This window comes from Erithacus rubecula, assembly GCF_903797595.1.
Source record: "Erithacus rubecula genome assembly, chromosome: 18".
NCBI classification, from domain to species: domain Eukaryota; kingdom Metazoa; phylum Chordata; class Aves; order Passeriformes; family Muscicapidae; genus Erithacus; species Erithacus rubecula.
This window is the reverse complement of record NC_136670.1, coordinates 8,977,900-9,262,942: the sequence shown is the minus strand read 5'-3', so window position 1 is coordinate 9,262,942 and position 285,043 is coordinate 8,977,900. Positions and strand designations below refer to the sequence as shown.

Here is a 285,043-nt window from a genome sequence, read left to right as displayed (position 1 = left end):
AAATCAGGATCATTCAAAGGGCAGAAGGATGCAGTTTGCCTCAGATGGTGCAGGCTTGGATTGCAGTCAAGGAACTGAATCTTCTGCAGAGATTAACAAGCTCCACAGGTGCAGGGGAAGAACAGGCTCTTCGAACACAGGAGAAGAAAAACACACAGTATGGAAAAATGCCCACTGCCTGACTCTCTACTGAAACTGTTAAACAACTGTCAGTGGGTTTTCTGGAGGGAGGCTGGGAGATGCAAAGGTGTGGAAATAGAGAAAGCAGCAGCCGCCGATGCCCCACAGGAAGGAAACGGCGGCCAGCGCCAGGAGATACAATCTGATCCTTTGTGTGTTCTGCAAGTTGCCTTGTTGGAATCAAAGACCGTAGAAAACCAGTTTGTGAAATAATGGTGGTGACAGAGCAGCACCTCCCCGTGTCAGGGCTGTTTCACAGAGTGGGGCTAATTCACCTTTTGTCTGCCTAATAGTACTGCAAAACCAGAATCCCTCCGAGCAGAGAGACTGAGCTATTTCATGCTGTAAACTCTTTGCAGGCAGCCTGACAACAGAACGGGCTCTGTAAAGCATTTCTGAGTAGCAGCGAGCCTCAAATGGCACTTCCCAAAGCCTTTCTATCCCATGGAGAGCAAAAAATGTGGCAGGGAAATACCAGCTTCTCGAGGAAGGGGCGTAAATAGCTCTAAGTGGGTATGGCAGCAAAAGCAATGTGATAATATGAAGGAAGAGCTGCTGAGATTATCAGTTCCTGGCATTATATTCCCAAAACACTCCTGAAGCCTCACAGCTTCCATATGGCTCATCAGACACATACAATAACATGAGTGCTCAGAACATTCAGTTCTATAGAAAGGAAACAAGAAACACAGACACGTCCCTGTGCTCCTGCACACACACAGAGGTGACATCAGGGCCTGGAACAGAAGGGACAGGAGCAAATTCTGTGTTGGAGTCAGCTTCCTCCAGGCCTCCTGGTCACTGTGAACATCAAACCTTTGCAGAGAGGGTTCAGGTGTGCCTTCCACATGGGGCACAGATCCCATGGAGCCACCAGGGCCGTCTACTCAGGTCACACATTTTGGGCTCAATGGACACATGATTCAAACCCAAATTCCCTGGGGGAATCCTGCAGGCCTCTGTTGCAGACCATGGGGTATCACTGAGCACTTCCAGAGCCACAGCCCCATGACAGCCTGACAAAAATCCTGCCTATGAGCAAACTGGGGAGCAATTCTGCTGGAGAGAGCAAAGCTGTACAAAAGTGACTCTGCATGGTGGGTGGCTCTGTGCCAATATGACACATCTTAGTGACATAGAAGCTGTGGATGTCCCACCCCTAGAAGTGTTCAAGTCCAGGCTGGACAGGGCTTGGAGCAATCTGGTCTAGTGGAAAGTGTCCCTGCCCATGACAGGGGGTGGAATGAGATGAGCTTTAACATCCATTCCCACCCAAAGCTCCCTGTGATTCTGTGATTCCATGACAGCTGAGTGGGGCCTCAAAGTCCTCATCCCTTTCACTATCAACAGAGTGAGGTTTAAAGAGAACAGAAGTTGTGATTAATCGTGCTAGAGAAACTTGGCTATTCCCCAGATTTTTCCTAGATAATGTCCTCGTGTGGCAAGTCTGGCCCATCCCAGAGCTGCTGGAATCATGGTCTTCGCTGACTGCAGCATTTTATTTTCAGTATGAAGAAGGATCAGGCTGGTAGTGAGCTCCAGAAAAACTTCTCAGTCATGGCTTGTAACCATGAAAACTCCTTTCCCAGCTTACTGAGGCTTAAAAAGATGCAGTTTCAGTTTCTATGATTCTCTTCCAAGACTGATAAGCCAGCAACAGTATTTCTGGTTTCCCAGTCATCTGTTCTTCAGTTTTCAGAAACTATTTCAGTTCTACAAACTGGCCTGCCATCTTTTTCCTTCTATGAGACTTTAGAAAGAGAAAAAGGATGAATCACCCTTTTCAAAATTACTTTTCCAAGTGGAGGGTCGCCTTCACAAAGTTACTTACTCCCAGCATACATTTCACTGTTCCTTCTGTGGTACCTCCCATTTCTTTGATGCTTCCTCTTTCCTTACCAAGGGGCTTGTTTATCTTCATTTTTTTTTATAAGCAAAGCCTAATTCTTGGTTTTCTTGTTCAAACTCCTCAACCAAGCTCCTTGAGGAGTAAAGTAGGCATACAGAAAGTTAATGAGAAATTTTCCCTCTATCCCAGAGGATTGAAGAGGGGATAATTTAGGTAGTGTTTGGAACCAGCTCCGACCCTTTTAGGACTATCCAGCATTGCTGTGGGAGGAGGAGGAGGATCCAACTGTCCTACATTTTCCTTGTGGATGCTAACAGAGCATGGCTTTTCTTCCATGGTTTTTATTTCCATGGCTTTTCTTCCATGGCTCTGCCAGCTCTGAGCAGGAGCTGCAGTGCTGAGCAGTGCTGGGATTCTGCATGGTGACAAGCTCCTGACAAAAAGTGTTAATTCCCATCCCTTCCCTCCACTGGACACCCCGAAAGCTGATGACTTGTTATGGCATCTTCCTCTGGATGTGATCACCTCATCAAGTCCTAATTAGCCAGATCAGCTTTCCTCCTCATCAGGAGCAGCCACTGAACGCCTTCTCCCTCTTCCCAGGATGGGCTCTCCCCCCGCTCTGCTCTGCCGCGCTTCACCCTGGGAAATGTTTTGTGATACTTTGGATCCCTTGTAAACCGTATTCTTCCATTTGGGCAGTCTTTCAACTCCATGAAAGTTACACGTTGTTTTCATTTCTTCTCAAGTACCTCAGGTCAAAGAAAGACCTGTGTCACAGTGGCTCTAAAAGCCTAATAAAGTCTTTCATCCAGAGACCTGCTTGCTGGCGCAAAGTCAGGGAAAACAAACTAAGTCATCGAGTGTTGTTCAAACTGTCAGATCCTTTTCAGCATGCTCTTCCTGCCAGCCTGTTCGTGTGCGTTTGGGGGCTGGGATAGGGAGGAAGGGAAGGGGGGAAAGAAAAATTCCTGATGGCAGAAAGCCCATGGAACCACTGGCACCTTTCCAAAGCAGCCTCCCCCCAGCCCCCAGCCTGCCTTCATGGGCACAGGCGTCTGCCAATCTGTTCTGCACACACACACACACACACACTGCACAACACACGCAACAAAATGACTTTCCAACAACTTTGCTCACAAGTGCCACTCTACCCCGAGTTTGGCACCTTGAGCTTTCTCCTCACCCCCGCCTCTCGGGGCTCTGCCTCCCAACGAGCTGGACAGGTTCCAGTGTTTAAAAGCCCATTTAACCACTCCCTTTTGTTTAGAAATACTAAGCCTTGATCTGATTTTATCGACCCTGCCGTGCCAAGAGGAGGAGGAGGATGCTGAGGGTTTCTGAGGATCCTGCAATGAGCTGAAAAGCTCCACGAGCCCTTCAGGAAGGCTTTGCCCACTTTGCTGCAGCCCTTGTGCTATTGTGGAGCCCCAGAAGGAGAGAGTGTACCATTTATGGGACCACACAGGATGGCTTCCACTCTTGCTGTTGTGCACATTTCTTCCTTTGAAAACTTCATTATTGGCACTGAGGAGCCAAAATTCAGCTCTGTGCTTGGCTGGCACTGTCTTTTGATGGTTAAATAGCTTTCTTTACACTCTTCACCTTCTTCAGTGCCGCTATGCCCAGAAAAATCAGAGCAGCAGGGGAGTGAGGCAAAGAGGCACGAACAGGACCTCTGCTCTGATTGACAATTGTAATCTTCCTGGGTATTGTTAGGAGACATCTTTCTGCACTTGATAAACCCAGCATGATTACATGAAACATATCCTTTTAAAATATATTTCTCTTTTTCATAAAGCAGGTAAAGCCAACTGCATTTAGAGCTAATTTCAATCCCTTTGTACAGTGTAGCATTTGGATGCCCTCTTAAGGATGCTGGGTTTGAAAGTTTGTCTTTTCTCATAACCCAGAGAAGCTCTTAACATCAGTGACAGAAAGGGCTGTCAGATTACAAGTCAGACAAAACCAGAGAGCTCTGGGTAACAGGAGACCCTTCCCAAAAATGCATCTCCATGATTATTTCTTTGGTAAAGAAGACACTTTCTGTGGAAAGGTGCAACCACACACTGACCACTGAGATCACCAGCCACGTTTTGGTTCAATTCTTCATCTCCATTATCCCACCAGTCCTATGCTGTGGCTCATCAGGGCACTGCTAAACATGGGGAGGAATTTAAACATCCACAGAGCTGCTGTAAATTTGAATGAATACGAATAGTTTCTCATCTATGGCAATTTGCACCAATCAAGGCTGTACCTTCATGTATCCGGCAATCTGGAGGAAAGAGTCTGCCTCCTGCTAGGCAGTTACTGACACATTTTTAGCTTCCCTACGCTGGCTCTGCCCTCCTCTGCTTTTCATTTCCCACCAAAGAGAAAACATAAAGGAAGTGATGATGAACAGGCAGCTGTGGTCAACAGAAGAAGTAGCATGATCGAGAGAGATCCTATCTAAAAAGTTCACACAGGAACAGCCTCACTGGCATTGAGAACAGCAGAGCCTGGAACAATATCACTGAAAAACAAATTACACACAGGCTCTATCCAAGTCCAAACCAGTCAGATATTTTTGATATCCTGCAGCTTCAAAGGGGATAACAGGCAGTTGAGTGCTAGTGCTGAAGATCACGTTAGCCCCACTGGATTATTCAGGTCATGCTAAACAGCAAATTCAGTGGATTAAAAGAGTTCTCATTCCTGCTGTGCACTTTTAACAGTCTGCGAGTTACACAGAGGGCTGAGGATGCTGTGTATGTCGCACGTCTTGTGTAGCACTTTATAGTCAGACAAGCTCAGCAAGGGGCATCTGCCTTCCTAAAAATTGCCATTGACCCACTCCTGTTCAGGAACACTGAGAAACCAATGGACTCACCCAGCAGCTATGTGAAAATCTCTTTGCCAAGCCATGCAGAACTCACTTTTGTGTCTGCAGTGCATCGGCGCTGTATTACCATGACAAAACCAAATTGCCACCATTGAGGACAGTCTTTGCTAGCACAACAGCCCTTCTCTGGTAATAAACTCATGCACACAAATGATGGCACAATGAGGGGATGTGGGACTGCTAGAGGATCTCTGGGGTAGCAGCCAACAGCTTTTCAGCTTTGTTCTTTTCTGACCCAAGTCATTCTCCACGCAGGCGTTGGTGTAAAGTTCAGCAGCACAAAGCTTAGCCAACATCAGGGCAGTGTCATTGTCTCACATTAGTGTACAATTGCTGCAGAGCAAAAGGCAGCACAGCCTCAGTTGTCACTGCAAAACGTTTTGGGGGTTTTGCTGTGAATGGCACTATCATTGCTCTCATTATGTGTCAGGGAAATCATGGGTGTTTCTACAGAATGTACAAAATCTGTGTGGTACCAGCCCCACTAATACCGAAACAACCCACAGTAATTAAGGCTGTATTTCAGATGTCAATTACAAGCCTTTTGTAATCATTACAAATGGGGATGTACTGGGACAGGAGTCCTGGGACAGGCAGGAAGAGAAGCATTCATGTCTGACCCAACTCCTACCACCTTCTTGCCACCCCCAGCCCAGCACAACAGAGACTGAGCTCCCCAGGAGCATTCTGTGGTGGCCACTGTTCACTTGAAAAAGCAAATCCTTCAATGGCTGAGTGAGCAAATGGCAAATAAATGAGCAGGGATACTTCTGCTTGATTTTTCAGAATACCTTCTGCTGAGGTGGAGTCTATTCTGCCTAATAGAGGTATGAACTGTGCAGATCTCTTCCCTTTGGGAGCAGCAGTGGAGTTTGCCCTCTCCTCCACTGTCCATGCTGGAAAACTACTAGGAATGAAATATCATTGAGACTTTTACCTCTGTCAAAACTGAGAGAGATTAGCTGACAGGCTTAAAAAAAAAAAAAAATTATGGAAACTGATAGACAGAGACACCTACACACTGCTTTGTATGGCACAGAACTGTTGCCCCCAAAAAATACTAGACTAAAAATGAAAATGGTCAGTCCCTGATAGGTCAAGACACGGATATGATCTTGCTGGTAGTGGGCTGATGGATTCCTTGTGGAGACAGACAGCTCTCCTGGGATTCAGTGAGCAGTATAAGAGAAGGATTTGGTTTAGAGTAAAATGCTAAGTCATGCACAAGGGTTTGGGAACAAAATTATTCCCAAGACTAAACTCAGTCATCAGTTTCACAGTACACCTTTGACCTCCCAATCAGCACATTATGGCCTCTAACACTTGCACCCAAAACAAGAAGCTGAAGAAGCGTTTTTTTCCACCCATAATGACCATCTCACTGGTATTTTAAGACAGAAGACAGCAAAATTTTAACAAACACTGTACCCATGAAGTCCTCAACAAACATTACATTGATACGAGAACAGTGCAGCGTTCACATTAACAATTTGACAAAAGTTTGTTCATAAAAGTTTGCAGATATTCCTCAGTATTCTTTCAGCTGAGAAAAGTCCCCCAGAGCTCCCACAGAGGACATCTCGAGGGTAGGGGATGGCAAAGCTGAACATTCATCACCAGCAGATCAGGGAGCAGATGGAAAAACCACAGAAAGAGGTTGCACTGAGTTTGCTGTTTCTTTAAGTCGCTGATGGATTCACACATGATGCAACTAGACACAACACAGCACTTGCATCTTCCTGCATCAGTGATTCTGCAGACATAGATCTTCCCACCCTCCTTTTCCCCCTTCCAAGGCCCAGATGTAATTTTTGTCTGCAACTGGATACAATCACTTTCTGCACACAAGCCCAGCAAAACAAAACATCCCATTTTCAGTTCACAGAGCTGCCATGGCGGAAATAAATATTATTTTGTTTGTTGGGATTTTCTTTCTGGTTACTGTTGTTTTGTTTTCCAAAAACCATTGTTCTGTAGAACAATTTGACACAACACATTCTTCCTGATTCAAGACTTTGCAGTTAGCTGAACAGTAGTTAGGTTCTCAGTGGAAAAGCCAGTTCTTCCAAGACAAATCCCAAATTTCTCTAAAATCTCAACCTTTAGACAACTTCCGAAATCAGCAAACCTGAGACAAGCACTCAGCCTCCTCCCATTTCAGCAGGAAATGACCCACACAAATCTCTGCAGCCCTGCCATGGTTTGCAAGCAGAAGGTGACACCTTTGGGTTTGCCCCTCTGCTTGGAGCATGCCACGGCTGAGGGAAGGCTGATGGGCAGAGTCACCCATTCCTTACTCCCTGAACTCTGCTTGCAGTTGGTATCTGAATTTCTTGAGAGACAAGGGAGCAACTGGCTGCCTGTTACTGCAGGAGTTTAGGAGCAAACCCAGAGCAGAGCAGCAGCCTCACACCCACCACCACTGGGGCTGCATTTTCAGAAGCACATTGCTTGATGGTGTTGATTTGAGGAAGGAGATGAATCCTCCTTGGAAGAGAAACCTTAATTTAGGGGTTTATGGTCCTGGCTCAAGCACATGTAAAGGAGCCTAAACTCTCTTTGCAAGGGGCAGCTTCAGGAATTAGCCTTTGTTTTTTCCTTCTCTCTCCCTTCTCACTTCAACTGCCTGATTTGGGGGTAATTTTGCTCTCTCTGATGCCTCCCTACCCATCCTTTCCTTCTCTCTTCCCACCCTGTCAGCCAATGACAAAAATAGAGATGAGAAGAGACACAATTGCATAAAAGAAGGGCTTTTTCCATCTTGAATGGCAGAGGGGGATTGGTTTGGGCTCTGCCTCGCTGCGAAAGCGTCGCAGGTTGGGCAGGTAAGATTTGAAGGCAGGCTGTGTGATGCATGGAGCTGAGCTGGCCCTTGACCTCCAGCTCCCTGCCTGCTCTGCCTCCAGCTTTAGTGAAGGCAGCAGGCGTGAAATGGCACCAGCAGTGAGCTTGGTGCTTTTCTGAGCAGCCTTTGGGAGGAGGCAGCAGCCATCTCAAATGTGCTCCCTCTGTGTGCACACCTGCCTGGGGCACACCTGGCGAGGAACAGTGCTCTGGGTGTGCAGCACTCACACAAAAAACACTTTTCTGTGCACACACTAGCTCAGCAGACACAATGCTGTTGTACTCCAAGATCAGCTTCCATTTAAAAAACCTGAGTTACTGATAACTTAAGAATGAAAGAAAAAGAAAAACTAATCGATGCTTACTTTGCTTTGTGGTGGGTTAAGCTTGGGGGTTTCTTGTTCCTCAAGGGCATTGGACTTCTTGTAGCTGAGGAAAAAAAAAGGAAAATGCTGTAAGAATAAATCAAAAGAAAAAAAATTGTATCACTATACCATTTTCTTGAAAGCTCTATAGGCTTTATTTTTATCTTTGCAAAGTATTAGGGCTGTTCAGATTAAACTTTGCAAAAAAATATTCTCCATAGGTATATCCTCATTTTTGTTGGACAACATCAGTTCTTTGATCTTTATTCACTTGGAGAACTGTTCTTTTCCTTCCAGCTCTTTGCTTTCTTGCCTTTTGCCACATTTGAAATTGAGGCTGGCCCAAAACTGCACCAAGACATCATAATTTTCACCAGGGTAGTTTATCATCAAATTCAGTATATTTTTCTCCTCCCCAACGGAACAATTAAAACAACACCAGGCTAACAAAAGATTAATTTCCAGGTACCATCAGCACAACCTGCAGGATGATCCCTCATACAAACCAGGGAGATTTCATGCATTTCCACCAGCACATGGCAAATTACTCAACCATTTCTGAATGCCGAGGTGGCTCCTCTGAACAGCATGTGCTGCCTTGTCCTTGTGAGCAGTCTCATTGCCCTTTTTTTCAGCCTTCATTTTTTAATATTTCCAAGGTGTCTTCCATAGTCATTTGTCCCAGCACAAACCATATTCCAGCCACAGGAAAGCCCCAAGAGGAGATGCCAAGCCCATGGCACTACTGGCCTAAGGGACAGTGTCACCACGCTCAGTGTTTGATTGTATATTCCCCATACAAAATTAAATGGTCATATCTTTTCAACAGACCATGAACAACTCTCAAAATTAACCACGAGGAAGCAGACTCCATTCAGAGATTTGAATCAACAAAATATGAACACAAAAATAAAATCATTCCCATTATGATATTCTTTTAATAGATGCTCCTCAGTAGGGCTACATGAAGGATTTTCTCTAGTGTACTTTGGTCTGGACTTCTTAAACATATTTGAGAAATTTCCCTAAACAGTTTTTGTAGAGAAATGGATCTATCAAGATTAAAAATTTCCCCTGGAAATTCACTGTCAATATTTTTTTAACCTACTTTTCTTCCTCACTCCCTCCCCAGGAGTTCTTTGTCTCACATCAGTGCTCTACCACTCTTGGATCCTATGAGTCCTTCTGCCTCGATGCTTCTTGGGATAAAATGATCTTTCCCAGGAGCTCTGATAGGCTGCTTTAAATCAGCTCTTTCTTGATTCATGCATTTCACAATTCTCTCTCCTCTCCATTCTTACAGCTATAATTACGGGTAAATTTAAATTTTACTTTTAAAAAAGCAAACAAACCAAACCAAATACAAAACAGCAAAAACCAAGCCACAAAGAAAAAAAAATGAAAAACCCACTAAAAGGCATCCTAAACCCCTCTCCCTGCCGAAATATCCATCTTTTCCTGCCGGAAATGACCCCCACTGAGCTGTGCTCAGGATGGCAGCAGGGCTGCCCGAGCCAGATGGAAGCTGCTGAAGACCTTGGAGATCAAGCCACCAGCCTTCAATCTTGACATTTGGTCGTGGGTGGCAGATTTTTTTTTTCCTTTCACACTTAAAAATGTTGCAAACCACAGTAGTTCTCTTTGATGGGGAGCTGGAGCTGATTAACCTTATCTTCTTCGGTGCAGATACAGATGTTGGGAAACAATTTCCCACCCAGGCTGGCCAGAACTGGTGCCTGGACCAGTGGCCAGCAGACAATCTGCCATCCTGAGCCTGACACCCCCTAGAGATCTCTAATGGGGTTTTAGTTCCATTCAGGGCTAGGCAATCAGGGGTAAATAAATTTTGTCCCTTTCAGTGCTGTTCTGGGAACCAGCCCTGAACGTCCCCATGTTTTTAGCATCATTACAGAACATTTTCCTGATGGGCAAAAAAAATGAGCCCCCTGTTCCAATTATGCTCCCCCCAGGACACGATGCTGAGCAGCAGGACCTTTCCCATCACACGTGGCAGGAGATGGGACAATGCTCCCCACCTCTTTTTTTTTTTTTTTTTTTTTTTGATAAGGAGGATCCTTCTTCATCTGCTTTCATTAAACCATGTGCCTGCGCTGTGAGCTCAAAATGACACTTTTGAATAATTTAAGATAACGATAATAGAAACATTAAAAAAAACCTCTCGTTGAGACCAAACCCAATTCCTCTCGCAGCTTCTGAATTAGTTTTTCACTTGTAGCCATTTCTGCTCTATCTTAAGAGCTATTAAAAAAAAAAAAAAAAAAAGGCACGATAGATATTAGGAAATTACTAATGCTTTTTTGAAAGCACCTATTGCTTAATCTTCTGCAGGACTATTTCTGGATTCCTGTGCAGCTTTCATCTTTACCCTGAGTGTTTTACAAGGCACCTCACACACGCACAGCCCAGGTCCAAAGAGGACGGGCTGTTTTTGTGCATTTTCCCTGCAGCTGTTTTGTTCCACTGGAGATGATGCCTCACTGGGTCAGGACTTCTTTATTTTTATTTCCTTTTTTTTTTTTTTTAAATTTGCTTTAAGGGATGAGCTTTATTTACCAGACAACATTAACCATTTGGATTTCCCAGCTCCAAAATTCCTTGCAGGCATTCTGAATATATTAGGGTGGTTTATTTTTTGGGTTGTTTTTTTTTCCCTCTTGCTTTTAAATTCTATTTTTAAAGCCCAGAATGCTGGGTCTGACACAGCTGGGGACTTTGCTGCTTTTTAAATTTCTTTTCTTTCAGAGAGGCAGAAACACAAACTACTCCTAAACCACCAGGATCAGGACATCATAATTTTTTCCCCAGCAACATCTGGAATATTAAGAGCCTGGAGTGGGGTTGGAGTTGGCATTGGCTGAGCCAATCTCCAGCAGGAGCCTCCCCCTGCTCGTGCGAAGGGAGAAGCAGCCGGAACGTGAGGAGCAGCAGCCTCACTCAGTGACTCCAGCTCCATGCCTGCACTTCTCCATTGATTTATGGGGCAGCTCATTCCCAGACCCACCTCCTTCAGGAGGAGGAACTTCAACTCGATGTGGATAATAGGGTGCTACAGCCCTTAAAGCACTCGCTGCTTCTGCCTGGGGTGGGGAGGGTTACGGCAGAAAGAAATATTCCTCCTCCCTTTGAACGGCTCTGGAAACGAAGCGGGAGAGCTGATGCATTTTTAATTTAAATAAAATAAAATAAAAAATGTAAAGCTCACAACCCAAGGCAGAGCTCGGGCTGTGGAGATCCCTCTCCCCATTCCTGTCGTGCAAGCCGCACAATGGAAGACGCACTCGCCTTCCGCCCATTCAATCTCTGCCTTACATCTCTATATCTACACACACATGCCCCACAAAGACATATTTTCTACGTTAAGCCTATGGATTACTGGCTCAGGCCTTCACAAAAAAAAAAAAAAAAAAAAAAAAAAAAAAAAAAAAAAAAAAAAAAAAAAAAAAAAAAAAAAAAAAAAAATGTTTCCAAGGCAACGAGCCAGGGGTTGCTATGGCATCTCGGAGCGAGCAGCTGGGCCAATCCCGCTCCCTTCGAGCTGGGAAGGCGCAAAGCCTCTAAATTTAATGTCAGTGCGGAGAGGAAGGGAAGCTGTTGAGGCATGCATGATGCTGAGCGTGCGCTTGCTAAATGCGGACAACATGGCCCCCATGATTAGGACCAGCACACTAATGAATATTCATTGGGCTGATTAAAGCAAAGTCAATTAACTACTTGACTGCTTGATTTTTTGCTGGATTTTAGTCGTCTCTTTTAACCATTTTGCCACTGGGGATGCTCTCATTCTCTCCTTCATCTCCCTCTTTCCTCCTCCGTATTTCCTTCACTGGCAATTAAGGTTTAGATTTTTTTTTTTCCCTTGTCTTTATGCTTTTTACTGACAATAACCCATCCTCCTCATATTTTACGCCTCACTTTATCTCACCAATAAATCATGTTCTTCTAGGGTCACTGTCTTCCACTACAGTTGCAGCTAAGGTAGAAGGTCACAGTTTTCCATCAAATTTTAAAATCTTACATGCTATTTGATTCCAAATCCGCAGCTAAGCAATAATGCTGATTTTCTACTTCACAGTGGTATTTCCCCCATCACCAGAGCCCTTTGTTTTATAACACAGGGGGTTGCTGTGAGCCAGGTCAAGGGCTGCAGAATTTTTTTTTATTTTGGTTTGTTAGGTCAGAATTCCTTCAGACAGACAACTCAGACTGAATGTTCTAGGAAACCTAAAGGGATCCTAAAATAAAACAACAATTCATTAAAGATGGTTTTCAATTTGGAGAGATGTCTCTCCCAGTGCAGTAGTGATGTAATAAGACTGTGAAGAGGACTGCATATTTTATAAAGATCATTTTTCAGAATGTGCCTGAAAACTAAAACGTGTGATTAAATTAAAAATAAATGAAGAATTGTTGGTAAAAAAAAAAAAAAAGTAGTGCACATTTGTGAATTCAGCCCTTACAACCTAACCTGGGAAAATACATAAATTTTCACCATGTTCTTTGGCTTGTTCTGAAAACTCTCTCAGGTTCCTGTATTATGTATACAGGGAAAGATGCATTTACATGACAGTTGTGACTCTCCTGGAATGGAGTTATTAATAGTTTGAAGTAATAGATCTGATGGAAAAATTGGAAAACCTGACCACAATCACCCAGCATTTGGGTTCTTGCCTTTGTCAGCAACTGAAGGAAAAACACACAGCAAAAGGCAGAGTGTACAGCGGGGTAGGGACAGCACTGACTTCAATATTGTATGTTCAATTCAGCAAAAAAAAACAGAGAAAAAATAGCAAAAGAGGAATGAAATGAGAGAATAACTGTGTGGGAAGTTTGCATTTTTTGTAAGTACAAATGAAAAAATGCTCAGTTTCTATTATACAAACTCCATGGATGTACTGGTTTCACTATTATTTTGCAGGATGATGCATATATTTACAGAGTTTTTTAGACACACAGTCATAAAAACAGACAGTTGCTTCTCCACCAAAACGCAGAAAACAGGGAATGACAATGCTTCCCTACACAAATCGTATTTTGGGAGCGCGACGCGGCGCTTCCCCTCAAACCCGCCACATGTCCACCATCCCCCTATTAACACCATTATCCCAACTTTAAATCTTCTCCTCTGCAGCCCCAAGATTCAGCCCCTGTTTGGGCTCAGGGAGTCGCCCGGGTGGGGAGCGCTGCTGCAAGGATGAAATCACAGGCACGAGTCGGAGCGCGCGTCCCCGGATTGCCGAGATGACGCCCTTCTTTGCAGAGCTTTATGTTCCTGCCATCAAAATCAGGAATCTGCATAGCAACACTCAGCTCCACGTTGCATCCACCCAAATCTGAAGAAAAACCCCCAACAAATAATTACCCGTTTACAAATTAAGAGAGCAGCAAAAGAAAAGGAAGGGGAGCGTGTAGAGCTGCCACATTCAATTTAAAGAAATATAGTTTGGGGGCTCTGTTTCAAAATAACATTTTTTTCATCTCTGTGCAGTGGAAATTTCTTCACAGGGGGCAATGTGCAAGCATGGTTGTAAATGCACACAAAGAGAAGTGGAGTAATTCCATTCTCACAAAAAATTTAGAGAATTGGATTCAAATCCTATGTAGGTCACAAATGAAATGTAGTCAGCAACCTACAACACAGGGAAAAAAATGAAAGAAAAAGACACAATCCTAGCCCAGCGCTACATAGCCCAGCAGTCTGCAATTCCTGGTCATGAGAGGCCACAGCATTAGCCAGGCAGGGTGCTGCAGGTCAGGATTAAGACGCATTAACAAATTCATGTGGAGGAAGCTGGCCCAGCACCTGCCCACAATTTGCCAATTCACTTTGTCCCCCTTCCATGTGAATCAAATTCTCTTTTTCTACTTGGAGGATGATTTTTTTTTTTTAATAATGTTATAGTGGGTTAAATGTACATCCCCAAGCTGTGAAAAGAATTTAAACTTGAAATCTACACCGGTGTAAGAGCAACATAAATATTGTGCTTGTATTGTGAATGATACTGACGTAAAAATGCTCAAAGACACGTATGTGAACATCTACACACACATACAGAGAAATGACAGTAAACTGCATTTATTCTGGTTCTAAGATACATTGCAAATTCAGTAAACTATAAAAAAATAAACCTCACCAGAAAAATACAAAGCGGGAATCTACGTCTGCACAATGGAAAATATTCTGAGCGCAAGCCCATTGCGGGAGCAGTAAATTCAGGGTTAAGTCTCTGGATTCCTGTCTGATACTCTCAGCCTTTCATCATGTCTCTATGAATTTTTATTTCTGTACTCTGGGGTAAATTAAGGCTGATGGTGTCAATACGGGGTTTTGAGTCTGATTTCAACATTTCTTGTGTTTCGCCTGTTTAACTCAAACCCTTTAGGTTTGGGTTTTCAACAATTTAGGAGGGAGGCTTGGGGGTTTTCTAATCCTCTTTCAAAATGCCATCTTTTCTAGGAGGCTATTCCCCACTGAACTCTCCCCCAAAACGTTGTGTCAGGGCAGTAGCCATTTTCCCAGGCAGAACAAATTCCTCCATCCTGGAGAGCTGATGCTGAATGAACCCTAAGAACTGGAACACCCCTTCAGAGGCTTCAGAGACCTTCAACTCCTGCATCTCCCCACTCCTGCAAAAAAAAAAAAAAAAAAAAAAAGCCCCCCAGACCCCTCCAGGAAAATCCTGATGCGTTTGAGATTAAGAGCGTGCTGTGTCTGGGATTAAAGCGGAACAGGTTTACAGCCCTCGCAGTGCTAACCAACCAGAGGAGTTATCTAATGCAGGATTCATGTGATTGCTTGAATAATATTCCAGGAGACGCCGCGTCCCTTCCTCCCTGCGTGCACAGCCCCGATGCAGGCACACACATGGTATTTCTAATAGGATCTCTTCTCCTCTCTCTCTCCCTCTCTCTCTCCCTCTCTCTCTCTCTCTCTCTCTCTCCCCCGCTTTCACAATCTGTCGCTCTCCAATCTGCCCACTCTGCTCTATTTTCCCATCCAATATTCCCCCTCTAACACTTTTCCCTCCTCTTCAGCCCCCACCCTTGCTCCTTCTCCCCATCCTCCAGGCTCTGCTATCAGCCACCTTAGCCCTGGTGCTGAATTTTGGGTCTCTGGACATCCCAAGTATTTAGCAGAGTGATTAAAAAGAGGCAATAAAGCAAAAAACAATTTGTCCCCTACTACTAGCATGTAAATAACATGGTAACTAACTAACCCCTCTAATAATTTGGTGCCTAATTTTTTTTTTTTTTTTTTTTTTTGGCTGGACTATGTTGTTCTTGTTTTATCTCACTTGGTGCTGTTTTATCAGAAACTTTACAAACAAGTTCATCATTGCTACCTCCTCTTTGTGGAGGGGAAGCAGCAGCAGAGGGAAGGGGAAGGCTCAGCTAGAGCTCCCCAGCAGGCTGGTAGTGTAGCCTGAAATAAATGAGGTCTCCTGGGTTCCAGTCCAGTGGTCTAACCATTAGTCTCTGACTAAGAAACAAATGCAGAGGCCAGAAAATGTGTAAATTAAAGCAACATTTCGCTTTTCCTTGTAGTCTGCAGAATAATTACAAGATGCAGATGTAGCTAGAGATGCCTGAGGCTCTGGTGATCCCAGGGATACATTTCTAAGCTCAGGCTTTTCTTCCAGACCATCCAGCTGCTCTAAGGTGATGTAGGAACTGCTCACTCTGACTGAAATTTGGCCCTAACCTGGGCAGCACAGGGCTAAGCAGAGCAACTGGTTTAAGGAGTTCAGGGGAAGCATCAGGCTTTATCTGGGCCTGGCAGGATTATGGAAATAAGTATTTAATTTCCCAGAAGAGAACAAGCTCGTGGCCAGCTTATGTGTGCCTACACATGGACACAAACACAGACACATGGGAACACAGGAGAGCTCCAGCACTGCATGAAAGGAGGGGAGAAAAGGGTGGGACACAGTGTTTGAGGTAATAACAGCTCCTACCACAAGGAAAGATTTACATTCACACTCTTAACTTAAAGGTTGTAGGTGCCCTTTGACTGCTGCCATGCTGCAGAGGCTGTGGGATGAGGAGAGCTCTGATCCTACAGAGCAGTGAGCCTGCAGCAACACTGGAGAGGGAAAGCAGAGCAAGGACTGCTCTAGGGTCTAGTGACACAGAGATTCTGGGAGATGTGGACATTCAGCTTCCCTTTCCTAAAGATAAAAGCACCTGCCATGGTCCCCATGGAGAAAGTATTAAACCCCTTAGAAACTGGAGCCAGTCCTGCAGACCAAGCAAAGCCTGCATTTAAGTACAAAAGGAATCCTAAGCTCCTTGAAGGTCCAGAAAGCTGAGTTAGGTTCTCATTCTCTCCACTCACATCTACTACATGTTATTTTTAGCCAGAACAAAACACAGGGCACCTGATCTCATGGACTGTTGCAAAGCAGTTCCTGTATTAGAGAGCAACAGACTGGAGCACCACAGAGCACAGAGCTGCTCTGGGAGAGGTTTGACCCAAAGATCTCCTGGTATGGACCATGGCTGGAATCATGGTCATTACTGGAGAAACTTCAGCTATTCATGGTTCCTGCTTGGAACTTCTCCAGCACCACCAGGCTCCCCAGTACAAGAGAGAGGTGGATACACAGGAAGGTCAGTGAAGGACCACAAGGATGGTGAAGGGCCCAGGTTTTGTCTCCTACAAGGAAAGGCTGAAAAAGCCAGGACAGTTCAGCCTGGTGAAGAGAAGGCTCAGAACATCCAATCTTCTTTACTAACAACGTGGGCTCCCTGCTTTGAGCAAAAACATCTTTATAAAAACAATCCAAGAAGAGATCAGACATGATAAAGATATGAAATGTCACAGCAATTTGGAAAAGCTGAACCCGAGGACTCTAAACTGGCAAATATGACTCGCATAACTAGCAGAAAATATTTGCAATCCTGTAAACATACACAAATTCCTGAGATCTGTGGCAGATTTCTGAGGTGTGACTAATACACTCAGCACAAAGGTGACACTGTTGTGACAGAGCACTTGCATCTCTGAACTCTGAAACCAAGATGAAACCATTTCCTACTCTCTAGGGTTTGGTTGTGAGTGATGTAACTTTCCTAGGCCAATACAAACAAGTTTGAAAATCAGGCTAGAGAGAGTCAAAGCTTCCAAGCTCTAAGTCATATTCATCTCTTTAGTGTGCATGTGGACACCAAAAATCCAGAATTCACACCTTGCTATTCTTGTCCTGATGGAGGGTGCAAGAAGTTGTGCATTGGCTCACTTGATACTGTGCCTACAAGACATGAAAAACCCTCCAAAATCTCAAAGCCTCCTGGGCAGAGATCCCAGCTCCAAAGAAATCCCAAGATCCATCACAAGTCAAACGTGCTCAACGTGCAGAGACTTTCCAGAGGAGCCCATCTCTGTGCCAGATCCATCCACACCTTTTGGTTTTCCCACCAACACCTTTGTGCTGCCCAGCACCTGCAGAACTGAAAGGCAGCTCTGTGCTGAGCCCAGCCCTCCCAACAAGTGCAAGAAGGAGGCAGGAGCAGCACTGGAGGGCTGGTGCCAGCTCCCGGCCCCGGCAGAGCCGCACGCACACGTCACCTCCCCAGGAAGCTGTTTGTATTCTTGGGAGAATGTTGAAAAATATCTCTGACCCCCAAACATTTACCTTTTGATCGGAGGTTTCCAATGTTGCTGTAGTGTATTAAAGCTGAGATGCTCATAAAAAAACCCTTTGTGTCAACATAGTAAATGACTCTAATTAGGCTGGTGGTGCAATGAAAATGCTTAATTCATTCTGATGAGGCAGAAGGAAGAGCTAAAATGTTTATAGACAATGGGTGAACAGGGAGATATAATGCTGAGTGCCAGCTTTAAATGCAAATTACCACAGAAATCTTTCCCTCTCCACCATCCCATTCCTCCCCCTTCCTCTCTCTCTCTGTCGCCAGCACCACTCTGTAATCTCCTAGTGCAGTAATTAGAAGTGAAAGGAGCCACATAGAGGGGCCTCTAAAGGCAACACTAAAGAGAATTACAGAAAAAAATACCTACCTTTAATAGAAGACAGCACTATTTTCCAAAGTGCACCACCATTGCAGCACTTGGCATGGTGGTAGGATCAGAGAGGTGATAATTTGGAGGGGTATTACTGAAATGGGATGTAAATGTCTTTCATTTCTCCCTCAATCTGAACTCATCTACAGTGTCTGTTCACAGGGCTGGGGCCACTTTGCCTTTTGGAAGAGGGCCAGGCCAGCAGCAACAAGCAAACATTTTGGGGGTGATGGCTCTCGGAGTGTTTCTTCACCTCACCAGGAGAATGGAACTGCAAGGGGATAAGAGCTGTGAGCTGGAAAAAACACACCCTGGAAGCTGCCATGAGAGAGCAAAAACCTTGCAAAGTCATCCTCAGAAATGTTTGTCATTGCACTTGCAGTATCCCACCTTTTTTTAGAAGATAAATTATACATTTGATGAGAAAGAAAATGTGAGGAGGGGACAAAGAGGAAGAGAGAAAAGGCAATCAGTGTTTGGTTTTCATACAGGGTGTGACACTTTTATTCAAATATTGTCATTTGAAACATCCAGAATAGCTTTTTCTTGGGAGTTTAAATGAATAAATACTCCTGATGCCAACGTGACAGTGTCTCAATGTTTTAGGACCTCTAGAATCAGCAATGCACAGCAGCCTGCAGATGTGGCTTAGAGCTTCACATCTGGAGTCTGAGCTAAAACCAGGCTTTTTTCACTGTCTATGAATTAAATGCTCTCAGCCCTGTTTCAGCATTGAACAAATCCCCTTCTCCTTCCCACACACAGCCCACAAATCACCCCTGCGGAAGGTCAGATCAGGAGACTGGAAAATCTGTCACAGTCTGAGACTATGAGCCAAATGAACTCCTGGTAAAAAGCTGCTGAAATTACATTCAGGATTGAAATCCCTGAAACAAAAATATTTTTTCCCCTCCTTGCAGCAGCATTTGAGCCTCAAGCTTAAGAACAGGTGAGTATACCCTGAGGCACACAAGCAGGATAAAGCAGAGCTGGACTTTTGCCAGCAGGAGCTGGCAGGAAAGGGGCAGATATCAGGCAGAATTTTTGTGGGCACTATGAATTTTTATCATCTCTCCACACTGACACAGCTGTGCTGTCAGTGGACAAGGTCGTGCTCAGTGTGGGCACATCATTTAACACTGTGCTCACCTCTGCAGGCAGGCCTGGTGATGTGCCCTGCCCTTTTCTGCAGGTGGCCTGACCACAGCAGCCCACCTGGGCTTGCTCTTTCTTGAGGGATTCAACACCCTTTAGGAAATCTGCTGGAGACTGAGGTGTGCAGCTGCAGGTCAGTGCTCAGACCCTGCTGCCACATCGTGTTACGTTACCAACTCCCAACAAAGCTGTATTGCCTGACTTGGAATACTTTTATTTGCTGAAAAATAAAGATGATTTGTTTTTTCCTCCCTTAAGGCCAGGAGAATTCCAGCTTTATGCCAGATTCTGGTCTGGGCAGTCATATTCCTGCAGCTGTCACAGAGGTGATGCCACTTTTGTGCACACATTAATACAAGAGAGCACCCTCCTCTCCTCTCCTCTCTCCTCACACTCCTTTTCTGCATAAACAGAAATCCCAGACAATGCTGGACTGGGGGAAAAAAAAAAAAAAAAAAAAAAAAAAAAAAAAAAAAAAAAAAAAAAAAAAAAAAAAAAAAAAAAAAGGAGGCACAGCTTGCTTGTGGCTTCACTTCATTCCCAAGGCTGGTCTGAGCTCATTCATAAAAGATCTCCATCTGACCCACAGAGCCTCCTCCAGGCCCTGGTGTGCAGGTGAGGCTGGGCTCTCCTGGAGGATGCCCCTGGGCACAGAGCCCTGTGCCAGCAGCTCCCTGTCCCCAGCCGCCAGCGGGAGCATCCCACCCTCTCCTTCTCCCGCTCCCTCTCTGTGTTTGCTCACTGAGACAGAAGCAATACCAGTTTGCAGCACAATAAACCATGTAAAGGAAGCATCAATTAACTAGAATACATGGATATAGTATTTAATTAACTGTTAGGCTCACAGTTACCGTATGATGTCATGGAAACCTCGAATCTCCTGGGTGCTGCCTCACACATGCCAACCGGGAATTGGAGCCATCACAAATCCCATGTAAAGTTTGAATCCTGACATTTTTAATTAAAAAAAAGGGGGGAAAAAGGGGAAAAAATAAGATTCTGACTCTCTTAAGTATCTTTTAATCGAGGTATGTGTGTGCACATCTTTGGTACTCCAGGAACCCTGTCTGGGATTGCTCCCCTGATCACAGCCACTGTCACCAACCAGGGATTTGTGTGCAGGAACTACAAGAATGAGCCCAGAAGGCTCTGTGGAAGTAAAAAAGAGGGCAAAATCATACTGGATGGGTTTTCAAGGATGTAAGAGGATACACATTGCATTTACACTACTTGTAGAATGAGGATCTCAAAGCACTTTGCAAAACAAAAATGCAAACATTTGAGGTCGACTGCATAAGGGCATGCAGTGGCAGAACAAGGGGGAGTGGCTTTAAACTGAAAGAGTGTAGGTTTAGATTGGATATTGGGAAGATATTGTTCCCTGTGAGGGTGGAGAGCCCAGGCACAGGGTGTCAGAGAAGCTGTGGCTGCCCCTGGATCCCTGGAAGGGTCCAAGGCCAGGCTGGAAGAAACTTGGAGCAACCTGGGACAGTGGAAGGTGACCCTGACCATGGCAGGGGGTTGGAACAAGATGGTCCCTTCCATTCTGTGGTTCTATCATTACCTGGCTCCTAATTCAGTATGAAAGACCATTTAAGTCTATAACTTCTTGTTCAGCACATTCTAGAGAGGCATGCAGCCCTAGTTCAAATACTGAAAAATGTAGCCTCACTTGCTTAAGAAGCAAGTAGCATTTTTCAGGATTTTACAGGATTTACAGCTGGAGACACTGAGACAAAGGGAGGTTGTGACCATGAATTCAAAAGTCAATGGCTGTTGAGTGCCAGAGAAGGGACAGAGCTGAGACAGGGCACACGTGCCTGTGCTGGCTGATGAGAGCCAGGTGGAAGAGCAGCACCCTACACACTGCTGGCAATGTCCAAGCACTGCTAATCCTTCAGGAAGTGCCCAGAGTCCCTCAGCTCACCCCAGGTCTGCCAGCTGGGGCTGCCACACACCCCAGCACTTGTTGTGCCTCCTTGAAAAACTCTTCAACAGAGCACAGGTCTGGTTTCCACAGGACCAGGCTGCAGCAGGTACTGGAGTGGGATCCTTGCAGCCCATAAACAAATACCAACAATCAGCCTCAAACAACATCCCCACACAAGTAATTTCACATCTCCAGCTGTAAACATTAATACTTTAATTCCATTTACTGCAGGAAATTTGTTGCCCGATACTAATTTTGTCCCAACACATTGAATTGCAGGAAAAGTCCTGTATTAAAACCCATTAGGCTGGGATGGATTGCACACCTCCCTTTAGTGCTTTGACAGTAGAACATTAGACTTACACAGACCCAGACAGGCAAGTACAGTATTATTTTCTGTGAATGAAGGTGTGTGTTCATTCTCTGTATCCATTGTCTGTGTTTATGTGGGAATTAGTTTATGGATCACTCCTGACAGAGCTGCAGCGCCCTCCCTTAAGGGCATTGCTGATATATTGCCTTTGAAAGAGAATCACAATTTATTCATTCAAACACAGAGCTAAAGATAGATGTGCACTGGAATATTTTGAAATATTGCATTATATATAAAATGAAATAGGGAGAAGCTAAATTACACAGCTATAATTACTTAGAGTTCAGGTGGCATCGTAAATAATCTATTCACAACTCGCTCAGTGTTTATTATGTCAGAGCAGAGCAATATAATTAACATGGTATAGACAGGAACTGTGCAAGGCTGATACACCCAGATCAAACTCACTAGGACACAAGCATAAAAACACAAAAACACATGCTATGTCATTCATAAAAATTCATGTGAAAGTGAAGGAAAACAAGGTAAAAAAGCAGCAGTTTGAAAATACTAAGGCAAACAGCACCAGCACATCTTTGGAACAGTCATAGTTAAATTTATGGACATGCTTCAGTGTTTACATTGCAGGGGCAGAGGTGGTTTTGCATTGACTGCGTTCACGCTACCTATGAAATTCTTTCTGTGCTGCTCTAAAATTGGCTTCCTGGCTGTTAGAAATGAAATTGTTACAAGGAATAAGAAGCTGTCAAACAAAACTTGGAATCCGAAACTCATCGTCCAATCCTTCCCCACAAATACACAAGGTCAGATGGCAGAATTTGATTACTTGGAAAGTATAAAAATAAAGGGGTTAGGCAGATAATCAAAGAAAATATCAAGGAAATAATTATAAAAGCCGCAACATCAAGAGTGCCAATACAGTAGTTAAATTCATAAGAAAATATCTCCTGTTTTACCTTGAAATCACAAAATTTGTCCATTCTAAGTCCAGTTCCCAAAAATGTCTTCTCACAGAGTAAAATTCATATTTACCTTAGCACTGAAGCAATGTTTTAGAAACACATGAAGGTAACTTTCATAGGCTCAAAGGAGGAATGAGATAAGCAGGTGGCAAACTAAAAGTCCATTAAAGAAACAAAAATCTTAGAGGAACAGCTTTTCAGGAGGTTTGGTATGGGGTTGTCATTTGCTTATGCATTTTTTTTTTTTCCAAGTCTGTTTCTGTATCAGGGAAGAAATAGAGCAGGGGAACAAAATCCCACCATTGCCCCCAAACTGGAGTTAGAAAGTGAGTCAGGAATCAGATTTTTCCCTTTACACCTTCTACTTTTCTTGTCTGTAATCATTATTTGTGGACAGTTTATTGCTTGCTTCTCCATTGCAAAGAAACCCAATAAATACATGAGCAAAGGAGTTTGAAATTTGTTCTTGTGCTGGTTTATTGCTCCAGCCTCTTTTCTCTAAAAGCAAGAGAACTTTCCCCTTCAGCCACCAGATCTCCACTACCTTTTAGAGCCTGTCCCCAGATTTAATCATACCCTCCAAACAGGAACCAGAGCAAGCCCAGACACATCCTTTGATTGTTGGATTTGGTGATCTTCAAGGTCTTTTCCAACCTTAATGATTCCATGATTCTATGACTTGAAGAGCTGCAGCCCAGCCTCCCACAGCACCATCACCAGGATTTGAATGCACAATTTATACTGAAGATGGAGAAGATGCCCAAATAAGCTGGGTTAAAAAAACATCATTCCAATCAGCTGCACTGAAATCACAATTTCCTTTTTCCTGCAGTGGAATTGGAGGTAGAAACATCATCCTTAAAGAGTTTTGGCCCAGCACAGAGCTTGTTCTTGGCCCATCTCATCACCTTGCAGTGCAGGTGTGAGCAGGCTGGAAGTGATTCAGGAGGTTGGATGCAGAGCAGAGAGAAGTGCTGTGTCTTTTATTAAACAGCATCTGCCTTTCTACTGGATATATTACTTTATGCCAAGTGGTGTGGATTTTTTTTTTTTTTTTTTAAAGTAAAGAATATTTAACGTCATATAGCAAGAAAAATGGTCCCTTAAATTATTTGTGGCATGTCCTCTGTGCTGTGGAGGAACAAAGCTCACTCTCCCAATGTGCTGCACCCGAGTCCACGAGCAGTGGTGACAGCCAGGAAAGAATTTATGGTCCCTGGGGAGAGATCTGCTTGGGTCCTGCAGAACAAGATAAAATACTTGAGGGTTGGGGCTTTTTTCCCTTCTCCTCTGTGGAGATAGCAGAGATGAAAGATATAAATCCATTTCCCAAGGACCAAGTCTCCACCAGAACACCTTCCTCTCCTGAGCAAGTCAGAGGTGAGCTTACATAGGGGAGCTTATCTAGTTTTGTTTTGCTTATCTAGTTTTGTTTTCATGATGCACTTTTCTGTCCTCCTAAGAAATTTTGCAGTGTGAACAGGAATTCTCCAAAGGCTAAAGCCAAACTCTGAAAAAGGCAGAAGAAAGTGGCACACTGAATTCCCCTCCCCTTGGGTCCTCATGTTTTTTGTTTGTTTGTTTGTTTTTTGGTTTTTTTTTATGAGATGTCTTTGTGACACACTTTATGATTAATATGATTTGTGAATACTTGCAGTGGCCACTCCATCCAGGTACAACCATGGAAGATTATCTCTTTTAAATGCCTCTCACTGGTTGCTTCTTAGGGCCAAGCAGAGCTCAGGACTCAGGTAATGGGCACATCTTGGAGACAGGAGCCAGCCTGACCCAAATGTCCCCACCAAAGGATCAGAAGCTTTTCTGTGATCCCAGTGATGCTCTGGATCTGCTTTGCAATTCCTGTGTCACCAGGATCTTCAGAGGTGCCCCTTTGTTTGCAAACTCTCTTCTCCTTTGTCAGCCAGAATAGCCCAGAACAACTCAGACAGATAAATTATTTGAAGTGCTGATCCTACCTCAAAATCTGCTGTGGATTATGCACCAACTTCAGCCCATGGAGCACATGGAGCATTGCCTTTAGCAGGTAAGCAAAAATTCAAGAGACAAACTCTGGCTCACGCAAAGTGCCAAAGGATCATTTAATCAAGAAGTGCCATAGTAATTAATACTACCTAAAAAATCACCCTAATTTTTAAGCACATCTCACAGGCAGATAGGTACCTTCAGTGTTCACTTTCTCAGCCTGAACCACAGTCAGCTTTAATAGAGAACAGGGTAATAGACAGGGGTTGAATGGCAGCCCCAGTGCTGCTCACACCTCCCCACTTAGGGGTTCTGTTTCCTGCAGGCTGCTGCAAATTGTACTCTGCACCACCTTGAGAGTAAAAAAGCCAAAGCTGATCCCATGCATAGGCTGGAGGAAAATAATTTGTGCCTCCAGATGAAAAATGGTAAAAGCTATAAGTAGGTTTGCTGCCCACCCAAAGCAAGCACGAGCATCCACAAAGCCTCTCTGGTCTCAGCCTGCTTCAATTCCAATGGTGTTTGATTGTTTATTTTTGCTCCAAGGCTCCCCAAAAAATCCCTCTTTAAGAGACTGATTTTTCTGGAAACCAGCACATGAGCAAACTGCACATCCCACTTTCTGGTAAGAAGATTTCAAAGGTGGCTGCAGTCCTCCCTTCTGCTGCAGGGAAGTGGAACTAATTATCCCACAGTCTGAAGAACCAGTTTTGCCCCTGGATTCCCACCCAGGCAGTCCCAACACATGGGACAGTCTCTGCTACAAGAGCATTGAGGCACCTTGGACAGAGTGACAACAGCAGTCAGGGATTTGATCTTATTATATCCATTTAGAAACATGCTTATGGCAGGCTGGCATGAATTTCAATTCAAACCTCACTCTCTTTCCATAGCATCTGCAGCTCCCAGAACCTGCAAGTGTAGGCAAACACACTTTTCTTAAAAAATTGAAGATGTAGGTCAAGATAGAAAAAAAAAGTTACATGAGTCCTGTGTTACCTGAGCTTTCCGAGTTCCACTGAGGTGTTCTGGTGTCTCAGCTCTCTTAAAAAGAAGGGTTAACCATAGAACCTGGTCTCTGTGCATGGCTGGTGACACCTCTTGCAATGTTTTGGAGATAGAATCAGCTCCATTTCACAATGGACTTGAATCCTCAAATCTGCACAAATATTTAGACTTTTGCTCCTCAAGACCAGCATGTCCTAGGGCAGGAATTGCTGTGAGACTCAGATTGAACTGGCAAGGAACAGAAGCAGAAATGCTCCCCATCCCACAGCAACCCAAAATCCTGATCCCAAACCTTGTCCTGGGCACCCTCAGCAATAGCCAGCTCCCTTCGTGGCAGCAGTTCAGATCAAGGCTAATTGTATTTGAATCTACAGGGCACCAATTTTCCAGCGAAGGGGTTTTAATCTAACATGCAGATCTCTTGTCTGCATTCACGTCACCCCAGAGACCCATAACATAGGTCATTTGTGCATACACAATCTCAGTAATAGGATGCACAATTTTAAAATGGTTAAATCTGTAACGTAGAAAAAAATGTTATTACAGGAGGCAAAAGAAAAGATTAGCTCACAGGCTGAGATCATGTTTGCCAAGTTTCCACCCAGAGAATTATTCCAGTACCGAATTCTATGCTACCAAAATAACGGGTTTATACAGCAGGCATTGTGCCAGCTTTTTGGCTATAATTATAGTGTTTTCCTCTCTCAAGTTCTTTATTGATATCTGGATTTTTTTTTTTTTTTTAAAGGAGGAGGTGGAGAAGTGATTTTATACGTTCAACAAACTACAGCAACACTTGATGCAGTTAAAAAAAAAAAAGGAGGAGGGGGGGGAAGTTTTAACAACCTGCCAGCCTCCAACTTCACAGGAAATGTCAGTGCCACTATCAGACTTTAGAGAAACCCCAGGGATCCATTACTGCAGTTTGAAGATGTCCCTGCACTTCCCTTTTAAGTAAACGCTGGAGCCGCTTGCTTCATTCGGCTGCTGCTGTGCTGCACAATATTCCTTTGAGGAGATGCTTTGCAGTGACAAAATAACTGCTGACAACGTGAATACCAGCTTCATTTTAATTTTGTTTTACATTTTCTTTGGTATGTTTTGATCCTAAAAATCTTTAGAGTGCGATTTTTTTATGATAATAAAGCAACTATTTATACAGTATCACGGAGTCGTTGCTCCTCCCCCCCCCCCCCCAAACCCCTTTCCCTTTTTCCTCCCCCATCCAAAGGGAGCAGGTTGTGAAGGAATGACACATCCTCAGCACAGGTTCAGTAAAGGAAAGAGGTGGAGGGGAAGATGAACACCCTAGAAAAAGCAGTGAAATAGGGCAACACTTCTCTTTTTTTTTTTTTTTTTTTTTTTTTTTTGCAAGCTACAAAAGCAAACATTGAAGAACGTGACGTCAACAAGACTGTCAGGGAATCAAGTCCTTGCCACAGTCAGTTCTTGCAGAAAATGCTGCTTCTCCATCCTGCCTCCATCCCAAAACAGGCAGCCAAGGGTAGTAAGTCCCAGCTGAGGAATCTCTTCCTCAGGGATGCATTTGGCCGAAACCTTAAATTCCCTGAATCCAGGATATTAATAATATACTTCTGAAAACCACAGCTTTTCCATGTCTTTTATAATTCTGGGAAACTTCACAAGCACTTAAATTAAAATTCCATCAGCCCTGAACCCAGGAACAATTAGCCCAGCTGAGATGATTCCTGATAGTCCTCTGCATATAATAACCAATATCCAATATACCTCAACATTGTGAGGATCTCTGTAAATGAAGTGACATCTCTTGCTGGACAAAGCCTGGAAATGTTATCCTTGGGTGATAGGAATCCTAAGGGGACAACTATTCTCCCTCATTCCAAGGCTTACTTAATTGTTCCAGTTGCTGGAAATTTTAAACAATTTCCCCAGCCGCTGTGCCAAGTTGCGTTAAGCTCTTTGTCTGGCTGATATGCCAACCAAAGGCACAGGGAGATAAGGAGAGCTCTGGGAATTGCACAGGCTGACTTACACAGCCACAGTTCCCCCTCCCCAGCTCCTGCCTTCAGCTTTGCCACTACTTCTACTACTTATTATTATTGTCACATCACTGGAACCAGCAGCTCTTTCACCTCCAGTGCCTCGGCTGCACTTACACGAGAAGGACTCTGAAAACAGGACATGGCTTTAGCACCTTCTTTTTGTTCATCTCCTTTCTGTATTTGCCTTATTTTCCAGCAAAATGATAAGTATTATGCTATTTATTTCAGTATTCCAGCAGCAGAGTGGGCGTGTCTAAGCACACATTCATTGACTTTACCAGGTCAGATTTTCACTGGTTATAATGGGTGGGAAGCCTCTGATTTTCCAGGAATGAGCTGAGCCATAAGTGAAATCTGGATTTTTGAGTAGATGGGCAGAGTTTGGGCTCACTCCCCTGTGATGCTCAAACAGTACAACAGGTCACAGGCAGACCCTGCCCCACATCACTGATAATAATACTTTACTTTATTTGTTCATTAAAATGATGCCTTCTTGCAAAACATGTCTTTATTGAGCATCTCAGCATTTCCATCTCAACCATCTTTGCTGCTATTTGCCAAGAAAAAAAATGGTAACAAAACCCCTTTTCCAAGGTTATCTCCTCCCAGGATCAAACTACAATGCAAAGGCCAGAGCATTTAGTAGAGTTGTGTGTTCTGTAGCTCCAGGAACAAAGGTTGATCTATATTGGATTTCAGAAAGGCTAAGTCTTGTCTGAGAAGGGGGGTTCTGTGCTTTTAAATGGACCTTTCCCATCAGATCCATGAGCACTTCATTGACAATATAGTGTGGGATCCTTGGAAGGGACTGATCACTGAAATTTCCAGCCCTGATTCTGGGGTTGCATGAATATTTCACTTGGAATATTTCTGGGAGCTTGGAGAAGGCAGTGTGGCCTCTCAGACCTTCCCTTCCACCCACACCACTTCTTTGCACCAAAGGACAGAGAAGCTGCTCCTTGGCACAAGGACTCCTTGCTCCAGTTTTGGCTAAACAAACTTGCCAAAGTGTTTAACTTCCAGGCCAAACCAAACCTCTTTAGACTTGCTGACAGACTGCCCTTTGCACACCATGTGGCTTTAGTTTCACCCCAAACCTTCGTGTCAATATTCATATTTGTTTCAACATCAGCAAATAAAAGCATGCAGTCTCCTGGAAGTTCTTAAAATACCATTTATTTTTTCCTAATCTGTTCTAGCTCTGCATGAAAGTTCAGCACAGACCTTCAAACTGGCATGAACTTAAGTCACTTCATCATTGTCAATATTTCTAAAGTTTTGAAGAGCCAATAGAATTCCAATATCATGTTCTGTTTTGCAGTATTATGTCCAGATATTTTCTAGTTCTACACCATGACAGGGAAAATTTCCTTTTCCATATTTCTTTTTCCCCATTATAAAAATACCAGGACACAGAAGTGTGCAAAAATGAAGTATCTTCTCTCTACAGTCCTTCTTTTCCTTCCTCCTCCAAGAAGAAAGCCAACAGGAGCCAGGAAGAACCAGAAGAAATTGCTCTGCAGTCTGTCAGTTCAAGCTTGTTACTAAGTTAAAAATCAGAACTGATGTCAACACTGGTGGTACCAGCCCACAAGTGTTTCTCCTCCTCCAAAATGAGGTTTTTTAGAACGCCATGATTTCCTATCTCTTTAAAATGTTTTCAAGCCTGAAAACTTTTAGTAAAATATTTTGGGGCAACAAGTGGAACATTTGAGCTAAAAAATACCTTGAACTCTAGCTTGAAAAACCCCTTAACACTTTTTGCAAAAGCTGTTTTCAAAAGTGGGAGGTTTTCCTCCTCAGAAAATATGGAGAACATCATGTACAGGTACTTGTTCCGCTGAAAAGACATTTTCGTTTAAAAAATTCCTAAAATATACTCCCTTCAGGAATCAGTTTTAAAAATACACTTATCTTTTTGGTTTTGTTTTGTTTCAGAGTGACACCAGCAGTGACTGAGCAGGGGCAGCAGTTCCTGCCCTCCCAGCTGCCAGCTGCACACTGAGCAGAGCATGTTCTCCACTGCAGATCCAGCAGGCAGGACCACAGTTATCCATAATTCTCCATTTCAGCAGAGCCACAGCTCTCTGTGGCTGCAAACCTGACCCATGGTCCCCATTCCTGGACACTTAAAGTTCTGATTTGTACCCTCCCACAGCAGAGCCCCACTGGTTTCACTGGGACCATCCAGCCCAGTGGTATTGGAACCCCCTGTTCCCTCTGCAAGGTTTTCCCTGTCAATCAGTGATGTTCACTCCCAACCTTAAATCCATTTAAATGGAGGCAACCAACAGCCTCTGACACTGGCCTCCACCACGGTGTCACAACCTTTGTCACCTCAGCAGGATGGGTGTTAGCCAGCAGGAGGAGGCAGCTCAGGATGCAGCCTGTATTCCTTCCTTGAAAGTAAAATATATTAGTTTTAAATGCAAGTCGCAGATTACAAATGCCAAGAAATTCCTCTTGCCACGTGTATGTTTCCAGAGTGCTGTGCTGAATTAAGTGGATTCAGCTTGCTTTCAGATCCACACATACAAAGAGACAGCTTGATAGATAAATACATTTAGGGTGCAGACAGCTCTGGTCAGTGGACAATTAAGGATGGAAAGACAACGGTGCCCGGGTAGCTTCAGATCCAGAGCACAAATTATTCCTGCAAGAGAATTCTATTAGTAATATTTGCATCTTGCTAATAGAAATCCAATTACTCAGAATGACTCTGAGCACATTATCCATTTTTAGCAAAATTCGCCTTATTCTGCAAACAGATTTTTGCTTGATCGTCACTTTACTTTTGTTCCCTCAGTCCTCTGGGATGCAGCATCCTTCAAGGACATGTCAGAGGAGCGTGCTATCCCGTCAGCCCCTCGCTTTGAGGCCTAGCAGCTGAATCACCCCCAGCCCTATTTTCTTTTCCAGTGTTAGATTAGCGAGAGGGCTTATGACCTGCCATCTGTCACTGCAGTCTGCTGACTGTGAGGCTCTGCTCTCGCCACAACATTGCTGAGGAGGTGGAAGGCTCTGGCGGGGGAGGAGGGCAGGGGAGACAGCCTTTCCATCCATTTGCTCCCAAGCCATCCCTGAAGGCAGCCCAGCAGAGGATGGTGCTCCAGGGAGGAGCAGCACCCAGCACGGGGTGTTGGCTGAGGGGTTTGGTGGCAGAGCCGTGGTGCTCGGAGGCAGGCGGCTCTGGACCTGCGGCTCCCGCATGCTGTTTGATCACACCTGCTGAAGCTTTCCCAGCCTTGCCAGGGAGAGCCAGGCAATGTGACCATGCATCTGGCTTCCTGGCAAGGAGAGGGCTGCCTCTGGTCCCGTGCCAGCACAGTCCATCTCCTCCTGAAAATAGTGCTCAGTTTGAAAAAAAAACCCACCAGAAACCCGCAGAGCCGGGGCGCAGCTCTGTCAGCCGCCAGGGATGGGAGACCCACGGGGGCTGCCACTGCAGCAGCAGTGCACAGGGTTTGGGGACAAAGCACTGCACCCACTGCTGAATTTGCATGCCTGACTTGGAGGCTTCTGATTGCCAGGCTCCTGCCCCTGAAGAAAGGAAATGACTTCTCATTGAAGCAAGGAGTCATAAGACAGCAGCTCTCCTTGCAAGCCAAGGGAAGGAGTGTTCCCACCTCCTGTTGGCTTGCTTGAAAATAAAACCTCTGCAGAACTTCTCCTGTGTTTTCCACTGACTCTCAGTATAATGGTAGCAAAGCTCACCAGCTCCATCCCTGCTACAGCAGATGGGACTTTTTCAGATCAACTTATTTCTGTCTTAACAATAAGACAACATAAAGCATAAGCAAACACTAAATCAATCCAGTTGTAGTATCAAATTTCTCCCCATAGCAGTTCCTTCACCCCCCTATTCCTGAAATGGTTTCTACTTCAATGTCCAGCTTAAATTCTGCTCTCAGTTTCTCTACTGGGATGTGCTCAGGTAATTTCTCCTCAATGACCTCTATTACTGTAAAACCACAAACATGTAAGGAAAACCCAGCAGTCTGAGGATGACAGACCTGATTTGGGATTTTGCGTGTCAGCAGCAAGAGTGAACCTGCCCATACATTGTGCTCTGGTGCTCGGGGAGAGGCAGCCCTCCAAACTGGCCTCCAGGTGGGTCCCCTGCCTTCTGACACCATTTGGGTCTGCCAGCACTGAGCTGCTCACATCCTCCTGCACCATATGAGAAGTCTCCAGAGATGTTTCCCTGGCTGAGAAAGAAGAAAGGATCAGGAACCAAAGGAAAAGACTAAATCAAAATATTTCTCCAGCCTGAAATTCCTGGGGATTGTTTCAGCAGAAGCTGATCCAGCTTTGGAGATCCAAGCAGCCTCAGCCAGACCCCTTGCCACTGGAACAGGGTGGGACAGGGGAGCATTGCAACCTTGCCAGAGCATTTCCTTATACAGAGACCCTTTTGTACCCACAGGTAAGCATGGAAATCAGCCCTGCACGCCATGGTCAGATGGCACGTCCTGCCATCCCTTTCCAAGCAGTGATCCATCCAGCAGATGGTATTGTTGACAAGGAGCCTGTGAAACTGGCACTGGCAGTGCTGCCTTCCCTGCGGTGGCCATGACCTCACCCAGAGCTGCTCGGGATGTTGCTAAGGCACATGTGGGCACTCTGATGTTCACCAGCAGATATCTCCAGAAATAAGAATATATCCCCTCCTAACTGATTGCAGTGTGCACCACCAAGCCAGGGCTAGCCTCCCCCTGCACACCCCCATCCCTCCTGTCTCATCTGGATGTGGTATGGAGGTTTTGGCCACATGGACACTCAGAAATCCCAGAGAAGTGGCCCCTGGACACACAGAGATCATCTCAGCACATTTGGGTTTGCTGCAAGTGGTCAAGCTATTTTTGCAGCATATGTGCAGCAGGCCGAACACAGCTTGAAGAATCACTGGACATGTGTTACCCAGTGTATGTGCACATATTTCTGCACCAGAAGCCTCCATCAGGAGCATGACACCTTTTATCATAAGGCAGCAGGACCCAAACATCCAGCCCTGCTCTGAAGCCACGCACACAATTTGAGTGCAGACACAGCAACAGTGTGCACAGGCATAAAATTAACTGAGCTGCATTATCCCCTCCAGCAACTCTGCATTCAGGGATGCTGCAAAAACACAATAGCAAAAGAGGACAAAGGACAAGGATGTGGGCTGTAGAATTTGGCATCAAAGCAGGAACTGTTCAGCTTCAGCTTTCCTAAGACAATCTGGCCTCTTGCAGCCCAAGGAGAGCACAACAGGTACCATGCAGAGCTGGCACTGAACAAAGCTGCTGTGGAGATGCAGATTAGAGTCATGCACAGGCTGTGGGACTCACTGGGGTATCTTGGATCTAGGTGTCTGGACTCAGGGATCTTTTTTCAAACAGCTCCTGGAATTGCTCTCGGGTGGGTGATCAGGCACAGCCACAGCAGGGATGCAGGTTTCCAGTGAGAACCCCAAGCCTCTCTGCCTGCCCAACACAAGGCTGATGCCAACCCAAGGGGTTGCATCCCCCAGCACAGAAATGAGCTGGGGAGGTTTATTGGGGTGCAAGGCTGGAGGGGCAAACACCACTGAGCCATTCCCCCTCTTGTTGAGGGCCCATTACAGTCCCCTAAGCAATCCTGGCTCCTCTTTGCACCAAAACCACAAAGGAAATCTGTGCCCTGGCTCTGCTGGTGGACATCCTGCAGCATGAACTGGGCACGTCAAATCCTTGTGCATTAGACATGCAGAGAAGCCAAAAAGTCATTTGGAAATAAGGAAGTGCATAAGTTACTCCAGCTTGAGGGCTCTAGTAATTTATGCACTGAGAATTTATACAGGTCATGTACCTATTTACATTGCTGTGCTCTAAAAAAATGCACAGTTACCTTAGCAACTTTAACATTGCAAGAGAGTACAGAGCTTTCTTAAAGAGACATTGTCAAGAGTGGTCAGCCTGACCAGCCATTCCCTCCTTTCCCTGTGTCTGCTGGATCCACATCCACACATGCTTTTCTCTGAAATATCCATGTTGTTATTTTAACAATGAAAAAACCACCTCAGAACTTATTGACATCGCCTAATAGTAAACAAAAACAAGCCTACCATGTGCAAGGATGAGGAAATGTCATCAAAATATAGACAGAATTTACTCATTTCATCATCCTGACATGTTCTGAAAGCTTAAAATGATTTTTCAATTTGTAGAAATTGCCTAGACTCTATAAAAACATAAAGCATGCTAGTTACACCTTGGGGCTTTCAGATTTTAAAAAAACATTGTTGAAGAAATCTAATAAGCTGACTAGGCAATAAGCACCCAACCTCTCTAATTTGTTTTAGTCAATTCTCCTCTCTCGCCAGGATTTTTCACTAGATTTGTTCATACAGTGTTTTTCCCAAAGCCAGATTAACAGAGAGTCTCTAAAAATGTTCCCTAGTGCCCAAAATGCAAAATTCCAAAGATAAACATTTTCTCTGCCCATCACAAGAGCTCTGGCACAATGAGGTCCCCCCAAGTCTGTTGCCAATCTTTTGCCAACCCTGTGAAAAGTTTTACAAACTAAGCAAAGATATCTGATAAATCCCCCAAGCTGACAGTGGTGGGGAAGTGGAAATTCAGGATGTGGAGGAGAGCACAGACACCCTGCCCAGGGAATCAGGGAGCCCTTCCCTCTCTGGAGTGCCCAAAGCAAGCAGTGACTGATCCCCAGACACCAGCACAGCTCTCACTGGGGCATCCAAAACACAAACCTGCCACCCCAGATGATTCAGGGTGCCCTTCACCAGCTGCCAAAAATCCTCCTTCATTTTCTGCAGCTTTCAAAAGCAGAGTAAAGCAATGGCAGGACACACTATCAGGGAGGGACTATGCTACAGAAAACAACAATGATTTTCAACAGAACCCTTGGAGCCACAATCAGAAATGGCCCAGAAATGCTGCACTGTGGCAGTGCTGGAATTTTGATCCTTCTCTTTCTTTCCACTCACATCTACAAGCCATTGGAAAACACACAATAAAATATCTCCTTTCCCCCCATACGTACTTAACAACCATCCATCTTCCAAAAAAAAAAAAAAATTGTTTATCTTCCAAACAGCTCTGGTTTTGCAAACCTTAGAGAGCACACAATAGATTTAAACAACAGCTTTTTTTTCCCCAACAGCTATAAACGTGATATATTCCCTGCAGCATCCTGTGAATAGTGGAGGGGCCTCTTTTTTTGCACACAAAGGTTGTGCATGTTGAGCTGGGGCAGAGAGAGCAAGAGGAAAGCTATAAACCTCCTATTTTCTGGCAACCACTTTATTCCTACATGATCAAAAAAAGAGTCAAACTGTGGATCCTTGCAATCACAGTACAAAAAAAAAAAAAAAAATGCAAAGAAGCAAGATGTTGACTCTCCCTGGTGAAAAGTGTATGTCCCCAATCAAATTCTACAGCTCTGGGCCCACATGGTTGGATTTTAAATCAGCTGGACCAGAGAATTAGGGGAAATATCTACCTCAAAACTCAGGGGTTTTGCATTTCCAACTGTCCCTTTTCCTGGTAAGCATAGCACACCTTCAGGGCTCCATTTCAGGAAAGGATGTGGGAGTGGATCTCAGAAATCACCTTCATAAGCAGCACGAGTAGACTCCCTCCAAAGCAATACAGCTGGGCTGGGAATTCATTCCTCTTTCCTCTTGCCCTTATGGTTATAGACAAGCAAACCTCAGTGATTTTCTCTGAATATTGCACCCAGCTGTCCCATCCACACTGTGCTGCCCAGACAGCTCAGAGCAGGCTGGAGCTCTTGGAATCTGCTCTGCCTCTGCAGCCCTGAGTGAACCCCCCATGAGCATCCTTCCCTCACAGCACCCCCATGCAAACCAGCACAGCAAAATGCACTTTAAACCATACCAGCCATTGCAAGGAAACCTCTCCTCTAAACCCAGCTGCCAGACATGCTCTGAGGAACAAAATCCTCAGTTTCTGAGACTGCCACACAGCCACCATCCCAGGCATCATCCAGCTGCCTTCCAGCCTCCCTTCCCCAGAGCCCTGCAGCAGGAGCAGTCTGGGGCAGGCAGGGGGATGCAGAGGGGGGTTGTGCACTCCTCTCCCCATCCTCCACACCGTGTCCCTCCCTGCTCTCTGTGTGCCCAGGTCCCACAGGCAGGGTGACACTTTGCCAAAGCACTGTCAGGTCTGTGCTGCGTCACGAGCCCCTCCACATTAATGCAACTTGGTGGAATAAAAAAAAAAAAAAAATACAAGGAAGGCAGGATGAGGCACAGCAGATGGCTGAGGACAGATACTGCATCCCATTCTTTCTTGCTCTGCAAGCAAACAGCTTCACTCTCTGCTGTTTATCATGCTGCTCCTAGCTTTTTTTTCTTTCCACCTAAAAAAAATGCAGAAATTGCTGTCCAAATACCTAAGGTCTCCATGGTTTTTTTTTTTTGCCTCCACTTAAATTTTGTGGCTTCCTCTCCCCATTGCAGCTCTGGAGGCCACATGGCACAATGAGGGTGCGATTGCTATGAGATAATCACACCCTTGGGGTGTTATTAAGCACAAGGCTATGCCTCGTGCCTCTCACTCTCCAGGGATGTGATTATATCATGATAACCAAACTCCCCAGAGACACCTTATTGCAATTATGACATTTCTTTCAGGTTTATGTATGAATACATTATTCAAGGAAATTACTTTGATCACCAGAAACTTCCACTTAGTGTTCAAATACTTAAACTGGATGGTTTACCAAGATGAAGTTCCTTCCTTACAGTGTTTGACAGGGAGAGAAAAGGGGCTTTTAATCTGAGCAGAGCAGCACCAGGGCCTAATCACCAACATGCAGATGCACTCTCTCTTATTTAGGATGGCAGTTTTTCAAATATCCCAACTAATCCAAAAATTCAATCCATATTTTGGCAATTCCAATCCTTGGAGAACTCATCCCACAAAAAATTTCTCTAAAGAATTGTTTAAGATAAAAATAATTAAAGATGGAGCTGTTGCCTTCTGGCTTCTTAAGCACTCAGACCTGCTGGTTCAAGGATCAGAGAGAAGTAATAGCTCCTCTTATTGACTTTATAAACTTGGCTGGGCCACTGAAGTGGAGTAGCCTCACCTATGAAAGGCACCCAGCAGCCCACCAAGTCTTTCCAATGACATCCAGTGACTCTTTGTAGCCCAAAAAGCTCATTAGTTTAATGTGCCCACCTGCCTCCCTTGGGTATGGGCATTGCAGCAGCAGGAGCTGTTTGTACAGCTGCTTTTCCTCTTCCACTGTGGTGCAAGAACAATCAGTTCTACAATGCTGAAGGGTTAAATAGGTGAGTGGCCAGAACTGGCTCTACAGATTAGTGGTGAGGCAAAACCAAGGTCACCCAGCAGATAGGTCACAGGAAAGGCCAGCACTGTGCCACAGATGGATAGTGTCAGCTGATAAAAGGTGCAGCCAGAAGGTCTCCAAAGCCCATCAGATCCTTCAGGGACCAACTGAATTAAAACAAAGAAGCAGAAATAACACCTGCACCCCAACAGCAATGAATATTCCCTAGAGGCACATGGACTGAGCAGGAGAGCACTGTGGATCTGTTGTTGTGTTTGTTTTAGTGACCTTGGCTGAGTGTTTATGAAATACATATTGGTTATTGATTGCTGTCCCCATCCCTGACCAGAGAGAACACACAGTTAATGGCATTGGGCTGGTGTCACAGAAACACACAAAGCACACAGAGCTTCATGGGAGGGATCAGAAAATACACTTCAAACTCAGTGACATCATCCACAGGCTTTTTTCCCATAGTTTCTGTACAGCTGGGCTGTGTTCCACAGCAGCACTCCTTGCTCCAAACAGCCCTGCCATCTCTGCTTCTCTGACAGCCAGCAATTCCAAATGTCTGTACCACTTTCTACTGAAACAAACACCAGACCAAGGGATACAAACACTACATACCTAAATCTTATGCTCTCTTTCAAATAAAGAAAAAAAAAAAAAAAAAAGGTTGTGCCAGAAAAAAAAAAGGTTCTTATTAACTAAATTCTGGCAGTTTGGTTAAATAGTTTGTTTTTTAAAAAGTCCTGAATGAAATGGGAATTTTAATGATAGCTCAGTGTGCACAGTACAGCTGAACAACCTACAGGAACATTACCACGCTGGGTACTCAGTTAATATCTTAATGATGTTATTCCTCCACTTGTGACCAGCAGCCAAGGAAGAAATCTCATCATTGTTCCAAATTTCCTATGCCAAGCCCGTCTTTCCTATGCAAAGTATTAGTCCCTGATCACCTGTCTCTGCTAAACATAATTGCATCCTGTCATGAGCTTTGATCTCTAAAATAGAGATCATCTCTAAAATTGCCAGTGCTTGGGGGCCTCTGCCTTGCTGTCAGTGCTGCACAGAGCTCCCTCACACAATGGTTTAGAGCAGCAGCAATTTGGGCTGGGAGCTGGCTCAACCTTTTATTTGGGATTTCAGAGAACAGTATTTCCATGAAGCTCCTGACACCCTGGCCCACAGTGGGATCCAGTTCTGTGGAAGTGCCTGTGCTGATGTCTCTCCAGCCCCAGGTGGGTACCAGGAAAAGCTTCCTGCAGGTACCAGAGGTCACAGACCAACTTCAGGGTTTGGGAAGCCCTGTCCTGCTGGGCAATAGTGCTGTCATGCAGCTCCTGCAAACAGGGAATGCAAATGCTTCCAGTCTGCACAGGGCCTTCTTAGAGCTGCTGCAGTTCTCCTGTGCCTTCCTCAGCCTTCCCACCACCTTCAGAGCCCATCACACTCACACCTCTTCCTCTGAATTTGAGAAGAAAACTGGAAGCGTCAGAAAATCTGTTACACAGGTGATGCTTCACTTACAACAGCCACGAGAACACTTCTGCCACAGGAGCCAAATATATATATAAAGTGCTAAAGATAATGACAGAGTGTGCATTACCAGCCTCTCATCACTGTATAGCTATTGGTGATAAATATGAATCCATGGTGAACTGCATATATCTCACATCCTTTACTGACTATCAGTAAAGGTGACTCCAGGCAGGGGCAGCTTATCTCCAGCAGTGTACCAAGTTAATTGAAATGAGCTTAAAACCAGCTCAAATGATCAAATTCCTACACACACGACTTTGTTTCTATCTCTTCAGCAACATGACGGGTGACCTGCAGAATTACAATGTGATGGAAAGTGCCAAGAGAGCTGGTCAGACACATTTGAAGGGGGGGAAGAATAGGGAATTTGGTTAAGAAGCACATTTTATTGCTAAACAATCCCTGCTGTTTGAAAGCTCTGGATGATGATAAACAAAAATACTAATGCAGAATAGATTCATTACTAACATGGCTATGAACTGGTATTTACAACATTTGCACTGCTGCTCACCCAGCCTTCCTCAAACAGTGTTTTTCTTTACACTATGAATTTGAGCAGAAACTAAACATTTATGTGTTATCAGGAAAATTGCCTCTTGCTTATCCTGTTATCACAGCACGTGGGGAGTGATGCTGGGAGGCTGAAGCAGCCAGTCCCACAAAATAATTGACAAACAGCATCCTTGGGGTTTCTGTGCACCAGGACTTGCTGATGGATGCAAATGGGAATTATGGCAGAGACCAGCCCAGCACAACTCTCTATATCTATTTTAGTACTAATTCAGCCACCAATTCTTCCCCTTTATTTGGTCCAAACCTTCTTTTTGTACACCAATGCCTTTATTCGTGTCCCCCACTAACCCTGACATGGTAGTCCAGGCTTAAGCTGGGTAAACTGAGGCTGAAGAAGATTTTGTGTGGAAACAGCCTTTTCTGTGATAAAAGTGAGTGGGAGACTGGTTTGTTTGGCCTCAAAAACCTGAAGCTATGGGTGATGTCCCTGATTTCTTTCCTCTGGTTTGGAAAAAACCCACACACCTTGGAAAGCTGCTTAGACCTTCCCTCAGGAAGAACCTCCTGTGTTCATCATGAATGCAAATAATAAATGCAATTTGTGTACAACACACGGTTCTTTGGACAATCAGCAAGAGCAATAATTATATTTCTACAACCCCCCGTGAGTCAGATCCTCTGTTTGCAATGATTGTACTGCTCAAGAGGAGGTCTTAGATCACTGTATTTCTCCAAGCTAAAGCTCTCTCCTCATGGTAACAAATAAATGCACTTGTTATGGTGTACTTGGTTCTCTTAAGGACAATCACACAAGGGCAGCTTCAGTGCTGCCAGAAAATGAAATCAAGGGAGGAGGCAGTGGTTGCCAAAGCTGAGCCTGTACTTTATGAAATCCAATTCTCTCCCAAAGACACAACTCCAGCCTGGCAATATTTGCAGAGGTGACACAACTCACAGCATAGTCCCGTGTTGTAAAATTTATTGAGGGCAAAAGAAGACAAAAAAAAGTTTTAAATATAATTTAAAAAAAAAAAATTCAAAGCACCATTATAGGAGCGGACTTTACAATAAATGCACAATGAAAGGTTATGCTGTCATTAGAGGAGTAGCCAACACTTTCCAGCATGAGTTAACACAGTGCTGCACAGGCACTTTGCATTTGCAGCTAATCTGCCAATGATTAAATGAGCTGTTATTGAGCATTTGCCCTGTTGAACTAGGTTTTTCTTATCCTTATTAATCATTCATTTTGCACTACAGTAGCCTCCTGTCTTTCAGCAAAACATCTTTTTTTTTTTTTTTTCCTAAGGCAAATTTAACTTTTTTTTTTTCCTTTTCTTTCCTCTGGTGATGCCCTTTCTGATCCCAAGAGCAGATAGCTGAGCAAAAGCATGGACAAAAACTAGGAGAGCCCTAAAGAGCGTGGGGAAGCAAATTCTTTTTGCACTCAAACTTCAGGAGTTGAAAGTAGAGGACATGGCTGGAGCCACTAAGCTGTGGTGTAAACACGGCCATTTAAGAGGATTTGCATACCATTTATTAACCTTCCAGAGGAACTACACAGACCCCAGTCAGGGAAAACAACTGTGTACACATGTTCCTTCCATTCTTGTTATCGAAATATGGCTTCTGCCAGCCACCCCAGCATTTTCCACAGGCAGATAAATACTGGGAATGGGAGAGGGGTGGGTGATTCCAGCCTCCTCCCTGTCCCCTTTGGGTTTTATGAGCTCTGGAATTCATTTTTAGCTACATTTTATAAAGAAACGTGTGAGCAGGCATCTGCTGTGGTTCAGGTATTTGTTAATGCCCAGAAAGGAAAGTGATCTCATAATCCAGGCAGTCCTGTCAGGAAGGATTGTGGATGTGGAAGTGGATGTGGATGTGGATGGTGATGTGGATGTGGATGTGGATGTGGATGTGGATGTGGATGTGGATGTGGATGTGGATGTGGATGTGGATGTGGGTGTGGGTGTGGATGTGGATGTGGATGTGGATGTGGATGTGGGTGTGGGTGTGGATGTGGATGTGGGTGTGGATGTGGATGTGGATGTGGGTGTGGGTGTGGGTGTGGATGTGGATGTGGGTGTGGATGGGGATGTGGATGTGGGTGTGGATGTGGATGTGGATGTGGATGTGGATGTGGATGGGGATGTGGATGTGGATGTGGATGGGGATGTGGATGTGGATGTGGATGTGGATGTGGATGTGGATGTGGATGTGGATGTGGATGTGGATGTGGATGTGGATGTGGATGGTGATGTGGATGTGGATGGGGATGTGGATGTGGATGTGGATGGTGATGTGGATGGTGATGTGGATGTGGATGGGGATGTGGATGTGGATGTGGATGGTGATGTGGATGGTGATGTGGATGTGGATGTGGATGTGGATGTGGATGTGGATGTGGATGTGGATGTGGATGTGGGTGTGGGTGTGGATGTGGGTGTGGATGTGGATGTGGATGTGGATGTGGGTGTGGATGTGGATGGTGATGTGGATGGTGATGTGGATGTGGATGTGGATGTGGATGTGGATGGTGATGTGGATGTGGATGTGGATGTGGATGTGGATGTGGATGTGGATGGTGATGTGGATGTGGATGGTGATGTGGATGTGGATGTGGATGTGGATGTGGATGTGGATGTGGATGTGGATGTGGATGTGGATGTGGATGGTGGTGTGGATGTGGATGTGGATGTGGGTGTGGATATGGATGGGGATGTGGATGGTGATGTGGATGTGGATGTGGATGTGGATATGGATGTGGATGTGGATGTGGATGGTGATGTGGATGTGGATGTGGATGTGGATGTGGATGTGGATGTGGATGTGGATGGTGATGTGGAAGTGGATGTGGATGTGGATGGTGATGTGGATCATCTGCAGTGCTGGGGGCTGTTCAGAGCCTGCAGTTCCTCAGGTTCCTCCACCAGGTCCCAGTCTCACCTTCACCCTGATTTAGGATTTCTCTCTGTGCCACCACAGTTTGTACTTCAGTTTCCTCAATATCAAGTGGGGAACCCAAGCCCTCCTCCCCTCCCTTGGGCATTCCCAGATCCCTTCTGGCCCTATAAGCATCACCCTTTGTACTCTTTTTGCTTTACAGGCTGTATTTACTGCCCACATTTCAAGGTGCTTAATAAAAAATCTCAACAGTGAATTTCACAGTCTTCTGGAAAGACAATCCTCCCTCTATGGGCACATTACTGAGATTTCTTTTTGAGGTGTAGGGAGGAAACAAAAGCAAAAAACTGTCTCCACAGCAGTAATTAAATTGTGCACCTACACAGGGTGAGAGCAGACAGCAGGCACACAGACACAAATGGGGTGGGGAGATGCTGGATGGAGAAATTCCAAAGGCACCAACTGCCCCAGCTCCCACAGAGCTCGAGTTACATCTCCCCAAAACCTCCCAGCCTGCTTTATTTTGGGATTTTGGGATGGCTGTGCTCCATGGAGAGCAACCAGATGGGAGGGGGTACAAAATACCCTGGGACTTACGAGATAGAGATTCTTATCCCCATCCTACCATGTATTTGCACAGCTCCAGAGTCCCTCCACTTTCATCTGCACCACCTGGAGAAATGGCCAGAGCCTTGATCCTACAACCTGCACTCTCCTGGAACCACTGGTGGCTTTTAGCATGGCAGCATCTTGGTGTCCCTGTGCCTTAGCAGGAGTCCTGGGCTGCTGGGACTGCCTGAAGATGGATTAATTTCCACTAATTTCTCTGGAAAGCCCAGATTTCTGTCCCTGAGAATTCTCTGTATCATTCCAAAGGGTGAAGGCAAGAGCTGAGTTTGGAGCTGGGGGTGGATGGGAATGAAGATAAGACATCCTCATAAAGGTGTCAAAGGCATCAGGAGCCCTCCAGCCCCTGCTCCTTCCCCACCACACACACAAACCCACTCATGCTCCAAAGCTTAATACAAGGGTGTTAATAGCTTTAAATAAAGAAATAGATAAATAAATAAAAACATAAAATAATGCTTGTTAGAAGCTTACAATTTCTTCTGTTTGTTCACTTTACTCTTTGGTTTAATAGCTGGATTTACTAATACACTTTTTTCCTCTCATATACCAGCATGTTGTAAAGTTTACTCTGCTAGCAGTGCATAGGAAAAGCTTTAAAATAAAGCTCTGTAATTGATTTTTCATTGAATTTTTGATTAAACTACAGGGTCTATGCCATTGTTATAGGGTTTTATAAAACCCTATTGTTATGTGTTTGTTATTCAGGTTATAATTTATTTTAAGAATAACTTCTTTAAACTCTTAATGTAATAAAATCCACCTTCATAATAGCTACTCTACCACTAAAAATCCAACATCTTCCAAAACCCAAGGTGATCACACAATTGAGGAAGAAATCCTGACATCCAATATGTTAAAGATATGTTTGGAAACTGTAATTAATGTAAGACAGAAAGCAAAAGAGAAAGTTCTGAAATCTCTCCCAGCAGTCACATACTTCACAGTGTAGTACAAATGCAGTTCCAAGGGCTATTTTTAGCCTGGCACACACGGGTATATTGTTACCCAGCCTGCTGCTAGAAGTAATTTTAAATATCTTTCTGATCAAAGAAGATGCTATATTCAAGAGCAGGCACAGAAGTCATCCTTATCTTGCATTCTCCATGAGAACATTTGACCTTCCTGATTTGGGTTCATTTGACAAGAATTTGCTGGCTGCTGGAAGATCTGCATCTCATGTAGGATGATTATAATAAAAGTTGGTATCACAAACCCTACACAGAGCAGCATTCTCTTCACCTACCAAAAGGTGACATTTTCCAAGCTGTTACCTAGAGAGCAAAGGACAAATGGAAAAGATCAGTCACATAAAAGCAGCATTATCATAACATCCCATGGCAATTTCAGGGTCCTTTGAAGGCCAGATGCTTCTGCTCCATATCTAAATTTCCTATAATAAGAGACTCAATGGAAACACAAACGTCTCAAAGTAAAAAATCCTGGCTAACCTGCAATTTCAAGTAATTTTCTGTTTAGAATTGGTCAATGTTTTCCAGTGTGAGAGTGGAATGTTTTCCCTGCTGTGCCAAGGAGAGACAACAAAATATTGAGAGTGAAGTTGTACAAAATGCTGTGGACAGATTGGAACTGTTGGGCTGGCTCTGCTGGGTGGGAGCTGCAGCTGAGGCTGAATTCCCTCAAAGGGCAGGAATTGTCTGGCAGGATCCCATCTCATCCCTGACAGCTGCTTCACAGCAAACACAAGACACCCTAGGACTGATAATCCAAAACCAACCTGGACACAGGAAAAGCTTTTTGGTGGTTTCTTCCCACATCAAAGCAACTTCCAATGCTTTTAAAAAATATTTGGTTCTGCTGCAACGTATTGAGTGTGTCTGTTGTTGCTATTCAGTGCTCAGAGTCTTCTGAAGCCTCCAAAGCTTGCAAATGAAGGTTTAGAGTGAAACCCAAGAAAAGCCAGTCCCTCCCAAGATCCAAGCATGGTTTGGGCTCAGGAATGAGCAGCCTCTGGGCACACCCCCAGCAAACTGACATATTCCAAACCCTGCGAGCTCCATTTCCTTGCACAGATGGCAACCTTGCATGGAAGGTCCACAGCTAACTCTAAAACTGTCATTTCAACCAAACCCTCATGTTGGCCCTGCCTTTCTTAGGCCAAAATCATGCCAGACTATCTGCAGGAGCTGGGGAAGGAGACTGGCTTTGGGAGAGTGCAAACTGACTTCATTGGAACTACTGCCAAGGCAGGCTGATGGAAATAAGAGGAAAATCACTGTCCTCCAGCCTGAATTCCCAAAGGAAGCAGAGCCTTTGCACAGCCCTGGTTCCCACTTGCTCAGCCAAAAAGGAACAAAAACAAATAAGGAAGGCAGAGGACAACATCCACAGAGTCTGACCAATGCACAGATCTACCTGGCCTTGCTCTGCTAAATCATCTCAAAATATAGGCTGGCTCCTTGGTTGTTGTTCTTCATATATTTTTGGGGAAAAGGAAAAAAAAACAAAGGCAAAAGAGAAAATCGATTCTTCTGTGATTTACGGTGGGGTTAAGGCAAACGTGAAGCCCATGTTAAGGCTGTTCATCTCATGATAAGGCAGCAAAAAGGTCAACAAATTACTCTCTCCCTAATGGTTCATTTGAACCAATGAAAACAGGATATTTTATCCTCCCGGGTCAGGCCTCCTTAGAAATCCTACGTCCCCTTCCCTCCTTCCCTCCTCAGCCTCCCCCTCCACCCCCTCCCTCTCTCCCACTCGCAGCCCCTTTCTTTTAACTCTCTATCTCTGATCCTCCAAGGTGACCTTTTCTCCCACTCCTAATACCAAATTTTCTGGCTGAGTGCTGCAGAGCGCTGCTGCTGCCCTGGCCGGGGGTGCCTGGGCTGCAGGGTGGGTTTGGGGGCACAGCCCAGCCCCGGGACCGGCTGATGCCGAGCAGGGAAAGAACCCCGAGCCGGAGAGATGGAGCGGGGAAAGCCCTGCGGGTCCTGCCCCGCCTGGGAGAGGTTTATTTGGAGCCTCATCATTGGAAGCTCGCAGGGGATGAACCGGGGCTCTCCTGCTTTAGCCAGAGCTGGAGCAGCGAGCGATAACTGCTGCCTATTAGGAATAGCTATCACATCTAATTGTTATCCTTGCTGCTGATTGAGGGGGGAAGTGGAGGGATGGGAAGTTCAGCCGGGTGACATGATGCAGTTTTAATGAGTCTCTCTTTTTCTTTCCCTTTTCTTCTTCCATTTTTTTTTTCCTCCCCCTCCGGCCTGGCTGTTTTAATATGGAAATATAGTAAATTCTAACAAAATCAGGCTGGCACGCAGAGCACAGACCGAAGGCAAACCTCCAGGAGGCTTTCAGCCGCGGCTGGGCAGCAATAGCAATACAGAAGCAATTAGTTCCTTAAGTTCTTTAGCGCAGGGCCTTTGGAAGGGGGTGGACACTAGATTAAGCCCTGCTTCATTTGCCTATTTATTCAACTGTCAGAAGGCTGAAAGGGTTAAAGCGTGCTGGAGCAGAAAGCCTCCCCAGAGCCGCTCCGAGTGACCGTCCCCGGCACGCAGCGCTGCCGCAGCCCGGCCTCACGCATTAAACTGCTAAAAATGCGCTTTTCCCCTCTCCCAGCAGCCGCAGAGCTGCGAGGTGAGGCGGCGGCACAACCTGACTCAGCAAAGGCTCCTGGTGTCAGCGCAGCCCCGTCGGTGCTGGAATTCACCCCAGCGCAGCCCGAGGCTGCTCCCAGAGCCAAACGCGCTCTGCAGAACGAGCCCCGCTCTAGGAAAAGAGGATTTCTGAGCTGGGGTGCATGTCTGACACCGGGAGAGGCTGGTGCACAGCGACGGACCCTCTGTCTCTAAATAATGGAGAGATTAAGCTCCACCTTGGGATCTGGTTTGTATTTGTTCCTTGCCTTGCTTGCCCGTTCCTGCAGCCGTGCGTGTGTCCCAGCCCTGCATCCAGGGCTGCCCTGCCCATCCCGGGGCTGCCCTGCATCCAGGGCTGCCCTGCACATTCCGGAGCTGCCCTGCACATCCCGGGGCTGCCCTGCACATCCCGGGGCAGCCCTGCCCATCCCGGGTCTGCCCTGCACATCCCGGGTCTGCCCTGCCCATCCCGGGTCTGCCCTGCACATCCCGGGTCTGCCCTGCACATCCCGGGGCTGCCCTGCACATCCCAGCTCCCACTTTCCACGTTTCATCAGAACTAGATGAAAAAAGTTAAATCTCCCAGTGTAGTTGTTTTGCTTTGTATGCCTGGACGCGCACACTGGGCATCAATTGTGTCCGTACCAGGGAAGGTTTTAATTACAGAATCATGTTTGTGGTGCATGACCAGTTCATCCCCAATATAGGTCACTAATTTGGATTCTCTCTTGGCTGGAGGATCCCATAGTGCTGCTCGCTGTGATGTCTGGCAGCTCATCCCCAACCCCAGAGCTTTTGCTCTTTCTCTCTGCATCATTTGAGATACAAATTCGAGGGATTCTGTTTGCACAATCTAAGAAATGTGTGTGTTTCGTTGGTTGTTGTTCCAGGGATTTTTTGGTTTCGTTTTTTTTTTCCTTGAAGAATTAAAAATGTAGCATATTTGAAATGTATTTAGAGACAGGGCTCACATAGAATCACACACTCAGAGGAGGGATGCCAGTGCATGTGGAGTATGATAGCTCAAAACAGAGAGACCATGTAATGCAATTTTGTTGTAGCATATCACTGAATTTTGTGGATATAATAACCTGAAATAAAGTATTAAGACAGATTGACATGCCTGGGTAGCATAGCTGAGGATTCAAATATTTAAATCTAACATGTTCTAGCTTGTTCTTATTGAAATCGATGAAAGTTCTCCTTCACAGCTGATTGCAGTGGGGAAAAATGGATCCAGCTTATGCACAATAATGACAGGAAGGGGAATGGGTAAGTTCAGCTGAGTTTTCGAATGTTGATTTCTCAGCTCAAATCAGCTCTCCATTTGGCTTTTGGTGGGGTTTGGGGGTGGGCTTTTGGGGTTTTTTTTGTTAGAGGTAAAAAAGGAAGCTATTTTCTTTGACATTCATAAATAAAATAGAAATCATCTCAGTGCAAGGAAAGAGAAAGGGAAGAGAGTGAAAAACCTGTTTAATCTACATCTTCCTTTCATGCCTTTCACTTCCTTTGCCACTCTTCTGTTGCCACTTTATCTGCCCAAAGGATGAAACCATATCCTGCTGGAACCTGGACATTCTCTAAGTCTGCTCACAACGGACAAAAAAACTTCAAATCACGTTTTTGAGCTCCAGATCTGAATACATAAATATTGCAAAAAATATCATAGCCTCACACTCAATTTATGGATGGTCACATTCTCATTCCAGTCACCTGTCTCTGTTCCAAGATCATCCTGAGCAGGCAGTCGCTCTTTTAGCTGCCTGATAATATTGTTTTTAATTTTTTTTCAGGATTCTGCAGCTTCCCATTAGCAATCTGCGTCTGGGCAGTCAAACTTCAAACTGACTTCAAAAGATTTTATCAACAAGGTTTATACTTCCATCGAGACAACGGGGATGCCCCAGTTAATTGCAGGAGAAGGAGGCTCCAACCCAGATCCCAAAAAGCTGAAATCTTTTAGAAAAGACTAAGCCTATTTTAAATTATTACTACAGCGGGTATTTCCCATCCCCTCTCCCCAGGACTATCTCCTTTGATTGATTTTAAACATCAGGAAAGTTCTGGGAAATAGAAAACTTCTGTATTAAGACTCATACAAACACATTTAAAGCTCATTTATAGCAAATTCAAATTCCCATACTAAAAACTTGCCACTTCAAAATGCTTTCTCAGATTAAAAGCCGTTTTCAAAAATAAAGCTGTAGCAGCTACAAAAGCAGATGGGAGAAATTTGGTAGAAATAAGGAGGAAACACCTATTTTCCCTTCAAACAAAACTAAATCAAATGGATCAATGATTGGCGAGTAAAATGGACAGAAAGGGTCTTGACATTTCCAATAGGAGCTTTGGAGGGAAAGAAAATAGCAATTCCCAAACCTCCCAAAACAACCCAAAGAAATCCTTTCTGTGGTGGAAGTCTGGAAAGAGGAAAAATGCACGTCCCAAAATACTGCAACACCGCCCAGGGGAGAGCAAGAGAAAACCCTTCCACTAATTCCCATCTCCTGACTAAAAACTCAAACCCTAAACAATTTCAGGCTTTACCTACGACGTTCCTCCGGTTTGTTTTGTTCAGGTGGGGAGGGGGTGGGTTTGGTTTTGCGCTGTTTTTTGTTTCAATTGCGCTTGACAAAAGCGACGAACCTTGGAGCTGCTGCATCCCTCCCGCACTGCTCGCAGCATTCCCGGGAAGGTTCATCTTTTGTGGGAGAGGAACAAAGACCTGGGGGAGGCAGACGGGAGCAGAGCCCAGCCCTGCTGCCCCATCCCGCAGCCAGGGGAAGGCACAAGCCCCTCGCAGGGCACGACCTTGCTCAGGACGTTCCCTTTGCATCTTCCCGGCAGAGGAAAATGCCATTCCCTGCCCCGGACGGCTCCTCCGGGCTCGATTTTACATTCAAATCATCCTCCCGGGGCTGGGTGCTCACCCCAAGCCACCAGCCAAAGTGTAACTGTGTGTTCCTCAGCTGGGGGAAAACACTGCGAATACAAATTGGAGCCCGGATCGTTTCCTGGCGTTATTTCACTGTAAATTTAAATGGCCTTGGCATTGTGAAGCTCTCCCATTTATTTTAGAAGCAGGAAAGATTTATTCTACCCAGAAGTCTTTCAGAGTGGGATGGAGAGCAAGCAGGATTTGGGTTTTGCTGTTTTCCTTACAACAGCTGAAGTCGGGGCTGCCTCTGGGCTGAATTGCAGAGGGGTTTGGGGTACTTTTATTTCTCTTCCAAAACACTCTCCCATTTTTCCTGTATTTCCTACACATCATCTTCTGACATAACTCCTGGTAATCTGATGTGCCATTTACCCCTTTGAAACCCACCTGGGTTTTAAGTTGCAGCTTTCAGAGCCATCCCTGTATTTCTTGTACATGCTGAACATAAAAGTCCCTTCATAGGAATTCAGGTTACTTTGGCAAACGTGGGGTCAATCTTCTGGTCACAAACAAAGTATTGCCGTTGAGGATTGTTCTGAGACACAAATAAATACTTAGCATTAACCTGCTCCCTTTCAGAGATGGAAGGGAAAAGGCTGGGGAAGGAAAAATGACCCAAAGACAAAGAACAGACCTGCAGGGAAGCTGAGCTCACTGCTCATGCTCCTGGCTGGCAGCCCCATCCCTGTACCACTACCCAAGCTCTACATCTTTGCAGGGTATGCAACTGGCATATGGAATTTTCAAAAGCAATTTTGTAAAGATGGGCTTCTATTTCTGTGCATGCCATAGCTTTTAATCCTGAGGCAGAAACAACCAATGCCTGAGTTTTGCATGTATGCATATGCATTACCTGGAAAAGGCAGGCGAATGTCAGTTTTGGGTTTCTACCAAAATCTTCCCCTAACTGAGTTTTTCTCAGAAACTAGAGAACAGACAGAAGCAGAGCCCTTAAAATATGTTTTCAGGATTTAAAATGCAAACTGCTGCCTTCTTCCCTTCCCCACTTGCACCTGGGGTGACATTCAGCACTCTGGGGACCCACAGATCATCCCCTGGATGCAGCACAAAGTGACCAAGGTGGACATCACCCCACAGAGATGAATGCTGAATTTGGGCACAAGCTCTCTGTTGGATAAAAGACGTGCAGAAAGAGGCTGGAGAGGAATAAAAGCAGGGATGAGAAATATTCTGCACTGACCTGCTGTTATTTGAATACACAGAATCAGCTGTGCAGACAGGCCAGGGCTGGATATTAACACAGAGGAAGATTTCAAGCTCTGCCCTCAGGGTTGGAGCTGGACTCTCTTTTGTCATATATTCATAACTCTCTTGTGTATAACCCATTAGCTGAGGCTGTGGCCAGGCTGTCAGGGGTAGGAACAGAGCCACACACGTGTTGGATCAGGAGAGTGCAGCATCTCTGGTTTTCATGGATACTCAGCAGCCAGCCAGGGATCCCCATTGTTGGACTCAGTTGTACATCATTGAGAAATTCCAGCACCACAAGCATCTGAATCACTCATTTACTGCCCACTCCAACAGGAACTGGCCCTAAAATCTGGGAGAGCTGTAAACAGCCCTTCTTCTATGAACTAAGATGGATGTTTGTTCATATCTGCTCTTTTAGATGTTTATTGCCCTAACTGGCTTTTCATTAACTCAAGAGCTCTGCTATTAATTTTAATATTCACAGTATTTATGACCTTGTAGCTATATCATCTGATTCTCTCCATATACACATTCTAGGTCATCAACAGTTTATTTCATTTTCCCAACACTGATGTTTAAAAGGTCATGCGAATTCCTACAGAGGAATTCTGAAAAATATTCAAAGCTTGATCTTTTCTGGGCACAGACACCTCACTGAAATTTGGGATGCATTTTCAGGTGTAGAAATTAGATTTGTTGAAATCATGCACTAAAAAAATAATGGTTTCCATTTTTAAAATAAATTTTAGGATTCCATGGGCTTCCATAGGGCTATGTCCAGTTTTAAACTTTGGGATCTGGATAAACTTTATTCTCTAGACACAGAGGGGAGAAAAAAAGCAAAAGGGAGAAAATATTCACATTTTTGTGAGCAAGCACCTTTTTCCTGTTACTATTTACTCTGACTCCAATGAATCACTTATTTTTTAACCTTTTAAAGGTTTCTATCACCAAGACAGAAAAAGGTATTTAGAGTATGGATAACCATCACTTTTCCATCTGTGGCCTGTCTAGAAGCTTCCACTCTTTGGATCAAACACCCCAGAGATATCGGTGTGGCCCAGGTGTCACCTCCCATCCTCGACTCTGCAGATTTCACTGGTATCTGCCTTCACTGATGTGAGGTTTTTAATCTTGTCCTTGGGTTGGCTCTAACTATGATCTGAGCTAAGTGGCAGCAAGGTGAAAGGAGGTGATTAATATTGTTTTCAGTGGTGGCTGCATCGAGCCTCTCACTCAGAGGGTCTGTGAGCGATGGCCATGGTCAGCTCTGCACCGTGCAGGGTCCGGCTCTGCTAGCACACAATCACCTTGAATTATCACACATGCAAGAGAACAGCAGAGTCTGAGGGGAAGGAACAGTCCAGGAATTAAATCAGGCCATGAAATAATGAATTTTCTGTTGGGCTAGAACTGTCATGTCATGGGAAAGGAGCAAACTGGAGAGGCTGAGGATGCAACTCCTCTCCCTTCATCAGCAGGGCAGTGGGGATGCAGGGATGGGGAGCTCTGGCTACCCCAGCTAAACCTGACACAGACCTTCAGGCATGGAAAACACCCTTCAGACCTTCCACGTCTTCTGCTTACTCCTCACTATCTTCAGCCTCTCTCCTTGATTTGAGAGGGAGAAAAATCCACTTGGCATTTGCAAATGGCTGTGATTCAATGCAGCGAAGGGTCTCTGCCGCCGCCAGCCTCGCTGAGCCTTGGGAACTCCTTGTGCCATAATGAAATCACATCTGCTGCCGAGTAGGGAGTCAGTGAAGGATGGATGAGTGGGGAGATGCTTTCTCAGGCAGGCTGGGCTCTACTACTTCCTGAGTTTAGCATCCATGTGCTGCACCATCTGGGGTGTGCGTTGGCCCAGGCATCTGCCCCAGTTACAGGGACTCTCGGGCAGGTGATGGGGTGGAGCAGGGTGGCACAGGGACCTTTGGCAATGGATCAGCTGCTGGGGACTGAAGGCCCTGATCCTTTTAGGCCCTGCCTCACAAAACCCAGTGTCACAAATGGATGCCCTGATTCCAAGGAGAGGCTGCAGCGGGCTTGGGAAAGCCCAGAGAAGTGGATGTAAAGGCAAACAATGAATCTCATCACAGATTCATGGTAACAAGTGCCTACAGAAGTAGCACTCTTAACAAATTTCTCCAAGCTCTTAGAGCATCTTAAGAGGAGATCACTCTGTCACTTGCTTTATGGGTCTGTGGAGGATCCTTCTGGGTAAGAAATGCACATATTTAAGTTTATGGGAAGCTAAACCTAACATTTAGTGCCCAGCTCTGCTCATATTTAGCTCTGTGCATCCTGAGGTATATTCCTGCCATATGGGGCATTCTAGCTGACCAAATCAGAATGGGTTCTGTAATTATTTAATTGCTATAGCAGCATGATACCTGTTATTAATATTATAAATAATAAACAATATGTCTTCAACTATAAACTTTGAAGAGCAAGTCAGACAAACGTGTGGGGGGAAAAAAACAGCAATGCGAAAAATACATCTCTGAAGTAAAGATGAAACAGTGGCACTGTAGGAGTCAGGGAAGTGGAAATACTGGGAAAATAACAGTGTGGTCCCTGCCTTGTGCTGAATCTGCACAAACACAAACGATATGAAATAGTCTCTGTCCTGAGGACTTAAAATTCATGGCTTAGGCTGAGTGAGAAAATGCCTTTATGGTCTCTTTCTCTCTCTTGTGACTCACTGGGGAAAGATCTTCAGGGGTAGAAAGAGCCAAGCCAGGGGATTTTATCATCTCCAGCTGGATTTTCACCTCCATGCCCACCAAGAGCAGCTCACAGGGGTTGCAGAGGGATTGAGGACAGGGACTGCCAGGGAGAAGTGCGGGAGCAGAGACCAATGAAAGGGAGAGGAAGAAAAAGACAGGACAAGGTGTCTGCTCATCTGTTTTTTGAGGGGCAATGGAAGTGGTGTAGGGGAACAGGGTGGGAGAAGCCAAGCAGGGTAAGAGGCAGGGCTGGAAGTGATAGAGAAAGATTTCACTGCCAGAGAGAGTGACATTCTACTAATCTTTCCCTGCTGGCAGTGAGCTGAGCCTGGACCTGGCATCTCCACAGGCAGGTCCTGCATGGGCTCCCTGCCACAGACACCTCCCTTCCTCTCATGGCTGTGCAGAGCAAGAGGAGACAACATTTACTGTGCTTTTTTATGTAAAAAACCCAGTGACTTGGATAGAAACTACTCCATATCTCTTAATCCCCCACCCCATCACCTCTCCTAGAAAAACTCGGGATTTTTTTACTTTTTGCTACCTCCATCTGCCATCAAACAAGAAGCAGAATTTCCCTCAGTGCTGGTGTGGATTCCTCTGCCCCCTCACCCTGCCCCTTCCAGCTCTGGAGGCACTGGCCCACATCTCTAGCAGCAAAACCAAGGAAAGTGCTTTAACCCAGAGGATTTTTCCTGAGTACCCTGGGAGAGCTGGGAATTTGGGCACTGAGGAAAAGAAGAGATAATAATAAGAGAGATAAGAATACCCAAGCACAGATCTCCACATGAATTAACTGCTCCAAGGTCACCTGGTAAATGGCATGGAGACAGGTGGGATAGATTTCCTCCCTGATCCCTGTCCTCTAAAGAAAGATGCACTTTAATGTGCTGATTTCATTTGCACCAACTTGTTTTAAGTGCAAAGCAAATGCAGAAACTCCAGAGATTTGCTCCACTGCTAAAAAAAAAAAAAAAAATTAGTAAATAATTAGCCCAATCATGCATTTATGTATGTAAGTTTTGTGGTGTTTACAGATTAATAATAGTAACAGACTTTGTGTGGTAGGGTCGGGGCAGTGGGTTTACACCTCATCCCCAATTTCATCAAAATTGTCCCACAAAACATGTACTTTTTTATTCTAGGATGTTGGTGATGACCCAAGGAGAGAGAAGAAATAAATGCCACTGGGGCAGTGTGGACAGGAGTGCCTGATTGCTCTGGAAAGAATTGGAATAAGAAGAAGAAAAGAAGTGGTTTTCTGCGGTACATTAATTGTACAAGAACTGCAAAATGGCTGAAAACAGGGGGATGATATTTATAAAGCCGTCTAGTTTTGAAAAGATCAAAGGCAGAGATAGAGAAATAAAGCATTGGACGTGTCTAATTGCAAAGCGCATATTGTAAAAATAAAAAAAAAATAAAATAATTAAAAATAAATTAAAAAGGGCAATCCCTGTCCGTTTCCTTCGTCTCCGGCCCCTGCCCGGCTCGGTCCGCGCGGTTGGGCAGCGCTCAGCGGAGCCGCTCCTGCCCGCGGGGACAGCGCGGGGACGACAAGCCCCGAGAGCCTGGAGCGGGACACCGGGACACCGGCTGCGACACACGGCTGCACTCTGGGGACACACCAGCCACATCCGCTCAGGGCTCCATTCCTGGGGAAAACCATGCGCCCTTTGATGGGTGATGGAGAGATGCAGGGTCCCCTCGAAAGCCACCCCCAAGTGCTCGATGGCAGCGTGGGCTCCGCGGTTTGTCCATCCCAAAGCGCGGCCGATCTCCCTCCAAAGCCACCCGTTGCTGTCCCCACCGCCCCGGAGCCAGGACAGGGCCGCTGGATGTTCCGAGGGGACAGGGCAGGGCAGGTGAAGGTGGGGACAGCCAGGGCAGAATCAGCAAGGCAGGACGAGGACACAATCAGGGGACAGGGACAGCAGAGGCAGCGCTCTGGGTGAGGATGGAAATTGTGTCTCTGTCCCCGCATTTTGGGCCAAGGAGCGGGGCCGGCTGCGGGAGCGGAGCGGCAGAGAGCCCTCTGTGCCCGCAGCCCCCGGGACACACAACACCCTGTGCCCATCCATCGCTGCTGCTCCCCGGTGCCAAGGGGAGAAAGCCCCTCCCCGGTGCCCCCGAGGGTCCCCCGAGGGTCCCCCCTGCCCCGGGGCTCCCGCGGCCGCCGCCCCCTCGCCCTGCGCGGAGCTCAGGCAGAGACTCAAAAGAGCAATTTCACAATCGCCTATTAAAATGAGGCTGGGCGGAATTGCATTTCCCCGTCCCTTTAATCCAATAAGTCAGAACTTCTTAACTGATTAATTACAAAATTAATGAGTAAAATGGCAGCCTTTGGGTGAGGCGGGATGGTGGGGGATTTTATTTTTTTTTTAATGTTGTGCTCTTTAAAAAGACTGATGGAAATAAAGTTACCTCAAAGCATCAGGGTGCTTTGATGCCTATAATAGCAATTTAGTTATTACATTAATAGATTTCCTCTTTATTTTTAACAAGGCATTGTTAAATATGGTCTTGTTTTGTCTGAAGGAGGAACACTGGAGTTTGCATTTCCCATTATACGAATTCTCCCCGTGCAAAGAATTATTTTGCATTATTTCTCTGCCTTAGATCTCGGCATTAATGTGAGATTATCAGCGCATTTCACGGGGGGGAGCGGGACTGGCAAACCCCCAAACCCGAGTATCCCGCGGCATCCCGGCGCCCCTCCTGCAGCAGCAGGGTTTGTGTTTCCATGCCCAGTTTTCCCTCTGGAAACTACAGCACCCAACTCAGCACAACCAACCCCCGAGTTTAACCCCTCTACCCACAATTCCAGTTACACAGGGCTGATGGTTTGAGACAGCACCAAAGCAGCAGCCCGATGCACACAAAATGTTTTTTCCCCCGCTAAAACTCCGCTGGAGAAAACACGGAGGTGACGCTGCAGCAGCTGAGCTGAAGGAGTTTTGCTCTGCCGCAATCAGCTCGGAGGTGCCTTCCTTTCGCTCAGCGGTTGTCACCCGTGTCACAGAGGAATGCCAGGCAGGGATGTGTGCCGGGCTGGTGCCCGCAGGTGCCTGCGCTCCTTTTCCCCTCCGCCGCCCCAGCTCAGGATGCTGCGGCTCCGGCGCGGCTGCAGCGGCTCGGGGCAGCGCCGGGAGCCGCTCCGGGCTGCCCACACCGGATGAACGGGTTTGGGAAGCTCTCCTGGGTCAAACAGGCTCCTGCAGCCATTAAGGGCTCATATTTTTAGGGCAAATATATAAGGGGAGGTGAAACTTGATGTGGGTAGGAGATTTTTTTTTCCTCTCTTTACTTTGGTAAGTAAAGGAAGGGGGAAAGGGGAAGACAGGGATGCTCAGTAAAGCACTAATGGCTATTTGTCCCCTCAGCATTTGCTTGGAGAGTGGCATCAGGCACAGGAAGGTGCCTGTCCCCTTTATTGGGCCCTTTTCTAGAGATGGGCTGATTCAGTAAGTAAGGGGGGGACCCACAATGTCACAGTCCTGTTTTCTCCCTATTCCTTAGAGTAAAACAACCTTTCCAAAGTCCTCATGCCAGGACCACATTCCTAGGGATGGCTTAGGACAAATACATTTCCTAAGAGTAAAAAAACGATCAGAAAATTGGTGCTTTTTCTTTTTTTTTTTTTTTTTCCCTTTTTTTTTCTAGGAACAAGCTCTTCCCAAAGCCTACCTGGGGGCACTCCCTAACATCAGGCTGCTCTCCCAAACACTGAGAATTGAAGATACCTGTGGGAAGGGGTGTGGGGTTAGAGGAAGAGGGTGCAGGGATGCTCCAGCCCCACTGAGTGGGGTTCTCCAGCTCAGCCCTGGCTCAGTCACCTCTCCTGAGTGGAGGAACAACCAAACTGAAAGCACTGCTCAACTTCTGCAGGGAAAGCCGAGGGAACAACACCAGAATTCACACATGAAATGGGGAAAATGACACCTCTGAGAGCAAGACCTGTCCTTGTGTCTGGACAGATGGACAGCAGCACAGCCAGCCCGGCTCAGAGCCCACGGGAGCTGTAGGGATTGTACAGATACATTCTGCAAAATATCTCTGTGGAGTAGAGGTGTCCTACAGGCTCTGAGTGAGCCATGCAGGCTGCACAAACACAGCTGGGGGACGTGGAGCATGCAGGGGTTACAGCAGGAACTCACAACTGACTGGCCATGCAGGGAGATGTGCCACCCCACAATGTATGTGGTATATAAATATATAGATAAACTCCAGTTCACTCAGCATCCATGAGGAGGGAGCTGTAAAACTGCCCAAACACATGGACAGTGTCACAGGCATGGGAGAGGGGCTGTGGCTGTGCCCACCAGAGCCATGGGGGAATTATCCTGTTTTCCCCACCCTGAGGCAGATCCCTGCTTGGTTGTGGGTGCCCTGAGCAGATGATGGGGAGCAGGGCAGGGCCACCAGTCCTGAGGGGCCAAAGGCTGTGCCAAGGGATGGGGAGAGCCCTGACCACCCCCTCCTGCACCTCCCCACCCTGAATGAACATCCACAGCTGGGCTGAGTTTGGGGGAGTGCAGGGAAAAGCGAAAGTCAGAAGGATGGGGAACAGAGAATTGTGAGGGTCCTTGAGAGGGGGGACAGCATCAGCCAGGGATGTCTCCAGCCCTCACACCCCCTTTGCCAGCATTCAGGGCCCATTCACAGCCAGACCCCCCTCCCACAGCCCTCAGTGCACCCAGTTTCCCAGAGCCATTTCCCAACATTTTGCAGAAACCCTGATAAATAAGTGGCGAGCAGTATTTAAACACAGCACCGTAATTACCAATCCCCCCCCACATCCCCCCCATCAAATGTGAGGGTTTAATTGGCTCCAAGGAAGCCACGAGCAGTGTTATAAAATGAACTGACCCTGTGAAATGATGCAACATCTGGAGGCAGGGCGGGCGGGGAGGCAGGAGCCTCTCTGCAGAGCATCCGTACGTGCAGCCTGCACGATGGGAAGCTGCAGCCCTGCTCCTGCCTCCCCAAACCCCTGCTAAGGAACAGAATCCCCTCGGTGCTTACCTGCCCACAGCCAGGCGTGTCCCCTCAGCACCTGCAGAACAGGAGCCCTCTCCTTTCAGACAGCCCTCAAAAATTCCCCCGAAGTCCAGCCGGGTGATTATTTTTTTAGAGCTAATCAGGGAAATAAAGTTAAAGAGGAGGAGAGTTCTTCTTGTTTGGGGTCTGATTTGGGAGAAGGAGGGGGTGGGGGGAGTTAAAGAGACCAGTTGCTGCCCACTGCTTTGACCAGTGAGGGATTCAACCCTTATTACCATTTTGTTTTTGTCCAGATTTGCAAGTAGGGCCCCCTGCATTCAAATCATCGCCCTCCATCCTTATTGTAAAGGACAGGCCTTAGTGGGCCCCCTTTGGATTGTCCTCCATTAACAATCCCTTCTTTTGTGGAGGTGTTTCTTTTTCTATTCACACACATCGCTGATGGTACTTCAGGCCCAGCTCTTAAAGAAACTGTTTGCAAAATTATACCTTTCCACACACTACTCCACAAGGAAGCGGGGAACTGTAGTTAGGAAAACATTATTGAGGCTTGTAATTTAATTAAAAATGTTAAAGCTGGCAAAGGGGAAGGGAGAGAGGGAAAAGGAGCATAAGGGTGCAAAAGCAGGAACCAGGTTTATTTTCTTTCTGAGCTCTGCAGTGCCTGCACAGGCAGGGCTGGGGCAGTGCTCACACTCCTGCCCGTGCACACCCAGAGCGTGTCAGCCTGCCCAGGGCTGTCTGTGTGCCAGGCACAGATGAGGCAGCCAGACAGCCTTCAGCAAATGATGTTTTTAAAATGTGAATGCAAGCTCGGACATGCGTGGACAGAGCCCGAGGGGCACGGCCGTGCTGCCAGTGCTTGGGGCAAAGCCTGGCCTGGGCTGGCTGTGGGGGGCTGCACACTGCACCCCATCAGCCTCCTCCTGAAAACCTCTCTCTCTCTTTAGGAGTTTAGCTGCAAGGAAGCTGCAGGAGATCAGCACCCTCGCTCTCAGGAGCACGTCTGCAGGAGGACGCCCTTCCTTTGGTTATTGTTGTTATCCCCGTCGCCAACAGATCTGTAAATGTTCAAAGAACAACACGACTTTAGAAAAAAATCATAATAATTCAGCTGGCGAAACAGGGCAGAGCCTGACCTCCGGCTCCATGGATGAGTGCTTCGCTGGGACCCCTGCTGAGCCAATGTGGACCTTCAACATCAACTCAGAAATTGGTGTGATTTGCCTGGGAAACCAGCAGTCATAGAGCAACTGGCCTTGACAAGATGAAGAGGAAATGTATAGAAGACGTTTAATGGGTCGCAAAAGGAGGAGTGGGGGGAGAAACTCAGCCTGGAGTGCTGCATTTTCTATGTCTGGAGGGGCCCTTCTGCAGGAAGGGAAGGAGCAGGGCTGGGGAGGGGAGATTTTTTCGGGTTGGGCTTCATTTCCCAGCCATCAGAAGCCATCCGGGAATGCTGTGCCCTGCAAAAGGTTATTTGCCTGTCCCTGGCTGGGACTCAGGCCCGGGCTGGGCTGGCAGTAAAGCTGGTGGTTTCTTTAATGTCAGTGAATAGCTGAAGGCAACCCGGCTGGCCAGGCTTTGTACAGGGACGCACTGGGCTTGGATTATGCACGCCTAATCGCCTAATTTTCTTCGAGTGATCTGGATGCTGTACTCTTGGGCTGTGGAACATTTTATAAATAGCTGTGCTTGGAGTTAATATGATTTACTGGAGAAAGACCAGTTAAGCAATTCCCCACCTAAGTAGAGCAGTAATGAACAGGCTCTGGAGAAGATGCCTTCCCCACTGGCTCCAAGAGGGGGTGGGCAGGGAAGCAGGGATGCAGAGAGGTGATGTTTATTTGTGTGCGTGCACAGAGTGTCATTGATTTTTAATTGTATTAAAAGAATTGCAGTAGCCACAGGCTGCCTCTAGGACTGGACTTTTCCCTTAAATATGTGCAGTGAAGCTGTGGCCTCCTCCTCCTGCTGATGCTTGTACTGCTGCAAAATCCCACTGCAGGAGTGAGAGGGGACAGCAGAGCCCTGCCCCACTGCACATCCCTTCCCCTTCCCCCAGCCCCTTTTCTTTCCCTCATCCCTTTCTCCTTCCCCTTCTGAAGCCAAACTAGGAGGTCTCTGTGCTGCCCTGTTCCCCATTCTGAGGAAATTCCATTGTCAGGGGGTGCCAGCAGAGCCAGGCTGAGCCCCAAGGGACAGGAGCACCACTTGGCCTGTCCCTTCCAGCAGGGAGGGGACAGTGGCTGCAGCCTTGGCCAGGAAGGTACACTTCCAGCAGTGCCTGGAAACCCAGTGAAGCCACAGCTGAGCACAGTGACCCTCTGCCACCACCACTGGAGCCCTGAACCAAAACCACCAGGATTTCAGTGAGAACCACAGTGGGGTCTCATGCAGGGACCTCTCTCTTCCCCATAGATACACCCTGGGACAATGCCCTGGAGCTTGTTGGAGCATTGCTGGGATCAGGGGTGCTCCTTAGGGGAGAAGGGGGAGATCACCAGGTTGAGATGATGAAAACAACACTTCTAGAAAATGCAAAGAGGAGAAATACAGAGGGTTCAAACCCTAGCTGTGTTGGTGTGGGTGGACTGTGCCCAAGGCCGGTCCTGGCTCTGTGCAGCAGCCAGCAGAGGCTGGAGGTGGGGATAAAGTGGTTCCCCATGGTGGGGCAGAAGGTCCCCCATCCCCACCAGCATGAACCCCACACCCCAGCTGTGCCAAACAGCAGGAAGGAGCTGTGCACCCTGACAGCAGCATAGGGGTGACCCCAGGCATGGGGGAGCCCCAGGGCAGCCCCTGTCAGACCCCACTCCCAACCCCACACAAACACAGCATCAGGCACACAATAGCCAGGACCCCCCCACGCCCCCACCCTCGGCTGTGCCTTCTCGAGGTGACCAGGAAAAATTAGGCTGGAAACTGTCCTGGTGATTGATCCAACCAAATCAACATCTCCAGGGAAAGGGGGGAGTAAGAAAAAAGCCTTTCTGCAGCGTGGAGCCCGAGAGGGGAAGCAGGTAATTAGCTATGTGATGGAGCAATCCTCTCCTGCCGAGGAAATTCTTGACACCAGAATTCTGCCCTGAGAAACCAAGTGTGACCCAAGTGAGGATTTTTTTTTTCCCCCTTCCCCTTTTTAAAATTAAGATCATTATATGTTTTTTAAATGTCAAGCCCAGGAAGAAGTGGCGGGGGTGGGGGTTGGGGAGCTGCGGGCATTCTTCACTTCAGAAGCTTGAATGTTTCAAAGTTGCTGCTGTGCTGTTAGCTGACGGCTATTGTGTGTGTTTAAGGCTGGGGGGGGGCTGGGGAGGGGGCTCGGACCCCCCGTTGGTGTGGATTTGCTGTCCAAAGACCGTTAGAAAGAGGCAAGAATGAATGAGATTGAATGGAATTGTAATGCACAAGGCCCTCCTCCTTTCTCAAGGAGCTGGGAGGCCAGGAAAGCGAGTCGTGGGGAGAGCAGGCAGCTTTCCTCCACATAGGAAGAGGCTTTGCAAATCAGCAAATTGTATATTTCTAGGGGAAGAGGGGAGGGAGGGGGGTTATTTATTTTTTTTTTTTTTATTACAGATCTGGAAAAAAAAAAATTAAAAGCCCTGCAGCAGCTAAGAAGACCAAAAGGAGACAGAGAGAGAAAAGAGGGAGAGGAGACTTGATAGAAAAATCTGATTCCCAAACCTCTTGTAAGTGTAATTACTTTCTAAGAAAATGAATTGCTTTCTAAGAAAGATAAAAAAATTGTAGAAGAATGTCTGAAATTATATCAGGGACCAAACTCTGCTGATGCCTTTCCTACACAGAGAGATTTCTGGGGCAGGAACCAGAGGCCTAGAACCCGCGAAGCCTTTGTCTGAGGCTTGAAAGAGATCTGGGCTTCATTTTAAAGAGATTTTGCTTTCTCTGCTGCAGGCTGTGGGTCAGCCCCGAGGTGATGCTCGGGCTGGTGACGGGGCAGCGGCCGCTCGGCGCTGCTGGGGGGCCTGGGCCACGTCCCATGCAACAGACAGACAAAGGCTGGTTAATATTGACTTATTCAGCAGGAATCAGGAGGGGGATGAGATTTTGGGGTGTTTTTCAGCTCTCTGCAGGGTGTGTGTGTGTGAGAGAGCACGTGTGTGGTGTCTGTGTGTGTGTGTGCGTGTCACGTTGTCCAGGACGGGGCTGAGCGCACGTTTTCCACGGTTTGTTGTGCCGCAGTTGATTTGGGGTTCAATCTTGTATATTTTTCTAATGTGGTCATCTGTGCACGGTGGAGCAGGGGCTTGGAAATGGAAGGAAAGTGGAGGCATGTTGCTTGTCTCTGGGATTTCTTTGTTCGGGGAACAGTAGGTGGTAGGTTTAAAAAGGCAGAGAGCGATAGAGGAGGAGAAGAAGAAAGAAACGAAAATGGGAAAAAAAAATATGGCCCTTTACGAATCATCTGACTATTTTCTTCTGGGATGGAGAAATGCTGCATTAGAGATTAAGGAAGGGCTGTGCTTAAGACAAAATGTCTCACTGGAAGTGTTGGTAAAATAGCAGCCAAACCCAGGCTGCCTCTAAAGCCTGGGATCAGGAAAAGGCTGCAGGGCCGCACGAGCAGGGGATGAGCTGGTGAGGGCATTTAATGGCAAAACTTTCGAGGGGCTGAGCCGATGGTGGGTCTGTTTTAAAGGAGAAATAAACCCGGCTGCCAGCCCGCCGAGCAGCAGCGCTCCCCCCCTCCACCATATGACACCGCTCAGTCACCACCACGGGGTGACAGGAGGCTCGAAATACCCCAACCCCGCTCCACCGGGGAGGGGAGAGCAAAATCAGCCCCTCGGGTTTGCGGGGAGGGTTTTTGGGGGGACAGGGGCGGGTGGAGGAGCGAGCGCTCGGGGACAGACAGACCGACAGAGCCAGCTCCCCTCCGGCCGGTGCGGAGCTGTCGGGAAGGGCTGGGAGCCGAACGCCGCCTCATTTTGGGCCAGGAACCATGCGGGGGTGTCCCGTGTGTCCCCCCCGTGTGACCCGCGCGCCGCTGCTGCTCTCGGCGCCTTCAACACCATGGACAGCGAAGCGGGGCCGGGCCGGGCCGGGCCGGGGACAGCACGGGGACCGCGGACCTGCCACCGGGCACGGGGCAGGGACAGCTGACACAGGGACCGGGGGGCTCGGGGAGGCCGGGTGGGAGGTCAGGAGCCGGGGCTGGGCAGGGGGGAGGCTGCCCAGCCATCCAGCCCCGCATCCCGAGCATCCCTAGAGCCGCTCCGCATCCCCCGGCTCGGAGCAGCACCCTCGGGGCTGGGTGTCCGAGCCTCCCCCGGGGACAGGGCCCGTGCAAACGGTGAACCTGAGCGTTTTTCCTCCGTGTTAATTTGTTTAGGTTGTTTTCTTTTAAATCGATAAAAGATTGAGAGCCTCGGTCTGGCGGAGTAAATAGGTCAATATGGAACAGGCTCTAAATAAGCAGATTTTTTTTTTTTTTTTTAAGTTTCAGAAGATGAAAAGAGAAGGAAAATTCCCTTTGCTGTGTAATGTCAAATGCTGATTGTCCCTGTTTTGTGCTTGCCGTGAACCGCAGCATTGTAAAAGAGGAAAAGGAAAAGGCACACAAACAGGCACAGGGGCTCTCAGTGCTGTGGCTGCCTTGTAAATATGGCTCTTGAGTTCGGGAGGTGAAATTTCACCTCCCTGCAGAGTATTTCAGTAAGCAACGGGGCCCACCAGCTTTTTACTGCAGCTATTTGGAGGCGGTTTCCCCTCGGAGCCTGGCCTGGCATGGCACGGCCATCAGCGAGGGACACACGGCCTCACAACAATTGTTGTGCTCCAGCGGGGAAGGGAATAGATCCCTCTGCCAGCGGTTGTTGCCCAGCTGTCCTGGAAATGCTCGTAGTGCTGAGGCAGGGAGAGACTTCCAGCACTGGAGCAAGACACCTTCCATCAAAATAATTGTATCCTGCCTTCCCCCACCTTACAACCTTCCTACCACGAAGGAAAATACCACAGTGCATGGAAATACACCCAGGCAAATAAATCCTCGCCTGAAAGCTCTGCCAGCGAGCACGCACAGCACTGCTGGCCATAAAAGTTACTCTAGCCAGGGAACAAGGGCGTGGAGAAATCCACAGAGCTGCACATCCTGTCACAAAAATGAGTGTGAGTGTGCCTGTGTACAGGGTTTTTTGGGGATGTGTGTTTGGAGCGGGAGGGATGGATAATTAGCACTGAAGAAGCAGGGTGCTTACCCAAAAAATTAAACACTATAAGGCTTCTAAGCAAGACCTCTACTAACTGGACATAGGCTGCTTGTTATTAAACACCATTTCTTTTCCCAGAGATTAAATTTGGTGAGCTGAGATAAATAAATAAATCTCAGAGCCTGTTCCCATTGTAGCAGCCGCCCTGTGCTGAGGTCTGTAAGTTTAACCAACAAGAGCTGCAGCAAAGCCATCTCTGCTTCCCAGCTCACAAAATGGATGTGGTGGAAGGATATAGTGAGGCACCAGCTAAACTGCAAGTGCAGGATGCCTGAGAGGGACAGGAGAGATGTCTGGATGTCACAGCATAGGTTAGAGCAGGTTGAGGGCAGCAAATCTATGTGTGCTTTCAGCGTTTTCCTGGGTGGAAGTTTTAGCTTAAAGAAAAAATATATATATACTCTCTCCGTTTGTCACTTGGAAGTCAAACCCATTTCCTTCCAGGTCCTCGCTCCTGTGAATCTGAGCTCATGCAGCGTTAAGAAAAATCTAGCATTACACCCCAAAATATAAAATTCGTATTGTATATTTAAAGGGAGCCTCTTACTTTATATAACTCAGGACACATTGTCTCTTCTCGGAGAGAACGGGGGTGAAATCCTACACATTACTTTAAAAAAAAAAAAGACAGAAAGAAAACACGTTTTAAAATTACATCCATGTCAGCTCTAAAGAAAATTATCGCTGATGTCTTTTTGAGCTTGGAAATATAACTGTAGGATTCAGCTTTCCCCTCCCCCTCTGCCCCTCCACCCCCTCCCTTCCCAACCAAAAAAAAAAAAAAAAAAAAAAAAAAAAAAAGCAACAGAATATATAAAGCTCCTCTGATTAACAGTTTAGGTGCAGAACCCTATTTATAGGGTACACGTTCTCCTGTGCTGCCTCGATCCTCCAGCCCGGAGCTGTGCATTATTGATGCAGCTGCAAGTGCTCAAAGCTTAAACAATATTTTTTCCAAAAGCCCCAGCAGCCCGCCCGGGAGGAAGGTGGGGACGGGCTGGCGATGGAGTCCTGAATGTTACTCCTCCAGTTTCAAGGACATCTTGCTGATGAGGATTTGGTTAATGGAGGAGAACTTATGTCCTAGCGGTGACGTCATTGGGTCCCAATGTAATCCTCTTGTGCTGAACCCAATCAGCAGATGTGCTGAGAGCCGGGATGCGGAGAAGAAGCTCTAATCCCTTAGACTGGATGAGATCAGCTGAAACAGCCAGGACTAGACCCCAAACCCCTCTGCTAGGAAGATCAAGAGAAAAGGGATAAATTGAGAGAGACGCCTCATAACCCCTTTAAAGAGCTTCGGAGAAGAGAAGAGAAAGATGGGTGGTGCACCAAGTTCATCTTGCTTTTAAAGCCTAGCGGGAGCCTGGTTTTCACTCTGATGAGGTCCTTCTGCATTGTTCCAGGGCAGGAGGAGAAAAGAGGAAAAAAAAAAAAAAAAAAAAAAAAAAAAAAGAGAGAGAGAGAGAGAAAAGGGAAAAAAAAAAAAAGAGAGAAAAGAAAAGTCTGAAATTCAAAGATAATGAGAGACTAGGCGCCTTTCTTATTCATCTCCAGCTTGCCTACACAAAAACAAGCGTCCTGAGCCACGGGAGGGCGTTTGCACTGGATCTGAGCGAGGAGCGGAGTTTGTGCCGCCGGAGCCGCCGGGCGCCGCGACCACGAGTGGGTAAATCCGCTACGAGCGGGGCTCCGGCTGTGAGCGCGGGGTGCGGGCGACAGTGGCGGGGAGCGACCGGCTCTATCGCTGACTTGGAACAGCATCAGGAATTTTTTCCTCCCCTCGTGCAAGCGACCTTAATGGGCTTGTGATTTTTTTTTTTCCTTTATTCTTTTTTTTTTTTTTTTTTTTTTTAATAAATTTTTGCTTTTTTGCTTTTGGACAAAAAAAGAGGGGAGGAAGGGGAGGGGGTGAGAATTTTTCAGACGCGATATCTAGAGAGAGAAATCGTCCTAAATTCATAAGGCGACTCTAAGTCTGACGGCGATCAACGAAACCGGTGTAATTGCTTTACCCCTTTCAATCCCTCTCAATTTCATTTTTTTTTTCTTTTTGCATTGCTATTAATTTTTTTTAAAATGAAGCGATTATTGTGCCAACCGCGGCGGAGCGGAGAGATGGGAACCGCATGTTTAACCTCCACCGGTTTCCCTTCAAGAGGAGAGAAATCGGCTCCTTTGCCTGGCCAGCAAAGACAAACACACGAGCGGGATTTTCATTTCGCTCTGGGGAGGTGAGCGGGGATCTCCCGCATCCCCCGCATCCCCCCGCCGGCTGCCCGGGGCTCGGACGGCGGCGGCCCGGCGTGGAGGGGAGAGCCGCTCCCGCAGCCCCGGCACCGGCGGGGCTGTGAAGCATCTCCGGGCGCTTTGCCTCCGCTCCTGCCTCCGTGCCGGGACGCGCCGCACGGCTCCGGCAGCAGGAGGCTCGCTGCGAGATTCCTCGGCGCTACCGGCTCTGTTGTTGCTATTATTATTATTATTATTATTATTATTATTATTATTATTATTATTATTATTATTATTATTATTATTATTATCGCCACCAGCCACATTTTTCTGGCTGGTCGGGCCGGAGCTCGGGATGTGTCCGGCTGTCCGCCCCTCTGCTCCGCGCCCGGCGCTCCGCACCTGCCCGAGGCTGCGGGGAGCTCCGGGGGACGCTGCCGACCCCGGCAGGGCGAGGAGCGGGGGGAAAGGGACGGGCAGCGGCTCCCGGCCCCAAGGCAGCCCCTCCTCGCCGCCCTCCTCCGCTCCCCGCCGCCCCCGGCCCCGCGGCCGCCCCGGCGGAGGGGCCCCGGGCGGTCCCGGCGGGCTGGACCCTGCACTGACAGCCTCTCTCTCTCTCTCTTTCTCTCCCCCCCGCTCTCTCCCGCAAGCCCCGCTCGCCGCCTGCCCTGCTCCGAGCGGGGACAGCCCGAGCCCCTCTCTGCGTGTTCACAGCGGACCTTGATTTAATGTCCATACAATTAAGGCACGCGGTGAATGCCAAGAGAGGAGCCTCACAGCTTCATTTTCATGGAAATTGGGGACATAAACCCTCTAATTACACTTAACAACAGCCACGGAGCGATCTATGGAGCATCCTCGGCCTTTTGACAAATAGGAGTAACAATGCGCCAGCGCCCGGCGGGGCAGCTGTCTCCTCGCATTAACGGGGGCACGGGGGGAGGCGGGGGGAGGCCCCGCTCCGGCCCCGCCGGGGCTTGCGGGGGCTCCCGGCGTACAAAGGGCAGCAGGAGCGGCAGGACAATGCGGGCAGAGCTGGGGGGGCCGCGGGCAGGGAGCGCTCCGAGGAGCGGGGCGTGGGCGGGGGGTGACGAGCGGCCCCTCGTTGCAGAGCGAGGGACCCCCCTCCCCTGCAAAGGGACACCCCCCTTCTTCTCAGCCTCCACAATGCCGTTCAGAAGCTCCCTGAAAAAAAACCACCCCTCTGGGGGATTTTAGGAAGGGGGGCGCTTTTTTGCTTCATTTTTCCAGTAGCTCTTTTTTTGGTTTTATTTTTGCCGTTGCCCCTGCAATGCTCCTCCCTCGCGTGGGGGCTCGGCCATGTGGCTCCCGCTGCTCTGCGGAGCCGCAAGGCAGCTCCAGGGTCCTGTCCTGCCCCTCTGAGCCCCTCTGCAACTCAACTGTTCACAGAACTAAACGATGAGCCTGCTTTTTTTCCCAAAAGCAGGGCTGGCAAGGTGAGGGGCTGCAGTGCTGCAGCCTCCCCAGTGCCACCTCCGGCCCTGTCACCGCAGCCTGCAGGGTGGCACACATCCCCTTTGGCAGTCTCCAGCGAGACTGCAGCAGCCCACACCGGTTCTCAGGTTAGCCTTTAGACCTCAATAAACCTCTGTTGTGAGACTCGTGTATTCAGCTTCCTAAAGACATAGAGAGCCCCGAGTTTGAGCTTCCTGAGGACTGTGCTTAGGCAAGAGAGGATTTGATTATTTGGCAGCAAAAAGCCGTAGAGCCGGATTGAGCCGCATGCACCCAGCTCTCTGTGCCCCCTCCCCACTTCATCTGTGCTCCACTTCTGTCAGCACTGCATCTGCCCAAGGAGCCCAGGCCACGGATGCCTCCATCCTCCATCCCTGCAGTGCTTGTGTGGGACACACAACCTTGTCTGCAGAGGAAATGTCAGTGGCAGAGCGCTCGCCTTGCTTAGGAGTGGGGGAGAGGAAAACCTTCCCCTACTCTGTGGGATTTACTTGACTTCAAGCTGGCCTGTGAAAAGCAGGGATTTTCAGGTAGGTCTCCTGGGGGAAGCAGGGCAAGGGGAGAAGCAGAGGACACGGGCTGTGGAGGACAGGAACGTGGTGTTGAGGCTGTTCTGCTGCAGAGGCATTGTACAATTGAGCAGTTGTGGATGGGTCATGCCTCCAAACCTGTCAGGAAACAGGAAAGAGAAAGCACCCAATGCTTTTCATCGAGCAGTGCAGCCACCCATCCCTCTCCTGAAGGCAGCTCCAGCGAGGCCAGGTACCCTGTAACTGCAGCAGCTCGTGGGGCAAGGGGCTGCGAGGGGCAGGATGGCCCAGCTTCATCAGGAGGGCTCTAGGGGCACAGAGATACTTAAAAGAAGCTGGATTTTCCTCTTCCCTCTTTCCCAATAGATCAGCACAGGCACTGAAATGCTGGAGACCTGCTTGCTCTCACACCCATCATGTGCTGCAATGTCACAGGACACATTTTGACCTCATTTGCCCCCAGCATAAGCCGGGCTGTGTGGTGACTGGATTCACTGCTGTGGGAGGGAAACACCCCTGATCTCTTCCATACAACCCTGAGGGGCAGAGCTCCAGCCACAGGGCACTTCTGCTCCTGAACAATTTCTTGGCTCTTTGCAAAGCTGGTAGGGAGGAATAAGAACCCAAGTGCAGGGAGACAGATCCTGATAAACCTGAAGTTGACATTGAGAGAAAGGAGTGAGCCACTCCAAGGTAATCTGCAGTGCAGCAGGAAAGCTGCTGGCTTCCTCCAGGGGCCACCAAGAGGCCAAGGACAGCTCTGAAGGAATGCAGGTAACTGGTGGGGGCTGTGTGGGGCTCAGTGGACCAGACTGGGCCCGGGTTCCAGACTGGGATTGAGAATCAAGATCGGTTGTGCCAAGATGGTGCAAACCAGATGCTTATCCTGGACCAGATCTCTCTCTGGGTTTGCTGGGGAGGGTGTTGCACAGACTCCTCAGCAAACAGGACTGCCTCGATTTCCTAATGTTCTCCCTCAGGCTTTCTGTGTCTCCCTTCTTAGACAAGAGGGGAATTATTAAATTTGATCACTGTAGCACTCTTCCCTCACACAACACCCCCTCCTGTGCTGCCACAGCTATTGCTCCAGAGTGCCTGGCTGTGGCCATGCCCATCCCTGCTCTGTGCACAGCCAGAGGCTGCAGCATGGCTGGGGGCACACAAACCCCACCAAGCTCTGGGGCCAGCACGCTGCAATGGCCCCTGGCCATGTCACCAATGTGGCACCCAGGGAGGCACAGGAGCCAGAGCAGAGGGACTGCTGGCACTGCAGCTGTGCTGCACCTTCCCTGCTCCTACACTGAGCCCTCTCTAGGCAAGTCAAGGCTCAATCACCTGGGAGCAGAGAGTTACTGCACAGTTACTGCTCTGTGTGCCCACAAGCTGCTCTGCCTGGCCTTCTCTGGCTGCTGCTGCTGCCCAGTGTGGATTCACAGGTCCCTTGAGGATATGGTGCCACTCCAGTTCCAGCTCCTCAGCTGTGGCTGGTGGTGATGCTGCAGTGATTCCTGGCTGGCTCTGAGGCTCAGCGCTGCTGTGCTGCATCCCATAGGCTGCTCAGCTGTAAAAAACCCCCAGAGCAACACCATTAGTCACACAGCAAGGGCAGCATGGCCACCAAGTCACCTCCAGTCACCTCCTTGACATTCACAAGGAGGATTTGTCCAAGATCAGATACACTCCTGTGCCAGTCACAGCTTTAGTCCAGTTCCCTGGTGTCAAAGCCTTGGGGGAAATAGGAGCTACAACAATGGGTCTGGATCAGGCCATTCTATGATACAATCACCACAAAAGAGAAATCATCATCTTATTTCCCCTGTACAGTTCCCCCTCACTCACAATGACACAGTTTCCTCCCCACAGGCAAAGCATGGCTGGAGCCAAGTTGGGGTGAGAAGGAATCATTACCTTCCACCCTCTAAGCACCTCTTCCTTGTAGATGTACACAAAGCACCAGTCTCCATATCACAACTGCTCAGGGAATGGCTTTGCACATGACAGGCTCATCCTGTACAAGTCCTGACATCAGCCACTAGGGATAGGTTAAAAAAATAGGTGTATTTTCTCCCAGATCACCACAGGGCAGGTGCAGCTGCCTCGTCAGCCCACTGTGTGTGCCAGGGAGGCCTTGGATTTGAGCTACATTAAAAAATACAGGCATCACTTGCAAATAGGATAATGAGAAACCAATCTGGGCCTGACTTTTGATGACATGAGGGTAAATCTAAGAAAGAAAAGGGCAAGAGTGAAGTGCATAAAAAGCTGCTGCAGGGAGAGAGAACCAGACAATTTTCACAGCTGTAGGAACAAGCTCAACCTGCAGCAAGAATGATTCAGGTAGCAGGAAAAGAACCTTCTGTGGAAAGGATAGAGAAGCACTGGAACAGCCTGACAAGGAGGAGAAATTCCTGCCCAGGGAACAGACTGGAAAGGTAGCAGGAGTCCCAAGGTGACACTGGTCCCTCCAGCCTGCAAGTGCCACAAGCAGAAGGTGGCATCACACATCTGTTTGTCCTGAAAATATGGCAGAGCCCCCAGACACCTTCTTGTCTTTTCCTAAATCCAGAGAGTTCATCTGTGTCTCTACAGAGACCAGAAAGGTGCCACTGCTCAAGTGACAATAAAAGAGTGCAGTGCCTTGTTGTCCTCATACAAAAACAAGGTTGAGGCATCACAACAGAAGTGGTCAAATTCAAGCATCTTTTTTTTTCTAAAATTATAGAAATGGAGTGTATCTTCATCAATCCTATGGAAATAATCCTATTTGAGATCACTTCCTCACATGGTTTGTCCCAAGCCAGCTCAAAACCAATTGAGAGCATTACCAAGGTATAATACCCTCAGGTGACATCCCAGAGGGATTGTCATTTTCTGTCACCTGCTAATAGCTCCCTTTCAATTGACTGCACACCTTCCTGGGCACGTTTGCAGAAACAGAGGAAAACATCAATAATCTGATGTGTGTAGGATTATATAGACATTATACAGGTGCATCTGAAAACACATTTATTATATATATACATCTTCATATATGGAATATATATATTATTCAGCTGTCCCTCTGTCCAGAGGACTTGCAAAGTCAGACAGGGAAGGATTCAAAGCTCTCACTCAAGGACCCTCAACCATGCCCTACTTCCAAGGGAAGGGAGGACTGATTTCTTTAGGATTTATTTAGGCTGTCAGGACATTTCACCTCATCGGCAGCAGAACTTTTCCACCTTGGGCTGCCCTAGTTTTGCCAACAGAAAGTGAGGGACCCTCAGCACAGCACCCTCCCTCCGTGCAGAGCCTGCCTGTATTTTACAGCAGCTTTTCTGTGGTATTTGTGGAGCTTCTCTAGGACGGGGAGATCGCGGGGATCGCTTTCACAAACTCAGCTGCTGCCCTGCCTGAGCAGCAACACCTCTTTAAACTTTTATCACCTTTAGCACAAAGGGAGAGCCAGGCAGAAGCGGTTCCTGCACAACAGAGGAGACAAAAGCGGGACAAAGCCGAGGTGCCTCCTGCGAAGGGCCAGGTGCCCGCAGGGTGTCCAGGTGCCCATAGGAATGGTTCAGGTGCCCGCAGGGTGTCCAGGTGCCCATAGGAATGGTTCAGGTGCCTGCAGGATGGTTCAGGTGCCTGGAGGATGGTCCAGGTGCCCGCAAGATGGTTCAGGTGCTCCCAGGATGGGCCAGGTGCCCGCAGGAATGTTCAGGTGCCTGCGGGATGATTCAAGTGCTCGCAGGATGATCCAAGTGCCTGCAGGATTTCCAGGTGCCTGGAGGATGGTCCAGGTGCCCGCGGGATGCCCAGGTGCCCGCAGGGTGTCACTCCTGTCGCAGGGACACCGTGCCCGGCCCTCCCGGGCAGTGTTCGTGTCACCGAACCGCCCATCAATGATTCAGTGTCCTGCACTCACACACGCCCTGAGCCGCGAATCTGGTTTCAAGACTGTGGCTTGAATTAAATTTCATTCTGAATTGAGGGGCTGTCGGTCCAGCCCCGCTTCCTGCGAGGCCAGAGCAACCCTGTGCTCTGGCATTTATGGAAACATCTCAAAGACATCTCCTACTCTAATAAAGGGATCTGCTCCTGCGTTCTTTCACCCTCAGCATCTCAGCCCACCGGCCCTGCGTGGCTTTGGCGCTCTGGCTCAGCTCCAAGCCGCTCTGGCCGAAGCCCAGCCCGGTGCCCCGTGTCTGCTGTCCCCTCTGCGGGCCGGGGAAGGGACAGGGACCCCTGGCCGGGCTGGGAGCCATGGCTGCTGCTGGGCACACGGTGGCACTCGCTCTCCATCCCAGCACAGGATGCAAAGCACGCGTTCGATGCTCGGTCAGGGATGCGCGCTCGGCTCCTTCCCCGCCTCCCCGGCCCCTCTCTGCATCCCCCGACACGATCTGCTCCTGCCCCCTCACACCAGCAGCTCTGGACGCCAGGGCTGCCACTTGCACGGGGTGCTGGCCAAGAGCTCGTGTTGTCTAAAACAACGCTGGGAGTGTGCAAGGAGCAGAGCCTTTCCTGCTGCTCTGCAAACCTGTGAGAAACCAGACTGTCTGAAGGCATAAAGATGGGAGAAGGTTACAGTCTTACCTGAAAACCAGTTCTCCCTCCTTTCTCTCATTTCCACAGCTGAGATCCACATGAACACGCTCCCTCTCCATCCCCAGAGGCAGCACAAGCCTCCCCTTCCCCAGCCTTGCCCCTCACAAGTTAACACAGCCTCCAGGGGGAATGGATGCTCCTCAGCACTTCACTGCACAGTGGTAACATCCAGCCTTCCCCCACCCTGTTCCATAAAATCTTCTATCCCTTCCCATATGGAAATGCCAGCTGATTCAGAGAGGTTCATGTTTTGTGCAAAGCAGTGATCAAAGGCTTGCTTGCAGCTGCTGAGCTTGATTTGAGCTATTGCACAACACCAGAAGCTGCCTCCTAGCCCACCTTATCCCCAACAGCATCTCCAAATGAGGAGTGGTATTTAAATGAGACCTACAGAATTCACCTAATATGATATGTCAAATCTGTTGCACTCAGATGGGGGGAAAAAAAAGGCAGAAGCAAGGGAGAGGAGGAGGTGGTATGTGCACATGAGAGAATTTGTCAGGAACTTGTACATCAGCTCACAGAGAGAGGACTTTTCTGCCATGCTTGGAAATGAGCAATTTCCATTTTAGAGGAGTTACTTTTAGGGTGGCACCCTCACAAGAGACATCCCATGGGGTCCTGCAGCAGGAGAGGCTGTGCAGTGCTCATGCCAAGGCACAAGGATGCAGATCTGGGGACAGCAGGTTTTGGCTTGGAGCAAAAGGCACGAGGAGCTGACACCCAAGTGTCTGCAAATAAATTAAAGCAGGGAGAAAGGAGGTGGAACTGGGATGGAGCAAAGCAGCACTGCAAACTGGCCAGTGAAAGCAGAAGGACATAGGGGCTGTTCTCCTGGGATACTGGAATTTTCTGCTCTAAACTATGCTGGCACAAACCCTTCCCACTCAAGGCTCCCCTTTTCCCCAGTGCAAGTGACAGCCAGCCAAGCCAGACTGTCAAATCCTGATGCAAAGCCTTACCCCTGGAAACCTGTCATTCCACAGCCACACTCAGGTGCAGGCCCCAGAGACAGAAAAGCTTTTGGCATCGTTACAGGAAAAGATCTGCAAGTGCTGTAGGAAGTTACATCCCAATTAGCTTCACATAAAGGTGGGGTAAGCATTACAAAGCATTTAAAAGATCAAATGCAAAAGCACAGCTTGAGTAATAGGGACCAAGGTGATTTCAGCAAGGAACAGTTGTGGTTAATCTGGAGGAACTCTTTGAGGCTGGAACTGCTGCAGCAGCCAAAGGGGAGGGAACAGCACAGCACAATTAGGTTTGCAGCATGCAGTGGACAGGGCTTTGCAAAAGAAGCTAATGACTGAGATGTGGAGTCCCAGAATAAGTGGATGTGCTGTGGCTTAATGCTCTGGAAATTGCCCAGAAACAAAGATGCAAGCAGGAAGGTATTAATGGAAGCCTTCTGTGGCAGAAGGAAATGATTCCAGGGATGCAGCAGTGCAGCCAGCTTGTCTGGAGCAGAACAAAAGGCAGTGAGAGAACAGAGCTTCTAGGGCAGGGGGCTGCACTTCAGTCCTGAGCATCACATTCCACGACCCCTCATACTCCAAATAAAAAATTATCTTTTTTTGTTTAATACATTTTTTCCCTTTTTTCCCTCTATTCTATCAGTGGTTGGCTTTTTTGGATTTGCTTTTTTTTTTTTTTTTTTTTTTTTTTTTTGGTTGGTTGGGGGTTTTTTGTCTATATTTTTGGATTTTGTTTGTTGTTTTTTTTAAACAAAACCAGGAACTACTTTCAGAACAAACTGTGCCACAGCACCCACAGGCCCCATCAGCGTGGGGATGGAACAGTTGCATGGCTGTGATCACATCCTATACTTGGAAGGCCAAGCTTGAGCTATGCCAGATGGTGCCAGCTGGGAGTTAACATTCCCCACATCCTTCCCTGCATTCTGCAAATCTGCAGAGAAATGGGAATGGCAGGTGAGGAGCAGAAAGGTCTCATTTTATACCCTTTAGCTTTGGTAAGAGCCTTGCAATGCAATAATCTGACACACATGAAAACAAATTCCTAGCAAATGGCACCTAAGAAACATCTCAATTCCCAGGGCTCAGCATCCTGAGAGCAGGACTTAAGAGAATACTCCAGCCATGACTGAGACTGGAGCTGAATTTTCAGCTCTGGTCCTTGAATTCACTGCTTGGTTGTAATTCTCACAAGCCAGGCTGACTCTCAGCTTGAGCTACATCCCTGCAAAGACCCCAGTCAGAGGGGCTCACACCGTGTGGGAGTCACACCTGGAAGACAGAGCTGAGTATGGCATAAGCTCAGGAAAATAAGGAAAAAAGGGTAAAATATTCTTGGCTCCTGGAGCACCCAGCCCATAGGGAACAGAAATCCAGCCTGACCTGAGAGCAGCAGAGAACACACAGGTTAAGGAATCTGTTTGCCAGAGGAGGATGCAAAGCACTCTGAAGGGTCAGCACACTCATACAATTGACCATACACCAGTTTATTTCCACTTCTCCACTCAACAGAACTCTGGGAACAATTTACCAACTACATCACATAACCTCAGAGTGATCCACATACACCTAAACTAATCCAAAGGCATCCTGAATATGCAGCTGGACCTATGGAAAGAGGCAGTGCCCTGCCCAGCTCTCTTAGGCTCATCTAGCTGAGCTCTGCTGAGCCTCTGAAATGGCAATGCTGTTAACTGCAGCAGCAACACCTAATTAGCACCATGGAGATGATCAGGATCTCTGCAGTTGGCTTCTTGGCATGGAGTTTGCTATTACATTTCCTCCAGCTTTGCTAATTCTGATCCTTTACCCTCCAGTACCTGTGCTAACTGTGTAGCCTGGTGTGCAGATAGAATCACTGAAATGAGGTATTTTGGGTTTTATAGTTAGAGTTCAATTAAAAAACAAAGTATGGGCAGGATTGTAATGGGGAGGGGAGCAGCCCTCTGTGACAAAGAGCCTGTACTGTAAGCCAGTGTTGCCACTAGAGAAAAGGTAACCCTGAATAAAATCCTTGTCTTACCAGCACTTTTACATTGTAAAATTATTGTAGAGCTCCCCAAACCTATTGCTTTTTTTATTTATTGGCAAGTTCTTGCAGCAAGGAGAACCCACCCTTGCAAAATCTCTTTGTTGGGTTGGAACCACCCAACGTGGGATGTGCTTTTACAGCATGGGCAACTGGGCAGGCATCACACCAGACCAACTGTCTGACAGAAGCTGTGAAAAAGGGGGAGCTTTCCCTGGTTTGCATCTCTGAGAACAGTCTCTGATGTACTCTGAGCCTTCCAGACCTCCTCCCTCCTCTGCTATTTCATTTCATTGTTAATCATCCCACTTTCCTCTTTGTTAGCATCATTAATACCTTTAATGCATTCTTATAAAAAGCACAATGAGATTGCCAGCTAGTGGAAACCAGCAGCATCTGGGGCTGTGCCAATTCCCTTCAGCTCAGACACAGTGATAGTTACCACCTTCCCATTTGTGTGAAGAAAAAGCCATCACTATTTGTCCCTGCATGTATGTGTATCCCTAAATGTAATATACACAATGATATACATAAAGCTATCATGCAGCAGAAAAATCCCAGTGTTTATTCCAGAGTGTGATTTATTTGAGAAACTAATGGCTTACATGCAGAATGTTCTTATTCTACTGAGGATGAAAAGTGGCTTGGAGAATGAAGTCTGAGAAAGCTGCACAAGGAACTGCATTGGGAAGGATGACATTTGGCCACAAGGAAAATCCATTTGAACTGTCCAGGACTCTGAGACTGTGTTTGTACATTTCCTGTGGACTGAGGTGGCAGAGGGGTATTGCCTATAAACCTCTTTTTTCTGTGCTCTGATGGCTCCTGTAACTAATCTTTCAAACAGACTGAACGCTTGCTGCAGTCACCAGGCTAGAGATGCTTTGTGCCTGTGGACAAACCTCACCAGACTGACTAATGGCACAGCTGGGATCCTGGGATTAATTCAAACACCACCTTTATTGCTCCATGAGCCACAACTGAGGGATGCTGCAGCAGCCACAAGCCTCTCAGCAAAGCCCATGTGTGCTTCTCACTGCAGGTGTGCTGGGGAAGCTGATGACAGCACATAATGTGCACCACTTGTTTTCCCTCCCCTCCTCCTGCCTTTCCATTTATCTCTAACATAACCACACCCTCACACTTTAGAAAGCGAATAAGAACAAAAATCACAGGGTTGCTTTCACATTTGCCACCTTCCTCCTCCTCTCTGCTCAAGTTTCTCCTCCCTGGCCCCCTCTGGCTCCCTGCTCCCCCTGCAGAGCTCTCTCATGCCCCACCTGTAGCACATCCTTTCCACTGCTAATGACCCCCAGAGCATTTCTGAGAAAGAACCTGCATCTGTTCACTGACTGAAGAGCACAGCTCCACGAGTGCCTGGTGTGTTTCACTCACCCCTTTATCACCTCAGTGGGTCACTCACCTCGTGGAGCATCAGCCCATCAGGAGGGGTGAGAGGGAAAAGGGCTCTGGCTTCTCTGGAGTCCCAGCACAGGTCACAGTCCCCAGAGCAGATGACAATTATCAATGTTTCTGAGGATGGTTGTGCCTCACAACCCACTCTCATTTCACCAAAAGGCTTTTGGAATTCAACAAGAGGAACCTCTGTACAAATTGTGATCTGCAGGTTCACATCCTTGTGTGTTTTTATTATTTAAAATAAACTCTAATGTAGAAATAATTTTAAAAAATCTGGCTAAAGATCACCCCATCTGCTGGTCTTTTATCAACACCCTCCTTTTCATCCTCCACTATCTTGTTCTTTGAAATAACTGAATTAGCAACTTGCAGTGTTTTCCCATCCTCAGCAAGGTCAGTAAGTTCAGGAAAAATCTGAAATTATACCTGGCTCATAAAATTACTCCTCTTCCCCACTTACTATTTTACTCACTATGAGGAGATTGCATTTCCCATGGGGGCTCATTAGTGTTGCTCTTTCCTCAGCATCAGGAAATCTTTTGGAGTTGTCTTTACTCCCAGTTGATAAAAATTGCTCTTCATTTCTTCTCCCAACTCACTGACCACGACTCCCTGGTTCTGAAGTGGCATTTTTGGAAAGACAAAGATTTTGGAACAAAAAACCCCATCATGCTTCTAACCTTGATGCTGCTGCTGAGTGAATGAATGAGCTGTCAAGTTCTGCAAATCAGCATTCAGCCAAGGCACACTGAAAGATTGTTCTTCAAGAGACTAACAGGTTAAAACTAGGAATTCTTGTTCCTTGTCAGAGCAAACAAGAAATTGCTGCAGTTACAATGTTTTAGTTGTAATTTCTCTTTTACAGAGGTCAAATATATAAAACTGGAGGGCACAAAGCAGTGTCCCTTGCTTTCATTTTTGAAATGCTGCACACCAGTGATACAACATGCAGCTACACCTCCATAATTGGTTGTTTTGTTCCAAATTTCTGGTGGCTGATCTAGCATTAGTGAAAAAAGCCCAGATCCCTGAAAACTATGAAATAGGCTAGCTCAGTTAAGCAGGTACTACATATAAAAAACAGGGCATAACAACACTGAATTTGGGGTGATTAAGTGTCTGACCATCCAACTACTGCCAACAGCTCAATTTCAGTACACCACAACTCAGTATTTTGATTCAAAGGGAGCCCTCAAAGTGACACAGCATGAGAACTGAAAAGGATAAAAACATGAGAAAATTCTCAACCATTTGCCAGTGGCTCAAGAAATAAAACCTGCTTTGATACCTCAGGATCTACTACTGTCCCAAAAATGGGGTTCTTGCCACTAACTGCTTCTTCTTGACACCTCCAGAGCCTCATGCTCAGCCTTTGTGGCTCCTACCCCTGGTCTCTGCCCTACCTTAGAGCACCTGTGCAAAGTACAAAACAGCTCCTTTAAGGATTAAACCTGCACTCTTTAATCAAATGGCACAGTTTTGTTACAGTCCTACCCTGCACCCATCCTCCAGCCTTTGTCCTACCCCAGTCCTGAGCAGCAGAGCTGGGAAGGATCTCAGAATATCTTTCAGAGGAGCTCAGCTTGAGTCAAGGATTGGAACAGAGGTCTAGAAACTTTACAGATGCACTTAACAAATGTGAATTTTCATGCCAGGTAACAAATGTCACTGATGTATTTATGAAAACATCAAAGCACCTTGTCTTTTGACCAAAGTGTTCTCAAGGGCTCTGGATAATCAGCATTTTTACAAGTGGCCAAAAGCTTCTGCTGACAGTTTTTGATGCTACAAGCAGGAGCTTTTTGCAGACCTCTGGGTTCTTCCCCCAACAAATCAGACTATTTGTGCTCACATAAATGTATACTATTGTATTTTACAAATTTGTACAAAACAAATTTATATTAGAAAAGGGTTTTCATGTACATCAATGGACTAAGAAAACTGAATAGTGTCCATAAACCCCCAGACCTTCCAAAATCCATTATTTCCTGAATAGGGTGGTTATCCACAAAGGGGGTGAAGAATAAGCCACTCCCCACCAGCAAATTTAACTCCAACCTTGGTAAATCTGGGCTCACTGCAGGGCTTGTGCAGTCTTGAATTGAAAAGTGACTCTCCTTCCAATGTAGACAATGACCCAATTTGCTACATCTGAGCTTAATGACTCCCAGCTCCCCAAAGTTTCATCAGAACTGAATAAATACTATTTCAGCAAAGTGCCTTCAGCTGCAAGAACCTGAACATTCCATTTCCCTGCCATCAAGTGCTTTCAGCTGAAATGTGTTGTCACAAGAGAGCAGCAGCAGGAACAGTTCCTACTACATCAGTGGTTTCTAACTCAGGAGGGTTTGCAGAACACAACTTCCAGAGAGATGCTGAGCTACCCTAAAGACTGAAACATTATCAAGAATCAAATTGCCCAAGTTACAATTTGCAGATCCACAGAAATCAAAGTAGATATAAATAATGAATAAAGCTCCCTAACGATATCTGTATAAATCAATGTATCCTTTACTGATCAAAATTATTTTCTTCCTATTCTCACATCCAGATGGTGAGGGGGGGGAAAGATATTTAAGGAGGTTGCTTGCAATATGTATTATTGCTCAAGGCACTGCATTAATAATCTAAAAATACCTGGAGAATGTATATTTGGTAAAACAAGTATTTACACCTCTTTCCTACTGTCTTCATTATTGAAACCATAGCAAAACACCAGATCCTACTGATCTAGCAGCAGTTGGACATTAGAAATGCATTTGGTGAAGACTTTACTGTCTGTCTGTTGTCATGGCAACATCCCAGGTAAAAATAATTTCTTGAATAACTTATAAACAGACAGATGGCATAAAACCTCCTACGCTCTCCAAATTGAAGGATATTCAGTAAAAGACAGTGTTGATGCCAGTTCCATGAAGTCCTGCATGTTGAAGGAGGCACATCTCCAAGGTCTTGCTCCTGCTGGCAGAAACTCACCTCAGAATGTGAACAAAAGGGAGATCAGGGCTGCTACAGGAAGCAAAATGAGGAGACACAAGTCAAGTCAGCACTCCTGTGTGCAGCAATTCCCAAGGGATTACAAAGGTGCCCTGAAATGATGATCCTACATAAAACAAGGAAATTAATCCCATATTGTAGCAGGGAACAAAAGCTGTTCTTGGAATTGCTGAAGCCCTGCCCTGCTCATGCTCTGACAGGGAAATGAGAAACATCCCTGCCTGCCACCACACTGCACGTGCAAAGCAGTGCTGCTTCTGCAACAGGCAATGGGAAAGGTTTTTTAATCAACATAAGCTTTCTGGAGACAGGAAAGCTGTGAATTTGATAAGGTTCATACCCAAGACATTTCCCTTCAGCCTTACATTAGGTCAAAGCACCAAGAGATGTGAACTGGGAAGTTCACTGTGGGAATGATGTCAGCTGTGGAACAGCCCATGGGGCTGAACCGTGTTTCTGGTGAAATCCAAAATCTCCCCCTGCCAAGTCACACCCCAATTAAGTCATTTCAACATTCTGACTCAACTCCCTTAATTCTAAAAATAGGCTGAACAAGAGCTGTTCCTTCTCAAAGGAGCTGTGGACAATCACAGCCCCAGCCCCAGCTAGGCTTGTTGTTCCTGGGCAGGATCACAAATTCCAATTAAAAACCTGCACTTTCCCAAAAATAGAGAACAGCTTTCTCCTGAAATGAGCAGATGCTGAGCACTGTTGTCAGCAAGAGCCAGAGCTTTTTCCAAAGGAAACAGATTGTTCAACATAAAGAATTCAAAGTAGCTGAGAGACCAGGAAAAGGAGCATTACATGAAAACACACTTCCCTCCATCAGATGTTTGTGCTTAGTTTTGCATTTATCTGCTATTTTAACTAAATTTCCCTTACTCCTCTCAGCTTCTCTCAATAGCTGCAGAAACCAGAAAAGGGCAGTAACATAACACCAGTTAATTTTCTTTTGATAGTTTTGCACTATCTCTGCCTACAAGTTTTTTTATGGCTATATTTATTGGAATTTCCATCTTCTCTGGCCAAATAAAATCCCTCATTAAAGAAAAGGAAACCACTTATCCATGCTCAATAGTGCACTGTGGTCAGTCTAATTATTAGAAATAAATATTGCTCTCTTTTTCACTGAGATCTTACTAATACCCTTTGAGTAAATTCATAAATACCTTTAAGTTCTCCAAAGAAATATCAAGTATTGTGTGAAGAAACACACATTTGAATATCAACACCAGGGTAAAGGGTGAAACAAAAAAAAAAAAAAGGAGAATTTTAAATTTTACATCTTCTATTTCCAGCTCCCAAAAATAAGAAGTAAAAAATCAGTCTGGCTTTATGAGCACAATGTGATATGGAAGAGAAGCAATTTTGAATTTCTGTCTGCCTGTTTCTGCCTTCACATCTCAGTGTAGTTTTAACTTCATCATTTTCTCTACAACTCAAGTCACTCCCAGTGATAAACACAATCTGCATAAAGATTTAATTATTCTGTACTATTACTTTTGGTGCAACTACCTTCAAACATTACATTTTTCCCCCTCATTATGCATATTCTCAGCTTCAGAGCAGTGCAATGTGCTGCCATCACCAACCAGTAATTGAAGCAGAGAAATAATTTAACTTTTTACTCAGCATTTGGCTTAAAAGTGAAAGGCAGCAGCATCACTGTCACACTCAAACTCCAGAATCATCAAGCAAAGCAACTCATGTAAGGAGTGAGTCTAAGCAGCAATTCCAAAAGCACAGGAACATTCCTTTAGAACTATGACTTGGACTAAATAAAGAATAAGCAAGACTTGTGACATGAAGCTATTCTTCAAGAGACACTGGAAGAATGTTTCTTCCCCCTCACAGTGAAATGTGAACTCTGTGAAACACAAAAAGTGAATCATCCTTGCAATTGCAGTGGCAGGGGATTGAAAATCAGGAGCAGCAGCCAGCACTGCAGTTATCTGAGCACCCAACGTGCTTGTGATGAGCAGGATCATTTTACCCTCTGTTACATCTGCTCCCACCTCTCTGATAGGGCTGTACAACACTGCAGTGTCACTAACAAATCTCCTCCTACTGAGGCTGCATTCTGCTGCCCACAAAGCCACAGCTGAAACACATCATCACATCAATACAGTCAAACCAGTTTCAGCTGAAGGCTCCCAATTTTTTTTTTAATTTAAATTTTTTTAGAAAACATTTACCTGAAATCTTGGTATATTACAGCAAAGACTGTTTAGATCTGGAAAAAAAAGTACTGAAGTTGTGTAACTAACTTTTCTCTTGAGAGTCCAGATGTATCATTTCTTCTTGGCTGTAGAATCACCTCTGATGTTCTGACACAACAACTGAAACTAACAGCAGGTGCTTTTGCTGGATGGCAACATGTTTATAAAATGCAGAATTGCTTCAATAGGTCAGATAAGATATCAAAGCAAAATACTTTAGTTAGAGCTACAAAAGAAACTGGTGAGTGTTACTGGATTTGGGAATTCTTTTCTCACCCTGGTGCCTCCTCAAGGATACAGCACAACTTCCAGTGCTCTCCTCAGCTTCTCTGCTGTACAAGGAGAAAAGGAAGCACAAGTGACAGCCACTGCACATGGATTCCTCTGAGGAATGGGAATAGTCAAAGCAGCTTCACTGTCCTCTGCAGAGTCCTGTGAAACCATTCAGCATCTGAGTTGCTCAATCAAACCACTTCTCAAGGTAGATTTAATTGAGGAGTCAGCACAAAGGGTGATTGGAACAGAGGAAGACAACTGAAAGTAGGGAAAAAATGAAAATGACATCAAGCTTGCTAAATATGTATTGTTTATTAAGGCTTGTATTCTCCTAGAGGAAAAAGTTAATCTGATGCTGTCCATTACTCCTTACAGGCAGTAACAGTCCAGAGACAGAGTTATACGTTCTAAATACAAGTCTAAATGATACAGATTAAACTTTATTTAAATTGGAGGTCCTTTTGGAGTAAATAGTATTCAGAAGATACTTGCTTTCTAATATAGTAAAAGATCCTCTACAATAAACACGTGCAGATTCAGTGTGCTAGAGCAGCAGACATGAGCACCATTTCCATGCTTAACTGGAACTCCAGTTGGTGACAGGTTCTCCGACGGTCCCCTCACTCCACAAAAACATGACAGCAAATTCATTTTCTTAAAACAGGTTTTTTTACTCATCCAACAGAAAAAAAAAAAAAATTAGACATACACACTGTCAATTTTAAACATCTGAGGCATAATCCATCATATTATCCGTACTATTAGTTCCTACGTTAAAGCTCAGCATTATTGGTATAAAAACTTTAAATGGCATTAGGATTTGGGGGGGGGGGGTTGAGAGAGAGAGTAATGAAGGGAAGGATTAAAAATGATCTGCAATTAACTAATAACACCTGAAAGCTGAACCAGGTTTAAACACATTGTTTAAAACCCCAGCAATGTCGATAGCATCACATTATTATTTAATTAAGCTACAAAAACCGTAAAGCAGAATTATGGCTGAGAGAAAGCGTCTCGCTCACCCTCGGCAGGATATGGAATAACAGATGCACACTGAAGCACTGGTTAACAGAATGTGAAAGGGAAATATTTTCCAGAGAAACAATTCCACTGACAATTTGATTTTCTACTAGACAGAAAAAACCAACATGGCGCATCAGCAGTTGAAAAAGAGTAATTGTACAGATAAATAAAGAGGCAGAGCAGCTGCACAAAGTGATCAGAAATTTAGGGTTGGTTTTTTTTTTTTTCATTTTAAAATTCTGAAGTGCAGTATCTTAGGAGGTTGGTTTTTTTTTTTTTAATGACAAAAAAAATATCAATGCATGGTTTCTTACTTGTGCCATGAAGAAAAAGGGATTGGGAGGAGGATAAAGGAAGATTTGTCATGTATTCTCCATAATCTCTATATCTGGCTAGGAACATAATTCGTGCCAAAATAAAGTCTTTGGGAAGCACTGACACTTTAGTATGCTCATGTATAGGTCCACATCAGGTTAATATAACTGTTTACCAACTTAAAAAAATAAAAACAGACACACCTTTATTAATGATTTCTACAGAATTTTACATAGAAAAAAGATACAAATTAATGCAGATCCACTTGGGCAAAAATAAACTACAATGTACTTAAAGATGCAACAACTTAATTTCCCCTGCACGAGAAGATATATTGGAGCTGAAAGCTTTAGTTTGTCCTGATGCCAGGATACAGCACCAGTTATACTTAATTTTGTTTCTCATAGTCGAATTTTATATCAGTTCTAGTATATATATCAAACTGTATATGGTTATTCTTATTGTTTGTTTCGATTCTGACGTTCCTGCAAAGAGAAAAAAGTTAAGATTTTAGTCAAAGGAACAAGCAAAGAGTTTTTAGTAGTTTAACAGCTCTAAAGTGATCCCAGAGAATTATATACTTTAAACAATGCTGCTACATTTTATAAATTCATTATTCATACCCAACAAACCCAAACACTTGATAACTTCATGTTTTTAAGTGCAGCCTCAAGTGAAACATCTGGATATATCTGCAGTCACTTCAAACCAAGGTCACAGGGAGAGAAAGGTATGAAATATGAACACTTCTAAGGAGAAACAGGATCTGCAATATTCTACTTTCTGGATTATTTTAGCTACTGCAGTAGTAGCACAACCAATACACGAGCAGAAAGCAGATGGCAGATTAGTGAACTCCACAGAACTGGTCTAATTTTGAAGCACTCAAATGACTTTGGAGTTTAGTCACATTCAGTAAAAGCAGGGATTTGAGCTGCTGAGAAATTCTGTCCCTAATTCCTCCTATTGGTTCAACTATTCTGGGAAGCACTGGGAAATACTTGGGGGTAAGAGATGAAAACAGTATTAGGCAGAAGGAAAGTTTTGTGCTTCTACCTAGTCAGATAAAACCCAGCACAGCTGGACTGAAAATCCCAAGGGTGTCCCAAAGTGCTCCAGCACAGAAGCTGGGAGGGTCTTTGAGCCTTTCTCCAAAGTTTCTGCTGATCACAAACACTGAGGCTGGATAAAATCACCTAAGGGATAGAGCTGGGGGCTGCCCACAGGTGAGCTCCAGGTCAGTGAGCCTGTGCTCTACACTGCAGAACTGGCATGGAAAGACTCACCTCTACTTAAATGCATCAGTGTGGCACCAAATCCTGTTCTAATGGAGACTGTGAACTAGCTCAAGCACCACCAACAGCCAACTCTTGAACTAACACCTGCAGATTTTGTTTTGTGGACTGATTCTGTATAAAGTTCATCTCAGAATTGTTTGTGTTATGATCTAAAGCTTACTTGCAAATATACCAACCACTGTAAATGTAAGACTGCATTTGCTGCTTCAGCTGGTCACAGCATAAAAATCAGAAGAGATTTTAAAAAACTGAATCTATTGAATTTCAGCCTCTAGACAGAATATTAATATTTCAATTTTCATAATAAAATTAAGTAAACAAAGTCCAGAATGAATTATTAATCTGTAATTTAAGACAGAAGAGATAGCAAAGTTGTTTTACCAAATCAACAAAACGGGCTGTGCAAAGTGGTAGAATTTATTATAACAATCCATATTCCTCCTGTCTTTTAACTCTTGACTATGATGAATTAGCAGTGAAAGCCATTTCTTAATGGCAGAGTATCAGAACATTACATGTTGTTCTTAGTAAAAAGAGCTTATGTCTGCTTGGTATTTCAAACAAAAGGTGGCTACAAAGTATCTAGAACTGAATCATAACTCCATTTTCAGGCTTCCAAAAAAAGTAATTGTTTTATCCTATTTCCAGCTTCCATTTAAAAGGTAGAACATCCCCTTTACAGCCCTACCATGTTCATGAGCCCATTCTTTCCTGTTGCCACCTCATGTAACTTTTAGTTTTCTGTGTAGTCATCCACTGATCTCTCTAATTCCACTTTCTTTAGAAATGGAAGCTTTCCATTCTCACGGACTAGCCCCACATAAAAAGAGGCAGGCTAGCACCTGAGACCTCCATCTAAAGTGCTCATGGCATTCAGAAACTCAGCTGAGACTCTGCAATTCAGTAAAATGTCCTCTTTACTGAACAATTTCCCAAGCAGTTTCTCCTACCTTGCTTTTTGCTTTCTCCCTTGGGGGCTAATCTGAGTCTTCCTCTTTACAAATGTCTGAAACCATATAAACTGATGAAACAATTCTTCGTGCTCTTGAGCATGGCTGCTTTTTAGAAGCTCTAACTCTCTTATTGTCTCTTCCTTACTGCTACTTTGCACTACTGCAAGCAAGAATAAACAGTTTTGTGAACAGCTAACAAAGCTGTGCTCATTTTGGGTCTGAAGATCCGGAGCCTTCAGCTTCTCTTCTCCAGTGGAATACTCTTGATACCTCAAGGAGAGCTCCAGCTGCACACTTCTCCTTCAGGACACTAATCTGCATGTCTTCAGACACAGGGAAAATAGATTTCCACAAAACTTGCAGAGATTTCCATCTTGGAGACACTCATCCCTGTCAAACTTCTTTTCTCTTCACCTCAGGTTAAAGTAGCTTCAACTTTCCTACTAAACTTGGTTAAAGTCAGTGGGATCAAAGCATTCATTTTCAAACACGAAAACATAAATGTTTTCTTTATCTCAGGAACACGCTATTAAACTTAAAATAGGTTTTTAAACTAGAGCTTTGGAGGAAGGATAATATTCCATCCTTTTAAGTTCTGTGACTGTGTTCACAGAAAGCTCATCACTGAAAGGAATCACAGTGCTAGGAGAAAATGTGCATTTCCAGGTGCCAACAAGCACCCAACACTTTTCACTATTTAATCACCTAAAGCAGAACTGGTAATCTTGGTGATTCAGGAGCTTTCTAAGACTCTGCAGCTCTGCCAAAACAACACCAAGGCATAGAGCTGAGTGCCTTGCCCAGATGAGAGGTGACAGCACAGCAGCCCAGTACAGGAGCTGGCACCATCTGCTCTGGTGCAGATCTGGGAGCACGAGCTGCTGACAGCTCATCTGTCACCTGTAAAGTACCAAGATCTGCAACAAGTTTGTCTTTAAAAGCTTTTAAGCTTTGGGAGACAACTTTTTTAAGGCCCTGATGGCATGCTTTTAGGGAATATTAATAACTAATGTGGCATACTCTATTTTCTTTTTAAAAATAAGTTCTCTCACGTTACAACTTTTTTTCCCAGTTTTCAGAGCATGAGCTATGAACCTTGATGACAGAAGCAGCTCTTTGTGGGCACTGCTGCAGCTCTGGAAGTGGCTGAAAAAGGCTGTGAGGATCAGGTGAGAATTCATGCCACTCACTATTTTAATATTTCATTTCAGACCCCAATATCCTTCTATTACTCCCCTCCCAGGTTCTGGGTCACCAGACTGGGTTTAAATATTTTGGTGTGGCAAATCAAAAGTTGGACTTAAATCCCAGCATGACCAAATCCTCTCTCAATTCTGGAGGGACACCTTCTTTCAGCAATGCTGCAAAGTGCTGAATCTTTGGCACTTGAAAGAATTTCATCCAGCATTATACCTGCCAAAGCCTAGCTGGATGATTTGGCACTGACACTGAGGCTCCTACATCAGTTCAACTCAGCAGCACAAGCTGGAGCTGGCTCTGCACACCCATGGAAATGCTGGGTAGCAACAAACTGGAAGCATCTAAAGAGCTGAAATGCCAGTGGCTTGCCCTGCACAGATTACATTATTGTTCTCTACTAAATATTTGTGTATAAATGAAATTGTATCATTTAAGCTCTCCATGTACAACTTTTTAAGAATGGTGTCCCTCTGTAATCACAACAGCAATGAAATGGAAACACAAATTTCAACGACTTTACAGCTAAACAAAAGTACAATGAGTTAAACCCAGCAACCTGGAAACCAATTAAGATGGCACATACAGAGACAACTATCTCAAAATGTCAATTACTTTAACTGGCAATAAGATTCTTCAAGAATTGCTGTCATAGGAAGATTAACTTTGTTAACTGGAAGGTTTGAACTTGAACAGCACAAACTTCTAAACAGTAAGAACTTTAGGTGTGTGTATAACCTGTAAAAAAACAAACTCTTCTAGCAATCAGTTGGACTTCTAAAATTAATTTTGTCAGCAAGGGGGGAAAATAGTGACTTTCCAGACAAGTATCACAGAGTCAACCTGACAAGCAGCATCTTATTTTTCATTCCTTCAGTGCTGCTCTGCTTTAGCTCTCTAGTACTGTTACCTTCCTTGGTGTAGTTTGGTGTCTCATTTTCTAAGCTATTCAGGGGAATCTAAGAAATATTAAATTAGACTTCATAGTTGATTTTGTGAGTGTGTAATACAAGCCAGAGCCTCTGTTTTAAACGAGGAAAGAAAATGCATTATTTTGAAAAACTGATCCTGTTATAAATAAAGCAGTGACCTGGGTAAGAATATTTTCGAGTAGAAAGTGGGAATTAGTTGTGCTTATTAAATCACTCCAGAATGAGATCAGATCAGTATCAAACACCAACCCTCTGAGATCCTACAGAGCACAGGTATTTTGGTGCTTGTGCCACCAGTGGGATCTTGCTCAAGCCAGGGAGTTATCTGTGCAAGAGTAGATCTCTTATCACTTTCCCTGTGCTCTCACTTCTCAAAAACCCACAGTTCTCCCCTCCAGCCCTGGCAGCAGAGCACAGGGACACAATTAAAAACCCAAACCCATCACACCCCACTACACCACAAACACTGGACACAGGACCCCAGACTGCTTCACTTCACTCAGACCAACTTCTACATAAAGGAGCACCTCTCCAAGATAGAGGCTGCATTAAACATTGAATTGCTAATAATCTACTGAAGGAATGAAGTGTTCAAGTAAAGCCTTCAGGTTTTACCTTGTGGAACCCCACAGGGAGTATACAAAAAAACTTGCAATTTTTAAGCTTCCCTCCCTGCTGTGCTGAGGTCAGCCATGCACATCTATCATGGCCAGGAAAAGTTCAACCATGAAGTTTTAGACACTGAACTCCTTTTCTCACACAATTTAAGGGTACAGTCTATGAAGACAGTTTAAAGCAATTTTATCTACACTTTAAAATGGCAATTTTAAAATTTAAGCTGCAGAAACATGCATTAAGCCTTTGCCTTAAAAACATCTTAAAACAAGTGTGAGCTACTCTAAACTAAACCAGCCTGTCAATCAAATGCTGTATTTGCAATGCTATACAAAAAAGGTTTAGGAAACACTATCAACACCAAGCAAATTTAAATATTACTTCAGTAACAACTACACATCCTGTCACCTATTATTTGGTCAGGTCATTACTTCTAGACTGCCTAGTTAGAGAAAGGCATTTTTGAAATGGAGGTCGTTGGACAGAGAGGGACAGAGATCCCTTGTGACAGACTTAGGGCCATCAAAGTGTATGGGAAGTTTTACTACACTCTCCCAGTTACTGCCCAGACTTCTCTCACTACATCTTCACTCAAAACTTCAAGAATTAGTAGACAGATTAAACCTGGGAACTGAAAACCTTTATTTATCCAAATAATACATGTGACTTCAGCAGCAGAAATGTACTCTTTCTAGCACTATTCCAGCAATATTATGCAACTCTTTCTTTTCCAGAGAGATAAACTGAATAAACAAAATCAGATTTCTTATTCTTAAAAGTGACGTACAAATTTCAAATACCAATGCAGGTATCAATTTTGATAGCCCAGTTCCAGTCAAACAGTGTTAAAACACCTCATATTCAAGGCAAAAAACTTAAGTGACAATCACTGGCAGAACCCAATTCTGAAACAAACTATTTTCTATTAACCATTTTAAAATAAAAAAATAAATCAAACTCCAATAAACTGGACATAAAGTCCTTTACCCGTATTACTGCTTAGCTTCCTGCTTTGAAACTCACAGACTTGTGAAACTGTCACAGAGAAATACCCATCAGACTTGTGTTCTTAAACACACAAGAAACCATCAAGTTGAGATGTATTAAAAACATTTTGAATTCCTACTTACATTTTTCCACCATAGCAGCCTTCACATTTCATTTTCCCCATATCTGTGTATAAAATAAATTTTTTAATAAGTTTACCTTCCGCACCACCTCCTCCTCTTCCTGGCGCTTTTCATAATGAGAAAAGTCATCAAAGATGGAGGTCGTGTGCTTGTAAGTAGCAATAATTTTAAGCACTTGTTTTGCTTTTTCTAAGGGCACCTCCTGTGTATCACGGGAGTTTGTAACGGGTTTGTTGTCATTGTTCTCCAGCCTGATGTGTCTCAGTTGGTTGTTGGGCACATCCTTCACAAAGATCCACTTGACATCAAATTTCCCCTTCCACTTGTCCTGAGACCAGACACCTGCACTGGTGCCATAATCCACAGGTGATTTCATCTCTGCTACTCCACAGAAGTGTCCACTGCCATTGACACTGAACAGCAGGTACACGGGGCCCTTGCTGTTCATGGAGCGAAAAGCGCTGTCCAGGCGTTTGTTGCCGTGTTCCGTACTACACCAAATAGAATATTTAATGGAACGATGAATATCATCCTCGGAATAGCTCTTAATTATGAACACACGTCCATTTTTAAGGTTCCATTCGAAATCTTTAGGGTTATAGCTGTGAGCAGCTTTCAGTTTTTCAAGGACAGGATGGGACTCGCCGCTGGGAACGGGGTTGGGCTGGGTGCTGCCAGCTGAGTTGGTGTCGCTCCCAGTTCCTCCACTTTGGCCAAAAGCTGCATTTCTGTTGCGAGGAGCTACCCAGCGGTTTTGGGGTGGCTGCTGAGGGGTCTGATACTGTGGCTGAGTCAATGGAGGAGGCTGAGCTGGAACAGGCTGAACAATTGGTTGCTGTGGCTGTGGAACAGACTGAGGAGAAGGTATCTGTTGGGGGGCAGGAACTTTTGCCACAGGACCCTTATTGTCCCAAGTACCTATGTCCATGTTGTGTTTTATAGGGGGAGGAGGCAACGCTCCTCCGATTACAGGTCCAGATTTTGTTTTCATTTTAGGCTGTGGTTTTGCAGGCTTGCTGGCAATAGCAGCCCAAGAGGTTGGTTTAGATACTGGCAAGTTTACATTAGATCCACCATTCCCAGAGAGGGCACCTGTCATCCCAGCACTGTTAACAACAGAACCTACTGTTTTCACCGCAGAAGTTGTAACATCTCCACCAATCTTAAGTCCAACCATTCCCTGTTCAATACTGTTCATTCCAGGAGCTTTATTTAATGTATCATTATGAAATCCTGTTTGTCCATCCACAATGGTACCCCCCAGGGAACTGGGTGGGTAGCTGTAACTGCTCCCATATGCTGAGCTTTGTGTCTGCTGTCCTTGGGATCCACTTGTTCCCCAAGCTGAGAAGGCAGGATTTTCAGGGAAGAAGTTAAACCGGTGTTGGTAGATATTGTTTCCCAGACCCCCAGGCTGTCCAAAAACAGCATCGTGCATAAAATGATGATCCCCATTACTGAGCTGTCCATAGGTGGTGAGATAAGGGATAGGAGGATCTCCTCCTGTAGACCATGGTGCTTCACTGAGAGAATAGGGGAACCCAATAGATGGTGGATAATAACTGGACAGATAAGGATCAGTCATTGATGGATAGCTACTGTTCTGTTAAAGAGAAAAAACAGTCACCACATAAATAAACCCATCATTTATAACTAGCCATAACACCAAACAGAAAAGAACACCAGAGACAAGGTAATGCAATTTCTAATGATAGATCTTAGTTCACACTCCAAGAAGGATTCAGGACGAAATTAAATATCTGGGCACTTACAACACTGCAGAACTAGGGGCTCACATAGAGGTTAATACTTGAGATTTTGAAACCATGTAATCTTACTTATGCTACTACAGTTATTTAGTAGCCAACACCCCAAATTATTGCAAGAAACATACCTCATTACATTTTGTAGCTCACAGTACTAAGGATATTTAGCATTTCTAGATAGCTACATGGAAGAAGCTTTAGACTAAATTACCTCAATATGACAATACACACAACATACCCTTACAATTCTCATTATGGAATTGTTCTGAGGAGCCAACAGACTCCAACAAAAATCCCACCTCAAGCAGTAGAACAAACACAGGCTACTTCTGACACACATGCCAAGTTTGCCACAGGTAAGAGACACAAACTGACATTACAGGGCTGCTGGACCAGAGACAAATCCATACCAAGATGGCACATGGCATAGACCATCCCAGCTCTTGGAGAAAGACCCTTTCCAGCCTTCTGCATAAATCTTTTCCTCCCTCAGTAGTAAAGTTAAAACCGTGCAGGAGTGTTGCTGACTGTCCTTCCAAACAGGACATTTCTCCCACTCATGAAATAAGAGACCAAACATTTATATAACAGCAGATCCCTTCTAAAATTTCCTCCCCTTCAACTGTTTCTTAGACCAAGCTGAGAAGCTTTTCCTCTCACTAACACTTTGCTGGCACCTAATTTTGAAGCATTCTATACGATTCTTATATTCAACAATGCAAAAAGAACAAAGCCAGGATGTTCCAAAGTGGGTTTTATTCCTCTCCAAATCAACTTGAAGCACATACATTGGAGACCTTCCAAAGTGACACTCCAACCATAATTACCAGAGAGGGGGTGGGAAGGTCAACATCTCCTGTTAATGAGTCAAACAGTAGCTCGCCTTTCCTTACTCATAAAGACTATTTTAAGAAGAGGAACTCCTCTTTCAAACTGCTAGATTTAAAACTTGAAAAGAAAAAAATGTATCTGCAAAATTAGGAAAACTGCACCAGAACTTTGGCAGTTTTTCCAAAAGTTTTGTCAGTTTAAAAAGAATGGGGGGGGGGGCAAAAATCCCCTCCTTGCTAAAGATAAACCTAATATCCAACTGATACAGAATCATTTTTACTGCTCATTTTTCAATGACCTCTTTTCCATGACACCCCAAAGCCAGAGTAATTCCATATCCTTATGTTTCATACATGGAATGGCACCTCAATAAGCCTCCAAGACTTCCACACAATACTGCAAACACTTCAGAGATTGAGGCAGCCTAAATCCAATGTTACTGATTCCAAAGAAATTATCCCTGCCACTGTTCATGCTGCCTTTATTTACACACAAATTCTATCACTAACAAGAGGTACAGAAATCACTTTCCTATGAGATGATCCTTCAAAACAGCTTTCTGAGCCTCCCAAACTAATCAATATTTAGCATAATAAAACATTTTTCTGAAAGACTCTGACACTGCTGAGTGTTACATTTTAAAACATTAATTTAAGAAAAAATTAGAAACAGATGAAAGGGAGGAGATATAAATAGTTCTCTGAGATTTATGCTCATATATCCTACAAGTTTAGAATTTAAGACCAAAAAGAGTAAGCCTAGAGAAAGGCAAGTGTTTTGTCTCAGGAATATTTAGGCTAAAGAATTTTAGACAATTCCTGCAGCTGTCATCTCTTCACACAGTCTGTAAAGTCTCCACAAGGATTAAAACAAGATTAAAGGAAAGTTTCAGCAGCCATCCTTACCAAACATTCAATCTATTTTGACTGGCTTTATGCCAAAGTGTGTAAAAGAAACCCTGACAGAAGTTCTTCCCTGCAGCAGCAGAATGTTTATTTCAATAAACTTACCCTTGACCTTTCTGCACCCTTCTGTATCTTTGTTATTAAAAACCCCCAAACAAAAGCAACTCAACCATTCTGTTAATTTGGAAAGAATCTCCTTTCCCCCAAAATATGCTACTTGTTGGTGATTCCCTGTTCCATAGGAATGATCTCTTGGTTGTAAATGACTTTACAGGAGGATGCTTTTCTTGCTGAGTGTAAATCTGTATATGAAGAGTCTATTGACTCAGTTCCCTCTGCTCTTAGAAGAACTTTTATCACAATATTACTAACCTACATTTGATTTTTAATGTCAAATATATTATTATGTCAGCTGGGACTTGAAGTTTGGGGTTTTTTTAAATACCCAGCTGGTTTCAAATCTTTTTTTTAAAGTCATCTGTACTTTACAGTAATTTTCAAGGGCTGAATAAATATGACTGGATAACTGGATAATAAGGCTTTGTTCAGCAACATGCTTGTGTTCAGTACAAAAATCTCACAGTCCTAATTAATGCTACTGTCACTTTCCACTTAAAATTGTAAGAGGACCTACACAATTGTTTCTTGTGCCATGCCAATTTTCCACTGCAGCATAAATAAATTGGTCAATGGAGCTAAACTTTCATAAAGAAAACTTTTATTATAATGATGGAAATTCTAATAGCCTTAGCAATTTTTCTATTTAATCCTAAAAACTGGGCTTGTTGTCAGCAAAGATGAATTTCCTAGAATAAAACTATAATAGATGGGTCTATTTTTTCTATGTGAACATTCAGTATATTTCACAATTTAAAGTAATTAAAAATTACATATAAATGTGAGGAAGCACAATTAAAAAAAAAAAAAAAAGAGGGAGGGGAAAACCTCAATTTCTTTTACAATCAATTTTGCATTAAAAATTAAGATTTTACTTCCTCTTTTTCCCTACAAAGGCTTTTCTACCTTCCACAGCCTGGTAACTCCAAAAGAAGGAATTTCCTCCCATTAAGTTATTGTAAGTCTGGAGAACACATCTATGCTGCAAGCAAGCTCAGTGATGTCATCAATATTAACACTGGCATCTGACAGCTTCAGGCTGAATTGTAAATTTCCTTTTTAAAATGTAACACTTAGCCTTCCCATCATGTACCTCTGGTAAGTGTTTCTCTCTGAATGAAAACTTTTTGCTTCTCCAGTTTTTATCCATTTTGTTCCCCTTTAAAGATTTGAATGTGAAGTCAAAAATTACTTCAGATTATACTTTCAATTATCATGGTATTTTAGTCACAGGTGTTGATTTAATGCACATTATAATGAGAGTTTACATTTACATTAAGTAACACATCTTTAATTCTTAAACTATATCAGGGGACATGAAAGAACAACATTTGCTGAAGAGTAAAAAATGGGACAACTTTACAAAGTACTAGAGAACATCCAACCCAAATCTCAACTACATTAATTTCTAGGATTATATAAATACTACAAACCAAGAGAGCCCAAATGCAGAATTTTCAGAATCCCACAAGCAACTATCAAAAACTATAAGATCCCACCAAAGAACTGTAAGATCAGTCTGTCACAGTCCAGTCACATCAATAACCTGCAAGGGGAACAGGAATCAGCTCCAGCTCCTTGGAGCATTAACTTCATTTTCACTTGTGGCCATCTGGAGATGCAGAGTAACATTAGCTTTGGGAACACAAATGCTGGTTGTACCACCAAGTAACAAAATATGCTGTCATTTCTTTTTCCATTTCTATTTAAGGCATTTGCTCCTTCCACACAATCCTATGAATGGAGTGCCAACAGCATGCCTAAGGAAAAGAAAAACTAAGTTAAAAATCCACTAACCTGATTGGACTGCCCAGAAAGGTAAGGTTCAAAATCGTTGTCATGAACTGTGTCCTTCTGATGTAACGAACCATTTTGTACTACAAAAAAAGGGTTACAGCACATTATAACACCAGCAGCAGCATTGCAGGAATGATGTGCCATCCTATGCTACTTTAGGAAAAGCAATATTTCTTCTGCAAACCAGGAAGATTCATAAAAAGACTATGGGATGACATTTCCCACCCCTCAGATAGTTTGTCTTTATATTACTGCTTATAAAACAAAGTTTGAGTAAATTAAAAAAAAATAGCAATTAAAAATTCTACAGCTGAGAGTGAGCAAACAACTCATGTGAATTAAGTCCAAACAAAAAAAAATCATTATTGAGAACAATTTTGTGCAAAAAGATTGGGAAACAACATCTATTGTTCTGGCCCATAATTAGAACACACAAACTCACAGTTTTCCCAGAGTGTGTTATTCACTGCTTAAGCTGGCTAAAATAAGATGAGGTGAGGTTGCATTTAATTATGAAATGAAGACTGCTAAGTGCTTTGGTATCCTGATATTTTCAGGAAAACTTAAGTTTCAACGTTCTCATCTGTAAAATAAAGATATCTGCCATAAAGTCCTACTTCAGCATAAAAGAATGTCTGATAAGCATTTGAAACCCATTACTGAATGATATACAAACCCAAAATGGCTATTAGAGCCCCTCAAATGATTTCCTGTTTGCTTTAAATTTGAAAAAATTAGGTCAAATACTTGGTGTGACAGTTGCTGTATTTACCTATTTCACAGAACAGCTGACCTAAATATAATACTACACCAAATAAAGTGTTTAGCAAACAAGCTTGGGAATTTAGTAGAATATTTCTGCAAAGTTTGTCAAGGGGAGTAGAGGTAAAAGAGTGTTTACATACACAGAGAATGTTTCTTCAACTAGAGGGAGCTGGATTTCAAGGCAGTTAAGATGCATTAAGAAGTATTTATGAGTTGGATATTATTAGTTTCTAAGTCTTAACAGTTGTATATACTGGTTATCAATCACAGTAGGAATGAAGGTATTTTTTTTAGATAACTTGTTCTGAAGTTTGATTTCAAATGAAGCAGAAGAGTTATAAAAATACCTGTTATCTCACCAGAAGTTAGTCATCTTTAAGTCCCCTAAATTATTAAATTTACGGGTTTAAGTAAATATTCCAGCCAATAGCAGAACAGCAACACAACTGCATTCACAGAGTGTGCAAAAGTAGGTAAAAATACACATATTGTACACGGATATCCTTGTGACTTCATGTAGCAACCTGCTTCATCTTAAACGAGAAGAATTATTTAGTAGCACCACAGTCCTTCCCACTGCAAATCCAGCAGCATTAAGTGGGATGCAGGCAAGCTCGGATGAATGGCAGTCAATGTTATTTTTGAAACAAAGCACACGTTCCCTCATCCCCAGATGTTTTCCACACAGAGAACAGCGATACATTTCTGCTCACCTACAGGTACCTGTGCAATTGATCTCTTACAGTAACAATGTACGCGACCAGATGGCAGCATGATTTCTCACCTTTATTATCCTGTCCCTTCGGTCTCTGGGAAGCCACAGCACGTGATTAAGAGGGGAAAAAGGGAAATAAAAAAGTTAATTTTAGAAAAACGCTTATATTGTTACAGATATGGCAAACCCCACAGCTTTTGAGGATGGGGGGAGAGACTTATAAAGATGGCCAGCAATATCTCAAGGTTTGTTTGGAGCAGCGTTGGAGCAGCGTGTTCCACGTATCACTCACTCAGCACCGGCCTTGCTGAGAAATGGCCCGGCGAGGAGGCGGGAACGTGCTGTGCCCACGGGGGAAGTTAAGGAGAGCGATGGAGCTCGAAAGCAGCCGAGGGGGAGAAGAAAAGCCTCGCGGGGCCCGCCAGCCGCAGGCCCGGGAATCCCCCCGCCCACGGGCCGCCTCGCCGCTCACTCACCTGAGGGTCAACGCTTGTGGCAGACATAATTCATGCACAGGGCCGCCGTGGTTCAGCAGAGAGCGCCGGGGGACGAGGCAGGGCCGCTCGGCGCGGCACGGAGCTCCGGGGCCTGGCGGAGGGGCGGCGGCGGCGCCTCCTCTCCCCTCAGGCGGCGGCCGGGCGGGGAAGGGGCCGGGGCCGAGGGGGAGGGAAAGGGGCCGCCTGGCGCCTCCTCGGGGCGCCTCCTCAGGGGACGGCGGTGCAGGCGGTGCAGGCGGTGCAGGCGGTGCAGGCGGCGCAGCGCGGCGCGGCTCGGCCGTCACGCTGCCGGTGCCGGTGGCGGCCCGGTCTCTCACATGCCCGCGGGCCGGGCCTGGGGCCGCAGCGAGCGGGGCAGCGGCGGCCGCCGACTCCAATGGCGGCGGGCGCCGGGCTGCGGTGACGTCAGCGCCGAGCGCGCGCGGGGCGCGCCGGGAGCGCACGGGGCGGGGAGCGGGGAAAGGCGCGCGGGGCGGCGGCGCCTCGTGCGCGTGCGCGGCAGCGCTGAGGGGAGCGAGGGGCGTGAGGGGGCGCATGGCGGCCATGGCACCGCCCCGCCCCGCCGCGCCGCCATGCGGCTGCCCGGCCTCGCCGTGTGTGCGGCTTGCTCGGGAGGAAAGGGTTCCAGAGGGGAATGTGCTCACAGCGCCGAGCCTGGCAGAGCTTAAGATGTGTGTAGGCAGCGGCACATGGTGCGATTCTTGGGTGTCTGTGCAGCGCCAGGAGCTGGACTCGATGATCCTTGTGCGTCTCTTCCAGCTCAGAATATTATCGGATTCTGCCCCCTCTCTGTTCCTCCCTCAGCCTGTGCGAGGACTCTTCACCCACAGGCTCACTGAATCACTGAGACAGAATCACTGAGCTGCTGAGGACCCAGGATCACGGAATCAATTAGGTTGGAAAAGGCTTCTGAGACCATCAAATCCAGCCTATAACCCAGCATGTGCTCAGCTACACCAGGGCACTGAGTGCCGCGGCCCGTCTTTCCTTAAGCACCTCCAGTGTCTTCACTTCTCCTATTCCAATGTCTAATCACTCTTTATGTGAAGGAATTCCTCTTAATGTCCAGCCTGAACTTCTCAGGTGCTGCTTCAGTCTCTATTGACAGCAAGGACCATCAAAGCCCAGCTCCTGTCCTGGCACAGGACACCTCCAGCAATCCCACCTTGTGTCTGAGAGCACTGTCCAAATCTCCTTTGGCTCTGCCAGGCTCTGTGCCAGGGTCCTGGGCAGCCTGTTCCAGTTCACCCCAGTGCTTTGGGATCCCCCTTGCCCTCACACCAGCCCATGGCAGCCACTGGAACAGATCACAGCCAGTCTGAGCACTGGCAGCAACCACCCTCAACATAGATTTTCATCAGATTTATCTATTTATTTATTTTCCTTCTGGCTGTTTTTCAGAAGCTGGGTGGAATTGTGGGTGCCTTAGCTCAGTTTTTTTGTTGATTTCAGCAGGGTCAAGGTTTAAGTCCCACAAGCTACAAAGTCTTGCAACATCTCCATGCTTAATTTTGGGGGTAAAAATAGCAAAATCTGGTCCTTGTGGAATACACTAAACAACACAATCATGCTTTTCTATAGACACAGTTAAAACCAGAGTCTTCTCTGTGTTCACATAGTTGGAAACTGCTAGCTTGAGTTTGTACTTGCCATTCTAATAAAATACCTAAAATGAAGAGTCCACTTTTGTCCTTTTTCTGATCAGACATCCAGAGACAAGGAAGAAAGAGCGGTGCTTTAGTCCTCAACACCTGGACATGCTTTGGGTTCTTTGAATTACTTATCAAGTAATAATTGGTTTTTCCTAGAATCCCAGAATGGTTGGGGTTGGAAGACACTTCAGAGATCATCTTGTTCCAATCCCTGCCGTGGGCAGGGACACCTCCCACTAGACCAGGCTCCAACCTGGCCTCTTCCAATTCTCTTTGCCTTCAGTGTAATTATGGAGCAATCCAGTAAATCCCTGCTGTGGGCAGTCCCTGGGCGAGCTGGAAAGTCTTTCCAAAGGACAGAGCTTCAAGAAACAGGACAAACCCAAAAGTGATCAGCGTGGCTGGGGAGAGGAAGGGGTGCCTGGGTGGTGGGCACTGGAGTCCTTGTGATTGTGTATGTTCACATCTCGATATAGAAACGATGTGACTATGAATCATCCCCACCAGGAGAGCATGTGGGCAGAATGTTAGAGTTCTCTCTGCTTCAGCATCCCAACGTACAGGGGGCTGCTCTTAGGCTCTACCTGACACATTAGACCCAAAGATGCATGTCACATAGATACAAGCATGTACACATCTAGGTCTTTGTGGGAATTTCTTTTTTTCTGTTGCATTTGGAAAATCTGAATATCTTTTTCTTCCTGGTAATGTTAAGAATGATCTTGTCTATCCATGGAGAAGCACATAGTCTTTTAGAAATAAAACCAGTAAGATGAAAAGGATATGGATAAAGCAATATTCATATTTATATATATATTAAATAACTTAGGATACTCTTGGAGTGTAACACTGTAACCCAGGGGGAAACACGGGGTTTAGTTGAATGAAATGTGTTCTTCTAGTTTAAGAAGAAGTTGTAGTTATCTTATTCTTCCTTTACTAACACTCTCTGAAATCTCAGAAGATTTAATGTGTAAGCTACAACATACTTGTGTTGTTTATATTATTTGTTTTTAATTTAGGTTTTACAGGAATTTTATGCAGCCCTCTCTGTTATGAGCATGGAAGAAAATCAAATATTGCCATAATGGCATCATCTCCCTTCTGCACCCTACACCCCTGTGAAATGTTCCCAAACCAAGGATCCAGCATCCACTTCCATCATTTTAGGGCGAAAAATAAAAGCAGACACACAGAGAAGTTGTATCTGTTCTCCTCTCCTGTTTCTCATGTCACTGACACATTGTTTGTGAAAACATGAGGAGGGAAATCATATGCAGAGAGTGTGGCCTGTGAACAGATCCCATCTGACATCAGCATCACACATGCTGTTCCCTGCAAAACAACTTCCTTGGAAAGCTGTGGCAAGGAGCTCAGCAGAGCCACGCCTGAGCACAAGGACTCTTCCCTGTCTCCCTCCTGATCTTCATCCTTGGCAGCTCCTTCTTGCTGCTGTCCTGGGCTTTCCATTAAATTGTAAGGTCAGTTTGTCTTTGGTTACTTTGTTCTGTATTTTTCCCTTCAGCTCTTTGCAGTGACTTCAGGTTGCTCTGTTGTCTTTCTTCCTTGTCTTTCAATCTCTATTGATTTTTGATACAGGGGCAAAATAAGCTCATTCCAAGCCAATTTGCATGGAGAAAAGCAGATGATTGCAGTGTGAATAGATCAAGAGCAGATCTTTCTGCCTGTTGCCCAAGCAATATCAGGCAGCCAGGCATATTCTCTGCAATAAAAACAGTCCAAACTACAGCAGGGTTTAATTGGAAAATCAGATGTTCTATGATTCTTGATGGCTGATTTTCTGCCAATTATAAAGTAGGATGAGCTCCATTAGAATCACAACAAAGCCTGACAAATCCTTCTTTACAGGTAATTTAATGGCTGAATGGTGAAACTGTGGCCACAAGTGAGTAAGAATCTCTTCTGAGGAGCTGTTAGTTTTACATATGAATAATTTGGAGTTGCAATGCCACTCAGTTTACATGAAGCTCCAGGTCTTCTGTTCCTGTACCTCCTGGCTTGGAGTAGGTAAAGGGAATAGAGCCCAAATGTGAGGCTCTCCTCAAATTTTAATTTGTATTCCCAATCCCTGTGCTGCTGCTCAGGCCTCTAAGCACTCTGCATGCTCTTTGGATCATTGCATTGTTGATCTGCTGAAAACTGAAAATAGTTCATTCAATTTGCGGCAGCAGTAAATTTTTGCAGATTTTTTTTTTTTTCAAGTATTCAGAATGTTATGGGAAACAAACAAACAAACAAACAAACAAGAAAGACAACAAATAATAGATGGGGTTTGGGGTTGTTCTTTATTTCTTTTTTTTTCCCCTCATGATTAGTGGGTTCACAGGCAAGGGCAAGAAGGGCTAGAAAACTGAATGAAGAGAAAAAAATGACCCTTGAAGAAGAAACTCACATTTTTCAGCTCCAAAAGACATTTAGAAAATTAAAAGAGAAGCTATTTTCTACAAACACTTTCTTTTGAAAAAGAAGTGAACAATGGTCATCCACTCTTCAATAGCAGAAATATTTTTTATAATAGGACACTGAAACCATGAAGTTTTACTAGATTTTTAAGGCCAGTTCCTCTACTGATTTTTTGAGTATCTGCTGTGCTTTGCAGATTTTCTTTTTCATATGTACTGTGTTCTGTTCTGTGGGCTGGGATATTAATAGGATTTGATTTGAAGCACTTTCATGAATCACGTTGCAAGCTACATTTAGCTATTCCTATTACAATACCTAAAGTTTTGAGGCAATCAAATGCCATGATAGTGGGGGCAAGGGGAAAGAGTTAGGGCAGGAGATGGAAAGATTTGAATCCCTAGGAAATCACAAAGCAGATATTTGTTACTCACCTGTGTGTTAGTTCCAGCAGTCTCTATGTATGGTTTGTGTACTTCTTACAAGAGCATGCAGTGATAGATAAGGGAGAATGGCTTTAAACTAAAAGAGGAGAGGTTTATTGATATTAGGAATAAGTCCTTTACTCAGACAGTGGTGAGGCCCTGGCACAGAGCCCAGAGAAGCTGTGGCTGCCCCATTCCTGGAAGTGTCCAAGGTCAGGCTGGATGGGGCTGGGAGCAGCCTGGGGCAGTGGAAGGTGTCCCTGCCCATGGCAGGGGATGGAATGAGATGAGATTTAAGGTCCCTTCCAACCCAAGCCATTTTGGGATTCTATGATTTACTTCATAGCAACATTTTCCAGGCTTCCTGAATGAAAGATTGTTAATATGTGGAGAAATAAGCCATTTATTATTATTAATGTTTTAATTTTTTTTTTTTTCATTATTATTGAAAAGTCCACTGAGGGAAGTGCAGCAAGGAAGCTTTTGATAGGCAGAGAAGATCCCTGTAGATGTGTAGCAGAAATTGTTATGGGAAAAGAAAAACTTGAGCTGCATGGAATAGCAAAGTGACAATTCTTAGCTTTGCCCTGCTCTGAGGAAATGGCTTTGTGTTTGTCCCAGGGGTGACCAGGCACTTTTCAGTGTGTCTTGTCACTATTCAGTGAGTTGGATCCTGTTTCCTGTCTGCAGTGGATTTGCTTTGTGGATGCTGTGGAGCTCTGTGTCACCATCCAGCAGCCTGCTTTGGTCCCTCAGGGCTGCCCTGGGAGCAGATGGGCTCCTCAGGGGTGTTCCTGTGGCAGGAGCTCCCCAGAGAGCAGCAGTGCAGCTGCTGTGCTGCAGGGCCAGAGCAGCAGCCCTTCAGGGGGAACAAGGGAGGGGGCAACACACAAGGAAGAGCAGCCAGAAGAGGGAAAGAGAGACCCTAAATGGAGAAACAGCAGCAGTCTGTGTCTAGGGCTTTAGGTGTAATGATTGTGTCTACTCTGCTTCAGGCTGCAAAGCAGTTATATCACAGGGTCTGAATGTTTTATTCTGAAAAATGGATCCACATCTTAATAGTATCTAACATCTGAGCAAGTGGGAATGGGAACTATGCCATAAATTTGCTCAATTCCCAGTCCCTTTACACATCACTAGCAGTGGCAAGCTATGGTATCTCCTTTGTGTTCATTTCTTCACCAACGCCAACTGATACCTTTTTTTCCTGCCTGTTATAAAAGCGCTTTCCTCAGTAAACTCTTAATTTATTGATGAAAGCACAATACTCTTCCTCCAGCTAAGCCACAGAGCAGCTTCAGCCCTTACAGCTGTGAGCACCTCGAGGGCAGAGATGCTGAATGCTGCTGGAGTTTTTCCAGGGTCTCCAGTCACTCCAGTGCTTTCAAGCTCTTCATTATGCTGTCTCCAGATATACTCTGGCCCTTGTATTTATTGATTGTTTTCCTTCCAAATCAGGTTGATAATAGCAAGCAGATTTTTGATTAATTATGTTTATATTACTTTCTCCATCGAGTGTTTCCAATCACTGTCTAGTGATGGCACTGTTGATCATTATCACTGATCTGTCCTGGACTCCTGATTGATGTTTACTGATTCCCACATTTGTTTATCACTAGCTCATGGCACTCCTCATTTTAAGAAGCATTCAGAAGTTCAGTAGGACATCTTAATGCTCTGAAAAGAAACTGAAAATGTATGACTTGCTAAAAGAGATCAGTGTAAGTTGCATACAACAGATTACTGAATATGTTATTTGCTTTCCAAATTTTGGTTTGCTAAAATAAAACCCTATAATTTATACATGGTGACTTGTTTTTACTTGCTCTCAGCCTCACATTTGGTGTCATTTCATTTTCTTCTGCTGCAGTTATCTCACTGGTCCTCCTCAGCTTTCCCCTGCTGGTGAAACGTTCCCTCCCAAAACCACGAGTGTATCCCACAGATAATCAACCTTAAACCTATCCTGAAGTTTTTATTAGAGAAGAATGTTATTTATACAAGAAAAATAACTAAAACAATTAGAACTGCCAGAAATGGACCAATGCTGTCAATTAACTTAGAAGCTGCTTTTGAGCTCCTCTGAGATTTATACAACTTTTCCCTCTTTAACAATCAGGCTGGGGTTTCCCTAAATCAGGTGGAATTGTGCACACCTTTGAGAAGCCAGGTAGTTATAAGCAGTAGAAGATGAGGTCATTACTCGTAAAATGCTTCATAAAATCAGAATTATCAATCACTCCTATTGATTAACAGTGGTGATTTTTTCCAAACCATCAGCAGACCCAAACCAGCCTCTGCAGGGGGGAATTTTGTTAACTCTGTCCATTGAATTTTTAGGATGCATTCTTTAAAAATCAACATAGACTTAGAAAGGACAGGATCCATGGAGTAGAAGATAATGTGCAATTATCTTTGTATGTATTTTATTACAGAGAAATTCACTAAGGACAAACCTCCCCAGCACATTCTCTTGTTACAGGATTCTCTGAATGTCATATAAAAGCAGTGCCCTCTACTGCTCAGGGGCTTTCATTAACGAGCATTTAATTAGCAAAATTAGCAAAAACCCAACACTGTTCTTTTTAATGAGAATGATTGTATGGGCTTGCCTGCAAAAAAAAAAAAAAAAAAAAAAAAAAAAACAAAAAAAAAAGACTCTGGATCTTTTTATTAAGAGAAAAATGCTAATTTATCATTTCTAAAAAACATGAACCACCCACGTTCTTATGTTTACATGGAGAACTAATACTTTGTTAAGAATTTAGAAGAAGCTTTATGCATCTTCTCAGGCAGTGGTAAAGGTAAACACATTTTCAAGTAATTACACCTTTCAAAACTATCCTTAAAATCTCCCATTTTGTGGAATTGTGACCACAGGAAAGCAATGGAATAGGAGGATTTCAAGTTGTGAAGATGAAATTGTAGAAAAAGATTTGATACCCAAAGTAAAGGCAATGCAATCTGTTCAAGCTGTCTGGAGAAAATTCTTGTTGCTGTTTATCTACTAATTTTGCAGTGCATTTTTAAAGAAATGTAAGGTGCAAAGCATGTGAGAACAAGCTGAAAAAGATACAGAAATGCTGTTAATAGGGTCACAGGAAAACAGGGAGATGACAGCCATTATACCATAGGACTCAGGATGCCACACCTGGTTTTAACAAACTCTGTTATTTTCTGGAGAAAATCTGACCCTAATTTTATACCTTTGCCTTGTGACTCCTTTTTATAAAGTGGAAATTTGGACTCGTTAGCCAATAGAGAACTTCAGCCCATCCCAACCAATTGGGGGCAACTAAGCATTATAAATGGCCTCTGAGGCAGGTGGGCTCACTTACTCCTTGGTGCTGCTTCTGCTTTGGGAGAGACTCTGAGGAGAGAAGATTTTTGTGTGGAACTTGTGGTGTTGAGAGAGTTTGAAATCATGGAAGCTTTCTGGGGTTTGGTTAGCATGTTTCAGGTAAAGTGGGTTTTCTTAAAAAAAAAAAAAAAAGTTTTATTTTTATCATGCTAATTGTTGGTATGAGCTGTAATGTTGCTTTGTCTGTGTGTTGCTATGTAAGTAGTGGGTTGTGGTAGAATGTGGTGTTATAGCTGTTTAAAATTTTAATTTGGTTTGGAAAGTCTCATTAGCAGAGTTAATGAGTGAATATGTGGGTAAACCATAATGGGCTTCTTAATAAGCAAAAGATAAATCTATTTGTTCTCCTATGTTGTACCTCTTATTGAAAAAAAGTCTTTTGTGGAAGAAATAGTTTTCTTTTTGAAGGCACAAAGCAAAAGCTGTGAAACTTGCTCTCAAGCACTGTCTAGGTGGGGGAAGGCCAAACTAACCTGGCCATCATCTCTGTGAAACCCAACATTTATTTTCATTTAAGAGTTACAGCTCCTGCCTTGTTAAGGCTCAAGATGAGAGCAGCACTGATTGTGGAGCTGTGCCTGCTGAACAAGCTTCTGTGTTCTGGGAGCAAAATCTGCTGTGAGGGCAAACAATCTGTGTCTCCTCAGTTTGCTTAGCTTGCAGATTCTGCTGGGCATCAGTGACTAATGGCTTCAGAGCTTTGTTTCTCTATGGCCTTTTCCTTATACCAGTGACATAGTTCTGGAGTAACTTCTTTATTGTGTTAAATAAAGCATAATTTCTGAAAGAGACTTCCAGAGCCTTTTCTTCCAGCCCTGGTTTCTGTCCCTGTCATTGTAGAAGGAAATTCTGGTTGCTAATGAGCTTTCTCTTCCTTGCTACCTTTTGAGAGGTGTGTGGTGGAGTAAGTTTAAAATCTCACTAAATATGTAATATCTATGGAGGACAACTGTGGGTTTTGTGGCTAAAATGACCTGTAAGCTTTTTTTATTTCCTAAATGTGCTGCAGCTCTTAATTAAGAGAAATAGCTCTTCAGAAATGCTGCTGGCCTGAGTGTCTCAAACCTCCTCAGAGGCTGCTGCATCTATGGTCTCCACTTGTTTGTATTTTACTCTGCACTGCTGTAGTTATGTTATTTTAATATGCTGTACCAGCCTTGAAAAATTGTATCTTTTTAAGGTGTATTTATGGTTTTTTTCCCCTTCTTGATTTACCATTTTCCTGTGTGATGTTTTGGGGTCTGTGTTCTAATAATGCTTAGCCATGATAACCTGTAGATAGGAAGTTGTATTTCTTTGGGTTGAACTCACCTGTTGAGTTGGGTGGGGAAGGGATTTTTGAGGGCCCTTAATTTAAAAAAGGGGGTTGACTGCAGCTTTCACTTAGTCACATTGTGCAGGGACTTCACTCCAAAGGAATGAAATTGTTCCTGGTTCTTAGCTGGGTAATTATAGGGTCTTTTGAAAGTGTCTTTACCAGCCATAAGAAAAATGTTGGAAGCAGTGGCTGAGTTGCAGTTCAGCTCAATCACCCAGGGAAGGGCTGTTACCTTAAGCAAGATGAGAGCTTGGTAACTTCTTTAATTTCAGTCTTCCTCTTGCACAGAAGTAGCACAGGCAGAATATGACAAAAACTGGAAAAGTCTTGACACCATCCCATAAAAACTGTACCTAATTATTTTAGACCATGGCTTGGAAATAACTTTTATAGAGCTATTTCTAGATAATCACTGCTTAATAATAATGACAATTAAGATGTGAGAAATATGATGTTTTGGGTGGTGTTTGGCTGTAAAGGGACATTATTTGTTTGGGTGTGGCTGTCCTGTTTTATGACATGCTTGGTTTGGAGAATAAAAAGCAGAGCCTTTTAAATACTAGTTTAAAGGCTGAGCAAAATGGCTGGGGATTTATCTTACAGATCAGATGCCCAAAGGTTGGCTTGGCTCAGTTTGGGAGGCAGCATAGGTTTTGCCCTCCCCTCTCTGTTCCAACTTTCCTGTGAATTGGCAGAGAGCCTTGGAAAGTGCTGGACTCTTCCCATCAGATACCAGTGAGGGCTCAGCAAAAGTTCCACAGCAAAGTACAGAACCCCCAGGTCTGTGGCTGGGCTGCCATTCCCAAACAAGCTGGGCTTTGTTGCGAGCAGGATCTTTCTGGAATACGCACGGGAATAATACTGCAGGGTGAGTGCTGCCCAGCTGGGCATGCTGCTGACTGCTCTGGGCTCCTCATCCTCTCTTGCAGAGCACAGCCATGGGGGATGCAGCAGCAGCAGCAGGGCAGCCTGAGCCCAGGGCTGCTCGCTGGCAGTTCTTTGACTCCAGCATGAGGAGCCCGGCCAGGCGGCTGCGGACGTTCCAGCAGTGGCCCCGCAGCGCCCCGGTGTCTGCCCGGGACCTGGTGGAGGCTGGCTTCTTCTACCTGGGCCCCAGGGATGAAGTGCAGTGTTTCTGCTGTGGTGGTGTCCTGAGGGACTGGAGACATGGAGATTGCCCCATAAGAGAGCACCTGAATTTCTTCCCTTCCTGTCAGTACCTCTGTGGTGAGGGTGTTGGGAACCGGGAGATGCTGTGCCTGCAGAACATCTTTGACACTGTGGATGGGCAGTTCCTGAGTGTCCTGCAGGGGACAGTCAGCGAGGAGACAGCCCTGCCCAACGAGCCAGAGTACCCCGAGATGGTGACAGAGGAGATGAGACTGTCTACATTTGAGAACTGGCCACAGAATTCCAGCATGCATCCAGAGCAACTGGCTAGAGCAGGGTTCTTTTACACAGGTAGGTACTCTGGGGAAATACCCTTAACTCTTATTCAAGTTAACTTTTGAAAGTTTCACTGTTTTATTGCTGCTACAAATACCTGTGTGTATTGTTAAAAACCACATCCTTCCTTCTGCCTGTGCTGCTTCTCTTGCTGCTTGTGCAGAATTCACTTCAACATTTAACTCCTGTTTGGGTACTGAGGGGTCCACTAGTAAATACCTCCTTGCCAGCAGGAGAGGAAAAGGTGATGTGTTTTAAACAGATGTTTTACTGACAGAAAATTTTGCTTTAAGATCCATTGACTGCATTTATTCTTTGCACTTCTAAAAAGGCTTGAGGAGCTTGCTTGGCATGTCCTATTTTGGATAGGCTGTGACTTGCACTGAAGCCTTTTCTTCTCAAAACCCCAAATCTGAGTGACAGCTGAGCCAGCCCATCTGGCTGTTGCTTGTTTCTCTAAGAGCTCTTCATTTGAAATACAGAAATTAGATACTTTTTTTTTTTGTTGTGGAAAACTGGCAATATTTGTTGTAATCACATACATGTGAATATCAATATAATGTTATCCTTTCTGTTTGAGATTGCTTTGCTGTTAGGTAACAGGTTTGATTAAATACTCCTCTCTCAATTGACCAGTCAGAGGAAATATTTGCACTGTGGCAGATTGTGGTCAGTCACAGGTATAACCAATTCCAGCTCTGCTCTAAAGGCAGGCTGGGGGGTTGTGCAGGGGAGCTCAGCTGTTCCCATAGATGTGCCTGTTAGCTTGTGACCCCCTTCTGGAATCATCTCAACCAGCTGCAGCTCTGGGACTGAGTTCCTGCCCCTGTACAATGTGCACTGTGTTGGTAAATTGTCATGTGTTCACCTCTTCTGTCCAAAGCCTGTGTTTTGTGCTGACTCTCACCCAGGGTTAGTGTAGGGCATGTAGTGTCTCAGGTATCAAATAATCTCTTGATCTACCTTTCAGGACAAGGAGATGTGGTGAGATGTTTTTACTGTGATGGAGGTGTGAGGAGCTGGTCCTTTGGAGATGATCCTTGGAGGGAACATGCCAAATGGTACCCAGAGTAAGTCAGTCTTGGTTAACAAATTCCCCTCATAGCAGGACCAAAAGATGCATTTCACACTGATACTTTTGTTCCACAGGATAGAAATATTTATACCCTCTCACCTTAAAAGTAAAACAAAATGTTCATGCTCAGGTGGAATGGCACAGTTCACACCTGAGGTTCTCTAATTTGACCCAGAGTTTATCTCAGAGTTCAATTAAAATAACTTTCTTCAGCATCAAAGAGGAACTTTCATTACTTCTACTCTGGTACAAGAAGAAATGTATTGTTAGTCTTGGGTTTCTGCAGCAGTTCTGTGAACTGTTCTCTTATCACAGTTCTTGGGGACTGTTCTAAAGCATGGTACAACTGAGCTCATCTTGGGCCAAAATGACTGAATTCATGGGGAGGGATCCTGATTCTCTTACTGCCAGCCTTTGTGCAAGAGATGAGCAGGTGAAACACCTGATACCCTGTCTTTAATGGGTATATAGCAGTTTGCTCATTGCCCTTTGCTTCTAAATTTCAAACTGCTGCTTTCCCTTGGGAGACCCTTTACTAATGCATTTAAACCTTTCTGCTCATAGGTGTGAATTTTTACTGCACTCAAGGGGAAGAGAATTTATTAGCAGCGTTCAGGCAACCTTTTCTACCACCCTGCTGGCTCCAGTGAGTCATGACTATTTTATGTGAGTGGATTAGGTTTGATAGATGGGAGAGTTTTGAACCCATGCTTCTCTTTTTGTATCATTTTCAGAGACACTCCTGGGATCAGACTGAGCAAGACTCTTCTCCTTCCCAAGGTCAGTGCTGTAATTCCATGGTTGTTTTATCTTCTGGTGAATGTGTTGTAGTCTGAGTTCCACCAGCCTGCCTCAGCTGCTCTGACCTCTGTAGACATGGTGTTTGTGAGATGTTTTGATATTCTAGAAGCTGTTTCACTTTGGTTTTAGGAAATGGTCACTAGCTAAACAAACAAAATTACTTGTTATTGTGAGACCTCTTAGTCTAAAGCCAGAGATGCTTAGCTAGTCTGGATAATCATGTGAGTTTTAAGTGCTTACCTAACTTACCTTTGGCTTTTGCATGCTCTTGCTGTTTGTCTGTAAAGCCCTTCACTACAATAATTTAAACATGTTTGATAAGAAACCAGAGAATAGTAGAGGGTCTAGATGTTCATAAAAATGTTGATCCTGGGGTTTATTCCCATTTATCAGTTGTTCCCAGAAATCTAAGTAGGTGCAATTTGGCTCCCATAAGCTTAAGCAAGACTTGAGCCTTTGAAGAGACTTCCAGCTGAATTTCCTGCTTCTGTTGTTACTGATGAATGGTTGAGGTAGGAGAGGCTTCAATTGGGATGTTCCACTTGATGCTCATGAAAGCAGTTCTGAGGCTTCTGTTCTGGGATGTGAAAACAGAGATAAGGATTCTGGACTGATGCCAAGCACAGGAGACTGTTCACTGATAAAGTGAAATAAACCATTCAAAATAAGTGTCTGAGCTTTCATGAAAATGGCTTTGACTAACCTTCTTGTGAATTAGGATTTGAAGCAAAAAATGAATGTGGAAGTTAATCTAGCTGTATGGATAGCTTGAGGAGTGTTCTGAGATGCATTAATGCTATTTTATGTAGAACACCATCAAGGAATGGCACACTTTCTGCCTTTTTGGTAAAGTACCTGTTCCCTGCCTTACAGATCCTCTGAGGGGCTGGAGGTTGCGGGCTCGTCCTTCTAAGGCACAGAGTCTCATAGTGCAGAATGTGCTGCAGATGGGCTTTGACCCCAGCTGGGTGGCAAACCTGGTAGAGAGTAAATTTGCACTGACTGGGACCTTCTACCTGTCTGAGTCTGAGCTGGTTTCAGACCTGCTGCAGTCAGGCAGGGGGGCCAGCAGCAGTGCAGGAGCAAGCAGAGGTAGGCCTGACTCACAGCTGGGCTGGGGGGTGTTTAACCTCTTCCTCACTGCCCCTGGAGCATCCTGACTGCACTCTGTCCAGGCTGGAATTGAGGGGGTAATGCCCCAAGCCTGCCTTTCCTTGGGAGGAACCAAGGTTGTGGTTTAAAGAAGCCTGGAGAAGCTGTGGCTACTGGGATGCCTGTGGCTCTATCTGCCTGCACTGGGCTGTGGTGGGGATGTCCTTGGTGTTTCCTGCTGCCCTCAGACCTGCACTAACTGGCAGCTCCACGATGTGCAGGCTTGTGCACAAATTCACAGCTGATCCAGACAGAGGCAGTTTTCTGAAGCAAAGGTCTTGGGATGGATGATCACTCTAAGCCTGTTTAAAACTGGATCAATAACTTGATCAAAAGTAACCATAGTTCTTGTCCAGATAATATCTATTTTCCTTAACTTCTGTCTTCTCTTCTGTGAAGTTTACTCAAAGATGTGGTTGTAAAGCTGCTGCCTCCATAGCATGGTCTGCCATTTCTGTAGCTAACATGGAGAAAAAAAATCCACAAAACAGAAATTTGGATTGAATAACATCACAGGAGCTGGAATGACCAGCTGAGGTGATAGATAAACCAACTTTGAGGGGAGAATGTGGACAGACAGCCTTGGCAAGCACCACAGAGAACATCAGCCACAGGCTGAGTTAAAATTGTAACCAAATGCTTCTGAGGTCCAGGGTTCTTCATCTTTTCACACAGCACTGCCAGGAGAGGGATAAAGGGGGTAGCATGGAATACTATCTTCTTTTCTGGTTATACAGGTGCTGTTCAGAGGGAGACTGGAACATCAAGAGAAGAAATGAGATCTGTGCAGCAAAAGGAATCAGGTACCCTGGGCTGGCAGTGGTGGGGAATTGATTTTAAGCATAATTGGGAGGTGTTCTAGAATAACAGTATCAGTAGTCGTTATACTAACTCATTTTTTGATTTTGAAGGAGTCTGTGTGCTAGTTTGAGTGGTACCTGAGCACAGGAACCCTTATTCAGAGTTTGGAGTGCTCCTCTGAAGCAGCTGCCACAAAGAAATCCAGTTTGTGGATAATTTATGTACCACAGGAAATGCTGCTGATCTGTGTCCCTGCTCAGTCCAGCATGTGTGGATCAGCTGAATCTTGTGTAGATAAGCCAGTCTACAATAGCTGTAGGTTTTCAGCTTAAATGAAACTTGCCTGAGAGTTACTTTTACCACTTTCACAGTCTCTGAACAAAACAATGGGCAAGTTGCAGTGTGATGTCCTAGGCTGTCACAACTTGAGCTGTGACAACACTAACAGTTTGGGTTTTTTGTTTCTTCTTTTTTTGGTGAAGATGGGTCTCAGCTGAGCACAGAAGAAGAGCTGCACCGCCTGCAGAAGGAGAGGATGTGCAAAGTGTGCATGGACAAAGATGTGTCAGTGGTGTTTGTCCCTTGTGGCCACCTGGTAGCTTGTGCAGAATGTGCCCTCAATTTGAGGCTGTGCCCCATCTGCAGAGCTGTCATCCAGGGCAGTGTGAGAGCTTTCATGTCCTGAGCCATGATGCACCCAAGGGGAAAGAGAACTCTTTATAACTCTGCAGAGGGAGAAAATAAATAGTTTGCTGGAGCAATCTTATTTGCAGGGTAGCTTGGCATAAGAGTAAAAATTCACTGAGTGTGTTTCCCATGCACAGTGTTTCTAGGAAAAACTGCTGGTTTGATCTACTCTTGCTTTAGGACTGCTCCAGGAAAACTCTGCTGGATTCTTTTGCCCTCCAAAATGAGGCTTTTATTGACAGAGATTCTATTTCTCCACATTTTTGTGTTCTCAAGTGAATCTTTCTCTCTGTATTGAAATCAAAGACTGTTTTCAGTGGGTCTTTCTCACTCACTTAGCAGAACAATCTCTAGACAGCTGCTAGGGATTCCTTCAGGAAGTGTGATTGAAAATGGGAGTATTTTTTTTGTACAAAATGCATTCCAGTGAGACTAGAATACTCAGCAGCCATGTGCTGTGGGGGGAGGGAGAATCTACCTTTCTCCCCTTTTTGCTGGTTTTTTTTTTCCCCCCCTTTTTGTTGAATTTTCAACAACTGATGAAATGTTTCAAAAATACTCAAATTTGCATAACTAAGTAGAAAAGCCTGGCCTGACTCTCCAACCTCTGTGCTCTCAGCTGACCTCCCCAGTTGGAAAGCTCTTTGCTCAGGGTCACTGGATGGTCTCCTGGAAGCTTCTTATGGAGCTCTTCCCTGGCTGTTGGGTATTATCCTACTGGAAAACAGCTCTGGAAACACCTTTTTAGAACATCTGTTTGCTGGGTAAACTGGTGATTCTTTATTTAAAATGGAATATTCTATCATGTAGCCAAAAGTAAGTAAGTTTCATCCACACTATCCCTTGTTAAGGGAAAGGAAATAAGTTTTTAAAAATCAACTGTTCTTTTTAATGGAATAAATTTTTTCCTTTGTTTAACTTAGTCTGAGTATCTGATTCCAGTACAATTCCCTGCTGGGGGAGGGGTGTGGTGGTGTCCTGCTATGTTGGAGTGACATCAGGTTGTAAATCACATCCATCCTTCAGTGCTACATGGGCAGGAGTAAGAAAACTCACTGCTCTTACTATTCATTAGTTTCCTTTAGAATTTACCAGACAGCATGTGGGTCACAGAGCTTTAGAATGGTTTGGCTGGAAGGGACCTTAAAGTTCATCTCATTCCATGCCCCATCCATGGGCAGGGATACTTTTCACTATCCCAGGGTGCTCCAAGCTCCATCCAATCTGGCCTTGGACACTTCCAGGGATCCAGGGGCAGCCACAGCTTCTCTGGTCACTGGGCCAGGGGCTCAGCACCCTCACAGGGAAGAATCTGGCTCCTCAAGATCCTGTTAAACTGCAAAAGAAGGGGTGAGCATGAAGGAGAATAAGATCTGCTACATGAAACTGTGCAAATGGAGAGTAATTCTGATCTGAACTCTGCAGAGTTTGGGTAGGAGGCTCTTCAGTGTGTTTGTGGCTCTGGAATTGCTTCTCTTTGGTTCCAGCTCTGATTACTGAGCAGCTTAGGGGCTTGTCTATGAGTAACTTTAAGGTGCCAGTTATCTGTGAGTCCCATGGTAGGGCAGCTCTCTTCATCCCTGCCTTCAGGAGAAGGGAATATTAGCACAGTGCTTGGCATAGATGAGAGAAATTACAACTTGAGTGGTTTAAACTCTGTAACTCTTGAAGGAATTAGTTGGGTCTCTGCCAGACAGCAGCTTTCCTAGGGAACAGAGCCACCATGCCAAATTAGCTGTTGTCTGGGTTTATGGTAGCATTGGTTTTGTTTTGCCTCTATAAGTACAGCAAAAAGTTGTAGTTTGAATAGATGTGCTAATCTGAGAAGGGAAAACACCAGCTGGAACAGTTATTTCTTCCTCAGTGTGCCTGAACCTAAGCGAGGCTGGAACTGCACCAATTATTTCTGGGGCTTCTCCTATTGAACAGTGTGAAATTAGTGGTTTTTCCACACCAGGAGCTGGTTTGTTTTCCTGTGGGGAATGTCCCTTGAGGAACAGGTGCCACTGTGCTGTGGTGAGGAGCATCTCCAGCAGTCTGTCCCCAACAGAGGGCACTCTGAAACTGGAGATAAGGGAAGCCACCAGCACCAGCTGCTCCTGGGTCACCCTGGGGATGGGATGGGGTGGAGGGCACTGGCAGTCCCTAACCTCACACAGCAGTGTCACTCTGTCACCTTGTGGGGCTCAGAGTGGGTCTAGCACCAGCAGACCATGAGAGGAGTTCTCAGGAGGAGGAATGGCTCTGCTAATGAAAGCTGGAGGAGATCATTAAGTGTAGAATATGACCCTTGGTAGCTTTGTTTCTTCTCAGACTGAATTTTTTTTTTTCTTATGCAGTATCAATGACTGCCATTAATCATATTATGGACTTACCTGAATAGGGGTTTGGTGTTTATTTTACTTGTATTAATTGGTGCTTTATGCTACAATGAGCACAGGCAATTGAGTGGTAGTTCTGAAGTGACTCACTCAAGTCAATCACACTTTCATTTAATAGATCTTTACCAGAGTGTATTAAAGCCAAGGGGCAATGCTGTTAAATGTATAGTTAGATGTTTTTAGCTCTTTAGAGTGTTTGGCAAGTGATTTTGATCAGTTTTATTGGTGAAAGTGGCATCAGGGCTTGGTCAGTTGGAGAGGTGCAGTGTTAAGAACAGACCTCAATTCCAGAAGTCCTCTCCTCTTACCATCTAGAGGAATTGCTTCCTGAAACTATCAGTAAAATCTTTCAGGTATTCAGAGCCGAAACTGTGATTTTTCCACCATCTGTGCTGAATTTTGGTTGCTCTCAAACAAGGCTGACAAAGACTGCTGGTATCTGATTAATAATACTCTCTCTGAGGAAAAGAAATTATATTAAACCCAAGGAGTGAGAAAAGGAAAGATTAATTTAAAAAGCCCCAAACAAATGAAATCTTTCATGGGAAAATCTCATTGAATAGAGGATGTGTATTCTTCTCCTTTTTGTTTTTCTGCCTCTCCAGAGAATGTCAGGTGGGCAGACAGGAATGAGGGTGAAAGTGAATAAAGGAGAGGTGGAGAAAGTCTTAACAGTGTGTGCACACTGCTGTGTGTGATCTTAAAATGGAGAGTAGCTTGTTTTTCACTGGTATTTTTTAACTTGGTAGTGACACAATATTACTAATAAGGGAGGGAATTGTGTTTTGTCATGCAGAGCTGTCAGGGTTGAGCTTTTTTCTGAGGTATTAAACTAGGATGAACCTAGTTTTGCTCAGTCAGAAGCTGTAGCTTTTGGTGGCTAAAAAAGAAGGAAAAAAACACCCAACAGAATACAACATTTTTACTTGCAGCTGCACCCAAGCACATCTCAGGATGTTTGGGTATCTGGAATAGAAGTTGCACAGAAGCAAAAAATATTCTCTCAGTGCTTATACATTTGGGTTTATAAAAGAGGACTTTGCTTCCTGGGCCCTTAGGAATGAAACATAAAAAAAGCTGCATCATTCTGTCTTTGATTTAGCACTTAATGTTTTTATTTTTTTTTTAATTCTTCTCTCACGCTTCTCCCTAGCATGGCTTCGAGCTTGATCCTCCTGAAAAGCATTTCTCAAAAAATGCCAAATAATCCCAAACAAATTAGGCAAGACAATAATGAATTACAACAACACTTGAAGTACCAGCCCAAAAATGCCAGAGCTGGCTGAGAACTCTCCTCCTCTGCTTTTGACACTCAACATGCTGGGAGACACAGCTAACAAAACTGACTTGGTTTTGTTCTTCTTTCTAATTAATTGCTGCAGCTCATTAATGCAACTTAAATATGCTGATATTCCCCCTTCAGTCCTTTCCCTCCCCTCAAAAAGCCTGTCACAAACAAAATTCTTCCATGGAATAGGTGTGGCTCTAGGTGAAGGCAGGTGCAGACCCCTCTGTGCTCCATGAGGAGCTGGACCTTTTCCAGTGGCCTGCAGCAGGATTCAGCTACACCAGGTTAATTTAATGTCACTGGGCAGACCCAGAGTAAGCTCCAGCTGCTCCAAGAATGGCTTGGCTGCCTGAAATGGGGTGAAGCTGCATGCTGAGTGAAGGGGCTGTGCTAGATTTCAGCTGTTGAGCATTACAGGAGTTAGGGCACAGAACACTGAACTCCAGGATAAATGCTACTGCCATGTCTACAGAGAACGAGCAACGGGTGGGGATGAAGAAGGGAAAAGGTCTCATCTCTAACTTAGAACCCAACAATGCCTAAGTAACTCAAGTATAAAGAGCCCCCACCTCATTTTATACAGGCAGGGAGGAGATGAAGTTGTGTTAGGGGATTTAGGCTCTGTTCAGAAAAAGGGGAGGAAACTAACTACAGAACATTTGAAATGTCCCAGGGTGTTATGCAGTTCTTTCTGGATCCATGGTGCAAGGAAGCAGCTCCAGCTTCAACTTGTAGCTCTTGAGAGAGGCTTTTGGTGAACTTGTTCTGCCAGTGGTCTTGAGGCCTGTGCCATTTCTAGGCCAGTACCAGCAGACTGTGGTAGGAAAGGTTCATCAGGGCACTTGGAGAACTGGAAACCAACCGTGTGGCCATTCTTTGATGTACATTCATTGTGTTTGAAAAGGAGACAAGGAACAAAAAAATGGAATGGAGTTCACCATCCTGCATTTCCTCTGCCAGAGATCCAGGCCCCAGGGGACTGTTTCCTGCAGCACCTTTGGTGGAGTGCAAGGTTCATCCATCCTCTGGCTCCTCTTCACTTACGCAGGCCTGTGACAGGGGAGAAAAGGTGAAGGCAGGGTGTGAGTATAGAGCAAGCACTCAGTTGCTTTCTTTATGTGACTGAAATGGTGGGGAAATAATGAGAACAGCTTTTTGTTCCTCTTCTGGATTTTTAAATGTGATTGACTACAGATGAGGAATAGGATTGAGAGCTCAGAAGTAATGTGGTTAAATAGTCTTCAAGCCTGGAAAGAATGCAATGCATGTGTCAGACCTGAATATGCTGCAGTTAGGCTCAGGGTTAGATCTATGGATCCTCAGCATTGGGAGCTGCATAAAATTTGGTTAGGAGCTTAAAAAGCTAAGGGTCATCTCCAGGATAAAGGAGCTGCTTGAAATTGCAGTGATGTGCTTTTTGTGTAGGTGCAGCAGGATAAGCAGATCTACTTTTGGAGCCAGCAGTAAAGGTGAGTGAATGCTTTTGGCAGAAACATCACCTCATACACATGCAGCTTCAGGATGATCAAAAGAGTGCAAGTTCATGTTGTTTGTTTGGGAAAAAGTCTACCTAGAAAGAGAAGAAGAAGTGTTTTGTTTTGTGGTTTTTTTTCTCTCCTCAGAACAAAGAGGGATTTTTTTACCTGTTTAAAGTTTCCTTTGTAAATTATTCTGGTCATCAAAGTTTGGAGACAATATGTGGGAAAAAAATTCTAAAGGAGTTTTCATCTCTCCTTATTCCAGTGTTTCAGTCTTGGATTCTGACTTTTTGACTTAATATTATTTGTGTGCTTGTACATATTGTTGCAATGAAGAACCCACTTTAAGCCTGTAAGGGATGATGTTTGTATGGGGACAAGTCCTTTAGTGCTCACAGCAGACAGAGCCCCACAAAAGATTGATCAGGGACCAATAAAGTGAGCAATTTCCAACTGGAGCCTCAGATCCCTCAATTAACCAATACCTCCTGTTGCTGCCCTGCCAATACTCAGGTCTCCATCTGATAAAAGTCACACCCTGTGTTAACCTTTTCACTGATACATCTGAGGAAAGGAAAGTCCATAAAATCTGGCTCCACAAGTCAAATGAAAGCTCTGAAGTCCCTAATGTGATGTAGTACTTGAGGTGTGAGCAGTGCTGGGGGCTGGAGCCTCACAAAAGTGCAATTCACTGCTTGGCCTTACAAGGCAGGAAGATCTAGTGCTTGTCCTGTACCTTTTAAATAAACAGAGGCACCTCCTGTCATCCAGCAGGTTCTTGATTTACTACCCTGTGTACAAAATCATGCTTTGAGGCTATTCTGCTTTATAATTGAGATTGCACAGTGCTGCTTTCCAAAACAAATTCAGAGTGATGTCAGGAAAGTGAAAGGGCTCAGCAGGCAGGAGGTGCTGACAAATGCTTGGGATGCTCTGGGTACTTGGCAGGTACTGCAGGGGCTGGGGGAGAACAGCTTGAATGAGAAGTGCCAAGGCTGGCTTGCCCAGCACTGCCACAGTTACTGGTGCAAAAATGCTTTTCTGCCTCAAGTGATGAGAATTCTGTTAATACAAATGAACAAACAAGAAGAAAAGCAGCCCAGAGCTGAGTCTTGTGCTGGGCAGCACAAGGGGAGACAGTGGTGCCAGCAGGAACAACCTGAACTTGTGTTCCTGTTGAGGGAGGAGAAACAGTTCAACACTTTTTTTTCCTAAAAACTCACTGGAAATACTCTTTTAGCCTCAGGTGAGCAACTTTGTCTTTCCAGAAGTGATTTATTATCCTTTGGATAAATACTTTGAGACCAAAACTCAGGCACTGGAGACTTAAACATGTCTTCTATCAATAGTGTTAATATATTATTATTAAATAATTAGTGTGCTGCCTTGATTGGTAATCAGCAGTGAGATTAAGAGCAATTCTTTTGCTCAGTAAAACTTCCAGAACATTTTTTTCATTATAATTTGAGCCTCTTTTTACTGAAGGCTGTGACTTCAAACAGTAACTATCACAACCAAACTCCTCTGGAGTCAGTGAAATGTGGAGCAAAAGCAGTTGTGGAACCTGAAACAGAAATAACTTTATTTTTAGAATACCATTGTGTGAGTAGGTATAGAATACCAAGGTGTGAATTGAGATGAGCACTCTTAAATCTTGCCTTTATAAATAACAGTACAAAATGATGATTGATTACTGTTGCTGGCTTTTTTTAAAGAGAAAAATAACACCTGACTTAATAAATTTGTGAGGTTTTCCACTAACTGGAGGCTTGCAGCTGAGGTCAGGGAGATCATTATGATAAAGCTGGGACATAACTGGATTATGGTGTGGAAGCATCTATTATCAGTGACAGTTTGGGGAGGTGTTTTTTCCTCCTAGCAGGAGGCAAAGGTATTTAAGAACTTCTTCCAGTGCTGTGGCTGGAAGCTGAAGGCCAGGACTGGGATGCAGAGTTGGAATACTGAATTTAGCACCTCATGTCATTGTTCTGTGAGGTCTCTAAGAACTCAAAAATTCAGAGAGATGAAGAAGAGAGACAAGAGAAAAATGGAGGTAAGGGCACAGTGGGAGGAAAGGGTGATCTCATCAGAAAAGGATAGGTAAAACTGGAGTGAAGAGGATAATTCCATTAGGGAATGAGGGAAAGTGATCCTGTTAGAGAAGTGTGGCAGCCCAGAAAATGCATCTGAGTGCAGCCAAGGGGGTGATGCCATCCTAAAAGGAAAGTTCCTGCTTGCAGTCAGCTCCAAGGGATCAGTTGTAGAATAAATCTGGTTTCATTCAGCATTTCCAAAAGGAGTTCAAACTAGAAAGCCCATGTTCCTGATCCTTAGCTCTTCTGTTAATTTAAACTTCAAGTAAGTTGGATGTGTTTGTTGTTTCACATCTTCTTGAAGAGGATATTTTAAAAAATGCCTTCAAGTTGTCATTAAATTAAAAGGGATCTGGCAGTCAGTGCCCCAGCCTGCAACACTCCATAACCTGGGAATCAATTATCCTTCCTCCCCTCACTCCCATTCACACACACAGAAAAAAGGCAATAGGCTGAAATAAATAAACAAAAATTGCTATTTAGTGGCTACTGAAATTTATAGAGGGTCACATTATCTACAGCTCAGCAGCTGTTTTCACCTCCTGGTAGCCTGAGAGAAATATTATTTTGTGCTGGCAGAAAATACCAACAGAGAAGTGATGGGCTAAAGAATGGGAGGGAGGAACAACAGAATTATCTGTGGACTTGAGCAGTAGCTTCCCCTCTTACTGAGGCCCTGGAAGAAAGTTCCACATTGCTAACTTCTCTTCATATTACAATCTCCCCCATGCAGGAATCTTCCTTTAGAAGTCAGAGTTTCTTTCTCAAGCAGAACAGGTAATTTTAAGAAAAAAGCAGCCCAAACCCCATACTGTAAAAATGTGATGCTTCTTCAGCACACTGCTGCATCCAGCTAGTAAATCAGGGAGCTGCTTAGAGCTGCACAGCTTCTGCAGACTATGAAAAATTCTACCCCACTGTGACAAAAAGAGAGAGAAATCAATATTTAATCTCCTGTAGCATCCCTTGTAATGACACTATAGAACCCCCAAAGTTACAAGGAATTCAATGGCTTTGCAAAAATTACTTGTATTCCTGATCTTGTGCTGCAGTGACAAAGTGGACAGTAAGTCCTTATGAAATTAGGGGGGCACATCTACCAATCCACCTCAGGGAAGTTTTTCTTCCCTGAGCCCCACTCTTTTCCACCATCCTCACATCCTTCTTTTTGGCAGGACTCTCTGGTAACATTGTTCCTGAAAAACAACCTCCCTCAGCAGCTGCTGTGAAAAACTTTCCATGTGTTGAACTGCCTCTTGCAGCTCAATTTAAAGAATATAAAATCAGATCTCACTGCTGCTTTGAACAGACAGAACTGGCCTTTGTGTTTGAGAATCTCAATAAGAACCAGCTTTTAAGTGGACAGAGTGAAAGTGTGATCTTGTGCCTTCAGGGGTCAGAAATGGGAATTCAACAGTGGCCCTTCATTATTGCTATGAGAGAAGCTACTGTGGACAATTCCACAATTCCCCTTTCTGCTCTCAGCTGAACTCTTGGGCTGCCCCACACATGGAAAGCTCAGTTCTTGGAGGCAGCAGAATTTAAAATTATTTTGGAGCTGAGAAAGGGCAGTTCCACTCCTTCTGGTGTCCATGTGTTCATTATTTCCATGTCTGAAAAGCCTGTTGGAGAAATCAACCTGCAAGGAGGAAAAACCCCAGACCTGTGGTACCCTTGAGCCATGAAACCAAGGAGCACATGGAGTCTCTTAGCACAGATGATACTTACAGGTATGTCTGCTTGAACAAAAGGTTGGTGGGTTTTTCATTGACATGGTAGAGAGGAAATGGATCAAATCCACCAATGAAATCAACTGAAAAAAATCAAAACTCAAATAAACAAACAAACATGGCCAGAAAGTTGAAAGGAAATGAAAGGAAGGCTTGATGCATGTCATGGCATAAACACAAAAATTAATGACAGAACAGAAAAGTGATTTTTTTCAGGTATGGATTTCTGGCATCTCCTGGGATGGGCAAGCCTGCCAAAGAGGAGATTTCAGCTAACACAAAACTTAAAGCAGAACTAACAAAAGACTCTAGAAAAGCCTCCTTGGGTCTTGCCTCCAGGCTGTGAGTGCAGGAGAGGAGCAGACAAAGGCAGAGCCAGGGGAGGAAGCTGGGAATGCTCCTGAGCCAATGCCAGGGACAAGCTGGCAGCACAGCCTTCCCTGGGAAGGTTACACAGAAAATGGGAATTTTCTAGCCCCACTTGTCTTTCCTGCAAGACAACAGCAGCTTTGGAAAACTGCAACCACCTCATTATCTCCAGCTCTGGTATTTTTTGCATCCCCTCTGCCAACTCCATTTCTTTTAATTGTGCCCAAATAGAACAATGCCTCCCTTCTCCAGCTCTAAGTGACAATTCCCTTAGTAACCAGGGAAGAGTTTTCCAAGGCTGTCTCAGTTCCCTGCACTTGAGCCAAGCCTGCAGCACAGTCAGGGCAGGAGGGGTGTGAGGTGCTCTGATTTGTGACTGACCTTGCAAAACCCTTTAAAACAAACCCAGTCTGGGTCATTTTTTGGTGCCAAGTTAGTGAATTTTATATGGAATTGTGCTAACTATCCTGTCCAACTGCTATTTCAAAATAATTGGAGAGTTTTATTAACTATTTCAGTGCCTATTTATTTTTCTTTCCTGAAGGTGGCACTAGTATTTTAAATTTAAGCTGAAGAGGTTTGAGGTTTTTTTACTGATCAAATAATAGAAAAAATATGTACTAATATATTAGATGAGAAAAAACTCAAACTTCTTAAAATATATTTAGAAACTTCAGGGTAACATATTCTGACAAACTCCATCTTGATAGAGAGCTTGATGCTGATACTGCAATTTTGGGACAACAGACAGGTAATGGGTGAAATCTGTAGAGGTTCTAAGTTAATTGTGGGGATAATTCCCAAACAGTTTCAGTGAAACTTTACCTTTTCTCAGCCATTTTTAAAAGTGTTTGAATATTCTAAAATCAAAACAGGCTGCCATTTAAAAAAACCCACAAGTTATTAACTTTACTACCTCAGTTGTGGAATGCCTAAATTGGGAAACTTTAAAGAACTGCAGTGTTCAGTAACTAGTGAGTACCTTGAACAAAAACAAGTCTTATCTGAACACACAAGTATCAAGGCACTCAAAATCCAAGACACTTAAAAATATAAATCTTAAGTGTGGTTCCTTGTGATTCAATACATTGCATTAGCACATCTAAAATATTCTTGCCCACAATTCAGCATTAGTAGGGCCCTACTGCTGTGTTTTCTCATGAAAATCACGTTAGCATGAGCTTCCTGATTAATGTGCCTCAGCACTTATAATTACTTCATGCTGCATATCAAAGCAACATTTAAAGGAAACCACAAATGGAAGAGAAAATTAAAACGCAGCTCAAATTTATTCAGGTCACTGGAAGGATCTACCCCTGTGAGTGTGAAATATTGATGGTTTGTCATTGTTAATTATTCAAGCTGGCATTTTAACTCCAAGCTGGGAAACTGGGAGGGAAAGTGAATTTGTTAGTGGGGAAAAAAAAATACATATCCTGAAATTACCAGCTCTGTGTTTCTTAGATAAAGCTTATTTCCATGTTGTTGCCTCTCCTAACAGATCCCTACTATAAAAATGAGTTCTGTCAAGTTATTGCTTTACAATATTCAGCAGGGGCTCAGAACTGGAGCTATTTAGCTAATAGAAGAGCTATAGCCTAATTTAAAAAATATTACTATAATGTAGCACCTTCTCTAAGTGCACTGCCAAGCTCTAAAGAAATGATCAATAAAGCCAGGAGAATGAGTTCAGCCAGGAAGGAAGGAAGAAAAAAACATAAGGACGAGGCAGATAAGTAATGCATCTCCTCTCACTCCTATGAAAACACATTCTTCACATACTTTCAAATATTCAGTTCAAAGCTGTTGTTTTCCAGCTCTCCTCCATGCCAGCTGCTCTTTAAAATAACAAAGCTACTTGCACAAACCTAATCAATGCCTTAAAAGAATGGATACATGGATGTAAAACCTTTGGATGAGATCCTTTGCTGGAATAAACTGGCCTAGACCCAACACAATTCCAAACAAATCTAAATTTGCATTTCCTTTAACCCTATGCATCCATTTTTCTGTCTGTGAAATTATTGGTCTCAAAGGGTGTTTTAGAGGGACAAGGAGCAGCTGGATACCTGCAGAGGTGCCACAGAGCTGTGAGTCCTTACCCTGACACGTGCCACAGTGACTGGCTGTCACTGGAGAGATTTGTGCACCCAACACGAGGAGCTGGCTCCTTCCTCCTCGTAATTCAAACACAGCACTTCCTCTGCTCTTAAATTAAGTGGTCAGATTGGCTCTTGGCAAGAGCTCTCATGATCTGCTTCATCCTCAGCTTGTGGCACATGAGACTCAGCAGGTCTCCCACTTGAGCCCTGGGCTGAAAGCTTTGTTGTAGGTGCTTTTAATCACAGCAGTAATATTTCAGAGCCATTATTGTCAGGCTATATGAGCTTGAGAACAGAAGCAGCTGCCCAGTTTCTCTAAGGCTTAGTCCAGCTGTGAAGCCAAAACCAAGATCTTTTTGTGCTCTAAGTGTAGCAGAATTACAGCATCTAACACAGAGTGACATGGGGAAAAAATACTCCCACGGTAAAAATAACTGATCCTTGAAGGGTAGTTAGTGCCATAACACACAGGGGCAGGGATGGAAAGAAGTCTGATGGCAGCTCAGTCCTGACAGACAAAAATCTGAGAGAGAAGTAAAATTTACTAAAACCTTTGCCAAGGGATCTGTAGATAAATACTTACAGCTGTCTTCTTCTTCTGTAAAAACACTGACCACGTAACAGGCATACACAAATCCCACCAGCTGGAAAAGAGAGAGAATAAATCATTTTAGCATCAGCCAGTGTGAGCCTGGTCAGAACCCACTGGGCACAACTTCAGCAGGCACTATTTGCACTCAGCTTGGCAGCATTTCTGTAACTGTGGAGCCAAGTTGTATTTGCTGCAGAAGGGAGGGCAGGTGTGGGTGTCAGGGAAGGCACTGATGGAGCACACCCAAAACTCCAGAAGGAAAACTTGTAAAAACTCACCTTCAGTTGCCTGAATGATTGGCAGGAACATGGGTTGGCTTTGTTGAAACTGAAACTACTGTGCCAAGTTAACTCTCTGTAAGAAGTGATGGGGATACAGGAGAGGGCCTTGTGTCACAGACAACAATTTACAGGAGACAGAGATTCAATGACAAGAACTCATCAGCTCAGCATTCCTGTCATATGGGCTAAATTACCAATTAGAGGTGACTAGTTTTTATGTAGATGAAATGGAAAATTGGTTAACCATAAGAATGGTGCTGTGCTGGCAGAAGTGTTCAGAAACACCAAAATCTTTAGTAACTTGGTAATTTCTAGAAGCTCTAAAGCATCAGAGCTGCCTCCTTCAGGCTCACTATCAAGGTGCTCCTCAGCCTAAACAAGGAAACAAACTCCTGGCACTATGGGAATTAAGCATTCCTGATGCAGCAGGCTCTTATTTTGCTTTGCCTTCTTCCTGTTAATCAAATATCCTCTCCATCCTTCATTTTACATCTTTACACAGCACCCCACTTAGCGAGATCTTGGTTGACAGTAACTGTGTTAGTAAAGTTATTGTGAGGCATAATTGTTTTCCACTGTGAACTCAATTCCTGGGAACAAGAGGCAGCCTGTAACACACAGTGACTCACTCTGAGCAGAGACAGAATGATGCATGGGAGGGCTTGGAAAGTAGAGTCCATTCATTTTTAATATGACAGAAAAATACATCACACCCGAAAACAAAAGGCAAGATAATGAGATTTCTGCTGGGGAGTTTTACAACATTTGTGGTTTCTCCAGCTCCCCCTGACAAAATATGCCTTGCTGGGAGGATATAGAATGGTTTTGTAGAATCACTAAACCCTGGTTTTCCTTGAAGATTTTCCTATAAGAATCTGAAAGAGAAGAAAGCTCGCTCCTTTCCTCTTGGATGGGCCTTATGGGAGCACATCCCAAACCTCAGTGGAGGAAAGGTAGCTCTGGGGCCTCCCTCATTCCACTGCTGGGCATCTCTGAAAGCAAGGCTGCTTCAGGCTAAGCTCCTGTGAGCTACAGGGAAATATAAATCCACATGCAGTGGCCAATCTGATTGTACCTGCAGCCTTTCAGAATTGTCTCACAACAGAACTATTGCTGTTTAAGGCAGACAAATCACACCCAAAGTATCAGAGATTTTTTTCCTCACTCATATTGCTTGTACTGCAATACAATAAAACTTGGAAATTGTTTTTGTTTTTTTTTTTTTTCCTGAATTTTGGGGCAGTTTTTGGGCAGGTCAGAGCAGCAAAACTGGGGAGGGGTCTGGAGCACAAGTTTGATGAGGAATGGCTGAGGAGGGCCCTTAATGCTCCCTGTGACTCCCTGGAAGGAGGTTGTAGCCAGGTGAGAGTCACTCTCTTCTCCCAAGAAACAAGCAGACAACCGAAAATGGCCCCAAGCTGTGCCAGGGGAGGTTTAGACTGGATATTGGGGAATATTTCATCATTCAGAGCGTGCCCAGGGCAGTAGAGTCACCATCCCTGGAGGGACTGAAAAGACCAGCAGAAGTGGCACTGGGGCCGGGTTCGGTGCTGTGCTGGCAGCGCTGGGGGAGCCCCTTGGTCTTGTCCAACTCTCCAACCCAAGGATTCCCGGCCGGGCTCTGGCCGTGGTGCTGAAACCCGGGAATCCCTCGGGCTCATCCCTGTCTGTGCCACCCTACCCAGCTGCTCTCGGAAAAACAAAAGCGATTCCTGCTCGTCCCAGCACCCCGAGAGATGTCCTGCCACCCTTCTGCACGCCCCGACCTCCAGCAGGATGGCATTTGAACCCAAGTAACAAATTCAGAGTGTGCTCAAGCGTTGGGAAGAGTAAGGATTTGACAAAGTCTCACAGATATGTATGTGTAACAGAAAGATCTTGGAATGTAGAATTTAAAGAAGAAATAATAGCAAGTTTTGATATAAAAGAAAAAGATTGCTGAGCGAGTCTTACTGGGTAACTAGAAGATAAAGTGATTTGGAAGAGGCTTTTATGACTCTGAGCAAAGAATAAATTCATTTCAAACAAAATATGTTTTTTCTAAGTAAAAAGATTTTTACAGACAAATAAAAAGCCTATGTTACAAGTAAAAAGAAAAATTTTTAAACTTTTCACTGTAAGAAAACTGAAAAAAACTTTTAGCTTAAACTGTAACATACTAACTTTTTGTGATTGGAAAACAGTAACATGAATATGGCAATATTAATAGTTATAATAAATTGTAGGTAATAGTAAACGTATTAATTGGTTGTCGTGTTGTAAAATTCTCTGCAATAAAAAGTATATAATGCCTTGTAACCAGAACTAGAGCTGGCTTCAGATGAACCCACAGCTGTGGCTGAAAAGGCTGAGTTGAGCTTTTGTCACCCATGACCCATGAATTGCTGTATCATTTGGATACAATAAACAGCATTTTAAAGAGCAACTTGGAACCCCACATCCCTCATTTCAGCTCTTACACTCACACACATCCTCTGTACTTGCTGGAGCATTTTTATAGTTACAAGATCCAGCCTCTTACATCAGGTCAAATCAGCAATTTGCACACACATACAAATATCCAGGCAGGAAAGATGCATCCTGAATACACATCCTGACTCCAAGGGAACTCTAGGATGGTTTTTCTCCCTGCCCAAATTTCCCATCAGCTCTCAGAGCAGGAACTTTGGGTTAACAGCCATGCAAAGTGGCAGCTCTAAATCCACTCAATATTATTATACCCTATAAAACACAGACACAAATCTTATGTCGTACCTGTGTCAGGAAACTCCTGATCGAATTAACAATGAAAATGATTTACCTGCCCGGTTTATGAGCAGAGTTGGGAGCGATTATCAGCTGTACTGTCACAGCAAACCTGATAAAGCTCTGGGTATTTTTCACGGTTCAGAAGCACCAAGCAATGTGATTCACTTGGGAAGTTTGTTTTGCACAGAAATTAATGCCCCATAACTCTCAACCATCATTCTGCTCACCCCATACATTTTTCACTTTATGACTAAGGTGACTTTTTGCATTCAGAAAAACAAATCAACCAATCAAAAACTAGTGAACTAAGTGAACTTCCCTACATCTCTAATTCCAGCTCCATTGGAGTGGAAGGTTTTTGGTTTTGATTCCTTCCATCTCCTGGCTTTGTTTCAAAATAATTTGTTTAGTATTTAAAATTTACTTTTTATTGACTCTATAATCCATTCCTTCTTTAGATGAGCTTCAGCAATTAAAAAACCTGTTTATTTAATGGAACTTCTTATTCAAAGAAGCTTTGTCTTATAATCTGGCCAAAACAGGAGACTTTCAAGGGAGGAAGAGATGTACAACATAAATATGAATTCCAGACTTTTCTGTGCTGACCTAAACTGTAATTAAATACTCTAAAGGATTCATCTGCAATTAAATAAACTCAGGTTAAATAATCTCAAGGATTAACTGAACTCAGGGGAATCCCTGTGTCTCACCTTTGGAATAAATTATGAATGAAAACCAGCTAAGGAGGAGAAACACTACTCCTATTGTCCAGTCTTTCCCCTGGAAGAGTCTTTTGGAATGAGCAGAGTCCAAGAAACACCCAAAATTCCCTTCCAACTCCACCTTTGATAACGACCTGTGGAGCCCCCAAACATCACCCAGTTTATCAGCAATTAACACAGAACAGAAGATCCACAGAAGCCAACAATTTGGAATAATTTCACCCTTGCTCCAAGTGCCATCCTGGCAGCTGATTTCAGTAAAAAGTAGGGGTTTAAGGTCTGTATCCCTGGGAAATACCAACAATTCTTGGATCTTTGCAAATTACATCGGGGGAGGTGGAAGAGGAGGGAAAACGTCAGCGATGTAAAATGACACTAAGCCACTGCTCTAATTCCCCAAAGAATGTTCCAGGGTTTTAGCCTCTGCTGCTGTTTCTCTGCTAGTTCTGCATGTGCAGTACCAGCTTTCTCCAAGCTGCAGAAGGATCTGGTTAAGCTTTTTATGAGGAACACATGTTGAGGGCAGGTGTGTTCTGTCAGCCTGGGAACGCACACGCTGCCCCACAGGAGAGGATGGAGCTGGGCTGCCCCAGCACTCTGCAGGCAGGCAGAGTGGGAAAGACAGCAAGAGACAAGTGTGCCCCAAGGGAATGAGGGAAACATATGGCTGAGCATCCCCCCTGCCCCTCAGTGCTCTGAAGTTAACTTTTTAATAGAGAGGTGAAAGCTGTTCATAAAACAGCAGCGCTGGATGAAGGAGGTGGAGGCAGGCAGAATAAATTTGAGGAAAACCTGCAGAAAGGGACCAGCTGGCTGCAAGTGTGCAAAATACACAAAGCATGGGAAGGCAAATCTCAGGAAGTTTACTGTTACTTGTGTAAGATCTTAGCTTTAGTCTGCCTCTGTTCTAGTGAAGATTCTCCAACTCTTCTCTCAACAGACAAACTTGCCACTGCTCTTCCACCACGGAGAATAGGTGCAAAGTCTCTTCTTTCAGGGCAGATGCATTCTAGGTTTCACTTCTAATCAGAGCTAATGAAAGGTGCACACTAACATCAGTGGGGGAAATGAAGGGAAGTCTGCTATGAGAAAGCAAAAATCCAGCTTGTGAAAGAGCTATTGTGATCAGATAGCCAAAGAGAGGCAATCAAAATCCTTTAATTCCTTGACCTTCTTTACTCTTTGGATGCAATTACAACCACTGAAAATCTACCTTGTGCCAAGAGCAAGGCTTCTCTTGTGCACTGGTTCTCACATAACATCTGCTGTCAAGGCTTGCCTTGCTGCCTCCCTGGGAACCTTCCAACCTGTCAGTCTGAGTGAAAACAACAGACAGGCAGGCAGTGAGTTCTGGTGGCTGGGAAGACATTTCCAATTTCTGCCCCATTCAGTGGAGCCTCAGGAAAAGCCCAACACTCCCCACTCCCAGAAGTACCATATGGACAGCCCAGAGCTATGCCAGGTATTTCAGAGCTGGGAATCACTTCTCTCCCTGCTAGCTGGCGAGTTGGGGATGTGCAAGATGAATCCTTGCTAAGGCAAGAGCAAAGCAGATTCTTATCTTGACAAAGTAGTTGCTGCTGCATTTCCTACCTGGGCTGGTAGGATTATCTTTACAGTTAATTTCTATACCAGGACAGACTTTTAGATGTTGCCACAAGGAGCTTTTAACTCTGATGTGTTTTGTGCTAAAGCATTGAGAAAGATTCTCATACTGGGCCCTACAGCAACTTGTATCACGTGTGGTGACTAATGTGCCCAAGTCTGATTGCATTCCAGATTAAAGGAATTGCTTTTGCCTTCAAGGAGTACAGACAAGCTCTGAGCAAAAGCAGACTGAGACCTTATGTATCCTCAAATGTATGCCCAGGAGCAGGATGATATAATCAGCAGGAGTCAAGCTGACAGCCAACACTGTGCTCACCATATGGGTCCAGGTTTGCTTTCCATCTCCTTTGGCATGCAAGACTGAATTCAGGGAACCTTGCCCCGAGTGCACAACACTGCAGTACAGTCCCTCAGTAGTCTCAAGGAATTGGAAATTCCAGAAAAAATATAAAAATAAAGTGCTCACAGTTGGGCACTGCATATTCAAACAGCGTGAATTTCACAGTGCTGTATCTGGGGTGGAAACCAAACCAAGCACAACACACCCACCACCCCACAACTTCTAAAAAACATTAGACAAAGCAAAAACAAACTACTGAAAGCACAGTTCTGCCTGTCCCTTGCCCTTCCAAACAGGGAACTGACTCTTCTGGTCTCAGACAAGGAGGGAACTAGGTCATGTCTCTTGCTGCATCCCCTGAGCCTTCAAGTTGCTGGTTGTGTTTTTGTGCTATTGATCTGCGTCCTGCCTGTCTGCAGCACTGTACCTGCCAGGCTCTGGGGACAGCTGCCCGTAATAAAACCTGCCTCAAAGTGAGATAAAGGGAACAGAAAAAGATGCTGGCAGGGATCAAAGAGTTTGACCCTCAGAGAGTAAAAAGGGAGAGAATTGGCTGACTGCTTTCAGGCAAGGTCTGAGGGAGAAAGAAGATTTGCTTTTTCCCTGACCTCAAAGAAGAGGGGGAAAGCTCCATTTCTCCCACTACACGACAAAATTTCATGAGCATTTCAGAGCCAGCAGCAGTTACAGACCTGGGGCTTCAATACTCTGTTTTATTACAGGACAAGTAGAAATTTAGTTTGCTGCATAGCTCAGCACATATGGGTTTCTTGCCTGCAAGTGTTTTAACCCCATTTCCAGGGTTTAGAACTGAAAAATTTATTGCACCTTAAATCTCAGGGAGAAAGAAAGTATTTCCCTAAATCCTATTTTGTCTTATATTTCCCTCCTCTCTCCCCATCTGGCCTTTAGTGGTGTTTTGCAGAGCACAGAGAATATTGTCATGTGCCTTTGGGAAGAAGCAAAGGAAAAGCCACTGCCAGAGACAGAGTCCTGTATATCAGAGTGATCACTCAGCCCAGGGCCATGTGCCTAAGTCAGTAGGCTGCCAAAAACAAAGATCTAGTCCAAACAAAATCAGGACCATTTGTTGGCTCAACCTCTAGCCCAGGGCACAGGGGCTGTGCCAGTTAAGGAGCTCAGGAAGGATGCTGAGAGAGAGCTTTAAAAAGGGATATTACGACTGCAAAAACTGCCCTTGTTTCACCCAGCTCAGGTACAGCACCAAAAACCTTCTCTAAAACACACCAGGCTGTATTCTCCTGGACACACAGCTTTGTTTCTCACACACAGGCAGCTCACAGACAGATTCATGTGGATCATCTGCCTCAAAGGAGAGCTGAGGGAACATTAACAGCCAGCACACGTGCCAGGGAGCACTTCCAGCTCAGGAAACAGGAGCTTCTGCCTCTCCTCTCCTCTGTGACATGGCAAGAAAGGGCCTGAGCCTTCCCCCCTCCCTGCAGGTCACACAGACCATCCCCAATAGGAAATGCAGGAGCAGCACAGCACAAAGCTGTACCAAAAATGTGCAGGGAAGGACTTGGCACTGCAGAAACTTGAGAAATCTCTGTTATCCTTCAGCATTGAAACAGAGCAAATCACCTTTATTTTTTAAGCCAAAACTGAAAGCCAAAAGGTGAATGGCTCCCCAGTTCATGTTTGTAACTAAAAATTAGAGATGTGAGCTACAAAATACAAGAGTACCACAGAAGTGAGTGGTACAAGGGATATTTTATTTCAGTAAATTTTACAGAAAAGTGAGAGACAATTAACAATGAATGCTAAGGATGCTGCATTTTTGCAGAGTACTTTCAAAAGCTTGAGGAAGACCGTGATGAGGAAAAAGTGGATGAAAACTTAGTGAATATATCTTGGGTATCAGCAGAAGGAAAATGTGCTGCTTATTGCCTCCTAAAAGTTGCTTTCATTTAAGAGATGAAATCACAACATTCTTCACAACAAATGTTCAGGTATGTGCCCCAGCATCCCTCACTGAGCCATGGGGAGAAAGAGCAATTCCTCACAGAAACATGGAATTAAGGTTGGAAAAAGCCTTCTAAGATCAAGCCAGCCATCAACCCAGCATCACCAGCACGTTCATCACTAAACCATGTCCTCAAGTGCTATGCCCACACATTTTCAGAACACTTCCAGGCATGGTGGCTCTACCACTTCCCTGAGCAGTCTGTTCCAGGCCTTTACACCCCTTTCTGTGCAGAAATTGTCCCCAAACTAAACCTCCCCAGTGCAATCTGATGCCATTTCCTCTTGTCCTGTCAAAACTTCTTTGGTCCCTCCTCCAGAAGGGTCTCTGTCCTTGTCAAAACATGAACTCCCACAGCTCAACAGAACCCTTAACAGAACCCTTTGTTACTGTCTGGTTGCCCAGATTACTTCAGGCATCAGGTTGCTGATACCCATTTCCAACTGTTCCAAGCAGTATTTTTTGCAAGAGACAGAACAGGAGAACAATCGAACAAAACCCATTTACAGAGGCTTCTTCAACAAGGCAACACAAAAAAATGGTAGAAAATACCAAGCCAATCTGTGGGAAAAGCAAAGCAAAGCATTTGTGGTGAGGAGGGGCTGGGCTGGGCAGGCACTCACCGCGATGAGGATCTGGAAGGAGCTGTGCATGACCTCGATGTAGCGATACTCCAGGGCACAGCCTATCACTGAGATGTAGGAATGGTTATCCAGCCCCTTGATGCCAGACATTGGAGCCTCCTTCCTCACACAGCCAGGGCCATTTTCACTCCACCAGGACTGGTGCCGGGAGATGTTGAATGTCAGGAGCTCGCTGTCCTAAAGGGGAAAGTGGCAGAGATTTCTTTACTCTGAGTGTCAGACTTGCTGTCAGATGGAGGGTGTATTAAATCAATGGGAAAATTGGTTTCTGAGATCTCCACTCCTCAAAAATGCTAGCACAGATCAAAGTACATAGGATTGATATTCCTTCACAGAATCATGCAATGGTTTGGTTTGGCAGGGACCTTAAGGAACCTTCCACTATCCCAAATTGCTCCAAGCCCTGTCCAGCCTGACCTTGAACACTTCCAGGGATGGAGCAGCCACAGCTTCTCTGGTCACCCTGTGTCAGGCCTCCCCAGCCTCACAGGGAAGAATTTCCTCCTATTATCTAATGTAAACATATTTCCCAGGCAGGCTGCTGTGGTGAGAACCATTCCTGAGGCAGCCCTGCAAAACATCTATTCCACCAGTCTGTAGTACAGTTTGGATGCAGGCTGCAGGCCCAAGAACATTTTGCTAGGGGTTTCTTCACTCAGAAAAGAACCCTCAAGTTTTGGGTTTGGGAGATGAACCCTGTAACTCTAGAGGGGAAAGGTAAACAAGGCAGCACTAAGTGTCCTGCCAGGCTCTTCCCAGCACAGGAATCAACACGAGCAGCTGAAAAATATGAACTTCATAACCCCAAAGTGAGTTTCAAAACCCAACAGATTCTGTTCGTAGCTTTTAACACATCTGACAAGACCCTGTACCACTTTTGCCTGTTTTCCTTCCACACTCTTCACATCTGGTGCTTCTGCACCTCCTGTCAGCCCCAGGTCAGCTGAGCTGACCTCCCAATGTTGACTGCAGCCTCTTGCAAACACCTCCCCTGCAATTTCTTATCAACTTTACCTCAAGAGGCTTTTTGTTTTGCTCCCTTGTCTTTGCTAGGTAAATACTTTAAACCAGTTGAGGGCATTAGAGAGTGAAATGCACACAAGGAGTGCAAGGCTTTGGTGTGCAGCCAGGTGCTTCTTTTAAAATGACCACACTTTCCTCACACTTGAGAAAATTGTGGTATTTATATGAATACTCAGAAGAGCTTTGGGATTTTGAGCTTGCAGGACCCTCCTGCAGGTAAAACACCAACTCATGGTTGTCTGAACAGCTGCAACCCTTCATGGATGAGTGCCAAGTGCTGGCTGCCCCTGAAATCCTCTCAGGTCACTTTGATGCAGAATCAACAATCCCTTTTGACCACAAAACAAGGAGTTGGAATTTTTATTCTGAAGAATAGATTAAAGAATCTAAAGGCAGAGAATCTGTATCCCTACAGAGAAGGATGAATGCTGGATCTACACGTCACCCTCCCATTACTAAAGATTTTAGCACCTATCCATGAACTATTTCACACTGCTCGTGCCAGGCTCCTACACAGCCCCAGGAGGAAAGCTGTGACTCCCAGAACAGCTGCAGTCAGAGCTTGGGGTATTCACACTCCCCAACATGGAAAACCTCACATGGCAGCTCCTTTGTGTCAGCTCTGTGTAGAGCCAAAAGGAAAAACAGATTCAGGGCAGCTTGTCCAAGCTCCTGCTCCAAAATTACCCTCTGGAGAGAGGGCTGTCTCCACAGCCAGCACAGGAGCCAAGCCAGGCAGTCCTGCAGATATAAAACATGGACTGCAAAGCATCTCCAGGACCAAACTCCAGTCACAGGGGCAGGAACCTGAATGCCAGCCAGGGAACCAGATAACAGCCCCCAATTGCCCCACCTGTGTGGGACCCTCCTTGCAGCACAGACACCCCAAGGCAGCCTGAAGCCCTGATCCAAATCTGCTGCAGGAAGCACGTGCTGAGAAATGTGGACAATTAAGTGAGAAGACAGCTGCCAAGCTCCTGACATAATCACCACAGCAGATGGCAAGTGCTTGTCAGAGATGGAGGGCACAGAGATGGAGAGTGGCACTGGGGCAAAAGCAGCCAGACTAGCACAGACAATGGGGAAAACTCCTTCAATAGCTGGGAGTTTACCCCTCTCCTGGGCTTCACCCTTCAGTGGCCCACACACATCTCAGAAAGTCACCAAATCACAGCTTTTCTGCAAAGCTTGTTCTTTTCCCCCCAAGTTTGTGTGTTCTGAGGCTTTTTCCTAGCCAAAGCCAGGCCTCCAGTGTTTGGGCTCTTCTCTCTCTCACTGCTTTGGTTGGGGAAAGAAGCAATCATCTTTCTCAAAAAGCCAAACAAACCCTCACAGACAAACAAATAAACAGAAAGAAACCTCCAAAACAACCAACCCCCCCAAGTGAATTCCTGTTTCTTTGCCTGGGGCTCCCCCATTAGCACTGAACCAAAGCTGTTCCCCAGGGCACCTCAGGATCTGTTCTAACCTCAGTCCCCAGGGCTTCCCTCTCCCAGCTCACAGATGGTGCCTTCCCAAACCTTCTGCCTCACTGATGCAGACAGACCCCCAGTGTCCTCCCTGCTCCTTACAGTGTGTTTGGCAAAGTAAGAAACGGGCTGCTTTCCTCCTAGAATCTCCCTTTTTTCAGCCCTCAGAGATTTGGCTTAGCTTTGCTGCAGAAGATGAACTTGCTTGTGAATTCAGCCTGAAAAAGCAGAACAGGTGTGGCTGGAGGTGAGCAGGTGGAGGAACAGGAGGTCCTAACCAGCACTCACTGCTCTTTGCCCACAGTCACACTCCAGCACTGAGCAAAAAAGAAAAAAAAAAGAAAAAGTTATACGGCAGTGAAGAGCTGATTGGAAAAACTGAGCACATTTGGATTCTGAAAGTGCCACAATGCCTCGAACTCACAAGCCATCAATCTCACAGATGTAAAGTGAATGCTGATTGCACACTGGGATCAGGGAATGTGTCTGTTCAGAGCCACCTTCCTGAACCAGCACCTGTCTGGAGCACGAGGGCAGCACGAACCAGAGGGTGTCAACATGCAAAGCAGAGCTGCTCCTTTGCTGTGTCCCTGGATACCTGTGTGATGGGGCACAATGAAAAGAGCACTCAATAAAATCCCTTAATTGACCTCCCGTTGCTCAGAGCTTGCTGGGAGACTACAAAAACAACTCCAGGATGTCTCCCGTGGTTTGTCAGCTTCGTTTGTGAGGATACACTTGGAGAGAAGCGAAACCATGGATTGGAACAGCACACAAAAATCAGGAGAAAAGAGCCAGTTTGAAGAAGGTTTAGGGAACAGCTGTTTCCCAAAAGCTTTCTGGGATGCATTTGAAATATAAACACACTGAAATGCTCCCAGAAGTGGAATGTGGGTTGGGAGATGCTAATCAGCCCCAGCAGTGGCTCTGTGTGTGTCTGGCCACTGCCTCCTTCACCTCAGCCTGGAGGGAACCCCAGCCAGGAGCAATCCAAGCTCCTTTCTGGGAGCTCCTTGAAGGCCAGCCAAAAAAAAAATCTCATCTCACTCTGAAGTGCTGTAGCACCTGGCTGCCCCCATTTGCCACCAGGGTGAGAGGGAAGCCAGCAGCTCTGAGAGTGCAGCAGCCACATTTCCATGAGCCTGTTTTCCCCAGCGTGTCCCACGGGAAACTCACACCTACCTCCAACACCCACGGAGCCAGCTGTGATCATGTGCTAAAATAGCTTCCTGAAAGCTGCTCTCAAATGATTTTCTGAGGGACACTAACAGAGATGGTTTTACATCTTGTTGTTAACAGCCTTCTGAACTGCCTCCCCCAAATTTCCTTAATTATCAGGCAGAACCACACTAGGACAGCTCTGCAACAAACTGAGCCTTGTTTGGGAGCCACCAGAGCTCGACAGAAGAATCACTTAAAATCTTTTTAGATGGAAACATTTCTTATTAAAATAGGAAATATAATGTTCATCTTTCAATCCTGCACCACCTTGAGACACAGAGAAACACTCCCAGTGGCTGACAATGCCACAGCATTTAAAAGCCAAATCCCAGGCTTCTAAGTTCTAAATTTAGAAGGAGTTGAGGGACAGTTTTACATACATGTGAATTTATCCATCCTCCTGGTATTTTAACCAGGTACAAAATCCTCCCAAGATGCCATCCAGATTCTCTGAAATACAAATAACCCCTATTAGACTCACAAGGGCTGCTTCCATTTCAAGAGGAGATTTAGACCACCATGGCTCTGGATTCAGATCAAAGCAGTGCATAGACAAGAGAGAATATAAAGGAAGGATAAAAAAAAAAATAGATATCACCATTCAAGAAGAATAATTCCAGAGGGAAAAGACAAAGGAGTACATTGAAATACAGGACACCAGTTCCTTAAACCTCTCTGAACATTTCTCAAGTACATGATGAAAAGTCAGTCAGCATGGCAGCTGGACAGACATATGCTCATATGTCTTAGCAGCAGGATTTTAATAATTGACTCAGACTGAAGGGTTGCAGGAGGGATGTGTTTCACGCTCGAGTAGACAGGGAGAAGCTTAACATATTATTGCAAACACAGCCTGGAAACTTCAGAGCTAGCTCCCAGCAATTCACCTACCCAAAGGGCCAGATGGAGGGAGAAGAGGGAGATGGGACAGGAGGAGGAACAGCAACCTGGAAATTGGGCTGTGAGCCCCAGCACAGAGCAGTGGCACAGCACTTGGAGCTGCAAGTGAGCTCAGGAGTATGAGCAGAGCAAGGCAATGCTGCCAAAAGCTGCTCAGAGACATCCATCACCACCTGCCTGCCAGGGCTGAGGAGCAGCTCTGCAAATCCAGGCTGCTCCAGGACTCTGCTCCCTGGCAGAGCACTTCCAGGGGAGCTGGCATGGGCTGGGTGCTTGGGGGCCCTTCCAGCAGCAGGGGAAGGGTTTCCTTAGACACCTGTGCAGATCCACCTCTGTCTGGCCAGCCAAGAAGTTCTGCTGTGCCACATTTCACATTCTTACTCCTGCTAAGAAAAGATTCCAAGATAAAATACCCTGGCAGGATAGAAAGACAGAATTCAAGTCAGTTTAGCTCTTCCAAGAAGTAGGGAATAGATTCAGTGATCAGTAAAATGTGTTTTCCTTTCCAATAAAAAATTCAGTGTAACTAGTGATTGGTAGCTGGTTAGTGACAAGTTAGAACTCCCCTGAGCAGGGCTGACCAGAACAGCATCCTCAGCAATTCCATGGCCATGGAATGGACATGCTGGAATAAGCTGGAGGGTGAAGAAATGTGAAAGACAGGAGGAAAGAGAGAGTGAGAAGTGGTGGCAGACAATGGAACAGAGGAAAGATGCAGCAGAGAACAATTCCTTGGTAAGGGAAAACAAAGAGCCAAATTGCATCTGCCAGTCCTTATTCTACTCATGACCTAAAGTTTATAACTGAGGGATTGTGACAACCCCTCTGCCAAGTCACTCATGGGGTCCCTGGTTTGTGTTCATTAAATCAGCCAAACACCCAAAGCTGGGGGGCATAAGAGCAACATCCCTGTTCTTGTGACCATCACTTCCTGCTCCCATCCTGTATTCCTTCACCACTGGGAGATCAGACCTAGGCAGCACAGCACAAAGAACTGGTTTTTATGTGCAGTGACTGCACATCACTGTTTCCTCATGTTTTCAATTCCCTGGGCTTTTCTTAAATCTGTTACATGGAAACACTTGAATCCTTTCTCTCCTTTCCCAGCCCACCTGAGTTATCACCTGTCTCAGCTGCCCTGGGCTGTCATTAGCAGGCACCAAGTTAAACTCCATTCTCTGGAGTCCCCTGCCCTCCCTGCATGCTCTCACTGTAAATAAGCTGCTGGCAGAGCTGCCCTGGCAGGCTGCCCTTGTCAGAGCACAGCAGGGTCAGTGCAGGGCTGGCAGGAATGCCACTCTCCCACTCCCCCAGGCTCACCAGGAATCACAGAGGAAACATCACCCTGAAGACCTGCAGAGCTCTCAGCCCCTTCAGGGACTTGCAGAGCAGCACAGCCCTGTCCAAGCACTCCCCAGAGTGCTTCTGCTCAGTCTGGTAGCTAATGAGTTAGTGTTTATCAGACCAGCTCCATCAGCTTCCCTCCAACAAAGCTCTTCTTCCAATATTTGCAATTTCCCTGCCTACTGCCAGGCTCATGATGAGCTTTGACACTGACTCCTCATCAGGGCTATAGAGCAGCTCCTCCCAAGGTCCTGGGCATACACAGGTGCCCAAGCCTTGTACAGCCAAGCCCAGGTGTCCTTGAGGGGTCTGATCCCAGGGCTGAGATCAATAAAACACCAGCTGGCTTTGGATCAGGTTTCCAGAGTGCAGCAGGAGAGCCCAGCCTGTGAAGTGTCCTACAGAAACCTCAGCTCCTGCTTCAGGTGGATCTTTTGGTCTCTTGTGGAAGCAAAAATTTGTTTTTCCACTACAAAGACCCGAATTACTTCAGTGAAAGTGAGGAAGACAGAAAGCAGCATCATTAGTTTTCCTTACAAAACAGCTTTTTAAAGTGAGGACAACTCATTAAGAACAGAGGCAAGCCTGTCAAGTACTTCACAGCCAAACAAGCACAAACTCTCTCTTGGTTTTGCTGGTTGCCATTAAATGAACTAATTTTTCATTTCAGCCTGAGAGGGAAGTCCACTGAGTCAGTAACAACTTACACTGCAGCCCAGATCTATAAAAAACATCCCCAGTCACAAGTGTCACCCTGTGGGCTAAATAAAGCCTCTCTGTGTGTGCTGGCTTGGCTAAAATGAGCCCCAGCACAAAGCAGGGTTACCAGGTGAAGCTCCTCTGTGGCACAAAAAAAGGAATTTTGAATTGCAGAACAGCAACCTGACGTGCTGCAGTGCAGGTTGGGATCAGCAAACATGAGTATCCAGCTGGCTGGAAGCAAACACTGGCTCTGAGAAGCTCCCAGAGCAGTTCATCAAGCCAACACTCTCTCTGCAAAAGGGAGCATTTAAACAGTTACATAAAATTCTTTTTTTAAAGTTGGTCACAGCCAACATCGAGATCATCTCAGGCTGAGATTTCAGACTATGAATAATCACTGTTTTGGGCAAGAACTCCCTCAAAGTTTATGGAGATAATTGAGAGGGGAAATAAAGACGAATTGAGACATTAGGAAGTTACATTTTCTTATCTTCAAAGGATTTAGGCTGCCACTCCTGACTTGCTGTAGGCCTGATAAAAACCACAGGGCAATTCCAATTATGACTGCAACTCCAATGCATGACCTGGGAACTCAGGCCAGATGTGGAGTGCTCTGAAATGAACCTGCATCCCACAATCACTCAGTCTGCTCTGCTGCAGCAACACTCACAATTCATTGCTTGCAGCCCAGGCTTAATTTAGGGCCTGCCTCCCATTTTTATTATTTCTGACTCACCCTTCATTAGGCAGATAGCAATACTCAGCTAGTCTTCAAAGAGCTTTGCATATGAACTCACAAACAGCCTGGCCAGCAGCCATGAGTAACTACCACTGTACTTAAGAAGGAAGAATTAAAGCAGGGAAGATGAGCCAGATCCCTCTGGGGAGGGATGTTCTCTGTTCACAGACAGGGGAGCCTCTCCCAAAGGTACAGCAGGAAATATCTTGCCTGGTGTGGCAACAACCAGGTCTTTATCCCTGCTGCTGAAGTGCAGCAAGTCTTCAGCAGGACTGGGAGGCACAGAAATATGAAGAGCTGGTGAGGAGAAGAGCTCCAGCAGAGGCTTTGGTTCAGGTTAACCCAGGCAGAGCTGCTGCAGCCCCTCCCTGGGCCAGGCTGGCACAGAGCCCACACTCAGGTGCTGCACCAGGGCCCTGCCCTCCACCACACACCTGCCTGCCAAGGTGGGCTCAGATCAAGAGCATCAGCTGCAGTCTGTTATCTCCTAACCCTCCTCAGCCTCCTCTGCATCACAGCTGGGAATTGGCCCCCAAACCCCCTCTCCCCTCAGGATGGCCCTGCTGCCAGGCCTGCTCTCACCTCTGGAAAGCAAATGCACTCGACCTGCTGAGAGGGCAGGGTTTATTCCAGCCACCTGCACCAGCCAGCCAAGAGCTCCAGAAATCAGCAGTGGCTCCTCAGTTTCCCATACAAGCGGCAGTATTCCCATCCCTGATAAAACAGAACTCTCCACAGGCAGGAGGGCAGGACCTGCTCCCACCCCTCACCTCAGCCATGCCTCCCTCCCCTCCCCACTCAGCTCCATCCCCTCTGCTGCAAGCCTGGGCACTCACCTTTGAGAGCCCTCCCACTTCTAAATAAAAGCAGATGATGAAGATGTTCCAGGTGACCCAGACTGCAGTCCAGATGGCATACTGGGAAGGAATGGGGTTGGGGAGAGAGAAGCAACAAACATTAGGAAGTCACTGGAATTAATGTGCATTTATATTTATATTATTTATATTTATGTATGTGTGCTCTAGCTGGGGGCAGTGGAATGCCCTGAGTCAGCACTGAAATCCTTTTTCTCTTCCTCTGTTTTCCATATTCAATAAGACACACAGGGGCAGGAGCCTGGAGGGCTGTCAGAGTTTCTGTGCTGCATTTGTCCAGCCCCTCACCCTCCCTCTCTGCTGGGCAGTGTTTGGGCAAGGCTGCCTCAGCACCAGCAGGAATTACCTGAAACCTCCCCAGCCTGGCACAGGCACAGCTGACAGTGGATTCCTGGGCACAGCCAGGCACCTCCTGCTAGAAGAGCGTGCAGGGCTGGTGCTGATCTGCCAGGGGCTCTGCCCTTCCCCAGCAGTGCCACCTCCCCCCGGCACAGCTCTGGGGCTGGCACAGCTCTGGCTGGCACAGCTCTGGCTGGCAGCCCAGGGTCACTCACTGTGGGAGTCCAGGGTATCTCCCTGGCTCCTCTGGGGATGCAAAGACCCCCCTGGCAGACCTCTCAGAGACCCCCAACTGCTGTCCAGGAGCTGCAGGGGCTGGATTTAGCTCCTTAGGAGAATTTGCCCACGTTGAGAGAAGAGACACAGAAAATAATGATGAGTAGAGTGTAAATTAGAATATTAGAATGTAGTATGAGTGGGTTTTTAGATTGTTTATATTAAGGGCCATGTGGTCAAGATGGAGGATCCTGGGTGTGGTGGGCTTCTTCCTCCTTCTTCTTCGTGTCACCCATGCTGAAGTTGCACCCTGGGAACCACAGATTGGATGGGGAAAGAACTGGATATTATAAACAGATTGCATGGCATTGGGGAAAATTTGTAAATATTGTATACTTAGTTTAGGGTATAAAGACCTTGGCACAGCCCGCCTAGGGGATCTTCTGCAATGGTCAACCTGCAGAGCGGACCTGTGTCAGGCTGGCTGAAACATTTTTAAAGATAAATAAACAGCCCTGAAACAACACAAGGTCATCTCAAACTGCTTTCTTGCCGGTGCCTCCGAGAGAACCAGACTCCTGACCACCTGCAAGTCCTCTCTGGGGAGGTCTCATGCCTGAAGAGACCCTCAGGGACGGGACAACTCACCACCACGATGTAGCGCGGTCTGTACTGGATGGTGCCAAAGAGCCCCAGGATGACGATGATGATGTGCAGGAAGTTGGCAAGGATGGGAGCCCACTGGTAGCCCAGGAAGTCAAACACTTGCCTCTCTAATGCAGCAAGCTGGAAGGAAGAAGGACAAGGAGAGTTACAGCTCCTGCACCCACAGTGTTTGTTCTCCAGGCTCTGACACTCTCCCTGAGCAAATCCCTGTGGCAGCTGAAGGTGGGACTCTGTTCCCAAAGCAATTTGCTGCCTGTGAACCAGGCCAGTAGGACACAAAGCTTGTTTACACATCCCCCTTCCCCTCTGCTCTCACCCAGCTCTCTGATGGCTGAGCTCCAGAGCACTTTGGGGCTCTGGCAGAGGACAGGGGAATGGTAACATCTTAAATGTTGAACGTGAAACACATTCACAAAGATGCCACTGTAACTTTCTAGAGCTCATTTGTCAGCATCACTCCATCACTCCTGACACCTCCTATGTCTCTGCTCTCCAGCACAATCCATCAAAGTGAGGGAGAGAAGGAAACTCTCCTCCACTTCACCCCTCAGAAAATGCTGCCACCAGTAAGGAAATTCTGCCAGCACATCAGTTTTCCAGGACAGGCTGTGCTCCTCTCCAGCACTAATAACACAGTTCAAGGCTAGAAATGTGCTCTAGACATAAAACTCCAGTCCTGTTGGAATGCTGGGGTTGATTTTCAAACCGTATCTGCAAAAAGATGTGCTTTTTACCTGCAGCCATCATCTGAGTATCAGATAACATCTGGTGCTCTGGCTCTGAGCCTCTGTGCAGCTGAAAGAGAAGAGTGGACAGGCAATTGCCTGCTGGCCTTTGCATGCCCACAGCCCTTAAATGATTTATCTACAGGAGAAATCATAAATGTAGGGGCAAAACTGTTAATGCAGGTTTTTCTGCCATACCCAGCCTTGCATGGAGAGATCTTTTGGAGATTTTTTTGTCTTTGTGTTTGTCTTAACACAGTGCAAAACACTCCATGGACCTGTGTCTTCCCTGTCAGCACAAGATTTGTAAGTATGTTTAATTATCACAGTAGGCCACTGGGATTGCATTATGACATTTCTTATTTATTTTTAGCTAAATAAATCATTACAGTTTACTATCGACAGTCAATATTAATTTAACTCCTAATCAGGCATTAACCATGTGTAATCCTGGTCTGCTGTGTGTAATCAGCTATGTGACACCTTTTCCTGGCTGGGATCTAAGCACCAAGGCTTCTGTGATGGCTTAAAGCCTTTAAGGATGTGAGTGGCTGCAGGTTCCTCTCAAGCCCCATGATGAGAGGAGCCACATCTATTAAATGGTCATTATTCATCCTTCTTCCTGGCTCAGTGGGGAAATTGCCTTCACACCTCTCTTGGGCTAGGAAGGCACTGCAATTCCCAACACTACTTTGAAAGTTCAATAGAAATCTGTATTTCAAAGAAATCTGTGGTTAAGGGCAATCAGGGAGGGGGCAGACAGCTTTCCCTTTACAGTAAAGAGGGACAGGGAGCTGGGAAGGAATGGAGGCAGTCACCAAATCTCTCTTCTGCCAAATAACCTTCCCTTAGAAGCAGCACCCTCTGATCCCTGTGAAGCACCTGGAAGATGCTGTGGCCACCCAGGGGGCTGTGGGGTGAGTGCTGCTCCCCCCAGCACAGCAGGTTTGCTGCTCTCCTCAGAAACACCAGCCACAGGTTAAACTTAATCCTTCAGGAGGGGATTAACACACATACCTTAACGATATTGGGCAAGTCGGGATCCTGACTGGCAGGCAATGAGCCACTTGGCTGTGGCTGCTTCATCTCATCAGGCATTTAATTGGCTTTGTGAGTGCCCTGAGAGCTCACCCAGCCCGGGGACACAATGGGGTGCTGGCTCAGGTAACCCTGCCCAGCCTCTGAACATCAGGATAACACAGATCCCCCTGCCCCGAGTTCTAACACTCCAGAATCAGGGCAATCCATGTCTGGAGGAGTTCCTGCTCCACGAGTATTTGTCATTAGGACTGTATAGAAAGGGGAAAGCTGCTCCTTTTGCAGCCTTGTGGTGTCTCCTGGTTTGTCTGCACCAGGGAAGAGACTGGGCTGTGAAGTGACAGATAAATGACCATCCTGGAGATGGACCTGCCAATCTACACAACTTCAGATTTGGGCACAGCTCCTTGAGAAGTCTCTGGATTTTTCCCCATAATCCTTAAAATTATCTTCACACCATACTTCCTTCTCCCTCACCTCCCTTGTCCCCAGGTTCTTTCCATCCTGATTTATTCTTTTGCCACTTTCCCAGCACTATTAACTGTTTTTGTGTACCTGGGAGCTGCAGGCATGACTCAGCTGGTCCAGGGATGGGCTGTGCCCATCTGCTGGCTCAGGGGAGGAGAGGGGCTGTGGGATGTGCGAGCTCACACAAGCTGTTTCCTCATTTATAAAAATAAAATTACAATTTTCTGTAAAACATGTTGGTGACAAACAAATGCTACTGATGGAACTCCAGCACTGTGTCAGTGACAGCAGGGAGTGAGTCTGTGCTGCAATCCAGCCTTTGGAAATGCAGCCTGAAGTTGTCCTGGGCTTCCCCCTTTTCTCTCAGGAGCTTACCATAATTAAGGAAATATTTGCTGCCAAGAAATTGATAAACAACCATTTCACTCATTACACTGCAGGTCTGTGTGCACAGCTCACCCACAGAATGCTGCTGAGATCTGCAGGTAAACAGGGCTGATGTTGGGGCTAAGCTGCCCTTGATTTGGGGTTGGGATGTGAAGAATGTCACTGTGCCCTTCAGTGCTGGTGCCTCAGTCCTGCTCAGGGTGGCAGGGTCAGGGTTTGCCCTGATCTGTCTGTCCCCTGTATGAAGCTCCCTGGGTGCCTCTTGCTGAGCAGGGAAATGCCACCTCTCTCTTGTGCTGCCAGGTCTGTGCAGAGCAATATCCTTGCTGTGGTGTTCCCTGCAATGATTCACATTGTCCTATTGAGAAAGCCTATTATATTCCAGAGATGCTGGTTGTAAAGAGAAATGTCACAGATTGTGGCACAGGTTTCTACCCACTCAAACCTGACAGGACCTTTCCATCAGGGAAGACAAATTTTTCTTCTTTATGACTGCTCTTATTAAAACCAGGATTCCTTCTGCTCCTTTTGCTTCTCTAACCCATAGTATACTTTTACCTTTCATTCTTTAAATTAAATGATTGATTGCAGCACTAAAATCAGAAGAGTTGTGGCAGAATATTCTCTCCTGAAATAAACCACATTTCTGCTGATCTGAGTGAAACTGGAGTAGCAAATAACCACGAGAAGCAATTGTTAGCCAGGAAAACAACACAAGCCAAAGCTCTCTCTCAGGCCATCATTCATTTATACAGCTGGGGAAGAGATGAAAGGCAGAGGGATGTTCTGCAGCTTGTGGAACCCAAGCCCACACACAGGGAGCACAGGGAGCTCAGGGGCATCACACCATGAAAATTCTCCACAGTAGGAGCTGTACCTGAGCTGGAGGGATGCCCATGGCAAAATAGGAAATAACTCCTAACAAACATCTCAAAAGATGTCCCAGTTTCTCACTGGGGGCTCAGAGCATTCCAGTTGCTTTCCAATGGCTCTGGCAGGACAGTGTCACTGGCAGGTGTCACTGCCAGCAGGACACTGAGCTGGTTCAGCATGGGCTGGGGGTGCCTGTTTAAATTCCAGTGCCTCAAATCTTTTCTATCCCCTCAACTTTGTCTTCTGTTGCTCCTCTCCTGCTGATAAGCTGGAGAGTCCAGCCTGTTCCCCTGTGCCCCCACAGTGCTGAGGAGGAAGGGATGCTGCTGAACAGTCAGGTACCTGTAATTCCTTAACTCCCTGTCCTTTATAGCTGCTATCAAAGCCATGCTATCAGCTAGATTTGCTCTTCTTAATTTATTAAGCTTTTAAAGCCTTTAATCTTATTTGGTTTGTATCTTTGTCTTTCACTGCATTTCTGAAATCAATTGGGACACAAAAGAAAAATTATCAATCTCAAGACATGCTGATGTGACTCATACAGACACAGGAAAGATGCTCAGAAAACCCCACAAAAGGTACAGTCACACATCCATTTGTTTCTGTAAGCAAACCTGCTTTTAACCTTTCCAAGTTAAGCTTTAATAAGATATTTACTTTTTATTTTCAAAATGAAACATTAGAAATAAATAACCAAGTGTGCAACAAAGGGAACAAATGGAAAGGCTGATCCTACTGCTGAAAAAAAACCAAAAAAAAAAAACAAGAAAAAAGAGAAGAAAAACTATTTTACCCAGAAACCCAGGCAATTTTCCACTTGACCTATAAGAAAACAACCTGAAAACTCTTTTGCTACTCCTTGTCTCTCAGTGCTGTGAGGACACAGCCTCACAGACTGCTCCAGCTCTTGCTCCTCCTCCAGCTTCAACTGGGCCTCAGTTTTCCACTTAACCCCTTGCCTGTCCTTTCTGTGCAGCCTGAACCCAGCAAGAGCCTCAGCAGAGCCCTGGGTCCCCAGTGCTGTGCTGGGATGATGTTCTGGGCTCCTGGCTGATCCCAGTGCCCTGATCCAGGGTTTGATTTCCTGCCAAGTGACTTCCCTTTTTAAGAAGATGCTCTTTCTTTGTCTGCTGTGCAAACACCATCAGAGCTTTCACTGGAGAAGGTCACAGGCCTTTTCTTGAGCAAAAACCTGCACTGGTTTCCTGGGGTGTTTTGGCCATAAGATGTGATGGCTCCAGCTCAGGGCAAAGTCTCAGTGCTACTGCCCCTATGAGGCACCATACAAGGATGGAAATTTACATCCTGCTACCTGAAACAGCAGCAAGAAATTGAAAAGCCTCAGATTGTATAATTTGAAAAATATATCTATTTTGGTTTTGTACAGAAATACAATTTTTTTTTTTGTTCTTCCACATGGTTTAAGTTTGGCAATACTAAACACCTGTCTGCCGTTTATTATTATGATTAATATATTGGTATTATTATGATATCATGTTTAATTCTACACAACTTTTTATATAATTCCTTTGACTTTGTAAATGCTGGGACAATGCCAGAACTAAAAAACCTAAACCCAAGCTGCCGTGTGCTGAAACTATCAGAAGTGAACAAAAAATTCCCTTCTGTGCCAGTGCTTATTGAAGGTGTAGAAGATTCTGTGAGTAGAAAAACAATTAAACAATGTCTGCTTTTACCACAGTGGCTGCATTTCTAAATAAGTATGACCGGTTGCAATAGCTCTTTAATTAAGTTTATCTGCCAAAGCAGCTCAGTGAGCCATTAGTTCCCATCCCCAAATGGAGGGGTTTGTTTTGCAAGGTGCCACGTCCTTGTCTCTCCCAAAGTCAGCCTCTCACGTGCTCACACCCTCTGCATTCATGAAATCTCATTTTTCTTCAGTAAGTGTTGTCAAGGAAACCTTCCTTGGGGCCTTGTGATCCACAGCTCCTTCCCCAGCATCCCTCTCCCCAGCACAGAGGTCAAGAGACTAATTGCACAGGAGGTCTGTGCTTGTCACTGGGTCTCTCAGGCATCTTTGGTCACTCTGGCCACTGTGTACAACGTGCCCCATTCTCTGCTCCTCTGGTCTGCTTTCTCCTCAGGAGCTGCTGAACCCTCTCTAGTCACACAGACATTAGAGAGGCCTCCAACAGCAGGGCTGATTCCTTGAAGTAATTTGTATCTCAGAAGAAAGCTGGTGGCTGTGCTGGCCCTGCAGCAGTGAAATCCCCATCATGATCCACACCAGGTCCCTCCTGGCTGCTCCTGGGCACCACACTCCAGCAAACACAACTTCTAGGCTGCTTTGTGCCACATCCAAGGATCAGGACTTCTCCCAGCCCAGAACCACCCTGGGCAGAGCCTGGGCAGGTGTAACACCCTCCCTGTGCTCATCACAACTTCTCTGCTGAAGCCTGGAGCATCCTGCTGTTAAACATCCCAGTGCTGAGCCCTCACCTCCCCATTCCCCTTGGTCTGGCACCTCTGAGCTCTGAGCTCTCCCCTCCCAGCATCATTTTGTGTGGGCAGTGATGCTCTCAGGAGTGTCACTGCTGTGACCTCGAGCTCTGAGCTTTCTGCTGCCAAAGCCTCCCAGAAACATCTGAGCTGCAAAGATATGTCATTATTCAGTCCCACATGTCCAAATGCTGCTTAGCATTCCAGGGAAGGCACAATCCTGCTGAACATAAGGCATGAGGCTGGCACTGAGCAGTGCAGAAGGCTGAGTGTGTCTGGAGCTGAGGCTCTGCCTTCAGAGGGACTGAGGTTTCCCAGGTGCATCAGCTGAAGACATGGGCCATGCACAACAATTCCCAGAATCAGGGAATCCTTTGGGTTGGAAAAGCCTCCCAAGATCACCGATCACCATTCCCCCAGCACTAATCCATGTCCCAAAGTGTCACATTTGAATGTCTTTTAAATCCCCCCACAAACAGTGACTCCAACACTGCCCTGGGCAGCCTGTTCCAACACTTGACAACACTTTTGTTCCTCATATTGTTCCTCATATCCATTCTAAACCTCCCCTGGAACAATTTGAGGCACACATCCAAGCAAACCTCTCAAGCCTTTTTACTCCAAGTGTTGGATTGTGCCACTGAACTGCAAAACATCAGGAGCTGGCAGCACTTCTTCTAGCACTTCTAGCACTTCTTCCCTGCCACATGGCACATCCACAGGTTCCCTCTCCTGATCCACAACCTTCTCACCAGGGGGGTCAGCAGGGCAGTGAATTAACTGAGGTTTTGAATGGTGCTCAGAATCCAGTTCCTGGGAAAAAGTCTGCTTCCTAGGAGGAATGCTTAGGAAATTACTGCTCTGGATTGCTTAAACTCTCCCAAACCAGGGTCAGCCACATGTCTGATGAGGCTTGTGCTCTGTACCCCTCACAGCCTGTTTGGTTTTAGGGCTCAGAGCCCAGGGATGGTGGCAGCACTGGATATGGAGCTGCTGTGCTCCTGATGGCACCCCAGCCCTGCACACTGCTGTGATTGCTGATTGCTGAGAGAAGCAATCAACCTAAATTAATGAGCAGGTGCCTTTGTGATCCAGGCAGAAAAGCACTTCTGGCAGGAATGACAAACTTGTTTTATTTGCAACCTACGTCAACACTCCAGCCTAAGTTCCCCAAACATAATTAAATTGATCTGTTGTGCCCACAATGTTCCTCTAAGCCCCTCAATCAATGGTTTTCTCCTCCCTCAGTTTCATGGCTCAACTTTGAGTCTCCAGTTTTGGGACTGAGAGGGGAGGCACTGGGGTGAAGGGGATGTGATTGCATTTGTGATTTCTTCAACAAGTTCCAGACACTTTTGTCACCCAGAGGCCCAGGCTCAGGCTCCACACTCCTGGCTTTCCCTCACCTGCTGAAGAACTTGCTGAGCTACCTTATCCCACCCCATGCTGCTGATCCTGGGCAAACATCCCAGCTGCTCCCCCAAACAGCATCCTGGTGTTGCTGAGAGCTTCAGCTCTGGGGGAAACTTCTCCCACCAGGAACACAAATTTCCCTGTTGTATGAAATAATATATATTAAATGTGTGCCATTAACTCAGCAACCATTTCCCTCTGGAGATCTGCTACCAGTTATGAACCCATCTAAACTCTCCAAAGGCTGTGAGGCAGAGCATGGAGATCAGCAGGAATTTAATTTTCTAATAGAGAGATTTATTCCCTACCAACAGGGCTTTATATTGTGTGATCCCTGCCTCTGCTCAGCCATGAAGGCTACCTGAAGTTTGGGCTTGTTCCCATGCAAGGTATGCAGGGGAAAAAGTGAAAATACTTGAAAATTTTCCAAAGGTGAACTCTCAAGTGTACTAGAAAGACTTTAAATTATTCAGAGTCTGACCAAAAAACTCTCAGTGTGTATAAAGCCCTTGAGACACCAGCTGGATTCACCCAGTTTAGAAAAAAAATCTTTCTTTGCTATTTTATAGGCACTTACTGCAAACTGCAATTTTATTTGGCTGCTGTTTACCCCAAAGCTGAATTGTGGCTGTAAATACAGCACTGGCAGTCTCCCCAGGGGAGCAGTAACTCTTGCTGCAGCCTCAAAAAGCCAAGCTCAGTTTTCCCTCTGTCCTGTCCACACACAGCCTAAGAAAGACTTGCTGTGGCCAAGTGACACTGAGACCACCCCCTGCTTTTGGCTTTATGAACAAAAATGTTCATTGGTGTCCCCTGCCAGTCTAACTCATGGCTGGCACCTGCAGCATCTCCTCCTCAGGAAGAGTCTGAAAAAAACACCTCTTTGAAGGCAAAACACCTGCAAAAAGCCACCTGAAGCCCTTTTTCTCATCCAGCACAAGATGAGGGTGGAAGCAAAGAGCAAAGTGAGGTGTCACAGCAGCCCTCACTCCTCAGGATGCTCCCAGCACATGAGACAAATGGTTTCTGTGCTGCTGGACTTTTGTAGGAACCTTGTGAGCCAAAGGTGCTGCTCTGTCCCCATCCCTGCTCAGCTCAGCACTCGCTCTCCCCCAGCTCCTTCCTGCACATGGCACTGGGAGCTCCAGCAGCTGATCCCCTTAATTAGGTCACTAATGGATCACGTGTAAAACACTTGCACCAGCCAGATCCTCTGAAGGAAAAACATGCAAGCCCTGCAAGTGGGGAGAAAAGCTTGGGAGAGGAGACATGCCAAAGCTGAAATAACTCTTCAAAACTTTGTCTGTAGGAGCCTCACTTCAGTTTGTGCTTGACAGCTGGGCCCCTGCTCCCTGACACTGGAGCTAAGTGGTAGCACTGCTTTAATTTCCTCTTGCTTCTGCTGCAATGCCAGATTGCCTGGATATTCGTAAACAGAAGGAATTTAATGAAAATTATAATTAGAGCCCTGCGGTGCTCTTGCAGGTCGCCTTTACACTGGGCTGCCTATTTACATTACAAATCAGGCTGGTGTCACTGCAGCAAGAGAGGAGAATTCATTAAAAGGGAAGTACAGGGTGGGTGAGAAATGGGGGAAGAGAGAGAAAATGATATTGTTATTATTAATAATCTAGGAAATTGGGATCTGCCACGGTCTTGCTGCAGCTTTGCTCCTGGAAGGAAAGCTCATCCTAATCAGCCTGAAGCAGGGGGGGACACAGCACAGTCACCCAGAGACTTCCTTGGCAATTACTGTACAAATGGACCCTTTTTCACAGAGCAGGGCTTTCTCACCCCACCAGGACACAGAGAAGTGCTCTTAGCACCTAGCTGTCAATTTGGGGGTGAGAGGAAGAGACAACATGAGGCCAAAGGGATGCAGTTCCCATTATTTTGCAGCTTTTCCTTTCCACCTGCCAGCAGCTCCATATGATGCTTTGTGCCCCTGTAATGCCACAGGCAGCAGCTCCTGCTCCTGCTCATTCCACCAAGCTCTGCAGCACAGCTGGGGACTGTCTTCCCATCTATGCAGTGAAATTAGGAATAAAAACCCTGTTTCCCACAGAGGATTGTTGGAGATTTGGGTCCTGCTTGTAAAAAGCTTCTGTAACATTCCACAGCAATAATCCAGCCTCAGCCCTGACAGCATCTTCACAGCCATTGTGGGTTTTTGGAACTTCCCATAATGGCAGCAGCACCAACCCTAACCCCTCACCTTGCCCTTCACTGTCACATTCTCAGCACAGAGAGAACTCCCCCTGTTCCCATGCCAGATGAGAAGCTGGAGGTATTTTAAGAGTCAGGCTGCAAACAGGCCAAGTGGTTTGTTTGCATTTCAGCCACACTATCATCATATAAAGTGATCTATACTGTGACAGCTGGGTTTTAATCATCCAAAAAAAAACCTAACCAAAACACAAAAATGTGTTTATATCAATTAAAAAAAAAAAAAAAAAGGACAAAATGAAAAATTGCATTTGAAAAAACATGTGGACATTTTTTCAGCTGAAAAATAGATATCAGTGAAGAAATACTGACCAACTCTCCCCTAATGAATGTACCAGCAAATTTCCAGGCCTGTCATCAGAGCAAGAAATGAAAAAGAATTGGGAAGAAAATAGTATTTTGGACAAGAAAAACATTTAGCAGCTCAGCTCCTTGTTCCAGTAAAATGCTCCTGACAGGAAGAGTTTTAAATTGGAACAAACAGGAAAACAACGATTTTGTTCAAAACTGAGACTGTCAGAGGCTTTCAGGGTATTGCAGGAATTTTCCAATAACCACAATCCCCACAAAGAACTTCCCTCTAAGAAGTGAATAGAAAATGAATCAATCACTATTGATTTTCATCATCTGATTGCTTCTCTGAAAGAAAATCAGCCCTACTTAAACAATTGATTAGTTACCTTAGCAATCACAGGTAAAAAACATGGCTTTCCTTGCCTCCCTCAAGGCATGCAAACTGGGGATAGTCCAGTTTTCCAGCTGTTTCAGGAGGCAGAGCCAATTTTATGGGATCAAAGATGAGTTCTGATCTCAGGAGTCACCACCACCCTCAGCATGGTCCCTCAGAGGTGAGGAAGGCTGAGCATCTCCTGGGAGTCTTCCTCAGCTGTACCTCCCCATGAGCAGGGCAGGCTGCAGAACCCCAGCCCTATTTTCCTCAAATAAAAGCCAGAAAACAGAGACACACAAAGTGCTCAAATAGATTAATCAAGTAAATATCTAGAGAGGGAGCTGGCAGAAAGTCTAGGCACGATTTGAGGCTGAAGCTGTGCCTCCCTCTTTCACGGGTGATGGAGTAGTCTGGGAACTGCAATCAGCTCTGGGCACTCATGGAAGGCTGAGAGCACAGCTCTGCTGCAAAACATAGCCTGAGTGCTGGGAACCAGGGCTCCAGGGAGGATTTTCTGGGATTCACACCATGAGAGTGGCTGTGGGGATATCACAGTGGTTTTCCCATGCCCACTGTCCCCAGCACTGCTCTTCTCCTGCTGCACTCGAGAGCAGCTCAGCAAACCCAAAGATTCTCATCAGGGATTTACCAGCAATACAGAATCATGCTGAAAACCCACTAAGGTTTACCAGATTGCCCCATTGGCACTGACAGCACTGACCAGCTCCCCTGTGGTGCTGCCTGCCCTTTGTTTTTGCTCCTCAGCCCAAGTGGATGATGAAATGAGAGCCATGACGTTCACTTTGATGGGGGAAAGCTGCTGGCTTTCCAACAGGGTAAATGGGGATTCAGTGCCTTTTAAAAAGCATTATTTTTAAAGGAAAGCCCTTTTGAGTGAGGGCTAGAATGGGGTTATTTTCCACATGACAAAGCACCAAAAGGAAAGCAGCAGCCCAGACCATGCTCTTATCACCCTCCCTGAGTCACCCACTGGATAGATTTGTCACAAGGTGAAATAAGAGCAAGTCCTCAATTTATTATCATTTTCTACTTGTCCTCCTTAATGCAGTTCCTGCCAGGATGAGTTTGCTGTGGGAAAGTGGAATGAAACCAGGCCTTTCAGTTTGCTGCTAAATGGGACTGGGGGGAGGAGGCTTCAGGGGGGAGGGAAAACCTCCCTCATTAGGAGGGGAAAATGTGCAACACAGAGTTTTCATCGGATGCTGCCCAGCCTCCCAATTAGGGTGGCTGGGACAAACAGTGGTGTTATTATATGTAACTGTTTATCCAGTGTCACTCAGCCATTGTTTACTTTATGAGCATAATTTATCTCCTCCGTTGTGCTACCCAATTTGTTTGCATTTTCAGTCCACTCCAGTGTCTCCCTTTCATTGTACACATCTTCTGGCCTCCCACCAGCCAACTCTCCAAGTTTCCAGGAGTGTCACACAATGGCCAGGCCCCTCCTGTGCTTCATTTTTCGCATGACATTTTTGTCCCCTTATTTCTGTGCTGCCCCTGCCCCTCCCCTGCTGCAGCTCCTCAATGGCTCATGGTTTATTCAACAGCAAAGCTGAATTTCTCTTTTCCTTCTCTTTTTCCACTTTCCCCTCCTTTTGGAAATAGAGGCTGGACAATAGATGCCACTCTGGCAGCTCTGGAGAACAAAGTTCACTTGCAGCAAATCTTTGTGATTGTGTCCCCTTAGGGCAAGAGTTTGGTGACCCTGCAGGGGCTGAGTCCCAACCAGCAGCTCACCCATGGAGCCCCCAGAGACTCTTGTGCCTCCTCCAGCCATGGAAAGGGACAAAGACTTGTCCACTATGAGCTTGTGACACCAAAGCTTCCTCCACACTTTCCTTGGAGGTGTGAGATGATTCCTCTTCCCTGGAACAAAGGCATCTGTGGTCTGCTCCTACTCCAAACTTCCTGGCCATTTTTCCCTCCAAGTCCTCTGATCTTCTTGCTTGTGGGTCTGACTACAAGGATTAGCTAAAATAAAATAGTGCTAATCCACATCATGGAAATCCAAATCCTTGCTGCTTCATTAAGTAATTTCAAGGAAGTTTAATCTGACAACAACATTTGTGCATCACCTCTTTCTCCAGCCTGGTGAACTGCAGCAGGAAGATGCAGCATTTTCCTCCTAATTGTAGCAGGGGTCTATTTCTGATGGGTTCTGATGAGCTCTCAGCCCTGGCCTGCAGCTGAACCTGGGGTTCACTGCTTCATTCCCACTGAGTGTGCCAGGATTGGGATTCTGGGATTTCTGACAGAAAATCTGGACAGTGTCTCAGCACCAAACCTCAGAGCTCCATCTGAAATGCCCTTTGTTTAGAGGTTAGTGGCCAAAACTGGGAGTGAGTAACTTGACATGGCCAAGAGAGGCTTCAGGAGGGAAAAAAAGTTGGCAGCCATGAAACCTGGGATACATCTCATGCAAGGAAAGCATCCTACAGGATACTGCCCCACCACCTCCTGTCACTGTGAGCTGCTCCAGAAATTCATCCTACTTGAAATCATTCACTCAAGTATCCATTCAGTCTCAGTTCATGGATTGCAGAGCCTTTATTGCACACCCATATATTTAGCACTGGGACAGTCCTCAGCAGTTCTAACAGCCCTGTCATCTAAGGAATAAAACAAAGAGCCATTATTCATCACAAGGGAGACACAGTCTCTATTGTCTGAAGCCACGGCAGAGGTTTTCTATCACCCTATCTATTCTTTCTCATGTCACACAACTCAGCTTTATGCTGGCTCAATGGCAGCCCTGGAGGCCCAAATGTTTTGCAGCTTCTCCCAGTGAAGTGCTCAGCTAGTGCTGTTGGACTGACCCCAAGCTTGCAGGAGCAGGAAGGTGAAGCTTTCCAGAAAAGCTGGAGGTGGACATTCATCTCTGCTAGGTGAGGAGTAAAAGCCAGGCAGGGTTATTTAAAGATAAGTGGAAGCACAGAGAGAAGGATGGATGTGAGTTTTGGGCACTGATTATACCCAGAGGAGCTGGGGTTTGGCCTGATGGCAGAGCTGTGCTGGCTGTGGGACACACCAAGCTGTGCACATCACCTGTCCCAGCCTCCCTGCAGCCCTCCCAAGCAGCCTCAGGGTTTCTTGGTGGATCTGTGTCCAGCTGCAGGAGCCAGCCTGGTTCCCTGGAGCTGGATATGTGGGGATTAATACCTTGGGATCTAAGCATGAACCACCCTCCACCCTGCTTTGCTCTGTGCCTCTGGGAAAAGCAGGCCAGCCTTGGGGCCACAAGACCCCCTCAGTGGTGCAGATGAGCCTATTAAATGCAAACAAAGCAGCACCATTCAGAAAACTAACTACATCATGGTCTCCTGAGGCTCCAGGAGCATTTGGGGCTGTGCCTGTGTCAGCACAAGGCAGGACAAAGAGTAGAACAAACCCCTCTGCAAAGGTGCTGTGCTCTCACCAGCTGTTTGCAGGCAAATTCATCCTTCCCTTGAATATCTCTGCTCAAAATAACGAGATGGGAAACTTGGAGACCCACAACCATAAAAAGTGTCAGACATCTGAAAAAAAAATATTGCACTTTCCCAGCTTTTTAATTTGTTTTAAGGTTGGCAATCACATCTCCAAGCATCCAAGCTCCCTTTTCTCCACATGCTCAGACAGCAAAGGGCACAAAACAGCCTGTGAGCTCCCATCACACTTCTCCCAGCACCCACTCTGCTCCCTGCTGAACAGACAGCAATCTCCCAGGCTAATTAGCCAAACGGTATTCTGCACATATTTAGCATTTCTGAGTAATTAGGATAATCAGATTTCTCCCCTAATTCTGTACATCCACAATAGAAGCAGGTGTATTGCCTTTCCCACAATGATATCACAAGAAGAGTGCTGTCTGCTGGAGCCAGGGGTGCCAGCAGCCTGCCAGAGCCTGTTCCCATCTCCCACATGGAAATCTGCTAACAGATTACCAGCAGCCACAGGGAATTGGGACCTGGGTTTGTGTTGGCTTAGCAAGCAGTAATTCAGATATTCATGCAAGTTATCTAAATGCACAGAGCTCAAATCTGGCCAGGGATGAGGATGTTCCCTTCACTGCCCTCCAGGGATCAGCTGCAGGAGCTGCTCTGGGCTGCAGATGAACAGCAGGTGTTTGGCCCAGAATCTCAGAGGTGTTTTGGGTTCTGGGGAGGTTCTGGGAGTCTTCCCCAAGACTCAGAACTCAGGTCTTGGTCATTCTCCACGTGGTTCATCAGCTCAAGGGGCTGGTCCTTATCTCTGTGAACCTGTGAGCTGGCAGCCACTTATCCGTGGTCTGTGCCACTCCCAAGGTCTCTTCAATGACCTTAAATTAAGGTCCAAGACAGTCAGGCCAGGCCAGCTCTTTCTTGTTTCCTGCTAAGGTGGGTCTTTGACTCAAGAGGAGTTTTTCCTCTAGTCAGCTTCACTCAGTAACTCCTTCTCAAGCAAGCAGAAAAATTTTGTTTGTTTTTTTTGAAGTGCCCATGAGTACATTCTGTTTCAAGGAGCATTTGGATGTGGTGCTCCCACCAAAGTGGGAGTTCTTAAAGGAGTATCAATGACCCAGCATCTCTCAGAGAAGGAAAGGCTGCTCCCAAGCCCCACAGCACAGAGTTACACTCTCCCAAGGATCTGGACCACAGCAGAAATATTAAGCAAAGACCTTGCCACATTCCCTCCACAAAAACACCATCCATCTGCTGAGCTTCAGCTAGGGGAGAAGCTTGTTTGGAGAGCTTAGAGTAAAACCCAGTGTGCTCTCAACTCAAAGAAGCCATTTCTAACATGCAGGACAATGCTCTTGCTGTAGTAGTGAATGACAACAACCAAACTTCCTAAATATGAACAAACTTGAGTAAAGCCAGGACAGATTCCTCCTGGTCTCCAAGTAGGTCAACCATGCTGATACTGAGATTGAGCTGTGGTTACTACAAAGGTAATGTTTAGGTGGAGCTGAAGACAGACAGTGACAAACTGTTAATTGTGGGGAGCCTGTTTATCCATGATGGATGACCACAGCACTCAGTGCACACCATGCAAGGCTACACTCAATATTTTATAAGTTGTGTGTGGGTAGTAAAATGCTCCATCCCCTTCTTTAGTGTACTCTATCTCACCTTCCTGTTCACATGAAACAGTGCTCACAGATGAACTAACCCCAGGGAAGAGCACTTGGAAAATATAAATCAGCAGCAAATGCTTTAATGGGTCCAAGGCTGTTGTCAGGGTCACCACAGACACAAGGCAGGTCTCTGGTCTCCTGAGAGGTGTCACAGGAGGCATCTTCCCAGGTTCTGTGTTTGCTGTAACTGTGTATTCATCTGAGCACCTGAATCCATTTTTATGAGTTCTTTGGCCTTCAGGAGAAATGAAACTGAACTATCCTCAGCCTGTTCAATTCTTGTTCTTTCCTCTTAGCCCAGGTGCCCAAGTGCTCACCAAGGAAGGGCAGAGTGTGTCCTATATCATTCTGACCTCAGCTGAGGTGTCCCAGCTCACAGGGGTGGCACAATGACAGAGCACATCCAGCCCACCCTGGGCACTGAAACGGGGGCAGCCTGTGCCCCCACACTCCTGCACATCAGGGCTGGGCACACATCTGTGGCATTGCTCCACTGGCTCAAAACAACACAGTGAGAATCCTGGTTTTCTTGAGTTTTGAGCATTGGCAGGAAAAAATGGAGGGGGGGAAAAAAACAAAGGAAAAAGGGAAGAAAGCAGATATTTTGCTGGCCAGAGAGAGCCTGGGGAGCAGGTGGGAAGCTGCCTGCAGGGCTGGCCAGTCGCTCAGAGGTGGCAAAGGAAGCTGGCACAGCAAGCCCTGATATCTGCCCGCCTCGAGCAGGTGATGAAGACAAGCTGTTGCCTCAATTCCCACAGTAAATTTTCATTAGGCCCAGGCAGATGGCAGCTGAGGTCCCTGCTTCCACACCATCATCCTTCCAGCCCAAAGGTGTCAGGGAATCTGACATCTCCATTACTAAACCTGGAATCAGCCAAGCAGCACCTGATGGATGATGGGAGAAAGGGGATCAGAAAAGCTGTGCTCCTGATTTCCATGAATTCTCACCTTTGAGAGAAAATCTGGGACGTGTGCTTTCCTGATAAACAACATATTTGTGTCCAACACATTTTGTTCTGACACAAAAACAGCTGTGCTAAGAACAAGCCATAGACACCAGGAAAATGGCAATTAAGTCCTTATGGAAAATAGACCAAAAAGCACCCCTTGGAAAAGACATTTGATGTTAATGAGCTACAGCAAAGTCAAGGGAGGAGACATTGATCTTGCCCCAGCAGATATCTGCTGCTTGCTCCTCCATAGTCTGTGAAGCCTCAGAACACAGAGCAAAATAAAACTTCTGTTCTTCACAAGGACTCTCAGATGTAGGGCCAGGGCTTGGAGGAGCCAGAGCAACATCACCATTGACTTTTCTGTGCTCAAGGTGACACAGCTCTGACACACTAGTTAGAAGCAGCAACTCTGCTGAAACATCATCTCAGAGATTTCTGCCAGGTATTTCAATCATTTCAGTTTTTCTCTCCCTATTATTACCACCTACTCTTCTTTTATTACTTTACTACTGATTCTCAACCTTCTGTTAATCCATACTTTTGTAAACCCTACTATTACCCCTGGCAAGAAGGTGAAATAAGATTCTGACTCTTACCAAAGATCAATAAACAAATGCAGCAGAAGTTGTTTATTCTTAGCTGAAATCTCATGAACTTTAAGGTAATATTATGACTCTGAGATGATTACAAAACATCTCAGATTCCAATTTCCACAGGGCGTTTATTCATTGAGTTTCCTTCTGCAACAAAAATACCCCAAACCACTGAGAACAGATGAGTCACTGCAGCAAAGCACCACCCTGAGCAACACCCAAACCTGTGCTTTCCCTCTGGGGACTTTTCTCTTAAATCCCACCATGAGCAGGGTTTGGGGGGTCATGATGATGTCAGAGATAAGTGAGAACATCCAGGATGCACAACCTCAATGAAAAAAAACCCAAAAAAACAACAACAAAGCAACTTCTTCTTGGGGAGACTTTTCGACTTTTTTTTCAGAAGTGTTTTTAAGCTTCTGTAAAAGTTCAAAATATTTGGGGTTTGGCACAATAAACACCCCCATCATTTTAAGCAAACATTGATAAATGCCAGGGTACTTTCTTCCTTTTTTGTCCAGAAATGTCATTTTTTCCCTCCGTGTGTTCTTTACACAGGGAAGGGGTGAAGAATGTGCTGCTTTTGAGACAAAAGTTTCCACTTGGTTAAAAACTCTCTTTCTACCAAACTAAAACCCAGGGACACAACCTGTGCAGATGGGTGTGCCCATCATATGTACTGAGGGAGGAGTGGGGACAAAGGAACATTAAATCACAAATTATCCCTGGTTTTGGGGGAGGTTTAACAAGAAAGAAAAGGTTCAGTTTTACTGACCTCAGACCCAACGTTTTGTTAATGGGAAAGGCAATGCTACAGCTGGGGCACTTGCTGCTCACTGGATAATATGCATTTTCTTAAGTGCTCAAAAAGCAATGGGCTAGTCCAGGGTTTTCCTGGAGGAAAAGAGATCACAATCTGGCCTTTGTTATCCAGTTTGTTCTCCAAGAGTTCATACTTGAGGGCCCCTGGAGCAGATTCTTGGAAGAGCTCCACTTTGCACCCCAGCCAAAATGATCCGAGTTTCCATATATTATTAGCACACAATGGAGCAACGTCAGCTCCCTTAACCCCACACCAGCCAGAGGGAGAGGGTCCCCATCAGGGAAAACCAGCTCCTTCCCTTCTTCTAGTGAGAGGAAAAGGGGAAGCCAAAGGAGCAGAGAGTGACTGGGAAAAATCAGAGTGGTCAACAAAGACACTGTGTCAGCCGAAATCCAACCCCAGCTCTCCAAGGAGAGTTGACTTCAACACCACCCTCTGCCCTCAGCTGCTTTTCTGGCTTTGGCCAAATTTCATTCCTGGTCTGAGTGGGTTTGGTTAGAGGACACAGTTCCTGTGAGTCATCTGCAATCTCCAGCACCAGCATAGGAAAGGCGGATGTGGGGAGCCAGGAGACCCGGGCACTTCTGAAACACAGACCCCAAACTGCTCCTCCCTTCTGCCCTTGTGCTGCAGTGTACTGACTCCAGCTGCTCAGGAAAAGCAGGGGAAGAAAAGAAAAATATCATGCAAAAATTTAACTTTTTGTAAGAAAAGCTCCACCACTCCAAAATTAAAAATGTTTGCCAGCACAGCAAACATTTGCCAGCACATTTTTGACTTTTCGCCAAAATATTCTGGCCAAAACTTGGGAGAAAAAGTCAGGATTGTCTATGGAAAGCAGATACTTCTCATGAAAATATTCATTTAGTCAAATCCCCAGGTTTCTACTGCAAGTCAGCTTCAGTGGAAAATGCTGACGAGCTCTATTATTGGCACAGCTTTAATTTTCCTTTGTCTGGAACAGACATGGAGAAGACAGCATCTGTCAAACGTAGTCTTTAGTCTTACTTTATTATTTAGCCTGCAGTATTGTTCAAGGACTTAGGTTTGAGCCATCCCAGAGCTGGGTGCTGTGCACATCCACCAAAGATGGCCCTTTCCCTGGAGGGCTTAGAATTTGAGCATAAGCCACAGAGAAGATAAACAGCTGGGGAGAGCACAAGGTAATTTTGGAGGGGTCCTGAGCAGCATGATGAGCAGAGGGACTCTGTGCTTGCCCTTGCACCTGCTCTTCCCCCAAGGCTTTGTGCTCAGCCACATGGCAGCTGTGCAGGCTCACAGCTCCCCCAGGGCAGCCCAACACTGCCCTGCCTCCAGAGGCAGCTGCAGACAAGGGGAGAGACGAGTCCTGAACACTCTCCCAACCTCCAAGTGATCCCTGAGGTGGAGAGGAGAAAGCCAAGCAAGTCATTTCTACAGCCCCCAGACACAGCAATCCTGTCTCCTCCTTACCCTGGAGAGGGACAAGCTCTGCCACCCCCCTTGCAGCTCAGGTGCTGATGGATCAAGTGATAGCATCAGCATTTCAGGATGGTTTGGGTTGGAAGAGACACCTGCCACTGTCTCAAGCTCCATTCAGCTTGACCTTGGACACTTCCAGGGATCCAGGGGCAGCCACAGCTTCTCAGCACCTCACCACCCTCACAGGGGAGAAATTCTTCCCAAAATGCAATCTAAGCCTACTCTCTTTCCATTTAAAGCTATTTTCCCTTGTCCTATCACTACATCCCCTTGTGAAAAATCCCTCTGTTCCAACTATTTTAACTCACATTTCAATTTTGCCCAGATCTGGCCTTTCCATGGCATCCCACTGCCAGTCTGCCACACTCCCCTTCTGCCCTCACTCCTCTGCATAATTTTTTTACCTCAATCAAACCAATACAACCACTTCAAGAGAGTACTAAGAGAAGGATCTGGGCTGGTTTCAAATAGCTTCCAGAACTGGTCACCCTCTACTGTAAGAGATTAAAAGGAAATCACCAAGAAAGGAGCAAGGCAGAAAGAGAGCTCGAGGAAATAAATAAATAAATGTATATAGTTACTTTTGGTTAGTCTCGATGTGCAGTCCCATCCCAGTGTGCCTTGTTCTGTGCTCATTTGAAGTATTAGTCACTTTTTCCATTAGAAGCTGTTATTCTAGGGGGATTTATAATGTATCTGTAAAATTGTCTCCAGGCTTTGCTTGGCATCTGAGCTCTCAATCCATGGACAGAATGTAAAGAAACTACAGTTGTTTGATTTATAGGGGCAGGGCACGGGGAGTGAGGGAATTTTTCCATGCTCAGTGGAAATAAATTCACACAGTGCCTCCGGTGCACAGGCACTTACTGCTCCAGAAAATTCACCAGTTGGGTGCAATCTCACATTGGCCGAGAGGAAAGCAGCAAATCAATGATTATTTAATATCTCCCTGCCTGAAACCCAGCCCTGGTCTGTGGCTCCTCACCAGGAGCCACCCAGCCCACTGGTGGGTGCAACAGCCTCATTCCACTTGGGTTCAGAAATCCTGCCCTTGGCAAACCTTTTGCAGTTCTAATTCCTACAAGGGGCATTTCTTAACCCTCTACAGAGGCTCCCTGACAGAGAACCCCATGATTTTTTTTCCCTGAGGAAGCCTACGGTTCATTTAAATTTTGCTCTTGTTTCTTAATATGCACCTGCCCAAAGGTTGGGAGGAATGAGGAAGGGCTCCTGGTCTGCTGTAGGTGACTACAGCTCCTGGATGGCAGAGGTGTTCGGGCAAAATGAAAATGGGGAGGTGACAACCCCTTCAGGAATCACAAACCCTGGAAAAACACCCCACCACCTTGCTGATAGTCCTCCTCCATGCCATCCATAGCTGAAGATAAGCCATTTCTCAGGGCAGCTCTGACCTGGGCCAACTTTCACCCCAACTGCTGCTGGAAGTAGGGCTGGAGTGGGAAAAAGGGAAGGATTAGGGACAGGGATGCAGACCAGGACAGAGGCAGGGAGAGGCAGAACCTTCCTGCAGCTTCCCCCAGCACCGCTCAGCAAAGCGCCGAGCCCAACGTGGACGCTTCAAGGAAACAATCATCTAAAACTGGAACACGGCGAATTATTTATTCAAACTCCAGCCTTCCCTTCCCCCCTGATTAGCAAACCGCTGGGGAGCCAGCCCTGATTTTCTTCAGCCAGATGCGAACGCTCCGCTCCTCTCCCGTGCCGAGGCGCAGCCCTGGGGGCCGAGGAGCTCGTTGGTATTCGCATTGTGTAGCGGCTCTTTCAATTCACACGTTGTTCTGCTCTCCGGCTGGAGCACAAACTTTTTCTTTTGGAGCACACACTGCAAATGATGAATTTGTTTGCTTTCTGCCTTTTTTTTTTTTTTTTTGTTTTGTTTCTTTTTTTCCCAGGGAAACATTTAAACTGCAGTGTGCAAACACTTCCCCGAACGCTCACTCAACTATTTGCACCTCATAATAAAATAATCTATACGAAGCATTGCAACTCAGATTCCTGATTCGAGGGGTTTTTTTGGGGGGGGTTGTTTATGTTTTCATTCATCATTTATATAAAAAGCCCTGTGAAGCTCTAAGGAACAGACACGAGAACATGTAACAGATCTCAGAGGTGTGCTGCAGAACTGAAGTGGGAGATCCCAGCACCCAAACCCTCTCCCCACTTAAGTCAGAGGCAAAACATTCACACAAGAAGCAGAATTCCACCCCTGGGATTTCAGCAGTGGGAGACACAGAGCCTGGCAACAAACAGGGAAGGCTGTGAAGGGTTCAAAGTATCAAATAAAGCTGAGCAGAGACATGAGAGGAACAAAGGAAGTTCACGTCATTATAATTTATTGATGATCTTGGCCTGATTGCTTCAGTGTTTTGTCTTAGCAGAGCCCACCCCGGGCAGCAGCGAGTCCTGCACGTCACGGCCGTGTGGATGTGGAAGTGATGTGATGATTTACAGACAAAGTTTGCTTAATTGAATAATAAAGTACATGAAAAAGCATCGCACTGGATCTCACCCTCACCCAAGCTCTTGCTGGGAACTGGCCAGGATCTCCTGACCTCACCCCCACTGGAGTGCAGCTCCAGAAATTCCCTCACCATAGTTCACATTTTTCCAGCTCTACCAATTCACCCAGCGAGTGCCATGGGAAATTGCTATGGCTGAGGCATCCAAACTTGCTTAAGAATGAGCCAAACTGATTCTTTTCTTCAAGGAGGAGGGTCTTAAGGAAAATAAAATACTGGGGGTTCTTTGTCCCTGTATCTTGGATACAAGAAAACTCCCACGCTTGTCAGAAATCAGAACAGCACCAGCACCTCATGGCTTTTTCTCATTCCCCCCCTTTTTTTTTACCCAGTGTATGAGTGTGTGCTTAGAGCAGGATGACACAGTGATGGGTTTAAGAGACAGTGAGTGCTGAGACGCCAATTTCTAATGTAGTACAGGGTGCAGCTTCTTTCTTGTGTGATCACGGGTGAAAAATCAAAAGAAATAATCCAGGAGACTAAATACACTCCCCAGCCATTCAACTCACTCATAAATATGCTGAGCAAGACGCTTTGTGCAAGAAAACCCCATCAATTCTATTCTGCATTTTGTTTAACCATGAGTCAAATCCTCCACACTCATCCTCCAATTGTGCTAGTCTGGGCTCACAGGGGTGCATTCCCACTCTCCTCCCTTTCAATTTTAGGCTGATGGATATAATTTCAAAACTAGCAGGTTCCCGGTTTCCCTCTCCCTTTCCCTCCCCCGTCTGCCCCCTGGCTCTTTGCAGAAAAAGAAACGTTGTCACAGCACCCAACTCCAAAACAAAGAGTTTTAACTAATCTCAGCCCTTGGCACCAGCAAACTATTCAAAAGAACTTTACAGGAAGCCTGCCCTTTCCTGCGCACCACTAACGCTCCAAAATAAAGCAAATTTGGGAGAAGTCAATGAAATTAAAACACTAGATGCTGTCATTTCCTTTTTAAGGCTGGAGGAGCCCTGGAGCCCATTAGCTATTGACAAGAAGGGGACCCTCCAGATCCAGCCTGGATGCGCAGACACTCAGGGAACAACCAGACCTTTGTTTATCATCTATGCAGATGTCATAAGGACCAGGAACTCGCACCCGCCAAGGACCGACCCGTGCCCACCAGGGACCGCACTCTCCGCACACTGGGGAGTTTATTTCTACATAAACACATGCGTATTAATAGGCACATTCTATCTACGCACCTCATCCCGAGGAGGTTTGAAATAATTCCTTCCGAGCAAGCACAAGCATAGTGGGGTGCTGGTCACCAGGGTGGGATGTGGGTGGACCTTTCCACGCAAGAGGCTGAAGGTACCGGTGGATTTTGGCACGGGTGAAGTTTGGTTTGGTTTACAACATCGCCACCGAGCCGCCGGGGCTCCTCTCACAAAGTAATTTCCTTCCTTTTTCAGTTGTATTTTATAAGTACAAACTTACTAATTGAAAACTACTTTTGTTGTGCGAGGCTTTTTTTTTTTTTCACCCTTTTTCGGTTGTTTTTTTTAAGTTGTAAGTATCGGTAAATCCCCGCTGCGCAGCACAGCGTCCCGGGAGCGCTCCCGACATCTCTCCACCTCGCCGCTGCGCTCCCGAGCCGCGGAGGAGCGCAGCCCTGCCCGGGGCAGCGGGCACCCAGGCGCTTTTGTTCCCGTCCCGGCGAGCCGAACCCGCGGCTCCCCGAGCTGCCCCCGCTCCCCAGCGCCTGCACTCACCAGCTGCAGGGTGCAGAGGAAGATGAGGGTGCAGCGGCCGGTGCAGCATCCCATGGTCCCCGAGCAGCGGCGCAGGGCAGGGGCAGCCCGCTGCCGCCCCGGGGCTCTCCGCGGCTCGCAGCTCGCTCGGTGCCGCTCGCTCGGTGCCGGCTGCCGGAGCCCCTCCGGGAGCCGGGGAGGAGGCGAGCGGGGCCACAGCTTAAAAGGGCAACGCTCCGGCGGCGCTGCCGTCCCGCAGGCTGGGCGGGCGGGCGGGGCGGGGGCTGCCGCCAGCCCGGGATGCGCCCCCCGGGCCCCCGCAGGCGCGCTGGGATGCTCCGGCCCCGGCCCTGCCCTCCCCCGGGAGGCGGGGGCAGCTCCGATTCCCCGGACAGGGCAGCCCCTCGTTTTTGCCGTGCTGGACGCGGCGGGGAGCGGTCCGTGCTGGCCAGGTGGGTGTGCAGGACGCACGGTCTGTGGAGCTCCTCGCGTTTGTCCACACAGGCTTCCCCGTGCAGGTGCTGGCGTGTTCACCCTGAACGTTACCAAACTAACCTAAAATAATTTCTAAATTATGTTATTTTTCCTCATAAAATTTGTCAGAGGGTGTACATGGAAGAGAAACTCCTAAAGGGCGATAAGACACGGGATTGTTTAAAATGCACGTTTGTGGGTATTTTAAAGTATAGCCAGGCTTGATTAGGACCCCCAGGTGAGTGGGAGCAGAGGGATGTAGGAGAGCATCGCTCTACCTCCAAAAAGTGCTTCTATTTGAGCACCACGTGCGTACCACTCGCCGTACCCTGCACCTGTAGAAAAGCAAGTCAGTCAACTTGAATTGCGAACAGCAGAGCAAAGCCACAAGCACACAACCACCTCCTGTGCGTGCCCGAGTGGCTCCCATTGCCTCCCCTGGCGAGGGAGAAGCCGGATCCGGAGGCTCATGGCAGCCTCCCTGTGCACGCACTGGCCTGAGGAGCAGGTCACACACCACGCTGGGACTGGGACAGACTCGCTGCTAAGCTCGGCACAACAGGATAAGAAGCTTTGGGGGAGCCTCATCTGGTGACAAGGTCGTCTCTTTGCAATCTCCGGTGGCTCCAGAGTCTGCACAACAGTTTGTTCTGTCGCCTCTGGTGTCCCTTCTTCCTCTGAAGCAAGTCAGGGTTTCATTTCTGCCTCCAAAGCAGCCTGTGGCTCCCCACCAGCAGTGATCAGCTCCACTTTCATTTTAAATAGGCACATCCCGCTGCTCCTTGCAGTGGGTGAGGAGGTGGCAGCTGAAATCACAGCAGCTCTACCATTTCACTCGAGGAAAACACTGCCTGCCTATATCCTAAGGAAGAAGGATTGGTCCTCAAGTGCTAGGAAGGTTTAAAACTTTGTATTAACAACGTTATTGTTATTCACATCAGCCACTGGAAGAAACAGAACAAATAAACAAAGTCTGAATACCTGAGATTAGGTGGCAGACTCTGAATTGATCACAAATCCTTCTGGTTTTAAATGGTAAAATATATTGATTATCTGACCTGTGCACTGTGCATAACCAAGGCATCAATTAATGCAGTCAGGTACAATAAAACACATTTTATTATAGGTGAAAGGAAAACACCCAGAGAAGAAATACCCAGAGAAGAAATCAATTTATTTCACCCAGAAAACTGTGGACTGAGGAAGTTTTGGCAGCATTCATATTCCCCAGAAGGTGGATTTTGAATGGAAAAGGCAATGGAGTAAAGATCAGTTTATTTTTTTCATGAATGCAGATAAAACATTCCTTAAAAACTGCACAGGCAGGTCTCATTCTGCACTGTAGGGTCAGACAGCTGGCATCAGAATTAGAACAGGGGCTCAAGTCAGCCAAAAGCAGCCTGGGGTTAGGCTGGACTTGTTACATGCTCAGGAAACTGCTGGGAACAGCAGGGGAAAGCTGGGATACAGCCATGCAGGTTAGAACCTGGCTTTTGTGCCACTTCTTAAGGTTTTCTGCATCCCTTGTTCCACCTCCTGCTTCTGAAAACCTCCTGTAGGCATTGCTATTTTCCAGCTCAGTTGTACTGCAAAGGAGGCACAGTGTGAAGCAGCAAAAGGTATTGCTGCTGAAAGGCTAAGTTTGACAGAAATAGGATTTTTTCCACCTGCACTTTTATCTTGATAAGCTGTGCAGAAAGCAAGCATGGCTTGGCTTGGGCTCCATATGCATGTGAAGGAAAACACAGACTTTGCCAAGCTTTCTAATAAGGGTGACAGGAATAACATAACCTGTATTTCAAAGAAGTGACTTAAAACTCCCAGACCCTGATATTATAATCTTCATTCATATGATTTCTTAATCTGTGTATCTGACTATCTGAATTCCTGCATAAGTGCAGCAGGACCATACAACTACCTTGAAAACTTAATTCATAAAACCAACTACAACTTTAATTTAGCAAAAAAAAAAGAAAGAAACTCAACATTTTTCAGTATCCTGATTTTTTTTTTTTTTATTTCCTGAAGTATAAACTCACTCTCTGCTTTTGAAGGATGAAATGTTGTTTCAAGAGTCCAGTCTGAACGTTAAGAAGGATTTCTCCTGATTAAGGGGTTCTGGGTGGGGTCTGAGGGATTCTTAGCAGGGATTTTGGTGTAGAGGGATGTGTGTACACAGAGCCAGACAATCACAGGCAGCTGCATCCCTCACCATCAGGAGAGGAGCAAGGACTAAGAATTGGTCAAGCAATCATTACTGCAAATGCCAGGCCACAGGGATGTTTAAGAGATCCTGGTTGTTTCCTTTATCCTCCTTTAATTCCTGAGGATGTGCCTGTATTTTAAGATTCTGATGCACATCCTGACTTTATGGAGGGAATGGAATCTCTCTATAGCATGAGAAACATCCTCAGGTTCAAATGATGCTCCAAAAGTTCAATGTCCCTGCTCTTAGTATTTGAATCAGGAATCTCTTCCCATGCAAATGTATTGTTGCATGGATCCAGCTGCATTGCCAGGGGTGATTAACCTTAGCTAGTGGGACCTGGTTATCACCTCTCTGATTACATCCAAATTTCTGGGAGAAAGTCACAGATTTACCTTAGAAGAAATGAAAAAACAAAGTTAGCACACTTGAAACAAAGCAGCAGTACCTTACCACAGCTTGTTATCTCTAATACCTGCAGCTTCCTTGCTCTGACAGATCAAGAGGAGCAGTAGAGGCTAAAAGTATTAGCTGGGGACATGTCTCTTCACAGCCAAACCCTGTAATTGTCACAGCTGCTGAAGGCTGGAGATGGTCTTACATCCCACGGCAGCATGGGGTGCATTATTCCACTCAGTTCATTTACATTCACCTCCTCTCCATTTTAATAACATCAGCTGGGTCCCTGTGCCTGTGCAGATGTCTGATCAAACACAGCAGTGTCAGAGTGTTCCTACTTTCCATCCACACCCCAAGGCAAAGCGTGCCTGTCCCATGCTCCAGGAGCTAATCAGCAGCCTGCTCCCCTGCTCCAGGGCACACAGCAGCCTTCCCAAGGTGGCATGTCACATCCTATTTCTGTGTCACTCTGAGAAGTAAGCCCCACTGCCTGTAGCCTGAGTGATGGCAGCTCAGCACTGCACACAGCAGGATTTCCTGCACATCCAAAATGATAACTGGGAAGTCTTCACAGGCAAGGTGGGTGAGCTGTGAAGCTTCCTGCCACAGGACAATGTGGAAGTTTAAAATATACAATTGAATTAGGATAAATCATCTTCCTGCATGGGAGGAGGAAAGGGCTCTCTCCTGTCTCCTCAAGTCTAACATTGGATACAGGGCGAGGATCTCACTGCTGGTGACCCAAGGTTGCCTCCAATCACAGCTCTGGCTGTAAAAACTGGGCTCTGTGATATGTCCCATGTGTCTTATTGAAGATTTTCAACATAGAGAAAGATTACTGAACCAGCTAGAAAGAGAGTATGAAAAAAAAGGACAAGAACTCTTGACCTAATTTTAAACTTGTAATTTTTTAAACCTGCCATTACCCTGGGCTAATAACTGCTGCTCTGGGACTGAAGCTAGCTGAAATCAAGACTATCATGGTAGAAGACCCAAGAGAGTTGGAAATATCCCAGACACGTCCCTCTTCTCTCCAGAGGGACCAAAGAAAAGTTTGAACTGAGCAGAACCACAGTGGCACACCCTCAGCAGGCCATGGTCAGAGGAACTGTACACTCATCTTCCTGTCCTTTTGCAGCCTGCTGAATTAATTGCTGGATCAAACATATCAGCAGCACCCATTTACCTCTACATTGGAGTCAAGGTTCAAATTCATACCTTTACAACTTTGCTAATGTGGTAATTCTGCCACAGCATCTCACAAACAGTCTCTCATAACCCTGTCTTTTTCTATTTCTCCATGGCTATTAAGGAAATACATTGAGACAGACACATCCTGGAGGCTGCCAGCATTTGTGTTAGTCTGAAGTGAGTACCTTGTGCCACAGAACACCTCACCCAAGCAGCAGCACTGAAAATCCTCCCTCATCCACTGAAATTCCCCACCTGTCTTTTTGGTCTGGAGACCAAAAACATGTAACAACTCCTGACCTTGAGAAATACTGCTCAAACTAGTGTTGTAGTAGCTCAGGGGATGAATTGTGCAGGGATAGGACCCAGAGAACAGCATGGAGTTGTGTCAGGAGAGGTTTAGGTTGGATATTGGGAACAAGTTCTGCCCCCAGAGGGTGTCTGGGCATTGGAGCAGCTCCCCAGGGAAGTGGTTTTGCCTCCCAGACTGGCAGAGCTCACAGAGTATTTGGACAATGCTCTCAGGCACATGAAGGAATTGTTCTGTGTGGGGTCAGGAGCTCGATGTACCTTCCAACCTAGGATATTCTATGATTCTGTGTCAGCATTCCTGACAAAACAGGCCCAGCCTGGAGCAGAGAGGAGGCAGTGCCCGAAGGGTTAAACCCCACAGGAGCAGCACAGCTGACACCCCAGCACCTCAGCCATACAACCCGAGTAGCTGGCATGATTGCAGCCACATTTCCAGCCGCAGTTTCACTAGGCACTGTGACCAAGGAGTAATTCAATGCAGCTGCCAAGGTCCCTGGGTATTGATACCAAGTGATTATTCAAGGTTTCCATGCAACAGTTGCATTTCTCAAATGATATGACAAAAAAGAGAGCCTGAAGGGTGAGAGTAGTCTCCAGTTTCAGGCACTGGCTTAGGGCGCTCTCATTTGGACAAGCTGCTTCCCCATTTGCTTAGGAATCATTCTTTCCTCTCAAATGATTACAAACTTCCCCGAGCCAATTTAACAAGTCTCATGTGATGTGATGGAGAAGAAATCAATGAAGAGTTTCTTTTTAGCATGTCTTCTGAAGGACATCTGCAGCAGTGTGGGTGTGCAGTGTCAGGGGCCGGCGTTTGTGAGTCCTGCCCGGAGGAGGGGATGGAACGTGCAGCCCAAAGCTATTCCAACTCATGCACACACAAACCCAGCTATTTTTCTGCCGTTTTTTGCTGTGATATTCTCTCCAATCCCAGCCAGGGAGGGCTAATGAGTATTAAGAAGTCAGCAGTGTCAGGTGCCACCAGGCTGAGGGAGCATTTTTTACACACATTTACTTAAGAAAGACTTAATTGCCTTGGAAATAAGCCACTTGAACCAGCCTCCAGAGTTCATTCTGCATATCCACAGAGTAGATTCAAGCAGCACTTCCAGGCTTTTTTCCTTCTCCTGGACCAAGCTGGCCACTTTGACAGCTTTGATTGACAGTGCTACAAACTGTGATGTGACACACACGGACGTGACATAAACACAAAGATAAAGCTGCGTGGAGTAACAGCTGCTTTTAGAATAAAAGGTTTTGCTTTTCTGTCTGCTGTTTTAATATCAGAGTAAAGCTTCCTGTGGTCTCATATAAAAGCTTTCCAAATTTTGCTCAATTTTTGATATGAAAAAAAATGTGCACAGGGAGAAGGACTGATGGGGGTTTATAAATACAAGTATTTGCTTAAGTTTTGTTTCAGATCTAGCTTTGAGCTGGAAAAATATAATGAAAGAATGTCTGAGTGACATGATGGGTAGTAGAAATACACATATTAAAATGCTCTCCCAGGTGTGTGGGAGAGTGGGCACAGGGAGTTCAGTCAGAAGTGAACTCCCTATAAATATGCAGAGGAAGGATGGGGGCTGATTACTGTCCTGATCTTGTCTGGACATGAAATTCAGTGCTGGAGCTTGTGGTGTGTGGTCATGGCATAGGCAGGACTCTGATTTACCTGTAGGACTAAATCCCTGCCTAAACTCTGGCTTCTGGTGCCTGACCACCAGCAGGGCTGTGCTGGTCATTAGATGGAGTTACTGATTTGTGTCAGTGTCAAGTTAACTGAGGAAATGTATCAGAAAATATGGGTTTCTCAGCTGAAAAGGAAGGAAAAAAAGTGATGTTCCCTTGTACAAGGAAAGGGAAGAGACTTTTTTATTAAATGCATGTGACATTTCTGTAGCTTAATGGCAATATTCACTGTAGCTGGCTAGGTCTGCTAGACTGCCAAATGCAGTGAGTATCAATAGCCCCGAGTGCTATGATTAATAAAAAATAAATCTTATTCATTCAGCATAATAAATAATAATATAAAAGTAAACATTTAATAACTACTACTGTTTCATCCCGTGGCAAAAAACATTTCACATATTATTTTTTTTTAGTATTTTTTAATGTGACATAACATTGGCAGGAATCTTCTGTTGAGATTTACAAAGACAATACCATCCCCAAAGTCACTCTGAACTCTCAAGCCTGTGAAGTTGAAAATGAGGTGAAGCTTTTGGTGGCTCAGGTGACAACCTGCATTTCCCAGGGTGCTGCTTAGAGCATGCAACACACAGAGGTACCAAAAAGCCCTGCAGGAAAAGGGTGTTACCACAATCCCATCAATTAACCCGGCTTCTCCTGCTGCTAGAAGGGCTGAGTTTGGGGTTGCATTATTACTCACACAGTTACAGACACAGCTCTGAGTTACAAACACAGTCCTGTGTTACATTCATGGCTGTACTTTATTCACACAGTTACATAAGTCACACACAGTGACAACGCAGAACTCCAGTGGTGGCATTTATCATGCAAACAGGTCCATTCCTCGCTCCTTGCTCCTCAGATTTATTAACTAGATTTATCTAAGAAGGGATCTGCGTTTCTTCTTGTTCCCCCTCAATTTAAGTGTTGTGACATCCTGATATAGTGGCTCATCTCATGTGTGTTGGGAGGGAAAAAGGCAATAAAAATTCACAGTTTCTCGGTCCATGACAAGTGCTGCTACTAGTGAGGGTTGTAATTCAGCCCACATAGGCATCAGTAAACAAGTCCAAACAGGGTTTTGTGGTATCTCTTTTGCTTTTAATATTTGAAGCTCAGGCTGTCAGCTGTTCTAGAATTTTTCAGTTATTTAAGTGTGATTTAAACCGAGTGGTAATGCTGCTTCATTTATGCCAGGGACTGCAATATTTAATAACCTAAATCTAGTCTTATTAATAGATTAGAAAGGGTTTAGTAAATCTGTAAACCAGGAAAAAAGTGAAAATGAATGCTCTTTGGTTTAAATCCTATTCCAGAGATTTTTTTCCCCAAAGAAGTTTCAAAACCATCATACAAAATCATTAACTTACAAGCAAAAACTGCACACTAGGTAGCTTATCTTAGTAAGTTTCCACTTGCTATTAGTCTTCTTCACTGCAATTGTGGTGAACTTGTTCATGAAATCTCTGCAGAATTTGGCTCTAGCTGTTTTCTGTGCTCTCAAATCAGACTGACCTTTACATGTTGGCATATTGTCCTTTTGAAGCCAAGCAAAATGATTTCTATCTGGAAAATCTCCACATGGAAAACAGCTCAAGGATACTGTGCCTGCCTTGTATTATTTTATGCTGTAATTTGTTCCTTATCATCATGTTTCATATGTTCTTGACATTGGGCATAACAATTATAACAATGGCAATTGTGCTAAAAATATTTGTGATTTAGTCTCAGGCTAGAAACAGTTCATAAGCAGATAAAGGGAACAAGTAGGGGAGGCAGTGCTGGCTGCCTTTGCAAATGTTTCTTCTTGGCATTATCTGTTATCTCAGAATAGACATTTGCCACACATTGCAGAGATGGGGAGAGAGCTATGCACCCATCCCAAATTCCAGGAACAGTGCAAACTGGACTTGCCAAGGAATGGCACACATTTACTTGCTTGCTGAGAAAGACAAATGTTTGTGGCATCCCTTCATTCCTACTGCACACCAGACAGCCCCATCCTGCAGCCCTCAATAGGTGATTCTTTTCTGCTCACTGTGTGTCTGGGGTTGAGATGACTCCTGGCTCAGGACATTCACACACATTCACCCAGAACCACTGCACAGCCAACACATATCCCTGGATTATCTACCAATTATACGGAAAAACAAAGATTAATATGCTCATTAGACTCTGCAACACAGCATTTGTGTAATGGGAACCTCATTACCTGTTGGTTCACGTTTACCAGAAAATGATGGTGCTTATGAGAAGAGATTACTTTCTTCTTAACTGGAAAAGCAAATTATTTAAGCCAGGTTTGCTTTATATTTCATACCCCTTCCTCTGTCGGCCTTACACACGCACACTTAAGGGCCCATTATCTTCTCATTGACGTGAGGGCATTATCTGTGTAGCCACCATTAATGGTAATGAAAATGGCTCCTGTTAATCTCCCGTGCGCTGATAGTCAGATAATAGCCTACTTATTAAGTACAGAGGCCAGACTAGGAGTTGCACTGAAATGAGCAGCGTATTGTCTCTGTGGGATTCAGACATAAACATTAAATCATTGCCCTGTGCCTACAGCAGCTGGTGATTAAAAAGAAGTTAGCAATAGCATAAATGTGCTTGTCTGGCTCGTGCTTCCAAACACCACGAAGCAACTCTGGGTGCTCTTTCCACCCCATTTGTAGTGAATGTAGCAGGGCCAAGGCCTTTATTAAACAGCTCTTTATTAATGGGGGGTCACAGGGAGTAGGCCCTACGCCTGCTGCTGCTGCTGCCAGGCAACGCCGGGAGGAGGTCCTGCCGATCCCAACGAACGTAGGGATGGGAGTCTCAGCCTCACGGACACGTCCGAGATCTCCATAGTGGCTCATTGGTCTGGGGGTGTCATTCTTCTTAACTGCCCTTTAGGTTGCGGTGATTAAACAGTTACAAAGGACATATTGCAGGTGACTTGGCTTGTTAGTTGAGATGATCTGTGAACTTGGGTTCGGTGTTGGTTGACTATTTTTGTGAATCTTTTCTTCAACAACAACTTCCGGTAATGGTGGTACTGGGAAACTTCTGGAGATTTACATATAGGGTGTGGCTAACTTGATAGGCAGGCAGCAGCAGGCCGGAAATGAGGTAAGGGAAAGGGCGGAAGGAGGAAGTAACTGGGATAGGGGAAATACAATAAACCAGGGTTTGAATTACATAGGGACTACACATTTAACTGGGGAAAAGAACATAACAACTTGATCAAAGAACCAACAAACGAATGAGTGGATAGAACGATAAGGTAAGCAACAATCTTTTTAACTCTTCTAGCAATGTTGTTTTATGGTTTTCAGCTAAGACTTTTTACCACAATCCCCCCTCTTTCTCTTTGATCGGGTCTTTGACCCGCATCAAATCACAATTTTCGGTTTCTTGGGAGTATAATTTTTGTAGTTCTAGAAATTGGTTTAAGATTTCTTTAGCTGAATCATGTTCTGGGTTTTGGGTTCCGATCATCAAAATTTTAGCTCTCGTTTGATCAGTCATATTCTTTATGCTGGTTTGTATAGTGGTATTTATAAGCCTAATTAGGCATGGGAGTAGGCATGGTAAAAATAAAAAGCTTATGACTGCACTTGCAACTAAAAAGACTACTTTTTTCCACCATTTATTTTTTAGGGACCAGAAGTCATCCCACCAGCTAGTGTCCATTAGAGGGGTCCATTGTTGGTTTCCTACATATGCTATTTTTCGGATTTCTTTAGATATGTTTCGTATTACTTCGCTTTTATCATCAATTTCCAGGCAGCATTCGGATGTATTAAATTTTCCACAAATACCTTCTTCATCAGCCAATAAATAATCTACTGCAAGCCGAATTTGATAGACCACTGCCCGGGTCTGAGTTAACTGTTTGGTAATGTGGTCTAATGCGAGGGCTGTTCGATTAGATATTATTTCTAATACTGCTTGGAGTCTGATGATTCGGTTCAGCATATAAATGGGAGTACGGTATCCCCACGACCCATCCTGTGCCCACGTAGCTGGCCCATATACTTCCATGATGCGTTCAGGTGTCCACACTTGTCCCTTCCATTTTTGAGTACTTCCTAAATTAATCATACTCCTTTTCTTTCGGTTAGCCCTTTTCAAATCATCGTACAAGGGAATTCCTAATTTAGACCCCGAATTTTTGGGAAGTAGGAAGAATGAAGGTTTTATAATCCCAATTGTACAGCTCCCGGCCCAATCTCCTGGAAGATTGGTATATGCAGTGTCTCCGCATATCCAGAATAGATACTCGGGTGCTGTCCAAAAGGTTTGGTTGGTTTCGGTGGGACATGACCAATACTTGGATAATTCCTCTAATCCCCAAAAGGGATTTATTTTCTTTCCAGCACATTCATGTAAATCATATCCTTCGTGATAAACACATCCTTTTTTCTTTTGGTGTATTGTCCAATATTTGTTTGGCTCCTTAGGTATCCACCTTATAATTGACTTTTTTATAGTTAGGTACCTTTTGCAGGGCATAGTTCCTACAAATGTTCTATATGGGTTTCCAACTCTTTTAATACATTCTTCTCCAATAGGTTTATATTTTAAATTCCATTGTTCTTTCTTTCGTTTTTGCTTAGGTAATTGAGATGTTTGGTTAGTTTGCTTCCATTTTAGAATTTCCAATGGGCTTAAACTGATCCCTTCCCATGGCCAAATTTCAGACATTTGGTTATATTTAATTCTTTACTAATTCTTTCAACTAAATCTATGAATAAATTTTTCCCTAAAGGTATTTCCAATTCGTTTTCCTTTTTGGTATTTATTACTAATTGTTTTTCTTTGATCAAATCTATTAATTCTCCTTGATTATTCTCATGTTCAAAGCAAAACCAGGCTTCCCCTATAGGACATTCTTCGAGCAACCGCTGCCGAAAAGTGGCAGTATTCTTAGCAATCCAATACGTTTTTCCACTTTCTTGACAAGTGGAGATCTGGGAATGATTGAAACAGCTGGGATTCACGTTGGTGTGAATTCTTATTAGGGACTCTTGGGTCTCCCCATCATATATCCGATGGTAACACTTGCTGCATTTAACCTCTTCGCTGCTTATCAGGTTATTTGTTAGCAAGGCCAGCAACACTCCTCTCAAGAGTCCGGTATGAACTGCTTTCAGTCTCACCCGGGCTTGCCTCTTGGAGGTGGGGGTCCCCTTAGGTAAGATTTTACTTTCCCAGAGTTCTCTCATCCCCTTTTTATACTAATTTAGGTGTTTTTAGAAAGTGTTCTGTAGGGGAATTGGTCTTTATGGTTTGGCAAACTTCTAATTTGAGGATTTCGACAGAGGATTGAATGATACTTACAATCGGAGAAGGATGTATGATACAACAATTTTGTAACAACAAGAACTTTAGTGAACTACTGGGAACTTGAAAGACTACTGCAGGTGTGCAACAACAACGCTATAACAACACTAGAGTTAACATAAACTGCGTACAGTAACACTTTGCTTTCAAATTGGAACTGTCTAAGTCTTTTCAGCTGTCTTTTTCTTTTCGCTTAAACTTAAGTTGGAGGTCTGTAGCTCCTTTTGTAATGGTCCATTCAGGTGCCTTTGGCTGAAATACTGTGGAGTCCGATTCACCAGGGGGAGGTGGAATTGGTCCTTTAATTTGTGATATGTGAGTCCAACCTTTTTCTTTTGTTCTTACAGCAGTGTGTGTAGTTAGGAGGACTAGGAAGGGGCCTTCATACCTAGGAGATAGAGATGTGTGACTTAAGGATTTAACAAGAACCCAGTCCCCAGGGTTGATCTGATGAGCATTTGAATCTAAGGGAGAGGTTTGGGGCAGGTATCCTTTTTTCTTTAGTTGCTCTATTGTTCTTCCAATGATTCTTAAATACTCTTGGGTGGCAGCTTCTCCTTCTAGATAGTTTGCAGAGCTAAAAGGGGTAATTAAAAAGGGAAGCCCAAACATCATTTCATAGGGTGAAACTCCTATGTCTGCACGCGGTCTGGTCCTAATGCGTAATAGGGCAAGAGGTAGGCATTTGAGCCAATTCATTTGGGTCTCTTCAATTAATTTTGTTAATACATTTTTCAAGGTTTTGTTCATTCTTTTTACTCGGCCGGAACTTTGGGGATGCCATGGAGTATGCAACCTCCATTTCATTCCCAGTGCTTCAATGACTCGATGTAATATATGTGACGTAAAATGTGGGCCTCTATCAGAATCGATGTGATTAATTAATCCATATCTAGGAATAATTTGTTCAAGGATTATTTTTATGACCACTTCTGAGGTTTCTTTAATAGTGGGGAAGGCCTCCACCCAATGGGTAAGATGATCCACAATAACTAATAAATGTTTATATTTTTGAACTGGGGGCATTTCGGTGAAGTCAATTTGAACACTTTGAAATGGTCTTAATGCTAATTCCCTTCCCCCATATTCAATTTTTCGCATAACTTTTTGATTAGCTTTTTGGCAGATTAAACACCCTTTAGTTATTGATTTAGCCAGATTATATATCCCAATACAAAAATTTTCTCTGAGGAAGTGGTCACATAATCCTTGAACACCCCAGTGGGTCAGTTCATGGATTTCTGCCAATACCTTTCTGGCTAGACTTTTGTTTAAAAATTTGCGCCCATCTTTCATTACCCACTCTCCTTGATTTCCTTGATGTATTTCTAACTTTTTTATTATCTTTAACTCTTCTTCACTAAAAATGGGCTTTGTAATTTCTGATTTCTCTGGTATCTCATTTAATTTAAAGACTTCTATAGGCCCTTCGGAACTTAATGAGACTTCTTTGGCTATTTTGTCAGCATACCGATTTCCTCTTTCTTCTAAGGTATTTCCCTTTTGGTGCCCTCTTATGTGCACAACTGCAATTTCTGTTGGTTTGAGCAAGGATTCTAATACGGATTTTATTAAGGTTTTATGTACCAAATATTTCCCCTTTGAGTTTAAATACCCGCGTTCTGCCCAGATTTTTCCAAATGTGTGGACTATTCCAAATGCATATTTTGAATCAGTGTAAATGGTTCCTGGTTTTCCTTTTAATGAGTCTAGACCTCTTTTTAACGCATAGATCTCACAACATTGTGCAGACCAATTGGATGGTAGCTTCCCCTTTTCTATCACTTCTAGCTCTTTTCCTTCTGCTCTTTTTACTACTGCATACCCAGATACCCTTTTTCCATCTACTACTTTACATATCTTTATTGGTTCTTCTTTTGCACTACTCCCTCTCCAACAAGCTGCGTATTCAAGTTGTTCCACATTTGATCCTCCCCAAGTCTTTAAATATTGATTCAGCATTGTACACATCCATGGATCTTGGGTACCGAACCATGGCCATACTCCTGGTAGATCTAACTTTGGCCATACTTCAACACAATAATGGATCATTTTTATTTTATCTAACTTTTTAGTAGCTTTACAAGTATCCCACTTATTTAACATTATCGCCAAAGGGCTATCAGGAGGGATGTTCTTTACATTTTTGTTCTCTTTCGCTCTACTCTTTTGACTCATACAAGACCCCATAGTGATTTTTCAAACGGGCCTAACAGAAACTCACTGTGCCTCTACTCGAAAGGAAACAACTGACAGGCAACTAAAGACACACTCAACAAAAAATCTGGCCCTTTCTAACTTATCGTATAATTTCTTTCTTTAAAAAAAAATATACGGTGCCCCTACTTCAAAGCAAATTTAAAGACGGGCAACTAAAACAGGGCAAAGGAAAGAGCTGGTCACTACTGGGGTTTACCTATATCCCCCTCCCTATGCTCCTTCCTGGCCCACAGTTAAACTGAGATAGAGCCGGTCTCTAACGGGGCCCCGGTCGCCCCCTCCCTCTACTCTTCTCAGTTCCACCGGTGGGAGTCAGGTAAGGTCCCAGCGGGGCCCGGATACCCCTTCCTAAACCCTCGTCCCTGGGGGGCTCGGTCCCAACGGGGCGCCGGCTGCCCCTTCCTGCACCCCCCCTTCTTTGAAAATAAACACAGTGGTGGGTCCTAGTGAGGTTCTCTCCTCTTTCCCAACCGACAGAAACCTGGGTCCTAGCGAAGGTTCTCCTTCTTCCCCAAGCAAGAGAAAGCTGGGTCCTAGCGAAGGTTCTCCTTCTTCCCCAAGCAAGAGAAAGCTGGGTCCTAGCGAAGGTTCCCCTCCTTCCCCAACCGACAGAAAGCTGGGTCCTAGCGAAGGTTCTCCTTCTTCCCCAAGCTTGGGCCTAGGCCCCAAGGAGGCGCCTCTTTCACGCTGTAGGCCTTGGTAGGCCTCACTCGCTTCCCCCTTTTCCCGGCCGGCCCCCTCGCGGGAGTCCGGAACCGCGGTACTCAGGGGTCCACACTCGCTTCGGGGGTCTGAGCTGCCAGCCCCCGTCTCATCCACACCACACTCGCTCGCCTCCCGTGCCCGCCACCGGTCTACTTACCGGTGCTCCAGGCGTTGTCCTGGTTCCGCGCAGCTCCGGGTCCGGGGTGGCCAGCTGTCCCAGAGGGCCTCTTCGGGGTGGCGCCTCCCCCTCCGACGTCCTCTTCTGGGCGTGGCCTATCCCGGACGAGCCCCCAAGTTGTAGTGAATGTAGCAGGGCCAAGGCCTTTATTAAACAGCTCTTTATTAATGGGGGGTCACAGGGAGTAGGCCCTACGCCTGCTGCTGCTGCTGCCAGGCAACGCCGGGAGGAGGTCCTGCCGATCCCAACGAACGTAGGGATGGGAGTCTCAGCCTCACGGACACGTCCGAGATCTCCATAGTGGCTCATTGGTCTGGGGGTGTCATTCTTCTTAACTGCCCTTTAGGTTGCGGTGATTAAACAGTTACAAAGGACATATTGCAGGTGACTTGGCTTGTTAGTTGAGATGATCTGTGAACTTGGGTTCGGTGTTGGTTGACTATTTTTGTGAATCTTTTCTTCAACAACAACTTCCGGTAATGGTGGTACTGGGAAACTTCTGGAGATTTACATATAGGGTGTGGCTAACTTGATAGGCAGGCAGCAGCAGGCCGGAAATGAGGTAAGGGAAAGGGCGGAAGGAGGAAGTAACTGGGATAGGGGAAATACAATAAACCAGGGTTTGAATTACATAGGGACTACACATTTAACTGGGGAAAAGAACATAACAACTTGATCAAAGAACCAACAAACGAATGAGTGGATAGAACGATAAGGTAAGCAACAATCTTTTTAACTCTTCTAGCAATGTTGTTTTATGGTTTTCAGCTAAGACTTTTTACCACACCATTCACCCTCACCTTTGAGATCTCTGCAGACAAAACCCTGAGTTAGAAGGGACACACAAGAATCATCGAGTCCAACTCGGACTTTTTCCTACACAGGAAATGCCAAAATCTCATTCTGTGCATCCTTGAGAGTATTGTCCAGAACTCCTGGAGCTCTGGCAGCCTTGGGGCCGTGCCCATTCCCTGGGGAGCCTGTTCAGTGCCCAACCACCCTCTGGGGAAGAACCTTTTTGTTCTATCCACCGTAACCCTCCCCTGGCCCAGTTTCAGCCCTTCCCTTGTGTCACCACAGAGCAGAGATGGGAGCTGCTCCTCGGGAGGAAGCTCAGACCTCGATGATGTGTCCCCTCAGTCGCCTTCAGGCTGAACAACCCAAGCACCCTCCTCTAATGGCTTTCCCTAGACCCTTCCTCATCCTTGTGGCTTCCTCTGGATGCTCCTTAGTAGCTTTAGATTCTGCAAATATTGTTGGGGTGCCCCAGGCCATAGCAGCGCTCCAGGTGTGCCCTCAGCAGCACTGTGAAGCTGGGGGAGGCCTGGGGGTCCAACCAGCCTGGGACAACACGGGGCTCATCTGAAAGCCCTCACATCAATAAGTGTTTAAGGAAAAAACACGTAATTCCACATAATTCACCCACACGGGCAGCCTCCCCTCAGCCATAAACCCCGGGGGTCGATTTTGCAGCCTGGCAGCGCAAAGAGCGCAGCGCGCCAGGTTCGCTTTCACGCTTTATTTCAGCTTTGCCCGGTTGAGACAAACCCCCCAAACTCCTCTCTGGAGCACGGGGAGCTCGATACCATCGGGAATTCCGGGGTGCCCGGGGTGCCCGGCCCGGCCATCAGCGGGTTAAGCCGCGCGCCCACAATGCCTCGCGCTCTGCAACGTCGGCGGCGCCGGGCGGGACCGGGCCGCGGCCGGGACCGGGACCGAGACCGAGACCGGGATCGGGATCGGGATCGGGATCGGGATCGCGATCACGATCAGTGTTGCTCAGGCTCGTGGTGCGTCCCCGTCCCCGCGGCTCCCCGCGGCTCCCCGCGCCGGGGCTGGCGGTGCCCGTGCCCCGCAGCCCAGCCCAGCGCTGAGGTGGCGGCGCTCGGGCCCGGCCCCCGCCTGTCACACAGGACGGTGCCAGGCTGGCGGGGTGGCATCTGCCTGGCCGCTCTTCAGCTGTTTCCGCGTTGTTTTCTTGCCTAGAAAGCAGAGGCCGGAGGGCTCGGCGGAACCCGGCCATGTTCTGAGGGAGGCTGCAGGACGCCGCTGGATCCGGGTACCGCAGGTGTGCCTGAAGGAATCGCCCTTCTCTCGGCCCTGCCAGGGTGAGACGGGTGAGTGTGAAACTGCGCCGCTTTTACAGTATGCACCGGCCTTTGATGTACTGGTGAAGGAGAGCCGCGCCAGCTCCATGGAGATGGGCGCAGCGTGTCTTTCCAGAGGTTTCTTCAGCCTCTGTGGCCTTTTTTACGCTGGTGGGATTCACAGGGAGCCTTCAGGAGCATGAAGTCAGCAGGCCACGTCACCCGCTGGCTCCTCGAGTCTGAACTGCAGAGCCCTTTGCAGGTCGTGGCTGCATTTGCTGCTGAATCAGAGGAGCAAAGTCCTGTTATGTATTATTTCCACTTCTAGACCACTTCTGCCTTTTTGCTTGTTTAGCAAACTAAAGATTTCATAACCAGAAAACTCATAAGGTGTACATCTAGGTTTTGCTCTGGCAGCAGATTGTTTGGGAAATAAGAGTGAGAGATTGATCTGTGTGAAACTGCCTCTTTCCACTTTGGAACCCTTGTAAAAAGTATTTATATTCTTCAATGGAAACTTACTCTGTAACTAAACATTGCCCTCACTGCTTTTGTCTGTTTATATTAGATCAAAACAATGTAAATTTCTTGAAGGTGGCTTCTTTTTTTGGTATTTAGTTGTGAAACTTAAACAGCACAGTGGTTTTATCAGTCAGGTACCAGAGCTCAGCTTTTTGGTGGTAATCAATGATAATTTGAACCCTTGAAACTTTTCGGGTAAAATTATTAGAAATAAGCTAGGCACCTCTAAAGAGTATTAGAAAGCTTAGAACATGAAATTTTTACTTTGTGCTTTATTTTCAAATGCTTTGGTAGAGGAGAAGGAGGTGAAAAGCTGGTGCCTTTTTTCTTTTGACATCCTTTTCTTGGATGTCATGGGATGAAGCTCTGCCTTCCCACCAGACAGACATAGTGGTTTGGGCAGGGAACTTTGTGCATGTGGAATGGATGTATCTTCAGACTGCAGTTGGCCAAAGTCTTTCAGTTTTTATTTCAAAAGAAGGTAGTTATAGCAGAACCAAAAGCAATTGCTTCCTCTGTCACCTTGGAGCTGGAGAACTGAAACTTGTATAAGCCCTGGAGGAGGCTGGATATTGGTTGTTGGAGGATGGGTGGTATTTTCTGCTCTGCAGACAGTTCCTGGCACGTGCAGAGTTGGAGTGGGAAGAGGCTTTCCTGTTCTCTGCATGTAGGCTGTCTCTGTTGGTTATTCTGATTGAAAACCTGGAAAAAATGAGCAAAAATGGTAAAGAAGGGTAGGGATTAGAGGGTTGAACATCCAGCCAAAAAGGGGAGCCTTGGAAACTGTCACTAATCTACAGAAAGATGCTGGGGAAATTCATTCCTGGGGAAGAGATGTTGACATGCAAAGATGGAGCAGCAATAATGGCAGAGAGGAGGGCCCAGAGGGTGCACTGTTGTCTGTCTGGCTATTCCTGCTGAGTTATTTACTTAATTTCTGTACTGCAGAGGAAAAATTCTCTGTTATCTCACCAGGGACAAGGAGTAGAATTGAAGATGTGGACTGGGAGTCATGTAAATGTGTTTATGGTGGTTATTTAGGACAAGCAAATGCTTTTAGTGCTATCTCACTCCCTGCTCACATGCACATGAGTAAGTTAAGGAAGGTTAAATGTTATTGAAATGCTATTGGAAAAGGTGTTTTTCATTGTATGAGAGGTTGTTTGCCACACTTGCATTCTCCTGTTCTGAAAGTTACACAATTCTCACTAGATTATTGATAAAAATAACTGTGTTCAGTTTGTTTTTTTTTTAATACAGGATGACAGGAAGATTTTATTCATCACTACTTGCTATCACTACTACTCACCTTTGGAGTCTAAAACACTTTTATCACAATTACCTGGTTTTGCCTAATACAAAGTAATTAAGGCTGAAAAGGTGACACATTCTAAACATCAGTGAAAACCCTGCCCCTTAAATTCCACAGAATGAAGCATTTGTTAACAAGATTTACAGAAGAATAGGTTCTTTAGATAAAAGGCAGTGAGTTCTGCTACAAACACCTGCTTTTGGCAGTGGCAACCTGTAGGTACAAAACTGAGCTTTCTCCTTTCTGAGTCATGTTATCTTAGCTGGTGATGCACAGAACTATTTATTGTACTGCTCTGCTTTAGAGATTTCTAATTTAATGTCAGTCATCTAAATGCAATGTTTCCTAACCTGTAGCATTTTACCTTTTTAAACACCCTTCCTTTATTTATTAAGGGTACATCCTCCCTCCATCCCCTAGGGCTGTGGCAGTTGTAGCACTTAATCATTTCCCTTCTAAAATTAATGTGAGATTTGTTAATTTTATTAATGTTCTAAGGACTTTGGGTTGTTTAGTCAAATAGCACAGTGAACCAGTGTCAGAGAGTTACATAAAGGCATTTTTGCCTCTCACACCAGTGTTAAAACATCAACTTGCTGTTCTATGCTTTGTGTCTTGACTGGCCAGTGAGCTTGACATTTAGTAGATGGTGCTGTTACTAGTCAACTTGGTGACTTCTGTCTTTTATTACATCTTAGAAGTTTGTTTTCTGAAGTAGAAATGATAAGATGGAGAGGAAGTAAAAAAAGGAGAACAGATGTTATTTATTTAAGGTTAGTTTAAATATAATGCTATTAGTTGGTAGTAGGAATTTATTTTTCATCTGAATTGCAACCTTATGCTGCACCCTACACTATAGTTCCTCAAATCATGAGTGCTTTGTGTATTTTGGGTTTTTCCAGCCTGTGTACTGTGTATGAATCACATTTTTTGTCTTAATATGAATTTTATCCATAGCTTGACACTGCTCCCTGCTGTTTTCTGCATCATAAAAATTCGAGTGAGATGATGTGGTCTGCCAGCAAAACATGCCTGTTGAATTACAATTCTGTTTTGTGTGAGAGGTCCCAATAATTGCCTTAATTTCTTTAGGATTCAGTTGACAAACAAACTCAGTATTTCTGGAAAATGACAAGTTCTTGTTTCATCTCGTAAGGGGCTGTTTCAGTAACGTGTTCTGCACTCTGCAGTGTAAGTGTTCCTGCTGGTTTTTGTGTAGGTCTGATGACTTGTGTGCATGTGATGCTGTGGAATCATGGATGTTGGGAAGAGTAGTGGATGGGTCTGGGGCAGGAACCAGTAGAGTGTGTTTTGATACCATGTGTGACACAGAATTCCTGTGTTTATCACCCCACTCCCACTTTTCAACCATGACTGAATTGCACCTTTCCACTGGTTGAGTTAAGATGAATAAATCCCCCCAAGAGTGCAAAGTAGATGGAAAAATAAGGTTGTGGTGTTCTGTTTTTCCTCTGCAGCTGGCTGTGAGTCAGTGGTTTAGATTCCAGGCTCTTTGTCACAGAGCTGTGCTTGTGAGGTGCTGAGCATCCTACCAAAATCAAATCCACCATCATGACTTAGTTTTTTTCTTTTTCTCCTTTTGCAGAATCATGGCAAGTCCAAGAACAAGGAAAGTCCTCAAGGAAGTCAGAGCACAAGATGAGAACAATGTGAGAAAATGATGATGTCTGGATCACTTTTGTAGAATTGAATTTGCTTTTTACCTTCTCCAGATGTACACTGGGATCTGCTGCAGCTGCTGTTGTCTTTGTGCTGTGGCTCACTAATGCTCACATAGAAATTTGGGTATCTCATGTATGCACTACAATACATTGCTGCAGATTTGGCACAAGTATTTCAGTTGTAGTAATTCTGGAACCCCTGGGGTCTTTTCAGCATGTGTTGTCTGGGGCACAACTTACATTTTAATGGTCCATTTCAAGTAGTGTGATTATACCTTAAATGTGATAGTCCTTGGGAAGATTCTGTTTTATTTTTATCAATGCATTAAGTCTTGAGTGATGAATCTGATCAAAAAGTTGTTGCTCTGTATGAGCAATAAAGCTATTTCTAAAGAAAAAATTCTGTTTAGATCTGCAACCATTTACTGCCAAACTGTAGTGTGACTGAAAAAATGTTCCAAACTTTAAATACTGCATTTTTATTTTGCCAAGGAAACCTCAAGAATTCAGTTTAGTTACTTTCTTTCAAGGCAATGAAAATGAAATCAAAATTAATTCTTTGCATAGTAATTTCTATTTGCTTGTCTGTATTTTCTCACTGGTTTTAGGTAGTTTGTGAAGCAATTTTTATAATCCAAGCATCATAAATAAATACCTGAAGGAGGTTTATGATGTCAGGGAAGGTGTTTCCAAACACTAAGAACCCTTTCTTCTGAAATAATTTTCAGTGTGTGATGTTTTCATGATTTGCCTTTTTGAGGTGTGAAAACTTGCCATGGACAGTGCAGAGATAACTGTTTTTGTTTTTTTTTTTCCTCACAGGTCTGTTTTGAATGTGGTGCATTTAACCCCCAGTGGGTGAGTGTGACCTATGGAATTTGGATCTGTCTGGAGTGCTCAGGAAAACACAGAGGCTTGGGAGTTCACCTCAGGTCAGCCTTTCCCATAGACCTTGGACTCAGGGTGCATTATGGCTGTGAACAGCATGTGTTGGTTTGGAATGTATAGAATGTCTTAAATCCAACATTTCACTGCCAGTTTGGCTTCATGCTCCTCTCCAAAGTTGCCTTTGCTCTCTGTGCTTGTAACTGGTTGGGTATAAAACTAATCTAAAAAAATAGCTTTATTCTGTTCAGATTTCTTTTTTCTTTGTAATATAATGATAGCTTTTGTTGTTTTCCAACAACCATGCTTTGCTGAGATGGGAGTCTGTGGAATAAGAACTGTTTTGGGTGCTGGAGACTCACAGTGTGTATGTAATAGGGCCAAAGCAGGGAACAGTTCCTCAAATGAGCAAAGGAGAGAAAGTCCAGGAGGGAAATCATCAAAGCAAGGAGGCCATTCAGGAGTACATTCTTTGCTTTTCCAGGGGTGATTTGGAGCTCATTAGTGAGTAGAAGTTGCATAGGAAAGGAACATTTGGAACTCTTCTGTTTGTGGCATGGAAGAAAAGATGAAATTTCTGACATGAGGACATAGAATTGCCAAGGTTGGAAAAGATCTCTAAGATCATGGAGTCCAACTGTCAAAATGCACAATAATAGACAAAAAGAAAATTGCAGAGTGAAGTATGGGAAAAGTTTCTGTTACATAGTGGGTTAGATGAATTCCTGGACTTTGAAAGAAGCTGCTTTTTCAGTCACTTGCCTTCTGTTGACTGTCTCCTTTAAATGCCAATAAATGACATGATTTTGGCTTATTTCAGTGAGGATCTGCCCACCTTCTTATCATGATCTGTCTTTCTGTACTTGGAGAGTGTTCTCTAACATGTTTATACTCTCAACTTTTCAGATAGGTTCTAATAAGCTTTTTTTTTTAGTCACTGTTGATACAGCAGGAAATTTTAACAAGCTGTGATCTAAAAGTTGTTTTTTTTTTTAAACCTGCTTTTCAGTTTTGTGCGTTCTGTAACCATGGACAAGTGGAAGGATATTGAGCTGGAGAAAATGAAGGCTGGAGGTAACAGCAAATTCAGACAGTTCTTGGAATCTCAGGATGATTATGATCCATGCTGGACAATGCAAGAGAAGTACAACAGCAAAGCTGCAGCTCTGTTTAGAGACCAGGTGAGCTCAGTTTTAGGTGTGTCCTCACCTCTGTGATCTGAAAATACCAAAGTGCTTTGTAAGCACTTGGTTTTGAAAGGAGGGAAAGTTGCAGTTTTTTGAACCTCTGCAGTGGTTCCTGGAAAGGTAAATGTGAGAGAGTGAAATCCTGGAAGAGTTAATGTAAACCTGAATGAGTTCATGGCTCAGGTATTCAGCAGAAGAGAAAAGGAATGTTGTCCTGCCAGGGAGATAAGGTGGGGTTAGAAAAGAGTGTCTTGGGCAGGCAAGAGCTTTCTGGGCTAACTTCCTCATTTTGGGTAACACTTTCTAATTTAGCCCAAGGGTATTCCAGTGTTTTGGTACCTCAGAGTTGGCAGTCCAGGACTGCCCTCTTGGGACCTTAAAGGTCTCAGAGTGCTTCTTCCCAAGTCTTGTAAGAGTTCTCTGTTGAAATTTTCATTTCTGCATTTAGCTGAGGTAGCTCTGATTTTCAGTGCTGCAGTTTGTTGGAGCTGTTTAGTCAGTGGAGCTGTCTTAGTTCACTGCACTTCACTACTTCACCTGTACAGTTCTATCCAAAGGGATTTTTGATAAATCTTTAGTGTATGCAGTAGCATACAACCATAATGTAGTTCTCTTCCTCCATTGCTCTGTGATAAGTGCTTCTATCTCTTCATTAATCCAGTCTTTCTTCTTGAAACCAAACCTGCCTCTTTGAGGAAATTGTTTCATTTTCTATTTCAGTTGCCTGAAATAAAACCATTGTTCAAACATCACAGCCTGGGAGTCAGAAAAAAACTTGGTTTATTGTGAAAAAAAAGTTAATTGATCTAGCAGCAAATTGTCCTCATGTTACAGACCCAGTTTATAATTTGTATGTAATCTCTGATTTGGTATTCTTGCTTATTGTGGCTCTTGCAGGTAGCTACAGTAGCTGAAGGCAAGGAATGGTCCATTGAAACTTCTCCTGCCAGGAACTGGACCCCACCCCAGCCTAAAATGTCTCTGTCTTCTGCTCACCGGTACGTGCTCTGCTTACCTAATGTTGGTACAGGTACAGCATCAGATACAGACACACCATCAAAGCTGATGGTTTAATGTCTGCTGGGTTTGCTCTCTTGGTGCTGCTGTCTGAACAAACTGAAGTTGTAGAGTATGAGGAAATAATTCCCACCCCCTGCACCTGAGCCTTAAACCATGGCAGAGAGAATGAGTGAGAACAGGGCACAAGCCATGCTTGTTTTCTCCTGGCTTGTAATGCACCTGAAATTGCACATTTGTGTCACTCACAGGTAGTGTGTGACATCCTCACCTTAACTGTGGTGCTGTGCCAGTTGGGATTGGATGCCAGGGAAAAAGAAACAGACTTTTCCCTTCTGGTGCTAATTACCAGGGGAGCATCAAAGCTCTCTACCACAGCAATTCTCTTGTTCTGCTTTTGTATGTAGTGTTTGTTACTCTGTGCACTAAAGATCCAAGTTAACTGCAAAAGCAGTTGTAAATCAAAGGAACAAGAGCTTCATACCTTTTAGTGGTTGCATTAGAGTTCCCTTCTTGATAGATGAAATAAATAATCAATTTTTAACCTTTGTTATGGTGTATACATCAAGCTGCACTGTTGAGCTAGTGGATTTTGCTTAATATGGCTTTGATTCTTCAATGTTTTATTTCAGTTCTGCTGGACAATCTCAGACTGCAACTGCCTCTTCTGACAAGGCTTTTGAAGACTGGTTAAATGATGATGTCAGCTCCTACCAAGGGTAATGCAATATTTACTGACTTTCTGAGTACCTCTCTCTCTAGCATAACAAAATGTTTGAAGCACTGAAGAAAAAGTCTGTAACTCCAAATATTATTGGGGTGGGTTCCAAACCAAGGAATTCTGATTGTATGTTGTACCTTACAGATGATCAGTTATGATTGTTATAGAGAGTATATTGAGTTATACAGAGGCATTTATAAAGCTTCTTTCATTCCTTTTCTCATTTTCATATATCACTTTATTAGGATTTACTCTGCTTTCTGATGTCAGTGATCTGTTAAACCTGAAGAATCATTATGACCACATTAGCTTGCACAGAGGAAATTGTATTGTGCTAGGATTCCTCAGTGGATCCTTGGTGTTTTTATGAAGTGAGTAGTTTTGTATTTTGGGTGCTGGGTGCTACAGAACTTCCTTTTCCAGGTGCAAAACCAATTGTCATTCTTCCAGGCTTATCAGTCCTTGTTTAGTGTTTTCAGTGGCTGCATGCTGATCCAGGTACTGTTTATTCCTTTTCCTGTGGCAGTGGCCAAGAGAATCGCTACGTGGGGTTTGGGAACACAGTAAACCCTCCCAAAAAAGAGGATGACTTCCTGAATAATGCCATGTCCTCATTGTACTCGGTAAGGAATTGCTTGGAGCTTCCTGAGTTACTGTTTTCCTCTGGTTTAGCCCTTGTTAGGAGAGAATATGAATGGAGAGGAGAAACTAAAGACTGCAGGTGGATATGGAGAGGTGCAGAGTACTGGTTGTATTCTCAAAGAGTGAAGAAGATACTGGTGGACTTTAAAAGGCAAAATGGAGAAACTTGAGCAGAACTGAAGAATGTCTGGTATCACTTCATAGAAATAAGTGAGGATATAACAATCAATTAGAAATAATAATCAACAGGGCTGAAGGAAAAAATCGTAGTTACCTGTAGAGAATAGCTCTAAATCTGTTAACAGTATTAGGAATCTTCAGAGGAAAGCAACTGAAATGTGTGTGTATGTGGGTGCCAGAAGCCCTGAGCAGTGATGAAAACATTTGAAATACTTGTGACAGGGTGTGAAGAGATAACAGCATATGGCTGAACAGTTGTCGTGATTCAAGTAGAGATAGTGAAAGATGCATTGTTGAAATAAAATGGGAATAAAATCAGAGGCAGTCAGGGCCATGCTGGTGCTTTGATAGGCTGCAAAGTCACAGTGCTGAACAATATTTGGGGTTTGGAGTCATTTGGAAATACAGTAAGGTATCCTACCAAGGCTAGTGGCCAACAGCCCTCTGTAGAGCCTCACTGGCCTAGATACCCATACCAGATTCTACTGTTTATTTAAAAATAAATCATTTCACTGGTACTTATCAGAGAAAGGTAATGCTTGAGCCTTTGAACAGGTTGATCACCATATTTCAGGTGATCCCACAGGCTGCTTGGTATAGATCAGCTAAATATTTTCTAGGTATCTCACAGCTTTTAGGCCAGAGAGTTCAGATTAGAAAGCACTTCTGCAGTGTGTGGCAGATGAGCTAAGGAGAACACTGTTCCTGTCAGCCAGTCTTTGAGTCCAGGATCCCCCTGAATGTCCTGGCTGGAATGCCCTCATGTGAGCACAGGCACACACTGCAGTGTGCTCTGAAATCCTGTATTTCTGGGAGGCTGAGTTCCTTGCATGGCTGTTCATCCTGGTGAGGAAAACTATTTGCCTTCCACTGCATGGGTTGATTTTTCCCCACACTTGTAGCCATTTTTAGCAGAGTAACATCTGAAACACCCTGGCTTGTTCAAATTCACACAAGTACTGGAAGTTCATCACTATATTTCAGTTAAATGAGAGGCTCCACTTTTTCTCTCAGTAGCAGGTAGTTCTTATGACTACAGGACAACATGTATTAGAGCATTTTGACTTAAGCTAATCTGTTTTAGTGGAAACTTGGTTATTTGCTATTATTATTCACATGTAGCTCATTACTTTCTTGCTTTCTTTAAAGGGATGGAGCAGTTTTACAACTGGAGCAAGCAAAATTGCCTCAGCTGCTAAAGAGGGTGTAAGTAAATAACGTGGTTTAGTTAGCAGTGGATTGCCAGAGATGGTGATATGGGTGTTCCTTTTTCATTGTGTAATTCTGCCGGATTACCTTGGAGAGGACTATGCAGCATTTCTAAATGTGTGTCTTTAAAAATCAAAGGAATTATTCCAGGATAACTTGTATATATTTGCTTCTCTTCACAGGCTACCAGATTTGGATCTCAAGCAAGTCAAAAGGTGATTATAGATTTAGCTCTTACTCATCTAATTGTCTTTAAATGCCATTTGTTTGCCTGCATCAATTGACTTAGATTTGATCATCATCAGACCAGTGTGCTTTTCCTTCGTGGTACACAGTAGTGTTTAGTTATAGCTTTGAATTCCATGGGAATTGCAATCAGCTGCAGTGATCAAATTAAGCAAGAGATAAGCAGGGATAGTCTGCTGTTTATTCCTCTTGGATGTATTGGAGAGGCTGCAGAGCTTGCAAACTTAACACACCTCTGTTTTACTTCTGTGGATCTTAAATGTGGTCTAGCTTGGAGTAGATACAATGCAATGCAAGTTGTCTTCCCATGGCTAAAGCCTAATAAGATGTTACAATTGTGAACTTCTCAATATTATTAATAAATCAGCTTGGGTGTGTTTTAAAGAGTAGCAATAACAAAAGGATTTAATTTATCTAACTGGGGTTAAAACAGAGACAGTCAGACCTGTTTACACAGAGCTCTGACATAAGGAAGAAAGGTCTGCAAGGAAAAGTTTCAGATGTAAAAATGCATAAAAGAATGGGATTCTTCATTTGCCTGGTTCTGAGTGGGATGCAAATATTTATAGATGGTTCAGGATTTTTAAATGAACTGTAACTTGTGTATTTGCAGCATTAGCCTGCTTTGCTTTCTGATAGGCATAGAAAGTATTGCTCAAAACCAGTGTGCAGCTGCAGGTAGTGCTGTTCAGACAGGTCTGTGTGCACTGGGATATTAATCCTTCAAATGGCCAAACTTGGGCATGTTGGCAACAAAAATGTGTTGCTAAAGCACCCAAACTTCCTATTTTGAAGCTTTGAAGTATTTACTACTTGGTTTAAGAGAAACTAAGTTTTCTACAGGTCTTCCTCTTCACTCCCTCTGGCAGTTTTTCTTTTAGAAGCTGCTCTGTGTTTAATATTATTAATAAATATAATATTAAGTGTAAAAGCTCATCACATCTACTGACAAGGACCACAGCAACATGATCCTCTAGAGTCTGAGCTTTGTTACTGAAGGTTAAATTCTGTTCCTGAAACTTCTGACCTTTTGCTGAACAGATTTAACACATTTTTTATGCACTACATTGGTTAAAAGTGTATTTGGGGCCCAGTAGCCAAACACATTTCACTTTGCCTTGTCAGTAGATGTTAAAAGTTGGAAAAGGTTCATGCTACTTAACTTGCCTGAAAAAATGCTGCCAATTTTTTGCTAAAAGCTGCTTCTACCTTCCTTGCTCTTTTCTCTTTTGCTCTCTGGGTAAAGTTTTGGGGCTACAAGCAGCAGCCAGAGCCGGTAACACCCTCACATCTGTTCTTGTGCATGGACTCCTTGTCTGTTCGTGCTGAATATGTGCATTTGCTCCTGAGCTGTCTTTTTCTGCCTTATGTCAAACCTGTTTAGAATAATGTTGTGTGTTTTGTATGGTAACATTTCTTCAAACCTACTTCAAATTTGTGAAGTTGGATAGAGATACCCAAGCTGTGCACTGTCTGAAAATTGACTGTGCTGCTCTTCATGCTCTGATGATTTCAGGATTTCTGTTTGCATGTCTGCCCCAGGAATGTGCCAACAGCTGGGTGTAGCTGGAAGGCAGACACTTGAGTGAAATGTTTGTAATGGTGGTTTAGAGTGCTGTCCTAAATTCAGCAATAGGAAGGAAAGATGGACATTTAGATGAAAATACAGTTGTACCCAAACCTTTCCATTCCACATTTACAACAATTATGTAGTTGAGTAAGGGGGATCAGATAAGAATTCTTCCTCATTCTAGCAGTGACTCCACTTGGACACCTGAACTGTTAGTCTGGGTGTATTACACTATTTATTTTAGAACATTAACAGTTTGCTGGGTTCAGTAGACTCCAGAGGGTTTTTCAAAGGTGAGAACACCCCTTTCTTGATTTTCTTAAACACCATGTAGCCTCACTTCCAAAGGTAACAAGCCCTTTGTGATTTGCATTCATGTTTCTCATTAGGTGAAAGTGGGATTTTCTTTTGCCTTTGCTCCTCAAAGAACTCTTATCCTGTAAGGAGTAGAAGTACTGGAGAAAATGGCTGGGAGAAGGGGAGATCCTGGGAATGCTGTGGCTGAGGGAAAGGCTGAGAGTCTGTGGAGGAAAGATGTTAAAGGTGCTCCATTCCCAGGAGGAACATGAGTGAAGGCTCACATCCTGACCAATGATAGGAATCAAATATGAACCATTAGGAAATTGAACTTAATTGCCTGGCATATTGGCCCTTTTGGATTAACCAGGATAATTCTGGAGGCACTCAGTATGGTATAGCAGCTCTGAAGAAAGTTTAAATCTATCAAAGGCTTATTATGGTAGTAGGGCAAGGAATTACTTCAAACTCTTCTAAACCTGCTGTCCTTGTCAGCATTGCCTTAGGAAAGCAATTTTGTGACTTAGACTGTGGCTTACATTTTTGTAAACTGCCTCTGAAGTACAATATCCTTGTGCATCTTGTTCTGAATTGTAACAGATTCTGAAGTTCATTGTTTTTTCTCCCTGCAAACCTGGAGCTTTAAAGAAAATAACAAAAGTCTTTTGTCACAGCTTTGGCTCTTGTGTCTCACAGAAACACTTGGGCTCTTAGTAACAGATGATAATTGGAGCATTATGAGACAGAGAAATTATGAGAAAATCAGCCAAAAAGATCTAATTCTACAAGTAATTTAATTAGTATGGAAAAATAAGGGGGGATGAGAACAGTTCTTCCAAATATGCAGCTGCAGGCATTAGCAAGGGGCCCATCCTCAAAACTGTTGCTGGTTGCACCATTGCTTCTGCTTCCAGTGCAAGGTCAGACTTTGCTTGGGCTCTGGGCATCTATTGCCATGTGTATCTGATTTTAATTTATTGTCTTTAATGTCTCCTGCAGCACTTTGCTGTGTGTGCTTTTCAGCTCATTCTGCTTGTATGAATCAAAGCTAAAGGCTTCTTGTGTTTTTGGAGATACTGCTGAGAAATGAGCCTGCAGAAGGTGTTGGCTGTGGGTTTTTATTGGGTTTTTTTAAAAAAGAAAATATAACTGACTTTGTTTTTGTTTTGCTTTTAAATAGGCATCAGAGTTAGGTCAGACATTAAATGAAAATGTTCTCAAACCTGCACAGGAAAAGGTAACTTTGGAACTAGTAAATGACTTGCAGAAAAATTCTTGAACTCACTCAGGGAGTGGTTGATTCCTCCTGCCACAGCTGCCCAGGGTCTCCGGGGGTTTTTCTGTAAAAGGGAAACAACTCAAACAAGAAGTTAGGCTGTTACCAGAGAAGTGTTAATGAGGGTAAACTCACTCCACCTGCCTTCCTCATGTCCACCAGAGTCTGTCTCATTCTTTCTGGTTAGATGCCATTTTATAGACTGTATGCTTTCAATAATGGAAGATGGAGCAAGGGGAAAATGCACCCTAAATGGATATAAAATCAGTTGTTTAAATAGATACATATTTATATCTACTAGTAGTTGTATCTTGGAGTGTTAAGTTCCTAGTGTTTCACCTGCCTGCCAGCTTTATTTTAATTCAAATATCTTTGAGCCATTTGAAGAGAATGTTTTAATCATATTGCAAACTAATTTCTCTTCCATTACCTTTATTAATTCACCATTCTTTACATGGCATTTCAAACCACAGGAGAAGACTCTAATTGGTTTTCTATTCCCTAGAACTATCCACAGCTTATTTCAGAGGGTTTAGATGCATTATTTTCAGGGTTATTTTTAGGGTGCATTTTCTTGAGCTGATTTTTATTTTGTTGGACAATTTAATGAGAAATTATGCATTCTGTGTTAGAAAAAGAGAGATCCATTTCCCTTAGGATGTTGTGCTGTTAGTTCTAAATAAATGTTACTTTCTGAAATATTCTCCATATGGTTATACAAAGTCACTTGCTTTGGAACAACTGCCATTTATTAAGTGTTGAAAGGTAACTGTTGTATTGTGTTCCACCAAAATTCAAAGCCCTTTTAATATTGAAATAAGCATCTCTAAAAGATAGAGAATAAAAGGGATCTGCTAAGTTTCCAAACACAATCTTTATATGCAGTAGAATATATTGATAAAGCTTCATGTTTGCAGATGTTTTTTGTACTCAGTGTACTGGTGTTTTTGTGCTCAGCAGTAGTATAATGATACCTGAAATATGTTTAAATGATACCTTCTTCATACTGGGAACTGGGTGTCACACCTTCCTCAGATTGGGTTCATAGCCACAGAAAATTCCCACAAACTCAAAGGGCTGATCTTCACTCCACTATTGATCAACAGACTTTATATATAATTTTCTTAACTTTGTTTTGACTTAAATATGTTTTGATTCAGTTTGGGGTTGGGCTTTTTGACCTTTTAGCTGTTAAGCACAAATGAGCTTGTCTGAAGGTTTCAGTAATACTTTGTTTTCTGACTAATTACCAATACTTTGGTCCACATAGGTGAAAGAGGGGAAAATATTTGAGGAAGTCACCACGGGGGTGTCACAGTTGGCCAGCAAGGTATGAGGTGGCCTGCCTGGCTTTCAGGAGGCCAAGCAAGTCAAGCCAGTCTCCATATTCTTATGAAAAATAGTGTAAAACCCTGCTGCAGCTTTGGTGGGCTTGTGTTGAGTAGAGAAATTTGGAAAGTGGAATTTTCAGCGGGCAGCACTTCTGTTGAGATGTTTAAAGCTGCACAGGCATGGTGGTGTCCTCTTGATTTGAATGAGGACATGGGGTGGTTACAAACAGCAAAGAAAACATGTCAGGGAATATGGAGACAGCTTGTGTTGCACTGTTGCAGTAAAACCTGCTAATGCTCTGCACCTTTCTCCTTTGCCTTCTGCTGCCCTTGTGCTCGGGGATGTGGTAAGTGCTGTCTGAGGCTGCCAAGCACAGAAATCTGCACAAACTCTCACCTGCTGGGGGAACTTGCATGGTGTTACCCAGGAATGTGTGTCTAGCACTGGGAAAATCAGCACAGCTGAGCACAGACCAGCTCAGTGTCTTAGGCTTTGGTGCTATTTGAATAAAGCCAAATAAATTATGTTATCTCTTCTGTTTAGAGCCTGGCAACTCTCAGGCTGAATTCTGGGATTCATTGTCCCTATCTCTAACTCAGAATAGCACCTTCCACAGTGTCACTTCAGAAGTTGTATTTCTAACCCAGTTCTAGGACTCAACTTCTGATCTGTTTTATGTGAATAGTGAAAAAATGCTGAAACAGTGAAAGTAGCTGTGTGGAACAGTTGAAATATAAATGCAAGTTCCATTAATCATAAAACATCAGTGCTTTCATTAGGTTAATTTTATGTAAGGGCTAATTCCAGTATTTTTGTCAAGGGAGGCTAGGAGAGGATTCAAAAGATGTTAAAACAATAGGTGAAAAAGCTAAACCTGACCTACTTCCCACCCCTTCCAGCAGCACAGTGCTGTCAAATGTACTTTATATTCACCATGTAAAGGCCCATCAGAAACATGAATGAGCTGTGAGTTAAATGTGTTTGATTTATGGGAACATGTGGAGGAATTTGTTCTGGCTTTTGCAGTTGGACTTGGCAGAATTGTTGGTACAGTCCAAATGAATGGAGTGTCTTTTTTTTTTCTCTAGGTTCAGGGAGTTGGAAGTAAGGGATGGAGAGATGTCACTACTTTCTTTTCAGGCAAACCAGATGATAATTCTGACAGGTAATTTCTTGTTTTTGCTTTGTATCCTTGAACACATAATTTTATCTCCTGTATATTCTCTGCAGTACAGTAGTGAAAGGTAATTTTTCAATATTAAGAATTTACTCTATCTTTGCTGATAGTCCTCCTCTATGTAATAAGGAGAGATTCAATTTAACTTGGTTTATAACTGTTTTTAAGCTGAGAACAAAGTAGTGTAGATATTTTAGTTTAAAACTTACTCCAAATGCACACTGGGCCTGTTAAATCTCTCAACAAAATCTGTGAATTAGGCAACAAGCTTATGTCATTTGGAGCAACATTTAGTTCTTCCTTTATCATGAAGAAAAAAACTAAAAAAAAATTTTTAAGCAAAGAGCAGTAGAATTATTTTGACTGTTATGTTTGGCATAACTAATTGATTTCTACCTTCCTTTCCCCCCATCCCCCAAAAGACCAGCTGAGGGAGACAGCTACCAGAACAGTGGAGGGGAGGGCTACCAGAACAATGCTGTAGATCAAAGCTTCTGGGAGACCTTTGGCAACTCAGATCCACCAAAAGCTCACAAATCTCCAAGCAGTGAGAGCTGGACCTATGTGGACAATTCCACAGAGAAGAAGAGCTCGGATAGCTGGGACGTGTGGGGCTCAGGAACAGTCTCCAACAAGAACAGTAACAGTGACAGCTGGGAGAACTGGGAGACCAACTGGGAGAACACAGGAGGGGAGAGCAAGACCAGAAAACCTCCTAAGTCAACAAAAAATGCATGGGATGACTTCTAGAACTCTGCTCTGCACAGCTGGGAGAGGGAGGCTGTGCTGGCTGATGGAGGGGAGGAAGTTTTACACACACCTGGAGTATCATGGCTGACCTTTCTGATCTGTTTGTGCTTCCCATTCATTCTCCTTCCTTCTACCCTGGTATAGGGAAAAAAAAAAGTAGCATCTGAATCTTTTCTTACATCAAGGTGGCTTTCCCTTTTTTAAGGCTAGTGATAAGTATATTCTCCTTGCACTACTGGAGCTGGCTACAGCAACTTCCTTGTTAAAGGAAAGAAATCAGTGCAGGGACACTTCCATGGCACAACCTTGCATGTGTAGGTTAATAGATGTTCATCTAATCCTCATCTAATTTGAGATTTGGGGTGTTTAATGCAAACAAAGGACAGGGTGTGACTTGGAAAGACAGCCATTAAGTGGGCAAGCTGCAGTTGGACACATGGAGTTCCAATGCCTTATGGATTGCTCTGACTACAGGAGGTCTGGCAATTCCAGATGGTCTTTAACATATTTTTTATTGGAGCATTGTTTTTAAACATGATATTATGTTTTTGGGTTTTTTTTTTTTTAGTAGGTGAAAATTTATTTTTCCCCTTTAGAATTCAGAAGGAATCTAGAACTAGGTAATTACTTGTGTAAACTTACAGGTTTGACCTGAGCTCTTAAGGGATATCCAGAATGGCTCTATTTTCCCACCTTACTCAATGGATTGAGTTTGTACATGGAAATGCAAAGCTGTGGTGGTTTCCTTCCTCACCCATGCCCCAGTTTGAGTATTTTATGTACTCTCTTTTTTCTCTTCCTTCTACCTGTGTAGTATTGTATTAATGCTGTTTAAAAACAAAGTCTTTCTGCTGCTTATGTCCTTCTGGACATCTGTTTGGCAACCTGGCAGCAAAAAAATAAATTACAAAGAAAATTCCAGCAAGAAAAAATGGGTGGGAAATACAAGAACATTGAGGAAAGAGCCTGGCAGCAAGCCCCTTTCAAGATAAGTAGATGTCTGGACTTAATAGTAAAATTTAATTTAAGCAGATGTTTTCCTAATTATTCTTTAGTGTGTCAAGCTGTATCTCTGTTTCTGTCATATATTTCTCCACATTTTCTTCCTGCATCTTGTTAAAGAAACACTATTTTGGAAACTTGAGAAACTCTTTGTCAGCATTAAGGACTGGAACAGGAGATTGAGTTATGTGTCAGTTTTGACCCAACAAATAGCTTTGCATGACACAAGCCATAACTTCTAGAGAAGAATTGTGACTTTAAACATCAAAGGTGTCATAGGTAACCCATTTTTATTTGGGGGGATGAGCTGTGAATGTACCCTCAGCACGAAAACAATCAGCTTGTTTGAAAACTCAAATCATGATGTTCTCTGTGGTCTGCATTTCCAGCATGGAGTTCTTTCTGTGAACCCTGTAGGTCCTATGACTTACTCAAAAATGCCTTTTCTTTTAAAAACTGGTTAATTTATTCAGCAACCAACCAAAGGTGTCAGTTACCCTCAATGACACTTCACCTCTACTCCTCACAGAGGTTTTTGAGCAGATAGTATTATCAACAGTATAAAAAGGAAAGAAAATTCATTTCCTCATTAACAGCAGATTTAAAGGCTTAAGTCTGAGTAGAAGTAGCTCTATTTACAGCCTGAATCTGCATTTCTCTGACTAGGATCTTTCAGGTGGTGAACAGAATATTTTTCCAGTCTTCTCTGACCCTCCTCTGCAGTAGTTGGGATTTTCTTCCCCCTTGCCTCTCCTGAGAGTGTTGTCTGAAGCTCCTGAGCCTCTGCAGCAGTTCCCAGAGCTGCTGAGACCCAAGTGCTGCTCCAGGCTGAGCCATTCCAAGGTGTCCCTGCTGTCACACACCCTTTGGAAGTGCCAAAGGCACGAGAGTTTGCACTGCTGCTCGTGGTACCATTGGCAGCAGCTCACAGACTGACTAAAACAAGTGTTTTTTCTACTTTTTCTCTAGTTCCAGGTATAACTTTATCATAGCTTAGCTGCATGTCAAACATAACTTTGTTTTTTTATGCTTACACCTCTGTTGCCTCTTTGTCAATGTGGTTGCTGCCCAGTCTGAAGCTGATTCAGCTTCTTCTGTATGAGTTTATTACAGTTTCTCTGTCATAAACCTCCTGAAATGGCTCGTGGCAGGAGAATCTTTATTTCAGTCCACTCTGTCAGTGGCACTGTGATGTGTGTGTGCATGTTCTCCTCAGCTGGGAGCTTTGCCTGGGACAGAAGTGGTTTATTTATGTATCACTTGCAGCCACAATTGGCATGAACCATTTGTTTGTTCTTTTGATTTGCTTTTTGTAGCTTTTTAAACTTTTATGTTCTAAATCAAACAGCCAGAGCCCTGCTCAAGCAGAAGCTTTGGGTAAGGATTTTTCCTCCAGTTGAGACAGGGACAGAACAGTTGTCTCTCTTTCTGCAGTGTTGTAGGAAGCAACAGAATGCTACAACTGACAGAAAAATGTTCCTGGAAGTTCCAAATAAACCAATATAATGGCAGAAGGGTAACTGCAGACACAAACCCAATGTGCCAGCTGGTCAGTTTGATGGCCAAATGGGCATTTTTAATGACTTGTCTGAGCCTGAATGTGTGATCATGCCTTCCAGAGGAGAAGACAAAATGAGGGCATTTATTTTTGCACACCTGCTATTTTATTGAATTTTACTTTTTTTCAGAGAAGGTGGCTGGGAGATTTCTGCACTGTGAAGAAGTGCATCCCATCAAGTTGCAGAGCAAGTGTGAATCAAACTTTTTATTTTTTAATTCTCCTTTTGGCCTGATGAGGAGCAGAGGCATTGAGTGCAGGCTGCTGGGGCTGCCTGGCTGAGGGAGGATCCAGCCATGGATCTGAGCCTGTGCTTTATCAGGGCTGTGGTGTCCCCGTGAGCTCTGCTCCCCTTCCATCCCCCTCCTGCAGTCACATGCAAACTGCCAGGAGATGTGCAGTAGGTGAAATTGCTGCACTGATTGGACATTGCAATGGCTGGTTCAAATCCCCTGGTGACCCAAGCTTTTATTTGTATGGCTTCAACTTTGGAAAATACAGGGCAGCTGGATTCCTGCAGGTAGTCTGAGACAAGAAAAATGTCAAGAAATCAAATTAAGTGCCACTTGCAAAAGAGAATGCTCCCAAACATAATCCTGGGAGTCAGGGATTATTTTAAAGGGTTTCATTTGTGTCTTGAAACCTATTAATATTTAGTACAATTCCAGAAGTGCTTGGCCAGCTCTCCCTCATGGTGGAGACCTCAAGGATAATGCTGCTTTTATTTTCCAGGCCAGACTGTAACATTCCATGGGTTCATAATGTACTTGTCAGTGTAATGGTCTGTGCAATAATTTAACAAGTGTAGATAAAACCTTTGTTTAATCCAGGATACATTTAAAGATACAGTGGTCCTCTTGGAGAGTAACAGTCTACACAAGTATTTCAGTTCTTAGCTTATTTTGGCTGAAATACTAAATTTCAGTGACCCAGGTAAAGGTTTGAGCAATCAGTGATTTAAACAGAAATCAAGAAACATTTCCATGGCCATAATTAAGAGTTTGATCCTAATGGCTGAGTGACCTCTAGCTGCAGAACCTTCTTTCATTTCCATGCCAGCAGAAGCTTGGTCAGTCTGGAGTACTGTATCTTTAATTTTCCTGCTGTGTTTTTTTTGTGAAGTTCACAGGAATGGCAATTTCAGTGAACACTATTCATTGTTCTGTAGAGTGGTTCTGGACTTGAACTGCAGTGTCATCTTTTAAAGAGTATTATAATAAAGCAAAAGATATGGAGCAGAACGGTGGTCAGCCCTTTTTCAGGAGCCTTCAGTTAATTTTCAGCCCAGGTGCTGGTGTCAGGCATATTCTTCCCTGCCAGTAACAAAGGAGAAAGGAAACTGCCAACATTCATAGAGCCAAAAAACATCTTTAAATTTAATTAGTTTCACAGTCTAACTTCAAACTCTTACTTAGGAGCAGTTTGGAGACATTGTTTGCCTCCTTATTTAAGGAGAACTATAAATAGAAATTGAAGTGCAGATGAATTTATGTACTCTGAGATTTTTAATAGCTTGTCTGCACAGGCACTTTTACAGCAGAAAAAGGTAACTTTTAAAGCAGTTTTCCTGCAAGAAGTGAGTGTCCTCTGACAAATCCTTCAGCTGTGGCAGTGCTCCACATTCAGATTCCAGTTTCCTTCATGAGCCAAACAGCCATGTGAGTACTCCAGATGACTGCACTTGGCTTTGTGCAAATTTAAAATCTCTTTTGTTGTGTTCTTGCTCAGCAGGACTGAATCCTACTTACCCTATAGAGGTAATTTTACTGATTTTTACACAAAAAAATGGACATTTGTGTTTGATAGCATCATTGGTGTTATTCCACAGTCAGGCTGTGTCCATTCTTCCTGTAAGGGCTGCTGTGTGGGCTGCAAAGTTTTCACATGGGATTAGTGGAAGTAAACAGGACATGTCCTGGAGAGAGGATTTGGGCCCTTATTCTGACAACATCCAGAGTTAATGATCTAAAAACAAGCCATCATGGAAACAGTGATGTGTATTCTGGATTTTGGACTGAACACAGTAAAAGCTGATAGAAAAAGTGGAGTCTGGACCAGAAAACACTAAGAGCAGAAGACACAAATCTTGGACTCCAGCAAGTCCAGCAGGAGCTTGCTGCCACTCTTGATCTGTGTAGGTTCTCTCCAAGGCAGGTGCAGCTCAGAAGGTGACTCTGGGCTTCAGAGCTCACCCACTGCACCCTGGTGCCCTCAGGAGTGCAGGCAGGCACGGGGGCTGTGTCCTGGCTTCCCTCCTCGTGCTCTCCACCTGCCCCAGGTTTCTCCACCCCCCAACTCCACAGGCTCAGCCAGTTCACAGGGACCCCCTGAGGCTCTGCACCTCCCCACTGCTTTGGCAGAGTTTGCAGGTGCAGCCATGGGGTGGAAACTGAAAATCCCATGAGGAAAACGAGCTGTGTTGTCCTGTTGGGAGGCTCTGTCAGAGCTGCAGTGTGATCATTCCTCGGCTGTTCAGTCACTGATTTGCAGGAGCCAGGAGAGGCTGCCTGGCTGTGTCAGCTCCAGACATTTGTGCTCTGTCAGCAAGAAGCTGCATCTCCTCAGGAAGGCAGGAAAAGAAAGGTCAGCTCCTCCTCTGAGCAAGGTGCTGACGTTTGCTTTAGGTGAGATGAAACCATCCTGGCTTTTTATCCTCAAATGCTGCTTTGCCTCCAATCTGAATTTCACCTGATGGCAACATTCGAGCTGGCTAAAAACAGAAAAGATTAAAGAAATACTGAAAAGATCTCCTGGGAGAAGCTTCCTTGTACTTGCAGTTGCTGAGAATGAGTGGGAGAGGCCAAATCTCTGGCAGGGCTGGCTGCAAGGACTGCCAAGAACAGTCGTGTTGTACCTCACCAGGATTGTGACCACTGCTCAAGCAGGAAAATCCAGTGCTATCAGCTCTGCTCACTGTGGAAACCAGTTCTCATCATTCCCTCTAAGCCCTGCCAAAGTGTGCTCCCTTGGAGAGGCTGCTCAGTGTTGCTGGTGAATTCTACAATAGATAAATCAGCTTCTGCCAGCAAAGGCAGAAAGGCTGGAGTGTGTCTTTTATTTAAAAAAGTTCACTGCTTCTGATTGAGAAGTGCTGCTGCTTGGTCTCAGCAGTTCTGCACTGGATTTCTCATCTTGCCTTCAATGGAATGGTGTCTTACTACCTAAGGCAAAAACCACTTGTATATACATTTTTTCCCTACTCTGCTGACACAGATGGTTAATATATGTAAATTGATGTGCCAGCCTATATAAAGGCTGTTGTGATCAAGGTCAAACTAGGAATTTTCTTCCTTACAGAGCCTCTTCTGTGTATTGTTGTTGCATTGAAGCTTGATACCATTCAAGAGGGAATTGCTGTTTTAATTGTGTGTTCACAAATTGCCTATTGACTCCAGCCATCAGCTGTCACGTTTGGGGAGCAGCTCAATGCAATGGACTTGAATTAAAATCTCATCTGCCCAGCAAAGTGAGGCTGCCCAGTGTTACTGCAGGACTGGCAAGAAGAGATAGAATCTGAAGCTGAGGCTGCTGCAACTCCCTTAAACTTCTTGCCCACACCAAGGTGTGTCTCTAAGCTGGTCCCAGACCTTGGGAGGCAGTACAAAGCATATCAGAGAAGTGGAATAAATACTCCTTGTGTAACCTAGGCTGCTGGTGAGATCCCAGATTAAAGCTCTGCAGAACAGACTCACCCATTCCCATGTCTGTAAATGCCTGTCCTCTCTTTGATGGTGGTTGTGAAGGGCTTTGTACCATCTGCTCAAGGCCACCCAAACCCTCTCTTGCACTGGGCTTGAGGAAGGGCTGGGGCAGACCAGCTCACACAGAGGATGCTGATCTAGTGAAGGTGTCCCTGCCCATGGAGCAGGGGTTGGAATTAGATGACCCTGAAGGTCCTTTCCAGCCCAAAGTGTTTGTAGGGTTCTGTGAGGATGCTCCTTTCAGAGCTGATGGCAGATCTTCACTTGTCACTTCACCTTCCTTCCTCTAGAGGGGATTGTGTCCCTGGGCATGGCTGGCTCTGAGGGAGCCTTACCTGAGCTTTGAATAGCTGCATGCAGGGTTGGAAACGTGTTCTGCTCAAGGAGCTGCTTATCCACAGCCCCCTGTCCTCTGCCTGGGACTTTCTTGCTGCATTAAGCCAACACTGGGAAAACTCCTGTCCTCGAGCCACACACGGGTACTCCTGTGATTTTATATTTACTGCCTTGGGATTCCAGCTCTCCCTTCTCTGCCAGAGTGCAGCAGGCTGGCTGGAGGCAGTTTAAAGCTCAGGCTGTAACAAATACCAAATATCAGGGCTTTGTTATCCCTGTTACCCTGGCCCTTGCTGTTAAAGCAGCGTAAGAGCCCTTTCTTTATGATGAGGAAGAGCAGAGCTGGGACAGGGCTGTCTCTCACTGCTCACAATACAGGTTGGCACAGGAATAGCCAACAGCTCTTTTTGATGGATCACAGATCATGACTTTTATGGATCAATGGATCATGATAGGATTACACTTCCCCTGCCAGGAGTTGTTTCTCTGCCTGTGTTCATTCTAGGCTAATTGTATTGTAATTAGCACATTCCCATCACAGCAGGAGCCTGGAGACTTGCCCACCTCTGAAGCCTGAGCATTCCTTCTCTCAGAGGAGTGTGGGTCTAGATTTGGCCATGGCATGGCCCTGACCCAGGTGAGGGTGTCCAGACCATGCTGGGGAACTGTGAGTGCTGCTCTGCAGCCTGCTCCTCCCTGAATCACAGAATCATCTGCACTGGAAAAGACCCCCAAGATCCTCCAGTCCTGAGAGGTGTTTGTGGAGCTGGGGCAGCAGAGGTGCCTCTCAGAGATGTCCCAGAGTAGGGACAGGGAAGGCTCTGTGTCCCTGTCCCAGTGGTCTGCAACACCTGATTGATCTTTAAAAAACACCCTGAGGGTGACCAGGGGGAATTAAACTACTCTGCCTTGCTTTGAAGTCTCACACCCACACACTGGTATGGGAGCTAACAGCTCAGGACTATTGACTGCTTGAAATGTTTCCTCTGATGTTGAGGAATGGGGAAGTGGAGGTGACAGAGGTTCCTTGTCTTGTGTAAGAGCATTTCTTTTGTTGTCATTTGGTCTTTGTCAGTTTTCTTCTTTCCCAATGAAAACTTTTATTAGTTCATAAAGAAGGTGAGTACTTGGTGGTGTTTTCATTAAAGCTGCAGGTAAGTCCTGAAGCAATGCAACCACCGGAGAATTTAATTTTTCAGTGTTTTTTTTTTTTTTTTTTTTTTTTTTTTTTTCCAAGCTAAAATTCTATCCCTTGTAGCTCTGGAGAATCAGGACTGAGCCGTATTTGTTTACAATTTTAATGGTAATAAAGATCCCCTATTTGTTACTTTGAAGCCAACTGAATTATTTTGCCTTGCATTTGATTGCTTGGGGTTAGCAGCCTCTCTTTCCTGTGAAAAGAAGCAACATATTGTTCAAACATTCTAATTTTCTTTTCTGGAACCAAATGAAGGACACTCAATGACAGGAGAGCTCCAGCTCAGGTTTATAACTGGCTAATGAGAAATTGCTGAATAACATGTTCGTTTTCTGCCACTAGATGGAAATAAACCTTCCCACTTTTCTCTGAGAACTCTGCTGAGCACTCCCAGCTTCCAGCCTGTGGAGGATGCTCCAGGGTGCAATGTGCTTCCCTGGTGCACAGAAATCTCCAGGCTGGCTGCAATGGCCCCAGGACCATTCCTGGCTGCTGTGGAGGAAGGGTTTCTGAGCAAGATGCCCCAGGATTGCTGATGTGCTGTTCCCAGTGCAGGGGGTTGATGTGAGGTGGCCCCAGTGTTTGCTGTGGCACTGACACCAGTGAGTGAAGCACAAAGAGCCCCAGGGTGGCCTGTGACCTTCACTGCTGGATAAAAACAACTTTTCCCAAAGTAGCAGGGAGGGGCTGGCTCCCAAACAATGCTGGGCTCCAGCCCAGGTGAGCACACCTTGCTGGGGACAAGGACTTGCCTCCAGGGAAATGTTCTGTGGCAAGGACAGCACCATGTCAGCTGGGCTGGGGAAAGCCAGAGGAACACAGGCCCTGCAAATCAGGGATTTTATTGTGTTGATGTTGGCAGTGAAATTCTTTTAAGATTTTTATGGGTTTTTTTTGCTTAAGCTAAATTAAATTTGGTGTGTGGGGTGAGCAGTGCTGGCTGGCTGCCAGCTGCAGCCTGCTGGCATCAGGTGTGCCAGCTCAGAGCAGGAAAAATCTGAATCTGTCTCTTGCCAGACTCTGCTCCCCTGCACAGGAGATTTCTCCAGCTCTCTGCTTGAAATGCAGAGCCTGAGTTGCCACAGAGAGGACAAAATTTAGGCAAAGGACTAAGGCAAACTTTGCAGCCAGTGACAAGGATGGCTATGACAGCTCCCAGTGTCCTCTCTGCTCACTCCCAGCAAGATTTACAAACAGTTTTTTGATCTTCTCACAGCTTTTCAAAACAAACTCATCTGATTTCTTCCTGTCTTTTCCTCAAGGAAAAAAGAAGGAAAAAAAAAAAAAAAAAAAAAAAAAAATCAAAGGGTGCTGAACCTTCAATTGGTGTAATGAAGTTAGGAGCTAAAAAAACCAAGATATTTGGCTGTACCTAGAGGTGCTTCTTTCTTTTCTGAACACTTAATTAGTCAAACTACTTCCTAATCTATTGAAACAGAAAATTCAGAGACTGCAGTTCCTCTGGAGAGGAAACCTAGGTGAAGGGACTCTGCACATTCATTGTAGATTTCCACATGCTGTGGAAAGTACTTTTCATCTGTAGATCAAGCTGATAACTAATCCAATCTAATTAATCCCTGCATGAATGGGGAGCAAGTGAGACATATTTAGGGATTGTTTTTTCCCAACCCTGAGATTCTGTGACCTCCAGGATGGAGTTAGCAGCAGCTTGCTGGGTGTATGCCCTGTATTCCTTTCAAAAAAGGGATGAAAATGCTTTGGGGGAAACTGTCAGATGTGCAGAGGACACTGCTGAGGTTAAAGAAGAGCTCGGTGCTGTGAGCTGGGCTTTGGTTTAACATCCATTTCCTCTTGAATTGGTGAAATGCTTTTCCACTAAATGCCAGTGTAAGAACCCTGAGGCTGTGACATTCAGAGTGGAGCTGATGGAGAACAGGAGCTCTTCCAGGCCTGGATCCTTGTTCTGGTGTGGACCAGTAGCAGAGATCAGGGAAAGAGGAGCAATTGTGAGTGAACCTCCACTAATGTGTTCTTACAGCTTCCATCACTGAAAACTGAAGGAATCATCTGGATTTCCATGTTCAACACCAGGACCTGTGCTGCATTAATTTACCTAATTCCTTTTTAAAATTTAATTAGATTTTGAGGCTCAACATCCAGTATCCATAATTTTCAAAATCTAATTTTATGCAGCTGAAGAGGAAAAACCCTCCTCTCAAGGAGTTTTTCTCAAGGCTGCTGACTCATTTCACCAGCTTGGCCCTGGTCCTTGTTGGGAAAACAGTCACTCCAGTCACCTCCTCTATGAGAGCTGCAGGTTCACAGTGGTGCTCTGTCCTCTCAGCAGGAGTTTTAATCCATCTCCCAGCCCATCATCCTCACAGGCAGCTTTCCAAGCACAGCTCCATCCTCAGCAGCCCTGCATATCTTTGGCTGCTGTGCCCTCACTCTGCTCCTTGATGGTTTCCCAGGCTTGAGATGGGGAGATAATATATTTTTAGTTGCTTCCCTTCCTTTTTTATGTGGGTCTCAAGTTGAAAAATTAATGTCTAACTTAAAGGGCACATTTTACAAAGTTATTTATGGAAGAAAGAACCTTTTTTTTCCTCCTGTGTTTTTCATGGAAGAAGCTGGCAAGAGCTGAAATCCTTTACCTTGTTACTGTAAAGCACTCTCAGGATTAGAACTGAATATTTTTAAATTTTTTTTTTATTCTTAATTTTTTATATTTGTTTAAGAAAGATAGTTATTTTCCAGTGATTGAAGATAGTTATAATCCAGTGATTCAAGTTAGTTATTATCCAATGATTGAAGATAGCTATTATCCAATGATTAAAACAGCAGCAGATTCTCCACAGCTGAAGCAGCACAGTGAGCAATGGGATGGGCAGATGTGGGGAGCTCTCCCCACAGTGTCACTGGTAGGAATGAAGAATCTGCAGCAGGGCAGGGACAAGTCCAGCCTGCCCTGGGAGCACCCCAAAGACTCTTTAGGCTTTAGCTGAGCCTGGCATGGACACCTGGGGCTGCAGGAGCACAAGGGGAGCCTGTTCTGCCTTTAGGGGCCAGAGAGTGGGACAGGGGCAGAGCTGCTCTGGGACAGCCCAGACAGAGCAGCCTTGTTGGCACAGCCCATTTGGCACAGCCCATCCCACTGCTCCTGGTGTTTGCCTTGGACAGCAGCACTGGCAGTGAGGTTTGTCCAGCCTGCCCTTGTTACCTCTGCTGCTCCTGCAGCAGCACAAAGCAGGAGAAAAACCTGCCTGCAGCTGCAGGGGTGCCTTTACCTGTGCCTCCTGCTCCTTCTGACCACCCCATCCTGCTCTTCCTGAATCCCCAATCCACTTGGCTGGATTGAGCAGCATTTATGAGATGGGGGAATGTAAGCCTGGAAGTCTGTGCTGATGGAGACAATGGCAAAGTCAATGCTTGCTGATGAATTACTGCTACAGAGGAGCTAATTAAGGATAGATTTAGTTTATTGATGCTTTATTAGACTTTAAATTGAAGCAGAACATCCTTAGCTGATAAGATTTCCTTCCCTTCCCTCACACCCATCTCCTCCACACTCTCTTTTTGGAGGTTTATTTTGTGTTTCTGAGGTTTGGTCCCCTATGCCAGGCAGTATTTTTCACTCCTGATTTAACTGTTGGAAGTATGATTGTACAGCAATTCAACAGTAGTGATGGGTGCAATTAACCCTTTCCACATCCCAGTTCCTCTGCCTGTTACTTTGCTGGTCAGTGTCACTTTTGGGTCAGCTCTGGCCTTGCAGAAAGCTCCTCAGGTAATGGGAATGATGAGCAGCAGCTGAGGCAGTGCCAGTGCCTGGAGGCAGATTTTAGAGCTGGTATCAGTGTCAGCTTGGCACGGGCAGAGCTCCAGACCCACCAGTGCCAGATCTTGCTATTCCCAGCCTGTGCTTCTCCATCCACCCTCTCCTGCACAGAGGAGGGCTCAGGCTGCTCTGATCCCCCTTTTAGCAGAACTGGCCGTGCTGTTGGACCCATCCCAACCTGTGGAAAGGCAGAGAGTCCTCAGGGAGGAAGATGGGAACAAGGCACACGGTTTGGGCTGGGGAATGGCACATCTTGAACCCCTGCAGGAAAGTTACAGCGTGAGGAAGGAACTGTCTGGTCCATCCTTCTATCCCCCAGCCCGTGTGTGCCCCGGCAGAGGGGACACTGTCCCAGCCCGCTGGAGCATCCCGGCCTCTTTCCCGGCTCCCGGGCCAGCAGCCGGCTCGGATTGCAGCAGACTCCTCCTCCGGCAGCGAGGGAGAGGCGTGGAGCGGAGCCACAGCTCCGGGTTGCCTCACCTGCACCGTGCCACTCGGGACAGACCGGGACAGACCGGGACAGACCGGGACAGACCGGGACTGCATCCCCCGAGCCGCCTCCCCCCGAACCGCCTCCCCCCGAGCCGCCTCCCCCCGAGCCGCATCCCCCGAGCCGCCTCCCCCGAGCCGCATCCCCTCGAACCGCATCCCCCGAGCCGCCTCCCCCGAGCCGCCTCCCCCGAGCCGCATCCCCCGAGCCGCATCCCCTCGAACCGCATCCCCCGAGCCGCATCCCCCGAGCCGCATCCCCCGAACCGCATCCCCCGAACCGCATCCCCCGAGCCGCATCCCTCGAACCGCCTCCCCCGAGCCGCCTCCCCCGAACCGCATCCCCCGAGCCGCATCCCCCGAGCCGCATCCCCCGAGCCGCCTCCCCTCGAACCGCATCCCCCGAGCCGCCTCCCCCGAGCCGCATCCCCCGAGCCGCCTCCCCCGAGCCGCATCCCCCGAGCCGCCTCCCATGGGCAGCAGCGCCAGCCCGGCATGGAGAGCCTGAGCAGCAGCCTCAAGAAGAAAGCCACGGAGCACCACTACAGGGCTGAGGTGATGATTGCTGGAGAGCAGCTGAGGTAGGAGCTCCTGGGGTTCTTCTGCAGCCCGGGGCTGTGCCCCGTTAGCAGCAGGCTCCGAGGTTAATCCTGGAGCAAGCTCTTGTCCCCTCTCAGTACCTGCTGATCCTCCCTTCACCCACCAAAGAGTGCTGAACCACGTCCTTCCCTGTTATACCTTGGCTGCTGCTCCTCCCTGGCATCTCCCACCCTTCATCCCCAGGTACCAGGGCACTGATGGGTGAGTTTAGATGGCATCAGATTTTTTTGTGCCATTCCACCATCCCCAAAGTGATCTGGTAGCACTGAACAGCCCCACAGGTCCCTGATTCCCAGCTGGATGAGGACAGCAGCATTTTTGGGGATGATCACAATTTCAGGGGGACTTGGAAGGGCATTCCAGGGGTGCCACGTGCCTGAACTGGATCTTTGCTTTCCTGAAAGTCTCTTTTGGGAACTTCTGCTGGTTTGTAGTTCTAGTTCTTCAGCAGCTTCTCTTTTCTTCTTATGAAGACAGAATTCCATTCTCCTCTGCAATGTGTGGCTGAGCAAACATGTTCCTTGTGTATCTGGGGTCAGAACTCCTCTTTGCTTCCAAGCATCTGATGTGGGTTTCCTTGCTCTAGAGCAGAGTTTGCTTGTTTGGATCTGGAGCCATTCTGGTTTGTTTTGAAATGTGAGTGGAAAATAGGAAATACATCCTTGATAATCTAAATAGTCCAGAGCCTGAGTATGCTGTCATCAGATCCCTAATATTAGCTTGGTGTAGATATATTGCCCATTCTTAGTGAGCACTGTTAGCTTAAGCTTCATTATTTGTACTGTATCAAGGATTGATAACTTCCAGCTAAGGACTGGGGCCCCATATTGAAAATACAGCCAAGGGACAGAGCAGATTTATTCATATTTTTATTTCCAATATTTTACTCATCTGGAGTGACTGAAGTTTAAGTTGAGCCCCGAGGCCAAAGGAAGTGATCACATATTCACAGAGAAAATAAAATAATCAAGGTGTGTATTAAAACCATGTTCCATATGTGGGGGGTGATGTGACTTCCCCATACCTGTTGCAGGACAGGAGCAGATCAGGCCCTGGAACATCTGGTGATTGTGACTGTAGGCACAGGAAAGGAATACAGTAAATTTGTTTGTGAACAGAACTCTTCCAGTACACTGCTCACTGGGCTAAAGTTAAATAGAAACTCCAAAGTTTATGTAGTTTTGAGGACATGCATATTTTTTTTCTTTTTTTTCTTTTTTTTTTTTTTTTTTTTTTTCTTTCTTTTTTCCCATAGCTGCAGTGCCTTGAAGTTTCCTGGTTTAGGGAGCTCCCAAAATTTGAGAGCTCACAATGAGGGAGAGGAGGATCCTTTTGCTGGGGCTGGGCACACAGCAGTTCCATCCTTTTGCTTTGGTCTGGGCAGGAGCCTGTTCCCAGTGTAGAAGGATGGGAAGGAGCTGTTGGTGTAGAACCTGGGGAGGAGGATGAGGAGATGGACCCAGCCTGGAGCTGGGCTGCTCCTTCCACTGAATCTCTGTCTGGAAGGAGAATTGAGTGAGGCAGAACACACAGAGTTGGAATTTCTCTCTTGTGTTCTGGGGATCTTACGGCCTGGCAAGTCAGGAGTCAATGGTATGGATCTTCCTGGGACCTGGATAGCTGCTGGAGAGCACTGGGGAAACTGAGGCAGAGGCTGGGTGATGTGTCAGACCACAGCAGATGGACAGGGCTAAATGTCCACCTTGTCCTCCCCTGCTGTTCCCCAGATGTGGAATACAGAGGCAGGGAAAGGAGCCTTGCAGCTGCCCTGGCTCAGTGAACCTCCATCAGCAAATAAATGCTGCTGTATCCACATGAAACATCAAACATTTGTTTTTCCCTGCTCCCCGCTTCCTGCCCTGCCTCCCCACTATTACATTAAATCAAACAAACCTTTGCTCCATCTTTACAGATCTTTGGCTGCCCAGCAAGTTTGCAAAATCCCTCAGAGTTTGGTTTGGCCAGAGGGGTGAGTCTGTTCAGTGTCAGGATGTGTTTCCCAGCCAGCAATAGCTGCAGAGGTGAGGGCTGGAGGAATGCTCTGTGTGGATGGCTGGGAATGAAGCAGATCCTGGAGGAATCAGTGGGGCATTGGCCACTGTGGTTTGGTTTGCCAGGATCCCTCTGCTTCAGCAGCTGCCCAGTCCAGGGAGGAGAAAAAGATTTTTATATTTGGAGTCTCTCTTCACTAGAAAGACAAAAATCAAATTTTCACTGATGTTTTGGCCTGAGTGTAACAGAGTTGCTGGCTCAGGCTTGTTCCTCATGTCTGCTGTCACTCCTCTTGTGTCAGACACATAAACTTGCATGAGAATCACATCAGCTTTACTGGGCGTTGTGTATTCCTGGGTGGCATTCTGTAAGAGAGGCCCAATTAGTCACTTCTAATTGCAACAAATGGCTTATCTGCACTGAGAGGTTCTGGAGCAGCTTCCTTGCCTTGCATTCACACCCTGCTGTAATTGGAGTTCCTCAAGTATGGACAAGCCCTGGTGCACTCTCATCTGGGTATTCCCATGGTCATGAGAAGCAGCTGTGCTCTAATAGCTCTGTTAAACTGCATTAATCACTCCCAAACAGAAAATATACCCAGTAAATTTATATCTTGCACGGAATAAGTGAGAGGAGAAGGAAGCTTTTTTCCTACAAAGAATAAAATTGTAGTTTCTGTCACTGTCCAAAACTTTCAGAGTGGTGTTTTATTTGGATACTCAGACTGCAATGCTGTTAAATAAAGTGCTCATATTTTGGTGGTCTGGAAACTGGGCTCACTAAAGGTGTGTGCCTGAATGTGCCAAGATTTGTATTCTTGCCCAAAAGTCATTTGTCTGCAGGAGGTTTGGTGCTTCTCTGTTGGACTTGGATCTCTTGTGGTGAAATCTTCCTTGAGGAATTATGGGGCACTGCTTGATGTAACAGTGAACCTTATTCAAAGATGAGACTTCATGGTCAGAATGACCTGAAAAAGCTAATTATTAAATTTCTAGCACTGGTAAAAGGGAGGACTGGGAATTATGCTTGTGCTTGCTGGGATTTCTTTTTGAGATTTAAGTCTTCCTATACTTATATTTAAATACAAAGAAAATAAAACATCTCAGTACCACTGTCACAGGCATGCAAAGCCCTCCCTTGTCCCCAGATGTACTGGTGCTTTTTCAGACTGGGGGTGGTGCAAACTGGGGTTTGCTGAGCCTTTTTCCTGAATGTGCCTCTCCAGCTGCAGCTGCTTTGCAGAAATGCTTCTGTCTGTTGCTGCCTTTTACTGAGCACTTGGCTGTTTTGGTAGGGGTTTATTTGTGGGTTTTTGTTTGTTTGTTCCTGTGAAGATAGGAACAGAAAAGATCTTTTGGCTGATGCATCTTTCCAAGGCCACTCATTTGTGCTTGGCTGCTGTGGGAATGTGAACTGGGATTAATATCCTTGAAAGATCCACCTTGTCATTTGAGATGCTCAAGGTCTGTTTTCATGGGAGGTGAGGGAGAGGTTATTCCTCTTCTGTTTGGATGTCCCTTTCAACGAGGTTACCCAGGATGAATAATGATGGCTTTGTAGTGACCTTGACAAAGAAACAATTTGCTTACCCAACACAGCCTACCCAAAGCAAACGCACGTGGAGGCTCTGCCTGCCAAGCCAGGAGTGTTTCATAAGAGCCCATTCTCATGTCCCAGCAAGTGTTTTATCCTGACCTTATTCTGCCTTTTTTAAAAAATCCTTTTGAAGAAGTAGTATGTCCACAGGGTGAATTTTACCATTTAGAAAACTCATAATATTACTTATTATTATATATTTCCCCAATCCTTTTTATCTGGAATAAAACCTGCTCATGGTTTCACCAGCTTTGTTTTTGTAACATCACACAAGAGCTGTTACATCCTGTGGCTGAAGGACAAAGTTTGTCTCTTCAGGGTTGACAGGAAGCAGTAAACAAGAGGAAAGTGAAAAGTCCACAAGGACACTCCAGTCGAGCCTCTTCCGCTGCCCTGGGTCTGCAGGACAGAGGGAAAACTCCTCACAGGCTCAAAACAGCATTAAAGGTCCAAAAAGCTGCCCCAGAGGTGCTGAAACACCACTTAATCCTGTGCTGGCAATTGCTCCCAATCAAATATTTTCAGAATGTTGTTAAATTTTTAAATCTTAGGCCTTAGCAGCACTGCTTGCTAAAATATTTTTTATTTTATTTTTCACCTTTAAAATCTGAGCTTTCTTTTTTTTTTTTTTTTTTTTTTTTTTTTTTTTTTTTTTTTTTTTTTTCCTGTATTCTGAAACATGATTTTAAAAAGGGAATAAAATCGGGGAAATAGTGTTCTCCCAACCAGTTTCTCATTCAGGCTTTGTGTGATTATGGTCTACATGTTTTTGTATGTACAGGGGGTGTGTGTGAGTGTACATATACATAGATATATATATATATATTATTTATAGAATCCTGCAGACTCTTGATGGCAATAAAGCACTCTTGGAACATTTCATATCTTTCCAAAACATTCCTCTAAAGTGCCTTCCCACTTGCTGATTGTGAAGGAGAGAGGACATAAAAATTGGTTGTGTCTGCCCCCATAGCTGGGGAGCCTCTGTACTTTAATTAGCAGAAAGGTCTGAAAACTTCTCTCACCTTCTCAGCATTAATTGTACAATCAATCACTAACTATTCCTGTAACAAAATGCTTTATGGTAAAACTTTTAGGAACTTATTTATAAATCCTACAATATAGGATAATCCATTATTTGCTGATAGGTTTTTAGGGTATTTAAACTTCTTGTGTTGTCCAACAGGCATAACTTTTCCAAAAAGAACACAAGAACAGGAGGCATGAAATAATGAAAGGCTGCTGTGTTTAATTCCTTAGTAAAACTCACTGGCTCGGGGCAAAACTGGGAATTGCGATGAATAATTTGAAACTAAAACCATCCTGGAGTTACAGAGATGTTTAATTAATATCTCCCCTCAGAGCCTGCTGCACACACTGGGCATTTTCCAGCAGGGGTGTCTTGGGAACGGTCGTGGCTACAGGGCAGAGGTTTGGCCCCTGGACAGATCTCCTGCCAAACTGGGCTGGCTTTGGCTGGAGCACAGAGGAACTCTGTGCCCTGTGGCTCCTTCAGTTGTTAAGGTCCTTTAAAAGTCAAAGCTGTGCTCACCTGAGGAACCCTCCCCCGTGTATCTTTCCATCGGAGCTGCAGAACAGCCAGAACAGCAGGAGGGGTGTTGTTTGAGTAAACTGTCCCAGTCAATCCCAGCTGGAAGCAGAAAATGTCAGGACTGTTGTTCACTGTGGGCTAGTGGGTGCATGGATTAGCTACTGCTGGGATCCACCTGGCACTTTTTGCTTGGGCAGAAGAAAGGAGGGCTCCTGTTACTGCTCCCACCTGGAGTTATGAGTAAGGCTCTGTGCTGGGAGCAGCTTTATTCCTGCTTTCCTGGTCATGGGGAAGGAGAACTAGACACAGAATCATAGATAACAAATACATTGTACTGCTATTTTTTTTCTGAGTTTTGTCCCCCCTTTAGTTGGCTGTTGTGGGTTTTAGAGGCTTGTTTAGAATGAAAAAACACGTATGGGTCAGACTAGTTCTGCTCAGGCACACTGAGTGGTGGCAGAAGGACAGAAGGGCATGGTGGAGAGCTCCCTGGGAATGGCTGATCCAAGGGGTTTGGTGGTATTTGCCAGTCCTGGCTGCTTGGCACCACTGCCAGCACATCCCGGGTGTTCTCCCCAGGCTGGGCACATCTGGGCCAGCACACCCAACTGCCCCGAGAGCCCAGCTGTGCTCAGGGGCTGCCTTTCCCCCCAGGCTCCGCCTGCACGATGGGAAGCTGGTGAAGGACAGGAGGTACCACCTGAGGACCTACCCCAACTGCTTCGTGGCCAAGGAGCTCACAGACTGGCTGGTGGAGCACAAGGAGGCGCCGGACCGCGAGACGGCAATCCGCCTGCTGCAGAAACTGATGGACCATTACATCATCCACCACGGTGTGTGCCCGCCTGCCGCCCCCGTGTGTGTGCCTGCCATCCCCTGTGTGCCTGCTTCACCCTCTGTGTGCCTGTTCATCCCCGTGTGTGCCTGTTCATCCCCGTGTGTGCCTGTTCATCCCCTGTGTGCCTGTTCATCCCGTGTGTGCCTGTTCATCCCGTGTGCGCCTGTTCATCCCCTGTGTGCCTGTTCATCCCGTGTGCCTGTTCATCCCCTGTGTGCCTGTTCATCCCCTGTTTGCCCGCCTGCCATCCCCCGTGTGCCTGCTTCACCCCCCTGTATCCCTGCTCACCTTTGTGCCTGCTGACCCCATGTACCTGCTCACCCCTGTCTCTGCTCACCCCTGTCTCTGCTCACCCCTATTCCTGCTCACCCCTGTTCCTGCTCACCCCCTGTGTCCCTGCCACCTGCCCCCGTGTGCCTGCTCACCCCGTGTCCCTGCTCACCCCTGTCTCTGCTCACGCCCTTGTGTCCCTGCTCACCCCCTTGTGTGTCCCTGCTCACCCCTTGTGTGTCCCTGCTCACCCCTGTCTCTGCTCACCCCCTTGTGTCCCTGCTCACCCCCTGTGTCCCTGCTCACCCCTGTCTCTGCTCACCCCCTTGTGTCCCTGCTCACCCCCTTGTGTCCCTGCTCACCCCTGTCTCTGCTCACCCCCTTGTGTCCCTGCTCACCCCTGTCTCTGCTCACCCCCTTGTGTCCCTGCTCACCCCCTGTGTCCCTGCTCACCCCTGTCTCTGCTCACCCCCTTGTGTCCCTGCTCACCCCCTGTGTGTCCCTGCTCACCCGTGTCTCTGCTCACCCCCTGTGTCCCCCAGCGCAGCATGCAGGAGCATGGCCAGGTTCCTGTGTGCCCCCCTGCCGTGGATCAGGGCTCCTGCAGAGGCTGGATTTCTTTGTGCCAGCTCCCTGCCCACCAGAGAAGGGGCTTGGGCTGTGTAGGGGTAAAATGATGTCAAAAGTGTCTCTTCCACACCTGACCTGCATTCCTGCACCCAGCCAGGTGGATGCTTGTGCAGCAGCTGTCACACAGAAATGGAGGCTGAATTACAGCACGTGCTTCACATCTGCAGGAAAATTCATTCTCTTGCCATAAGACCCCAGTATTCCTTAGTTTTCCCCATGATGGGACAAATAGGGCTGTGGAGTACACACCGAGGAAAATTTAATCTGGCACTTGTGAACCTGGAGATGAAGGATTTCTCCTTCCTTTGGGGTTTAAGTGTGTGCTGCTGTTACAAAGGCTTGTCAGTGGAACCTAATTAAAAAAAAAAAAAAAAAGGAAGGGGAGAAAAAGGAAGCATTGAGAAAAAGCAGTTTGATGCTCAAGCCCAGCTCTTAGTAGCATTCAGGTTTTTTTCTTTTTAAAATTTCTTTGGAACTTTCAGTAGTTTTGGATTAACTCAGGTCACATACTGAGCTCTGTGCTGCAGAGCAAGGTCCAGCCCTTGGTCCCAATATAACAGGAGAAAACAAGTTGTGCTTCAGATGGGCACAAAGCAATTCCTGTCCATGTGTTTTTCAGGCCCAGCCAGGAAGAGAACCCCAGACTGTCAGACAGCCCTGGGACACCTCTGCCATGGGTGGGAAGGGCTCTGGCTGAGCTCTGCTGCTCCCAGGGCTTTGGGACAGCAGCTGGGGCAGCCTGGATCTGGGTGCTGGGTTATCACATCAGGATGTAGCTGAGGAGGCAGAAGCAGATGATCACCAAACCAAACCACACCAAACCAAACCCTCTCCTCCCCCTCTTCTCTGGGCTCCAAAAATAGCTGCCTTTGACCACTGCAATGCAAACACTCCCTGTCGCCATCTGCTACTTGCTGAGGGTAATGCCCTTTACATTAAACTGCCTTGAACAAAAATAAACTGGTGCTGGGCTTTATCACAAAAAGCTGAGGCAGGGAGTTCTCAGTTAACCATTAACACTTACACCTGATTATTTTTCCAGCTCTCCAACTGACAGTTTGAAATAAGTCCATTAGTTAATTAAACCAGTGCAGTGCTGGGTACCAGCACTGCTGTGATTGCATATTAAAATGTGTCCCTCCTGCTCCTGTGACAATTCCTGGAAGGACACAGAAGTTGAATTTCCAGCTTGCCTTGTGTCCATTAATTTTGTTAGTCCTGTGGAAAGAGGGCTGCCAGTGCTGGGTGCTTGGCAATTGTCTGGCTGAAGTGTTTGCCCTCCTCTCCCCTGGCATCCAGATAATTATCTCATGAAGATCATCGTGCTGCCTCTGAATTGTCTGGTGTGTTTCGGGCTTTGGTTCCATTACACACTGGAAACACATCAAAATTGATTTTTAAATAGGAAAACTGCTTTGGTTTTCTATAGGCCCCGTCCTGTAGGGTTTTTTGTTCTGTTCCTGGTTGCAATGGCTTTGGAATAGCTGCTCCTTGGAATGATGAGGCTGCAGACTTTCATTGCTAAAACAACTTTCTCATCCTGCCCTCGTGCTCAGTGAGTCACAGGCTGTAGAGTCCTGATTGCATCTGAGACAGCTGCTCTGCAGGAATGATGATCCTCAGATAATCTGACAAGTTTTGGCATTTTGCTGCTCACCTGAAGGAGAATGTGGTTTTGCCTGTCTGCTCAGAACGATGAAAATTGTTAAAATTTTCACAAGAAGTGTCTTGAATCTTTTGAATTTCACTCTAGTGGATGAAGTTACTTTAGTGAGGAAACACTTGTGTTTTTTCTTTTTCCTTTTGACTAATTTTCTTTGTTTTCCAGGCATATTCTTTATTCTAGTTTTTTTTTTCTTTTTGTTCCTTGGGTTTGTTTTTTTTATCACTTACATTTATTCTTCTTCCTTCACATGCATGGGTGGAGCTGAAGGCAGGCTGACTGTTAAGAGCTGAACTATGATTTTTGGGCTAGGTTTTTTTGTCTTTGTTTCAGTTTTTGTTTTGTCTTTTTTTTTTGTTTTTTGGTTGGTTGTTTTTTTTTTTTTGGGTTTTTTTTTTTTTTTTTGTGTACTGGTAGTCTAGGAGTCAGTTTCAGGCAGGTTTATCTCAAATATTTATTTGAATATTTGGTAGCCCAAATAATTACCTGATAAAGGTTACATGAACTATAAAGCCATTTGCAGACTGTGTGCCCATCCCCAGGATGAATCCCGGGCTTTTCATACAGATTTTATTACTCCAGTAATATTGCACCTGGCTTTGAAGGAAATTTTCTCTCCAGATCAGTTTGCTATTGGGCAGGGTTGACACAAAATGATGTGGAAAAGTTTGTGCCATTTAACATTTTTTTAGCTTATGAGCATTTTTGACAGAAGTAATTTTATGAGTGGAGTGTGGCTTTTTTTCCTCTGTACTCTCAGTCTGCTTACATGTGGCTGTAGCTTTTTTAAAAAGGATGATTGAGATGATTCTGTTCATCCTGTTTTAGTCTAAATCTGAACATTAACACGTAAATGAAAAAAAAAAAAAAGACAAAGAAGAAGAAGAAGCCCTGTTTTTTCTAATGAATATTTTAGTATCTGGAGCAAAAAGCAGACCCCAGCTCCAGCTTTGCCAAGGTCTGTACATTGGGACTGACCTCTCCCACCATCATGAGCTCAGGTATTCCTGAGCTGGTAATTTTTGGGGACTGAGGGCTCGGTTGTTCAGGGGACGAGGGGCACAGGGAAGGTCATGACACAAAACCATCACAGCTTTTTCCCTGGGGACAACACCCTGCTGAGCATGAGCCCTGTGTGTCCATCAGCACTGACACCCCTGGCCTGTTTTGGCAGTGTGTGATGAGCACTCGGATTACAAGGATGCCAAGCTGCTCTACCGCTTCCGCAAGGACGACGGCACCTTCCCCCTCAGCAAGGATGTGAAGGTGTTCCTGAGAGGCCAGAGCCTCTATGAGAAGTGAGTGAGTCCTCCCTGCCACAGGGCACTGGGGCTGGGCCCTGCTGGCAGCCACAGCTCTGCTTTTCCTTCTCTGCACTCCCTGCTGTCCCACTGGGAAATGCTGCTCGTGAGCCCTGGCACAGCTGCAGGACAGCCAGAGTGTTGGGAAGGGACAGGAGTTTTACTATGAATTCATGGACAGGACAGCCAGAGTGTTGGGAAGGGACAGGAGTTTTACTATGAATTCATGGACAGAACAGCCAGAGTGTTGGGGAGGGACAGGAGTTTTACTAGGAACTCATGGACAGGACAGCCAGAGTGTTGGGGAGGGACAGGAGTTTTATATGAACTCATGGACAGGACAGCCAGAGTGCTGGGGATGGACAGGAGTTTTACTATTAATTCATGCACAGGACAGCCAGAGTGCTGGGGATGGACAGGAGTTTTACTATGAATTCATGGACAGGACAGCCAGTGTTGGGGAGGGACAGGAGTTTTATATGAACTCATGGACAGGACAGCCAGAGTGTTGGGGAGGGACAGGAGTTTTATATGAACTCATGGGTACATGAGTTACTGATACAGGGACATACATGAACTCAAGGGCTCCAGCCCAGGTGCAGGGTCTGGGGTCTGGTACAGGGAGGTGCAGTCTGGGTGCTCCTGGGATGAGCACATCCAGTGACCATTCCCAGCACTGTTCCAGCCTCCTTGTGTGAGCTGTTTCCACCAATACTAGGACTTCCGTCCCACCAAAGTCAGCAAGGTATGGGACTTTCAGGACCCTCGTGGGCCTGGGTCCCTGCCTCTTGTTTAGCCTGTGTGCAAAATTTGTAATAGAAAAGGTTTCTTCCAGAGAGTAGAGGAAACTCCCTCCACCTCCAAGTGTTTTGTTTTCTGTCTGTTGATGGTTTCTGGTTCTACATCCAGGCCATTTTCCCAGAGTTTAACCCCAGCCCACTTTGTGGACCCGTTTCCTTTAACAGCCTTTTCACAGCTGCACACGCTCCCACACTGGCAGTGGGAGTCCCAAAGTGAAGGCGAGTCCTCCATGGGTGCAGGCGGTGATTTTGGGACTGTCCCTGCCCCTGTGCCACACGTGCATCCCTTGTGCTTTGCTCTCGGTCCGCAGCGGTGGTGAGGGATGGCGAGCATCCCGCAGTCCGATGGCTGAGCCGGCTGCACCCTCTCGTGGAGACGCTGGATTCAGCTCTCAGTGCTGCCAGGGGAGCACCTGCGGACTGGAACCCACCTCACCCCTGCCTTTGGACTGCCCGCCTTGCGCCACCCACGCTTGCTTGGCTTTCCCTGTGGTCTTTAGCTGAGCCCACAGCCCAGCTGGCTCTGCTGGAGCTGCTGCCTCCCGTGATGAAGATTTGCCAAGGTGCCGGTGCAGCTCCGCGCTCTCTCCCTCCCTCCCTCCCCGCTGCTGTGAGATGCTGTGGCTGCGATGCTTTGCCCGCCCCTCGGCCCCTCTTCACCCGGCTGCGTTCCGTGGCACCGGCAGGGATGTCTGGCATCACGGAGCCTTGTCCCACCTCTGTGCCAGGCTGGTGAGCGTGGAAGAGTCAATCCTGAAGGTGAGGGAGGAGAACTCGGTGAAGTACCAGAGGGCTTTCCTGGGCTCCGAGATGATCGACTGGCTGGTTCAGGAGGGAGAAGTGGAGAACAGGCAGGAGGCAGTGGAGCTGGGACGGGCACTGCTGGAGCACGGCATCATTCAGCACGGTGAGCCAGGCTCTGGCTGGAGCTGGGGTGGGAACAAATCCTCATTCACGCCGTGCAACAAGTGCTGGTCAAGTGCCCACTTGGAGATGGCAATGCAGCCTTTTAGTTCTATGTTTGGAGCTGGTGACCTTTGAAACTGGAGCAATCTTTTACCATCCACAAAGGCTTTGAGATGAAATCTGAGCTCTTGCTCTTCAGTTCTTCAAAGCCACCGGCCACAGGGCTGGGCTGTACCCCTGGGTTGGAGGGCTGCGGCATGAGGATGTAATGTTTAGCTCCTCTTGGCTGGAGATCATATCCATCTGCTATAATTAAACTTCCAATTTGGAAGGCAGGGAGTCCTCTGAGCAGGGGCAGATGGAGGGCTGTGACACTGAGTGCCCCCTGGGGATGGCACCTCTTGTGGGGTGGCCCTGCTGTTCCTCCCTCCCCGCAGGCAGCATTCCCAAACAGGCAGAAATCTGCAGCAGAGCACAGGGGCATTAACAGCAATTCATGAGGGTCCCTCAGGAGATTTGTGACATATTTTTCCACCCCTCAGGCTCTCCCTCCTCCCCTGTTCTCTCCTAGTCTCCAACCGGCATCACTTCTTTGACAGTGACGTCCTCTACCACTTCTGGATCAATTTCCGCCGGCGGCGGCGGCTGGCGGAGCTGCTCAATGAGAATTCCAACCGCGCCCTGCCCGAGAGCCCCGACAGCCCCTTCTGCCTCCGCAAGCTCAACCCCGAGCCGGGCAACACCAGCTTCCTCTCGGGTAATGTGCCTTGGAGGCAAGGGTGACATTAGCAGAGTACCCTGGGCGTGAGGGTGTCACTCCAGCAGAGTTTGAGAGCTTGCCCTGGGCATCCCATTAAGTGAACACTCATCCCACTGGTTTGTGGGGGATGTCACAATGCACTGTGACCATCTCTAACACAGCCCCCTGTCCCAGGAAAATAGCTTAGCATCAGATCAGCTCTTTCTTTGGAGCTGGTTTTACTCCTTCTATGCTCAAATGCCCTCTTCATACCTTTCAAGTGCAGGTCAGGCTCAGCGGGAAGTTTGTTATTTTAAACCATTCGGTTTTTAATAGAAAATTTTTTATGTGCCTCTTTCAGTCCAGACCAACAAGGAGATCAAAGTTGTCTCAGCAGTTCGAAGGAGCAGCATCACTTCCCTCTCTGGAAACTCCAATGCCTACTTCACTGCCCCTCCTACCTTGGTATTCCCTCCTGTGCCTGAGTGCAACCCCAAATCAGGTCTGGGCTTCTGCATTCCCTGTTGTTATATGGGAGACATCTATTCATTCAGGGCATGGGCTCAAGACCCATCTAGAGGAGAGGGTCAGCCTCACCTCTGCATCTTGGTTTGGAGAGTTGTGCATGTGTCTGGAAAACCACTGAGATAACACAAAGGTTTCTGTGTGCAGGAACTGTGGTTCTAACATCTGCTTTGCAGCCCAGGGTAACCCCCAGGCTGCCTTGTTATGCACTTTACTGTACAAACCCCTTGATTCTGATAGAATCTGTCACCTTCTGCTCTAGTGTTAAAGAGACCTGTCACCAATGAAGAGCTGCTGTCCCCTGGGGCCCCTTATGTCAAGAAAACATTGACTGTGAGTGACCACTGGGAATGGCTTTGCTAATGCAGCTCCCTGCCTGCTCTCTGGTGGTTTTCTTTGGCTGCTCTGACCTCTCTATGCTAAAGCTTTGATTGCATGTCACATCATCATGGCTTTTTGTTGGTGACTCCCTAGGGGTCAATGTCTTCACATGGGAAATGTGCTCAGCCCCTCTGAGAGTTTGATGCATATTGATCAGGTAGATCAAGAAAGAAAATGTTTCTTGGACAGCAAAAATCTCCCATTTTGGAGTTTTTTGCCATTGGTGAGGCCTGGCACAGGGTGCCCAGAGAAAATGTGGCTGCCCCATCCCTGAAAGTGTCCAAGGCCAGGCTGGACAGGACTTGGAGCAACCTGGGACAGTGGAAGGTGTTCCTGCTCCTGGCAGGTGGAATGAGGTGATCTTCAAGGCCCTTTCCAATCCAACCCATTCTAAGATTCTGTGATTTCTGTTCCATTCAGCTCCTTGCAAACTGTAGAATCAGTAAATCCTGTGACACTTGGGACTGTGACACTCACCCTCTGTCACATGGCTTCAGGCACAGCTCAATGCATCTTTCAGGTCCCTCTGCAGATCAGGGGTATTGATTTGATCCATCAGCACCTGCTGGAGCTGCACTGAATGGGGGAACATCCAAGGGCCACTCTTGCCTTCCTCATGTGGGGCTTTTTGCATGGACAAATCTCCAGGATGCTGCAGACAACCCAAGTTTGGGGCCTTTGCTTTTTGAATTATTTCTAAAGCTGTAGGACTGGTCAAGGCAGGGCTGGTGGAAATGTCACAAGACAGCTCCTGCCCTGTGGATCCTATTGCACTTGGTTATTTTTGTGTCCCATCCCTTCACTGCCCACCCCTGACAGGGGCAAACTCACAGAGAGCAGTGCAGGAAGTGTGAGAGCTGCCTGGCTGTGCTGGTTTGGCACCAGGAGTTGTGGATCAGGTTCCAAATGAAATGTGCTGCAGAAAGTGGTGGGAAGCAGCAAGAAAAATCAAGCTGGTGATTAGCATGGCACGTCTGAGGACGTGCTGTTCATTCTCCTAAATGCTCTTGCCCTGCCCTTCAACTCTGCCAGCCTGGCCCTTTCATGGCTCATTTCCTCCTGCTTAGCTCTGCAGTTGCTGTTATTTATTTATATGGGTGATGTGCAAAGTCCCTTGGGAATTCCTTTTCTCTTTTGGGCACTTCAGAGGGCTGCAGTGTCACAGCAAACTGCTCAGGCAGGCTGACACTGGCATGGGGCAAGGCAAGAGCAGCCCCTTCCCCCAGGAAATGCTCTGCTGTGCCAAGGAAAAGGCTCTGTGTGTGCCATGGGAATGCTCGTGGTACATGCCTTGCACTTCAGCTTGGTGCTGCCTGTGAGTTTCTTTCCTGCACAGGCTGACAGGGAATTAATCAGAAACAGCTTTGCAGGGAGCAATTAATCATTTCTGCATCTCACCTGGTACACAGCCCTTTCTGTCACAGCAGGTTTGGATCACGAGCTCTCTGTCTCTCTAGGACCTGTTGCATCTCCTCTCTCCAGCCCATTATTTGATTTTTAAACCCCTTTTGTTTTCCTTGCAGATCGTGGGGGATGCAGTGGGCTGGGGGTTTGTGGTTAGAGGGGGAAGACCTTGCCACATCCAGGCAGTGGACCCAGGAGGACCTGCTGCTGCTGCAGGCATGAAGGTACTTCTTCCTCATGGAGAATAAACAGGAGACAGGATTTGTGTCCTGTTTGAGCTTTTTGGGCTGAACACATCCTCCATGGTATTCCCACCTCCTGCCCTGGGGATCAGACTGATGGAATGGGCACATGGAGCTCTGGGAGAGGTGGAGGCAGAGTGCCCTGTGCATGGTGGCAGAGTGGAGGATTTGCCTTTTCCAAGGCAGCACAGGGGCTGTGAGCAGCTAAAACTCAAAAACTATCAAAATAAAACCATCACTGGGCCAGACCTTGGAAGTGTCAAAACTGTTTGAGCTACTAAAAACAAACCAGAGAATTCCCAGCTCTGTTCCAGTGACTTTATATAACCCCAGGGAGGCAAGGGAGGAGCAGAGGTTTGTCCTGAATCTCACAGTTCTTGAAATTCTCAGCACCTGAGTATTTGGTTTCCCTGCTATTAGCAATGGACTTCTGCATGGAGATGTTTTCCATGTACACAAAACCATAATAATATTAAATTGATGCCTTGATTTGATTCATCAGGTAACTTCCAGTATTTCCAGCTCAGGAGAAATGAACTTAGAGCTTGAAACTCACTTTAGGCCCAGGCATGTGAGTTCAGTGTGAAGTCTTAGGCATGAATGAAAGAAGTGTTGAGTTTCCCAATTCCCTACAGAAAGCCCAGAAGCAAGGGAGTAATTTCTAAAAGCTGCTATAAGTCTAAAGTCACATGAATATTTGAAATAATGGGATTCTTCAGAGGCAGAGTGGGACTCCTTGTTTGCTTCAGGCAGGATTGGAAAGGGATGGATGAATTTGTTTAATTTACTCAAGAGCCCAGTTAATTTCTCCTTACCTAATCTCATTTGCCACCAAATTGCTGGATGTTAATACTGTGCTTCATTTCCATCTGTGAAATGAGCCACTGCTCCTAAATGAGCCTTTTTTCTCTCTGTTAGCTCACAGCCTAAATCCCTTTGCTCCCATTTTTATGACACAGTGATGGCAGCACTGTGATTATTGGTGTGGCTGTAGGGTGATGATGCTTGAGTGTTTCCAGGATTTTGGCACAAGTTATTTGCATCACAGCCCCTGGTTCCAGTTAATGCCAGGCTGTGGGACTTGTCCCTCCTCTCTTGCAGGTGTGCCAGTTTGTTTTCTCAGTGAATGGGGTGTATGTTCTGCATCTGGACTATCAGACCATCAGCAGCCTCATCATGACAGGACCAAGGACTCTGGTGATGGAAGTCATGGAAGCCATTGAATGAGCCAAGAGTCTCATCCCACTGCTGTTGGGAAGGCAGAACTCTCCACTTGGCAGGGATGGACTGTGGGGAGGGACCAAGCTCGACCATTCACTGTGATGTGTCACCCAGGCATTTTGATGTATTTCCAAATAAATACATTCTAATGGACAAATCTTGGATTTTTCTGCCCTTGAAATATTTGTCACGACCTGCTCTTACAATGTCTAAGCTCTTGCAGCTCCTTTTTGTTGCCAGTGTGAGAATTCAGCACTTAATGAGTCCCACCTTGGAGCAAGCCCTTCACCAGCCAGGCTGTGAGGCAGGTGGCAAAGCTGGTAAGCACCAAGAAGTTTATACCAAGTGAGTCTGTCTGAGCTGCCCTGAGCTGTCTGTGCACTCTTGTGAGAACACAATGTGCTCTCCAGATGGCCCCCATAAGCTGTGCCACTGGCTCTGTCAAGAAAATAAGGAAATTAATACAGGAATGTGTGCTCCTTGTAAAGTCTAAGGCTCCTGCTACTTTCCTGGCTTAGCCACGCTCACAGCCAGGGCTGGTTGCTGTTCCCAGCTGTTTCTTGAAAAGGTGACACTTCCATGATTGTGCTTTTTGTGTCCTCACCCCTTAATAATGCCTAATTTCATTAATCAGCTTCACCTCAGCAAAGAGGCAGGCAGAGATCCCCAACATCATAGGATGCTACCAACCTAGTGGGGGGCAGTGGGTAAAGGAGGGACCAAAACCAGACAGTGCCCAAAAGGAAATGTGTCCTAGTCTGAATCTGGCTCTGGGAAGGAGCAAAAGTGGGTGAAAGCCACCAAAATGCAGCCTCTGTCCTTTGCTGCTTGCAGCATGGCTGTATTTGCAGCCAGTGCAAAATACTCTCTGCAAACTATTCTTAAAGTGAACTAAATATAGAGAAACAGGTAATAACAAGAAATTGGGGAGGTTTCCCTCTTTCCAGTTCACAGAGCATCCTGTTTGTGATTATCATGCTGTGCTGTGCACAGACAGGAAGATTGCCAGCACTCCTGCTTAGGGCAGGGTCCTCAGTGAAGCTCCTTTGGCCACAAACCAAGCCTTAAAAACCCCCCAAAAGGCCAAAAATAGTAATTTTGATTTGTGTTAAAATGGGGTTGACTTTCTTGGAGAATCTGGTGTCAGCTGTGGATCAGGTGTTGCTGTACTGCTGGCTGCCTTTTTTTCCCCTTGGTATAAAGGGATTTCTGCTCCCCCAGTGCTGGTGCTGAGGTAATGGGACAACTTGGAGCACAGAATTCCTGGAACGGGGTCCAGGCAAGATGTTTGCATTGATAATTGGGGTCCTTCCAGCCCCTAAGTGGAACCAGACCATCTCCTCAGCCGTTTGTCAATAAACTCACAGTTTATTTGTAGAATTCAGTGCACGAGTTCAGCAACCTCCATCTGCCTTTTTGCTTTTAAAATTCTCTTTAGGGAGAGTTTGGCTGTCTGTGATGTCCCAAAGGTTTAACCCAGGGTGCTTGGCTCACACTAAGTCAAATCTAGAAGATTTAAGCATGGTGTGGGCACCTTGGGAAAGACAGGTCAGGAAACAGCACCCTGAACACAAGCACTGAAAACAGCTCCAGATTTTATTGTGTCAAAGCAGGAATTTTTAATTATGGATTTGAATTCCTTGAAAGCACAAGGGACAAATGCTCATTTCTTTCTCTCCTTCTACTTTAAAAGAAAACTGAGGCAGCTCTGAGCAGTATTAGGAATAACAGAAAAGGCAATTTGTGGTATTTACACATAGGGCAGTGACAACCCTCTCTCCATGGGTTACAAAATGCTCTGTGCTTTGTTTTATTAAGATTTGTTGCCCACTTTTTTTGCCCGGAGAAGCTGTGGCTGCCTCATCCCTGGAAGTGTTCAAAGATGGGTTGGATGGGGCTTGGAGCAACCTGGGAGTGTGGAAAGAGTTCCTGTCCATGCATGGGTTGGAATAACGTGCTGTTATATCCCTTCCAACCCAAATCCTTCTGTAATTCTATTATTTAAGTGCTTCCTTGTGGTGTTATCCTTTGGTCTGTATATTGTGATGCTTTTAAGCCCTTACAAGATTATAAAACAAAACTGCAAAGAGCTAAGAAAAATTTGTCTAATGTGCAAAATATTTTGAAAACTATGACTCTTTTCCCCATTTAACTTGACACTTCCAAAGGTATCTGTGTTTCCTGCTGAATGGCAATGCAAGGGTCTGAAACCTCAGTTGTGGTGGGAGACTGGTGCTGGCAGCCCATCCAGATGCAGCTGAAAATCTGTGCGAAATGTCACTGTAAGTCATTCCCTCCTGGCAATGAGGACAAAATCTGTGAAGAAGAAATTTTGGCAGGGAGCAGGGTGTGTGTCCCAGGTGCTCCTGGTGCTGGGGATCCCTCCCTTAGCAGCTCAGGGCTGGATCCCCCAGCTGAGGAGCCTCCAGCTGAATCAGTTCATGATTCAGCCTCTGGCCCTGCCAAACCTACAGATGTGCTGCATTTCCTTCAGCAAACGAAACACAGCTCCCTCAGGGCATAGGCAGGGCTCTCACAGCTCTTGGTGGGATGTGAGTGAGGCTGGGCTGATCCTGGGATCCCAGGGTGGATGTGAGTGAGGCTGGGCTGATCCTGGGCTGTTCCAGGGTGGGATGTGAGTGAGGCTGAGCTGATCCCAGGATCCCAGGGTGGATGTGAGTGAGGCTGGGCTGATCCCAGGATCCCAGGGTGGATGTGAGTGAGGCTGGGCTGATCCTGGGCTGTTCCAGGGTGGGATGTGAGTGAGGCTGAGCTGATCCTGGGCAGTCCCAGGGTGGGATGTGAGTGAGGCTGAGCTGATCCCAGGATCCCAGGGTGGATGTGAGTGAGGCTGGGCTGATCCTGGGCTGTTCCAGGGTGGGATGTGAGTGAGGCTGAGCTGATCCTGGGCTGTTCCAGGGTGGGATGTGAGTGAGCCTGAGCTGATCCTGGGATCCCAGGGTGGGATGTGAGTGAGGCTGGGCTGATCCTGGGCTGTTCCAGGGTGGATGTGAGTGAGGCTGGGCTGATCCTGGGCATCCCAGGGTGCATGTGAGTGAGGCTGGGCTGATCCTGGCCAGTCCCAGGGTGGATGTGAGTGAGGCTGGGCTGATCCTGGGCTGTTCCAGGGTGGATGTGAGTGAGGCTGGGCTGATCCTGGGCATCCCAGGGTGCATGTGAGTGAGGCTGGGCTGATCCTGGCCAGTCCCAGGGTGGATGTGAGTGAGGCTGGGCTGATCCTGGGCAGTCCCAGGGTGGATGTGAGTGAGGCTGGGCTGATCCTGGGCTGTTCCAGGGTGGGTGTGAGTGAGGCTGTTCTGACTCCATCCCCGGCAGTCCCACGGTGGGAGGGAGCCAGCACTTGTTGCTGCCTTCTAGGAACTCAGCGTGCAGCCTCGCAGACAGAGATTTGATTTTCTTCCATTCGCGAAGCCCCTAGGAGCCGTTCGCTGCTGCCTCTCGCTTTTCACGCTTTATTTGGCCGCGGAAGGGGCCAAGTTGTGCCTGTGGAGAGGGAGGCGAGGGAATCCCATCCCTCTCCCTCCCCTCCCTTCTCCCTGCTGCCGTCTGGGAATTGGAATCTTTCATCAGCCGGGGAGCAGCGAGGCGCCCGGCAGCGCGTCCCAGAATCTCAGAATGTAGCTGGAGCCGTCCCGGATCCAGGAGAAGCCGCCCCGAGGTCTGTGCCCGTCCCCTCGGATTGGGATTGAGGAGAAACGTGCTTTGCTTGTTGGTTTGATTTGATTTTTTCCTTCTGCGTTGTGGTTGATAGTGCAAAACTGCAGGATGCTGCTGCCAGAGGGTACCTGGGTGGGTTTGTTGTTACCTGGGTGGGTTTTTCCCACCTGGAGGTGTGGGTGGGTTCAGCCTGATGGGCTGGGGGAGCTGCAAAAGCTCAGCCTAGAAGTGGAACTTTCTCCCGACTTTTTTTAGTCTGGTGCTGTGATGTTTGAGACCTTTTGTTTGATAGTGGAACTGAAATAGAGGAACTTTCCAGGAGAAAACAGAAAGGGGTTGATGAATTCGTGTTTTTCAGTCTGTTTTAGGTCCTTTAACCAGCAAAGCACTCGGGGAATGTGGGACAGATTTATCCCCTGCAGCTGGCAGGTCCCTGTCTCTTGTGCAAGGCTGCCCCTGTGTTGCTCGTGTGTCCAGCAGTGAGAGGGACACGAGGTGATATTGCTTCTGCCATCACCTCTATGCAGAGACAGTGATGACCTCTGGCATGAAAAAATGTCCCCAAACTGTGACTGTGGAAGATGGAAATAATTCACAGTGCCTCCAAATCCTCACCTTTAGTCCTGCTGACTTAAAAATGTGGCAAGCATTTCTTTTTTCTTTAACTAAAGCAACTACTTGTAAAATTTCCTTTACAAAAGGGGATTTCTGTCTGCTATAACCCCCAAATCTCCTCTGATCACATGGCTGGAGCAAGTGGAAAGTAGTGTGTTCCCAACAGACCCCTATTTTCCAGGCTCTGGAAATACCTACCACTTGCTGCTGTCTCCACATTCCTTCCCTGGGGTGAGTAACAGGAGAGAGGCATCAGTGTGCTGGGGGCTCCCTGCCTGCCAGCAGGCTGCTGCCACTGTGGTCCCCTCAGTCCCACACTCAGCCTGGCTGGCTGGTGGCACCTCTGATGGCAGAACTGGATGGGGAGGGACCACAGAGTCCTGGAGCTGAGGCTTGGGATGTGGCAGATGAGCTGGGGAGAGGGAGCTCCTCCAGAGGTGTCTCTTCCACCTCTTCAGCCAGGTGCATTTGTTATTCCTGATTTACAGGTAGGAAAATGAATGTTGGAGAAGAGGCAGAATGGTGATGGGTTTGCCTCTGAGATGGCAGAAGAGATGAAGTCCCTGTCTATTGCATTAAAGTGACAGAGAAGATCCACACCCTGACTGACTGTGCCCAGTCTGGGTTAAAAGCAGGATCACTGGGAGGGTTGGGAGGCCCTGGCACAGGGTGCCAGAGAAGCTGTGGCTGTCCCATCCCTGGAAGTGTTCCAAGGTTGGACAGGGCTTGGAGCAACCTGGGATAGTGGAAGGTGTCCCTGCCATGGCAGGGGTGGAATGAGATGAGCTTTAAGGTCCCTCCAAACCAGTCGGTGATTCTGTGATAACATTGGACTCATCCTTACTGACAGCACAGGGTGGAAGCTCCTGCCTGAATCAGAGCCTGCAGTAAGCCCACATCAGTGCAGGCTGGAGGAATTTATTTTTCTGGACTTTGGATTCCAGGTTAACATAAATAGATAACACACAATCCAGTGCTTTTGCCAGAGTTTGGCATCCTGTTTGTCAGCAGAGTTGCACAAAAGTTTGAAGGAAATCTAGAGCAGTTTGGTGACATTGCAAAATGGACAAAATGAAATTTTAGTTTGAGGAATTTGAAAAATTCCTGCTGCAGCTAGGGCAGGCTCTGCTTTACTGGAGGTGACAGAGTCCTGAAACCCACCTATAAAATGTTTGCTATTTATTATAAACAATGACCTCATTTTATTAGCTGGAAAAATAAAGCAAGTGTTTCCCATGGCTAAAGGCTTCGGTTACACTGCAGTTGTTCCATTCATCTTCAATCAGAAAAAAAAAAAAATCACAGAGAAGGGTGGTTAACAACTCCCTGTTACAACTTGCATGTTCTTCCATTCATTCTTCCAGCAATTTAGATCTGATTTCAACAGATCATGCCTGGGTCACTCACGTGCATATTTACTTTTCCTTGAAATTGCTACAAAGGTGTGTTTGAAGGGAAACAGGTTTGAAGGAGGCTCTACATACCTGTCCATCAAGGTGAAGAGAAGTGAAATGTCACTGCAGGAGGCAGTGGGTGCAGGGGCTGGCTCTGCCAGAAGCAGTGAGGCTGAAATGTGGAGCACAGAGATGACAAAAGACCAACAATGTGAGCCTAAAACCTGCTTTGCTGAGACCCAGGTGAGAGGGTGGCACTGCTCCCATCAGGGTGATTTTCTGAAATTCCTGACCCAGACTGAATAGCACTGAAATCCAGGCTGGCAGAGCCAACTGTGGGTGCTCAGGCCCAGGGGCTGAGGCTGGCAGTCAGCTTTGGCCAAGCTGCAGGGGTTATTTCAGTCAAACTGATCCTCTGCTATAGGTAAGTCTGTCCTGCCTGCTTTCAGTGTGTTCAGGTGAAATGAAAACCAAACTATGCCAACAAGTCCTGGATATAACTTCTTGGGAATAAATAAGAAATATACCCCTTCTTTGTTCACATACCAACGCCACTGGGTCTGTGGATCCCTCCTGTTGCAAAATTGCTTTATCACAGCAATCACAGATGTCATTAGATCTGTGGTTTGAGGAGCCTGGCTGTCACAGAGTGCTCCTCTCTGTGCTTTTCCCTTGTGATTGGTGTGTGCATCCCAGGGACATGAGACACGTGCTGTTTCTATACCTGTAATGATTGTGGTCATGATAAGCAGAACAAATCACTTCTGTACAGCTTAAACCAGAAGTTATTCTGGAATCTATCATTTGCCAGTGTTGTTGATTCTCATGACCAGAGCAGAGCCATCCCTGTGAGTTCTCTGCTGAGATTGTCCTGCCCAGAGAGCAGTGTCCAGCCAGGCACAAGCAGGAGGAGAGGAGTGCTCCCCACCAGGCTTATAAACACAGTTTAGTCCAAGGCACTGAAAAGCCATATTGGAGAGCCCAAAAAGATCAAATAATGTGCAGGGATTGTAGGAAAATCTGTGTGTTCTTCTCCACCCACCCCCTCAGTGCCATCAATGTGGTGCCTTAAATGAGGATGGAAAAAACTTGGATTTTGATGTGGTGAAATGCAATTTTTACTACTCCTTCCTGACATTTACCCTTTTGTAGGTCCTGGTCACAATGCTGATTCACTCTTGGTTCTTTCTTGCCTGCCTGCCTGTGGTGAGCCATGTCTGGGGACGAGTGGGCCAAGGTAAGGAGCCCCCTGTCCCTCTGGGGCTGTTCCCTGTGGTTTGTCTATCCCTGGGCAGCCCAGCCCTTCCCTTTGGCTGTGGCACCATTTCCAGGGGCATTCCCAAAGCCAGGCAGGATTCCAGGGGCTGCTGTGCCCTGGTGGCAGCTGCTGAAGCTGCAAAGAGCCTTTCCCAAGCAATGAAGGGTCAGGGGGCCCATCTGGGGAGAGCCCCTCCATCCCTCCCCACCCCTCCAGCCCTGTCCTCATCTCTGGCAGCAGTTCAGCCCCTCCCTTGCATCAGGGATGCATTTCAGCCTGGGCAAGCAATCAGGGGCTTATGTGAGCTCTGGGAGCCTGAGAAACAGAATAAAAAGGGTATTGCTTCCTTAGTCACTGCACTTTCCTGCTTTGGGGGTTTGTGGTGAGATGTGGTGCAACATCTGGGTCAGAAAGCATGAGATGATTCCTCCTGTATCAGCCTGCTCCCCACAGTGACCAGAAATGCTGACAGCACCTCAGCACAGCCTTTCTGATATTTCCTAATGTTATGTTTGAATGCTCAGTGGAAGAGCACAAAGGTTTCTGGAGAGGTGGTGGCACTGCAGGGCTGGGACAGATGTGTCTCCCTGCTGTGTATCTTCCAGACTTGTGCAGTTAAGCCTGGGCTTAACTCCCTGTGAGCTGGAGAGCAAGGTTACAGCATCAAATAGTGCCCATCTAACACAGGGCAAGGAAACAGTGGAGCTTTCATGGCACTGGGGATCATTTGCATCCAGCACATAATGGTGCTTTAGAGGATGATGTCCTTTCTGATCTGTCTGGGGACATTCTTGTCTTTTTAGCTTCTGGGCTCCTAGAGTGATGCCCAAGGAGCTGGACCACACTTGGCCAAAAGAAGACAGCTCCATGTTTAATCTAACCATGAATTCCTCTCATTGTTCCATGATCTTTTACCATTTCTCTTAGGCATGATTTTAGGATTTGCTTCTTGCCCTTCACCCCTCTTTCCCCTGTTTTCTTTCTTCCTCTTCAGATTTGCCTGGGGTGAGATGTGAATCTGAGCTTTGTTTCCCCAAAATATTTATCTGCTTGTTGGGCAGCCTGCAGGAAGTCTCTGCAAGGAAAGGTTAAGGCACAGATGTTGGGCTGAGACAAACAGAACCTCACTGCCAGCTCTCACTGCTTTCCTGGTGGTGACAGCACAGCAGGGATGTCAGGAGGTGTCTGGGCACGACCAGACCAGGGATCTGAGGAGCCCTGGGTGACAGTTTGGCAGCACTGAACAGAAACTCTAGGTCACCCTAAGATTTATTTTTTTGTGAGTAATTGCAAAGGGAAAGAGATTGGTAACAGCTGCAAATGAGGGGGAGCACTTGGGTGCAGATGTTTATAGTGTGTTCACTCACTGCAGATTAGGGCATCCTGCTGGAAAAGCAGCTCTGGGCACAGTGTCAGAAGGAGGGGAGAGAAATCTGCTGAGTTGCCATCCTGCATCCAGCCGAGTGAAAAAGTTTCATATGGTGGCATTTGTGTGACAGGAATCATTGATTCAAGGAGTGACACACGAGCTCAGACATCTAGCTGGGCTTAACAGATAGCTGTGAAATCTGGAGATGATAAAGGAATGTGCTCTTTCTTCTCTTTATATCTTTGTCTAATTCTATTTTTTTTTCTTCAGGAATTGTCATTTAGTTTGCAGCTCCCTGCAGCAAACTGATACAAGCTGGTTCCCATGAGTTACGGTCCTGCCAGGACCTGTTATTTACACTTTATCAGGTTTTCTTTTTTTTTTTTTTTTCCTTTCTTTCTTTTTTTTTCTGAACCCAGCTGGTCCTTGGAGCTGCCTCTGAAATGATCATTCTGCAGAAGTGTAGGATCCATCACCTGGGGAATTTCAGTATTTCTCAGCAGCCTGAGCCTGTTGAAGAGCCTTGCTGAGCCCATTTATCTGTTTGCTGCCCTCCCATTTCACATGTTTACATTGAACATGTTGCAAAAAAAAATTCAGCATGAAAGCTCCTCCAAGACACGAAGGGTTCAGAGAAAGCCCCCAGCTCTGGGGAGGCTGCCTTACCTTTCTGCAGGGCTATAAAATGAACACCTGGGACCCTCCTCTTTGCACAGAAGGCTCCTGGCCTGCAGAGGTGCAAGGGGATTGCAGGATGCAGCCCCAGGAGATGCTGCCTGGGCTGGGGAAGGTTCCCTTTGTGCTACAACATCTCCCATGTCCTTAGAGGAGACAGCACACGAGGGTTTGGAGGGAGGAATTGCACCCATAACAGCACGGATACATCTCCTCCTCCCCAGGGTCAGGCCGGCTGAAACTCACTGTGCTGGCAGAAGACAGGCTCCAGATGAAGTGGAAAGAGTCTGAAGGGAACATCAGTGGCTACAAAGTTCGGGTAAAGCCCATGGCAGGTACGTGCTGACACCCTGGACAGGGATTTGTGTGTGGCAGAGAGACTGAGCTCCACCTTTTGTCTGGAGAACAACAGGATCCAAGCACCGGCATTATTTAGACCTTAAGGGAATAGAGACAAGGCAGAGGGAATTCTCCACAGCCTGCTCTGGTTCCAAGGGTTGGTTTTACGTGCAGCATGGACAAGGAGCCTTTCTGGAGCAGCCTCTAGTGCCACCCAACACAGGCACGGTCTCTTTATCACTCATTCACAGCAAAGAGATGAAATCCAGCTCTCTCCATCCTAGGGGAAAGGGTCAGCCAGAAAGGCTGTTCTCTGGGACTCTGTGAGACAGAATGGAACAGGTTCATTGCCTGGCTTTCCTGTGGGAGCTCCCAGCTATGCCTTGAGGTGCTGGAACAGAGATCACACAGAGTTAAGGGGAATAAAATGGGTATTTATTGAGAGTCCTTCAAAGCCACACCCTGGCAATACCAGTGCCACAGTGTGGCCCCTGCCCTGCCTGAATGGCTCCCAGATGGAAGTAAAAGAGAGCTTGGTGATCTCACATCTTTATAGACTTCAGTCCATTTGCATACAGCAATCAACCATCCAATTAACAGTCTCAAATTGTAAGGTTTCACCCTCCTCACCCCCTGGCTGGCCTGCCCTCCTCTTTTCACATTGTTTATGCTTAGGGCCTGGAGTTTGAAGAAACTGTCCCTGAGTCAATAGCTGAAATATTTTGTCTTCATCACCCTAAGCAGAATGGAAAAGCACACCCGAGCAGAACAGAAAACTCAGAATTTAAGGCATCACCAGCTCTGCCAGCACTGCAGGAACGTGGAATGGGGAGGGTTTGACCCTGTTGGTGCGGGCAGCTCATCCCTCTGCCTCCCTAGCCCCACTCCCTGCTCTCAGATGTTGAATCTGGTGGTGCTGGAAGGACAGGATGTCCCTCGGGGGAGCAGGGGCTGGAGACACCCTTGGTGGTGGCTGGCACTGGGTTCCCAGTGAGCCGGAAAGGGGCAGGAGCGCGGGCGGCACTCCTGTGATCACCCACCCCAATTTAGCTCAGCCCAGCTGCTGCCCAGGCTGAATGGAGCAGGAGGGGTCTCATTCCTTTCCTGCCTGCTCCTCAGCTCAGCAGAGATCGATCAGCATCCCGGCAATGCAGGGAATTCCCAGTGTGCTCCCAGCACATGCCTGGGGCTTTCCCTCTCAGGATGGGGAGTTCCAGCCCTGGGCAGGAGCACAGTGATGGCTGGGTCAGAAACACATCCAGATACAGCTTGCAGATCTTTCTGCAAGGGTTTAGGGAGCTGCTGTGCCTGTTTTGGGGCAGCAATCACTGCCTTGCTCCCTCTGCTCACTGCCCTGCCAGCACAGAAACCCCCCAGTTCTTGCCTGGCCAACCATCCCAGCCCCAGGACAGGGTCTAACAGCTTGGGACACGGCTGTGGAGGGGTGTGGAGGCAGTGCCAGCCCAAAAATGAGCTGTGCCCCTGCAGGCAGCAGCTGCCCTTGGAGAGATGGGGCAGAGACAGCACAGCTGGGATAAATAAGAAGGGTCCAAGTGCCAGCAGTGACCTCCAGAGACACCGAGTCACTTCCTCATTCTGTCACACATGACCTCAGCCAGCTGGGTGTTCTCATAAGCAGTTGCCAGTCTTTACCCTCTGAACACCAGTTTTTCACTCAGCAACTCCTTGGGAAGCTGGTGAGGGTTGCACTAATACTGGGTGGGAAGTAATTTTCTAATTTGGGCATGTACCTGGGATTTAAAAAACCCACCTCAATCTTCTCAGCTCCACATTGAGAAAAAGAGTAAAAATCAAAGCTCCTCAAAATTTAAAGCATAAATAGGAGCTGACTACGGTCCCTAGGCAGACATTCCCTGCATTTCAGTGCTGTTTTTGCTATTGTCAGCTTAAATTTAAGTTCTGACATGCTCTGAACTGTGGCTTCATCCCACCCCAGGGGACTCGGAGCAAGAAGTCATGCTGAAAACCAAGACTCCCAAAGCCACAGTGGGAGGGCTGAGCCCCACCAAGGAATACACCCTGCAGGTCTACGTGCTCAATGGCTCCCAGGAAGCCCTGTTTGCCAAGAGGAAATTTGTGAGTAAGTGGAGAGGGCTGAATTTGACCACTCATAGCTCCTGAGGCTGTTGGGGATGTGGCTGCTCAGAGCCCATCCTCTGGCACATGCCCTGCAGGCTGTTTGGCAATAAGAGAGCCTGTTGGAAGGTTGGAAAGGGAGATGGGGAAGACCCAGGGGATGAGGGAGGGGCTGTGGCTCACAAGCTTCTCTAGATGGGTGATTTCTCTGCTTTTGGTCTTCCTACAGTAGAGGAACTCAAAAATGCATCGCAGACTAGAAACAGCCGGAGGAACGTGGGAGCTGCATCAGGAAAGAACCTCACCTCCTCGGGGAGCTCAGCAGCTGAGCACAGTGAGGGGGCAGAGACCACCCTCCCAGCCCTGGACACTGCCCTGTCACAGACAGGTGGGTGCTCTCACCATCCTGGAGTCACTGGGGTTGATTTTGAGCCACTACACCCTGTGCCAACACAGCTGGAGCATTCAGCTGTCCTTAAAACCATCCCCATTTTCTCCCTGCAATCTCCCTTCATCAGAGATATTCTTTCAGAGGGTCCTGCTAACCTAATCTCATCCTTTGCATACAATTCTTACCTACAGAAACACAGTAAACCACCTAAAAGTATTTGCCCCTCATTCCAGCCAAGCTGAAAACGCACATCCAGGCATCCAAATTCAGCAGGTGCAAACTTACCCTTCAGCTGAATGTGGATCCTTTGAGAACAAGCTGCTCCCTGAGCACTGGGGCTGTTGGTGCTTTTTTCCCTAAGCTCCATGTCCCAGGGCTGCAGGTGCTCTACAAGAAGGATTTCCTCAACCTCCCTGGCTCAGGACTGTGTGTAACTACAGAGTCTCATGTTTCCATGAGCTCAAAAGGGAATTACACCTGTTGGTGGAAGAAAGATCCATCAGGGCCATTATCCAAAAAGTCTTGCACTAGCTCAGGGTGTTTGCAAGCCACAGATTGCTGAGCTCTGCAGAGCAACTGGGTATGAGGTGCCATGAGATGTTTTCCCTGATTTAAATTTTATGAATATTCATTGCTTTTTGTCATAGAAGATAATGGGAAGGACAAACTTGCTGGTGTGATCCATTTTTAGCTCCTGAGCATACATGCAGCCCTCTTAGAGAGGTATGAATTAAAGTGGTGTCAGTCTATCCACTTATTTCCAAAAACTTGTTGGAATTTTACCCTCTCTGAGCCCCCTACACCTGTGCCAAATGTGGCTTAAATCAGCTGAGGAGTGAGGTTGCATGGGGATAACAAAGGGACAATGGGATTTTTCTCTTTGGGGCACAGCAAAAGGCAGAGCTGAAAAGAAAAGGCAGAAGGGGATTCAGCCAAAGAGCTCAGGTGAAACGACAAGAAACCAGCCCAATGTGGAGGCCAGTGTGACAGAAACAACATCAACCACCCCAAAATCATCCCCACACACTGCTGCAAATGCAGAGCAAGAGTCTCCAGGAAAGGAAAAACCCCCAAAGGATTCACTGAGGCGAGGTGAGAGAGGATTCAAACATGTCTTGCTCCTTCTTCCCTGCTATTTTCCCTAACCCTCATTGAATTCAAGCTTTCCAGCCCACCCTCTGTCCCCCCAGAGCACACTGCTGCTGGTTGTGCTTCCAATCTCTAGGTCATGCTTTGGGAGCTGTCAGAGCTCACTGGAGAAATTCGGAGTTCTGTAGAGCAATGTGAATTCTCAGGAAAGCTGGAGTTAGGCCAAAAATTCCTTCCAGATGATTTAATTTATTGATTTTAATTGATTTGGCACCATTCTCTCTTCATGTTGTCATCTCCCCCTGCTTCCGGCAGATTCATGTAAGCATTTGTTCTCCAGCAGAGCATCCCCAGCCATGGACCTTTCCAAGGTGTTTCCTTTCCAAACACCAGGGGTGTTTGTTACCCAGCCTGCTCCTCCTTCTGGGCATGTTCTTTGTGTTTCACAGATAACTGATCCGTGAGAATCCTTCAGATTCAGTTGAGATTGTGGTGGCTCCCAGCTCTGCTGAAGTGGTGGGAATGGGATGGGCCAGAGCATCCCCTTTGGCCCAGCACAAATCCATGTCAGTGATAGGAGACATTCCTGATAAATCTTAATGGGATCATCTGTTTTCCCTCCATCAAACATGGAAAATTCCCCATCTGAGAAATACTCAAGGAAGATGCATTCAATTAGCAACATGCCTTATCTTATCCTCTGCTGAGCTGAAGGCCTGGGGTGGAGAGGGAGGCAGAGCTGGAGCATCCATGGTGCCAGCAGGTTTTTACAGAGAGACTGGATTTAATATTAAGCCATGAAATAATTGTAGCCCAGGGGGAATCTCGTGATGGAATGGAATTAAGCAATCACCTGCAATTCTTGGAGACTTAGGCTAGATAAAAGGAAGCACTGGGCTGGGGCAGAGATGGAATGGAGCTGACAGCTTGCAGAGAGCAGTGCTTGGGTTAGCACACGCTTCCTGACAGCTTTAACCCCTTCTTTGCAGAGGTGCAGCACTCCATTTCGAGGTGCTGGGATGGGTTACCCTCAGCTCTGTGGTTTTCACAGGCTGCTGGCATGTGCCAGACTGGCAGATGGTCCATTCCACCATCCAGACAAGGCCTTGCACAGCAGATTTGCTTTTTATCTTTAAACTGAAGCACGTTTTCCTCCTTACAATTGCTTCTCTCAGTATCAAACCTTTCCCCCCAGGTTCCCAGTTCCAGTGTGACACACCTGCAGTGATTGATATTGTCCTGCTTGTGGATGGCTCCTGGAGCATCGGGCGCAACAATTTCAAGCTCATTAAGGAGTTCCTGAGCAATTTGATTTCCCCATTCAGCATTGCACAAGACAAGATAAGAGTGGGTAGGACATGCTCCTGTCTCCTGACCTTGGGATGTTGATGTTTGAAAGGGCCTTGGTCTCTTGTCCCTGTGGTTATGTGCTCCTTTTGGGAGCTGTTATTTCTTTAGGATGGTGTCTTAGAGCTGCTCTTGGAAGCTTTTTCCATCTGGCAGCAAGCTCTGGCCTCTAGTGGCTGTGAAAAATATCTGCACAGTGAACAGAAGCGCTGTCTTTGGGCAGCCCTAGGTCAGGGGGTGATGCTGAGATACTTTTGGGATTTGCTGCTATCTCTGATGAGGTGCTCAGCCACCAATGCACCGGGTGCAGTGGCAGTGCCCCACTGGGGCTGCTGTGAGCTCAGCAGGGAATGGGGCTGCTTCCAGCTCTGAGTGATGCTGGCAGCCAGGCTGTACATGAAATAGGATGGTATAAATCACTCTCAGCCTTTGCAGCTGATGGTTTCACCCAGATTAACCTTAGCAAATGCCTCTGAACATCATGGCAGGGGTGTGTACCCCTGTACTCTGTGGGGTCTGAGGCATTGCTTTGCTGCCAGCATGGCAGGACTGTAGAATCATAGAATTGTGGAATATCCTGATTTGGGAGGCACCACAAGGATCATTGGGTCCGAGTCCTGGCCCTGCACAGAACACCCCAAGGATCCCACCCTGTGCCTGAGATCACTGTCCAAACATTCCTTGAGCTCTGTGAGGCCTGGGGCTGTGACCACTGCCCTGGCCAATGTGTTCAGTGTCCCACCACCCTCTGGGGGAAGAACCTTTTCCCCATATCCAGCCTAAACCTCCCCTGACTCAACTTCAGCTATTCAGCACCACACAGAGAAGGGGAGTTAGAAGCCCCATCTGCTCACCCCCAGTCCCTGTCATTATTTTATTCCATCCTCCCTGCCAGTCCTCACAGCAGTCCCCAGAGTGGGGCTCCTGCAGCTCCCCTGGGCTGGCTGGATACCCACAGCTCCTGTCTTCTCCAGGGCTGTCCCAGTACAGCAGTGACCCCCACACTGAGTGGGATCTGAGCACTTTCTCCACGAGGGAGCAGCTGCTGGAGGCTGTGAGGAATCTGCGCTACAAGGGCGGCAACACCTTTACAGGTAACTCACCTTGCAGGGCTCTGAGCAGCCAGGGGGAAGCTGTCCCCGTGGATGATGTGCTCTCTGGGGACCGTGGCTGCTGGGGAGCAGAGAAAACAGAAAAATGCATGGGGTTTTTTGGCAGGCTGTGGCACAACCTCCATCTCTGCCCCTCCCCAGGTCTGGCACTCACCCACGTCCTGGAGCAGAATCTGAAACCAGAGGCGGGTGCCCGGCTGGAGGCTGAGAAGTTGGTAATCCTCCTGACTGATGGGAAATCCCAGGATGATGCCAACCTGGCTGCTCAGACCTTGAAAAACCTGGGCATAGAGATATTTGCCATTGGTAAGGTCACAGCCATTGATAAGCTATAAGACAAAGCCAACCTGGTTTTGGTCATCTTGAAATTGAAGGTTATGTTCCCTCAACTTTCACAGAAGCATCCTGAGGCTGTAGAACTGAGGTAGTGGGTGAGAGCTCATTACATTGTGGCTCAGATGAAAATTAACTCATTTATTCAGCCCAGGCAGTGTCTTCAAATGATTTTTTTTTTTTTTGAGAAAGTATTCACATGAGAGATTTCACACCTCCCATTTAAAGACCTTTGGGAGTCTCAGGGACCAGTACCATGAAAACAATGTTCTCAGCTGTGGAATTAGGCAAGAGAGCCTTGTATAGGGGATGGCAGGAGACCTCCTGTGTAATTACTGCCTCTCACAATTTCCCATTTCTCTGAATAACAATATCTGCTTTTCACTCTCTGGCAGCAGCACTGAGACAAAGAATGGCCTTGAGCACTCTGGCCTTGAGGACCACACAAGGTCTGCAGTATACATGAGCAATAAAGTTACATAAAAACTCCCCTAAAATTGTAATCTCCAGAAGTTTTGGTGCTAATTTATGTAGGGAACATACAAGTGAGGTTTATTGCACAGGGTTATGTAGGTAAGTGGCTTTTATGGAGGGAGGAGAGCAGCTGAGCCTCCTAGGACAATGTTAGAGAACATTGAACCTAACTCTGGGAAGCAAAATGAGTTGTAGTGTGGAGCTTGGTCAGCAGAGAGTTAATGAGGATGGGGAGCTGAAGGATGGGGATGGAGGATGCTGTGTGATGAAGAAGCTTTGTTATATAAACGGGCTGCTTTTTGCTCATCCCAGCTCTGTTGAGATGCAATATGATGTTCAGATGAACAACAGGCTCTCTGTGGGGAGCGCTGGCACCTCATAAATATAAAATGCTTGTTTGTTCATTCAGTCTCCCATCCGTTTATGCCAACTGCCTCTGGCTTGAAAAATATCTACCTTTCTGCTAGCAAAAGCTGCAGGTGGTGAGGAGGCAGGAGAACAGAAAGGAGATTCACCAGGCTGTAGCTGTCTGATTAGGAATGGCAAATAATGCAGCAACACACGCTGCTTCTTCCAAGCGGCAGGAAAGAGCAATTTATTGAAAAGCCATCACATTTATATAGGATAGATAGTGCAAAACAAAGTAGAAAAGACACATGGGTCTGAGGAGGCAACACCTCTTTGAAAACATGCCTTCTGCAAAACACCACGAGACACTCACACGGCTCGGTGGTCAACACCAGGTGTTTATAGGTGTTGTTCTTTCTTCCTGCTCCTGTTTTGTCTCTGAGAAAAATCCCCAGAGTGGGAAAGGTCCAGGCTGGAGCTGAGAAAGCAATTGTATTATATACAATACAAGTGTATATAAAATAGTATTATATATTGTACATTATATATATAATATGTTATATATTGTACATATATATAATACAATACAATATAATACAATTATATATAATATATAATATATTATAATATACAATATGTAATATATAATATTATAATTTATATAATACAATATAATTTATATTATTATATAATTATGTAATTTATATTACATCATAATCATAATAATAATAACATTATAATATTATATTTATGTTGTATTATATTATACCATATTATATTTATATTGTATTGTATTATATTATATTATATTGTATCATATGATATCATATTTTATATATCATAATCATATAATATTATATTATATTTATACTGGATAATATATTGTATTGTAAACACAGCCTGGGAAAAATCCAGATTGCATTTTCCCACGAGCCTGCAGCAGGTTCCACACCAGGCTGTCTCCAGGCCACTCAAGGTGTTCTGAGCTGGCAGATCCCCCTGGCTGGGCTGAGGTGGTTGCTGCAGGAAAGGCCATGGGCAGTGGGTCAGCAGAGGGTGTCTGGGGAGCAGGGTGGAGGGGAGCCCGTGGCTGTGGTGCTGCTGCCTGGGCAGTGTCTGAGCCGGGCTCTGTCTCAGGGGTGAAGAACGCGGACGAGGCGGAGCTGAGGCAGGTGGCCTCGGCGCCGCTGGAGCTCACCGTCTACAACGTGCTGGACTTCCCCCTGCTCAGCTCCCTGGTGGGCAAACTCACACGGGTCCTGTGCGCCAGGATCAAGGAGAGGAGCCACAAGGAAACCACAGGTGAGGTGGGACCTGCTGGGTGAGGGCTGAGCTCGCCATCCGCCTTCCTCCTGGGGATGAAATCACCCAATGACAGCAGTTACCATTACAGGGAACAGGGGCTTCCCTTCCCTCTTCCTTTGTCACATGGTGTGATAAATGTGTTGTAACTGTCTCCTTTTCTGAGTTTCTTCCAACCAAAAAGAGGCAGAAAAAACAGAAGAACTAATATGGAAATCTACTAGGGAAAGTGTATGGGGTAAATGTGGAGGTAGGATGAGGAGATGATAAAACACCTAAACACAATTTTTTTCTCCATTAAACTTTGAACGCTGGATCTCCAAGTCGTTTTGAAGTTTAAATCCAGCAGCCAATTCTTTCCTTTGCTGGGGAACAGCTTGCATGATCAAGAGCATGAAGAATCACTCCAGATGTTAGCTTAGATCCTCAGGAGAAATAGCATGTACATATTTCTATCTCTTTTTGCTCTAAGATTGACCTAAGCAGGATGGGAACATCTACATTTCAAGCACAATTTTATTTTAATGCTCTATAGATTCATATAAATTAATTAATTTATTCTTATTGATACATATTTAACATAATTATGTATTTTACAAAGGTGAAGCCTAGGCTGAAGAAAAATTATCTTCTCCAAAAAGAAACCAAAGTAATTTTTGCTTGTTAATTTTGGCAAATATTTGTGATTGAGGAACGCAGACTTGTGTTGAAGAATTATTTGCAGCACCCAGCAAAATACACAGCCTGCTCTTTATGGAGTATTTATGTTCTCTGTACACCCAGTTTTAAAATATTTATTTCAGAGCAGTCTGGAACAGTTTCTATACTCTATAGGGAACGAGACTGCAACTTGATTTGAAAAATGTCACTCATATTTATGAGCTGGAAAGAAAGTTTGGCATGAGAAGTGTGAATGTAAGAAAATAACAGTGTTTTTAATTCCTAGGCAGCGCTGTGAAAGACACCCCTGTGAGCACAGGTTCCCAGACCAGCCCAACTGACCTGAAAATATCTGCTGTGACCTCCAAGAGCATGCACTTGGCCTGGAGCCCTCCTGTGAGACCACCAAAGAAATACAGGGTTGTGTATTACCCATCCAAGGGGGGGACCCCCAAAGAGGTGAGAGACCTTTCCTGGACACCTGAGACTGCCACAGCTTCCAGATGGAGGCTGGGGATTTTAGTAGGCTTGGGTGGACAAAAAGAGGGTGGTAGTGGGACATCAGTTAAGCCAGAGATGAAATTAATGCACAGTGAGTGTAAGTGTGATGAAGTAATAGGGTGATAGGACAGAAGATATTGGTTTTTCTCTTAGCCAGTACTATCCCCTCCCTAAATCATGTGTTTTGACTCAATGAGGACACTCAGGTACAGAGAGCTGTCCAAGGATATTCATCTGTGATGGATATGTTTTAAAAAAGCAAATCCAAATTATGGATGAGTTTCCATTGATTTCATTGAGAGCATGACTAGAGTTTTGTTATCAGTGTTTGCACAGATCTCTGGCTTAGAGGCCAGGAATCCTTTTTGCCTCTCACTTCTCTGTTTTGCAGAGATTTTAGCTGGCACAAAGCACAGAGGACTTCACGTTTCTGGGCACAGATCTGCCACGGAGACTCCACACTGGCCGGGGATGGCCAGCTCAGCTGTTCCATTCCCTGCCTTGACAGCCCTGCTTGTGCTTGCAGGTGGTTCTGGAGGGAGCAGAGTCCTCTGTGCAGCTGTCCAACCTGAGCTCCCACACGGAGTACCTGGTGTCGGTGATCCCCGTGTACGGCGGCGCGCCGGGGGACGGGCTCAGGGGCGTCACCTCCACACGTAGGTCCCGAGTACAGGAACTGTGTGATGGGCATGCAAGGGCAGCACAGCTCCCTCTCTGACCATCTCAGACTGGAGCCTGCCTTGTGTGTTCCCCAGCTCAGGTTCAGCCTGCCTACAGCTCTCTTTGTCTGTGGAGATGCTCAGAACTCAGCCAGACAAGGCTCAACCCGTTCTTTGAGCAGCTGGTTGGGCCAGGGACTTCCAGGGGTCCTTTCCACTTTCCTTCTGCAAAGCAGAATGTGGCAGTAACACACCCTGCTAGAAATGTATTGCAACTCTTTGCTGTTGTTTTTCTTTTTAATCCATGGTCTCCAAGTGAATTAAAATCTCTGTAACACAGAGATTTTAGGGTTGAGTGCCCACCAGCTTGCAGTAGCTGTTGTAAAGCCAGGAGTCCCCTGGGTTTTGAGTTGTTTCAGGCCTCATACACTGAAGGTACCTTTGTGCCTTATTTTTCTCTTTAGTGCCTTTGTCTTCCCCTCGCTCCCTGCGTGTCTCTGAGCTGACCCACAACAGCCTGAGGCTGAGCTGGAAAGCAGCCCAGGGAGCCACACACTACCTGGTGCTCTGCTCTGCAGCCCCTGATGCAGCAGAGGACTATACAACAGAGGTACAGATTGTGACAATACTGATAATTTTGCTTTTTCTCTCTCTGGGTTGAGTTTAGTGCTAGTTCTAAGCTTTGGCAATTGGTATCATGTGGTCAAAGAGAAAAATGTATCAGAATTATTTCCAGAAATAGTTTTCATAAAAGATTATTTTTTAATGGTTTGCCTCAAAACTATTTATAACTGCAAGGGTTTCATGTGGGAAATTAAGGCATGGGAGAGTTCTGGCTGCCTCCTGGGGCTCTGGAAACCAAGGCACTGAACCCACATCCCTGCAGCCCCAAGTGTAATCAGCCTTGAGGCTGTACATAAACATCTTGACTGTGTGTATCTTTAAATGTTAATTGAAAATGCGTTAGGGTGGATTTTGCTGACATCTGAAAACAGACCTACGACACTGCAGATGAATGAAACAATGCTTGATTAATGGGAAATCCTGAAAAACATATAAGAACCATTTGTTGTGCATTTTAATGCCTTATCTGGAGTACCTGTAGGCTGAGAATCTTAATTAAAAAAAACCCAAAGTGAGTGAGGAGGAATTTATTGCCTCTTTGAATAAGATTTCCCTCTTTGAATGCACAGGAATAGGGGCAATTGCTGGCTGGTTTTTAAAACATACTAATTAATACTCTGCTTTCAAGGCATAATCATGGAATTTTTATAAGATTCAGAACACTTGAAGCAACACCAACATTCAAATTTGTATTTCAGCATACTAAAACATTTCCAGAGTTACCTGACCTACTCCTTGCAAGACTGCAATGCTCCAGACTTCTGGGGATGTCTGCAAAACCAACATTAAAATGTTCCCATTTTCTTATAAACTGTGTTCCAGCGGGTGCAGACTCCTCGTGTCCCTGGTGCCTTTCTGCAGGAGCAGAGCTGTGCCCATGCTGTGCTGGCAGCAGATGGCAGCAGCCTGGCTGCTTCTGCCAGAGCTTCCCAAGGATCTGGGAAAAGCAGGATCACAGCTCCTGAATATCCCCTGATCCAGCCCAGAGCAGCAGCATTTCGTGACAGAGTCAGGGCTCTGCAGAGCAGGGTCAGGAGGAGGTGCTGTGCATCCCCAGAGGGTTTGGGCAAGAGGCAGAGCACTGCAGAGCACCAGGTGGGGAAGGGTCTGGAGGGGAATGAGGGGAGACACCCTCGAAGTCTGCAGTTACCCCATGGGGGGAATGGAGGGGCAGCTCCCATCTCTGCTCTGTGTGAGCAGTGGCAGGACCCGAGGGGACAGCTGGAGCTGTGACAGGGCAGGTTTAGTGGGACATCAGAAAGGGTTCCTTACCTGGGGTGTGGCTGGGCACTGAGCAGGCTCCCCAGGGAATGTCACAGCACCAGGGTGACAGAGGTCAAAGGGAATTTGTGCAACACTCTCAGGCACATTTTTGGGGTTTTCCTGATCAGGAACAGGATTTGGATTCTGATGAATCAGCCTCTTCCAGCTGGGTATATTCTGTGATCCCACAATTCTAAGAGCACTCTAGAGTGATGTCCCCTTAGTGTAACCAGAGGGTCCTTGGCCATGTCCCTGTAAGGTCCTGCTCTCTGAAATGCTGTGGGAGGTGCCCTAGAGCTGAAGGGTACCCTAACCCCTCTCTGTTGGCAGGTGAAGGTGACCCAGCCCGAGGTGCTGCTGGAGGGGCTGTCCCCCAGCACTGGGTACTCGGTGGCAGTGTATGCCATGTATGGGGAAGAAGCCAGTGATCCAGCCAGCATCCAGGAAACCACCTGTAAGTGCTGCTGCTGCTTACTGAGCTGTCATTAAACACTCAGGGCAGGAGAGAGGTGTTAAATGAGGTGCTTCCCATAGCATGTGCTGGATCTGAAGCCAATATTGGGCCCCAAGGGGGTCTGTAATTGCATGGTGAGCTGTGAGAAAGGAGTGGTGTTCCCCTGGTAACAAAGGACTACTAAAAGAGATGCTCCTTGAAGTCTGGGCGGGAAAGACAATAATCTGGCTGTTCCCTCACCTAAATCTGTGACAACACTTCATAACCTCCCAGATGTGTGTGTGGTAGTGAATAAAGAGAATATTGTCCTGGCTAATGGAGGAGCCTCTTAGCTGAAGGTGTGTTGCTGTATCAGGGTAACAGAGCAGAGAAAGGACACAGTAACAAGGCACTCTCTTGCATGGTGCAAGAAAGAACAAGCAAGAGCAATTTATTGAAGGAAGCCACGGCTTTAAATAAGACAGTTCATGAAAAACAAAATACAGACAGTCCATTGGTCAGAGAAGGAGACACATCTTGTCCCAGGTTTTCTCATAGATCCAGCAGGTGTTTATCTTTTGTTATGATTCTTTCTCTCATGTTTACAGTAGCTGGGTAAAAATCCCAGCCAAGCCTGAGAAAGCCAGACTGGAAAAATCCTTTAAGATCCTCCCTGGGCCAGTAATGGCCACAAAGTTGGGCTCAGCCAAGAGCAGCAGGAGGGAGTGGGTGGCATTTCCTGGGGGGAGGCTGGGAGTGCTGTCACTGAGTGTCGTTGCAGTGGCCCTGAGCCCCCCCAGGTTCCTGAGCTTCTCGGAGCTGAGCCACGCGTCCGTGCGGGTGAGCTGGGCAGGGGCGCCGGCCGCGCGCGCCCACCGCCTCACCTACCTGTCCAGCCGAGGGGGTGACACTGCCCAGGTGAGCCCTCGGGGGCTGCGCTTGGGAGGGGGGATAATTCTGTTCTCATTCGGCTGTGTGGTTCAAGGAGAGCCCGTGTGCTGGCGGAGTTTGAACTCTGAGTTGTCATTTTTGCTGTGGCCTCTGTGCGCTGCACCCTCTAGTCACAGGATGGTTTGGTGTCACTGTCTGCGAGGTCTCCTGAGCCTGAGATCCTCACAGCAGGACATGTAGGTGGTTTAAAGTTCAGGTTTTCCCAGCTGGTCACCGAAGAAGATGCAGGAGGCTGTTTTCTGAGGTTTTCAAGGTTGTTTATTGTTTATTATCTAAGAAATTCTTTCTCTAGCTAACAGCAGTCTGTTCAGCTTGAGATCTGAGGCACACTGCCTGTCCTTGGGACAGGACTTATCTTTCATACTATAAATTACATACCTAATATTTACAATTACTTTCCAATGCATGACAATTCTATTACACTGTCCAATTCTGTCCCAGACCAATCCAGTGATGCCATCCTGGCACTTAACATGAATGGCATGAAGAAGAAAGAAAAGACATACCACGCCCAAAATTCTCCATATTAGCTTCAAACCCCCTGATATAAAAATTTCTAAAAATTCACTTTTCTATCGTCTAACAATCTAATTTATACTCTACTTATTTTTTGTCACTTCCTGCAATGACAGTAATTTTTCCCAGGGACTTAAATTCAGTCTCCAGGAGTCCTGGGCACCATACCAGGGCCTCTGAGACCCCTGCCAGGGGGGTCCAGAAGCATCCAGGGAAGCCATGGGAACACCCTGGACTCCCACAGCTTGGGTTGGAAGGGACATCCATAACCATCTAGTCCAAATCCCCTGCAGTGAGCAGGGACATCTTCAGCTAGATGCTCAGGTTTCCATCCAATCTGGCCTTGAATTTTTCAGGGATGGGACATCCACCACCTCTCTGGGTAACCTGTGCCAGTGTTTTACCACCTTTGTTGTAAAAGTCTTCCTGATATCTCATCTGAATCTCCCTCTTTTAGCTAAAAGCCCTTGTCCTACAGCAACAGGCCTTGCTAAAAATGTCTGTTCCCATCTTTCATATAAGTTCCCTTTAAACACTGAGAGGCTGCAATACAGTGTCTGTTTTTCCTCAGGCTGAACAAGCCCAAGTGTCTCAGCCTTGCAATGCTCACACGATTTCCCCACTGCAGGTGGAAGTTCCTGGCACTGCAACATCCACTGTCCTGAGACCTCTGTCCTCCCTCACACAATACTTCATCAGTGTCAGATCTACATACGATGAAGGGGACTCCCTTCCAATTACTGGCAATGTCACCACCTGTAAGTAAGGAACAGAAATACTCCTGGTCTCAGTAAGAGGTGGCAAAGTCAGTTTGTGTGTCTCTGAACTCAGGTGTTTTGAAGACTGGCCCCAGCAGCTTGTGGCCTGGCACAGAGCACAGATGGCTGCTGTTCTTTGTGTGTGGAATATGTCCAACTGTGTTATGCTCAAAACGAGGTGGAAGGATAAAGAAAAGAAGCAAATGAAGAAAAGCATGATGTATCACTAACCTCTGCATCCTTGAGAGCCCTCCTCGCCTTCTTCCCTTTACAAAACCAATGTGATATGTGTGCCCTCCATAACGAGATAACCTGTCTTAATTAGGGCTTTAAAAATAATTTCCCTTGTCTATGCTGATGACTGTTGTCATTTGGGTCTGAAGAAGCGACAGACAGGCTGGTCCCAGACATCTGCCTGCTTGATGTTTTGCTCCCCAGCCATCTGCTCCCCACCCTGGCTGTGACAGGGTGCTGTCAGAGCCTCACTTCCCTGCTGTCCTGTGCTCCCCAGTGAAGGTGCCCCCTCCCCGGGCTCTGAGGGTCACTGAGCTCTCTGGGAGCAGCCTCCGCCTGCAGTGGGAAGCTGTCGCCGCCTCGGATGTGGTTGTCTATCAGATCAAGTGGAGCACAGCCAGTGGAGAGAAGCCTCAGGAGGTACGAGCCCACACACAGCTCTGGGGAGGCTGAGCTCGCTGCTGGAGTGGCAGAGAGCTGTGTGAAACTATTCAGGGAAATGCACTCCAGCATTGAACAGTTCAGCAGGATCCCCCCTTGATCTCCTTGAGGGCTGGAAGCAGGAGGGACAGCAGGGCAGAGTCCTGCAGGCTCTGGGAAGATTGCAGAAGTGTTCTGGGAAACCTCAAGGATGAAATTTAATAGGGACAAGCAGAAAGTATTAAGCTTAGGCAGGAATAATTAACCACAGGTATACAGGATGTAGAACAAATAGCTAAGAAGCAATTCAGTAGAAAAAGATCTGGGGTTGCAGAGGTTCACCAGCTCCCAATGTCAAGATGTTGTGGATAAGATAAAGACAATACTCAAGTATTTATAGCTGAAGGTATTGTTTTAAGAAGGTGAAGCATTTTTTCTTCTCAGTGCTAGGGAGCACTGATACTTTTGGGATACTGGTCTTTGGGAAGGATGAGGCCCAAGTGAGGAGCACACAGGGGAGAATGACCAGAGCAGAGCTGGTGCAGGAGGGGCAGGGAAGGACCAGGTGCCCTGGTCCATCTGAAGCCTCTATTTTCAGCAATTTAAATGGAGGCCTAATACCCAAGTCTCTCCTGCAATCAGTGAAACCAAATATGTTCCATTTGGGCTGGGCCAGGGGGGTTCTGGGGCTCCTGGTCTGAGCTCCCCTCAAAGCTGGAAACTCAGCAAAGGGATTTTGTGCTCTGAGCATTCACTGCCTTGTGTCAGAGCTCTGTGCTGAGGTGCTGAAGGAGCTGCTGGTTTAACTGGGCTACTGTACACAGACATCTGCTCTGCATTATTCAGGAATGGAATTCTGCCTTTGCTTACACGTGTGCAGCCCCAAACTTTGGCCCCAAAGCCCATTTGTGCAACAAATGACAACTGAGAGCCAGGCACGGGGGTGGCATGAGCCAGCCTGGCAGTGGCACTGACCCATTCTCTCCCCTGCTGCAGCTCTCCCTCGCTGGAAATGTGGCCACAGCTGTCCTGCCTGGCCTGCAGAAGAACACTGACTACAAAATCTCCATCTGGGCCTACTACAAAGATGGGGCTCGCAGTGACACCGTGTCTGTTCACCACAGGACCAGTAAGTGACCAGCGCTGGGATCCACACCAGGGATGCACACAGGGCATGGGAGCTCAGAGTGCTCACAAAACCAACCCCACATGGCTGAAAAAAGCTAGAGATATTCAGGCTTCTGTCTGAAAATGTTTTCAATCTGTCCTGAGAGCAAGAGGCTGGACAGTCACATCAGGCTGGTGCATTTTAGAGGCAACTGGTTCATGTTCCATGTAAAATACATTTCATCCCTCCCCTGCCTCAGTGTAGTGCATGGATGGAAATGAATTCTGAGGGTGTTCAGCTGAACATGTAACTGTGCTGCCTAAGGAATGGCTCTTGTTAATAAAATATTGCCTGGAAGGAAGGTGAGGGTTTCCTGAGCTCTGTCACTGCTGAGCTGTGCCCCACATTTACAAATGTGGGAGGGAATCCTGCAGGCACACTCTGTCTTGGAAGCATTATCTAAATCTGCCTTTGTACAGGCAGGATATGAGGTTAAAAAGTGGCACTCCCAGAGGTGCTGGTAATTAATGTTGCCTGTAAAATAGCTGTGTTGGAAGTGAAAGGAACACAATCCCTTCAACACCAGCAGTCCTCTCTCCTCTCTCAGATCTTGTCCTCCTCTGCAGAATAAACTCATTTAAGCTGAGGTTGAGTTGATGAAGCTCAAAGTAAATGGTAATCTTGGAATAAGAAGCTCAGGTTTTATTAATAATAAATAATAAAACCATTTTTTATAGGAATCTACCTCAGACAAGCACCTTGGAGCTTCATACTGACAAAAGGAAAAAAAAAGCAAGCATCCTACTGATGTATGTTGACAAGAGGACAATTAGAGCTGTTTGGAGGGTGTAGGAAAATTAATTACTGTGTTTTAAGCTATGAATTATGAAATGTCAGAGGAGCTCTCTCAGCCCAATAAAATGACACGTGACAGTGCCCTTTTAGGCACATTTGCACAAGCCAGTCCTTGCTGCTGCTGGCACCCCAGAGGGACAGGGGAAGCAATTTGATTTCTGCTTGTCAGCTGCTGTCCTTGTGCAGGAGCTTTGTGAATTGTCAGCCTTTTCCTTCTGCCTGAAGAAAATAAAATTCTCCAGGAAGCCAGGTGTGCAGCTGTGCAGCCAGCACAGGGTTCAGTGCCTGGGTGCTGCTGGGCCCTTTGCAGGAGCAGCCAGGACACTGCCACACTTCTCCCAGCCAATATTTGCAGGTGAAATCAATGGTTTTGATGCTGATTCTTTTCTAGTGTTTAAAGTAAGAAGTGGCACGGAAGGGGTGGCTGGTGATTTCCAGTGCTGCTCTGGGGCAGGTCAGGGGAAATTGGTGATGCCAGAAAATTGCTGAAGGCTTGTGCAATGAATGTATGGGATGATTTGGCACTAGGCAGGACTCTGGGAAATCCTGGGATATGTTTGTATGTCAAATCTAAAGTGTTTCAAGCAAAAACTGCCACCTTGTGCTGTGCCTGGTCAGGATGTCCAGTGGTGTCAACCTACCATCAGAACTGGTGGATTGTAATCCATTCAGACACAGCATGGAAATCTCTGCTGCTGTCTGAAAACCCAGACCTGTTGGCCTGATTTTTGAGCCCTCTCCCCCTTAATTTTCAGTATAAAATGGAATTCTGAGGGCTGAAGCAGTGATGAAAGCTGTCTGGCTCTCTTCAGGATGGCAGACGTGGTGAACAGCATTGATCAGGCTGTGCTGAACAATTCCCAAAGTGTGTGCTAGAGGAGGCTGTGGGAGGGAGCAAGTGCTTTCTTCTGCTTTCATCATCACTTTTCTCTTTTTCTCTCTTGGCAACATCCCTTTATATAAGGATAGGTCAAGTCATGATGTTTTTCTTAAAAATGTCTTGGTAGAATTTCTAAGAAATGCTGAAGTTTAAGGGTGATGACTGAAGTGAAACTCAGCAGGAACTGGTAACACAAGATTCTCTCCCTGTCCTTCAGCCTCCCTGGCATACTTTCTTCTTTGAAGGTCAAGGGAAAAAAAATTTCCAGGTCAGGGCAATGCTCTTTGCCTCTGGTTGTGTGAAATGGAACCGAGTTCCTCCTCTGGGGAGATGTAAAAACACCAACTTAATTTTATTCAGGGCCAGTAATGCCTCTTGTCCCACCTGAAATACCCATTTTGAGACCAAATGTGTCACATGGGACCCTGCAGACACCAATCCCTCACAAAATACAGGTTACCAGAGATGTGATCCTCTTATAAAAACCAGCATTCATCACTCTGATGTGTCACTGGGAAGGACTGGGATGAGGTCACTCATCTTTCTGGTAGGAAATAAGTTATTTCAAAGTTGTGGTTTGAGATTTGTCATTTTATGAACTCAAAATCAGTGAGTAGTTTTAACTGGAAAAGAAAATTCGGAGACAGTGATATGGTGCAGGTCCCTTCTTGTCTTGAAGAAATTGGATTTTTAAAAATTCTTTGTTTAGACTAGAGGAAAGAAAAAAGTTTGGGATTATTTTTCAGTAACCCAGTTAGCAAACTTTTCCCTGCAGACTTCACAAGAGGCAGAGCAGGAACAAAAGCATACTGATCTATTTCCCACAGACAACAAAATTGTCAAAGTGTGCTGCTTAGCCATGGTTCTGATGTTTCTTTTCTTCTCTCTGTTATGTTTAGACTGAATTCTCACTTGAGTTGAGCTCTCCTTTCAGTCTGTTTTATAAATTGTCAAGTGTAGCAGAGTCCTTATCCTTGACCAAAGGCTTTCACACTGATCACTTGTCATATTAATAAACAACCTTAGTGGCACTTCAAAGCCACACAAACCTTCCAAGCCAGCACAGGGGAGTGCAGATGATTCTTTCCTGAGAGGAATCTGCTGGGACATGGAGGTGCTGCTGAAGGGTGATCCTTGGAAAATGCTGGAAGGAGTGGCCTTGGTCCTGCTAGAATCACACAAGGACCTTCTTCTGTACTGAGGGTGAGTTCTTTCATCCAGGCTGGGGAAACAGAACTTGAACAAAAGGAAAGAGTCCCTTGGTAGTGCTGAAGAGCAGGGAGGGGGCAGTTTGGATGGGAGCTGCTGCTGAAACTGGGCTGAGCCACCCAAAGTGTTTGTGTGCCCTACTCCTCCAGCTGAATCTCTTTATCAAGCTCCTCCTAGCAGAGTATTCATGGCAAATAAAAGAGATTGAAATGTGGAAATGAACCTTCAACCCATGGCAGGAAAAAACATGGCTTGTAGTTAATGTAAAATACTCATTGCAGGTGAGCATTCTGATGGAGTGGAGCCCAGGGTTTTATTTTTATTTGAGTATTTGTGTGCCTGTGATGCTGGTTAGGCCTGAGAGCACACAGGGATTTGCTCCTGTGGAGGAGCAGAGGTTGAAGAGGTAAACAAAGACACAGATGGTGGCAGAGATGCTTCTATTCTCCAGGGCAGCTTCAGGAGGTGGCCTGTCCCCTGTCTGTCACATCCATGCCATCAGATTCTGCCAGGCCTGAGGGCTTTCCAGAATAAACCTGGCTCTAAAGACTTCCCTAACTCTGCCTTTAAAGTTCACTTAAGCAGTCTCCCCTTACCTCAGGTGAAGGAAATAGCAGTGCAGGCAGCAGAGATACATCACTGACTAATAAAAGTGCTGCTGAAGTGGCTTTATTCCCACTCCTCTTTTCTTCCCTGCTTTACCTCGTGGTGGTGCACAGCAGCAGCCTCCAGCCTGATTCAGTGCTGCAATCTCAGTTCAGCCTCAGTAAAAGTAAGCTCATTTTATAAACAAAAGGAAGGAGGATCAATGGAGATGCAAATGATCTTCACTCAACCTGTGCTTTAAGGTCACCCCAGGCTTTGCTGGGTGGGCAGAACATCCTTACAGGAAAACTGCAGAATAAAAACCTCATCACCTGGGTGTGTTCTTTTGACTGTCTTTAGGGCTCACCCATCGTTTTTAGTGTCTTCTGAATAAATTCTTTTTTCTCTGTCCAGAACTTCTGTGTTTTCACACCAGCATGGGTTTAAGGACAGACACATGCTTTTATGCTTGGAAACAAGCCTCAGGAACAGATGACCCCATGTTCTCAAGCCTCTTTTTGAACTGATTTAGCCCCCTCTGCCTTTCTCTTCCTCCCTCTCAGCCTCTGCTCAGAGAAATCCCTCCAGCATAAGAGCCTGTGTCATCAGATCCAGTTTGCTGCACAGCAGGACCCCAGGGAAAGAAATGCGTTTATGGAATTAAAAATTGCTCAGCTTTGGTCTCTGGCAAAGTCTTTTCTGGTTGTCTAGCTCAGCCCATCACCTGTTTGGAATCCATCCATCCATCCATCCATCCATCCATCCATCCATCCATCCATCCATCCCAGGACAGGGCCAGAGAGGAGGGGGTAGCTGTGTGTGACCCATTCCAGGGCTGTGGGTGTTGGTGTGAGCAGCTCTGGACAGAACTCTGGTGTGCTGGATGCTCTGGGATTTTTATTTTTTAAGGGTAATTTTAAAACAGGAACAGCTGAAAAATACCAGAAATTATGACAGATTACCTCTGATGTGTGATCCAGGTTTAATTGCCAGTAGAGCTGTTTGTACAGGTTGATGGAATTCAGTTCCAGTTTGAGCACCCTGGGTGTTTGTCCATGATGTGTACAATGGGCCTCTTTGCCTTGTGCTTCCAGGACTCTTTCACCTTTCCAAGAATTTTTCCCATGTCCTAGGCCTGGAATTGCTGGATGCTTGAGCTGTGGTGTGTTGTACTTGGGCAATCCTCATCCCTCCAGAATCTGTTTTCCCTCTTGCCTGGTGCCTGGGGTGCCTGTGTCTGCTCTGGGTGTTGCACAGCAGAGCACTGAGGGTTCAGAAACAGCACACACTGGAAGCACACACTGCTGGCTGCATTTATAGAGATTTCTCCCTGCTTTCTATGCTGCTCTCCTTCCATCCCTGCCAGATTCCCGGAGCCCACCCACCAACCTTTTCATCGACTCTGAGACCCCCAGCAGCCTCCAGGTGCACTGGACCCCTCCTGATGGCCGTGTTCAGCACTACAAAATCACCTACAGCCCTGTTTCTGATCCTGCTGCCCAGCAAACTGTGAGTGCACAGTCCTCTGCAGGGGACAGACACTGGGCTAGTAGCCCATGGGGACAATGTGACCAGAAGAACTCTGCTCACTCCAGTCAGGTTTACCTTTAGGAAATCTGGGCTCAAAACCAAATCTCTTCTTGCTGATGTGTTGCTGTGTAAAGAGAACTACAAGACTCTTTTGTCATTAAGATATTTTTCTCCATCAAAGCCACTGATAACACAGCTTTCTCTGCTTCCTGAACTGGGGAGGGAATTCTTGGAGGCAGAGGGGTGGAGGATAAACCTACTGCCCCTCTGGCTTAGGGAGGTTAAATATAATCCTTTTAAGACATAGATTCCCTGCTTAAACATCCTGGTTATCCTGTTATAAGCACTCTGCTGCATTTCCATGGGGAATACTGTGGCCTTTATATGGGAAAATGTTTTTTCTCTGGCCTCTGCTAGTCCAACAGCAACACTCAGCCAAGTTTCCAGGGCTGAGCCACGCAGGAATGCTGCTCTAACACCCAGGAGTCAGCCCCACTTAACCCAGGGCTGTGAGTCAGAGCTGAAATGAGAACCCCAAATGCTGGGATCTTTTTTCCCCCATTGTAGATCATGGCTGCTGGCAAAAGCAGCAGTGTGACCCTGCAGTCCCTGCTGCCTGACCGAGCCTACAAGGTGACCATTGCTGCCATCCACTACACGGGAGAGAGCGAGAGCACGGCCACGACAGGACGGACAGGTACAGCAGCAGCTGCACTCTTCAGAGGGCACACCCTCCATCTGCCCCTCTGCCAGCCTCCAGGCCACCTCTGCTGGGACAGCACTGCCCTCACTTGCACTGGGCTCTGCCTGAGGCCAGGGTTTTGCTCAGCAATAGAATACTGTCACTGTTTGATTAGGAATGGTGAGTAATACAGTAACACACACAGAGCTCCTTCCAAGGCAGCAAGAAGTGCATTATTGAAAAGCCACTGCACTTATATAGGATAGATTGTGCAAGACAGAAAAGAAAAGGCTCATTGGTCCAAGAAGGCAACACCTCTTTGAAAATATGCTTTCTGCAAAACATCACATAGCACATGCACTGCTCTGTGATCAACAGCAGAGTTATCTATAATCTGTGTTATTCATTCTTCCTTTTCTTGTTTATCTCTGAGAAAGTCTCTTGCCTGGGAAGAATACGTATTGGAATTTGAGCCTTCAGCAGTGTCCACAGAATACTAGCCTTGAAAAGTGAAAATCGTGCCCCAACTTCTGTTCTCCTGTGAGTTATTGACAATTCTAGGATGAGTGCAAAGGGCTGGCAGACCACTGGGTTTCGAGCCAGGCACCACATCCTTGAATAATAGAGCTCAGACAGGGTCCCAGGCTGGGCCAGAAGAGGCTCAGGTCAGATATTAGGAAACATTTCTTCACTGAAAGAGTGGTTAGGCTTTGGAAAATACTCCCCAGGGGAGTGGCAGAGTCACCATCCCTGGAAGTGTTAAAAACCAAGCAGATGTGGCACTTCCCAATATGGTTGAGTGGATTTGGTGGTCAAAGGTTGCACTTGATGATCTTTAAGGTCTTTTCCAAGTTTATGATTCTATGATTGCCTTCTCTTCCAGCTCCTGTGCTGTCTAAATTCCCTTCCATCCGAGGATTCATCCCACCTAAAACAGAGGGTAAATCATCTCTAAACTCCTACTTTGTTATTGTGGTTTGAATTCAGTAGCAAACAGCCCAGTGAGAGCAGCAGGAGGAGCCCATCAGCTCTTGGCAGATGCCCTTGGGAACAATCCAAGGACAGCCAGAAACCACAGAACTTCTTAACATCAGGCTCAGTAAAGAGACCAACAGCATTTTAGAAAATTTCTGCTCAACTTGACCAAAATTTAGTGCAGGGAAGTGTGACATGTTCTAAATTAAAATTCCCTGTAAAGTCCCTTATTAAATTTAATGAGCATATGCTCTCATAGCTGATAGAAAGCAAACTATGAAATGGATTAGTGAGAAATGTAGAATTAATGGGGTTATAACAATTTTTTTATAAGCAAATATTAGAATGCAGATATTGTGGGAGTGCAGGCTGTTCCTGACTATTTGAAACTATCAAAGCAAAATTTCAGTTTTAAAATTTATTGAGTGAAGTCAAGATTGAAGAATGAGGCAGCTTCGATGAAAAAATGTAGTTTATGGCCAACAAAGGACATACCAGATTAAGTTTTCAAGTGGTTTATTGAGGTGTTCAGATCACAGTGAAAAAGACCTGTCAACTTTCAAGCAGAAAACAATCTTCTCAAAAGGCTGATGAGTCACCTTGTGGAATTTAATATATCTGTTTGGCTATGGTAGGTGAAAAGACAATGGAAGAAATTCTAAATTCTTTATGTTTTATGAAGTACTTTTTTTTTGAAGAAGGAGAGACAAAATATAACAATGCTGGGAAAACAGTTGGATGTGCAATAAAATACTTCAATATTGATATATAACCAAATTATTGAGAGAAATGGTCTGACACTGCAGGAGTAAATGTTCATTGAACAGTGAATAACTGCATTGAGCTGGGATTTGGAGAGAAAAACAAAAACCAAAGAAAATAACAAGACAGCAGGAATCTTGGGCTGGAAAGTCTAGGGAAAAATCTTCAAAGCAGAAGTGCAACTGCCAGTGTCAGGGCTCCATGCTCTGACTATAAGAGGCTTCCCCCAAGCTGAGCATTGCCTGATCAAAGAGCTGTGAGCAATACCAGTGCCACCAGCTGGGAAGGAGGGGAGAATTGCCAGGGATGTAAGCAGGAGGGGCTCTGGGGCCTGGGCAAGGGTCAGAACGAGCTCACGGACTCCAAACAAGAAAGTCAGATACCTGGAAAATGGACAAGGTTACAGCCTGCTTTGGGATCATCTCTTTTTCATTTTTATTCACCATTCTTCAATTCTGAGAGTGCTGGAGAGAGACTTTTCACTAGGATGTGGGATAATAGAGCAAGGTGGGATGGCTTCAGACACACAAAGAGCAGGTTTGGATTAGATGTTAGGAAGGAATTCTTCCCTGTGAGGTTGGGGAGCCCCTGGCACAAGGTGCCCAGAGAAGCTGTGGCTGTTTCATCCCTGGAAGTGTCCAAGGCCAGGCTGGATGGGGCTAGGAGCAACCTGGGATAGTGGAAGGTGTCCTGTCCCTGCCCATGGCAGGGGGTGGAATGAGATGAGCTTTAAGGTCCCTTCCTACCCAAACCATTCTCAAAGATTTAGAAAAGTTGGCTTCTGGAAGGAGAAGGGAAAGAGCAGTGTATAGTTGAAGATCCTGCATGTAAGGGCTGGTCAAGCTCAGCATTGCAAGGCTCAAGTTTCAGAAACTGATTTTTTAATGGATTTCCATAGATTCCTTCAATAGTTTTACACCCAGTTCTATAGGAATTATGGTATATAAAAAAACAAGCATCAGTTGGAACAATGGATGTCACAGCACCTTGGAAGTCTTGTTTAAATCCTGGTCCATGGCCATCAGTCATGGGTTTGGGTGCCCTTTCTTCACCATGAGGAATGGCATTGAAACTCTTACAGGCTTAGGAATCTCAGATCTTTTAGGGTGAGTAAGTCACTTCCTTTAATTGTTGCACACATTTTACAAAAGTTAGGCTGCAGCTGAGGTAGGAAATGGCATTGATGCAAGAATAGCAAGGCTGTGCTGAAGCCTTGGTACAATGATCTCTTTGATTCTATTATCTTGATGGCCCTTGTGGAACAGCCCATCCTGTCAAGGATCCTTGATTTTCAGGGACATTTCTCATTTTGTGTCAATCACTCCCTTTGTCCCAGCTCCATCTGGCATCCATGGCCTGGGATTTACATGGCAGCAGATGATTGAAAGAAGCATTCATGAGCTGTTTGCTAAAACACCTGAGCCTTTAAACAGAGTGCTCATAGCCCTGGTGCCTCATGTTCAAGCTTCACATCCCCATCTCTTCTCTTGCTCTTTGTCCTGTGGCATCTCAGATGATTCATCAAGAGGATTTCTAAAAGACAAACAAACTGCAAAACTTTTCAAAACCCTCTGTGTTTTCTGAAAGAAACCAAAAGCCAGACTCTCAAGTTGAGATACTTTTTTTGCTGTGTGTATTTTTAATTGCAGGCACAAAATTGGAAACTGCGTATATCTTTATTTTACCACACTACTAAGGCAGTGTTAAAAGAAAAAAAAAAAGCTTTGATGTCTGTTTTTAAAAAAAAACTTGCCAAAAATGATGCTCTCTTGTATTCCATATCATCAGGTGGCAGATGAGTTAGTCAAAGAGAATGATCATGGAGATGTTTGATGATGAAAGACACTATTTTTATTTTGGTGATAGGCAAGACAGGAAATAACTTCATAAACATCAATTCTCTCTTTCTCCATATGTATATGAACAAGGTTAAGTCCAAGCTCTGAATGAAACTGCAGGATATTCTAAGTTTTGCTATGCTTTTCCTTTGCTCTGTCTAAGGGAACTGTGTTCATTTTGCTTCAATAATCCCCTGCTGTCTTTTCTTCCTCTAACAGTTTTCCCCTTTTATTCTGTTCTCACAGCCTGCCCCAGCATCACCTCCACTGAAGGTTCCATAAGAGGTACAGTAGCAGGTCCAAGCCCTGGTGCAGCTGGGCTGGGACTGAAAACACTGCCTGCTCTTGATTTGCAGACATATGCAAGAGCTGAGTGTGGGGAAAATGTCCCAAGGAAAAGGGGAGAACCAAAATTGGAACATATCTTTTATCAGGCTGAAGAATATTTTTCAGTGCCTGAATTATGCTCTGCTCCTCCATCAGCTCATGCTCTTGGCTGTTAGTGCTGCACAGCAGGATTTTCACCAGCCTTAAGGAGGTGAAGCTTCAAACAGCCCTTGAATTTCAAGAGGATCTGAATTCCTAACTCACAAGGGCTGCTCAGACTGTCACACTCCCAGTCTGTCCTCAGGATCACCTGTGCATTCTCCAGAGGAGATCTTGCTGCCAGAGGAGCTCTCTGCACTCAGGCTGCACGGATTTTGCTGGGGCAAAATCTTCCCTTTCTGCCTTTGTCCTGTGTGTGCCATGAGAGCTGTTCATGCTGCTGGGTTTGCTGCAAGTGTTTCTTGCTCAGGAAGCAGTGAGCTCTGCCCAGGGAGGGGCATCACCTCCTCCCCAGAGAGTTCTGAGTTACAGGTGAGCCTGAGGAGCTGCCTGCAGTCCTCAGGTCTGGTTACTCCATGGTTGAGTCCCTTCACCTTTGCCCAAGCCCAGGCTGGATGTGGCCCTGAGCAAACTGATCTCACAGGTGACATCCCTGCTCATGGGACTGGTGTTCTTGAAGATGTTCTTCCAACTCAAGCTGCTCTATGATTCCATGACTGTGATAATAATGGGATTACATTTCTATTCATTTTTAATTGTGACTCAAGCCTTCTCTTCCTGTGCATTTTAAAGGAAGTCTCAGCATCAGAAGTTTCATAACAGAGATAAATAGCCCTCAAGCAGGTAATTTATTTTGGCAAACTCCCTTGTACTGCTGGGATATTAAAAAAAAAAATAATAAAACAAAAGCATCCAGGGCCACCCCCCAGGTGCAACAAAAACTCAAGCCAAGAAAGGGCAGAAGATTGTGAATGGTGGAAGGGTGAGGTAATCCAGACTGAACACACCACAGTGAAATGAAGCCCTTCCATTTGCTGAAGAAGGAACCATCTCCTTCATCCCAGCCTGCTGCTAACTCAGATAAACACAGTCCAAATGGTGAGATCTTGTCCTACTGAACAGAAAACTGAAATGAAAATGACTTGGAGCTTTAATGATGAGCTGGGGGAGAGAGATGAAGCTGCATGAGCCAGAGAAGATGTCAGAGGTGTCAGAGGAGAATATCTGTAGCCTACACAAGGCAGGTCAGCCCAGGGTGCCTCCAGAAAACACAGAGAAATGGAAAAGTTCGTATTTTAAAGTTTTTTTCCTATTTATTTCCTGGCTCTTACACAGAAGGCATTTAAGAGCAGAAATCATTTTCTCTCCCTGCTAGCAATTACTGGACTGATTCCACGCCTTTTGAAGATAATACTTTGAGTGTAGTTGAAAAGAAGAAATCGTTGGAGTAACATCTTTCTCATTCTTTTTTTTTTTTTTTTTTTTTTTTTTTTTTGAAGATTTGAAAACACTGTTGTGAAAGTCTCCATCTTTTGTCCACTCTTCTCCAAGAGGAAGAGATTACAAAAAATGTGCACACAGTCTTATTTTCCTTGGCTGCCATTTGAGGGGTGCACTCGAGCTGATGCTGTGTCATTAAGGGAATTTTCTCTTGTTGCCTTCTCTGTGCTTATTCAACCTACTCTTCTTTTGCACTCCTGACTAACCACTGATTTCTCTGTTTTCCTTTGTTCCAGGATTTGATATGATGGAAGTTTTTGGCTTGGTAGAGAAGGAATATTCCTCCATTAAAGGCGTAGCCATGGAGCCCTTTGTATTCAGTGGGTCCCGAGTTTTCACCCTGTTCAGGGACATTCAGCTCACCCAGAGGACCAGGTGGGAGCAGAGCTCTGGATGTTGCCATCCTCATCCTCAGTCTCATGCCACGTGCATGGCAAAGGAAGGTCATTTTGGGAAGGAATGGTGCAGTCCCACTGGCAACTTCCAAAATAAATGATAAATATGATGAGCTAAATGAAACCACTGGTAGTTTGAAAAGATAGATAGAGGTGCAGTAATGAAAAAGCCCTTAATAAATTAAATTAATACATCAAATAAATAATTTATTATTAAATAAATAAATTATTTATTTAATAATAAATATTCTTTAAGATGAGTTGTCATGTAGAAATTAAGAAGATGCAATAATATTTATTATACATTTGTACAGCCAAACGTTTTCACAGTGCTGTTTTTGGTTTTACAGAATCACTTTTTTTCCAGCTTTTTTAGTTGCTGTGATGGACATGAGGATCATGTCACGTATGAACACTGCACCAGTCTTTAGGCATTCTGTCCACAGCCACCCACACTTCAGGGATGGCAGTTTGAGGTCACATTTTCATCTTCAATCCCTTCTCCCAAATATCTCTGGTTTGGAGAGAGATCTTTGCTTTAGAAAATATCGCTTGTAGCTGCTCTCTGCGGCCTGTGCTGCACTGATGAGAGGGAACAGCCACTGGCTCTGGGTTGTGCCTTGACCCCATTCCATTGCATATGAAGCTTCTCCACAGGGTCCCAGGCAAGCCAGGCAGCTCCTGTGACCTCATTCCTTTTTTATGATTATGAATCAGGACTGATCTGACTCCTGACATTCATTGCTACTTTGTTCAAAGCCTAATTACTGAGCCACTGCTTAATCTTAGTCAAAGAGGCAAAGCTTCTTAGAGTAAACAGAGTGGGGGTGATTCAGAGAACCCTTTTGTCTAAATACTCAGGAAATGATGGGCAAATCCTTTTGTTCATCTCTTATGGATGCCTTTCCAAGGACATTACCCCTTCAGAAACTGAGAGAGAAAGAAAAAAAGTTGTATTATTTATGAATCAGTCCTGAAAAGATGCCTGGTGGGTTGTGTTTATGCTGTGCCAATGTGTCCTGTTTCAGATTACAGGCGTGCTTCAGGCAAAACCAATTTGACCTTCCCTTATTGCCTTGTATCTTTTCACAGCTGCTGAGCCTAAATCCTGCAGCTGGGATGTGGGGACCCAGAGGGGGCTTTTCTGTGGCTCAGTGCTTATCCCTGAAGGGCATTTACACTGATTTAGGATAATAGAATTATTTAGGTTGGAAGAATCACCGAGTCTAACCATTACCCTAATGCTGCCATGTCTGCCACTAAACCATGTCCCTATGCCAAGAATTTTGTGCCAAGGTTTAAAGATTTACCCCATGATACATGGCAGCCATTCCTCCTTCTTAGAGAGGGAACCTGGGGGAGTGCTTTAGAACCTGGCAGAGATGTTCTGCCTCCACTGAGCTCTCATCTCAAAAGCATTGAGGCTGCACTCGCTGTGGCTTGGCATTCCCTGAGCAGCTCTGGCAGGGATGGATTGACCCCAACTGCTCCACCTGAGCATCTCTCAGGCACGAGGAGAGAGCCCCTGAGTACTCATCACTCACCACAGACTCCAGCAGACCCAGGCTCTTTCTGACTGTTCTTGGAGGACGTGTTTGCTAGGAAAAAGCAGGAGCCTCCTTTTGAAATGGAGAATGTAACCACCCCCTCCCTCCAAATTATTATAATTTTGAAAATAAGGGGCTCTCAGGCAAAGATATGGGAAATAGGAATAACAGTTCTTTACTAGGAAAATTAAAATAGAAATACAGTATTACAAAGAACAATCCCAAAACCACTGAGAGTCAGAATACAACCTGACACCTCGTCAGTCAGGGTGTTGTCAGCAGTCCCATTCAATGGTGGCTGCATCCTCCTGCAGTGGCAGATGTGGTTCACTTGGAGCAGTGCCCCTGTAGAAGGTGCAGTTTTCCTCTGAAGGTCCAGGGATGATGTGGACCTGGAATCTAGTGGAAAGAAGGTACCTTGGTGTCCAAAATCTCAGTTTTTATCTGGGTAGGAAAGGCTTGGCTCCTCCCCCTGGGTGGAGCATTTCCCAGTGGGATGATGTAATTTTATCAGTCACGCATTGGGACTCAATGGCCATTAACAGGAGATATCTCCTGGAGGGAGGATGGGCTGTGGAAAGATAAAGATGATTGCCCCAGCTGGTTTAAAGATTGCCCATTAACAGATAATATGTGCCAGGAGATACAGATCACTGCCACACCCAGTTTTAAACAATGGCCCATTAACAGGAGATATCTCCCACAGGGTAAGATTCCCTGCCACACCCAGTTTTAAACAATGGCCCATTAACAGGAGATAATTCCCACAGAGATACCAATCACTGCCACACCCAGTTTTAAACAATGATCCATTAACAGGAGATATCTCTCTGGAGGAATGATGGGTTTTGAAAAGATAAAGATGACTACCCCACCTGGTTTTAACAGATGGCCCATTAGCAGAGGATATCTCCCATGGAGATAAGGGTCACTGCTCCACCTGGTTTCAACAGAAGGTGATAGAATACACATTTTTGGTCACATCCTGTACTGCAACCCAAGACACTAACACGTCATCATCAACTCCTGGGAGCAAAGCTTTTCCAGCCCCCCTGCCCAGCAAACCCTGGGAGGAGGCTGCAGGATGTTGCCTGCTAGTTTAAATCCCTGATATTTTCAAATCCTTGCTTTGTGTCATTCCAGTGACATCCACCTGTTCTCCATCCCACCCGAGCACACCATCCTCATCCTCCTGCGCCTCCTGCCCGACACCCCCAAGGAGCCCTTTGCTGTGTGGCAGGTCACGGACGAGGACTTCCAGCCCCTGCTGGGTGTTAACCTTGACCGTAAGATTTCTTGCTAAACACGTTAAATTTGGGTGTTTCCATGCCTCTTGCAAGCAGCAGAACTCACTTAGAACATTTTAATGCTTTCCGTACTCAGCAGCATTTTCTCAGGAAGCTTTGTGGTGGCTGCCAACCTCATATTTAAAACACTGCCCAGGGCAATTGAAAGACATGTTTTCATTTTTATTCTACTTGTAGTATATTCTTTATTTTTATATATTTTATCCATTGTTTAGAAGTACTTCTTGGTAACATAGGAAATCTTCCACATTAAGTCTAATTATTTACTATTGTGTATATGTGTGACATCAATTTCTGAGCAGTTATTTGTCGTGTTTTCCCTGCAGCCAGTAAGAAATCCTTGACTTATTTCAATCATGACTACAAGGCTGATTTACAGGAAGTCTCCTTTGACCAGCAGGAAGTGAAGAAGATATTCTATGGGAGCTTTCATAAGGTCCTTATCAAGAGAGGGAGAAATGTGGCTCATGATCTCACTCTGGTCAGGGAGTATTGTTCAAACTAACAAGTGATTATCCAAATGCTTTGCAGCCTGAGTGCCAGGGAAGTGGCCAACCTCTTTGATATGCTGAAATTCATAATTGTAAAGAGTTTAGGTGGATCTTGTGATCAAAATATGATCACCACATAATGATTTCTCCCTTTTCCTTTTTCCACAGACTCCAAAAATTGAGGTGTTTTTTAGGTCTTTATAAGCAGAAAAAAATGAAAAAACAATAATTATTTTTTTTTAGAACTTAGAATTTTGGTAACCATTTAGCCCTGGATGAAAGGCAAAGAGAATCCAGTCTTGTGAAAAAACCACTTTATCACACATAATAGGGTGGGGGTTTTGGCAAAGGTATTGCACTTGAATGAGCGATGAGCTCTTTCTGTGGGTATCTGTGAGCAGATTCATTACTCAGCTCCAGAAAGACTTCTCCAAAGGACAGGTGAGAGGATCAGCAGGGGAAAGCACACACTAAAACTTTCTCCTGAGCTCCCTCCATACATTCACTCATCACAAACACCCCACCTGTGCCAGCAGCAGCCTGGGGATGGGGCAGGAGGTGTTTTGGTGACAGCAGGCGGTGTTGCTGTCAGTGAGACCCCCTCAGCTCCAACACGGCTTTTTCCACCTGCTGCCAGGTGCACGTGGCCGTGAGCCACTTCAAGGTCAAGCTCTATGTGGACTGTAAGAAAATAGCAGAGAAATCCATCAACACCCTCGGCAGCATCTCCACTGCTGGATTCATCATGCTGGGAAAAGTGACCCGGACCAGGGGCCCCCGGAGCGGCTCCGTGCCCGTGAGTCCTGGGCTGGGAGCTGGGCTGGCTGGGCTGGGGCATGGGCAGCACTGTCACATCACCCTCATCTGAGCACCTCCCATCTCTCTGGGGCTGGCTGGGCTGGGGACACGGGCAGCACTGTCACATCATCCTCATCTGAACACCTCCCAGCACAGCATCCTGATCCCACAGATCCCTTGGGTTTAAGGAGTTTTCCCAGCACTGGGAGAGCGTTTTTGTGCCTCTTGCCTTGGTATGGGGACTGTGGTGGGGGTGGCAGCAGGAGAGTGTCCCAGAGGAGCCTTCTGCTGGCTGCATCCCCCGGGGCTGGGGAAGCACAGCTCCTGCACTGAGATGCTGAAGCAGACAGCAGGGTTTGGGAATTGATTCTGCAGGGAAATTTGGGAACATCAGCCCACATGGAGCATGTAGGGAAATGCTGGTGGCTGCAGACAGCAGAGCTAAGTGTGCCTCAGTCTCCAGTGTGTTTGGATTTGTCTGTCTGAATGCAAATGAGGGGGAAATAATCTCCCATAGAGAGGCTCTTTATCAGCTGGAGAAAAACCCCAACCCAACAGTGAGTGCTGGCTGTCCTGACTGCTTCACACAGCTCTGCAGGGAGCTGCTTCTGCAAGGGGACAGGGAAAGGGGAGGTGTGCACTTGGTGTCCTGGCCTCTGCACAGTCCTCAGAGAAAAATCACCTTTCTGTCTGTCTGTCTGTGCCATTCTTACTCCCCAGAGCAGGAGTGTTAGGTATGTGCAGAATCAGTGACAAGTTCATCACTCACAAGGTTCTAGTGGGGCTGTAGGAAATCATTCACCACTGATGTGAAGGTCTTACTACCTGGCTCTGCTTTTAGATTTAGAAGTCCAGGGGAAAATGGCTCATCAAGTGATTTATAACTTCCCTTGCCTCAAAGCAGCACTATAAAAACACTTTCTTCTATGTGCATCCCCAGCTGCAAATTGAGAGGCAGAAATCTGGGATACACAGGAAAAAAAAGGGGAATTTCCTGTAAGAAATGGGGTCTGCTGTGTAATAAACCAGGAGACAGTGTGTTCAATCAGTATCCACTTGTTTCCTAAATAAATTCTCTGGCAATTTGATCACAAGCCTGTGGCCATCAAGGCAGGAATCTGTGCCTTCCTTGTCCCTCTCAAATTCTCTCTGCTAGCAGCTTAGCTAGACAGGTCTGGTCAAATAATAAACAGCCTTGTGCCATCCCTACTCCCATTGCCTTTCAAGCACATCTTCAACAGCTCTGCTGTCCTTGAGAAGACAGAGTGCCTCATTATTGGCTATCATGGAACCTTATTTAATTTAAGGAATCTTTAAATGCCACTTGATCTGCAGGGCTCATCTATATCTGTATGCTGCCTGTCACCCTCCCTGGGCTGTACAGCTTGCTCCTTGTTAAATACATGGAGCAAAAGAAAAAAAAAGATGAGAAATGGTGTCAAGGAAAGAAAAATTAATCTCTGCCTCATTATTTTGTTTGGCTTTGTGCAGCATGTGCTTTTTTGTTAATCAGAATGGGGAGATGTGGCTGTTGTGAGGGAGGCAGTGAGAGACTGGTTGGAGTTTCTGGGGAGGGGATCCCACCTGCCCTGGCGAATGCTGCTGCCACATTTACCCTTCTCCCCATGTCCCCAAGGGCAGCAAATCAAAGTTTGCTTTCACATTTTGATGGTGCTGAAGCCCAATTAGTTGGGAACCTGCTGCTATAGCAGGGCTGTGAGTAAACTGGAGATGTGATGTGAAGCTGCTTTTTTGACTTGCTTGGCAGGACAGAGAACTGAGGGCTTGTGGAACACTCAGTCTGGGGCAAATTCTCATGTTGTGGCTTTTTTGGGGCACAGTTATAATTGGGATCACACAGCAGAATCCTGTCAAATCATCCCTGATTGAATCCCTGATGATTATTTTTATCACTTGAACTTTATAAGACTGGGTGATGGGTGGTGGGAGCCAATGCTACTTTCTTATCAAACTTTTTTATTTTTTCCCCAGTTCCAGCTGCAGTCTCTGCAGATCCTGTGCAGCAGTGTGGGGGCAGAGCAGGACAGATGCTGTGATCTCCCTGCACTGGTGAGACAAAGGGCAATGCTCTGCTCCTTGACATTGGCTGGGGAGGAAGGGACAAGTCCATGGCACTGAAGTGACACTACAAATTATTTTGATAGTCTTAAGAGGGAAAGCATTTTTTTACTCTTGGGAATAACATCAGCGTGTTTATTGGTGAAGTAAACAAAACTATGTTTGCTTCAAGAAGAAGGAAAACTTCCAATGCTGGTGCAGTGCATATTTTTCCTGTCATGACCTCATCCAGCAGCCCTGGCAGTTCTGGGCTTTGCTGCCAGCTCAGCCCCAAGGCAGAACATCCCCCACTCTTCCTCTCACTTCTCAACACAGAGAACTGTGGGGTGTATAAATATGTAGAAAGGAGAAAATTATCTTCCAATATGTGTTTTGCATATTGCAGGCAGGGTTGGTTCATAGTTTTTTGGGGTTTTTTTTTTGGTCTAAATTTGTTATTCAACAAAAAAAATTAAGCACTCGATTGCTCACAAAAATCTCTCAGTGGAGTAGAAAAAAAAAGTCTTTTCTTAAGTAAAAAACTGAATTTTGAAACACTGAGTGTTGCACTTGTGATCCATCCTGCTCTTGCTGTGCAGCTGCTCATGGCTGGTTTTGGCTTGATTTCATTGCAGAGGGATGAGGACACCTGCCCCACTTTGGCTCCTGCCTGTTCTTGCACTTCTGGGCACCCAGGCCTGCCAGGACCCCCAGGGCCCCCTGTAAGTTCTCCCTCCCACCTGGGGGATTGCTTGTGCTGCTGTTGCTTCATTTGTCACAGCATGTTGGGCTTTGGGAAACACCCCTGGGGCTCTCTGAGGTTTGAGAATCACAGGATCATTCAGGCTGGAAAAGATCCTGAAGATCATTGAGTCCACCCAATAATGAGAGCTGCCAAGCCCAGCTCTAAACTGTGTCCCCAAAAGCCACATCTTCACTTTTTAAAAGTCCCTGCAGAAATGGTGACTCCAGCCCTGCCCTGAGCACCCTGTGCCAGGGCTTGACAACACTTTTGGTGAAGAAGTTTTATCCTCATGTCCAATCTACACCTCCCCTGGTGCAACTGGAGGCCTTTTCCTCTCATCCTAACTCAAGGAGCTTTTCCAGGGCAAGGCTGAGAGTTTCTCTTTGTATTTTGGATGGTGATGAAATGGGGAAATGGAGAGTTGGCAGGGCAACAGCTGCAGCTGGGAACAGGCTGAGCAGCTCCTGGTTCCACATTAATCCTCTTAGGAGAGGAGGACAGGTCACCCTCAGTGTCTGCAGAGATTTCATGGATTGGAGGCTCTGAAACTCTCTGTAAATTTAAGGAAAAAGCAACTCAAAAAAAAAAAAAATCCTATCTGGATCCTGTGTTAAATTGGAGCCTTGTAAGTGTCTGTGTGGGTGGACAGTGTAAAGAGAAAGGGGAGACTTTGCTATCCTGTCTGTCCCCAAAGCTCTCTTTCTGTTCAGTGAATGTCACTTGCAAGAAAACCCTGAAGAAATGAGGGGGAAGAGAAAACAGCCATTACATATTCAGTATGCTCAGGAAAAAGGGCATAAATTCTGCTCTATCCATTATGGATGCAGGAAAGTCATCATGGGCTGAAATCCCCGGAGAAAATATTCCTGTTAAACACTAGGAAGCAGTTCTGAAAATTTTGCTTTTGGAAAATCTGGGGAAGAATATTTGATCTGCACAAGGCAGCTGAAACCTGACAGACAGCCTGTCCAGAGCACCTGAGTTCAACCTCTCCAGGTGCTTTTCTCCTGGAAAATAACCATCACGGAAACGTTTGCCTCCTTCTTCAAGTGAAAAGGTCTCAGATCACCTCCTGCACTGACCTGTGGTTCAGCTGTGAGCTCAATTCTGTGCCTCATTGCAGAGTAATTACTTGCTCATTCCGGTGGAAGTTTAATTAACAGCACACTCCACTGTCACAGTTTGCTCCAATATCCTAAGTGCATAATTACCAGCTTGCATTGCCCTGTGGTTTAAGCATTTCCACAGACAACTCCTTAAAGAGCAGGACTTTAAAGCATCAGAGGAAATCTGGTTTTGACACATAACCTTCTCCTCACACCACTGAACTCTTGGTAATTTGCTGCAGTTACAACAGCACTCGCTGCTATTTTTAAAACTCCAGTTAGCAAGACATGTCCCACCTTGTGTTTATCACTGTCCTTAATGAGTGTCTGACCAGCTCCAGCTGGCTTCTGAAATGGATTTCTGGGCACTTCTGGAAACACCTTTCCCAAAGTTCCCTGCCTGTGCTTCTCAATTCAAATCCATGGGGTTTTTTTTTGGATTCAAGAATAGCAATGTTCAGATTAAGATGTCAAAAGTTCACACAAAATGAGTTCAGGTCAGAAGATTGGTTTCTTTTCCCCACCCAGAGTTAGGCAGAGGCAGAGCTAAGCCAGGTCTGTCCCTGATCTCAGCTCGTGTCAGTTCTGTGGGGTGGAGAGTGTGAAACCCAACTGAGTTCCAATGAGAGTGTTGATGTGAGCACCCCTTTTCCTCCTTCTCCATATGAGACCTTGTCTCAGCATGGATCCACTCAGAGAGAGTTGGAGGGAGGTTAAAAATTGAAACTTCATCTGTCTCTGCTGTGCTCTCAATGCTGGTCATGGAGGGGCTGGGCTGTTACTTTATTCTTCACTTTCCTGCATTTCCTGGACAACTCAATTAATTTTCTTCTTGTCTCTATTTCTTTTGAGCCCTGTGGGCAGGAAGCATCTCTTAGTGTGGGGCAGTGAAATGCAGAGTTCTGTCCCCCAGGCTCCTGGTTGCAGTGCAATAAATGTGATGATCTTTGTGTCCCACTGGCAGGGCAGCCCTGGAAGGAGAGGACCTCAGGGGGAGCAGGGGGAGCCAGGACCCAAGGTGAGTCCTAAACTGGAGATTATCTCACTGCACCAAGCTGAGCCCAAACAGACTCTCAACAACACATGGAGGAGGATGGGATCACTTATTATTAATTAAATGCTCAGTCAGGCTTTGGAAATGGAGATGATGAGCCTGATTGTGCTGAATTAATGCACAGCACAAGGTCAGCAATGTCCTCTGAGAGCAGCTGTGCTGGACAGGTCAGGCTTTGTGCTGCCAAACCTCCTTTTCAGACACACTGGTACTGCCCTGGGGAGGGAGGCAGAGAGGGAACCACAGCCCTGAGGCGAGCATGAGGAATGACTGGGTCTGAATTCCCTAGCCCTGGGGACTGTAGCAAACCCTGGTGCAAGTGTTCACTGCCCCATGGATCAGCACAGGGCAGAGCACTGGCCCCAATTTTTTGGGATGACATCTGGGAAAGCAGCATGGCTGCAGGGGAAGGGTTTGGGGGAGGGAATGAGAATGGACACAGATCTCAGAAATTATCTGAGAATATTTCGCTTTGCTCTCCGACTGCCTTGAATAACAGGAATAACTGCTTGGGAAGGTGAACTGAACACCCTTTGCAGCTTTGCTTCTATTATGAAAGATGGACCAAAACCTTGAACCTAACATGCAAAGGCAGCTGAGGATACTGGAGATGCCCTCAGTGCCCCAGTTTAATCTGGAATCCTGTAGATGGTTCTGCTGACCCAGGCCATGCAGTGCAGCCCACGAGGGGTGCAGGCACCAAGCACTTCCCCTGTGATTGTTTCCTTGTCTTTGGTTTCAGGGTGAACCAGGCCCACCTGGACAAGTAGGACCAGCAGGTCCCAGTGGCCAGCAAGGCTCTCCAGGTTCCCAAGGGATCACAGTTCAGGGCCCTGTGGTATGTGACCTCTTCCACTGCCTTTTTTTTTTTTTTTTTGTCAGCTGCTCTTCTCTGTTCACAGTTAGAGCCTGTCTCAGAAATGGGGGTCAATGCTGTGATTTATGTACTTACATCACCCTCACTAACAGCCCAACAGCTGCAGAGGGTGAGATGACAATCACTGGGTTTTATGCTGATGAGGCCCTGCACTTCATCATTCTGGCCAAAGCCTGCTTTTGTCCAGACTCTCCTTAATGGGCTTTTATTGAAAGCAGCCCAGTGGGGTCCCTTCCAACCCAGGATATTCTATGAATATTCAGGCATTTCTCTTTCCAGTGATCATCATTGCTTGGCAGGGAGTAGTGGCAAGGGCTGCCACTTGTCTGGGATGGCAGAATCCCTGTGCACATGCTGTGGCTGTAAATTACCCTGGAACACTGCAGGGAGCAGGAACAACCTGGGACATGGATGTGGAGCAGCAGGATGCTCTTTTCCTTAAAGGGTTCTGCCACACACCCAACTGTGTGCTTCTGTTTTAATCCAAGGGGCCACCAGGAATTAAAGGAGAGAAAGGAGATACTGGAATCCCTGGCATGCAGGTAATGGTAAACACCATTCCTTCTGCTTGTCCCAAAGATTTCCATTTTTTTTTTTTTTTTTTTTTTTTTTTTTTTTTTTTTGAGTAACTACTTTAAGCAAATCTGAAAAGTTGTTGCTCTTGTCTGTTGGGAAATGTCTGTCATTTGGAATGCCATCCCAAGGGAAACTGAGTCACTTGGTGTAAGAGAGATAGACCTGTTGGAAGCTGGATATGATTGAATTAAAGCTGGGATAACACTCTCTGCTCTATGTCATGAATAACTCTCTTTCTTCTTTGACCTTTCTCTTCTGTCCTCTGTTACCAGATGAATTAGGGCAATGATAATGAGATGCTGACCTTACCCAGCATTTCTGATTTACAGGGCATTCCTGGTGTGCAGGGAGCTCCAGGCAAGGATGGACTTCAAGGTGCAAAGGTAAAACACCTCACCCCTGAGGTTCTGTGCATGGCTGCCTAAAAATCTGCTGGGAGGGTCCCAGCAGAGACCAAAACATCCCAGTGCACTCAGTGTAGAAGTGAATGGTCTTTTCACAAAGCCAGAAAAATTGGGGGGAAAAAGAAATGGGATCATGTAAGGTTTGGCCAAATTTGAGCAGATACTGCCCTTCTTGCTTGACAGATGCTTTTTTTACCCATCTTTAGCAAGTCCCTGCTAAAAGCAGCACATGGAAAAATAATCTCACTGCTGATGAGGTCTCTTAGAATCTCCTTGTGAGTAAATGACTGGATTTGGCTTTGCAGGGGGTGAGGGGACTAGAAGGCACAGCTGGGCCTCCAGGACCTCCTGGACCAAGGGTGAGTACTCCCTGTGAGTGATGCACTCTGAAACCTGCTCCTCAGCAGAGTTTTATGCTTTCACCTGGAAGTGTCAGGGCAAACCCCCTTCCTGGGGTACCATGGGGACATATTGTGCAGGAACCCCCTTTCCCTGCCACCCCCACTGTAAGGAGAGAATCCTTGGCTTCCCTGGCAAGTCCTGAGGGAACTTCATCCCAGTGAGGAGATTCTTCTTTGCTGTTTTCACTTTCCTGACACTACGGCTTTCCAGCTGTTGGTTGAGTTGGAGGTGATTTGGTTTGTTAGACTGGAGGATGTGAAAGGTTTCCACCCACATCACTGCCAGGATCTGCTGCCAGGGCTGGATTTACATGGGTGTAGTTGCACTCAGTTGTGCCCTGGGTAGCAGAACTTTAAGATCTGTTGATTTACAGCTCCTAATTGGAAGGCACCCCAGGAACACTTCATTTTACTTGGGAAATTGACCCAAATTTGGGTTTAGTTGATGGCTGGTGGACCTGAGAAGTTACTGAATCTCACAGCTGAGTCTCTCCACTGAATTATAAGGAATTTGGCAGTGGTTGTGCTAAGTTATTTATAGGAGCCAAGGTTGAATTAGGCTCAAAACTTTGACTTGTTCATCCTGGGAATATGTGGAGCTGGCAGGATTGAGCCTCAGCTTTTCAAATCTGAGGAAAGGAGTGTCACCTTCAGAGCAGGCTCTGAAAGCTGTTCTGCTGCTGCCTTGAAACCTTTTCTCAGTTTCACCATTCAGAAAAGTTGCTAATACCTACTGAGTTCAAATGTAACAGCTGGGAAATCCTAAACCAAAGTATTTCTGCTAGTTGTTTTTGGCTGATTTTTTTTCTTTTCTTTATGGCTCAGATAGCTCACAAAAAGGAGATGACCACAGAAGGCACTTCCTACTCTCTCTGCTGCTGTTGATATTGTAAAATAATAGAGGCCAGCACTGTTTTAAAGGAAAAAGAAAACAACCATGTGGTATTGGGAGGCTGAAGAAGAAGGTTGTGCCCTAAGCTATGTCTAAATCTGAATATATAATAAAAGATCAAAAGCCTGTAGGGTATAAACTACACTAGAGTTTGTTGGCAAAACTCAGCTTTGCTGGCTTGGCCATAATTGAGATGGTGATGGGAAATGATGTGAGCATGACACACACAATGTGCTTTGAACAGTGGGCTCGTGGCTGCACAGGAAACTTAAGGTCACTGTTCCCTTGCTTGAGTCCTCTAAACTCCCACAACAGGTGCCCCTGGAGCCCTTGAACAGAAAAAAAAAAGGTTAGGAAATAACTGATTTTTTAATCTGTAATGTCTGCAGGGTTTCCAAGGAGCCACAGGCACCCGAGGCAGCAGTGGTGAGAAGGGACCTCCAGGAGATGTTGGGCCAACAGTAAGTTTCTGCTTTTAGGTCTCAAAGAAAGCCAAGACATGGAATAATAGAATGGAAATGAGCTGCTCCCACAGCAGCTATGGGTCTGAAGAATGGTTTAAATTCACACTCATCCTCCTTAAGGGGATGTCTGGGCATTCAAAGTCCAGGCCACTGATCTGTTGATAAAACATTCAACAAATCCCACCTCCCTTTGGTCAGATTCACCTGCTACACAAAATCTAAACAAATTTCTGGTCTAAGATTCTGGAATAAAGCAAGAAAGTTACTCCTGAGCTGGAGCAGCCAACATTGGGCATGTAGTTGAAACCACAGATGGAAATGTCACAGGTATTTCTCCTCGGTTGTTAAAATCCACCTGTCCTGCTGGGAAATCTATTCTAAGAGCACATCTGAGGAGTTTCTGCATCCCTGTTGATAGTGCATATCCCACTGCTCCAGTAACTGATTTATTATACATTTTATTTGAAAGCAAAGTGTTTGAGTATGAGTTCATACTTTCAAGTAAGGACTTAAAGCTCTTGCAATCACTGCCATGAGGTCAAGGAAATAAGAAGAATGTGAGAAACAAACTTTGTGTTCCATGTCCCACTAATACAACCCACACCCCCACGAATTTCTTTGTTTGTTTTCTGTTCTTCCTTTCCTTACACTTCCTTATTTTTAATTTTTTCCCCTATAGGGGCTGCCAGGTCCCAAAGGAGAAAGAGGAGAGAAAGTAAGTTTTTCTGGTGCACCTCAAAACAGTGAATGTGGTAACCTGAACTGCAAACTTTGCTTACAATTATCAGCCAAACCTCTGCAGTGTTGTTGTACCTATTGCTTGTTGCCTTTCCTTTAACCTGCCCAGGCTGGGCTGGTGGGATATCAACAATCCCACAGCAGCCAGGAGCTCCTTAGGATCAGGGTAGCAATGAAGCAGAAATATCAAATGCAAATCCATTCTTTGCTGAGAAGGGAAAAACCAAAACCTGCTTGGCTCCACTTTGTTCTGGTTTAATGTGTTGCAAAAGGAGACTCATTTGTAAAAATCACTGTCACTGCCCCAACACAGAACCTTGGCAGTCAGGACAGCCACTCTGCCTTGGAAGGTTATTTTGTTGGGAAGTTTTTCAAGTTTTTCTCATCCTGATTTCTGGTTATATCAGAATTCCATGACTTTCTAGGAGTCATTGCCAAGACTGACTTATGCAAATTTGTCTTCAGGCAAGGATGAAGTGCTTTTGTCTCAAGTCAATGCCTCAGAATTATAATTTTTAAGAGTGTTCTCCTTCTAATCCCACCAGCTTTTCCTTTTCTAGACTTTTTTTTTTTTTTTTTTTTTTTTTTTTTACACTGGGACTTTCCATTTCCCCCTCCTTTGGGTGTTAAACAGGGCATTTTTTTAAAGCCTGGATTATCTGCACTGTGATCCAGACAGAGATGTGTATTTTATAAACAGTTCTGGAAGCAGGTGAATTAGGTATGAATTTTCACAACCATGTTTGTTTTTAAGCAGGTTTTTGCATTTTTATTGCTTTTCTCTACTTTACTAAAACTTTCTGAAAGGCCCATTGTATATGATTTATGCAAAATACAGTAAGAATAAATATTTATAGAAGATGGAGTCAAAGATAAGACATGGTAATATCTGATCATACTAAATGTTTTACATATCACAGAACACTGAGTTATAGACTTAGCATCTTTTCTGATAAAATGTGAGGGTGAAATTTGCTCTCCCTTTTTTGCTAATTATTTAGATTCGGTCTGGGCTTTTTGATGTGCAGGAGACAAGCAATTATTGATGTTTCCAGTTTCAATTTTCTGGTTTCAGAGCTTCATGATAAATAAATAGAGCTGCATTTCACAGTAATTAATATCTCTGGAACTCAAGCAGAGAAAATGAATGGGCTGAAAGCTTTCATGCATTATGAGATCGATCCTTTCTAAAAGATATTAATATTTCCTTTTTTTCTTAATTTTTTAAAAAATGCTTCATTTTAGGGGGAACCACAGTCTTTGGCCACAATTTACCAGCTCGTTAGCCAGGCTTGTGAGAGGATGATTCAGAGTGAGTAGAACCAGCCCAGCTCCTGAGTCTGGTCGTGGGGTGATGGGACAAGGGGTGATGGTTTTAAGATGAAGGACTGGATTTGTATTAGATATAAAATTGTTTCCTGTGGTGGTGCTGAGACCCTGGCACAGACAAGCTGTGGCTGCCCCATCTCTGGAAGTGCCCAAGGCCAGGTTGGATGGGGCTTGGAGCACCCTGGGGCAGTGGGAGTTGTCCCTGCCATGGCAAGGTAGGTGAAGCCTTATGAGCTTTAAGGTCTCTTCCAACCCAAACCAGTCTGTGATCTGTGATCCTGTGACTCTCCAGGAGTGGAAAACCAGAGGAGAGACAGCCTGAAGCTGCAGTAACCCCAGCAGCTCCACCACCCTGTGCCCTGCTGAGCACCACCAACAGCACATGTCCCATCTCAGGCTCTAAGCAACACTTTGGCTTTGTCAGGTGGCATCAGCACAGAAAAGACCTCCAAAATATTTATTTGCAAAACCCTTTGGTGTTTTGCAAAGCCTCCTTTATTTCTCAAATGGAAAAACTTGACACTAATTTAAGAGAAATTGTTCTTTCAGCAATATATGCTGATTCCTCCCAAGATGAGGCAGTTCTGTAAAGCTCCTGTGCTGTGATGCACAAAGAGAAGCCCAGGCAGAAAAGTCATCACTCAGCTGCCCATCTTTATCTTCTCACCTTGGACTGACAGCTTTTTAGCACTAGCTGATCACTCTAAGTACCTTTTTAAACAGAATCCTTCTGAATTTCCCAGCCAAGGAAATGTTTATTTTCTATCTTGCCTTCTCAGCTCATGTGTTGAAATTTGATTCATTCATACATGAACATGCAAGGAAGCCAGTTCCCATCTGGGAGGAAAGGTTAAAGCCAGGAGAACCAGGACCACCAGGTCCTCCAGGCCCACCTGGGAGCAGTGGAGAAAAAGGAGAAAATGGGACTCCTGGGCAGCCAGGCAAAGATGGATATCCAGGAGAGAGAGGTATGGACACAAGTGTTCATGAGCATTTCTCACTGCATTTTTGATATTTGAACTAAATCTCAGTGCCTCAAGCAGCACTGTATAGATAATCCATGATATTATCTCATTTCATTGCTGTTTTCCCTTTGGACTTCCCCATTCTAGGAAGAGACTCTCAAATTTTAAATCTCAACAAGCAGGGAGAAGCCACATGCAGCCCACTCTATTTTCAAACTCTGCATGGAAGGAAAGGCCAGTTTAGCAACCTTTGTAGGTTTGGGGGGATGGAGAGTTTAATTTTAGAGGGCAGGAGGATTTTCCAACAGAAAAAAACAGCCATTTGGGTGAACACATGGTGGTGGAACAGATCAGCTTTGGGCAGAAATGAGGAGTGTTGGAAAACACTGGTGGAAGGCATGAGGCAACTGCAGCAATTTTTAAAGGGGAAGTAAGTTTCTGGAGCAGTAGTTTCAGCAATGAAATACTCAGACATGACTAAAGAAATAGATTAATGCAATCTCAGAAGTGGCCTCAGTTACTGCACAGGAATGAGTGAAAGGTGGGGAGTTGTTTTACTTGGATTTGCAGACAAGGTTTGTCAGTGGCTCAAGTAATTGCCTGTCAAAAAACAAAACAAAAAAAACCAACATTGGTTTCAACAGTGTCCTAACACCACTGAGTAACTGGAAATGTTGTTTAACCCCTTCCTCCTGCAGTAGTCAGTCTTAGCTGGTACCTGCAGAACTTATCAAAATGTCACTTCAGAGAGAAGGGAGTAACAACCTGCAGATTTTTCCAGCCTGTCAAGCAGGAGAGGGCAGAAGATGAATCTCAATGAAATACCACCTGAAGGACATGGCTGACCAAAATATTTTCATCTTAAAACAATGAAAAATCATGTTTTATCAAAATATACCTGTTCTCTCTGAGAGGTACTGGTTTCACATGTAATTTAGCAGGAAAACATCAATCCTGGCTAACCAGCACCTGGTCAAAGAGACAGTTCAGCTTTGGGATTTGTTTGATCCACATGAAGAGCACAGAGCCTGACCCTCAGGCTGGTGCAGTAACAATATTGCTACGAATTTCTCTGTGAAAAATGTTCATTCCCACTCCTATTGGACTGCAAATCAGTGCTGCTTGGATCAAAGGAACCAGTGCCCTGTTGGTCACAGCAAGAGTGGGTGCCCAGGCTGAATGAAAGCAAGTGGATGTTTCTCAGTGTTGCCAAGGGCTGTGACTCCACTTTGTCTCATGGAGAGGCTGCAGGAGCCTCAATTCAGGTAAAATTTGATAACAGTGAAGCAACACCTATCTTAACTTAACATCTCTTATCTGTGAACAGGTGCCCCAGGGCCCAAAGGAGAGAAAGGGATGTCTGGAGCCAGTGAGGAAGGGAGCCAAGGACCCAGGGGAAGAACAGGTAGAGTGACCACAACCCCTGTTTGTTGATCCAGCAAGGCCAGGGGATGGCCACCAGCTCTCAGATTCAAAGCATCATGCAGCTGAAGGACCTTTGTGGTGGGGTTGGACTGACCTTCCCACCACAGCCCTGCTGGCAGCATCCTCAGTGGCTCCTCTCTGCTAAACTGCAAAAGATCACTGCAGGCAGCTTCTTCCCTCTGGTACCCATTGCCAGGGATGATGTGTCTTGAGGACCTGAATTTTAGTTTTTCTGTCTTTTTGCATGCAAGACCAGATGCTCAGGGGATAGAAGCTCTGAAAATTCAGCTTGTGGAACATAAGGGTTTGTGAGTAATCTGTGAGGATTTGGAGTACTCCTCCATCCTGATCCCTGCCACTTGGGATCTGTGGGAAGTTTGCCACTGGCATAACAAACCAGGAACTGTCAAAAGAGTGTGATCAAACACATTCTTCATTTAATTCTCTATACTTGAGAGGTAAAGACACAAAACTCAATGACTCTGGGATGGATCCTGGGGTTAAGGTGATTCTCTGCATTAACATGTAGGTGGATTTGGGGTTTTCATAACCAGGCTCCATTTTTAGCCAAGCTGGGCACTCTTAAGGTCAAGAATACTGGGATACAGGTATTGGGATTCAGAACAGGTTTTCCAGCAGGCAAGTCCTATTTATCCACCAAAAAGAGGAATCCATGCTCAGAAAATTACCTTCCATGTAAGATGGAGGAAAATACAGAAGAGATAAAGCAGATGTGCTACAGCTTATTGTGCTTCTCCTTCTGCAGGCCCACCAGGAGAAGTTGTGCAGGGGAAGCCAGGTCCCAAGGGTTTTCCTGGGAATGCTGGTCCTCCAGGTTTCCCTGGTGCCAGAGGGCAGCCTGGGCAGCCTGGACATCCAGGGGACTGTGATTTCTCTGGATGTTATGAGGCTGATAGAAGAGGTAAGTCCTGACTATGTCAGTACAAAAGCTGATTTTATGGCTGGTCTCTGGTTATTTCTCTCAAGCCAGGCAGAGACCTCTGCTCATCCTCAGGCACCATCATTCCTGCAAAGCCTCCTCTGCAAAGCTGTCAGGGTGATTCCCCTGCAACCCACATGGATAAAAGCCAGTTCCATGGGCTGTTCCTCAGCCATCCTTCATGGATTAACACATAACTGCAGAGTAGTGAAGCAGCTGGGGAGTGATCATGGGGGATCAGTTTTTTGTGTCCCCAGCAATGTTTCCATGGGGGATGGAGGGAGGGACAGTTCCTCAGTTCCTAAATTTACATTTCATGGAGGCTCAGTGAGACAAAGACCAGGGTGATGAAGAAATTCACTGGCATGGAACAAAAGGTTTACAAGGGAAAGGGATTAATTCTGTGCCATTCCTTCTCAGGCCCTGACACTGATTTATTCATTTGCTCAGTGGCCTCATCCTTTCCACACACAGATTTTGTTCCCTGATGGCTGGGGCAGAGGCAGCTGGAGACATCCCCTTTCCCTGGAAATCTCTGGAAGAAAAGTCCACAACTCCACAAGAAGCAGCAACCCAAATAGCAGATGTGCTATGTTTTTTAATGCCTCATCATTTCTGTATGGACAAGTCAATCAAACTCCACATCCTGTGTCTGGCTGAGCTGTCTGTCTGCACAACTGCAGTGCTCAAACTCACATTGCACGTCCCACAGCAAGACAAAGGCACATCTGGACACTCAGGCTGACAGACTTGTAAGAAAAAGAAATACTGTATTGAAATGCTCAGAAATAACAGATAATCTCTGCCTGTTTGTCTGCTTGTGGTTTCTTTTTACCAGTTGTTGTGTGTCCCCAGCACAGAGAAATGCAGCACCTCGTGACCAAAAAGCAAATCCACTGGAGCAAAGCTGAATTTTCTGTTGGCTGCCAAGGTAACAAAGTCTAGCACCATCTTGGCTGCTGCTGCTGTTGGCAGAGTGCTGATGGTTTCCTTGCAGGGGTGTTTTGTACACAAACACTGCAGCCAGAGATCACCTCACTGTGATGTGACAAACCTCTGTTAACTCCTCTGGGGCTTGGTAACTCAGGCCAAGCCTCACATGAGTCACAACCCTGTGCTGAGAGGAGCTGGAGATTAACCTACAGCCTTTTCCACATCTCCTTCCTGCAGGCTGAGTAGCTACTTTACATTTTATCAGGTGGAATATTGAACAGCTCTGAGTCTGGCTTTTACCCACATGACATGGGGGTAATTGTGTTACACCCCTTTCCTTGCCATCAGCTGAGACGTGTCTGTAAGAAACCATGCAGATACTGATAAAAAAGTTCCTCCTTCTTTGCAATCACTGCTTCAGGCTGTGCTGGATATAACCTGCTTCAGAAACAAACCTTCCTGAACTCTGATTTAAATCCTAACCTTAAAGCAGATTGGCACAAAAATTATCAGTACAGATTTTTCAAATCTGTTAAGAGATAAAAAATGGAGCACCACACACATTCCTCTGGGTTTATTCTGGATGTGTAATTTCTGCAGTTACATGCAGGCTGGCAGCCTGGGTGTTCATACAGCCAGCCTTTGAAAACTTAGCAGTGAATACATCACACTTAGAAAGTAGATTGTCACATCAATACAGAGGAGAAAGAGGTTTACCTTAAGAGAACTGACTGTTTTTTTAGACAAGGAGTCCAAATATTATTTCTTC

At 45.7% G+C, this 285,043-nt stretch overlaps 6 protein-coding genes across 12 annotated transcripts; 4 read left to right on the top strand and 2 right to left on the bottom strand.

Moving 5' to 3' along the window:
• Nucleotides 1-83,205: 83,205 nt before the first annotated feature.
• On the bottom strand, nt 83,206-98,004 carry YTHDF1 (YTH N6-methyladenosine RNA binding protein F1). 2 transcript variants are annotated; one of them, XM_079321707.1, is made up of 5 exons: nt 97,748-98,004; nt 97,341-97,365; nt 95,792-95,871; nt 90,376-91,978; nt 83,206-84,735 (listed from the first exon to the last, which is right to left on the bottom strand). In XM_079321707.1, exons 1-4 carry the CDS (start codon nt 97,772-97,774, stop codon nt 90,404-90,406), a joined length of 1,707 nt encoding a protein of 568 aa, XP_079177833.1. In that variant the 5' UTR covers nt 97,775-98,004; the 3' UTR covers nt 83,206-84,735; nt 90,376-90,403. The 2 variants fall into 2 exon arrangements, with proteins under 2 accessions (XP_079177833.1, XP_079177834.1); XM_079321708.1 differs by having other exon boundaries at nt 90,452-91,978.
• Nucleotides 98,005-105,614: 7,610 nt separating this feature from the next.
• BIRC7 (baculoviral IAP repeat containing 7) lies at nt 105,615-113,876 on the top strand. 3 transcript variants are annotated; one of them, XM_079321377.1, is made up of 8 exons: nt 105,615-105,726; nt 107,549-108,406; nt 109,362-109,461; nt 110,031-110,112; nt 110,201-110,246; nt 111,141-111,359; nt 112,157-112,222; nt 112,703-113,825. In XM_079321377.1, exons 2-8 carry the CDS (start codon nt 107,884-107,886, stop codon nt 112,903-112,905), a joined length of 1,239 nt encoding a protein of 412 aa, XP_079177503.1. In that variant the 5' UTR covers nt 105,615-105,726; nt 107,549-107,883; the 3' UTR covers nt 112,906-113,825. The 3 variants fall into 3 exon arrangements, with proteins under 3 accessions (XP_079177503.1, XP_079177502.1, XP_079177504.1); XM_079321376.1 differs by having other exon boundaries at nt 105,621-105,726; nt 107,875-108,406; nt 112,703-113,876; XM_079321378.1 differs by lacking the exon at nt 111,141-111,359 and having other exon boundaries at nt 105,621-105,726; nt 107,875-108,406; nt 112,703-113,822.
• A 2,504-nt stretch (nt 113,877-116,380) lies between these two features.
• Nucleotides 116,381-166,561, bottom strand: NKAIN4 (sodium/potassium transporting ATPase interacting 4). Of its 3 annotated transcripts, XR_013776308.1 has the most exons (8): nt 166,217-166,557; nt 142,747-142,884; nt 141,505-141,585; nt 133,250-133,447; nt 124,932-124,992; nt 121,876-121,960; nt 118,076-118,146; nt 116,381-117,626 (listed from the first exon to the last, which is right to left on the bottom strand). XR_013776308.1 is itself a non-coding variant. In XM_079321712.1 (7 exons), the coding sequence occupies exons 1-7, from the start codon at nt 166,268-166,270 to the stop codon at nt 117,617-117,619; spliced, it is 627 nt and encodes a 208-aa protein (XP_079177838.1). In that variant the 5' UTR covers nt 166,271-166,554; the 3' UTR covers nt 116,381-117,616. The 3 variants fall into 3 exon arrangements, 2 of the variants coding, with proteins under 2 accessions (XP_079177838.1, XP_079177837.1); XM_079321712.1 differs by lacking the exon at nt 118,076-118,146 and having other exon boundaries at nt 166,217-166,554; XM_079321711.1 differs by lacking the exons at nt 116,381-117,626; nt 118,076-118,146 and adding an exon at nt 120,526-121,786 and having other exon boundaries at nt 166,217-166,561.
• Nucleotides 166,562-182,560: 15,999 nt separating this feature from the next.
• On the top strand, nt 182,561-202,796 carry ARFGAP1 (ARF GTPase activating protein 1). 2 transcript variants are annotated; one of them, XM_079321357.1, is made up of 14 exons: nt 182,561-182,693; nt 182,890-183,020; nt 186,431-186,494; nt 187,329-187,438; nt 188,401-188,572; nt 189,476-189,576; nt 190,228-190,314; nt 190,843-190,939; nt 192,288-192,344; nt 192,530-192,562; nt 195,641-195,697; nt 197,007-197,066; nt 198,157-198,233; nt 198,668-202,796. In XM_079321357.1, exons 3-14 carry the CDS (start codon nt 186,435-186,437, stop codon nt 198,993-198,995), a joined length of 1,239 nt encoding a protein of 412 aa, XP_079177483.1. In that variant the 5' UTR covers nt 182,561-182,693; nt 182,890-183,020; nt 186,431-186,434; the 3' UTR covers nt 198,996-202,796. The 2 variants fall into 2 exon arrangements, with proteins under 2 accessions (XP_079177483.1, XP_079177484.1); XM_079321358.1 differs by lacking the exons at nt 195,641-195,697; nt 197,007-197,066.
• Nucleotides 202,797-211,032: 8,236 nt separating this feature from the next.
• On the top strand, nt 211,033-227,895 carry LOC306809824 (DEP domain-containing mTOR-interacting protein-like). The gene is made up of 10 exons (XM_079321709.1): nt 211,033-211,142; nt 211,500-211,659; nt 217,473-217,651; nt 221,394-221,517; nt 223,049-223,227; nt 223,798-223,983; nt 224,327-224,467; nt 224,753-224,823; nt 226,395-226,499; nt 227,619-227,895. Exons 2-10 carry the CDS (start codon nt 211,574-211,576, stop codon nt 227,742-227,744), a joined length of 1,197 nt encoding a protein of 398 aa, XP_079177835.1. The 5' UTR covers nt 211,033-211,142; nt 211,500-211,573; the 3' UTR covers nt 227,745-227,895.
• Nucleotides 227,896-234,581: 6,686 nt separating this feature from the next.
• Nucleotides 234,582-284,148, top strand: COL20A1 (collagen type XX alpha 1 chain). The gene is made up of 39 exons (XM_079321388.1): nt 234,582-234,662; nt 236,952-237,062; nt 239,024-239,167; nt 239,393-239,551; nt 240,446-240,646; nt 241,839-241,994; nt 242,965-243,084; nt 243,244-243,408; nt 245,395-245,559; nt 246,506-246,678; nt 247,247-247,376; nt 247,844-247,989; nt 249,597-249,720; nt 250,481-250,617; nt 251,795-251,924; nt 252,436-252,578; nt 253,575-253,707; nt 258,582-258,724; nt 259,313-259,442; nt 260,311-260,367; nt 263,249-263,287; nt 265,066-265,204; nt 267,915-268,057; nt 268,405-268,514; nt 269,207-269,365; nt 271,360-271,437; nt 272,061-272,147; nt 274,241-274,294; nt 275,073-275,168; nt 275,696-275,749; nt 276,113-276,166; nt 276,493-276,546; nt 277,870-277,941; nt 278,624-278,659; nt 279,928-279,994; nt 280,791-280,979; nt 282,304-282,381; nt 283,168-283,323; nt 283,816-284,148. Exons 1-39 carry the CDS (start codon nt 234,590-234,592, stop codon nt 283,827-283,829), a joined length of 4,419 nt encoding a protein of 1,472 aa, XP_079177514.1. The 5' UTR covers nt 234,582-234,589; the 3' UTR covers nt 283,830-284,148.
• Nucleotides 284,149-285,043: the final 895 nt, after the last annotated feature.

What these genes read in the sequence shown, in the direction of transcription:
- ARFGAP1 (XM_079321357.1), top strand. Translation starts at nt 186,435, where the DNA reads ATGGCAAGTCCAAGAACAAGGAAAGTCCTCAAGGAAGTCAGAGCACAA. An exon ending in TCAAACCTGCACAGGAAAAG is followed by an intron (nt 195,698 to 197,006) that starts GTAACTTTGGAA and finishes TGGTCCACATAG; the next exon opens with GTGAAAGAGGGGAAAATATT. An exon ending in TGTCACAGTTGGCCAGCAAG is followed by an intron (nt 197,067 to 198,156) that starts GTATGAGGTGGC and finishes TTTTTTCTCTAG; the next exon opens with GTTCAGGGAGTTGGAAGTAA.
- LOC306809824 (XM_079321709.1), top strand. Translation starts at nt 211,574, where the DNA reads ATGGAGAGCCTGAGCAGCAGCCTCAAGAAGAAAGCCACGGAGCACCAC. An exon ending in ATTGCTGGAGAGCAGCTGAG is followed by an intron (nt 211,660 to 217,472) that starts GTAGGAGCTCCT and finishes CTTTCCCCCCAG; the next exon opens with GCTCCGCCTGCACGATGGGA. An exon ending in CCATTACATCATCCACCACG is followed by an intron (nt 217,652 to 221,393) that starts GTGTGTGCCCGC and finishes CTGTTTTGGCAG; the next exon opens with TGTGTGATGAGCACTCGGAT.
- YTHDF1 (XM_079321707.1), bottom strand. Translation starts at nt 97,774, where the DNA reads ATGTCTGCCACAAGCGTTGACCCTCAG. An exon ending in GAAGGGACAGGATAATAAAG is followed by an intron (nt 95,872 to 97,340) that starts GTGAGAAATCAT and finishes CTTTTTTTGTAG; the next exon opens with TACAAAATGGTTCGTTACAT. An exon ending in TTTCTGGGCAGTCCAATCAG is followed by an intron (nt 91,979 to 95,791) that starts GTTAGTGGATTT and finishes TCTCTTTAACAG; the next exon opens with AACAGTAGCTATCCATCAAT.
- COL20A1 (XM_079321388.1), top strand. Translation starts at nt 234,590, where the DNA reads ATGCTGATTCACTCTTGGTTCTTTCTTGCCTGCCTGCCTGTGGTGAGC. An exon ending in TGCCAAGAGGAAATTTGTGA is followed by an intron (nt 239,168 to 239,392) that starts GTAAGTGGAGAG and finishes GTCTTCCTACAG; the next exon opens with TAGAGGAACTCAAAAATGCA. An exon ending in TTGTGAGAGGATGATTCAGA is followed by an intron (nt 279,995 to 280,790) that starts GTGAGTAGAACC and finishes TTGCCTTCTCAG; the next exon opens with CTCATGTGTTGAAATTTGAT.
- NKAIN4 (XM_079321711.1), bottom strand. Translation starts at nt 166,270, where the DNA reads ATGGGATGCTGCACCGGCCGCTGCACCCTCATCTTCCTCTGCACCCTG. An exon ending in AAGTGGGAGGGCTCTCAAAG is followed by an intron (nt 133,448 to 141,504) that starts GTGAGTGCCCAG and finishes TTTCCCCTTTAG; the next exon opens with GACAGCGAGCTCCTGACATT. An exon ending in CCTTCCAGATCCTCATCGCG is followed by an intron (nt 124,993 to 133,249) that starts GTGAGTGCCTGC and finishes TCTCTTTTCCAG; the next exon opens with CTGGTGGGATTTGTGTATGC.
- BIRC7 (XM_079321376.1), top strand. Translation starts at nt 105,691, where the DNA reads ATGGAAGCTTTCTGGGGTTTGGTTAGCATGTTTCAG. An exon ending in AGCAGGGTTCTTTTACACAG is followed by an intron (nt 108,407 to 109,361) that starts GTAGGTACTCTG and finishes TCTACCTTTCAG; the next exon opens with GACAAGGAGATGTGGTGAGA. An exon ending in TGTGCAGCAAAAGGAATCAG is followed by an intron (nt 112,223 to 112,702) that starts GTACCCTGGGCT and finishes TTTTTGGTGAAG; the next exon opens with ATGGGTCTCAGCTGAGCACA.